Consider the following 288,358-nt stretch of genomic DNA (forward strand, 5'->3'; position numbering starts at 1 on the left):
GAAGACCAGCAGTCGTAAAATCGAATCCACTCGACAGAGTGAGCTCCTGTCGCTTTCTCCCAGCTCCTCGCCAACCTAGCAGTTTGAAAGCGTGTAAATGCAAGTAAATAAATAGGGACCACCTCAGTGGGAAGGTAACGGCGTTCCGTGACTATATGCGCTGGCCACGTGACCATGGAAACTGTTTTCGGACAAATGCTGGTTCTGCGGCTTGGAGATGGGGATGGGCACCGCCCCCTAGAGTCAGACACGACTAGATTAAATGTCAAGGGGAACCTTTACCTTTATCATTATTTAAATAGCTTACAATTTTTCTGGGTTTTTCTTTCCTCCTTTGCTTTCCTGCCTTCCTTCCTGGTAAAATCTATTTATCACAGTTCAAAATTTCCAAATAGTTTGGATTTTATGGCTGGAAGTAGAATGAAAATCAGGGAAGAGCACTGACATTGGGTTTAGACAATCAATAGTATCAGTGAAAAGGAACAATAAGCAGGGGGATAGAACAGAAAGCTGAGCAGGACGTAAACCCTGATCCCTTGTTTATTGGAAATGCTTCTTAGATCCCCTCAGTCTCTGGGATTTTATGAGGCGCTACCCATATGTTTCCAACTTAAGTATGATTATGCAGTTATGAGGACTAGAAACCTTTTTGTTGCTACAATACTTTTAAAGAAAAAGAATGTACCTTTCCATCCATACAGCAAATATTTTAAAGGAGTGCATATACTGCAAATGATTGAATAACAGAAATATGATATGCCAGGAATGGTTGTTCAAAATAAGTAGATTGGCACTTACTACATGTGTCAATTTCTCTCTAAATTTAGTGGTATTTCTCATGTTGTCTGTTTATAATTCAGGCCAATTTCTAGTATATCTATGGTTTTCTAAATAATTTTAAAATCATAACACCAATCTCTCAAAAAGCTATTACAAAGAGGTTTCAGATTCTCCATTTGCGAGCTTTTTTGCTAGCTTGCATATACAGTATATAATATGAAGTACGTGGAGTGCACATGGCCTTGATCATTCTTCTGAATATGGCTTGCATGTGGTCTCTATATGAAAGAGTGCTTCACTCTTAGAAGATGCACTCATCAAGCATAATAGAAGCAAAAGAGTTTGTATAGTATGCTCAAAAGAAAACCAGCGTGTGGAAACAGGTCAGAATTGTGGGCCCATGTGAGATAGCCTGAGACATCCGCTCAACCTCCCTTTCCAATTAACACACACACATTCTTAACATCAACAACTTTATTGGAAAGACTGATCATGAGTATAAATTGGCAATGGTCTGGGTTGGCTGTGGTAAATAAATATTGATACAGCATAAGGAGCAGATCCCTACATCAGATGACCTGCCTGCCATCCGATCTCCACCATCCCAGTGCATTACTGGGTAAACATGGTACAGTAGTTGGTAGCATCAGAGGATCTGCATCTTCCTTGTCCCCCAGGCACATATCCACTAGCGAGGAGAGAACTCCCTTGTTACAACTGTTAGGAACTATGGTAGGCTTCCTGAAATAAGCATATCCCTTGTCAATTCTACACCTGCTTCCCCGTCCCCCAAATGAAAAGGAGACTTTTACTTACATGGAATAAGGCCCATCTCCCGCACTGTGGATCTACCCCTTTGTGTAGCTGAGGCCCTGATAACTGGCCTGCTTTCTGCTAACTATTGGCAATTTTACATATAAGAGCAGATCTGTACATACTGTACTCTGCCTGTGTAATACTGTTGAAAAGGCATAGTCTTTCTTCATGCTTGTCCTTGCTGTTTTTTCAAGTTCTTTTTAAATAGACAATTTAAAAAGTTGTTAGTTCAATAAAGTGTTTACTTGTTTGCCACAAGATCATTTATGCAAGTAAATAATTTTTAAAAAATTAAAAAGAAAAAGATTGCTTTTCCTTCAGCCATATCTTTCTATTTTATTAATAGAATGTTGTTTTGTCTTGCTTTTTTTTTTGTTATATCTAATAAATGGAAGCTCCTCTACAATCTCTACAGTACTTTTAGAATGTAATCTCAAACAATATTCAATTTAGTAAATTGACCACTTGGGACTGAACCTCCACAACAAATATTTGAGATGATTCCTTCTTCCTTTTTCCAAACAGCCTGGACAGAATACTGGCTTGGATACATGCTGCAGTGGTGGGCATCACAGTACGTTCTCGCTAGTTAACAATGCCAGCTTTTCCAACCAAACAGGTCTGGCAAGCTACTAGTAATTCCTGTTCCCATAGCAAGGTCCTCAGATATCTCAGTTAGAGACAACCCGCCAAAATGGCAGTTTGTCCTGGTTCATGGTCTGTCAAAGTTGATGAACTATGAACCACAAATTTTCTCCTCATGAACCAACAAACCATGAATTCCCCCCCATCCCCACAGCCTGCCCCCCTGCTCCCTTCCCACTACCCCTGTCGCTTCCCTACCTTGGCTGCCGTCATCGCTGCCATTGCCATCTGCAGTGGCCTGTTCCATGGCGCCCTCCACAGCCTCCATACTGCACCGCTTGCATGGAGGGAATCTGGGTTGCCTTCTGCCTTAAGGGAATCTGGGCTGTCCTTTGCAAAGATGGTAGCTGCAGCTTCCCTGCCTAAGAAAAGCCACAGTTACCATCTTTGCAAAGGGCAGCCAGGGTCCCTGCCAGCAGACCATGGCTGCAGAGGCCACTGCAGCAGGTGGCAATGAATGGGCAGCGGCGATGGATGGCAGTAGCGATGGGCAGTGGCGGATGGCGACAGTGGCTAAGGTAGGGAGGAGATGGGGAAGGAGGACAAGCTGTGGAGTTGGGTGGCCTACGGGCCTTCCAATCATCTTAACAGTGGGCCCATAGGTAGAGTGGGAAGGCTATCCCTCCCTCTCTTTGAAAGGGGATGAATAAAAATGGGCAAATGTTCATCCCATTGTATTCGTCCAGGTCTCTGGAACTGACGAATATGAAGGGACAAATATTTAATGAATAAGCGATTTTTAATCAATATCACAATTCATTTTTAATGTATCTCCATGTCTAATCTGAGTACATGCAATATTTTCCCATTGTAGAAGCTTGCTTTTAAACACTTGAGATTAAATAGTTAAATTGTAATCTCACAATTAAATCATTATCTCTTGGGACAAATAATTTGAATACCTCCTCAGTTATCACTCACATCTCTTGGACAACATCAGTCATCTTCCAGAAGAACATTCCCATGCTTGTTTCCATCCGATGGTCTCTCTCTGCTTAGTTCATAATGGTCAGAGGAGCTTTTTTAATGGGAAGCACGTACTGTATTTTTCTGTGTATAAAAACACCCCATGTATAAGATTTTCTAATTTTTCTAACCCAAAATTAAGAAAACAACATTTTAAACATAAAGCAGAATACATTTTTATTTAGTAATCAGGTGACATTTATCAGTACTGTCATATTATGCATCACGCTTTGAGACTATCACTTTATTCAGCCTCTGGCTCAGAACGCTCAGACATTACCAGTCTCTGTTGCATCTGAGCACTGCCTACACACTCCACCTCCAACAAGGTGTGTTCCAGTTGGTTTGTTCAGCATCAGCTGACATCAGTTACCGTATTTTTCGCACCATAAGACGCACTTTTTCCCCCACAAAACGGGGGTGGAAAGTCTGTGTGTCTTATGGAGCGAAGAAAACAGATTATATTTTCCTGTTTTCTTCTCCTAAAAATTGGTGCGTCTTATGGAGCGAAAAATACGGTACATAAGGCTCGTGATTGGAGGAAGCCTGTTTGCAGAAGCAAGGTATGGGCAGTTTTGCAATCATGTGATTCTCTCCTCGGCTTATGTCTGTGTATAAAACGACCCTCAATTTTTAGTCTAAAGAATTTAGACAAAAGTATCATCTTATACACGGAAAAATGCAGGAAGTGCAAAATGTAATGCTAAAATAAATCTATTAGTCTTAAAGGTGCCACAAGACTCCCCCTCCCAACTTCAAGTCTTTACAAGAAGACTCCTATTATGCAAAGCAGCAGCACATTTTGCATAATAGGAGAAAGAAGACCAGTTGAATATCTGTTGACAAGTGACATGTGAAAGACAGGAAGGTATGAATCTAACATCATGTATGGTATTTGTTTGATTACCACAAATAACTCCACTTAGTGAAAATGAAACATTCTTCAAGAAAGTTGCGTTATGGGTCACATGAAAAGGAAGAAAAATTAAGTACTGTACAAGCATATTTGGGTAGAACTGAAATTGTTGTCCATAATGAATTAATGCATTAAAAAACACTTTGAGCGTCTCTGCAAAATCCTGTGCAAATACGTATTACCTGAGGTAAACACAAATTGTCAATATAGGAAGAAGATGATGTGTGTGTTTTGTTATACCACTTACATTAATGTATTGTCCGTATAGCAAAGAAGCCTTCACTGAATGAAAATCAAGAATGTTTTCTGGTCCTGTTAATTAGATTATGATCACAAAAAAGGTGTGATCCACCTCTTTCTACATCAGTTGTCTGCCTTATAATGCACATAAAAGAAAATTAATATATTTTATCAACATTATACAAAATGTATAATATATTCAACAACTAGAAATAATTCCATAGAGAATGAAGATCTGTAATTTATCTCACATTTATGCTATATGGTTAACCTATCTCTTGCTCTATTTTTATTTTTAACATTAATGTTATCTGTATGTCTGTGTGCTCCTGTAAGTATATTATGTATAAATATTCTTCAGAACTAGTTTTTAAAAAATAAAGAAGCAAAAATCCATTGAAGAAGAACCGTGTATGTAAGAACATTTGGGCAGCAACCTAATAAGTTGTCTTCCAGTATATGTATTCGCAAAGGCTTTCATGGCCCAGATCTAATGGTTGTTGTGGGTTTTTTGGGCTCTTTGGCTGTGTTCTGAAGGTTGTTCTTCCTAACGTTTCACCAGTCTCTGTGGCCGGCATCTTCAGCGGACAGGAGTAACACTCTGTGCTCTGGTGCTACTCCTCTCCTCTGAAGATGCCGGCCACAGAGACTGGCGAAGCTTTAGGAAGAACAACCTTCAGAACACGGCCAAAGAGCCCGAAAAACTCACAACAACCATGTCTTCCAGTAGATTGTTTTCCATACAGTCAGTTGTATGTCTGGTCACACACCAATTTTGGTGTGTTCAGCTAGTCACAGGAAGGAGCTTGACGGAACACTCTTGTCTGATTGCCCTTGTGTAATTGCAGAAGTGAGTAAGATGCTGGCCAACGTGCTTTTTAAAAAAGAGGAAGACAACTTCACTGTGCTTCTCCCAAGCCCAGTGAGTAGCTAAGCCTAACCAAAGAAATTTTCTTACCTGAGAAATATCACAAATTAGTGCTCCCAATCCCAAGCCAAGCTGCATAGTACCAGGTACTATGGACCAACTTCTCCATAGTAGACAAGTTATTTTAGCTGCTGAAGGCAGAAGATGGCACAAATATTGTTGGAATTATTGCACCCTCATATGTTGCTTTTAAAAGGTTTTAGCTGGGAAGGAACTTTCTGTACTGGGGTGAATGTCAGTCAATTCTGCAGTGGCCAATTATACTCTCTCTGCCTCAGAGTTTTGAAGAGAGCCATGCCTCTCTACTCAAGAATTCCTTTCTCACTCTTTTTAGTTAGACAGCCTGAAGTGAGCCATGTAGCCAGGAAGCAGACTATGAAGCTAGTTAATTAGTTAAACTCTGTTTGTGTAACCAGTAACAAATCACTGTTTTTCTACAGAATGGAATTTGTTCTGATATATGAAAAACTATGAGTAAAACTGAACCTTTTATTATTGTCTCTGGTCGAGTGGGTCATTGAGACGGTAAGTGCCACTTGAGGAGAGGAGAACTAAGGAGCACTAAGCAAAAAGAGGTGGTTTACTGAGGAAAGACTTGAAGCTAATTCTGCTACGTATGTCCCTGATCTTTATCTGTCACATAGCTAGAAGGTTTTTTAAGGAAAATATTTCCACACTCTGCCTATTAATTAATATATCTCCTCTTTCTTGACAGTAAAAAAAACAATTAAATAACTAAGAATTTTAAAACTGTTTTTAAGTTTCATTGTCCATATCATATTTAAGTTAGTTTAATTTGAAACATTTTGCTATATTATATTTATGTTTTATTCTACTGTGAATCACCCAGAGTGACTGCTGCTCAGATGAGCAATATAAAAATTGATTGATTGATTGATTGATTGAATTAATGGTTAATTTGTCTTGACACCGACACTGGCTGGCCATGACAGCAAACTGAGTCCCGTTCTGTGAAGTTCTTATGTAAAATTAATACTTGTGCTGCAGGAGATGAACTCAAATTCAAGAATACTGTTACAAGGGGACCACAGGTACCCAATATATGTCATTGTGCTGGATCAACTGAAGCCTCCAAACACTATTTAAGGATCCCTTCTTAAGCATCTGCCATGTCTGCCAGGTCTTTCATCTGGTTACCCTAAGACTGAAATGTACAACTCTTCAAAAGACATACAGAATAATAGTTCTGATGGCTGCGGGAAATCTGATCTGCGATTGTCCCCATATCTTTTAACAGCAGGTAAAAGTGATAAGGAATCCCTAAGAAAGAATCACAGACCTAAACATGCCATATATTCTACTTTTAAATCTTTATGGAATGAATGGATTCTACAATGCTCTACATTGAATATTACAATCTATATGAGGCTTCAGTTGATTGAAAAGGCAGCTACAGACCTCCTAATAGATATTGGGAGATTAATCTGAAAGTATATCCAGCTTTATAACAATCGCTGTGGCTATCATTTTACATCCGGCAATAGTCAAGGCACCAATACAAACCCACCATCTGGGGTTCATACACTGTTTGTGACTGCCTCTCTGGTGTAACACTCCATGGCAGTTGTGCTCCATGCCTTTGCTATAATAACCCTGAGAATTGGCCTGTGAGGAGTAAAAGCCTTTACTGTAGTTTTTGGAAAGCTCTGTTTGATAAGGAAGCCTTCGTGGCCTTCTGTAGGGACTCAGACTACACCTTTCACAAAGCTGTGATTGCTGATCCTGTAATTAGCTGTGTTCAACATTTTGATTGATTTTACCATATTTAGGTAAAGGTAAAGGTTCCCCTTGACATTTAGTCCAGTCGCGTCTGACTCTAGGGCGCAGTGCTCATCCCCGTCTCCAAGCCCTAGAGCCAGCGTTTGTCCATAGACAGTTTCCATGGTCACATGGCCAGTGCGACTAGACACAGAACACTGTTACCTTCCCATTGAGGTGGTACCTATTTATCTACTCGCATTTACATGCTTTCGAACTGCTAGGTTGGCAGGAGCTGAGACAAGCGACGGGATCTCACTCTGTTGCGTGGATTTGATCTTACGACTGCTTGGTCTTCTGACCTTGCAGCACACAGGCTTCTGCGGTTTAACCTGCAGCGCCACCACATCCCTGCCACCATTCCAGTGGTTCCAGCACAAGCTAACGTGACTGGCAGATGAATCTTCCTTCAACATCAGTGACAGGGTAGTATCCTCCTCCTTACCATATTTAGTTGTTGCTATAAATGCTGATTTAATTTTTATATATTTATGTTTTAATGTTTTAAGTTTTCCAGCCACTCTGAAAGTTTTTTCTTTTTTGTGCCAAATAAGAGCTAGTATATTAGCAAGCATTATGGATAAGGAGTGAGTAATTTTACAACCCTGTAATTTAGCTGTTGCTATTACTACAGAAGCAACTAGCCATGCTCAAGATAGTAAAAAAATCAAACAAATACAGTATTAGCCAAAGGCTTTTGATTATTAGCCCTTTGGAGAACTATGTAATATTGCTGTTGGTAGTCAGTCACCAAACAATGTGGAACCAAAGAAGTCTTCGTAACCTTTAACACATTGAAAGATCCACATCCTCTTTTTCTTGAGAAACTCCACTGAAATATTTTTTCTTCTTCTGTGAGGAAATAGAAACAGAGTCCTGTTTGAAGTCCAAGCTTTTGTATTGTTCCAGGTTCATTAGCATCCAAGGAGATTGTCCAGCAAATTGTCCCACATTAGAGCCTTCTCACATTCTTTCTTTCCCCTCATTACTTGTACAAGAACTCTGTACAATGTCCCATGCAAGCAAATGCTGCCTGCTTTGCTTGGGAGAATGCACAGACCTCCACCTGTACCAGACTGCATTAATTAACTAATCCAGTTTGGTAGGATGGACCAAGAATGTTAGTCACAAAGATACCATCTGATTCCCACTGATATACACAGAACATCCAGGGCACACAAGCGAGTCTGTGCAATAATGGAAAAAAATGCCTAAATATTAAACTTGCTTGAATTTTTATTTTTTGCAGTTTGGAAAGCCAGAACATGTGTTTGAAGAAATATCAGAACTTAAGGCTATTCCAAGATATTCCCCTGCCACCATTCCAGTGGTTCCAGCACAAGCTAACATGACTGGCAGATGAATCTTCCTTCAACATAAGTGACAGGGTAGTATCCTCCTTTGCATCCAAGACTTCTTTTTAGCAGCTTCATTTCCACTTGAAGGCCATTTGTATCACATCCAGAAAGTCCTGGTATTCTAGTGTGTAGGGGATCATAGTATGATTATTTCTGGAGCTGCCAGTATGTGGCACCATACTTAATGGAGCTATGTTAAGAATTTAGAAAGGCAAAACAACTAAATGCTGGCTGGATAGCTCAGGGGTTTAGGTATCTGGCTGCGAAGCCAGAAGCTGGGAGTTCAATTCCCAACTGTGTATCCTGTGAGTAGAGCCAGCCTGTGTAGGCATGGGCAAGGGCACAGTCCCAGGGTGCCCCAGAAGAAGGGAATGGAAAACCACTTTTGAGTATTCTCTACCTGGAAAACCCTGGAAAGGGTTGCCACAAGTCACAACTGACAAACAAGACAGCATATAAAAGCAACAACAACTAAATGGCACCTTTGCTGGCTGCACCTACAATGACACATGTGGAGGCTCAAAGCAGTTTTTCAACCATTATATTATACCTTGTTTCTTGTATGATGGTGGCATTTCTAATTCAGCTATGAATGAGAGATTTTCCACAGTCCAGTTAAAGATGCTCAGCTCTTACAGAAACACAGGGAAAGGTCCCTACCTCTTTTAACCAGGTCTTCACATCTGTAGACCTTACTCTCTCCAGAACTTCTTAACTGGGCAACCAAGCATCAAACCTGGATGACTTCTTATGTACAAATTTGCACTTGCCATGGATTCCAATATTTGGCAAAACAATATGATTTTTTTCATAAAGCATATGAACCATCTGGGATCTAGACAAATGCCAAACTGTTACCAAGATATAGAAATCTGTATTTAGTGTTCTCTGTGCTGTTTAAAATATTAAGAATCCTAGGTTTCCACTCAGGGTAACTGTATGTCTAGACCTCATGGTGGTAAAATCAAAAATGAAAATGTGACTGCGACAGGAATTATGTAGAGATTCCAAGGGTAATTTTAAAAAACATGCCACAGCATCTACTCTTTATCACAGCAGAAGCAAGGGGAAGCCTATATGTTACGTTGTGCTTTATGTAAACCTATGCCTTGTGGTTATTGTTGGGCAAACACTAGTGTTTAACTTTCACACAAGGCGGAAGAAAGTGAAAACTCATTTACAGCTGGTGGTGCTTTCAATAGGAACAGAGAAAAATCATAACTTCCTGTCCTCCAAAACCACAGCAATGTTGTGCTTTGTTCCTGCAAGAGCTACACACAATGGTTTTATTGTTCATTGTAATTCAGATACCCCACATATTAGTGTGATATCTTTGTTGGGCAAACTGCAAGGGGACAGAAGTGTGTAAGAAGCTTTTGACCTCAAGAACTTTTCATGAGGCACCAAAGTCAGGAGGATGGCTCACTGACATCAAAGCCTTGGTATCTGCATGGTCTCTGTCCTGAATTAAAATGCGGAGCTTGAAAACATTCAAATGAGACTCTAGGAAATGATGTGTTGATTTTATGTTGCACATCCTAGAGTGACACCTATGAATGCTGGGGAGATCTCTGGGGATGTTAAAAGTTTAAACACATTTCTGTGTCCTTTTAGTTGGTCTAAAAGAGTACAGAAATGTGCATTTTGGATTTGTTCCTCTGATTACCTTGCTCTTATTCTATATTCCAATCACAGATGAATTTCTATACAGAAGTTATTTCAGCACATGATCTGCTGAAAACTATGTAAATAGTTGCTTAAATGGTGTGCAGGTATATATATTTCATTCACAATTATTCTATAGAAAAAAATTGTAATACATGAAGTAATTTTGAGTCATTGGCAATGGATAAATATTTGGCAAAAAGTCACCACTTTTCAAAAGAGTTTGTGCAATTTAAGCATAAAACATGACACAGTGTAATACAACATACAAGCAAGAGGTGAATCAGAGATCCTGAAAAACAAGATGTTTTACTATATACTGCGTTGTGCATTCCCCCTTGAAAAAGCTTTTCCTTATTATATGCATTAGTTTAGTATAATTAAAGGGCTGGCAAGGTGTTTATGGAGCCGAGTCTTATATTCTTAGTTCTGTCTCTTCTCATAAGAATAAGGTTATAGTCTTCTAGTTAAAACTGAAATATTTCTTGTGTTGGTGGGTCAGTCTAACTTTATTTTTTATGTTTGCAGATGAAATTCCAGCAGTACTTTACTTGACTGAATATTTAAACATCCACTAAAATCAGTACATTTGAACATGGTTTCATGTTAATATCCACTAATTAAAAAGTATTTATTTTCATAGAACTGTAATTTGGTTTTATTTAATTTAAGATTATACATTCAGAATAATATCTGGATTTTTTACAAGGAATGAATAATATATCTTCATTCTGGTTTTGCAGAATGTTAGAGATTCTTGTCAGCTAAAAGACACAAATTCCATGTTGTTCTCTGGAAAAAAATAGATTTTTTATTGATTTAACTAAACAACTATTCAGTATAATTTGCTGAATGAAATTAAATTTAAATTAACTAAGCTATAAATTTAAGTCAGATTCTGAACTTTTTGGAAAAACTTTAAATCCACATTCCATTGAAGGTGAATCCTTTTATTTTATTGTCTGTTGCATATAGTTTATTGTTTATTTCATTCAATTTATTTCAAAGTGCAATTCAATTAAAAAAACCTTCGAGAATACAGTCAATTAAAAAAATCTCTTTAAAGTATACGTTTGGGTTCTTTATCCATTTGGTTGTTGAAAGTTACTTGGTGTTTTATTTTTTTTAACTGACACTGAAGTTGCATTATTTAAAACGAATTACTGCGACATAGGGGATATATTCGAATAGCCTTTACAGTATATCACGTCAGCTTTGCTATCTCGTAACTGAACATTTATTCCGGCATATACCTACAAGAAATACTGGCGAAGAACCTCAAAGGATATACACTTCGCATATTGAAAAATGCAGATTTCCGTTGCTCCCATCATTAATAAATTGCCAGCCTCGGATAACCCCTCACTCTGTGGTGCATAATTTCAACACTCAATGTGAGCGAATCATTTTAATCTCTCAAAGGCGGCGATCTTGTCCAGTTCGAATAATGTACTGCTTTGATGCTTAATCCAAATATTGTACAGGTCGAGAGTTTCAGAATTAGGAAGCTGCGAAGTTGGTATAATAAACCAAAACCCATCCGAAACACCTTTGTTTGAGAAACCAGCGTATCTGCCGGCCCTGCCGTTTGTCCGAACAAGAGTTTGTCAGACACTCTGTGGGTTGTTGTTGTTGTTGGTTTTAACGGAAGTGGGGGAAAGAAAGGTGTAAAATCCGAATCTGAGTGATCTTCGAAGGCACCGGAATTATTTTATGGATGAGTTGGAGGGAACCGAACCCCCTTGCTCTCTTCCTCTGGTCCCACCGCTGTCTGTGAATATTCGACAGAGAAGCGCACCGAGTCACACCCTCCCCGCAGCCCTTTAACTCGTGCTGCTCCCCCGCCCGGACTTCCCTCCCCTGCTCTTCTGCCACCCTCCGGGCTGCCCGGGGCCCTTCACCCCACAGGGCCGGCCGCCCTCCGGCTGTTGCCTAGCCCTCCAAGTTGCCAGCGGCGCCCCTCCGCCTTGCGCGCCCCCCCAACCCGGAGGGGAGTCCCCTTGCCTCCCCACACCCACCTGCCGTCTCCATCGAGGTGCCGCAGAGCCTCTCCTCTCGTCCTCCCGCTCTCTAGGAAGGCACCGACCGGGCGACCCTCCTCGGGGGCGACACCCCGTTAGCCGTCCCCCCCATATGTCACCCGATCCGCCTGCGAGCGCCGCGAGGCTGCCCTCCGCCGGGCGCGCCGGCCCGGCCCTGCCCGAGTCGTCCCGGCGCCCGCGCTCTGCCTCTGCCCGCCGCTGCCCGCGCACCCCAGGCCGCCCCCTCTCCTCCCCTTTCTCTCTCTTCCCCCCCCCCGCGCCTCCTCTTTCCTCACCTCTCCCCCCCCCCCCCAATTTGGCATTTTGGAATTCCTAATCGCGGCTGGTCCCTGTGATTGGCTGCTCGGCTCTGACCCCACTTGGGCTCCAGGCTGGGCGTATAAAAAGGGCCTGAGGCGGGGGCTCCCGAGCATTCCCCGGAGCGGGCACAAGGGACCAGCCGCAGCATGACGGGCAAAGCGGGCGAGGCGCTCGCCCACAGCCTGCCCAGCAAGCCCAAAGCCCCCGACGGCGCGCCGCCGCCGCCGCCTCCCCCTCCCCCGCCTCTGCCTCCGCCTCCGCCGGCCTCCTCGGGCCCTACGGGGGCAGGGGGCGCGGTAGGGGCCGCCGCGGCTCCCGGGCCCAAGCCCGGCTCGGGCCCCATGGCGCCGCGCTGCACGGGCTTCGGCATCCAAGAGATCCTGGGCTTGAACAAGGAGCCGCCTTCGCACCCGCGCGCAGCCCTGGACGCCTTACCGGCCGGACACCTGCTGGCGGCCCGCTCCGTCCTCAGCCCCGCCGGGGTGGGCACCGTGGGCATGGGCTTGCTGAGCGCCGGGAGCCTCCCGGGCTTCTACGCGCAGCCCACTTTCCTGGAAGTCTTGGCCGACCCGCCGAGCGTCCACCTGCAGCCCTTGGGCCGGGCCCCCCCGCCGCTGGACACCAGCCAGACGGCCAGCTCAGGTAGAGCTCCGGCGGGGGCGCAACTCGGGGGGGGGCGATGGTGGGGGCGGGAGGAAGCGGGCAGCGGCGGGAAAGCGACCCGGGGAAGGCGGGAGAGCTCCATCGGTTTGCAAGGCAATCGCGCTGGTCCCCCCCCCCCCCCAGACCCAGCTTGGCTCCTTAGAGGTCCCTCTAGCCAACCACGTCTGGGCCGCTCCTGCTTCCAAATGGGCCGCCGCTGCATCCCAACAGGGAGCGAATGAGAAACCTCCCAAATATTGGGGGGGGGGGAGCCTTCTTGGATCAGCGCAGCCTCCTCCTCTCCCGTTCGTGGGAAGCCCAGTTTCATCCAGATGTGACACTTGCCCAGCGAACGACGTCTCTCTTCCGCGCACACCTTCAGGCAGAACACCGCCGTTCAATTTGTTAATAACGAAATAAAATCGATGGAGGAGCATGAGAAGCGCCAAAGGGCCGCCGGAGGAAGACCAAAGGGGCAAGATTCGTATCCAGTTCGAATCACTGCCCTTCTGGTCTCTTCTGTGGAGTACGAATTGGACCCAAAAGCAGGGCCTGACGCTGCTCGGCGCTGCAGGTTGCAGGCTATAGGCTTCGATTTATCATATATAGTAGCAAAGAAATCGAAAGGTCTAATTAGAAAAGGAGAACCAGATTTGCTAAAACAACAGGAATGAAAACCTGGATGAAAAAATAAAATAAAATAAAGTGACGCCCCCCCCCCCCAAACACACACTCCTAATGAGAGCGGAGAAAGGCGACTAGAGGTCTAATGTGTAAAAATGCTCATCCAGAGTTTTTTTTCCTCTCCAGTTCCGAAGTCCCAGATTGAGGGCAGAAGAGGCCTTAAATAGTTCTAGGATCCCAAGACTTTTTAATTCCTTCAGTTTTGACAGCTGAAATTAGAAATTGAGGAAAATGCCGGATAAACAGCTGGTTTGGAAAGAAAATTGCCATCCAAGCTCAGGAAGGAAGGAGACAAGAGAAGGGGGGGGGGAGAGAGAATAGCGTGAAAAAAACGAGGCATCTCGGAGCTGGAAGGACCTCTAGGGCGCACCCAGGAAACGAAAATCGGAGCCAAGCAAACGAAAAAAACAAAACAAAAAACACAAACCACCCCAAAATCCAGGTCCGCCCTCCGGGAGGTGGGATAATGCTCCCCTAAGCTGACTGGCATGTCCTAGAGAGCCGGGAGGGGAGACACATAAAAAACCCAGTCCGGGAGCTTTCTACCCCGCTCCATTAGCTGCCGCCTTTCTGTCCCCAGATTCCGAAGATGTTTCTTCCAGCGACAGAAAGATGTCAAAATCCTCCTTAAACCAGAGCAAGAAGCGGAAGAAGAGACGGCACAGGTAAGGCAGCCCCGCTCGTTCGCCCCAGGAGGAGGGAAGCGAGTCCGGTGCAGGCGGTAGGACGTCTCTGGGATCCCCCCCCGCCGGCCCTTGGTAGGCACTTCGCTCCGTCTCTGCCTTTGAGTCTCTCTTATCAAGTCGGACCCCCCCACCCCTCCCCTACCCCTCCCCCTCCCCAAGGCTCCCTCATCTCTCTCTCTTTTGGAGTGTATGTGTCTTCTAGAGTGTAGAATTGGACTGTGGAAAATGCCAGCAAGAGGTGTGACCTTTCCTTGCATCCCATGCCTTTACATCGCTTTCAAGATCTCAGTGGAGGCTTCTTTCCAGACAAGGCTCAAAACGGGGGGAGAACATCATCACCCTGGGGCCGGATTTTCCAAGCTTAGCTTTTTTTTTGGTTTTTTTTTTTGTTAGGCCTCCTTTTTGGGGTGAGTGTTGTTGTCTGTTTTGAAACGTCAGACCTCCGAGAGGAGGCCCCCAGGGAGCTCCTTCCTCGCCTCTGTCGGTCTGCCTGGCCTGCGGCTGCCCGGAGCACTTTCCCTTCTTCTCCCAAGGAGCGGCGGCCAAGCCCCTCGCCTTTCCCAGGCCGGTCTAATCCGCCCGGCTTCCTCGCTCCGAGTGGCCCCGGGGCCAGAAGGCGCGCCGCCCGCGGAGGGAGCCGGCCGCGGGGACCTCCGGCACGCCGCGTTTGCGCCAATGATCTTTTGAGGCTGAGTTTTGCCTTGATTTCCCTCCCCAATTCAAGAATCTAAGGGCTTATTAGTGTGTGTGTGTGTGTGTGTGTGTGTGTGTGTGTGTGTGTGCATGTATGTTTTAAATCGAACCGGCCTTTTGCCCAATCAGAATCTTTGATTTTGTTTTGATTAGATGGTATTAAAAGGCCTCCTATAAATGACCAACGTGGCACCTGGTTTGGTTTTTTTTAAAGGAACAACTGCATAGGAATCATCAGGTCAGCAAAGGTGGTTGTGAGGCGGATTTAATTCTTCACCCACCTTGCTGCTGCTGCTCCTGCATTTTTTTGTGCGTAGCAAGAAAATACTGTGTTCGCTGCCAATACGTTTTGCAGAGACGAGGATGTGCGGTTTTAGCGGAGGAGAAAGTGAATAAAAGGGCTTCGGAGGTAAAGCTAGCATCCTTTCCCCGGGTCTCCCCAAGCCTCCTCTGTTCAGGGTAGCCTTGGCTCTCTGGAACTTTACCTGCCTTTCCCTCCCTCGCCCTCTTTAGGGAAAACGACGTGCTCCTTCGCCCAGAATTATTATGAGAACGAAATCGCAGCCTTTGTTGGCACCGCAGGGATCGCTAAGGTAGATGCAGATTTATCGGTCCAGGGCGAGCCAGTCGCAACTCCGCGATGTCTTGGAATTCAAGACAAAAGGCCGAGGCGACGCCTTCATCTGGCCACGGTTTGGGGGAAGCAATTCGGCCGGGTCTACTAAGAGCCAGCCCCAAATGTGTGGATCCAGGCAAGGACTGCGGGAACGGCAGGCTGGGATGAAGAGCAAGGAACGAAGGGAAGGGTCCTTTCCCCTCGGAACTGGCAAAAACGATGCTCACCGTATGTGGTCAAAAGAAATCTGGACAGGAACTTAGTAGGGGAAGTGGGCGGATATAAACGGGGGTGGGTGGGTTCGACGTTTAGACGGAGATGAGAATTGGAACGTAATTCGTGCCAGAATGGAATCCAGAATAGAACTTGGATTAGAAACTGAAAATTCAGATGTAGGAGTTTGTGTAATCAGCCTTCGTTCACATGAAACATGTATTTTCCTTGCCTAGAATATTGAACTGTTTCCCTCCCCCCCCAAAAAAGTTATCCTCTAGAAATGCCTTTCCAAAAAGAAGTTGCAAAGTGGAAAGGAGAGAGAAGTCTCTTTATTTTTGAGACACAGTAGGGAGCAAAATGGGGAAGGTGAGTTGTTTGGTAAAAAGGGGACTGAAGTATTTTAAAAACAAACGGAATATAAGAGTGGATTTCCTCAGAGTGCATTTCTGCCAGCATTTTTTTTTACAGGAAATAGAAGTGGGAGAATTTAAAACAATCCCGATGACCTCTCCGATTTTTCCAAACAAAAATAAGATATATTGTTTTCATTTTTCCACGCCAAAATGTTAGGGAACAGTTAAACAAGTTTGTTCCACCTGTGTTAACTGTGATTCAGGAGGGCAAAAGCAGAGTTGGGGTCGTGGGAGGAGAGACTACAAGCCCTGCACATCTAAAGAAGCAAATTTAAATAAAAGTTTATTGATGAAGAGATCCCTTATAGTAACACATTCTGGTTAATCACATGTTCATTAATATCATTATTTATCTGATACAATTCTTTGTGTTTTAAATACAAGGAAAAAATTCTAGGGCACCTGAGATATCCTATTTGAAAAGTATAGATTTTTTAAAATGAATTTTTTAAAAAATTTGATTGACTTCTTTAGAGTTCTTTCTTTTCTTTAAGCTGTATTTCTTGGAGTGGGTGTTGATTTCATATTACCTGGGATACATGTGTATATGCTGTAACACGTAGAGTCAGATGAAAATGGCAGTATGCAATCTCCTTCATCAGTAGATTAATCAAAGATGCTTTTTATGTTTTTAAAATTGCACTGGATAGTCTGATGTTCATTCATATCTGCAGCACAAGAACCATGTGAATGAGATCTCCAAAGTCTATCATCTGTAGGCATCTTCCTCCCTCACCTAGAGTTGTACATCATTTGTTTCCAAGCCCAGATGCTAGTTTTAGGTAGATCTCTTTGTGAGTGCAAATTGAAGAGGAAATTTTTATTTTGGATATAACAAACCTAAAAGAAGTACGTCCTTAGTATGAAACCCATTATATTGGCAGTACAACAGAGCTGAGCAAAACTACAAGTAGAAGTTGCAGTTAGTGTTAAAGGATCTCTGTGTTGCTCAGATCACTTATAAACGTAAGACTGGGCATTTTTAAGAAAAAAGAAGCTGAGGATTATCTTGTTACTCTACATCCATTGAAATGATCCTACAATGCTCAGAGCGCATTGGAAGTGAAAGACTTCCACTTAAAAACAATAATTTGAATGTTACTTTGCAGCAACAACAGAAAATTAGAGAAAAACAAATAACAGGTTTTACTTTTTCAGACTTGAATTTTGTCCTAAAATTCAAGCTTAATTACCAAGCCACCTGTGGTGTGTACCATCTCAGTACAAGGGTTTTGTCACCAAAATTTCCCTCTGCAGAATTGAAAGTCACTTACACAGATCAGAAAGTAATTAATTTCCAAACGTGTTATCTTTTGTTAGCTTCTTGTTTCAGCAATATGGGGGACATACAGTATATTATGTTAATTTTACAGAAGGAAGTAATGTTAATTCTTACCATTAAATCATTTAAAATCCGTAACAGTGACTAGTTGGTCACTGTCGTACCTAGAGCCAAATCCATGAGCCAACAGGCCTTACTAATATTGTGCTAATCTGTAGCAAAACATGACCTCTTACTGCTGGATTCTGAGGAAATGGACTTGTCCAAGAAAACTCACATTAAAGTATAACAGTCTTTATGAAGCCACAATATTTTTATCCTCTGTATTTTTTTTTATCTTTCTTTTGGTTTTGCATGATCTACACTTATCAGACAGAAGTCAGAGTCTGGAAACATTACTTTTTAGATGGTAGCTGCCAGAATCCTCAGTTACCCTGGTCTTGGGTTTTTGAGAATTGTAGTCTAAAGACAATGAAATTTCCAAGCCCTGTGTAAGGAGTCTAATTTTGTATTCCATATTTTATTTGGAATCAGGCAGTATTGATTACAAATAAATTTAAATCCAAATAAAATGATGTAGGACCATATAAAGTTTTTTTTTAAAAAAATTAGGATCAACATGAGAATAGAATTCAGTTTATATAAAAGCTGTAAAAACACAGCTTATATAGCTAGAAGGATGATATCCATGTGGTCCAATCCAAATTTTTGGAGGAAGAATGGAACATCAAAGGATGACCAAATTTATCATGCCAAGATGACAAAATTAAAATGTCTGAATGTTTTCCTCTAGAACTTGGCCAAATATTTGGAGCGAACTTTTTGGTTTTTCTGCCTTTAAAAAATTTTTTCCTCTTATATTTAATTTTCCAGCCAAGAGCCCATTTGTTTTGGTTTCAGGGTTTTCAGAATATACTCAATGCTTCCATGGAAATAAAAGGAAACTGAAACCCACCATCTTATTCAAACTTTCTTTGGATTTTCCCATTGATCTGAACAGGACCTAATATCAGAATAAAAACTGGAGCAAAAGACTTAACCTAGAATCATGCCTATGGCGGTTTGCTACTAAACAGAAGCACCTTTTCACTTCCTATGGCTTTCCTCACTCTAGGATTTGGTTGTCTGTAGAACTAACCCTTCACAAAGTTAGTTCAAGTTCTTGAAATTTTCTTCTGTCTTCCACCCTTTTACATTTTTAAACGTTTCATTTATGTTTACTTTGTCACTCATAGATTTTACTCCTTTTAGGACAATCTTCACATCTTATCAACTAGAAGAACTGGAAAAAGCATTTAATGAGGCCCATTATCCTGATGTGTATGCAAGAGAGATGTTGGCTATGAAGACAGAGCTTCCTGAAGACAGGATACAGGTAATCATATTTTTTTTCAAACCCATAAGAAATACAACACTAAGAGGTTGATCAGACAGGCATATAGTTCACATGCTTTTCGGTAATAGCAATCCTTCCTGCCCCTCTTGCAAGCTGTCCCACACCTTTGTGGAGCAGCACTAGAGCTGTGGTTTATTTGGTGCAGGTGGGAGAGTTCTTGATTATCTCATTCTGCATTCAGTGCAGTTGGTTAATTTGCTCTCAAATTGAGCTGCAGGCAGTGTTTTGTCACAACCCTGTGACAAAAACAGTGAGTTGTGACATCAAAAATGATGATAAAGCTCCTCTTCTATTTTTGTATTTTCTAACTTTTTAAAAAGAAAACATTATCTAACTGATGCAACACAGTTCTAATACATTGGACGTGCCCTTCAATACTTGCTTTGTATCTGATAGAGTGCTGACTCTTTGGGAGGGAAATGAATTTTTTTAAAAATGGAGGAACCTGCCGTAGCAACAAAAGGTGGGAAAGGAGCATCAATAATTGAAAGGGTGAGAAATTGGAGCGATCTGAAGTGCTGTTTGGATCACATCTCCTGTTTGAATGGAAGGATTGCTCAAGTGCGAGATAAAATAGATCGCACTGAAGATAAAAACTTTTAAAATGCAAACTGAATTGCTCCAGTGTCGCCTTTGTCATGTTCTAAATTTCTTTCTAACATTTTTTTCAAAAGAACGGCACAAATCTTTAAAGCAGAAAAATACGGTATATTTACAGTATAGTAACCTATTCCCCTTGAAACCTGCACGTGAGAAGGTAGTCCTAAACTGCTGTGCATCTTTTCTATGAGATTGCTTTGGCTAGTACGGTATTTATACAAGGAGATACAATTGTTACTAGGAAGCCGGGTAGTGGTGGAGGAAGAAAGCTGTGCAGGAGATGAAAGTTATTAAGATGAAAGTTAAAATGGTATGAGCAGAGGACTTAGAACTGAGGATGGCTTTAATGAAAAAGAATATCCAAGTATACTGGGAAATGAGAATTTAAATAGTAATTAAAAAGAACAGAACAATTGAAGAAGTGGCCTGCTAGATCAGACCAAAGGCCAATCTCATCCAGTATTACATTTTCATAGTGGTCAGACTGATGCCCATGGAATGCTTGCAACAGTACATGAATGTAATAGCAGCTGTCCATTCATGTTGGGCAGTTCATGGTAATGTACAATCATGGTAATATACAATCATAGTAGTAACCAAGGGCCATGGATTAATTTTACTATGCCTGCAACTTTCCTTGAGAACCAGGCAGGGGTTCAAAGAGCTCCTTGGGCCTGTACCAAAGACTTTTGACAGTCCAGCCTGTCTCTCTCTGCACACTTTGAACACTATCCTACAAATAGCTCTTGACATTCGCTTCACTTGAAAAAAATAATTTGATGTGAGCCATTCTCAGGATCCCAGAAGTCTAATTTTGAGGTACAGAGGAACCTAAACCTTGATTTTTTCTTCTTGTCATCTGTATATATATATACATACATATACATATACATACAGTCGTTTTGTTGTTGGTAATATAAAACACCTAGGAGTCAGAAGTCCTGGCTGATCTATTCCAAATCACCCAGATATCACCCAACAGATATCGATCTACCCTCTGCCAGCCTTTGCGTTATAGGGCTCATTGGCTCGAGATTGGCTCTTGGGGTCAGGCAGAGTGCATTACTATGAAATGGAAGCAGAAGTGGTGGTGCTGCTGGTAGAAGAGATCAGGCACTGGAAAATAAGTCCCCTTGGGAGGTCCAATTGAACAAAACCTTGGTAGACATGAGGCACTAGTGCTTAGTGAAAGAGTGAGAGAGAGAAGAGAACAAAAATATCAATGACATACATTTAAAGCCCCCTTGGAATCAAGAACTGGTTTCACAGTACTTTCAGTGCTATCCAAAATTTTATATTATGGGGGTGTTCATAGTTTGTTAGTGTGAAACCAATTCACACACAAAATTATCAAGTAGTCCACTGCATACAAAGGTAATATTTTTCAGGCAGCAACATTCTGCTCAATAGTAACAGATTACTAGGATGGCTGAGCTACAAAGCCTCACTACACCTGCAGACTGGGTTCTAGATGTCATAGTGGTTCGCTGTTCACTGGTTAAAGGAATTTTAGTCAATTGATTCTTATGATGATGAAGCTCCACGTCCTCCTGCTATTAGTTTGATTAACTAGACTGTTCAGATAAATATTATTCAGATGAATATAAAAATATTTAATAAACCTAGATACTGTGACAAATTTAAAACCTGAAACAAACAAATATTTCCACTGAGTAAGGCTATATCTTACTGAGAGAGGAAGGTGATTTGTATTTTCAAGCTACAGGAAGGCTCAGAAGACTGAATGGGTCACCTTCCAAAAGTGGAGAGAAAAAGACTAATACTAAATTGCTCGATAGCTCTGTGGTTGAGATATCTAGTTAGGAGTTTAATTCCCCATTGGGCCTCCTTCATGGGGGCTGGACTCAATGATCCATAGGGTCCCTTCCAGCTCTGCAGTTCTAAAATGATGATGATTCTATTACAGTACATATCCAGTAGCCACAACGTTGGTCTGATTTGGCACATTTCTATTTCTTATTCCATTTCTTCCTCTTTTTGGCAACATCAGTCTGATTAAGAGATCGAAAGTATTTGTGAGTTTACAATTTTATGGCATGTTAATGGTCCTAATACTGTATAAGGATTACCCAACTCTGATATCCATTCTTTTCCCATGGTTCACACAGGAACTTGCAGGTTTTATAAAAAAATAAAATAATGCTCTGCAGATAAACCAACAGAAACCCATTTTGAAGAGACAGCCTAAGTCTCTGTTTTCTTCCTCTAATTTACAGTGCAGAGGGAATCCTTTTTTAGGGAGAAAGATTCAACTACTGTATGTGAATTTGTGCCTGCAGTCTGAAGTAATGCAACCCAGATATATGTTTACCATTGAAGTGAAAACTTGGGTCTCCACTGGACATGAAAACTGTATATTCTTTGGCCAATAACTGTGGAAGGAAAATAACCATGGAAAGAAAATATCCAGAACTTTTTTGTTTGCTTTAGACTGAGAATTAGCACTTTAATATTGTACCAAAATGATGGCTTATTACTAAGAGCCAGTACCAGTATTAACTTTAAAACTGTTTAAAGATAGAGCCATTTTTAAAATAAACGATTGCTTTGTTGCACTAATTTTTCTGCTTTGTGTCTTCTGTTAGTGCCTATCCAGACCTCCCCTCCTACAAACTGCAAATTTAAAGCTTAATCCTATGATGAGCCCTTCCACTGGAAAATCAGTGCAAAGTCACAACCTGGGCTGGGCTGCTGGCAGCCTGAGCTGATCTTAGATTTCATACCAGTGCTAGATGTTATGTGGTGGCAATATGCTGGACACAATATGCTGGTTTTGCATAAATAGGTCATGTGACGCAGAACTTGTATGTGGCAGGAATGGAGATAATGAAACTTCATGGTGATTTACAAAGAAGAAGGCGTGTCAGAGATATGCTAGAAGCGATGTTTGGATGGGGGTGTTGCAAACTGATCTGCCCTATTTCTTTTGTATATCAGTATAGGTTTGCCAGTGCACACTGCGGACTAACACTTTTTGCACCTTTATTAAGTGTATTTTATAAAGTTACACTGGAACACTGCTTCATATTAGGTCAAATGGATTGTCCCTATAGCCCAGTGGTGTCTGCTCTGATTGGTAGTGATGCTTAATAGGTAGTGTCTCTCCAGGATGGTCTAAGACAAATCTCTCTTGTCATCTGCTACCTGATCTGTTTTCTTAAGTTGAGATACCAGGGCTGAAACTGAGGATCTTACATGTGTGAAACATGCGCTCTACTACTAATTTGTGACCTCTTCCTCTTGTTTATTTGAAAGAAATAGTAGCAGAAGAAAATCCCAGATGCTGCTCATATTTTATTTTAATTGTTTTATCTTTTTTTTTTTGCATGATTTTAAAAATTGGCATATTGTTATATGTATTGCTATGTGGACTCTGAAGGATTTTTAAGTTTTCTAACTTATAAATCACCCAGAGTAGTGCATGCACTAATGTGGTAAGTAAGTAAGTAAGTAAGTAAGTAAGTAAGTAAGTAAGTAAGTAAGTAAGTAAGTAAGTAAGTAAGTAAGTAAGTAAGTAAGTAAGTAGGTCGGTCGGTCGGTCGGTCGGTCGGTCGGTCGGTCGGTCGGTCGGTCGGTCGATCGATCGATCGATCGATAGATAGATAATAAGCAAGCTATGTTAACAAAGTGGGCTGACTTCCATTCTCAGGCCATAGTTAGCAAAATCATGTCAAGAGTTCTTGATATAAATCACTCATTATTTCATGGTCTTTTAAAAAAAAAGATAAACCAACAGTCTTTATTTCTCATTCATTATTTTTAAAAAAACCGTTACATTGACTGTCTTTAGAGCCAGCCTACATGCACTTGTTTATGTCACTTGCATATTTAAAGCATTTGTTTATTGCCTTTCTGCTCAGTAAGTCTTCTGAAGCCGTTTAAAATAAATCAAAATTAAAAATGGACTAAAATTCTTTTAAAACAGACCCAAACATTATCTAAAAACCTGTTTTTCAAAAACAATATTACAGAACCAAAGCCCTTTGGATTCTCCCTTCCGGAAGCCTTCGCACTTCAGATATTTGCATTCGTTTCTCCTAATCTTTAATCCAACATTCCTTGAGCTCTCACCTTCCTATACCACCCCACCCCCAGTCAATGCTTAACAGAGCTATAAAATTGTTTAGTTAAATTATGCACCATAAATCACACTCTCTCTGGCTCTTTAATCATTTGGTTGCTCTTTGCTGAACTCTGTCCAATTTGTCAATCTTCCTGGTAACAAGACATTGAGTATGTATTGCAGTATACCATGTTGGTTTGTGTCACAGCTTCAAATGGGGGGAAAAAAAAGAGGAGAACCCTGTCCTTGAGGGTCATAGATGGCATTTATAGGACACTGGCTCATATTTGAGACTGTATTCCACATTGAATATTCCTTCACTCATGGCTATTAATTAAATCTATACACATTATTGTTTCTTTCCATTATTTCAAAACTCTATAGTCTGCCTCTGTGATCCAGAAAATGTTTGGTAATGTGTGCCAAACATTTCCATGATCTGACGAGAGACTTTCCAATGTTTTATTTCAGGGGTCTCAAACATGTGGCCCGGGGGCCATTTGTGGCCCACCAGATGATAGTTTGTGGCCCCTACCTTGCCTGCCCCCCCAAAGCACCCACACATTCTCTGCTGTCAAGAGTAAAAAAAAAGCCTCACCTCGCTGGCCGGCTCTCTCCCAAGACAGCACCTCTTGCATCCTCCATCCGGAACTGCAACCTGCCAGCCATCCCGTTTGTCTGCCAGCTGGCAGGCTGCAGTTCTGGATGAAGGGTGCAAGAGGCGCTGTCTTGGGGTAGAGCCGGCGAGCGAGGTGCGCTGCCAGCCCTTTTCCCCGAATGCCTGAGCTGCAACCGAGCGATGCCTGAGAGCGGAGCTCAGTCCCAGCTCGTCCTCGAAGAGCGCCTCCAACAGCAGCTGCCACTGCCACCTCTTCCAGTGAAGCAGCTCTGTGGCTCCCTTTCTCTCTCGGCACCCCTAGCACCAGCCCGGCCAGCAGCTGCCTCAGCACCCAGCGGTGCTTCCTCCTCCTCTTCGTCCTGCTTCAGCCGCCTCAGCTCTGGAGGCTGCCTGGTCTTGCCTTGCAAAGTTTGCTCCTCTGTCGTGGTGGAGGTAGCTGCTGCTGCTGAGTGTGCCTTTTTTTGAGGGGGCCCCTCAGAGGAAGGTTGCCAGACCTTCGTGTGTGTGTGTGCGTGCCCACCCTGTTCTGTTTAATTTCTGAGGTACCGATGGTGGCTTTTCTCCATTGGCAAGGTGATTCTGTGAGGGGTTTTGTTTTTAACTTTATGTCATGCCCTCCTCCCCCTGGCTAGGCGGTCGCCGCACTCCTGCCCTTCTCTGCTTCTTTGTCCTGCTTCTGCTGCTGGTGGTGGTAGTGAAGAAGGAGCCAGAGGGGGTCGTGACCGGTGAGGAGGGCTCATGTGCCCCTTCTCCTCCTCCTTGGAGCCCCAGCCGGGCTAAGGAAACTCCTGGGCAGCTTTCTTGGGCTCTTGCTCCGCTTGGCGGAAAATCTGATGCGGCCCAGCCTCAGCCAGACTCTGCCTACAGTGGCCCCCAAGTAAATTGAGTTTGAGACCCCTGTTTTATTTTAACGAAAACAATAGAATTTCATGGTACATTAAAAACTAACACATTTATTATGGCATTATTCATGGATTACAGTTGACGTCATCTGGTGCATTAAACATTATGCGATAGCTCACATGTATATATGCATATTGTTTGATGTGGAAACAGCAACTATTTTGTTCTGTGAATACATCACACTAACTTACATGATCCAGATACTTGCTCCTTTGGCTGACACATCTATTGCAGGAACAAACAGCATTGCTTGGAAAAGCAACATTATATTTCAATAGAACTTTCAGGTTTTGGGAAGCCTTTCTTCCATCATATACAGTACATAGGCTTGACATCTACATAGAGGAAATGTAACCCTATTCTTCAACCAGTTGGCTTAGTTTTCTGGAACACATCACACCTTGTGGTGGCATCCTGGCTTTGAAACTCTCTCACTAGAAAGACCTGCCTGTACTCAACTTTGACAGCTTTCAGATGGCACATAAGAACATTTTTAGTGGGATGGGTTCACTTTGGAAACTGAGGATGCTACAAGCTGCTCTGTGTGGGATTTTTGTTTACTTTAGATGAAATTTGACTAACATGCTGGTATATTCTTTGGGATGTATTTTTAATATTGTAGTACTATATTGTAGTGAGGTGCTTTATGCCTCTTATAACAGGAATACTAATCGTGAAAATATAGCAAGCAAGAAAATAAGGAAATTGCACTTTTGGGACTGTGGTTGTGGGTGTGTCATATGGCCCATTGACTGATGTCCCCATGATGTCACTGGTAACCTAAGATAGCCATAATGTCCCTGCCGTATCTATCTATCTATCTATCTATCTATCTATCTATCTATCTATCTATCTATCTATCTATCTATCTATCTATCTATCTATCTATCTATCTATCTATCTATCTATCTATCTATCTATCTATCTATCTATCTATCTATCTATCTATCTATCTATCTATTTATCTATCTATCTATCTATCTGTCTGTCTGTCTGTCTGTCTGTCTGTCTGTCTGTCTGTCTGTCTGTCTGTCTGTCAAATCATACAAATCTTTGACATTTAATTAGAGTTCAATTGTATCTATTTTTTTCTTCTAATGTTTGTGCTGTCAAAACCCTAGGGAGTATGCGGAAGTTAAACAAAGCTAATGCACAATACATGTATTACAAACAAACTCATGTTTTCCAGCATTATACAGAGCAATGTTAGGTATATAACTGAAGGCAGGGATTCTAATCTTAAGGACAACCAGATAAAGACATGACAATAAATGAGCTGCATGCTGACATAAAGAATTATAACTGCAATTAGAGCCCCTTCCCATAGAGCTCCTGAGTGGATGTCCATAAGGACTCCCATAAGGGCTATCCACCTACATGGAACATTGAAGTTCCACTGTGGGTAAGTGCTCCCCAGAACTGGGCCAGGCACTAGCCAGAGTGAGGCAATCACCTGATGTGGCAGAGTACTTGGAACAGCAGCACCAACACTGCTACTCATTCCTCACTGTTTTGTGCCATACCTGCTGCTACCAAGCTAAGAAAGAAGAGAATGGCGATGGTGAGGGTTGCAGTTTGTTATGAATTACTATAGGTTGCTTGGCCTCCTTTGGGTTGTGGGTGCTGTGTATATATATATATCAGTTTACCTAAAGCCTGGGTCTTTGGGGACAAGGCATCATGAGGGGTGGGCTCCCACAGTGCTTTGTCCCTGAAGAATGAAGCCTAAGTGATCATCATTGTCTTCTTCCTCTTCTTTCCCCTTCTACATGTGCAGTATCAGTGGAGGGATATAGGCAGGGAATTGGGAACAGGGGGTAGCAATTCTCCGTTCTCCACAGGGAAGAACAGAACTTCCTTCAGCACGAGTGCTCCCATAAACATGAATAAAAGGAGTGTATGAACAATGGGGTAGCACCTAAAATACAATTGTAATCAAAATTATTCAACCCCCATTGCAAATTGTCAAAATTTACAGACTTTCAGATGTTTGTAATGAACAAATCAAACAAAAGCAATAGAATGCTTCAAGTGGTTTCCCCAAGTTCAACTGAAAATGCAACTTTTAATGAATTCTGCAGCCTCCAAATTATTCAGCTCCCTTGAATAGAATCCCTCACAACAATGAAAATATGCAAAAAAAGTGTTGTCTCGAGCACACTTGATGCAACTAATCAAAGGCTTCATAAGTTGCACTAGGTGTACTTGAGGTGGAACACAGGAAATACCTGAACTGGCTAGGGGTTTGGAGAGTGTCACGTTTGATTGCATATTAGAAATATGGCTAAATCAAAAGAATGGTCCCGAAAGTTAAGAGAAGAAATCATTTCACTTCATAACCAACAAACAAGATACAAAAAGACAGCGAAGGCACCGAATGTTCCTAGAGACACTGTTGGAAACATAGTTCACAAGTTCAAAGTTAAAGGAACGGTGGTTACACTATCTGGACAGGGCAGGAAAAAAGAAGCTATCAATGGCTGCAAACAGATTTCTGAGAAGGCAAGTTGAGAAAACCCCTCCTGTGACTGCAATAAGCCACAGATGTTTGGGGATTCTGTTCTATGGAGCGGTGAAGCAGAATTGGAACTTTTTGACACGATAGATCAGTGTAATATCTGGAAGAAGAAGAATGAAGCATACGAGGGGGTGCTGATAAGTACTGAGCGTTTCGCAGAAAAAAATTGAGCTAGGTACCGTAACTGCCACACTATTTTGCATATTCCCCCAAGAAGTCAATGCACTTGCAACATCTGTCCTGAAGCTTCTGCAAATGAAATTCTTCCAACTGCAGCATTAGTTGCCTCCAGAACACTCCCAAATCGTTGTCCCTTTAGGTGTTTTTTGAGTTTGGGGAGCAGATAATAGTCAGAACAAGCCAGGTCAGGAGAATAGGGTGGATTGGGCATCACTTGAAAGCCTAAGGAGGTAAGTTTTGCCATTGTTTCACCTGCAGTGTGTGACGAGGTGTTGTCATGCAACAGGATGACACCTTTGGAGAGTTTTCCTCAACATTTTTCCTTGATGTTTTGCCTCAACTTCGTCAATAAAGCACAGTAATATTTTGAATTGATAATTGAGCCCTATTGGAGATAGTCCACCAGCAGAACTCTCTTCTTATCCCAAAAAACTGTTGCCATTTGCTTCTGAACTGACCTTTGCACTCGGAACTTCTTTGGCCTGGGGGAACCCCTGTGCCTCAATTCCTTAGACTGTTCCTTTGTCTCAAAATCATAACAGATCCATGTCTCATCACCAGTTACCAGTTTGCCCAGGAAATCTGACTCATTTCTTGCAAAATGTTCCAAAACAGCCACCAATGACATCACACGTTTCCTCTTTTGTTCGGTTGTCAAAAGTTTGGGGATCCACTTTGCTGCCAGCTTTCTCATTTCCAGGTTGTTGTGGATAATGGCACCAACTCTGTCATGTGATATTCTCAGATACAGTATATATCAATAATTTTGGCTGATATTTGGCAGTCCTCCATGATGGCCAGTTTTAAAATTGACAACCCAACGTTTAACTTGCATATGAAGGGCCACTGTCACCTATAGCTTGTGACATTTCATCATGGATCTGATTTGCACCTTTCCCTTGGAGAAACAGGAACTTGATTATAGTCCTATGCTCTTCCACATTGAACTTTTCTGGAGGTGCTGCCATGTTCACTTTGGAGCTGAACATGAAAGATAAGTTAAAATCATAGGCAGCTGATTTTTGCACCATTGAATTGGACAGACAAATTGGCCAATACACACTGCAATTTATAGCTTCCTAGCTCAGTTTTTTTCTGGAAAAGGTTCAATACTTGTCAGCACCCCTCATACACTGAAAAGAAAACTCTGCCTATAGCAAAGAATGGTTTTGTCTCGGTGATGCTCTGGGGCTGCTTTGCATCCTCTGGCACTGGAAACCTGTAGCATGTGGAAAGCAAGATGGATTCATTGAAGTATCAGGAAATCCTAGGAGAAAACACTGTGTCATCTGTGAGGAAGCTGAAGCTTGGCTGTTATTGGACCTTCCAATAGGACAATGATCCCAAGCATATCTCAAATTCCACCAAGGCTTGGTTGCAGAAGAAATCCTGGAAGGTTCTACACTGGCCATCACAGTCACCTGACTTGAACCCCATAGAAAAGCTCTGGTGGGATTTGAAGAAGGTGGTTGCAGCATGCAAACCCAAGAATATTACTGAACTGGAGGCCATTGATGAGAGGAATGGGCTACGGTTCCTCAGGAACACTGCCAGAAGCTGCTGTCTGGCTATGCATCTCATTTGCAGCAGGTCATAACAACAAAAGGGTATTAAGTACTAAAGATGCTTGCCATGAATGGGATGAATAATTCTGAGACTGCGGAATTCATTAGAAGTTGCATTTTCAGTTGAATTTGGGGAACCCACTTGAAGCATTCATTGTGTTGAGCTTTTTCGATTGCTTTTGTTTGATTTGTTCACTGCAAACAGCTGAAAGTCTGTAAATTTTGACAATAAGCCTGATTTGCAATGGGGTTTGAAAATGTTTTATTACAACTATAGGTAGGTCCTGCAGGTCTACTGGGTACTCTCTGAGTGAATGAGAATAACAAGGAAACTATGGCTGAAATTCTATTGCTTGGTGTAGTTGCACTACAGCAGATCTATTAAATCAGTGGGGTTTAGTGAATTACCTAACTCCTCTGAAATTCCACAGATTAAACTGGGCTTTCTTCAATTTTCACCTGCTTTGGCATAGCAAATTGCAATTAGACTAGGGCAATTTAAATCAATGGAATTTACAGAAAAGTTGATTCGTCAAATCCCCACTTATTCAATGGGCCTGCTCTAGTGCAATATATTACACTGTGTATCAGGATGTCAGCCTACATCTTGCTGACATCAGAAAGTGAAATCATTTTAGATTTCCAGAATCTTACCGAGAACAATGAACCATGTGAACCCCAAATATTTACTTCCACCATATACAACTATCTAATATATTCAATACCTTTGAAATGGTCTTGAATAGAGTCTTGGGAATACCTCAAAGAAAGGATTTTCCTGTTGAAGCAAAAGTGCATAAGCTAGTTGCAGGAACATGCAAACCTCACTTACCTTGAAAGCACTATTATGGTCACCGTAAGTTACAAAGGCAATAGAAACCCTGGTAATTAGTCACTGGCAAGGAAATGTTCTGTTTTGTTCTTTACTGAAGTGTTGTACTACCAAACTGTTCTGCTGGCTTCTGGCAGACAGCAGGGAAATGCCAGTTACCTGCCTTTTGATCAGCTATGCAGACCATGTGCCACTTTTACTATACACATTTAACTTCATATCCCTTTTACAGAGTCATAGAAAATGATGTCACCATAAACAGTGCAAATAATCTTGACATTGCTTTTGAATAGGAAGCTGTAAAGTACTTCCTGGTTTATAAGCAGATGGCAGGCTTCTGTTACAAAATTCAGAACCAGAAATGTCTAAATCAGTATACCAAACTTGAGCTCACATGAAATTCTTGGAGGCACCTTATCTGAAAACAACATCTGAGTCATCTCAGATTTTTCCAGTAACTGACAAATGAAAATAGCTCCATTGGGGAAAGAAGCACTCAGTGCAGTACTGTACAATATCATTGCTTCCTGGCAGAAAGGTCCAGTAAAAAAATTTAATTGCAGAAAAGCATAATGTTTTTTACATTACATTTTACAGGACTTCACTCTGATGTGTCATTTACACAGTCTGCAGGATCCCTATATTAAGTCCCAATATAAGCTATTGCAAAACTATATTACTTGTTTATTTAGTATTATTTTTAGGCCACCATCTACTCTCAAGATGACGTACTAGATATAAGATATAAAAATAATTATACAATGCTAGTATCCTGATGCAGAATTCCACCAGTGCAGTGAGAATAACATTAACTCATGGCACAATATGACAAAGTTACACACATATACCAAAACTGAAAAAGAAACTGAAAAAAGAACTCTAATTAACTGCAATCTGCTGATAGTGATGTCATTCCTGCCATTCAGGCAGAGCTCTACAAGAGGATACTGGCCATTAAAATTAAAACTATATAAATAAGGCCAACTACAAAAAGGTGGGCTTTCAAAGCTTTCCTGTTAAATCCAAGAACAGTGCAAGAAACCAGCATGGTGTAGTGGAGAGAGTGACAGATTAGGAATCAGAAGACCTGGATTCAAATCCCTGCTCTATGGAAAGTCACCAAGATGTATGGAACTGGTAAAATCACTCCTTAAATATCTCAGTTACCTTGAAACCCATTTAAGGGCCACTATAATTAAGTTCCAACTTGATGGCACATAACAACCAGGAGCATTCCCTGGAGCAATTAGTCCTTAAGGGGAGAGGTGTAATATCAGAGTCTAAACACACTCTTTCATCTGACTTCCCTACAAACAATACCACCATTTTGTCTACATAAAGTCTCAACTTGTTTGCCTTCATCCAGCACAAAACTGCTTTCAGCATTGAACCCTTTGGGATCTTTAGATGGAAATGAGAGGCAGAACTAAGAGTAATGTGCATATTGATGGCATTTCTGCAGACACCTCCAAATGGCTTCCTGCAAGGGTTTTGTGTGGACATTGAAAAGCAAAAGCCAGCATATGAGACGAGGTGGAATCTTATGGCATGCAGAAGGCCAACAGTTATAGGGCACAGCAGAAATATTGCCTTCAGCAATGACACCACCATACTCAGCTTAGAAAAGCAGTTTGAAGGATGCCATATTATATAATATAAAAAACTGCTAGCAGAGGAGTGCATTACATTTATCCACACCCAAGAGAAAGGCATCCACTTGTTAGAAGAACAAGAACATTAACAAGCCGAGTTTAAAATTGTTGGCAAATGGGCCACTTAAAAGTGAATTTCAGTGAATCTGTTGTTCTTCACTATGTGCAGAGCAAGTGTGGATCCTGTCCTATCAAAAAGTAAATCTATATACCACAGGAACAAGTAGGCATAGGGAAAGATGACTAGTAGTTTCTTTTGCAAATTTAGCTTTGTACTCTGATACTATTAGAAACTTCTCTTTCCTTTGTATTATGACTGGAATACCAGCATTGTGCTTGGAATGTGATACCCTAAAAAAAGACATTCTCAACCTTTTTTTGGCCACAGCCCTTTTAGGAGCTCTTCTCAGGTTCCAGTGCCCTTCTCAAACAAGGATAGAACGTGAACAGCTATCTTTCAGAAACTTCTCATGTTTTTCAGTCTTTGGTACCCTTCAATTGTGTCAGCCTCTCCTCTGGGGGGGGGGGGGTGTCATGTGGTTCCATTGAGAATGGCTGCCCTAAAGCAGTGGTTTCCAGCCTTGGGTAACCCAGGTGTTCTTGGACTGCAAACCTTAGAAGTCTTCACCACTAGCTGTGCTGGCCAGGGTTCCTGGAATATGGTACCTGACTTAAGATGTTTCTATTTAAATTATGCTCAAAGCACAAAACAATCTGGGAATATTTCAGGAGAAGGAATCACTTAAGAACTTCACACAAGTGCTTTTTTGTTTGCTTAACTGGAGATATATTTAACTGATAAGTCAAAAAAAAAAGGAAGGAGCTTTAAAATGAGACTATTAGAAAAGGTACAAGTAAAAATTAGGAAAGGAACAACATAAGAACAGAACAACCATTATAGCACAGGAAAATATGTCCAGGTTCTTTTAAAAGTATGGGAGAAAATCAAACATAACACTCAGATGACAAATAATCAAATTATGAGACATATTTAAATCAGCTGAAGGTGATTTTAGGATCAGCACCTTGTATAAGAAGTTTGGGGTGTGATGGAACTGTTTGAACACGAGAGCTCACCTTTATTTCACAACAGAATTCTGGTTATGTGCAAACCTCCAAGCTTCTGAATTTAGATTGACCCCAAACCATGTCCCTTTTACCCAAATCATACCTATTTGATGCAGGTGAAAAAGTAAGTAGTGATGTGAAAGGCAGATTGGTGAATGTGTGCTTTGATGGCCATCTAGTGGGCAATCAAAAGCAACCATTTACATCCTGTCTCCTAAAAATGTTTATTATAGGGATACAGTACTTTGCTAAAGGTGCTTAGTGAAACTTGCCATTTGCAAGCCAGTACTAGGACTGCAGTTCTACATAAACTTAGTAATAATTACACCATGCAACTTGCACAAGTAGCACAGGTCATAATCCCATCAACCATATATATACTTCAGATGGTCTCAGCTGGCCCCTCTTCAAGGAAGCACACTGGGAACACAAAATGCTGGCCTTGACTCTGGGTGCTCCAGCCTCCTGAGCTATACCAAGATATCCTACATAAACCACCTACGTGGCAGAAAAGTCTACACGTAGGATTACATTGTTAGTCAACAGTGACATTAACATCATGAACTAAGAAGGTCTATTCAGTCTTACACAGTTGTATTGGTGTTTAAAATCTCATTATTTTGTTTTCATTTGATGATTTGATGTCTCTTTTTTTGGTTATATTATATTTTGTGGGTTTTTTAAAAATGTGAACCACCCAGAGTAGCGCCCAGCACCAATTGGGCGGTATATAAGTTTATGAACTAACTAACTAACTAACTAACTAACTAACTAACTAACTAAGTAAGTAAGTAAGTAAGTAAGTAAGTAAGTAAGTAAGTAAGTAAGTAAGTAAGTAAGTAAGTAAGTAGTAAAACTAGGATAGAAGGGAGAGTGCATGTGTCTATGTAACAGCAAATACAATGTCTGTCTTGGATGGGAAAGAGTTATGTGTTTCAAGCCTCTTCCGACTTATAGCAGCCCTATAAATTAATGATCTCCAAAAGCATTGTTATAAACAGACCTATTCAGGATTGGAAACTAAAGCTCATGGCTTCCTTTAGAGAGTCAATCCATCTCATGTCATGTCTTCTTTTCCTGCTGCCTTAAACTTTTCCCGGCATTGTCTATTCCAATAAGTCTTGTCTTCTCTTGGTCATCCAAACATGTTCTTTGGTGGACATCCTTAAGTAGCCCCCATGTGTACTACAGTCCTAAATACAAGCTTTACATTTCCAGAGTAGGCAAACTAGAATGCTGGGTACGCAGTTTCCTCTTCATTGAAATATGAGACATACCTTTTCTTTGTGTATACTATTTTCTGTTTTTGACTATAGCATAGTTATGCTCTGAATTGTGTTGATCTCTGGCAGCCTGATGTGTGTGGTTACTTTTCATTGTGGTGGCATAGCACTTTTAAGCACATGCAATAGACATTACCGGCCATCAATTTTATCCTTTATAACAGGGGCAGACAACATGTGGCGTGCAGGCTGCATGTGCTGCCCAGCATTCCCTGGAGGCTCCAGCACTCCAACCTCCAATTTAGAGAATGATTTCAAGTCCAGTGTTTCCCTTGTGTATTGTAGGGCAGTGGTGGGCAATTTTGCCATGTTTTGAGGGGCACAAGCACCCAGTCCCTAATACCTTGTTTTTAAGAGTACAATATTTTGCAGAATATGTACTAATCCACGGCACCTTGTTTTAATAGAATAATAATGGGGGGAAAATTAGACATTCAGAAGCAACACTGTTTTCATACATTTTAATTCAGAGTGAACACATACGAAAACAATTAACAGATATGTTTTGTACAGAGACTTTCACACATCATGTGGATGGACTGTTGTTGAATTTGGACTTAAAAAATCTACTCTATGAGTTTCAAAGTGAACACTCCACTGGCATAAGTCCCAGTTCAGCATTACCTATATAATAATAATAATAATAATAATAATAATAATAATAATAATAATAATAATAATAATAATAATAATAATAATAATAATAATAATCATAATCATAATCATAATCATAATCATAATCATAATCATAATCATCATAATCATAATCATAATCATAATCATCATAATCATCATCATCATCATAATCATCATCATCATCATCATCATCATCATCATCATCATCATCATCATCATCCTGAAGGTGATCAAGATTATTATTATTATATATTACACAGGCAATGCTGCACTGGTACTGACAGCAGTAGATATTAATATACCAGATGTAACCGTAACAGAAGGAATAAATGCCTGGATACTTGACATTGCAATTCCAGGAGACACTAGAGTTCAATATAAAGAACAGGAAAAATTAGCAAAATTCAGAGCACTAGAAATAATGGTGCTTGTGGATGAAAAACATTTCAGTGGTCCCCATAGTCATTAGGACATTGGGAATAATGTTGCAGAATTTTAAAAAATATTAAAATCAGCAGCAGATCTCTGAATTAACACCACCAGAGCTGCAAAAAAATTGGCAATATTAGGAACAGCATGTGTATTACACTGATATTTAACTGATACTTAGGTTTTTAATTCAAACTTGTATCTGTTATATAATAGCAAAGACTGTGTTTTGAATTTTTGAATAATAATAGTAAGGAGGAGGAGGAAGAGAAGGCTAGCTCTTCTGGGGAGCTGGATGCCCATGCTCCGGTTCTGCAGCCAGGTACCTAATTCGCCAAGTAATCAAGCCAGTCTATGTAATATCTAGTCCCCTTGGTAACAATGAAGAATGGATAGACAGCCTTGTTGCAACAGGTATCTATACTGCCTCGGATTTGTCTGCTTCTTGCTTTTTGAAAAAAGAGGTATGAGTAACCATCTTCTGTTTCCTTGAACTGTATATCATCATCATTGGCCATCAAGTCAATTCTATGGTGACTCTTTTCAGGGTTTTCTAGGTAGGGAATATGCAGAAGTAGTCTACCACTCCCTTCTTCTGGGGGCACCCTGGAACTGCACAGCTTTCCCAAGCCTTCACAGACTGGGTCTTCTTGGAGCCACAGTGGGGCATTCAGTTTCCAACCTCTCGCTCTGCAGCCAGATACCTAAACTACTGTGCTATCCAACCATGTATTTTATACCAGATGTTATTTTCAATTTAACCGGTTACCCTTAATGCTTTTTGCTTATTTGCATTTAGTTTTGCACATTAATTTACTATAATCCACTGAAGGATTTAGGAATATATTTTCAAAAGATTAATTGCCCTTAAAAGCTGTTAAACAGACTGAAACTTCAGATAGGAAGTGGCCTCATAATGTCAATTCAATATTCCCTTTGCAGGGACCGTTTGCTCAGCATGTAGTGACGTGAGGATCCTAGAGAGTGTGAGTGTAGCCTGCCAGTGGAGGCCAAGTAATCTAGGACACATGGAAGTTGCTCATCTTTTCAGTAGAAGTATGGGAATAAGTATAGTCTGGCATCCTGCATGAGACATAGTGCTGTTCCAAGAGGAACCTGCCCTTTCAAAAATAATAATAATGCACGTTCCATGTTCTGTAGCATATTATCCCAAAATTGTGAATGTGAAGCACTGGCAGTTTTGTGCATAGCCTCTGTTCTGAGAAAAAAAATACTTAAAAATGAAAGATATTTTCACTTTCTCACAAATATAGCTTTAACTGGGTAGGTGGGGCTTGTTAGCCTTGGAAGGCAGCCCATCTAGGAGAAGGAAAACTCCAATTTCAAACCTCCACTGCCTTGTGGCTATATCCACTGATGGAAAAGGCTTCAGGAGTAAACCTCGAGGCAAAATTCGGAGCCAGAGTCCTGGAGGCAGTTCGTGCCATTCTGGCAACTCCTGCGAAGTCACGGGAACTAGTTGTATTGGCTTTTGCCTTTCCATTGGACTATTTCAGCGACATGGAGAGGGGGGATTTGCTGCTTGGGTAACAGCCTATCCTCCATATTATTCTACCCAGGCTTTGTGCTCTGGACACTCATACAGAGCATGTTACCATGGTCTTTCAAGATTGAAGGATGCCTAAGGGGAAAAAAAGAGATACTGTAGCTTTAGAAAAATCACAGACAAAAATAACCCTTCTATTTTTTTTAAGAGAAGTCCACTGTAAATGCTTGAGACTGATAATATTGAATGTGTGAACACTTTTGAAATAGCACTTGAGATCCAGAAATAAGCAGTATAGCATATTCAGCCTATTAGGAGAGATGGATAATGTTACTTTTTTAAACCAGCATTTTCAGAACTGCTGGCAATGGTGTTCTGAGAACTGTAGTCCTTAAAGTATATACAGTATTTCTTTTTCTTCCTGTTAATATGCAGTATCTCTCCTTCATACACCAGCTGAACAGGAAAGAAACATATGGGGAAAAAATCTCATTGCATAGAGCCATCTAGTGGGCAAGCCGATTTCCATGAAAGATAAGATGAAGAAACTATGGACTAGACTGTTGTTTTGCTTTTTTAAAAAACTAGTCTAACATCTAAAATTATCTCCAGCCTTGTTAACATGAAGCCTGCCAAGTTTTCCTCTGTTTTGACCAATAAAGGAGTTGATGTCCTTTCCCAAGGATAGATATAATTGCATTTTATATTTTAAAAAAGGATTACTTTTTTCTGCTTTTCTTGCTCCCAGCATTCCTTGGGATGGCTCCAGGTGACATGTAAAACAATTGCATCACTTAATAAAATTGAGTTCTAAGCCTTATTTGAATGTTCACAGACGTTTCTTTTCTATTCCATCTCAAGAAAACATACAGGAATCATGACTCTCTGCTCCCTTCCCATACTCTGGTTCTGTAACATCTTGCCTGATAAACAGGTCTGCAAACACTGAAAGCTTGCAAGCATTTCTGTATCCTTTTCCTTGATACTGTAAATGCATTACACTCCTGTGGCAGATAAAATAAGAGAAGGACTAACTTAGGGTGGGCTCAATGAAGGTTTGAATGTTGAAAAGTATTTGCATCTGAACTGGTTTGTAATGCTACGTGTGTGTTCTGTGCCATCAAGTCAGAACTGAGTTGTAGTGACCCTAACAGGGCTTTCAAGGTGAGATATTTAAAGAGTAGATTTACCTGTTCCATTTCCTCAGTGAGTTTCCATGGCCAAATGGGGATTCGAACCCTGTTCTCCAGAGTCCTAGTCTATGACTCTATCTACTAAATCACACTGGGAAACCTTATTAAACTATAACTTGCTTTAGTCAGAATGATCACTTTAATTCAAGAGTTTAATGTCTATGTTGTGATATCTACATTATAATATTTCTACTGTATATCAACCATAGACTCTATTGTACAGAAACCATATAGTCACTGTGTAGTGGAGGCATAATGCTCTAAAGCCTCATACCTCCATCCAACTTTCATTATATGTAACAACTACTGCCCCCAGATGGGCCTCTCCATCTGCATCCAACTAGTTCAGTGGGTTGTGCTGCAATGTGCATGCAAATGTGTATTCAAATAAACATCTTACATGTGCATGAAAGGTTGCCTACACATTTAGATGTGTGTTGTTTGATCAGGTTCGGTGGAATGAAACACTCAATGCATGTCCTTGAATATGCTGGTGATTGCTCGCTCTCCAAGAACATAAATTATATTTATAAACAGAAATTTGTTTTGGTGTGGCATGTAACCTATTCATAGCGTGGTAACTGTAACACCCTGGCAAGCTGTAAGATGAATGTTACTACCCAGTTCCCTGGTTAAGTGCAGATGTGTATCATAAAACGTTCCTCAGTGCTTACCATCAGTAGCAGATTGCCTCTTGGTAAAATGATCAGCTGTATTCATACTGTATGTGTGCCAGTAGTGGGAATGTTCACTAAATGTGGAAAAACAGAATGAGATGGACAGACAAGGACAGAGCTGCAGAGAGATAATAGCTGTTCTTTCCCCTAGAGACCTGGTGAAAGGAATTTGAAAGAGTGGCTGCAACTTTGAGGTGTATATTTTTGACCACTTTGCTCTGGTAAACAAATTTTGTAGATATTTGGCAAAGCCTGAAATTCTGTTTGACATGGGATCATGGTGGGACAAAAGAATATAAAGAGCACATGCTATGGGAAGACAAACGTCTCTCACACTAGTTTCAAATTCCCGAGAAGCTAATGTTTATGTATCCAAACTAACATTTCCTCTGCTGTCTGCCTTAGTGTGGCCGCTTGAAATGGACAATTTGGCTCCTGTATCTTTAGAAAAGAGGAATTTTAGCAGTTGTAGCTTATCATGCAAGCTGTTCTGTTATTATGTGCCATCAAGTCACCTTCAATGTGTAGATCGTTCCTACTATGGTGTTCATAATTATTTTATACATATGAGAAAACTGGACTGAAGAAAACTGATAGGAAAAAACCTGAGTCTTTCAAATTGTGCTATTGGAGGTGAGATTTAAGAATACCAGGGATTGTCAGACAGGTAAGTAGGTGACAGATCACATCAAGATTGCATTTTTTGTGATAGATCACATTCTTGCTTCTCATAATTTGCCCAAAGTAGGACTGCCTTGGTGTTTGTTTCTGGAGAAAGTTCAGGCTTGATTTGATCTTGTTGTTGTTGTTTGGTCATTACATTGTGTCTTACTCTTCGTAACCCCATGGACCAGAGCACCCCAGGTCCTCCTGTCTTCCAGTGCCTCCCGGAGTTTGGTCAAATTCATGTTGGTAGCTTTGATGACACTGTCCAACCATCTTGTCCTCTGTCATCCCCTTCTTCTCTTGCCTTCACACTTTCCCAACATCAGGGTCTTTTCCAGGCAGTCTTCTCTTCTCATGACACAGCCAAAGGATTGGAGCCTCAGCTTCAGGATCTGTCCTTCCAGTGAGCACTCAGGGTTGATTTCCTGCAAAATGGATAGGTTTGTTGTCCTTGCAGTCCGGGGGATTCTCAAGAGTCTCCTCCATCACCACAATTCAAAAGCATCAATTCTTTGGCGGTCAGCCTTCTTTATGGTCCAGCTCTCACTTCCATACATCACTACAGGAAAAACCATAGCGTTGACTATGCAGACTTTTGTCGGCAAGTTGATGTCTCTCCTTTTTAAGATGCTGTCTAGGTTTGTCATCACTTTCCTCCCAAGAAGCAGGTGTCTTTTAATTTTGTGGCTGCTGTCCCCATCTGCAGTGATCATGGAGCCCAAGAAGGTAAAATCTGTCACTGCCTCCATATTTTCCCCTTCTATTTGCCAGGAGGTGATGGGGCCAGTGGCCATGATCTTAGTTTTTTTGATGTTGAGCTTCAGACCATTTTTTGTGCTCTCCTCTTTCACCCTCATTAAGAGGTTCTTGAATTCCTCCTCACTTTCTGCCATCAGAGTGGTATCATCTGCATATCTGAGGTTGTTGATATTTCCTCCCACAATCTTAATTCCGGTTTGGGATTCATCCACTTCTGCCTTTCGCATGATGTACATTCTGCATATAAGTTAAATAAGTAGGGAGACAATATACAGCCTTGTCCTACTCCTTTCCCTATTTGATTTGATTTACTAGTGGTCCAGGTTATCTGCAAAGTTCCCCTGCAGCAGTCATGCAAGTACACCTGCTGACATTTCCTCCTCTGCACAAGCATTAAAGTTGTCTAGCTCTGTCCTCTATTATTTCATGTGACCACTCTAGTCTTCCTAGGTTTAACAGGGATGTCTTAGTAGTTTTAGGGCATATTAAATTAAATTTATGTTCTGCTTTCACATACATGCATGCATGCATGCATGCAAGTATTCATGGCAGCTCGCCATGTACATCATGAGAACAAACAATACTACCAACACAGAAAAGCAAACGGACTAAAATGCGTTTGTGAGCCCATGATAACTTTCCTGCAAGTTTGGTTAGGACTGCAGGCTTTCATTTCCAAGCTGAAGACTCTATTATAATTTCGATGTGAAAACAATTTCCTTTCTTTGAAATCATACCTCAGGAGTCCACTCCTACCATCTATATGTTACAATACCGACATTATCCCTTTACCTCATGGAGGTCCCCCCAGCTCAGTTCTCCGCCCTGCTCTCCCCCCTCCCAATATTCTCCCTCCCCAAATATGAATTATACAAAGCAGAGGCCCCTAATCCTGTCTTTTCTTCGCCCCTGTCCGCACAGCGGAGTCATCAGAGGGTTAAGTTGTCAGCTCTATAATGTTAAACAGGTGTCAAAGGCGCCTCCATATATCTGCAGATTGAAATCAAATTCTTTGCGGTATAAAAAGATAAATTACCCAGGCGATTCCCGCCTCGTCCCACTCATCAGGCCAGCGCCAGACGGCGAGCAATTTTTTTTTAATGTGCTAACGACCTAATCAAGCAATCAAGTCGGAGAAGATTGCGGAGTGACCCCTGAGCATCCATCTGCCAGCGAGCCCCCACCGTTCATTTCCATTCCGCTGGGGATCGAGGCTGCTTTCCCTGGAAAGGGAAAGGCGGGAGGGCGGGTGAAAAAGAGAAGAGGAGGGGGAGTTTTTTTAAAAAAAAAGATTCCTAAACAAATTAACACCCAATTTTCCAGACTAATTAGTTAAATGAGAAAAAGCTGGTGGCGTGAGTGTGCGGGGCTGCGACACCGAAGGGGGGGGGCGCCTGCCTCGTCGAGAAGCGAACGGGAACTCCACTACCGCCACGGCATTAATTAGCGCGGGTCAATGGCGCCGATCCCCGGGGAGCCACCGCTTTAATTTCCCGTGATATTTCAGTGCCTGAGGCCCATCGATTCAAACTGAAATTAACTTATTTTTCAATCAGGCCTGGGCTGCCCCTGGGGCTGACTCTTCCTTTGCCTCCTCCTGAATAGACCGCGAGCAATTTTTCATCTCCAAGCTGAGGCCCCGCTCGCTCGCTCTCGCTCTGAGGCGGGAAAAGGAGGGGAGAAAACGAGAGGAATGGGGAACGGGAGGCCGGCGGGAGCGTGCTAATAGATTTCTGACAGGCTTTCCGCTGCGGGTCACAAAGCCCCGAGGCTCCCTAGCTGTTGCCAATATCGGGGTGTGCCGGGGCTCCCCAAAGGGACAATGAAAATCAGGCTACGCCCATAAACTCTCCCTACTGATCGGCCACGCGCCGCCTTGACAGGCCTCCCTCCCTTACTCGCCACAATGAAGCAGCCGGCTGTTTCCCCACACCTTTCATTGTGACGCCCATTAAATAATGAAACAGAAATTCCACATTATGAGAGCCAAAAGCAAATAGCCTAGAAATACAGTAATGGGAAATTAATTACAGTATAGCCCTGCACTTAACCAATAAACACAAATTTCTTCCGTTCCTAGTCTACCCCTTTTGAGAAGGAGGTACCCACAGCCTGAAGGGAATGGGGAGATACAATGGCTACACACAATCTGTGAATGTTGTGATGTTTGGGATAGATGGGACTGGTCCTAGAATAAGTGGTGCCCTGATTAAGGACTACTTTTCACTACTCTCTCCCTCAGTTAATGATTTCTTTTTAATTTTTTTATACCATGCTTATATCATTTTCAGTGTTTGTTAAAATCACCTCAAAATAATACTGTTTTGCTGAATGAAAGGCGACCAACTGGGAACTAAAAATTAAATAGCTAATTGAGGAACCTTAATTTTTGCAGTTGAATCCTCAACCAATTGACTACCTTCTCCAACATACCTGACTGTTGACGCTGTGCCCAACAAACACTATAACCCTAAGCTCAGCTTTTCCTTTACTTCAGGTGCACATGTTTCTATAGAAGAAAATGGCCAAAATCCTGTTGCTCAGCATAGCAAATTGTACTAAAGTAGGCATGTTGAATCAATGAGGATTTAGTGAGTCAATTCCTCCATAGGTTCCCTTGGTTTCAATGGGCCTACTGTAAATGCAACTTACTTTAGTGCAACAAGGTAAGTTAGAGTAGGACCATTTAAATCCATATAACTTATGCAGTTGTTGACTGACAAAATTCTTTTGATTTAGTGAGCCTACTGTAGTGCATTTTAGTATGTTGAGTAACAGGATTTTGGTCAGTATGGGGTTGCAACCAGTTACTGTAGTGTGGTGAGTGAAAAATCTGATTCAAAATTGATTCTAGAAACAATAGTTATGTGGTACCTTGAAAACTAATTAATTTTATTTGGCATAAACTTTCATGAACTGTTCACTTAATCAAATGCACTTGGGCTGCTCTTCCATTCCTTCCCTCTTCCCCAGTGGAACTACCAGTGTAGGTGCAGCAAATAGTGAGTGGAAGTTTAGCTATCTGCATAGCATTTATAAACTAATCTCATGGCAATGCTTAAATAAAACCAAGCTACAAAGCCTTTCTGTCTGTGTGCTTGTCTATCAATCAAACCATCCATCCATGACAACTCAGGTGTCTCAAAGTTGCTCTTTGAGCTCTGGGTGGCACAGGTATGCTGAAGATTGCTACACTAGAGGAGGTACTATGTCTTGTTCACTCATTTCACAAGTTTCCTCAGTGCTTCTTCCAACTTTTCTTGTCATAAAGTACAACTCCACAGATACAGAGTGGTGTTCTTCTGTTTTTTTTTAGAGTTGTGAGAAATATTGGGCAGATCATCCATCACAGCTGAAAAACATTTACAGTAATCATTGCATTGAACAGATTATTAACCTCATTCATTTTTAATTTATATTTTAATTACTACTCAAATGTCTATTTAAAAAAAATTAAAACAGTAACAAAATATTGTTCAAAAATGTTTTAAAAGAAAGTCAGCTCATTTTAATAATTCTAATTTATGTTTGAGATGCAAAATAATATTTTCAGCAGAATCTTGTCATGTTGTTTGACCATATAAAGGAAAGCACACAAGAATGGTAGCTATATTTTACTACAAAAATCTATTGTGTGATTACCCTTATGCACATGTTTTTGTGCAATAAAACTTTAAAACAACATTTAATTGTAGTTTATTTATTATCTATTTAAAATATTTATATGCCACATTTTGCCTAAAGGACCCAAGGCGGCTAACAATATTAAAAGAAACAAAGTTAAAAGCTAAATAATAAATTATTACAATATTTTAAAAGCTTTAAACAGATATTTAAAACATTCATAAAGAGCAATATTAAAAGCTCAAGTATAAAATAATCCCTTTAAAAATCCTCTTGGTCAACCAGTCAATTAAAAGAAAGGCCTTTGTTTGCTTGTGGAAGGGCAACAAAGATGGGGCCAACCAGGCTTCCCATGGGAGGGAGTTCCAGAGTCTAGGGGCAGCAACAGAGAAGGCTCTCTTCCATGTCCCCTCCAAGATGGTAGGACTAAGAGAAAAGCCTCTTCTGATCATCTTAATACCCGTGTAAGATCATAACTGGGTAGTTGGTAGTCATGTTTAAATGAGTACAGTAAGCTTAGTGCCAAATTACCACCAGTCAAAAAATTGCTCATATAAAGTGCACCATTTCTTTTCCCCATCTATAGTAGTTACAACACTCTTGGACAGAACATAAAGAGGTGAACAAACCAAAAAAGCGCTCTATTCCTCCAATGGTATGGAAAGTCAACTGCAACTCTACTTGTAGATTACAAAGGAAATCCAACTAATTATTAGCTACAGGAGCCATCTTTCTGGAAGCAGCTTCATATGTTGTGTCCCAAATCCTATAGCTGCATGGGCCTAATGGATTCCATTTCAAATTTTCACCATTTAAAAATTGTATTATTTCTAACTGTGGTGTATGAGTTTTGTGGCAAAGCAGCACTAGCCTTATTTAATAATATTTACTTTTTTCAGGTTTGGTTTCAGAATCGAAGGGCCAAATGGCGCAAGAGGGAGAAGTGTTGGGGAAGGAGCAGTGTGATGGCAGAATATGGGCTCTATGGTGCGATGGTGCGTCACTCAATCCCACTGCCAGAATCCATCCTAAAATCAGCCAAAGATGGCATAATGGAGTCCTGCGCTCCGTGGCTGTTGGGTAAGAGATTAACCTTGGGAGTAGATCAATCTTTTCTATTCAGTTTACGGGGACGGGCCTGGAACAACTGAATGGGATAAACCAATTAAACCATAGAATATAGTCAGGATGGACAACTTGTGGTCCTTTGAATGTTGGTGGACTGCAATTCTCATGCTTAACAAACAGAGATTATGGGAACAGCAGTACAGCAGTGTTTGAAGGGCTACAAATGTTACACCACTGGTGGACATAGAAGATATTGCTGCAGGCATGAGTGCTCTCAACAGATTCTCCATGCAATCTAACGAGTGATCCCTGGTTCCTCAGACTATAAGCCATGGCTGCCAATAATATATTATTTTAAAAGAGGGATATCTCTTTAAAGTGTGCATTACTAATTGTCTCTTATTCTTAGGCCTAGAGCTTTTTTATACTTGTCTCACATTTATTGCCAGAAACACTTCTCCACACCCATTTAGAGTAGCTTACTGCATAGATAACTAATATCAAGAGTCTCCATATCCAAAGGTTCACATTAGCTGAAAAGGCTGTGTGCTTTTGATAGGAAGGTGAAATGGCCGTGGCTCCTTAAAGAAAAAATAAATTAGCTTTGATAGGCCACAACTTATGTCTTACATGCAGAAGATAGATGTAGACTAGACTTTTGCCTACTGCCATAATAAACGTGAAGAAGAGGTTGTGTGTATTATGGATATAGGTGGATAAGAAAAGCTCTGCTTTTTTGCAGTCTTAAGGGCAGAAACAGACAGGGTGTCAGTGTCACAGACTACCACAAAACTTATAACAAAAATGACCTCTCCAAAGTGCATTGCTTCATAGTTTTCATGGTTGTCCAATCAGCTTATCTTCTAAAGACTAAGTCACTAAACAAAAGCAACCTAATTGCATCATGCAGAATTTCAGAAAACAAACATCAAGAAGCTCTACTTCTTATTAAGAAATTGGCACATTGTCTGTTTTTGTCCTAAAATGCCCTCTAGATCAACTTTCTTTTCACAAACCAGATGCTTCTGTCAAGTTCACAAATAGGTGCTAAAGGCAACAACTCTCCTTGAACTCAAATGGTTAGAAAAAACTCTGTACTTAGGAATAGATGACAAGCAAAGGTTCTGAAGGAGCTAAATGACACAGCCAGGTAATTGCCAGCATGTGACCAGGGTTGTAGTGTTCCCAACCAGTAAAACCACTCAGTATGTCTGCAGCTGCACGGAAGAGAAGATGGTAAATCTTCTTGTTCACCACAGTGCAACATGTGTTGGGTACATTGGAAGGATGAGCCAAGGTTTGATCCAGAATGTTTTGGATCAAAATGTAGGTGCATGGAGTTGGACTGGTGGAAAATGATATTCTGTGCCATCCCTTCCCATGTGAGTGACTCCTTCCCATGAGAACACTTCCAGATCCAAGCAAGTACTACACAGGGTGTTGGAGGCCTCTGCTGAAGAAGAAGAGGAGGAGGGAGGCGAATTTCCCCTAGCATGAGAGAGGCACCTTCTGTAAGCAGAGTCCTTCCATCTGTGGATGCAACCCCATTAATTTGTTTAAACTCCATTAATTTGTTTAAACATGTTTTAAAATGATTCCATCTAATAGCCCTCATAATTGGATTAACAGATTTCCTCTTGCATTACTGCTCCTTGCTTGGCTCTTCTCTTCTGCTTTTCAGACTAATTCTACAAATAAAGTTAACTTCTGGCTTTTTACAAATGTGCTGCTTTATACTTCTGTCTGCTGCCTGAACCCCAAAGTTGGAAAAAGAGAAAGGGAAAACATCTTGGATGTGTAAGAAGAAAGCAGAAGCTTCCTTCTTCACAGACTTGCAGATGACATCATAACTAGATTTCCATCAACAGGGCCTTATGCTTATATTCATATGCAGCAACTCATAGTCCTCCAGATGTTGGTTGACTGTGTTGACCCTGTGATCCCCCACTATTGCTACACTGGCTTGGGATGATGAGAGTTGTAATTCACCAAGCGACGGGAAAAATTATATTTCCCCCAAAGAGCCCAAACACCTACCCAGCATGGGCAGTAGTTCAGAATAATAACTCATGGAAGATATGACAATTCCCCAATTCCTAGATACAGAATTATCGTAAAAAAGTATACCCCCTGTATCATTGTGTTTCTTTGAGCCACTGATACTCCGTGGTCTGGATGAGGGAAGACTCATCCTCCCCGCCCCCAGATCCACAGGATAAGGTTCTCCTCTTTACCCTGAATCAGACTACCAGAGGTGTTAGATGACCACCATACTACTCCTTAGATTAAGGCAGCCCAAGGGATCTCATATCTTCTGCTCCCATCCACTAGGATTCTGGAGTAGAGAGTTCCTGTCATTTTATGCACTCTGAAACAGTACCTTTGGGGGCATTTCTCAGACCCGTACCTTTCTAACCGTAGACTTTCCCCCAGCCCTTGTGATGTCCCTGTCTGGAGGCAACTTCCCCACAGGTTATTCCCACCTCCTTCTTGTCTAAAATTACACATTTGTCATCAGGGTTATAGTGTAAGGAGAAATACATTCAGGTGTAGTCCTCTCTCAGTGTAGCTTTGCTCTCGATTACTCAGCTAGGTCCGGCTGTCTCTTGTCAGAGAATTGGCCTGAGCTCCCCTTTCATGCAGGGCCCAATGCAGTGGGCTCTCTGTGTGACTGCTGTTTGAAGCAAGGCTTTCTGCTTTTCCTTAATTCTGGCCTCTCTTTATCTTTACTGTTTTCAGTTCAAGATGGCTTTCCCATGCCCAGGCGCTTTTCTAAACCCGAATACCAACAATTCTTTTTAGGGATGCACAAAAAATCTCTGGAGGCAGCAGCTGAGGCAGGAAGGAAGCCGGAGGTGGAACGCCAGGCCCTGCCCAAGCTTGACAAGAGTGACAAGGAAGAAAGAGGTGCAGATTCCAAAACAACCATTTCCCAGGAGGAACTGAGAGAGAACAGCATTGCCGCTCTCAGGGCCAAAGCTCAGGAGCATAGCACCAAAGTCCTGGGAACCATACCTGGAGATCCTCCTATTCCAGTCAGGAAGCCAGAGAAAGAGGAAGAGGCAGCCACCGCAGAGGATGAACGGCAAATGGAAAAATCAGATTTATCGCAAGATGAAGAGAAGCTGGTTTAGAAAGAAGGGGATGATGGGAAATCATCCATCTTCTCAAAAACTGACTCCTCTAGGAGCTACAGCCTTCTCTCAAATTGACAGAGTCCCTCCTGCGGCTCCTACACTCAAGGAGGAAGGCCCCACTTGGTCTCTGTACATTTCAAGAGGCCACAGGCTAAGGCCATGTTCTGCTGGGTGTATCTAGAGACGGATTCTTTGTAACTGTGTCCTCAGGAGCACTATCACTCTACCATCTCACCCTATTTCAAGTAGGTGTGAGGGTTTATGTATCATCACAGTCATAGTCTAACAGGAAAATACAACTAGCTAGGACTTTTTTCTCAACACCAGCCACTAAACCAATGGGTCTTTCCTCTCTTTCCCTCTCATGGAGTTTCTGTTGTTCAATTCTTACCCTCAGGAGCCTTTTCTGCCATCTTGCAGTACTTTATAGTCACAGTCTTTCTCTTTGTTTCAGTCATGTTGCCAGCTTTTCCAGAGAAGAATTGCCCTTTCTTTATACAGTATTTATATGTTCATTAATGTAAATATATACATGTTTTAAACTGCTCATTGCCTAGCATTGGGACAAAGTTTAAAACAAAAAAATAAAGCCACTCTCTTCTCCAAACTTCAGGCCATAATTAAAAATTGGTCAAGTGAAACCCTACCTCATAGTGAGTCTCTCCCTCTCTGCAATATCAAATTTGACAGAAAAATCAGTCCAGGCAATTCATACAGTATCATGTGAATCTTCCCTGCAGTGAATTTGGTTCAATATGCACCCAGACTGCAGCACCCCAAAATCCTGACCTCAGGTAGTTTTATCATTTTCCTCTGTAGCCCAGATTACTTCAGTGGAAAATATATGGAAATTGTTTCATATAACACTGTGTTGATTTTAATGGTATTTCTTTCTCAAGGTACCCCTGGATTTTTATGAAATGGGAAAGGAGTACAGTGGGGTCTTGACTTGAGAACTTAATCCGTATTGGAAGGCGGTTCTCAAGTCAAAAAGTTCTCAGGTCAAATCTGTATTTCCCATAGGAATGCATTGAAAACCATTTGATCCGTATCTGCTCTTTTCCATCCATAGAAACTAATGGGAAGCTGCTATTCCGCCTTCAACCACTAGAGGGGATATTTTGTTTCTTTTTTTGTTAGGTCAAGAAAGGTTCAGGGAAGGCAGGGAAAATACAGTCCAGGCAGTACAGTACCAGGCAGTCCAAAGACTGTCTCCCAGTCCACTCTCTAAACGCTGGGAGGAGTGAGGAAGCAGACAGACACCCTTTTCACTGGCCAACAGTTAACTGAAAGTTCAAATTTTGCACTTTCCCTGCCTCCCACGTGGTTTTTTTTCAGTTCTTAACTCAAATCTAAGTATGTAAGTCAAGTCAATATTTTCCTATGAGAGTGGTTCTTAAGTCAAAATGTTCTTAACTCAAGCCGTTCTTAAGTCAAGCCCCCACTGTACTTAAATTTTAGGGGAATGGAGATGTGTCATGGCTCTTTGGGACTCATATTATCTGATCTGCCCTTTCATCCTAATCTTCGATGTGTACAATCTGGTAAGATTAGTTGATGGCAAGGGACATGAACATGCATGTTTACTGTATACCAGAGTTATACCTGGTATTCAAATAACAGAATCATGGCTTTGGCCCAGTGAACCTTGGGGAAGATTAAATCTGGGTAGGTGCTCTAGAATCTGGGAAGTATTTCATAGTTATTAACTGGAAGTAAATAGTGAATAACAATAATCTCTTGATAACCACATCTGGGATAGACATACATTTTTAACTTCTGTTTTATGAATCTTTGTTTAGCTTAGCATTTGACCCTCAAATAGACATGTTAACTGATTTCATTGTAATATATTGAGCATCAGGCAATGTGTAAGTTCCATCAGTTCACTTTGACTTATTCACACCTGCACAATCCATCCTGGTGTGGTTCTGCAGTCATCAAATTATAAGGATGCATGTGTGAAACAGGCTCTGTGGGGCAGGTTACTTGTACGTGCTTTGTCTTTCCTAGTCATGTGAAGCTTAACAATTTTCTTAACAATGTATGTAAACAATTAATGCACTTACAGACAGTTTGATGTCCAAGAGCAAAAGGGAGCATTCACACAACCAATGACTCACTGACACTGACATATTCATACAGATGGTGACATAATAAATTCTCTCAGTCCCATAGTAGCATTGCTTTCCTATGCTTCTGTGAAGGCCTCTGGACAGAGAGCCCCATGTTCCCTTTCCTGTCTTTGTTTGCAAGAAGAGTTGCCTTTACCTGAATTTGCTATTTTATTTGTTTATGATTTATTTTTCTTGCCCTCATCATCCCTGTCTTATGTCCCCCTGTTATTTGGCGTGTTAGATTACAGCCCATGGTGTGTATATAATGTACATACAGTGAGAAAATTTGGTATTTGAGGTGTTTAAGAAACAAAGTTGTAACATCTAGTTATTCGAAACCTGTGATTTTTGTGCCATTTTCTGTAAAGATATAAATCGGAATAAAACAGAACTAAAGATGGGCAGACCCCATGTTGTAGTGCGCCTAAAAGGTCTGAATGGGAAATGGATGTCCTAGGTTGTTTTTTTTTTTTGCACATATGTATTATGTGTACAGTTCATACTGCACAAATCCAGGAGTCTGTATTCTACACAGAAGGGAAATTTGCTAAGACAAGCAGGGAATAGTGAAAAATAATGAAGATAATTCTTGCAAAACTCCTTGGAATAGTTATTAATATCCACTACTTTCACAGTCCAGCATTTTATAAGGTTGTGTTTACATATCTTGCATATTAATTTAAAATACCTATTTATTTGTATATATGTCACCTTTTCCTCAGAACCGGACAGAAGATTGCTATTCTTATTTTTTCAACTTATATTCTACCCCATAGTGATAGAACACTCTCTGCGCAGTTTATAACATACTTGTGCAAACAACTTTGCTCCCCAGCAAACTGGGTGGGTACTCATTTTACTGACCTAGGAAGGATGGAAAACTGAATCTACCTTGACCTGGTTACCTGACCCCATCAGGATTGAACTCAGGTCGTGAGCAGAGGCTTGACTACAGTACTGCAGTTTAACTACTGTGTCATGGGTCTCATGTGGTTGGCAAAAAAGTTTTAAAATATCTAATTAAAATACAGTAAGTTAGTTTTTACTTACTGTATAACAGAGTTATACCCAGTATTCCTGATATAATGAATGGGGCCAAGTTGGTAATAAATAAGTCTTATTAATTTCAATGCTTCTATTCTAAGTAAGACTAAACTGGATTTAGCCTTCCACTTATAAACTGCTCTTGGAGCTCCCAGAACAGTGATCTGGGTGATATCTGCTAGGCTTGCTAAAGAATAGATACTCTCAAATCATCCAATGATCTCTGTCTCAGACATGTAAAGAATACTTTGCAACTACTGTACAAATGTGGAATACAGGTGAAACATTCCATACATTGCAAACCATAGCTAAAATCAATCTGAGTGCCAAAATACTGTATGTGATAACTTTGAGACAACATCTCCTTTATTTGCCACTTGATTTTACAATCTGTAAAACAGCAGCACCTCTTCCTAATAATAGTAATATTATTAAGTTCTCCTCTCTTAAAAAGCAAAAAGCAAATCGTGCTGCTTATATACCACCCCATAGTGCTTCAAGCACTCTCTGGGCGGTTTACAAATTAATTGTGCAGGCTACACATTGCCACCCCAGCGAGCTGGGTACTCACTTTACTGACTTCGGAAGGATAGAAGGCTGAGTCAACCTTGAGCCGCTACCTGGGATTGAACCCCAGGTCATGAGCAGTTTTAGCTGGAGTATAGCGGTTTAACTACTGCGCCATGAGAAACCTAGGAGTAGCACTGCCACAGGGTTTAGGTTCATTTAAATAAGAGTAAAAGAACAGTGGAGACAAATAGTGTATTTTTAATGTACATTGTTCACAAATAATACAAGCAGAACTCTAAACTAGGCAGTGTAACTGTTGTCCTTTAGCACACTGGTTCTTAACCTTGGGTTACTCAGGAGTTTTGGACTGCAACTCCCAGAAGCCTTCACCACCAACTGTGCTGGCTGGGGTTTCTGGGAGTTGCAGTTCAAAAACATCCGAGTAACAAAGGTTAAGAACCACTGCTTTAGCACAGTGGGCCACAACCTAGGGCCTCCAGATGTTCTTGGACTTCAATTCCCAGAAATCCTGGCCAGCAGAGGTGGTAGTGAAGGCTTCTGGGAGTTGTAGTCCAAGAACATCTGGAGGCCCAAGGTTGGGGACCACTGCTTTAGCAGATCTCCAAAGAATAACTACATCCTTGGATGCTGTATTTCAAACAATTAAAAATCACAGCTCTCTCTGTTCCCACTTATTATGAAGAACTGATTGGTTATCTTTCTGCCATCCACAAAGAACTCTCTCAAACAGCACTACAACCTACGGGTATATTTCCTCCTTTAAAAAGAAATCTCCAGCTATTACTCAAAGAAGAGGATGAGGGGAGAATCATTTCCACATTTGATACCTTACAATAGTATTCTCATTAAAATAGATAGCATTTTATAACATTTTGAATATAATGAAGAGTTCACATTCATTGGCTAGAGGTCCCCAAATCCAGGTAAGTGAGAGCTAAATAAAGTATAATACAGATATGACCTATTAACCTTTGGATCTTCATCAGTGGTCTGAACTGCACATCTGGCTAACACCAAGAATTCTGTTGAAGTCTTTCTTCCTCCATTTATGAGTTGTGTTTTTCTCCTTTCATAGCCATTTCTCATAGGGCACTAGGCAAGAGTAATTTTTCAGATTTTACCTACATCCATCCTTCTGAGGTAGGTAAATTGAGTACCCAGCTCAAGGCAGAGGGGGGCAGTGTGAAGCCTGTATAATTATTTTGAAAACCGCCAGTGTGCTTTAAGCAGCACACTTTGTTCCCTACCCACCTACTTATCTACCAATGTGCCAGTACTGCAGCTCTGTGATTTTATAAAAAGCAGAACTGCAGCTCTGTGATTTTATAAAAAGCAGAACCTGATCAAACAGGATTGATAAACAGTCAAAGTCTAATACTGTAGGCAAATCTCTAAGGCCAGGTGAACTGCATCCAAGAATACTGAAGGGAGTGGCTGAAGAACCCTCAGAACCGCTATCAATTGTTTTCTTGAAATTACAGAGGACAGATGAATTGCTGGTTAATTGGAAGAAGAGTAATGACTAGCAAGTTAACTAGGTGTAGGCTGGATAGAACAACTGTCAGTGGATGCACAGTTGGTTACAGAATCATACTCAGAGAATAGTTATCAATGGCTCCTCCTCAAACTGGGAGGAGATAACAAGAGGCACACTAGAAGGCTCAGTCCTGAGTCCGGTGCTCTTCAATATTTTTATTAGTGACTTGGGTGAGGAAGGCTGCAGGGACTGCCTATCAGATGTGCAGATGACACCAAATTGAGTGGAATAGTGAATACTGTACCCTGGAAGACAAACAAAATTCAAAAAGATATGAGTAGGCTCAAGCACTGAAAACAACAGAATGGAATTTAACAGGGATAAATGCGAAGTTCTACCTGGGGGGGGGGGAACACAGTTATAAGATGAAGGATGGTCAGTAATACTACAAGTAAAAAAGAATCTCAGAATTGTTGTAGATTATAAGCTGAATACGGGAGGCAGTGGAGGATAGGAGGGCCTGGCGTGCTCTGGTCCATGGGGTCACGAAGAGTCGGACACGACTAAACGGCTAAACGACGACGACAACGATAAGCTGAATATGAGCCAACAGTGTGATACACCTGCCCCCCCCAATAGCCCCAAGGCTATTTTAGGGTGGGTTAACAGAAGTCTCCAAATCTGAGGAAGTACTAGTTCCCTACTACAGTATTCAGTGCCAGGTAGGCCTCATTTTGAGTACTGTGTCCAGTTCTGGACACTGTACTTTAAGAAGGATGCCAACAAATTGGAAAATGTTTGGAGGAGGGCAACAACGATGATCAGGGACTGATTCAAGATGTATGAAGAAAGACTGAAAGAACTAGGTATATCTAGCCTTGAAAAAAGAAGACTAAGCGGAGATATGATAGCACTTTTCAAATACTTTAAAGATTGACACACAGAGGAGGGGCAGAATCTGTTCTTGATCATCCAAGAGTGCAGGACTCATAATAATAGCCTCAAGTTGCAAGAAGCCAGATTTTGGTTGAATATCAGGAAAAACTTCATAATGGTTAGAGCAGTATGACAATGGAACCAATTACCTCAGGAAGTGGTGAGTTCTCCAATGCTGGAGGCATTCAAGAGAAAATTAGACAGCCATCTGTCAGATATACTCTGATTTGGATTCCAGCATTGAGCAGGAGGTTGGACTTGATGGCCTTATAGGTGCCTTTCAACACCATTAGAGAAGAGGGGTAGTTTTGTGTACAGATTGATAGTCTAGGACTGTGCAAACCTGGGTTCAAATCACCATGGCCATGGAAACTCTTGGGATGGCGCTGATAAAACTCTTCCTTAAATACCTCACATGCCTTTAAAGCCCTTTTAGGATGACCATGATTCAGATGCAGTTTCCTGGCATGTAACAACAGTGAACCTCATTAAAGATAGATTGTGTGGTGTGGAATTTCTGACAGAGGAAAATATTTGGGATGAAGAAGAACAGTAGTACCACCTGAGGGATAAAACTCTGTACAGTATTAAGGAAAGCATGCATCTGCATCATTGGGAGACACAGTTGTAACCACTGTCATCCGCGGCTGCTCCCATCGTCTTACTATTTATAGCAGGTGAGTGAAGAGACTTGAATAGCTCCGTCCCACGAGTACCAAAAACAGAACTGCACACAGACATCTATTTCCAGGAACACAAACAAAATATTAGTTTTTTTAAAGTAACTTAACAGAACAGGCCCATGAATATCCTGACTTCTGAGGAGGTCACACAAATGCCAAAGGCTTCTAGTTTCTGTTCAAAACTGAAAAATTTCCCCCCTTTTCCTCCCACTCAGTCTTTTGCTCTGAGGCTTTCTGAGTTTCCTCTCAAAGAGGCAGTACTGTACAACTTCAGGCGAATAATAGTGGTTGCTTGGTCTCAAGGTACTGGCTGGATTCTCAGGGAATTGCTTCACTTCATTGAGTCTCCAGGGGGAGACTCAAATCTCAGGGCTAGCCACCATCTGACCTGCACGACATAAAGTGATACGGACAAGATTTCAGCTGAAGTTTGGGAATGCCTGCTTTATTCCAGCCAGCTGGGGTCACTCGTGGACCAGTATTTGCAACTTTTAACTCTGTGAGAGGGATCTTCTCATAGGAGTTGTCAAACTGAACGAGTGGCAGTTCACCGAGCCAGGGGTTATGCCGGCTAGGGAATTCTTGGAATGTTAGTCCAAATAACTTTTCCAAACTCTTATCCAGTGATTATGTATCTCAGAAAGACTACTCAACACATTTCAGGTGATTTGGGAGGGAGAAGGCAAACCGACTTTATTAATGCTTTTGTTACTGAAAAAAACTCAGATAAACTTTCAAGGATTTATCTTGTGTTGTGACAGTACAAAAACTGCTGTATCACAGGACCTACCTGTATGGACTAACAAAACTACTACTGTAAACATTGAATGTGCTGGAAAAGCAAGTACAGGAAGCAAACCCATGTCCTATGCCCTGTGTTATGAACCAACATGTAGCTATTTATGCACACCCTGCTCCACTGAATATCATATTTCAGGCATAGATTAATTTTTCCTTGTAAAGTCCACACCAGCTGCAGAAAACAGAAATAGTTTTGTGAGCTTCTGCGTAGGAGAGGGGAAAAAAAAAGAATTCATAGGAAGAAAGAGAGGCGGAACAGTACAGTCTGCACACGATGTGGCTTGGCATACCAATGTCAGCCAAATCCGGCGTCTGCACAGCGATCTAAATCCCACCCCTTCCTCCCTTGGAAAGGGTTGAATTTCTCTTCCTTTTATTTTTCTGAAAGAGGAGTCCTATCCAAGCACTAGCAAGGGCTTCTAGTATGCTCTCAATCTGAATACAGATATGCATTTTGATGGTGGGGCCATATTATGAGCCCACATCTTGTAGTGCAAAGGGAACAACAGCATTTTCCCCACCCCACCCAGACTTTTATGCAATACAAAAACTGCCTTGAGTTAGAGATAAAGAGCTGTCTTGTACTACAGAAGTATGGCCTGGCTGCTCGCTAGAACTTGCTTCCCCAAAATTGTCCCAGGAGGTCAGTTTTCTTGTAAAGCCAGAACGTGGAGCCGGGGACCCTTGACTGCCTATATGCCTGAAGCTGCAGCTTTTCCTGGACCAAGAGACCACCAAGGACTGTATCAGGTGTCTGTGGAGCAAACTGATGCATTTTGGGGAGCGCTAGCAAGAAGCCGACTTACATGGATCAACCCTTTTCATTCTGTTAGTGACTGTGACCTACAGCAGGGCCACATATCCTGGTTTGTTGGAGGGGAGCTGAATGTAGCAGGTAAGTGATAAGAAGAAAGCTGTTATTATTATTATTTTTGCCTTTTCTAGCTGGTGCTGGTGGTGTAATCTTGCACCCTGGGTACTCTGAGGCTGGATTCTTTTCATTCTCACTCATTTATCATTCAAAATAAAATCTCATGTGTTTAATAGCCAAGAGAATTAATGTTCTGATCTTTCCTAGTAGCCTCTGAACATGAGAAAGGAGTCCGTTTGAGAGGTGAATGTGGCTGTTCTTTGCTTTTAAGGAGGTAGACCAATAGGGTCACTTGAAGTGCATATGCCACGTGGATGGAAAGATTGCACCACATGGCATACTGGATCTTTTCTCTTAAGTTACCTTATTTGTCCCACACAAGCCAACTCCAAATGAGCCGTGTAGCCAAGACTCAAAAGACTCATATCCTTCCCTGGTTATGGAAGCTCAACCAATGGTAGGGTTTGCCACCAGTAAAACTACTTGTTCAATATCTTCAATTAAACCAGTGAAGTGTAATAGGGTCCCAATAACCTGGATATAACTTGATGGTTGGGCCACACAACCCCTCCCTGCACATACCCCTTTGTATTATGTAAATACTCATTTTCCACTTATATCTGAATGTGGCAGATACATGAATAAGCAAACATGATACTTCTGTCTGGTTAGTTTTGGCCCAGCACTGTAAAAAGGGGACATATGATAAGTCCCCAGCATTTTTTCACATTGGAAGTAAATCATTATCATGATCACCGTCATCTTCTTAACAGTTGGCTGCCTTTGCCTTTTCATAAGTTTCAGAATCAGGTGCCCGAGGCATTCATTTCTCCTTGTCTAATCACAAAATCTCATGCACATTCTGGATTAGCATGTTAAATCTGTATCCTTTCCAATTTTAATCTTTTTTAAAGCATTATGCTGATTTTTATGGTTTTACAGTGAGATGGGTTTATATTATATGGAAAAATGTGAAAAGAGTCACCAGCACCACCACCATAACAATAACAATGCAGAAACACCAGGCACAGTCAAAATTATAAAAACATTGACTAGTATTGTAAAACAGATACAAATTTTAACCAAAAACTTAAGTATCTGTTAAACATCAGCGCAGAATTTGTGATCGTCCTTACACTGCTGTTTTCTGTAGCTGTAGCTTTTTTGTATTGCTGTTTTTTTTGTAGCTTTAATGGTGTGATTTCTGAGATTATTATTATCTGTGTTTTTTTCTTCTAAAAACTTTGTAAGCCACCTTGAGTTCTATATTTTAGTGGGAGGGCAGGGTATCAATGTAATGAATAAACAAATAAATATTACTAGTAATATGCTAGTGAAGGTGTGACCAAATTTGAGCCCTTTAACTGCAGCTGGATGTTCTTCACTACTCATTATGTTGGCTAGTAGGGCTGCTGGGAGCTGCATTCCAATGACAGGACTACTCTTTTACTCCTCTCTTTAACTCAGTGCCCCCCCCCTTTTAAAAGAACAGATTTATCAACAGTTTTGATATGGAAAATAAGCCTGAATTTAATCAACCCATCTTGGTCTTTTACCATGTATTCTTGTTGCTATATGCCTTCAGGTCACCTCTGACTGGTGGCGACCCTATGAATGAGCCAATCCCTAAATGCCCTGTTTTCAACAGCCCTGTTCAGCTCTTGTAAACTCCTGTGACTTCTTTTAGGGAATCGGTCCATCTCATATACAGCCTTCCTCTTTTCCTCCTGCCTTCCACCTTTCCTAGCATTATCATCTTTCCTGGAGAATCCTGCCTCAGTTTTTTGGAAATATTTGGAATTTATCAAATAATGCCATATTCAGATAATTCTGAATAGATCAGAATTCAAATTTGATAGTTCCTAGTATCTGTACTAATAATTTCTAATATTTGGAGCTCCATTAGATTGGAAAGCAAAAGGCTAGATTTCTGCTTGCTAGAGGAAGATGTCAAAATGAAACCTATTTCTCAGGCATTCTGGAGTGATTTCTTGAGAAATTAAACTGAAAGGCAATCTGGCACCAAGGGTAGTGGAAGCAGAGAGGATCTGATTGGGGTTGCTATGGCTTTCCCAAGGGAGGGGAGCTGGGATGAGAGCAAAATTTATAAATGATATCGGTCTGCACCACTGAAATCTAGAATCGAGCAAAGACACCAGAAGGTATTTTTTCACATTGGTACTTTCCAATGTAAAGGTGGGCCTAGCTGCCTAATAAGTCCCTTGAGGAAGTCACCATGAACCTGAAGAACTGTGGATTGAAACCAGAGATATTTATTATTAGGGAAGATTACAAAGACAAATCCTGTAGTAAAAAGAAAAGACAAATCTGGATGGGGGATGGAAGGAAAACATTAAATTGTAAACAACAGACAAAAAGAAAACCTTGGTCACACCAAATGCAGTTTTTCAGTTACTATTGCAGGGAGACAAAAATAACTACTCTGTTTTCCTGAAAATAAGACCTAACCTGAAAATAAACTCTAGTGTGGCTTTTCAGGATGCTTGTAATATAAGCCCTACTCCCCAAAACAAGCCCCAGTTAAGCGAAACCACACCCTCCACCATTGTGAAGCAAGCAGAAGAAGATGACATGACACTATTTAAATTTTGTTGTACAATGAAAAAAAATCTCCTGAAAATAAGCCCTAATGCATTTTTGGAGCAAAAATTAATCTAAGACCCTGTCTTATTTTCGGGGAAACATTGTATTACAATAACCAGTGCAAATAAATAGAGAAGAACAGAAAAGGGAAAAAGAAGAGATATATTCTAGAAGATCCAAGAAATCAAAGGGGAATTTAAGCTGAATTAGGAATTTTGAATGGCCAATATGAAGGCACACTATCTGACCAGGAGAAAATAAAGAAAAGGCAGAAACAGTATATTGAAGATGTATACAGAAAAAAATAAAAGGATGATAGGCTCCTCTGACAAAGAATCTACAACTCTAGAAATTGAAGTGAACACTGCTCTGAAAGCACTAGGAAGAAAAAAATCACTAGGGGGAAATTAAGTACCAATGGAACTATTTTAAGCCACAGAGACTTCATCTGTCAAAATCCAAATAACAGTATTCCAGCAAATATGGAAAACAAAACAATGGCCCATAGACTGGCAATGTTCAATACACATTCCAATCCTCAAGAAAGGAGATGCCAAGGAGTGCAGTAAGGATAGGATCATTGGTTTAATTTCCCATACAAGCAAAACAGCGCTTAAAATGTTGCAGCAAAGGCTTATATTTTAAATGAAACAAGAAATGCCTGATGTCCAAGCAGGATGTTAAAAAGGAAGTGGCATTTGAGATCATATTGCAAATATCCACTATCTGCTGGAGAGCATCAAAGAATTTCAGAAAATTAGGCTATGCTTTATAGACTGCAGTAAAGGCTTTGAATGTGTAGATCATGAGAAAGAAATTGATGTTTTGAAAGAAATGGGTATACTACTGGGTCACGAAGAATCAGACACGACTTAACGACTAAACAACAACAACATACTACAGCACTTGATTGTCCTGATTTGTAACTTCTATTGTGGACAAGAAGCTACTGTTAGGATGGAATATGGAGACACAGAATAGTTTCCTATAAAGGTAAAGTTATTAGACAAGCGGGTAGGTGGGGCTTGTCAGCCATGGAAGGCAGCCCATCTAGGAGAAGGAAAACTCCAATTTCAAACCTCCACTGCCTTGTGGCTATATCCACTCATGGAAAGGGCTTCAGGAGTTAACCTCGAGGCAAAATCCGGAGCTGGAGTCCCGAAGGCAGCATGTGTTGTTCTGCCAACTCCTGCGACATTGCTGGAACCAGTTGTATTGGCTCTTGCCTTTCCATTGGACCATTTCAGCAATGTGGAGAGGGGGGATCTGCTGCTTGGGTAACAGCCTATCCTCCATATTACCTTACCCGGGCTTCATGCTCTGGAGAGGACACTCCTCAATTCAGAGCATGTTACCATAGTCTCTCGAGACTGAAGGATGCCTATGCATGCATTTTATTCTCTTCTCTGTTCAATCTGTATTCAGAACATATCATACAGATTCAGATGAAATAGTGAACATTGGTGGAAGAAACATCAGTAATTTAAGATATGCAGATGATACAATCTTACTGGTAGAAAGCAGCAATAATTTTAAGCGACTTTTAGTGAAAGTGAACGAAGAAAGTGCCAAAGCAGGACTGCAGTTGAACACTAAAAAGACAAAAAATCATGATTACAGAGAACTAACTGCTGGATAGCTCAGTGGTTTAGTTATGTGGCTGCAGAGACAAAAGTTAGGAGTTTGACTCCCCACTGTGCCTCTTTGACAGAGACTGAAATCAATGATCCATAGAATCTTTTCCAGCTCTACAATTCTAAGATTATGTATACACAACTTTAACGTTGACAATGAAGAAATTTGAATAGTGAAAGATTTTTGTATATGTTGGTTCAATCATCAATCCAAAGGGAGACTGCAGCCCAGAAATCAGAAAAAGGCTGAGACTATGAAGGACAGTAATTAGAGAAGTTCATCATGTGCAAGGATGTGTCATTGGAGATGAAGAGCAAGTTAATCTACACTCATGTATCCCAGATCACCATGTATAGGTGTCAAAGCCGGACAGTAAAAAAAGCTGACAGGAGAAATTCATTTTAATTCATTTGAAATATGGAACTGAAGGAGAACTTTGCAGGTACCTTGGACTGCCAAGTGGGTTCTAGATCAGATCAAGCCTGAACTATCTCTGGAGGCAGAAATAATGAAACTGTAGCTGGCCTATTTTGGGTACATAATGAGAAGGCCAGATTTTCTGGAAAAGACAATAATACTAGGAAAGGTGAAAGCAGCAGGAAAAGAGGAAAATCAAATATGAAATGGATTGATTCTCTAAAGGAAGGTACAGGTTTGAATTTAGAAATGCTGAGCAGGGCATTTGAGGACAAGGCATTTCATAGAGTTGCCATAAGTCAAAGCTGATTTGACAGCCTGTAACAATAACAAAGTCCTTCTATTGGTACAATGAAATGGAGATTGGCTGTCATCTTCCTTTGCCTTAGACATGAAGGTGTCTTGGATGGGCCTAATCTCTGTGCATCAAAAGGCACAGTCTGAGAGCCTCTTAATTGCTAAACTACCCTGCATTGTGTGTAGAAAATCTTTGCCATGACTTTTAGTAATAGAAAGTAAGAACTTCTGTGAGGGTGACCTTTTCCATAATCTAATCTTTGTACTTGAGGTCAGCACAACAGTTAATAAGACTTCTCACACTTGCTGAGGCACTTCTTTTACTACTGCCAGCATAAAATGAGAAAGGTGCTGTTCACGCTCCCTAGAAAGAGTGCTAGCCCAGAAGTTCAAAAGAAACAAGGGTGACTGTACTGGAAATGGACATGATAGTGACAGACGTTCCCCCAATTTCTTTCCTATGTCGCTCTCCCATTCCTACAGTACTGCCCTGTTAATTGTTAATTTATTTGACAGTCTAGGGTGTGGGAGGAATTTATTCTCGGTTTTCTTATAAAATAAATATTTTAGGGCGGTTTATATCATTTTAAAAACCCAGCAAATATAAAAGTGTGGAATTTTTTATTTTTATATATTTATAGTGGGTTATTAGAGTAGATTCATTTGAATCAATGGAACTTGTGGTGGAGCTGACTCATCAAATCCCCACTGATTCAATGAGCCTACTGTTGTGTGACTCGACTACACTAAGCAATGGGATTTCAGGTATTGAGAATATATATGGGCTGAAAGCCTTCATATATTTTCTGGAAGGGTAGCCCTATTTATTACATTGTGTTTTGACCCAGCAACTATGCTATGAATGCAAGCTGTTAAGGTAAGCACATGCTGGTAGTTTTTTACATTTCAATTCTCTCTGACTTGCATACAACCCATCCACCTTGTGATTTAATAATCTTTGAACTCAGTAACTTTCCCTTGAGATAATGTTACATGTGTCTCATGAAGTAGACAATAGCCATAACAAAATTTGTTAGCTTTTGAAGGACCCTCAGATTATTGACCATTTTTGCTTCAGAAATTTCTATATTGTTATTTTTGCTTTAAGGATGTTGTAACACTTAAATTGAATAAATATATATTTTTGTTCAGTCGGTTGTTTGGGCTCTATAGTCAGCATGTTTGAACTTTTCTAAAGAGGAACACCAGAATTAATATGCTTGATAGGCCTATGTCCAGTTTCTTCTAACAGCATGGTAACATCCACCATGCAATAATAACCTTTCCTCTTCGTTTGCCACAGCTTTTACTCTAGCTTGAAACTAGGCCATCCACATTGATTCAACAAAGGTTAAAATAAACAAGCAAAGCTTTACATGCATACAAATGATAAGAATTGTTTTCTCTTTCAGTCAACTGCTTGGATCGACATGTCCATCAAGCCCCAAATAAAGTGGCCCTCATCTGGGAGAAAGATGAGCCTGGGCAAGAGGAGCGAATTACATACAGGTTGTTAATTAACTTTTTGCTCAACCATACAGGGAAGTGGGAGCTGCCCACTTGTTTACTTTTAAAAAGTGTATGAATGGTTATTCTTCAACTAGTGAATCTACCACAATGCTATATATTTGTATAATTGTCTGTTGATCTGATAACAGGCCTGTCTGTTAAAAAAGATAATATGAAACCATTATAAGTCTGTCAAGACAAATCTGTAACTAGTCCAAATGTTTCAAATACTGTTAGTTTTTTCTAAATATGTGTTTACAAGAAATGTTCTTAAAGTTTTCACCAAGATTATGTGAAATTTATTTTCAACTACTGGCACAGACAAGGCACAATACCATTCATGCTCTGTGGTTTTTTTATGCTATGCTTGAACACACTGTGTACAAACTCTCATGCATTTCAACATTGTCATGCATAAAATATGTTTTATTGATATTGATCTCCAAGTTATGATATTGTCCTCTGTCTTCTAAACAGGAAAAGTATCTGAACTTTAATATCAGTCTGTAAAGTGTTACTCTATCCCAAGTCAGATAAATTATCTGTCTAACTCACTAATATGAAACCTAACTGGGATTATCTTTCCAGGCCTCGGGGTAAATTTCTTCTTCTTCCTCTCCCCCACCTCTTTTTCTTCTGTTTAAAGGCCAAGAGGCAATGAGATGAATGTTGGTGTTTAGAAACATATTCAGTAGTTCTCTTTTATTGTGAGACTAGTGGAATAATGAAACAAGAGTGTTTGACAACTACATGTGTTTTCTTTGGACAGAGAACTGCTGGAGATGACATGCCGCCTTGGGAATACCTTAAAGCGACAGGGAGTGAAGAAGGGTGACAGAGTCAGTATCTACATGCCCCCATGTCCCATGGCTGTGGCAAGTATGTTGGCTTGTGCCCGAATTGGAGCTGTACACACAGTGGTATTTGCTGGATTCAGTTCTGTGGCACTGGCCAACAGGATCCAAGATGGTAAGAGCCACTTTCTCAGTAGGCTATGAGTGTCCCTTCCTTCAGCTTCCTTTCAGAACATGTCACGTTCAAGCTTAGTGGTCAACTGAACATACAATAATAATATGCACAAGCTTTTTGGCCATGAAAATTTCTCCAGCAGTAGTTTTTAATATATTGGGGTACTCTCCCAGTGTTGCCAAAAATAACATTTTGGAATTATAACTTCTGGGACAACCTTTTTAGCTTCAGATGGCACCTCTTGTAGGCAGAACAGTAGATGCTGAATAATTTAAGGACACCGTTAAATGGCTTGACTAAGAAAAGGGCTGTTTCCAAAGGGCTGGCCCATAGTGCTTCAAATCAAAAAACTTTCTCAGCTTCTCTTCCTTACCATTTGTTCTTCCATGATAAGAAATAAAGACAGAAGAGCGTGCTCAAAAACACAGAAAAAATACAATGGAATATATCATCCTCTGAACTCGTATAAAATCCCACTACTTTCTCTAGAACAGGGGTCAGGGAACTTTCTTATCTTTTACCCCCTAAAACATTTATATATGCCAACATTATTCCCTTGATTTGAAAGGAAGAATCTCGGTCACACGCAGCCAGTCAAGCACCGCCGCTGCCTCACCACCTGCGCCTGGGATGCAACTGTCTCCTCCTCTTCCACCTGGTGGTGCCGCACTCAGTCTTTGGCCTCACGAGGGCAGCTCCCTTCCTCTGCCAGCGGGCGGCTCCTGGGCGGCCGTCGAAGAACAGCAGGTGGCTCACACACCAGGGGCACCCAACGCCGCCTCCCGCTCCAGCACTGGCTCCGGCTGCTGCTCGCTGGGGCGGCCGCATTGGGCCTTGGTGTCAGGGCTCCTGTGGGCCTTGCCGTTGAAGCACCACAACAGCTGACACAGGGAGAGCTAGAGGCTCTGCCAGGCTCGGCTGGCCGGCATAGAGGTGCCGCTGAAGGCCGCACGGCCAGGCAAGCGCCGCTGCCATCCAACAGGCTCCTCTGGGAATGGGAACGGGGCATGGGGCAGTGGTGGCGTCCCAGAGCAGGGAGGCTGAGCCTGGTCTGGGCCTCTGTCATGGCTGCGACTGCCCCCTCCTCCACAATCCACCTCTCCAGGCACTGGAAGGAGAGGTTCCTGGCTGGGGCGCTCGGATCACTCCCCCCGACCTCACCCTCCACCATGGCCGGCCCTACCACCACCGCCTCGGTTGCCATATGCTGCCAACCTGGGCCCATTGCCAGCCACCATCCGCCATGGCTTGGTTGCAGACGGGCTGGGGAAGGGAGTGGGAAGGGGGCAATCGGGCAGCCGGGGACCCCCCTCTGGGCAGAGGAGGAGGAGGAGGGAAGGGGGTTAGGGTCACGTCCTCATTACCCCCAGGATTTTCATTTTTATCCCATTTGGGGTAATTTACCCCTGTTCTCTGACCACTGCTCTAGAAGAAAGCCCTACCCGGCAACACCTAAAGTGGATAATCCCTAAACACTTATACCCATTAACACACCTTTTCTTCTGCTGATAAGTCCTAAGATCAAAACTAAGAATTTATTTCCTCATATTCTTCTTTCTGTGCTAATGGCCTGCAAGCCCAGAGAAAAACAAAACTCGACAAATTGCTATTCCTGTCATTATCATGTACATTAACAGGAAGAAGCAAATACCAGCGATGTGGTCTGAATTGGGAACATTATGGCATGGAAGAGGGAGGTTTCAAGTATTTTCATAGAATCATACAATAGTGACGTTGTAAGGGGCCTATAAGGCCATCAAGTCCAACCCGCAGCTCGATGCATTTTGAGCTATTCCAAGTCCAGTTTGGATTAGGACTGGGATCCTGTGGCTCTGAAATGAAACTTCCCCTGTGCACTGAGGGCAAACAAACTAGAGGAAATAACCTACTGGTCCTGAATCCTATGCCATTTATTCTTTTTTACCTTGTCCAGCTCAAGCTGAAACAGTGATCACAGTAAACCAAGGCGTGCGAGGCGGCAAGGTTATTAACCTGAAGCAGATGGTGGACCAGGCTGTGAAACTGTGTCCGACGGTGAAACGAGTTTTTGTTTCAGAGAGAACAGATTACAAAGTTCCCATGTCAGGACTGGATATCCCACTAGAAGAGGTGAGAACTTTGTCCCTTTTCCTAGGGAAAAGAAATCAGCACCCTTCATATGGAATCCGTTTTCCACAAATAACCTCTTGCATTCTGTTGGAGGCTCTTCTCTGAGAAGAGGTCTTCACCTGATGTTTAAGGATTCTCCTCCATACTATAACTCCTTTCATTTACAGCCTTCAACCTCCCGAGTAAACATTTTTGTGCAACAGAAGGGCTACTAACTGCATGCATTTATATCTGGATCTTGCCATGTGTCAGATATTCACCAGGAGATAAAAAAAACAATGTAAGCACAGTTTATGTAGCCATGGATAAGCACTGTGACTCTGCACTTCTGCCAGGGTTAACACAACTCTTTTTTGTTGTTGTTTGTTTGTGGTAGAGTAGAAACTATTGTTATTGGTATTTTTTCCTGCCATTGATATGATGTTCTTATCTTGATTTGTTTTGTGCTTTTTCCCCATTACTTTTTGCACCCTTTAAAACTAATTAACAACTTTAAAAAATGCTTAGTATTGAGAGTAGAATTTAGGCAGCAGGAGCTTGCCAATTGGAACCTTTCAATTAGCATTAAACTGCCGCTCAAAAACAACCTTCCCAATGTTCAGCAGAGAAGCTGATTTTTTTTAAACATGTCTGCAAGATGTCATCAAGATTTTTATTAAAAAAAGATTTGAAAGAGAATAGAGGTTTTTGCTAAATGTCCATGGTGAGAGCTTCTTGATTGGAAGCTTTCAGTTGCTATTAGATCAGCATAGAGAAACTAAACAAAAGCTAGCTGAGCACTCAAAAACAAAACAAATTCAGTAGAGAAGTTCATTTATTAAAGTTTCTTAAAGAGATGTTGATTTATTAATGACAACAGAAGTAGATTTGCAGTGGATTCCTGCAATGAGAGGCTCCTGTTTGGAAGCTTTCAAAACTAAAAAGCATACAAAAAAGGACTCCACAGAAAAGTTTTCTTTAAAAACATTTCTCTAAGATGCCTGAAATATTTCTTTAAAATATATTGAGTCTCTGAAGAGAAGTGGGTCTTCAAATATAGGTTTGGGCGCAAATTTCAATACACCTTGCACTCATATGGCACCAGTCAGCAAAAAAGGAGGTGGAACTATTGTGCCACATAGAAGCGTCCTCAGTGGCCTTTAATAATTCCTCCACCAAGTATTCTCTAATTAAAAGCACTTAACCTACAAAGGCATCTTTTGCCTTAAGGAAAAGTAGACTAACTTCTACAAACAAAATAAAGAGACAAATGTTATGGGAAGTATATTACAGTGATTTAATATGGACATTATGTAAATGTGTAAAAAATATATATATAACAGCATCATGGAAAGGATTTTCCATAGATCATGGTTGATGGGGAAGTAATCCTCCCCCCGCCTTGTCCCATATGAGAATCACCCTCAAAATGAACACATGGGATAGAGAATGGTGGACACTGTTCTATTAAAACTGTATTATTCATTTGGCCTTTGGTACAGGGGGAGCAACAGGAGAGCTGGGGGCTGAAGACAGCCTACTAAGAGAGATTCTCTGCTTCCTGTGACAGGAGATGATGAAAGAGAATGCAGTTTGTGAGCCTGTTGCCTTGGAGAGTGAAGACTTACTTTTTCTGCTCTACACATCAGGAAGCACTGGGCAACCCAAAGGACTGGTCCACACCCAGGCCGGCTATTTGCTGTATGCTGCAGTTACACACAAGGTGAAGAAAGCGCACACATACACACAACTGAGATATTGAGCAACTCCACAGTTAAATTCACAGTTAAAACTCTGTTTATCTGCCATGTGATATTTCCATCAACACTTCTACTAAACTTCAAGGAGTTGTTGGTTATCATTTGTTCTTCCTTAAAAGGGGGGGCGGGTCTTGCTGTTCAAAACTATAAGAACCAGTAAAGGTGTAACAGACTGAAAGCCAGGTATAGGGCTTGGAAAAGTTACTTTTTGGGACTACATCTTCCGGAATTGCTCAGGAAGCTTAGCCAAGAAAGAAAAGAGGTTTCCCTGCCTCACCAAAGCTTGCTAGAATGAAAATTACCTATGAAAAGCAAAACATTATAAATAACCCCATACTTTGCATGTTTACTCTGAAATAGGTTCCACTATGTTTGAAGGAGAAATGCTGTCAGAGGATGATGGGATTTGTAGCTCAGCCCCATCTGTAGGGATCAGATTGGGGAGGACTATTTTACTTCACATTAGAATCAACTGTACAGGATGGGGGCAACTTTTCCTTCATGGCCCTTGTTCTGTAACGTGCAGTTTGTTCACTGCCAGTAGAATTTCAGAAGACCACACAAAGAGAAGAAGCAATTGCTGAAAGACATATGCAGTACTCCCTTTTTAAGCATACAGGGCACCGTAGAAGTAAACAGAAATCTAACACATGACACCATATTATTCTTGATCTTGCAAGACCTTGATCTTTCTTTTGGCAGTCATTGTGTGTCTTTTTTAAAAAATGGAACTGAAAGCTTGTACAGCTATGATTTCAGGATCTGTGTTGGTGGAAGTGACTACTTAATCCTTTCTTGCAATCCTAACAAGTCCCTTCCAATCGTATGTATGTATGTATGTATGTATGTATGTATGTATGTATGTATGTATGTATGTATGTATGTATGTATGTATGTATGTATGTATGTATGTATGTATGTATGTATGTATGTATGTATGTATGTATAAATCTTAAAGTGAGAAAACAGCTGAGTCTGGATAGCAAAAAAAATAAAAAAAATAAAGCAGATCTTGGGAAACTTACATTTGGGATGAGAACTCCCAAAATCCACCAGTCAACTCTGAGTGGTCATCCAAAGGAGTAACATTTCTCAGTTCTGCAAAATTGGCTCATGGAAATAATTAAGCATTCTGTCCTCTAGTAAAGCAGGTGTAATCAAATTTGCAGTTCCTGAGTCTGCAAATAAAATAAATAACAAATATAAAGACGCATATCACAGACCTTCCACATTCAACTGTTAGTTCCAGGTGCCTTGGGACACCACAAGGCAGTCTGGAATATATTTTGCCCTCTTCTCTCAGCTAGGAAAAGTGTTGCCTTCGAAAGGAAACAGCTGAAAGAGTGGCAAGTTTCCAATGCAAACACACTAGAAGGAGGACATTGCTAAAATAATTCCAGTAATCAGCTCTGAAAGTGGAGTGAGGAGAGAGTGTAGTATGGAGTCTTATTTTCAGGAACAGCTGCAGAAGCAAGAGCCAAGGAACTTTAGTAATACATTAGAGCAGTGGTGTCGAACTGTGGCCCTCCAGATGTTCTTGGCCTTCAACTCCCAGAAATCCTGGCCAGCAGAGGTGGTGGTGAAGGCTTCTGGGAGTTGAAGTCCAAGAACATCTGGAGGGCCACAGTTCGGCACCACTGCATTAGAGAATGCACTGCTGGAAACTCAAGCAAAAAGTGAAAAAAAAAACCAAGATGGGTGTAATAAAAACTTATTTGTTTCCAGATGAATCAGTTGTGCAGTCCAGTGGTTATTGCTGTTGAACTCATTTTGATCCACAGCAGTGGTAGAAAGCCAAACCACAAGGGCTAGAGAACTGACTCTGATTATACAGTATCACTATTCTGTTCAGGAAGATTGCCGTGGCAAACTTTGCAAAGTGATCTTTATCTCCGTTGCTGTAATTATGTGCCATCAAGTTGCTTCTGACTCATAAATGACCCCAGCAGGATTTTCAAAACATGTGAGATGTTTTAGGAGGGTTTACCATTGATTATTGTTGTTTAGTCTTTAAGTCATGTCCGACTCTTCGTGACCCCATGGACCCGAGCACGCCAGGCCCTCCTGTCTTCCACTGCCTCCCAGAGTTTGGCTTACCATTGGTACCTATCAGTAAATTTCCATGGCTGAGCAAGAATCTGAACCCATATCTTCTGCATGCTAATACAACAGTCTATCCACTACACCATACTGGTTGCCATCTGTTTATATCTTATTAGAAGTGATTGGTCAAGATTGTTTCTTTTTTTTTCCCATGAACATTAAGGGATCTCTTTAACCATTGCCAGCATTATCAGTTCAAGTTTCCTTTCTTCCTTTCTTCTTTTTCTTGATCATATATTTATATTGCCCTTAATGATCTAAACCACCTTGGGTCCTTTTAAAGAGAAATACTTTAAAAACAAATAAACAAACAATATTTTGTATGATAAGCAGTATAAAGTGGGAGGTGTATTCACAGCACGATTTCAGACAAAAATGATGGTAGTATGGGTTGTCTTTCCCTTCACTGAACAGGCGTGCCGGTTACATCTTACAAATTGATGATAAGTTTAGTGGTGATTTTGTCCTAAATATATTCTGGTTGGAGGAAGAAAAATTGTGACTTTCTCCAACTTGAGGTCCCCCATATGCTTTGGACTACAAGCCCCATCATCTTCAGTTTGCATATCCATTGCCCATGCTGATGAGAAGACAGAGATTGCTATCTGGCACATATAGAAGCTGCTAGAGTACAGAAGGCTGCTGTGAATATTAGCACATTTTTGAGTAGCAGAAACACATGGACAAGAGATGGCTTCTACCCAAGAGTTGTTATGTCAACCCATTGTTTCCATCTCTTATTACCCACTTTCCTGCAGTATGTGTTTGACTACCATGATGGAGATGTTTTTGGCTGCGTTGCAGACATCGGTTGGATCACAGGACACAGTTATGTAGTATATGGACCTTTGTGCAATGGGGGAACTACAGTCTTGTTTGAGAGCAGTCCAACATACCCTAATCCAGGTAAACACACTCCTCTCTCTCTCTCTCTCTCTCTCTCTCTCTCAATCTCTCTCTATTACACACAACATCATCTTAATTTTACTTTATTTTAAATGTTTATATACTGTGCAACTGGTAATATCCACAAAATGGTTGAAATAATTACAAATATAATTTCATGTACTAGGATTTACAAGCATGAAGTACTGAGTAAAAAACATTGACAAGAACTGGTTCAGTCAACAGAGTTGATTGATGAATTGCAACAACAATAATATTGACCTTGACACTAAGTATTTTATTCTTGTTTAAGCCAAATGTGGAGCCCAGGACTCATGGGCTGCAAATGATCAGAGTAATGAGGGTGGTGGTGGGAAAGAGGCAACTGTTGAAAACGCGAACCAGGATATGTCTAATTTGCCATTAGGATTAAAATGGCTGAATTTGCTTCTAATTTCAGGGCGTTACTGGGAAACTGTGGAAAGGTTAAAGATAAATCAGTTCTATGGAGCGCCTACAGCTATTCGTCTACTGCTGAGTTACGGGGAAGGCTGGGTAAAGAAATACGACAGATCTTCTCTCAAAATCCTTGGATCAGGTGGGTAATGATCTGACCAACTAGGCCTTTGCCACTGTATTAATGGTATGTAAGGACATGTACTTATAAAAATGTATTTATAGGTTTAGACAAAAATTTCTCAGAAGGTAGCATGGTGGATTACTGCAGCCACACTGCTATAGAGAAGTGATTTGTAATCTGGAGTCAATGTGTCACTGACAGGACACAGAAGGAATTATGTGGGATACAGCATTTTCATTAACAATGATCAAGAATTCACTCTCCTTCAACGCCTCTGTCCTCCTACAAGCGTGGTGTCTCCTACCAACCCTACTTGTGGACACTTGTTCCCCTGATTCCAGAGCTGTAACTACCGTGTTTCCCCAAAAATAAGACAGGGTCTTCTATTACTTTTTGCTCCAAAACTCGTATTATATATATATATATATCATATTTCATATATATATATTTCATGGACAACCATCTACTGTACATTTATTCAAATACAGTCCTGTCTTCTTCTTCTGGTGGCTGCCCAAGGGTGGAGGGCAGGGTTTCACTTAACTGGGGCTTATTTTTGGGGTAGGGCTTATATGACAAGCATCCTGAAAAATCATACTAGGGCTTATTTTCAGGTTAGGTCTTATTTGTGGGGAAACAGGGTAGCAATGTTGGCAACCTAGGCTTTTACTTCCTTATCGGTTAATCTTATAATCTTAGAACTGCAGACCTCAAAGGGACCATCTGGATCATTTGAGTCCAGCCTATAGGAAGGAGGCACAGTGGAGAATCAAGTTCCCAACCTCTGGCTCTGCAGCCAGACACATAAACCACTGAGCTATCTGGTAGTTAAGCTTTGGTCACATTGGACTGGATAAACAGGGAAGAGCACCTGGGTCTTAGTACACAACGGCGATATTGGTTCTGCTCTGAGCTGGTCTGTTCTATGTTTCTCTCTGCCAGGGAAAATAAGCTTGTTTTTTTTATACTACACCTGAACCACGGTGTACAAGCTCTCAGCACATTTAACAGGAAGCAGCAGATACACATGGGCCAGGTAGGTTCACAGCTTTACAACGGAAAATGTTTGCACCTCTTAAATTTTTACAGCCTAGGTCAAAGCCTCAGTTGCCTCACGATGTTACAGCTCTCCCTAATCCTCATTCCCCCGCATTTGCTTCCTATAAATGCGAAATACAGCAACATCATGCATGTAAATATACATTGTCCTTCTTGAGAAAAGTGGGTGTTTTCTTTCTGTCATGGTGAGCCCCAGGTGCTTTGAGAGAGTGATTAGTGGGAGGTAAGATATTCAAAGTTGAGAACTTCTGATACATTAGACTTTTCAAAAAGCCAAGGAGGCAGATGTCTGACATAGTCCGATATGTCAAATGAGCTTTAAGGCTCGAGACATTTTTACAGACTGCTTGTCTCACCCCCACCGCCCAACACTTCCTTCTGCAGTGGGAGAACCGATCGACACAGAAGCCTGGGACTGGTACTTTAATGTAGTTGGAGATGGACGGTGCCCAGTAGTTGACACCTGGTGGCAAACAGGTAGGGAGACTGCACGTTGATTTACTTCAGGCAAACACTTTTCACTTGTATCATTCTTTGAATTAGGTTTAATAACTTATGCACAAAGATCTACACTGTTTTGTGCCCTCAAGGCACTTCTATGTTAAGGAGACCCTATAAATTAATGGCCTCTAAAAGGTCCTATCAGCTCTGCTCAGATTTGGCAAGCCAAAAGCATGGCTTCCTTTGTTGAGTCAATCCAACTCAGGTTTGATGTTCCTCTTTTCCTGCAGCCTTCAACTTCTCCTAGCCTTGTTGCCTTTTTAGTGTCTAAAATAAGATGGCTTCAGTCTAGTCATTCTTGGTTCTAGAGCTCAGTCTTAATTTGATCTAGAGATCTTCTGAATCTTTTGTGAATACTTTTCCCCAGGACCCTGACAGTCAATCACTGAAGTAACACTCTGTTGACTATAAATGAAGATGATGCTGATTTAGAGATTTGCATGCATGGTGCTTTAGAGGCTAAGAGGCACTCAGTATTATCATGAGGTTCAAAAGCAAATGCTGGACATCCTGCAGCATAGAGTGCATCAAAAGCACCTACCAACAGCCATAGCCTATGGCCAGAGATATTGGGAGTGTCCATCCCCATCACTTGCTCACCCCTTGTCAGTGAAGCTATTAATATAAAGTACTCCAAAAACCAAACCAAAAGTATTTTCTTTTCCATATAGAATACTTGAAATCACATAAAGGAGAGAGATTTTCCATTAGCATTCTCTTATTGGATGGATTTCAAAGGTTATCAGAGTTTTGTCTTCTCTTATTTAGAAACCGGGGGCATCTGCATTGCTCCTCGTCCTTCAAATCCGGGAGAAGAGATCCTTCCAGCCATGGCCATGAGACCTTTCTTTGGCATCAGACCTTCTCTTCTGGATGACAAAGTATAGATTTATTTGTCTGTTATCTGACTATTGATCTGATTCTGATATTTAAATATATCTGCTGGCCAGTGACCATAATAAAGACTATTGATCTGAGGATTTTATAATTCATTTTTCACCTCAATCAATAATCACAATAATTATGTGCCGTCAAGTCAATTCTGACATCTGGTGACCCTTTTCAGGGTTTTCCAGGTAGAGAGTACTCAGAAATGGTTTCCCTTTCCCCTCTTCTGGGGACACCCTGGGTCTGTGCAGCTTGCTGGAGGCCACCCAGGCTAGTTCCTCTCCCAGGAGTCACAGTGGGGAATTGAACTCCCAAACTCTCGCACTGCAATCAGCTCCTTAACCACTAGTCAATCCAACCAGCTTTCCAACTCACATGAATGGTCAAAATGGAGATCAATAGTAGAAGTAAAATGACTCTACATTTCCACCTGCTGCCTCTTATGCCTGGAATGGCCTCCTGGAAGACCTCTGTACATAGACATCTACTGGTCAAAAGACATTTTGCATGTTTTTGAAGCACTACAAAACCCTGAAAAACGTGTTGCATAGAGACAGAAGTGAGATAAGAATACATATCATGAACAGTATCTTCCGAAACACCATCAACTCTCTGTAAAAAATGGTCAGCTGTTCCCAGCCCAAAGGGGAAATGGAAGGTGATGGTAGTGTCAAAAAAGCAGGAAACTGGAATTGGACAGGCATCCTTGCTTATGTAAATCAAATGACTGTATAATGAGAGACCGTTAGGCAAAGGATAAAATTACAAGTTTGACAACTCACCAGTTCATTACAATATTGAACAAAATCTGAACACTAAGGGTTTCTTGCTGGGAATTTAGCCAAGGCCTAATAGGAACTGGGAACAGTATGAATATCATGGCCTGGACTCAGTTGTTAGTTCCACTTAGGCTGGGCGCATCGAATCAATGAGATTTACAGGGGAATTCACTCACCATTCAACCACTGATACCACAAGTCTTCTCTAGGTCAGACTAGCAATTGGTTTTAGGACCATGTGCCTAAGGCTTCAGAGTAAGGGTCCAGTGAACTTTAAAATATGCACTTGATTGAGCTGCAAGTTACCTTCTACCTGCAGTAATTGTACCATGACTTTTTTTTATAGGGGATTGTCTTAACACAGAATGATGTCTCTGGAGCTCTCTGCATTGCTCAGGCCTGGCCAGGTATGGCAAGAACCATTTACAATGACCATCAGAGATTCGTGGAGGTCTACATGAAACCTTATCCAGGTACAGATTTGTGGAGAAGGAAAGGGGGAATGACAACATTGGATCATTATTGACATGGATTAGAATTTGAAGGCAGGATGCTGTCTTCTGGAATTATGCATACAAGGCCTTGTAAAACAAAGGAAAAGACTTGGAGGCAGTTACTTGCAATCATAGCAAAACAAGCTGTGGTGGCAAAAGATGCAATTAGTAATTACATGATTTTTTTTAAAAAAAGAAAAGTGAATAGTGGATGAAAGAGTCCCGGTCTTACTTACAGGCATGGAGTCAGGATAAGTGATAATCAGATTAATGTTTTGCTTCCTGTTATGCTCCCAGTCCATATTATCCCACCCCCTAATACCTAGTTGAAACAGAACATGTTCATCTGCACCAATAGGAGCACTTATTTTCAATTAACCAGTGGGAAGCAGGTAAGTGGGTTCCAGGTCAAGATTGTGTGGGTAGGAACTTTAACTCTCTGTCTTCCACCTAATTCTGAATCTGGATCAGGGACCTCATGTCTGCTATTTGATTTTAAGAAACAATCGCTGCAATTGCTTTTGTATGATGTTGTTTTATTGAGCTTAGCTCTCAGTTTTTGACTGCATAGCTGACTCACTCAAATAATGTGGAGACGTCTCATATATTGGCCGAATTCCCATTGCTTTAATCAGCCGATTCTAGTGCATATTTAACATGTGTGTTTTCAAAAGTGCAAAGTATCCATGGGGGGGGGGGAAAGAATGATTTTGCATATACAGTACAAAGATAAGTAAAAACAGATGCACAGACATAGACAACTAGCTGTCGTGGAGGAGAAATCAAGAATCACTCCCAAGATTTTAGCTCTCTATGTACTATCTCCCCCCACCCACCATGGAGGAAACATACCAAATGCAGTTTGAAATAGTGTACTTCAGACACAGATTGATCTATTTGTGAGAACAAGACCTTACCCTACTTTTAGGAACCTCACTATCCTCTTGTGAGAAGGAGAAGATAAAACACTTCCAGAAGTCCTCTATGGCTACACACACTGGAAAGCGAAAAATCTGGTATTTCCCCCCCCCCCCCCATCTTCTCTCGGTGGAGCTTTGATGTTCTCTAGAAGAAACTCACTTAAAACACGGAAGTTTGACTTGTATCTTGTTTTAATGTTCTAGGATATTATTTCACTGGGGATGGAGCATACCGGTCCAGTAAAGGATATTATCAATTGACAGGCCGCCTTGATGATGTTATCAATGTCAGTGGGCACCGGCTGGGCACTGCTGAGATTGAAGATGTTGTGGTAAGAGGCCAGGGAACCCTAGGTAGAGCTCAGTGGACATCGCAGAACTGGCTCTTGTTTGGTAGTCTCTGCAGAAGACAGACCTCCTGCCCCCCCTGCAGTGCCCGTGCAAAGGGATGGCAAAACTGAATGCCGTGGGGCAGATGTTTCCCCAACATGGCACTTTCCAGATGCTTTAGACTACAAATCCTATGACTAAATTGCTATCTATGAATGGTAGGATTTTTTGTCTGCAGCATCTGGAAAGTACCAGGTTGCAAAATGTTGCCACGAAAAACAGACCCAAGAATCTGTTGAATTATGGGTTGTTGCTGGATCTGCATCTCTCTTGCCTTTGGCACCACCTGCCTGACTTGAAACATTTAAGAATGATGTCTTTATTCCAGTCAAATCTTCTTTTGTAAATGTAGTGGGGCATAAATGGCATGCACCTAAGTGCTACATTTATTTAATTTCTCCAGTCACAGAATATTTGTCAAGATAATGCTACTGAAACAGTGTTATCCCGCTTCTGCTCAAAACTAGCAAAAATTAACATCTTAATTTGTTTTTAATTTTACCTATATTTCATATATGCCTGTAATTTTAAATTGTGCAGTGCTCTGATACAAATAAAGAAAGAAATTTCAATTTGGTGAAAAATTGAAACACAACAATAGCAGGCTACAAAGTTCAGTAAGTAAAATGGGAATGGAAGATATTTAATCAGAAATGCCTCTAAGTGTATGTAATACATTTGTTTGCATTACTGAATAACTGCATTTTCTGTCTTTCTCCCTACTAAGATGAGTCAACTAATATAGCATTGTCATGATTCCACGTGGCCCATTTGTTTCACCAAACCAATAAGCTCACGCTACGTGCCCCTCAGCTGCCACCAGTTGATTTCATCAACATTAATGATAGATGTCCAGGCCATATGCCATTTTAAAATAACCAAATAGAAATTGTTTCTTGATATAGGTGTTGACAGAACAAGCAATGTTGTTCACTCCTAAACAAACATTCTTCTTTATCCACCCTCAACCACCATTCTCCCGCCAAAACTCCAAGACTCTCTCATTTCTCTAATTCTCCATATCAAAACCCTATCTCTATCTAAACTCCTCCTCGTCCTGCTGAGTCTCTTATACCTCATGACTCCGCCCCTTCAGCACTCCTATTGGCCTATGAATAGCATATGAATATTCATGACCTGAGCAAACAGCACAAGCATGTTTTGCTTGCAGAGGCCAGAGAGTACGGTGCTGCAGTGCAGGGTGTGTGTGTGTGTAAAGAAACACCTTGAACTCATTCAAAAGAGATGATACAACAATGGGGGGAGCAGCAGAGAGTATATTCCCAACTGGCCAACACTGGTTTCCTAAAAGTATTATCTCACAAAGTACATTGAGGTGCTATTTGAAAACCTAGTACTGTATTATGTTGACTTAAAAAATGGCAAGTGTAGATGCAGTGTCCCCCCCTCTCCAGAATGTGTCAATTCCGATAAAGGCCAGGAATTTAAAGGGCCACCTTCTACATACAGCCCGTCAAAGGCCCAGAACTATAGCAAAATAGTGCTCCTATCCTGCTCTGCCATCTTCTGCCAAGTAATCTTTTTGGCCTATTAGTAACATGGAATGTTACACTTCTGTCTTATACTATAAACCATAATAGCACTGTGTGGTCCACTTCTACTACTACTATTTTTAAGTTGCAACATAAATGGTATAAAAATGCTTAACTATCAGATTTTTCTCTTCCTTTTGAATTGGGAATAAAGTCAGATTTGGCTCCTGCCATTGTGCCAGCATCCTTGAGGTAAAATGTAGGCCTGTTTGTCTTTCAGAATAAGCATCAGGCTGTGGCAGAGTCAGCTGTGATTGGATATCCTCACAAGCTCAAAGGAGAAGGTGAGCCATGCAGTCTACCTCCTGGTGCAGCATATTTTTTAAAATGGTCTCTCCTTCACTGGGAATTGCATTGCATGGTCAGGGATTTCCAGCAGAGGTTTTGCTCGCTCACTGTCTCTGTGCTGCCTGCCTGGAAAGGGACCCATTCACGTGAGACGCTGCAGAGGACAATTAGTAATTGCACTGTACTTTGAGCACATGATGATAAGACAAGTGTCACTGAAAAAAACAATAACGCTGGGAAAGGCTTAATAGTTTGTCCTTTGGTGTTGAAGATGACTCTCTCCATCAGACTCAGATTCTAGAAAAGCTGGATAATTTTATCCCATAATGGAAACTACAGCTTTGAGCTTGCAAGAGCTGAGTGGGGCTGATAATTTATTTATTTATTTATTAGATTTCTACCCCCCCCCCAGACAGCATCTACTTGAGGCGGCTTACAAATATCATAAAATGTGATGGCAGCAACATTAAATTGGAAGTGACTGGACAGCGTGTAACAACAGCAACTGCTGTCATCAAGGACTAGTTGGAGAGAAGAGACACCATGCAGACCCCCTCTTCTGTCCATAAGCAGCAGCTCATTATAAAAAAATTACATGGTTTGGTAACCTGATTTTTGTCACATAAGTGTAAATGTTTTTACACCACCAAGTAATGTCTACTGAGATAATGAGACTTATTTTCCAGGTAAAGCATGTTTGGGTCATGAAGATTCTTCTCTCAGGTCATGAGGGCAATGGCATAAGTCTCAGGCCAGATGGGACAAATTCCAGATTATGGCATACAGCCTCCCCTGCAAGAGTGCTTGTGCAGGTAGAAGCCACCACATGGGCTTCCATCATGTGAGCTGGAGACTGACATTGCCTCTGCTACATCGGCAAGGTCCTGTAGTTCAAAAGCAGAGCCTGGCAATAACATGTCAAAAGTTATAGCTGACTGTAATGGATTTTTTTTACAACAGGGATGTAATAAGGCTGCATTCCAAAAGTAATGTAATTAATAAGTGTAAGGGATGTTACTATTTTGGGAAATGGATTTTTAACATCTTGTTATGTTTTCAAAAGTGTGCTGCTTCCATACTACGCCATAGTGCTTAAAGGTGGGCAGTGTACAATTAAATTATGCTTGCTACACATTTTCAGGGCGTTTGAAGCCATTTATTTCAGATGTTATGCCGTCCTCTCTTGCAAATCAAAGGGTTGTTGTTGTTGTTTTTTTAAAAAAAACAAAAGCAGGCAGGGAAAGGGACATTAACAGTAACAATTATTTGTGTAACAAGGTTCATAACAATTTTTTAAAACAGGTCTCTACGCTCTGTACGACTGCAGTATCAGAAGGGGCTCTCAGTTTCTAATGTACTGAAGTAACAAGGGATTCTGACAGGTGTTAGTAACATGCTCTCCTTTAATCTGCCCTTCCACATTTCCTGAGGCTGCTCTGCCTGGCTTCTCCTTCCCACAGGTGCCTATGCATTCGTTGTACTGAAGGAGGGCTTCAACCTCTCCCAAGAGAGCCTGGCTTCTGAGCTTCGGGAGCTTGTTTCAAAAGAGATTGCAAAATATGCAGCACCAGAATACATTCAGGTAACCATCTGTAACTTATTTTTGTCCTCTGCACCTTCTCAGCACTTTTTTCCATACAACCATCAGTGAGCACAAGCTTTCTGGCTGAATTGCTAGCAGAAAACAAGGCAGAAAGGGCTCCAACCAATGCTGCGTTATGGGTTGCTATATATGGACAAGGAACTAAAGTATTCAGGTCCTTCCACTCCCATTAGCAATTGACTCAGAGACACAGGAATCTATTTACTGTATATTGTTTGTGAAATATTTTATTAATTTTTTTAAAAAAGTGAGTGGGTTCATATTAATAGATACAAAATATGAAGCATGTGTCTATAATAGAATAAAACAGTATCAGAATACAAATACAAATACAAAACCACTTTTTTCAAGACCATACATTTTTAACAGTCCAAAGAGTGCCCTTAGTAAGCATTAGTTAACAGGAAATACATCCAGGGCATTTTAGAATAGCTTTCTCCAGCTTGGGGAAATATATGCTAGACAGCTGCTCTCAGAGTCTTCTGTTCAGTATAGGGCAGAGGACTCTGAGAGCAGAGTCCTCTGATGCCTTTTGCATGAAGCATACTTGATGCAATAGGTCCTTGATGCCTTTTGCATCAAGCATACTTGACGCAAAATGCATCAAATATGCTTGCAGCAAACTTTTTCAATTTAATTTCAATAAAAATATCTATCTGCAATATTCAGATACATAAGCATTACTTAGGGCAGTTTCAACACTACTTTATCAAAAGCCTTCTTGGAAGATGAGTTTTTTCAGCCTTTACAAACCTGGTGATCTCCAATTGTTTTGGATGACACCTACTAGCCCCAGCTAACATGGTGAAGGATCATGAGAAGAGCTGTCCAAAACATCCAGAAGACACCAGGGTGGGTACGGCTGCTCTCGAACCTCTGTAGTGCTGGAGCTTATAATCATATGATATGGTGCAGCTTCACTTATTTAGAGTTATTCCAATTTAAATCTTATAGTTTTTCCTAGCATCATAAAACTTTAGATTTGGAAGGGACCCCAAGGGTTATCATTCATGCCCATGCTGGAATTTCACAGCTAAAGCATCCCTGACAGTTAGCCATCCAACCTCTGCTTAAAAGTCTCCAGTAAAGGACAGCCCAATATCTCTGGAGGCAGTCAATTCCATTACTGGATGGTTCTCACTGTTAGGAAATTCTTCCTAACTTATTATTCCTAAATTATGCAGGGGATGGATAAAGTACATAGAAGGAAACTCTTTTCCCTCTCACACAATACCAGAACCAGGGGACATCCACTCAAATTGAGTGTTGGGAGAGTGAGAACAGACAAAAGAAAATATTTCTTTGCCCTGCGTGTTGTTAGTCTGTGGAACTCCTTGCCACAGGATGTGGTGATGCCCACTACCACCCCATGAAATTCGGAAAAAATGGTGTTGTGTTTCGTATATGCATGGAAAACCTATGTAGAGACTGAACTGATACACAGAGGACAACCACAAATGCACGAGATTGGTATCCACAGTTTCACTTATCCATAGTCTGAAAATATTAAAAATAATTTTTTTAAATCCAGAAAAAACTGTTTTCACATGTATTACCATAACAGACCACCAGATAAAGCCAGAGACCATGTTATGAATACTTGTTAGTGAAGGCTGCATAGCATGGTCCCTCTCACCCTCTAGTGGCCAGTTCTGGTAATGCACGTGAAAATATTTTTCTTGTCTTTTTCCATTTATCATGCTGTATATTGAGCATTCATTATCAACCATGGTTTTCCATATTCATAGGGGGGCATGGAACCTATCCCCAGCAGATATGGGAGTCCTACTGTATTCACTATTTTTTAAGTTCACTTTGTTGACATAAGTTTCCCAGTCTGACTTTTCCTTTCATTTTCTGCATCAGGTAGCTCGGCATCTGCCTAAGACCCGTTCAGGAAAGATTATGCGGCGGGTGTTGAAGAAGATTGTTGAAAACAAAGCAGATGAGCTTGGAGATCTGACAACCTTGGATGACCGCGAGACAGTGAAAGAGATCATTCAGGGGCACAAGCAAATTCTGGAGAAAGGGCAAGGCCGGTAGCCCAAGTGCTTCCTAGCTTCATAGGTTGGCAATGGCAGGCGAAATATTTTAAGGACATATGAAAAAGAGCCTTGGTACAGCAGAGGAAAGAACCACCTATTTCCGCTCCCAAAGTGGGCAATTAGCTGCCTTAGGGAAGTCCACACAATACAACTGTATTGTCATCTCACCTTCCCCATCAACTGGTATACAGAAGCCAGGAAAGAATCATGCTAATTTTCTAAGCAACAGCCCTCCCTATATTCATCATCATCATCATCTTAGAACTGCAGAGCTGGAAGGATCACCAAGTCCAGCCCCTGTCAAGAAGGCACAGTGGGGAAACGAACTTCCAACCTCTGGCTCTGCAGCCAGATATCTTAACCACTGAGCTATCCAGCAGTTCTTAGTCCAGGGGTAGAGTGGAATGGGGACACACATACCCATCTTTAGATCATAGACGGCTCCTCTCATGATCCCAATCTCCATTTTTTTAACAGGCTGCACATATCCTGTCCCTACTTTAATTATTACAGATGGAAAAAGGTGTTACCTGTAAATGAGAAGCTTCTGGGGCAACCACCAAAATCATATTTCGAAATGGGAAATTGAGGTAGATAGGTAATTGTTGAAGCAAACAGGAAAAACGTATACTGCTTAATATTGGACAGTAGATTGCTTTCGTTTTGAAACCATGCCCAGGTGACAGTGTGTGTGTTCCAAGTCTAATGTATTATAACACAAAGTTTAGAAGCTACTTTTTATAGCTTTTACCAATAAAGAAAATGACAAATAACAAAAAACTTCCCATTTGAACAGGCTTCCAAGAGTTGTCTATTTTGCACATGGCTTAATCTCAGCTATAGAACAAGAAGCTTCTGATAGTCATTTAGGTAAGATCAAGATGAATGTAGCACTTTATTCCAAATTTGGAGAAAAACTTTCAGATCTCTCCACCTGAAGCTTTGAGGATGGTTTTTAAAGGAGAAAGGAAGAGGAATTACAAACGGATAGAAGAGGAACACTATATACAAAACAGGGTTATTTTGCCTGTTGAGTATTGAAAGCCTTATCGTGTCCTCGTATGGATTCTGGACTTTCAAAAAATACAGAATACATTTTCAAATCTGTTTCCCTGACCGCTCCTTCTGTTTAATTCTAACACCATGGAACTACAAACATGCTCCCCCACCCCAAAAATGTAGGAAAATAATCTATACATACCCCAAATATTTTGTCTTTGTGTATAATCACAGATTCTCTGCTAGGAAGCTCCATGTCATAGCAGCTATGGGCAGATGACCTCACCTGCTTCTGAGAGAAACATGTTTCCTCATCTCTCTCCAAGAGGTTCATCTGAACTCTTCCATCAACATCTGTATCAGTTGCAGATATGAAAGCCTGTTTCCATACCTATCACATAAACTGCAGCCTTGCAAAGTTTTCATAGGACTGCAGCTGAGAGGGCCGTTGTCTCTCTGTGCAAATTAAACATCTAAAGGCAGGACATTGCCATGGTATGTAAGACAAGGTACTATCCAGGACTTTTTGGCTTCTTAATGAATGTTTGCATGATCTTTTATTCTTCACCTCTAACAGACTCCTCTGCTTAATTTGTATCATTCTAGAAATTCACTAAAAGTGAGCAACCTTGCCTTTTAAAAATTTTTGCCTCCTTTTTCCTCACTTCTAGTGAACGTCTAAATACAATGAATACACATTTGTAGTGGTGAAATAATTTACCCATTTGTTAATAAATAAGAACAGACTCAGTCCTTAGCTCAGCAGAAAGACAGCCTTTTCCTTATAGAGGTTCCTGCTCAGATGAAGAAGCTGAAATGAAACAAAATATAGGTGACACAGGCCAAGATGAGAAGAATCTGTGCCACATCCAGTTCTCTGGTGCCACATTTCAACGCCATGCAATGTTATTCTCCTTTAGAGTAAGATACAAAGATGGAAGAGGGAGAATTTTGTTCCTCATCTCTTGCTGACACTTTTGAGTAGGAGAAATAATGGTTTGGAGGTAATTTATAAAAAGTAATGAGAAGTTACCTTTCCCTCTTCCAGCTCCCACACACATACCTATTCTTTATACTGAAGGCTTTTGGTTCAGAAAGAAGCTTTGCTGGTTCTTGTTGGTGAGGTTCAAAATCCTTCACCAGATGACTCCTTTAAAGTGTGTTGCTGCTTCATGGCACTCTGGTAACAGAAGCCGTTTGTGGCTTTGACTGCATTTTTGTTGTTGTTCGTGATCAGCAGTTTAGTCTTTCTTGATTCTTGTTAGCTCCCATTTTCCGTCTCCACATAGCATCAAAATCCAACTGTGAAACTGAAATGCAATAGTAAAGTTCAAACTAACTTTAGCCACAGTTATCTGAAAAAGTTCCAGAGAAAGAAACTCTGCTACAAAACAGCCTCTTTGCTCCTGCAGTTCTGCTTGGAGAGACCAATCCTGCCACCACTCTTTCCTACCTTTTCCAGACTGCTGCGATGTCCCACGCTAATCAAAGTCATCCCCAGCTGGATGCAAATTCTGTACAGTTCACTCTCTGTCTCCTCTGTCAGTGCACTCGTGGCTTCATCCAGCACTGCAAGCAAAAACAGAAATCCTGTTGCAAGATAGTCAACACGGTCGTTTTTTTCCTCCTGCAAATACGAAGTTGGTTCCTCAGTTGTTTTAATTTAAAAGTTATTTGAACCAGAGCTTGGAAAACTACTGTTTTGACTTACAATTCTCAGTATCCATATGTGGCATGAGGAATTGTGGGAGATGCAATCCAAAAACAGCTCTTACTTGAATACTCCTAACATTGCCAAACCACTTTGAGAAAGTCTTCGCCTCCGAGCCAGCAAAAATTACCAGCCAGTCACGGATTTAATAAACAATCAATCCACGGAGATGGTTTCTATTCTTTCCTATAAGCATTAGAGTTTGAAAGATCTCTGAAACGAGGATTTCTTTTAATTCCACCACCTTTGGAAGTACCACTTGCTGAATGAAAACACATCAGCAGAAAAAAACGAGCAGAACTCAAAGTGGGTAAAACTTCTTCAACAGTAATAAACACAACCTGGCTTCATAAAAAAATGCCAGACAACATAGTTTAGCCTCCCTCAGTAAAGTGCTTTAGAGCCTGTTAGTTGATAGGAATATCTTGTCTCAGAAAGAAGTGGGCTTGTTCCCAAAAGCTCATATTAAAATATAGCAGTTAATCTTTAAGCTGCCACAACATTTTTGTCTTTTTTATTTTTGTTTGTTAGTTTTGATTTTGCCTCGCATTCTTACAAAAAGCAACTCATCCAAGGTGATCAACAACCTTTAGGGTGTGAATCTCACAAACTCTCACTCTTAGAGAGAAACAGATAAGAAAAACCCAGTCTTTCTTTGTGAGAGCTTCTCTCCCCAATGAGGGGATTCAGAGAAATCTTGTGAGATTTCTCAGAAGCAATGCAATCATTTTGTTTTCCAGGAAGAAATGACACATTACTCAAGATTACTACAATTCCTGCGCACAATGGTATATTTTCTGTGCAGGATTAACTGGAAATAGCATTGAACTGTGCAGAATCTGGCCATTTTCCAAGCAAAACAATGGGTAAAAATTAAAAGAAGAACAAAAAGGAAAACAAGAAATTCACTGATGCAAGGTGATGGCTCAGAAGGGAGTTTCAATGTAGCAAGACATGGAAGACCACAGAGGATGATAAAAATTGTGAGTACTTGTCACATCCGTAGATCAGCTAAACCAAGAGTGCCCACAGGCCCTTGCATAGTTTAGCCCTTCCAATATCAGTAGACTGCCAAATCAGTTATAGCTACTGCTGTGTGAATTACAACCTAGATTTGTCCCTCAAAAATACACATAGTCACAGGTGTACCCTTACGTAGGAGCCTTAGCCGTGTTCCTTTCTACCTAGATTCTTTTTCTCACCTGCATACTGGGGCTGGAGATAGAACAGCCGGGCAAAGGACAGCCTCTGCATCTCACCTGGAGAGAGAATATCATACCTGCAGCAAAGGTGGGAAACAGAATAAGCGGTGCGCAGAACCATCTTGCAGACCAGCTGCAGCTCCACATCTAACCAGACCATGAGCCCCACTGCCCAGTTAACAGGAAGCAATCTTACCAGTTCCAGTCCACTGGCTTGTCCAAGCCTCCTGTCCTTGCTAACAAGTCTGACTGCATCAAACACAGAAACACAGAAACAACACAGATGAACACCAGAACCTATTCCAGCCGCAGTCAACAGTCCTTGCTAAGGGAGACACAGGCAGAAAGACATGTTTCTCCTTCCTGCTTTGATCTAGCCTCATCCTTTGACATAATGTCATTCTTGTCATCTGGCTAATTCGTGCATGTTCTTTCGCATCATGAGTTTCCCCTTCTTCTTTCTTCTCACCATGTGTTGTCTTTTTTGATATGTACATTCAACCAAAGTCAACTTTAAGCCAGAATTCAGGCTTGGGATCATTTTAAAATGCAATTACCAAGTCACTGGAATGCAAGAAAGTCCATGATTTGAGCTACATTCATCTCTGTCCTGCATGTTTGGAATAGCTGGCAGGGCAGTGAGACTTTTAGGCAGACTCGTTATCTCTCTTTAGGAAGTGGCCACTGACATTAATAGCTCCTTTGTGGCCTTCTATAGCAGGGGTGGGCAATTGTAGCTGTCTGAGGGCCAATTTCTGTCCCTAGAATCATTTATACAGATCTTTAAAAACAGAAAAAGTAAGAATACAAGTGGCTAGTAGACCACTTCCAGTTTTGAAAAACAGGTATTTTTAAGACTCTGTAGATGGCTACATCTGAGTTATTTAAAATGTGAATCACTACTCCTGGAGGTCTCCTGAAATGGCAATTTACTCCCCCCTCGCCAGCAAAACCAGTCCGGGCTGGTAATGTATGCAGCTGCAAAGCCAAATTTACAGCAATTTCACTCCCCAAACTGGGGGAAATGAAATATTTATCTCATTCCGTAATTACTTACCAGCCCAGTCAGTTCCAGGAATCTCATTATCCTTTCATCATCTGCAGACCCTATGATGCAATAAATTACATTCATGAGAAGAGAATGAGGAGTAGAGGTAGCACCCTCTAGATAGATGTAGGGACTTGTGCCTCTTTGCCAGATTTCAGTTGAATATCAGGAAAAACTTCTTAACTGTTAGAGCAGTACGACAGTGGAACCAATTACCTTGAGGGATGGTGAGTGCTCCAACACTGGAGGCATTAAAGAGAAACTTAAGACAACCAATTTGTATTACTGCATTGAGCAAGTGGTTGGACTTGGTAGCCTTATAAGCCCCTCCCAAACTTCACTATTCTATGATGTGCACTGGCATTGTCCAAAGGATGCAATGGCATCTATGGTAATTCAATAGTGCCAACTGGATGGGCTCCTCCACCATATTTATAATGATAATCTTTGAACTGCAGAGCTGGAAGGGATCCTATGAATCATCGAGTCCAGGCCCCGTCAAGGAAGCACAGGGGGAATTGAACTCCCAACCTGTTGCTCTGCACCCAACAACTTAAGCCACTAAGCTATCCAGCACTGGAGAGCAGCAGGCTAGCCAAGGAGGGCCCAAAAAGCAGCTAGCACTCACTCATCCTCCATGTACAAACACTGCAATACTACTACCATCAGCGCCATTTGTTCAATCATTTTAATTGGCTGATTCTGTCTTTCTTTAACTTAATATCACATGATAGCTTATCATTAATTGCTATATTCAAAATACCTAAATGGTATAATGGGATTTGAAATATAGCAGTTTCCTTTGTTTTGCCACCGTGATGTATTTTCAGTGCTACTTTCTTGATTTCATTTGTCACCGCTCTGTTATCCATAAGTGTGAAGGATATTCATAAGACAAACAAACAGAAAAATAAGCAAACAGAATCTGCCACATAACATGATGACTTCTACGGGTCAACGAAGCACCGCATATCATTGTACCATTCACAGAACTTTGACTTCAACCTGTGTCACTTTTAAGCATAGCAGTGGTTCACTAAGACATAACAGTTATGTCCCATTTGGCTACATTTCCCACAAGGGCAGAGAATTCAAGCTGTTACATGCTTATGTGAGCCAAGAAGCTGGAGACCTTTTCTAAGGAGCTACCCTGAACGCGGCGTTCCTCAGATGTTCTGGACTACAGCTCCCATCAGCCCGAGCCAGCATGCCTGATAATTTCAAATGATGGGAAGTACAGTCCTAGGGGACGTGTCATCATTCGCTCAAAACAAATGACTTGATCTCCCTTATGCTCCTGTTTAAGCCTCCCTGAGATCCACAATCTAAAGTTCAAATGCAAAGAACCATTCTTTCATTTTGTACCATCCAGGTGGAACTCATAAAAGATACCACCTCTCTCCCTCCTCAAAACCCAAGGTATCCTTTGAAGATGGCAAATAGTCAAATACATCCTGTGATACTGTGGACGCAGCCAGACGGGGTGCTTAAGTTTGTAAAATGGGATAATTCCGAATGATTCCAATGAAACTTTCAGTTCCCACTCCTACAGGATCCATTTTCTTCCTTATATAGACCTACCGGTACTACAGAGAAGACCCCAGCATCAAAATAGAAGAATCACAATTAGGTTTCAATGTACTCTACATCTGAACATAAACTAATTTCAGCCTCCAGAAAACTAAATCTTGTGTTCAGAATGCAAAGGCACATACAGTACTTGTATGCATTCTGTTTGGCTTTTCCTCCCAAGTGCAAAATGCAAATTCTCCCAACCCCCAAATACACTTACAGCTTATTGTAATATTCCTTTGGTTTTACAGGTCCCAAGCCAAATGTACACACGAACGGACATTTTGCAGCCGTCCACATACTGAACACCACTTGTAATTAATATCCTGGTTCAATTTAGTTTTGCAGAAGGGAGGATCCTGCCAAAAGGAAGCCAAGAGGCTTACAATATGAATTGATGCCATGCAGATACACATTGCAACGAACAGGCCACAAAGCGTAAAATAAGGAACTGTAGTCTCCACTCACCTGAAACGGGATAGATTTCCTTTAAAGGGTATATCACCTGAATTAAATAAAATCCAACACAAATTTCAAATAAGAAGCAACACAGGCACAAAAAGGGTCAAAAACAAGTAAACATACAAACTCAGACACAATATTATTCTACTATTATTCATATTTTACATCCAACTAATCTTTATGCCAATGCACTTTGGAACTACTGAAGAGTACACACTCTTCATCAAAAGTTTCTACAAAGGAATCTGTCATCTTTGTATGTCTTCTGTATACCGTGTTTCCCGGAAAATAAGACAGGTTCTTATATTAATTTTTGCTTCAAAAAACACATAAGGGCTTATTTTCAGGGAATGTTTTAATTTTCTCATGTACAACTATCTACATTTATTCAAATACAGTCATGTCATCTTCTTCTGGTTGCTGCACAATGGTGGAGGGTGGGGTTTCCCTTAACCAGGGCTTATTCTTGGAGTAGGGCTTATATTACGAGTATCCTGAAAAATGATACTAGGGCTTATTTTCAGGTTAGGTCTTCTTTTCGGGGAAACAGGATAGTTCTTCAGTATATTATTTATGTCTTCTCTTTATATTATCTGGATGAGGTAAGATATTCCCCTGTTGAACTTTTAGTATGCTTAATCTTGGTTTTAGTTTTTCTTGATTCCTTAGATCTTATGGAAGACATACCTTGCCTCCCCTTTGAATCAATGGAACTTTAAGACAATTTGACTTACTAAATTCCTAAATGGGCCTACTCCATTTGCAACTTACTACACTAAGCAATATGATTTCAGCCACTGTGTCCCATTTAGACCACTTCTACATATTTCTGATTGAGAACTACTGTGTTACTTTTCACAAGGTAAATGCCACTGTCACTTGACCCTACTTAGTGGAGAATAAATTAATACTAATATTAATAAAATGCTCTTGAGTGGGCACCTACAACAGATATCAGAGACTTTCTTCAGAATTGTCCCTTTGAAAAGCCTGGGGGCCAACAAAATATTTCATCTAGTACCAATGTGGTTCACCTGTTCTCGCAGGGTCCCATCTGTGAAGAAAGGTCGCTGTGGCAAGATCACTACTCCATGGGGGCCAAAACATGTCAGCATGTGGACATCTCCTGCACAGATCCCACAGAAATAATCACATACACAGGGATATGAGCCCATATCAAATCAAGTTACTTGGATCTCTCACAAAGCGGTCACTTTGTGACTTATTCCAGCAGGCCAACCGAACTGATTCTAATAAGAACTACAATTTGATCATGGCTTTTCCCCTTCAATTTCCCTATCCCTGTCATGCCTTAAGGCAGGGGTCCCCAACCATGGGCCTCCAGATGTTCTTGGACTTCAGCTCCCAAAAATCCTGGCCAGCAGAGGTGGTAGTGAAGGCTTCTGGGAGTTGTAGTCCAAGAACATCTAGAGGCCCAAGGTTAGGGACCACTGCCTTAAGGGCATGACGGGGATAGGGAAATTGAAGGGAAAACTCATCTTTGCAATCCACCTTGGGTGCCTTTTTATAAGTGCTTTAAGTAAATTAAGTAATTAACACTTCACAATGTGATAATTTATCTTAACAGTTCCCACACCAACTTTTTAAGGTAGGCTTGTCTCATCCCCAATATTGCTGATTTTGAGTGTGAAGAAAGTAACTGAAGCAAACCAGCAGTGGTTTGTCAGCAGTGGATAATGAGAAATTCCAAAATCTTAAGTTGCAGCACTATACATATCTTCCTGACAATACATCTTGCTGATTTTTACAGGTACAGTATATACTATTACACTATTAGCTGCTAAAATATGATAAAAAGTAGTGAGAAGAAACGATGGAAACGAAATTCACTAGCTGTCACTTCTGTCTGTATGTATTGGCAACAGCCATGGCTAAACCTCCCTATATTTACTGCATGAACTGCTGGGTATAAGTGCTACACACTCATTCTGTCCAGCCCACCTATAGAGATCAAGATAAGCAATGACTCACATGCCCCCCCCAAAAAAAACATTATGTCACGCTGTGCCAGCACTGGAGTGTGTGACAGGCAAAAAGACATCACTCACAAGGTTGGCATTGACAATATACAAATGGCTTTCCACGTGGAGAGAACAACTATGCATAATGGCTGTAATCAGTATTAATATGGCCAGCACTCCTTTTTTTATATGTATATATGCTAGGTTTAAATGGGGCAAAGGAAAGTCTGGTACCTCTGCACAACAGCAGTAAGAATCCACTAACAGAAAAGACTACCTTTGGGTTCCTGATTAGTTCAAAGCATTCAACCATCTGCCATGCTAAAAGGGCAGCCGTTAGCCTAAGCAACAGCTGAGAAACCAATATACTCACCTTGTTTGGTTGTCCAGAGGCCACCGAGGATACGCAGCAAAGATGTCTTCCCTGTTCCAGTGTTCCCAGTAATTAATAGGTTGTTTCCCTGTGTAATCCTCAGGTTTAGATCCTTAATAAGCAGCTTCTCAGAAGGAGCTGAGACTGAGATGTCTTCCAGGAGGAAAGCTGTGTCACTTGAAACCATCTTCTCTCTCGAAACACTAAAAGGATTGAACCCAATAAAAAGAGAAGGTGAAAGAAACGTAAAAGGAGAAACAAGAAGAAAAAACAGAGCGTTTTCCCCCTCTCAACCTCAGGCTGTACAGATGCTTTGGCTAGAGTTTAGAAAATTTACTTTTTAAGAGTTACTATAACTCTTTCAGCCCCTAGCTGGAAAAATGGTACTGGGAAAAGGTAATTTTTCTAAGCCCAGGAATTGGATTGAATTGCTCATTTATTGAAAGCATTTACAAATTGCTTTTCTGCATATCAGAACCCCAAAGGCAATGTGCAATAAAATTACAATATAAAAAAAAATGTTTTTCAGGCAAAACTAAAAAGCTAAAGGCTTGATGGAAACATACAGGTTTTGACTGCCTGAAGAAAATTCAGAGGGATGGAGCAACCTGACTTTCCTTGGGAGGGAATTCCACAATTGAGAGCAAGGCAAATCTTATTTGCCATCAATAAAAAACTCTCAGGGTAGTGGGATATGCCTCAGGGCCTTACAAGTAGGAGGCAGTCTTTTATCCCCATCTCCAAGACTTGAACTCGTATCATCCTCAATCTTTGGCTGTGCTAGCTGAGGCTGAGAGGAACTGTAGGCTGAAACATTTGGAAGGTTCCTTATTGGGAAGACTCTCTTAAAGCACGTTAGAGAGTATATTGACAGCAGAGGCTCCGCCTTTCACTCATAAAGGACATTTACAGGGCCTGGAAGTAAGCTAAGTTGAGCCATCCAGACAACATAGAGGGTTCCTGCTCCTAAAATATAAAAGTGGGACCCAAAACAAAAACAGTCACAGAGTGTGTGGCATTTTGCTGCAGAAGTATGCCTCAGAGGTGCTGACGCTGGCCTCTATTAGGGAAAGTCTGCAAAGGCCTTTTATGAAGGTATGGATGGGATTTCTAAAGCTGCTCAACAAAACCTATTACATCCTCTTTGAATAAGCCTCTGACAATTTAAAACGATTACTGTATTCTAGAGAACCTACCAGCAGTCCAGTCCACAGCCCTGTCTGCACAAACTGCTACAGCTTCCAGACTCCACTGCTTATCTTTTGGACTTCTGGGCCTCCTCTGTCTGACTCTCAGCCACAATTATGGAGGACAAGGATGAACTCTTGCTTGGAGTGTTACACCCTGCAACTCCTCTTCACTCTTTGCCTTGCTAAGACTTCCCTCAGGTCTTTTATTTACTGTTGCTTTGGGAGCCTTTTGGCCATAGAGTAGGGGAGAAATACTTTAAATAATAATATTAACAAAGAAGGAACTGCAGCTCTGGACCTGGTGTGAGGCAGCTTCCTATAATCCTCACTGCTTACCCCACCATGGATGTTTCCAACTTTTTTCTCATGGGCTCATCATGGTCTAAATGCCAAAGCAGAGAGAGATTTAAAACAAGGAAGAGTCTGGGCTGCAAGATCTCCTCCAAAAAGATCTTGTCACCCCAGAAGCAAGGCGAAGATGTTCTGCTGAAATATGAATTGTTTTCCCTTTCCTGTATACAATGTCCAAGCAACATGCAGGAAGCTACCCTCTCCCATCTCTGGAGCTACTCACCTGTTGAAGTCCCATTCCGCCTGCGATTCACAGTCATTTTGTTTCTCGGAAAGTTTTAGCAGCATCTCCTGCAACTCCCCAATTCTACAAAAACCAGAAATGAAGGCGAAAGAGCGGGCACAGGAGAGGTGGGGGAAACACTTATCTATGTTGCTTCTACACTACTTTCCATTTTTGAAAAGCCTGTGTGGTTTCCAGTGTTACCTTGTTCAAAACCAGAAAATGATTTTTAAAAATAAGAATAAATGCTAAATCCTCTGCAAGAAGGGACGCAATAGAGGTGGGAAGAAGCCTGATACCCACCCACCCCAAATGACAGGGGAGTTTTTAAACATATGAATAGTACTTCTTACTGCCTGTGCTGTCTAGCTAAATGTTAATGCCATGTAGGTGAAGACACCAGCCATTCAAGGCTCACTGATCAAAGTGGAAGAATTTAGACTCACTATTGTTGCTTTTTATATCTCACCTTTCCTCCAGTGAGTTCAAGCCTCCACGAATAGATGACTTTCCTCTTCCTCACTTTATTTTCACAGCAACTGACCGAGAGAGTGTGACTAGCCAAGGTTACCCTGTGAATTGCATGGCTGGAGTGAGGACTGAACCTACATTTCCTGCATCCTAGTCCACCACTCTAACTAGTACACCATCCTGGCTCTCCTTATGCCACAGGAACTCGTTCTTCTCTTGAAGGCCTGGACATTCTAATTACAAATATTCATCTCCTGATGCATAAGGAGAGTAATGGGATACTGCTTGTTTCTTTTCTAACAATGCCTCAGAGGGAAGCCCGAACTCGTGTAACCATGATGGGACAACACAGACTCTCATACACCATATGAGCTCTGATGGAAGCAGAGGCCTTCCTCTGTTCTGCCAGAGCGCAGAGTGACACACAGAGGGCAACAACACCATCCACTGAAGGCCACAGACAAGACGACTCACCTGTGCGTGTAGCCGGCTACATCAGACACAGTGGTGGAGAGGTCGATGAGTTGACTGAAGCAGTTAATCAAGTAAATAGAGACAAAGGCATTCTGCAAGGCAAAAACCATGTGCAGACTGAGCAAGCCAGCAAGAGGAATTCAACATGAGATTAGGCTGGAGACAAAGACTGATCACAGAGCAGAAAATTACTAGAGAGATCAGAAAAGTTACTTTTTTGAATTACAACTCCCAGAATCTGATGATCAGTGGGCATGCTGGCTGTGAGATTCTGAAAAGTGTAGTCAAAATGGTTACTATTCTAAGCACTGCCCATAAGTCCCATAACAAGGTGTGAACTAATTCATTCTCTCCTTCCCTCTTCCTGAAGCCACTGGGGCAAGCTGCGGGCTGATGCTGCTCAAGAACGGCATTCTTCCCATCCATGTTCTGCCTTTTGGCCCATGCAGGGCACAGTATACTACTTATATAACCCCAGGACTTGCTTTATACGGGGATATACATTATTCATTGCCTAACTGTAAAAAGCTGCTTTGAAACAGGAAACTCTCTGGTACCAACATCTTTTTTGTATGAAAACCAGTCAGTCTGAAAAACAGACAATCCACTCCATGGATAACATGGAGAGAAAAGCGAAGATTGCAATAAAGAAAATACTGTATATCTATATCCATATAAGCAGCTACTGTTTGCAACCAGGCTCGGCCTCTTGCCAAGGTCCTCAGTAATTTCTGGCACTGCTACTTTCCATTCTCTCTGCCTGGGGTCATGACAACCCGCCTGTGTTCTAGTCACAAGGCCACCTCTTTCCTGATCCAAAAAGGCCTTTCAAAGCACAGTGAGGAATGCCAGGCCCAACTATTTTTAGACTGGAGTGATCACTTTCAGAGTTTAGATGAGGTAAAGAAACTGGGTTATGACACCCTCTCTAAGAGGACTGGCCCCACTTGATTTCAAAGGAAAGAGTTTTCTATCCCATGACAGGTGAAGCTATAAATTTGACAAACTGCCTGACAAATTAGCCGGCTGGCCTGAGCTGTCTCCCAAAAAGTCAACAGTATGTAGAATCAACATGCAGGCTATGGCAGGATTTGTTATCTCTTGCTGATCTTGTTGTAGGCTTCTATCTGATTATAAGTAGGGAGGTTTGTTTGTGTGTGCGTGGCTCCCTAGCTGCCACCACCAGGAAAAGTATTTTTCTCTCTGAGTATCATTTTTCAATTCCTGGAAATGTTTAGGAGCAAGGAAACACACCAGCTCAAAAGCAGATAAAGCCTAACCACTTCCTGTTCTGCTCTTGTTTCTCCTCATTTTCAAGGCTGGTGTGGCCCACAGTAGATCCTAGAGATAGAAAACCGAACTCTAGGGGCCACCCCTGTGATAAAGCACCAGTATCCTTTAAAAGCTGTGCCATGTTTTCCCAGACAACAGGGTTACAACTGCCATGAGTGACATCTGAAGCATTCATATCTACAGTACATCTAATCTTTTATTTGTGGTGTGCTATGAGCAAGATTATATAAAAGAAGTAGGGAATAGATAGCAATCTAGTTGTTGGGGGACTGTAACACCCATCAGTCCTAGCCAACATAGACGATGGTGATGGATTACTGGAGCTGTAGTCCCATTCTGATACAGAGAGCAGGCTGTGAGTGGCACAAACCTCTACCAATATTCTCCTCTCAAATGTTTTGATAGTGAAGGATGGAGTCCAAAAATATGTAGAGGGCTATGTAAGAAACCTCTACAGGGTTTCATTCCCTTCATCAAAGGGTGGTCAGAGAGGGAGCCCAGATGGACAGAAATGCTAGAGTTGAATACAAAACCAACAGCTTCCCACCCACAGGAATTTTCAGAAACCCACCTTGCTAACCAAGGAACTTAGTTCTGCTGGATCCAGATCGCCGTAGACTCCGTTGAAAATAGGAATGGCAATGACGACATAACTCAGGATGCTGCCCAGATAGTCAAAAGTGTTGATGCCAACTAAGCAGAAACACATCAGTATGAAGCAATGAATAACACAGAATTTCTGCCCAGAAAACATCATATTCTCAGCACCCAATGCAAACAGATAGAATCTTTCAACACAAGAATCTGATTCTGAGAAGAATTGCAAGGACAGCTAATTCTAGAGCCGTGCACTGAGGAATTATCATTTAAGTTGCAACTAAATTACCATTTAAGTTGCAACTAAATGAAAAATAAATCCTCTAAACATAAACCCTATAAACACATAGCTCAGAGTTATTCTTGGCTTCCAAAGCTCATTTTGGCAACGTAGTTCTCCCCACTGGTGGGCTTTATATTTGCTTTCAACTTTCACAGCATGTCTCCCCCTTTCCTAGTGTGTTTGTGTGTGTGTGCCATTTTGCCCAAATCATGAAGCGGATAAACACAACTGTTGAAGCAGTCATGGATAAGGTGAGAAAGGCTGACCTGCAGCCATTTTTACTAGGTGAAGGTAGCAAAAGACAGAAAAGCACACGATAAAAGACCAGTTTGGTCACTCAAGGCAATAATGACAGAATAAATTAATCTGCAAATTCTGTGTTTGTATTACCAGTAAAATCAGTGAAAAACCTTGGGCTTTGTGTTAAATTTTAGTTAGGCCATATTCTCTGTATGCAAACTTAACTTCCAGTACTCAGAATAATGCATGTGAATAATAAGTTAAATCTATTCAAGTTTGCCAATTATTACTCAGTGACAGAAAGCTTCCTGAAAACAATTTAGCAGATCCTTAATTGCTTAAATAAGCTAGCAAAATCCCCAAGGCTTACTAGCCATTTTAGTCACTTCCTTCAATACTAGCCTCATTTTGCCCTCAAAGTTCAGCCCTCAAGGCCACTTTCAGGCATTTAAGTCCAGGCCCGGTGCTCCCGTATATGTTTGTCTGGTTTCCTATGAAACCTGTTTATGTTAAACAAGCTCATCTCCTTATTGTTTTTCCCCTGTTAGCAGTAATTAATGCTCCAAAAACTGCTCTTCTATCAGACTCCAACCACCAGCTTCTCCCCAACAACGCAACAAATTTATAAAAAATGGTATAGTGGAGGATTCTCTGATCAACAAGGATAAGAACTGCTAGACAGCTCAGTGGATTAGGTATCTGGCTACAGAGCCAGAGGTTGGGAATCCGATTCCTCATTGTGCCTCCTTGACAGGGGCTGGACTTCATGATCCATAGGGTCCCTTCCAGCTCTGCAGTCCTAAAGTGATGGTGATGATCATGACATTCTTTGCCACCTCTCATGGAGTTCCATCTCCCCTTGAATTTAGCTGCAGCCTCCACAGTATATGGCGAAGAAGGGACTGTTCCCATTGACAAAGTAATGTTAACAGGGATCTCTATTATAATCTGAAGTATCTGGGGGCATCATAGTCTTTAATGAATAAATTAAATCTATTAGCTTTCCAAAAGCTCTTAGTAGAGCTGAAAACTGCTAGAACTGGCTTGTTGATATGCATCAGCACAGAAACATGCTCTTTTTTTTTTTTTTGGATGGAGGGACTCTCCTTGGAGGTATGGCATGACAGACCCGGATGGTAACAGCCTTCCCAGAAGGACTTGGCTTCAACAGCAATGCTACTGCAAGCTGGTGGACGAGGGAGAGTGATGCCATCTGCAGTCCCTGCGGGGAAACAGGGAGTAGCCAGTGCTGAGAGAAACTAAAATTATACATCTAGGGAGTTGGAGTCTGCAACCTACACTTTAAAGCCTACCAGTAAAGCACTGCTTAGCTGTTGAGAAAAAACATTCTGCTTACTGTAGAGCCATAACTCTTTGCCTATCAGCTCCCTCTGTGTCTGCAGAAGATTTTGTAGTCTGCGGTTGGTTCGCATGTGCTCAACTTCCCCGGCTCTGCAAAGCGGAAACATTACATGAGCAATCTGAGCAAGGATCATACCCAGAGTTCATGAGGTGTGTGTGGAAGCACATGCTTTTACGTGGAGGGTGGCAAAAATACACCGTGGTATTAGCTTGCTGCATATACTCAATTTCTCTTTGCGAAAATAAATAAAAAGGCTAATTACAACCACAATAATAAATGATACAGTTCAAAACCATTCTGCCAATTTTTGTTTTGGAAAGGTGTTCAGGCTCCAGGGAAACTGGATCAAATGAAAACAAACCAGCATTGTGTTTACACGGCAGCCAGTCAGCTGCTGTCCATGGGAAGTCCGTAAGGTGGGCACAAGTGTTACACCCCTGAGTTGTTGGATAGCTAGTGAGAGTAACCGTGTCCTTGTTCCTAGTGATACTTCAAAGTCTTTTGGCCCATGCAAGCTTGGAAGGGCATTTGACATCAAAATAAACAACCTCTGTTTCACCTGGAAGATGAGAAAGATGCTGATCAAAGACCTGCCATCCTGATGGATGCAATGACCAAACTGGTGGCTCAAAAACAATAGGAAAGAGAGTTGCTGGTGATGGGAGGTCCCCATTTTGCCTTTCTTTGTAATTAATATAAAGACATTTCAACCCGATGTTCCCAACAGGACAATGTCTGTGAGATCTTTCTACCATTCTCCTTTGGAATAAATGAGCAAACAAAGCAAAACAAAACAAAATACAATGCCCTACATACAAATTACAGATAGAGAAAGGAGAAGGAAAAGACTCATTCCATCCTCTGGTTCAAAGTCCTTCTAAATCTAGGGGAACAGATGACTTGGCGACTTCCAGATGATATTGCTCTTAATGTTACTGTTTTTTTCCCCTGGTGAGATTCCCAATGAGACTAGCGACCTCATGTGGCAAAAAAACAGAATGGTAGACATCACGTATATTTTTCTACTATTTAGGGTGGACTAGCAAAGCTGTTTGGAGCCAGTTGAAACACAAATTGTGGGAGCACCAGGTGGAACCATAACAACCGTGGGCAGAAAAGCCACCAATGTAAGTGCCACATCACCTGAGTGAAACTAAGATTTGCCTAGATTTCAGAATAATAAGCACCAGGGGTTCATAAATCTACCAGCCATGGCTGGCATCTCTCACCTTATGTCAAGTTCCTTAAGTCTTTTGGGTAAATTATTTTGTAGAACTTTATGCCTAGCAAAGCTGGCTGGATAGCTCAGTGAGGTAAATATCTGGCTATGGAACAAGAGGCTGGGAGTTCAGTTCCTCACTATGCATCCCAGAAGAGCCAGCCTTGGGCAAGTTGCACAGTTCCAGGGCACCCCTAGAAGAAGGGAATGTTAAACCACCTCTGAATACTCTCTACCAATAAAGCCCTGGCATAATTCTGCCATAAGCCAGAATTGACCTGATAGAACACCATTAGTATTATTATTATACCTAGCAAAACCTGGCAAGAGCTGACATGAGTCAGAATCAAATTCTCAGCACATAATTACTATTTTATGAAGCTAGGGGATACTTATCGACCTAATTTGACAAGGATTCAACTGTACTGACACTAAATTAATGGTAGGAGAAAAATAAAAGTTTTTCACACTTGCCAGAGCAACAGTGGATAAGGAAAATCCTCACAAAATGCTCCTGGTATTTCCATTTTTAAAGCTGTTCATGGTTCAAAGTGAAATATTCTGAAGGGGAATCACAGAATAATTGAGTTGGAAGGAGCCTATGAGGCTACTGAGTCCAACTCCCTGCTCAATGCAGGAACCCAAATCAAAGTATATCTGACAGATGGTTGTCTAACTTTCTCTTAAAATCAATAAGGGTGGAATGATGTGGAGGTGATCACGCTTACTAAGAGAGGTTTACAAGCAGAGCAGACAGACAGATACACCCAGTTTATTTACGGGGATCATAAAGCAACCTTCTATAAATTAATCAAACTAATAATAATAATATAGCTCAATGTTTCTGAGATGTTTTGGTATACCAAGGGCCCTGCCGGCTGAGGATAATGGGCAATGCAGTCCAACACCTCAGGAGAGGCCCAGATTGGAGAAGAACTGCTATGAAGGAGTATCCTGCATAACATTCAAGCTTGTTTGTCTGCAAAAAAAGAACACGCCTTAGCACAGATACTGCGCTTGCACTAGGATACAGGAGGCAGCTGTAAAGGTGGGGCAGTAAAGGTGGGAACAGGAAAACAAACCAAGTGGCTGGCAGAAAGGGTGTAGGAAACGGAATTCAGGAGGTGTAGCCAGCAGGTGCCAGTGCATACCTTCCCCTCTCCTTTCAGGAAGCAAGGAAAGCTACTAAAAAGAAAAGCACTCTCATTACCTGTAAAAAGCTGCAGATTCTGCATTCACCCGCAGCTGCATGTGTTTAAACCTGTGGAAAGCAAAGAAAATGCATGCTTCAGTATATAGTATGTCTTTAAGGCCCACAACCTGTTAACTTCTGCACACAGAAGTAAAAAAGTGTGCATACAGACATACAAAGACCCATGAGGCATGTGCGCGTATTTGAGCCTGGCCGCAGTGACCCTGACTGATTGTTTGGCTCTTGGGAATGAAAAGAATCCTTGAGCCTTCCTCAGTCTTCCAGCAACCCATTAGGACCCCTGCTTGTGAGGGGAAGGAAATTTGGGAGGGCTGGACATGAGAATGAGGTACCAGGCCTGGGAAGGTGGCCTCTGTTGACCTCAGATTCAGGGCGTGCACTCCATAGATCAGATAATCATGTTGACAAAATCCAGAACTGTAGCACAAAATGTCTAAAAGTGAATCAAGGGACATGCTGATCAGCACTCCATCCAGTGTGGACATTTCTCTGCCATCCTTCCGGAAGGCTTATTCTGAGGGCTTTCTCAAAATAAACTAAAGCAAATTTGGAGTAGCAGTATGTCAGAATGGGAAATGATGCCTGATGCACCAGTTCAGATTTATTTATATTTATTTATTTATTTATTTATTTATTTATTTATTTATTTATTTATTTATTTATTTATTTATTTAACATACGCCGCCCACTCTACCCAAAGGTCTCTGGGCGGCTTACAACAAGTAAAATACAATAAAACGACAAAACAATTAAAATACAGTTAAAATAGATACTCTAAAAATTGCCATCAGGACCCATAGTTGATATTATTTCAATTAAAAGCCTTATGGAACAGGAAGGTTTTGACGTGGCGCCGAAATGTCATCAGCGTCGGCACCAGACGAATCTCAGTTGGGAGGGCGTTCCATACTCTGGGGGCAGCTGCCGAAAAGGCCTTTTTGTTTACAAGCCATCCCTCTTACCTCCTTGAGGGACGGCTCTTTCAAAAGGGCCTCCTGGCTAGATCTTAAATGCCGGGGAGGCTCAGGTATCCAGGGCCCAAGCCGTTGATGACAGTAATTTATGGGGTCAAGGCAATTGCAAGATCGGCGGAATCCACCCACCTGAAGTCACCTTCCAGCTTCTCCTGCTGTACCAGTTTGGCAACAATGGGGCTCATTAGGATCTTGTTGACCAATGTCCCAATGATAAAATATCCAAAGATACTCACTGGACCCATCCATCCAGTGCTAAAAGACAGCAATACAGAGAAGTTATTAAATCTGTCAATGGCTCCTGTCTATATATCAATCTATCACACTCCAGATGGGAAAAAAGAAATGGTGAGATAGCTCAGTGGTTTTGGTGTTTGGCTGTGGAGTCAGAAGTTCGATTCCCAACTGAGCTTCTTTGATAAGGGCTGGTCTCAATCAATGAGGTCTCTTCTAGCTCTGCAATTCCAAGTGATGATGATTATGACTATCGTTGTTGTTAAAAATTTTGTTGTATTTCCCCATGATAACAGTTGTCCAGATCTTCTGTCATTTTGAAGGAGATGGCATTTCCAGTACTGTCACCTTCAAAATCCCTTCTCCTCACATCCTCAGCCCTCTTTTCCAGTATTTATTCCCTCCACATAAGCTCTCTCATCCCAACACATGTCCATATTTTGAAACCCCTCCTTCCCCATAGCAGATCTCTCCAGGGAAGCTTTAGCTGCAAAAAAGCCCATCATCCCTGGCCCTCTCCTGGTCCACACTTCTGTTTCGAGCACAGGTATAGAACATGTGTCGCACCAGATGTTGCTGGCCAGCAATTTCCACCATTCATGATAGACCAGGATTGCTACGACTTGGAGCTCAACATCTGGAAGGCTTCAGGTCCCCCATTCCTGACCTAGCAGTTGTTAAAGAGCACACTCATAATACCTTGATCAGTAGGTCAATCTACAACATGGTGTACACATGGGGTGCATTCTTGATAGCTGGTTCTCCACTCTAATAATGCCATTCCTAGTCCACAGCAAGCAAGATGTGGTTTATGGGTGGGGGTGTACAGTCCTTCAAGGTCGTTTTGTGGATCTCCAGCACTCACAGAACCTCTTAGTTCTCCCTTCTTGGCATTTTTTTGGGGGTGGGGTGGATCCCCCCCACACATTCTCTCACAGACTTACAGAAACAGCTCAACTTTGATTTCTCAGTCATTTCTGGTTTTGATGACTTCTTACCAAAAATTTTGTAGGCATACTACAGAGCATGCTGAGGACAAAAATGTGGGCTCCAGCTGCCTACCTAGATGAAGATTTCTCTTACCTGTAAAAGCACTGATAGGTGTAGTAAGCAAGTGTGAAGGGTGAGAGGATCAGCCTACTGGCCATGGAGCTCAACTGTTTGCAGAATCTCTCCACATCCTGACTGATCCGCTGGTCTCTGTAAAGTAAAGAGAGGAAGTAAACTGGCACACACCACGAGGACAACAAAAGAGAGCAAAAGTTGCTCAGTTAAGATGAATGTGGTTCCTTCATAGATTTGGCTAATGCTGTCATTCTAGGGCCGGTGAATTTTCGAAAAACAAAATCATTCCAGCCTGAAAGCCATCGCTGGAAATAAAATGTTTCCAGCTAGCTTACGGCATGAACATCAACAGTGCTTCTGGTAAGTAGAGGAAGTTGTCACCTCTGAAAGGCCAGAGATTTTAAATGAAAAAAAAAAGGCAGGCTGTATGCAAAGACTGTTAACTGGGGCTGGTCACAAGGATCACCTCCCCCCCTTATAGCAGCTTCACTGGCTGCCGATCCATTCCTGGGCACAGTTCAAAGTGCTGTTTTTTTTAACCTATAAAGTCCTAAATGGCTTGGGTCCAAGCTATCTCAAAGCCTGTGTCTCCCTTTATGAACCTGCCTGGGTGTTAAGGGAAAGCTTGTCCCTAGATTTCACCACCCTCACAGGTGCATTTGGTGGGGACTTGACAGAAAACTTCTCTGTGGCTGTTCCCAGACTCTGGAACTCCCTCCCACAAGAGGCCAGGCTGGCCCCATTTTTGCTATCCTTCTGCAAGCAGGCAAAGACCTTTGTCTTCAGGCAGGTTTTTCCTTAGTGACTGGCTGTCTAAGAGAGGTTTTAAAATGAGGTTGTTTGTATTTTTGTTACTTTCAAATCTTTCAGTAATGCTTTTACCTAATGTTTTTAATATAACGTTTTTTTCATTATTTTTAAATATTTGAATAAATACTGGTTTTAGTTTATAATATTTTTTAATGATGTAAGCCATCATGGGTCCTTTTTAAAGAGAAAGGCAGGGTAAAATATTTTAAACAAAATACAACAAAGCAAAACATAAATTCCTATTCTCTTTTTTCCTCCTTTGGAAAGGAATTTTCATACTACAATTTATTCTTTTACTTTTTCTGTACCATTTGAAGAACATGTCTTATTGGCTTGGCATGTATTTAATATTAGAATTCGATAGTAAAATATTTTGGCTTCTGGCTTCTTTAGCAGCTCTAAATCAAAGCATGTTGTTGGTGTCAGGCGGACAGATGGATAGATAGATGGATATGTAAGCCAGGTGTTCCTTCCACTAAGGTTTACAGCATGCCTAATTCAAACAGCTCTGTATAAGTGGCATGGTAGATTTGATTTAAATGAAATTTAATTCGCACTTTATTTATTTTTAAAATCAGAATTTTTTCACACTTTAAATAAAATTTAAATTTTGATTTAAATCAATTAGATTTTAAAAATATCACTGATTTTTATCCACCCCGATTCGTGGGCTATTGTATCCTCAAAGAGGGAATCGGGCTTGATCGGAACTTGCAAGGGCCAGATCAGGTCTACAAACTCCAGCAAAAAAATTCCTATTTGTTTAGAAGCATTCTCTCCTGCTGAAAACATGGTGACGTGATTTTAGGGCCCCTGTCTTGTAATCTTTGAAAATATCTGGAAAACAAGTGAGGTCCCTGGGGACTGGGAATGAGCAAATGTCTTCCCTATCTTCAGAAAGAGAGGTTAAAAAGAGCACCCAGCATTCTGTTCTGCTTTGGTTGGAGCTCACCTGGCATACTGTGCCCAGTTCTGCAAACCACACTGATCACTAGGATTCCTTCCAGCAATTTATTCTAGGATCTCAAAACCACTATTAAAGCAATGCATGGATACTGTCCTCTAAAGCAGAAACTGTACTGTTTTCTAATTTTACAAGTGGACAAAACAAGTACCCGCTTGTTGCATTTTTTTAAATTCAGAGACTTTAGTACTAGATAAAGCTAACCATACAGAGCACATAACATACAACAGAAATTTAACTGAACTGCCTCCCTGTGACTCTGTAGAAGAGTCCACTCATACCTTGGCAGGGGAAAAACTTAGTGGACTACTTACATTTGAGGAGCAATAGCCATCCTCCTATGGAGCAGAGGCCAATACAAACATGTCAGAGGCAGATAGTAACAGCACAAAAGGGACACAGCCACTTACGGGTTGTCAATTTCCTCGTGCAGAATATTTAAAGTATAATACACCTGGCCCTGGAAGTAGTAGCCATGGAGGTATTCTGTGAGAGTCTTCCTCCAGCTCACATACATCAGGTTGCAGATGAACTGGTCAAAACTCTTCAGCTGAGAAGGAGACAAGGGAGATACAAAACTCAAGGAGAACTGAAGGAGGACAGTGCAAGAGGGACAGCATCAAAACACAGTCACCCTGAATTTTTTTCAGGTACCATGTGGTCAAATGACAGCCCTGTCTCTTTTTGCAGCAAGCTGTTACTAAGCAACTGCTGTAACAGTTAGGAATTTTTTCCTGATATTCAACCAAAATCTCACTTCCTGTAACGTGAGCCCATTATTTATGTGTCCTGCACTCTGGGATGAATGAGAACAGACTCTGCCCCTTGTCTGTATGACAATTGTTCAAGTACTTGAAAAGTGCTATCGTATCTTCCCTCAGTCTTCTTCTCTGAAGGCTAAACATGCCCAGTGCTTTCAGTTTTCCCTCATAAGGATTGGAGTCCAGTTCCCTGATCATCCTTGTTGATCTCCTCTGAATTTGTTCCAATTTGTTTGCATCCCTCTTAAAGTGTGGTGTGCAGAACTCGACACAATACTCGAGATGAGGCCTAACCAGTGCCGAACAGAGGTGAACTAGTACCTCACAAGATTAGGAGACTGTATTTCTGTTAATGCACCCTAAAATAGCATTTGCCTTTTTTGCCGCCACACTGCATTGTTGGCTCATACTCAGCTTTTCATCTACAACAATTCCAAGATCCTTCTTGCCTGTGGTATTACTGAATAACTCCCAAATTCTAACTGTGTGTTTGTTTCTTCCCCCTAGGTATAGAACTTCACATTTATCCCTGTTAAATTTCATTCTCTTGTTTGCTTAAGTCTATCAAGATCTTTTTGAATTTTGTTTCTGTCTTCCAGGGCATTAACTATTCCACTCAATTTTGTGTCACTGCAAATTTGATGGAGCATTCCCTACACACCCTCATCTAAGTCACTAATAAAAATGTTGAAGAGCACCAGGCCCAGGTGCAGTATACCTCTTGTTACCTCCTCCCAGTTTGAGAAGGAAACACCAATAAGCACTCTCTGAGTACAGTTCTGTAATCAACTGTGTATCCAACTTTACGGTTGTTCTGTCCACACCACACCTAGTTATCTTGCTAGTCATCGATAAGATGGCTTCTTTTTTGTTAGTTTAAAAATTATGTTGTTTGCCCTTTGTTCTTTGCTGATGCGTGGGAGTGAAGGTCTGATTCTTTGTTCTTTATGTTCACTGCCCGGAGTAGTGTTCATCACTAATCAGGTGGTATAAAAATCCAATCAATTAATCAATAATCAGAACATCATGGAGCACTTTGTTAAAAGCTTTGCTGAATATTTAAAAAAGGACACATATAGGAAGTGGAAGGAAGACCAGCATTCCTACTGTCTAACAGGGAAGTCATCCAATCAAAAAATGAGATAAGATCAGTCTGGCAGGTTTTGTTCGACAAATGCATCTTGTTTTAGTTATTTCTGCATTGTTTAAGGAGCGTTCAGAGTGACCACTTTTAAATCTGCCCCAGAATTTTCCCTAGGACTGACATCAGGCTGACTGGTCTGTAATTTTTCTCCTTTTTTTTTCCTTTTTGAAGACAGGGACAATGTTAGCCCTCCTCTAATCATCTGGAAATCCACCCATTCTCTATGATAAAATAATAGGCAGTGGTTCTGAGAGTTCTTCAGCCAGTTCCTTCAATACTTTTAGATGCAGTTTAGTGGAACCTGGAGATCTGAATTCAAAGTAATAAAGTATTTTGTGCCTATTTGTTTATCAATCTCAAGTTGCAATCCTGTCCCCTTGACTCATACTTCCCACTTGTCTGGAGGCTCATAGGCTGTCTTTTGGGAAAAGACCTAGCTAAAGTAGGCATTGGGCACTTCTGCCTTATTTTGTCATCGGTTAACATTTTCCATCTCCATAGCTAAGCCACTTTTCCTTTTCTCTGTATTTTGCTATGCACTTACCTGAAAAGTGTTTTTTGTCACTTTTAGCATCTCTTGCTAACCTCAGCTCATTCTCAGCTTTTACTTTCCTAACGCCATCCTTGCAATGCTTCATTACACTTCCTATGTGTGTGTTTTTTTTAAATTTTCAGGTCCTCTCTGAGCTTTTTGTGGAGCCACATTGGTCTTTTTACCTGTCTTCCACCTTTTTTTTTCCTCATTTGAATTAGTTGTAGATTTTCCCTTTTTAGAAACTCCCACCTATCTTGGACTTCTTTTCCTGTTAGGATTTCCTGCCACAGGAACTTACTTATCATTTGTTCTCAGTTTATTAAAACCACCTCCCCCAAAACCAAGCATATATGGGCAGCTACACTTTTGCTTCCTTTGAAGTGAAGAACACAAGCAGAACATAGTCACTTTGCCCCAGAGTTCTCCTTACTGCCACTTCTTCCACCAACCCATCTCTACTGGTTATAATCAAGTCCAGGATAGCAAGTCACAGAAAGCCAGATTTCAGCTGAACATCAGGAAAAACCTCCTAACTGTTAGAGCAGTATGACAATGGAGCCAATTACCTTGAGAGGTGGTGAGCGCTCCAACACTGGAGGCATTCAAGATCAATGTTAACAACCAGATATCCTTAGATCTGTATTCCTGCATTGAGCAGGGGGCTGGACTCGATGGCCTTATGGGCCCCTTCCAGCATCATGATTCTATGAAGCCCTCTAGTTTCTTCAGTTTTTGTAGGAGAAAATTAATAGCCACACAAGTCATAAATTTCTTATAAAGGCCATATTTGGCAGAATTTGACTCTCAACTAATATCAAGAAAACTGAAGTCTCGCATTCCTATTACATCATAGGACCTGGACTCCTGTAGCCTGCAGCCAGGCCCGAGAGCCCTCCAGTCCCCATTCAGGCATGTCACAGTCAGTGTCTTCTGTGCCATTTGTTGCAGCCATGTTACAAATTAAGTACCCAGAACCTAGTATATTGGGGCTGACTGACCTGTTACACTACTTTCAACCACCAACATGCACAGCAAACTGGGGACAAAACAGTGTAAACTGTACACTGTGAGAATTAGTGCAGGGAAATCACCCCAGAGGGAGACCACAGCTGCGATACAAGGATGTCTGCAAGTGGCATCTGAAGGCCTTAGGAATGGACCTCAACAGATGGGAAACCCTGACGTCTGAGCATTCAGCCTGGAGGCTGGCGGTGAGTCATGGCCTCTCCCGATTTGAAGAGACCCTTGTCCAGCAGGCTGAGGCAAAGTGGCAGTCCCGAAACCAGCAAAACCAGGGAGCTGGACAGGGGACAGATTGTATTTGTCTTCATTGTGGAAGGGATTGTCACTCTCGAATTCGCCTTCTCAGCCACACTAAACGCTGTTCCAAGACCTCCGTACAGAGCACATTGCCATAGTCTCTCGAGACTGAAGGATGCCTATTACTACACTGTGAGATGGGCCATGAAATCATAGATTAGCTTGAAAGAATACAAGCCAAGGCATGTTAGCAGGGTGATGGTTGGAGTGGGGAACGTGTGGCAATTACCACCACCTACATGCCTAGGATCGGTGGGAATTGCAGTCCAAGTGTGCTTGCAGTACTAGTTTACACTACTGAGCATTTTTAGGAGCAAACAGCAGCTGGGGAAGTGTGGGTGTTGGCAGAAAATCCATCTGGTCAAAAAGATGGGGCCCTGATCCTGACTGGGAGTAGAGTGCCTGACTGAGGTTCTGCTTTCCCTTCAAATGAGAAGTAGTAAAACAAAGCTGATTCTTTGAAACCAAAGTTAATATAAATTGTAATCAGACCCTCAAAACATCTGCGTATGTTCAGAAGTGACTTGTACGAGAGGGATGGTATGTGTTCTGATTTTGTCTCCCAAAATTAAAGTACTCACTGATACAGAATGGGTTTCTCTTACCATGGAGTTCAGCACAATGAGCATCAGTGCAAATATAGTCACTTTCTGGAATCCATAAAGGTCTTTGTTCCCCAGGACTCCATAATACTGACTGGGAATCAGTCCCACATGATAAATGACCAGCTGCTCTAAGAGAAAAACATGAAAAATAGGATGGGCTATGTGGGTGTGCTGGTATAAGAAGAGAAGCATCATGGATCATGACAAAAGGAAACAGGTTGACATTGTCCCTCTTGGCCACCTCCTCACTTACCCAAAAGGGTAACTGCAAGCAGGGTTAGGAACATCAGTGCATTCTGGGAAGTGCATGTAGGAAATAAAATGGTTTGGATCTTTAGGAAACGCCTGAGGAACTGCCGATCCAGCCGGGGGCGAGGCCTGAAGGAAAAAGGAATAGAGAAGTAGAATAGCAGGGCTAGTCAAAGGAAGCAATCATAAACACTTCAAAAATCCAGCTCACATGGCAATCCTGAAACAGAAATAAAATGAAATTCTGAAATAGTGCCTCTACAAGACAAAAGGTAGCAGTAACGGGAGAAGTTTCTTCCTAATATTTCAAAAGTCAAAACAAATCCATACTTGGTAGAAATCTTTCCTTTGAAGACCAGAGATATACCAAAGAGCCAGAGAAGACTTAAGAAAAGATGTACCTAATGGTATTGATTCTATGCTCACAAGGCAGCCAAGGAGAGATTCGGGCAAGCGTTATGTAGCATTTTAACCATCACATTGGTATTCCTCCTTTCCATCCAGAAGCTTGCGACTTTATGGGGAAAATAGGAAAAGCTAGAATTCTGAACAGTATGTTTTTTTTAAAAGAGCCTCAACATAAATCCTAATGCAAAAGAGAGTATGGAGATCTATGGGAAACTCTTTATCTAAACATGTCTAAAATATATAATTTGTCTCAGAACTTAATCTTTCAACCAATTTGCTGGGGTCAAATGAGCATTTTTGCAAATTAAACGACTGAAACTCTCTCTCTTAGGTTCCTTCCCTCAGCCTTATTTCCTATTTCCTTCTCTTCAGAAGCCTGCATTGTCAGCGTTCAGGAAATCCTCCCAAACAGATTTGCCAGCTATACTTATTTTATTCGATCACTGAAAATATGAAGAGATTTCTTTTTAAGTTACAGAAAGATATCGATCAGGATGTTAAAAAAATTAAACACCCAAACCCCTGTTCAACTGTGAGTTGTCATTACTCTCTGAGAACACCACTCACAGCATGCCCTGAGGAAGAGCTCCAGAGATTTCAGAAGTCTGCACAAACTACAGTATTGTGTTTCTTTTGGCTCTCTTGCCTCATTCTTTCAACTCGGGGAGGAGATGTGATCATTATCACCATTTCTGTACCTCTCTTTAGTGGGGTAATTATAGCCTGATAAATAATTACCAAAGCAATAACCATGTTAAAAGAGCCAGTGCAGTGTAACAGATAGGTTACTGAACTTGGACAGGAGACCTGGGTTCAAATTCTTGCATGACCATGGAAACTAAGGGTGCAACTAGATGGTTAAAAGGGATGAGGCTAGATGGAGCTAAATAGAGTTGGTTAAGATTATGTGGAGGTGCAGTATGCCATTTGGGGGATCGTTGCATTCACATGGAAAGACTGGGTGGTTTCAGGGCAGGGAAACTACACTGCAAACCTCTTTAGTCCATTCCTCCCTTTAAAGGGAAAGAAAAGGAAAACAAAAAGAAAAAAACACTTTAGGTTGTTGTGGACTTTTTGGGCTCTTTGGCCATGTTCTGAAGGTTGTTCTTCCTGACATTTTGCCAGTCTCTGTGGCCGGCATCTTCAGAGGACAGGAGTAGCACTCTCTGCTCTGGTAATCTACTCCTGTCCTCTGAAGATGCCGGCCACAGAGACTGGTGAAACGTTAGGAAGAACAACCTTCAGAACACAGCCAAAGAGCCCGAAAAACCCACAACAACCATTAGATCCTGGCCATGAAAGCCTTCACGAATACATAAAACACTTTAGTTTGATCCTAAACCAAAATGGAGCAATCCTACCTGCAACAACAACAAAAAAAAAACCAGCAGTCCCTGACAGGGACCAAAAAAAGGGCAGGTAGGCATCTATCAGGGTGGGCTAGTTTGCAATGGCCCATTCATCGTGTAGTAATCAGGAAAAGGAGCAAACCAGCCTGCTTCCAAAGTGGACCAAACCATGGGACAAATCCATGTCTGACTGCACTCTTACTGGGCTACGGAATAAACCAGTTCTTGAACACGGTACATTTGCTGAAAACTCTGTTAAGGTCATCACAGTCAGAAGCAAGCTGATGGCACATAAGAACAAAGCCAAGTTAGTTTGTTAGTTTATTGCAGTAAAAACAATGAAGAGTCTTGCATATGAGTTAATCCACTCACCCTTCCCAAAATGCTTGTTACAACTATCTCTAAGCTGTTGTTTGAATGAACACTAGAAAATAAGGCAATTACTATTGCCTGGACTTTCTGCCTTTTCATTTCTATTGCTATATTTGCTGTTGTAGAAGGGGTAGTTGTGTTAGTCTGTGCAAGCATTATAGGTAAAAACAAAATGGAAATAAAAGGTAAAAAAGATAAACATGTGGTGCCACCTTAAATACTTACATTTTTAAAATGTGAGTTTTCTTGGATAAGTCCACTTTATCATATTTATTTCTAGAAACATCTAATACATCTAAGGAAGTGAGCTGCAGTCCACAAAAGCTTTTTACCATCATAATATTTGCTAGCCTTCAGAGTGTGGGAAGGACAGCAATGAAGGAACTAGAAAAGATCATAAAGTGCAAGGATATGTCTATGGAGACCAAGAGCATCCACACTGTTGTATTCCCAGTCACCATGTATGGGTGAAATATAGTGTAGAGGAGAACTTTGCAGATACCCTAGACTGCCAGAAATATAAACCAGTGGGTCCTAGCTCAATTCAAGCTGGAATTATCTCTGGAGGCAAAAATGATGACACTGAAGCTGCCCTATATCGGGCACATCACCAGAAGGCAGGATTCTCTGGAAAAGACAACAGTGTCGAGAAAGGTGGGAGGCGGTAGGAAGCCCAAATGGGAGATGGACTGACTCCGTAAAAGAAACCACAGACACCAATTTGCAAGACCTGAGCAGGGCAGTTGAGAACAGAACATTTTGGAGGTCGTTAATCATAGAATCGCTAGAAATCGGAGAGGGCTTGAAGGCACATGTGAACAACTTGGTATTTTTAAACATTAACTGAAAACATGGATGTTTAGGCAGGCCTTCCTCTCCAGCTAATCCTTAATTTTCTTCCCTCTTTTTCTATTATGATTTATTAGGTCTTTCTTTCCATCTTGTAGAAAAATTTCTCTAGTTGTGAAAACTATATATATCGGTTTTATATTTGTGTTGTAAGCTGCCTAGAGTGGTCGCAATGACCAGATAGGCGGGGTATAAATGGAATAAATAAACAAACAAACAACAAGGTCCCACAGAACTCTTTGTTGTTTCTCCAAATTAAACATGTCCTCCCCACCACACACCCCCAATCCCCGTCCACTCAATCGCTCGCCCGCCCCCTTCCTCCCTCCCGACAAGCGATCTCCCTTAGCCTCCCTCCCGCAAGCCTGTTCCCCCCCACCCACCCAAGGAGAGCAGCACCCCCGCCGCCCCGCTGCGAGCCACCCAAAGTCCTCACCGGGCCCTCCTCCCCAGGGCTGCTGCGTTGCCGGGAGCCATGGCCCCATCCAGCCCGGCTACGGAGCTCTGCTGGGTCCGGGAGGCCAGGCGGGATCGAACCCGGGGCAGAGTCCAAGAGGAACACCCTCCACACCCGAGGGCTCCGCTCTGGCCTCGCCCCCTAAACCAGGGACTCATGAATATGTATTACCTCTCTTGGTTATTCATAAGAATTGCGGGGCACCGGCAGGAACTATAGAGTCCACGCCACACGTGAGGGGAGAGAGAGCTGACCGTCTGAGGGATAGAGTTAGGGAAGTTGGGCGAGAGCGATCCCGAGAGAGAGAGAAAGGCGGACCCAAGCTTGAGTGTAAAGACTGCCTTCCCTTGTAGCAGGTACTAAAGAGTCCGTAATAGCGAGTCGAATGAATGCCAGGGTTGTTTCTTATCTCTATGGCACAGTCCGTCACAGCCGTGGTGGCTTCCATTAGAAAGCAGAAGAACTAAGCGACGCAGCCACTATGGTCGCCATAGATTTCAGGTCTCAGACTTCGAGTGTCCTCCATGTGCGGGGCAAGAATGGTGGAAGCACAGACGAATGTCACTTGGATTACAAAGCGGCAGGAGCAAAGACTGCCTGAAACAATCAACAACTCAAGAGGGTTCTTCGTCCCTCTCGTCCAGCTCAAACTCCCGTTAGCAACGTAATTCCCGTGGACCGGGGAAAATGAGACGCCTCCCTGCAATATTTAGGGATAGCCCTGCCCTGGTCCCGAGCTACTTATGGCAAAGGTTCGGCTACTTAAAGCATCCTCAACGGAGTCTCTAAGGCTGATTATTCAATTTCGTATGAAAGTGGAAGAGATACATAGGCCAGTGTCCTGGCATTTACATTTTTTAATATTGATTTCCACGCTTTCAGTACTCTGCCCCTCACATGGAAGGCTCGGAGAATTGGCATCCGGAACTGGAAACGAGGTACGTGCATTGTGTAGCTCTATATTGAAGTTGAGACGGGGGCGGGGGGAGGCAGGGGAGATGGAAGAGAGCGCCTCCTGTCGCCTTAAATATGCATTGACTGTATAATATTCAGGACCCAAAAAACACAGTGAATCAAGAACAGTACAGTACTGGGTTCTTCTTTACTGTTTGTTTAAAAGGTTGTTACATGTTATCAAGTCGCTTCTGACTTGTGGCGATCCTGTGGAGAAGATGCAACCAAAAGGTTCTGTTATTAACAGTCCTGCTCAGGTCTTGCCAACTGAAGAGCGTGGCTCCCTGCACTGAATCAATCCAGTGGCTTCTTATTTATTAGTTGGCCATTTGGGAATCGCAGGTATTCTGAAGAAACGTTTCCCCACCCATTCAAAAGGTTTGGTTCAAAAATGTCCATCAGTTTTTAAAATGGTTGTAAAGTTAATTGCCCCTTGACGGATTGCTGCCTTGTCATGGCGAGGGGCTTGAGTAACTCAGAGAAGCTATGGGTTATGCCGTGCAGGGACACCCAAGACGGACAGGTCATAGTGGAGAGTTCTGACTAAACGCCATCCACCTGGAGCAGGAACTGGCAAGCCACTCCAGTATCATTGCCAAGAAAACTCCATAGACACAAACAAAAGGCTAAGAGATATGACGCTGGAAGATGAGGTCGAAAGGCATCCAACATGCTACTGAGGAAGAGCAGAGGGCAAGTACAAGTAGCTCCAGAGCTAATGAAGTGGATGGGCCAAAGCGGAAAGGAGGCTCAGCTGCGGACACACCTGGAAGTGAAAGGAAAGTCTGATGCTGCAAAGAAAAATACTGCATAGGAACCTGGAATGGAAGATCTATGAACCTTGGGAAGCTGGATGTGGTCAAACAGGAGGTGGCAAGAATAAACATCGACATCCTGGGGGTCAGTGAACTAAAATGGACAGGAATGGGTGAATTCAATTCAGATGATTATCATATCTACTATTGTGGGCAAGAAGCCCGTAGAAGGAATGGAGTAGCCCTCATAGTCAACAAAAGAGTGGGAAAAGCTGTAATGGGATACAATCTCAAAAATGATAGAATGATTTCAGTATGAATCCATGGCAGACCTTTCCACATCACAGTAATCCAAGTTTATTCACCAACCACTGATGCTGAAGAGGCTGAAATTGACCAATTCTATGAGGACTTACAACACCTTCTAGAACTGACACCAAAGAAAGATGTTCTTCTCATTATAGGGGATTGGGATGCTAAAGTAAGGATCAAAAGATAAAAGGAACAACAGGTAAGTCTGCCCTTGGAGTTTAAAGGGCAAAGGCATTAGAGTTTTGTCAAGAGAACAAGCTCTTATTCTCAACACTCTTTTCCAACAACACAAGAGGTGACTGTACACATGGACATCACCAGATGGGCAATACCGAAATCAGATTGATTATATTCTCTGCAGCCTAAGATGGAGAAGCTCTATACAGTCAGCACAAACAAGACCTGGAGCAGATTGCAGCTCTGGAAAAGCCACTGGGCTAGTCAGGTATAATCTAATCCAAATCCCTTATGAATACACAGTGGAAGTAAAGAACAGATTTAAGGAACTTGATTTGGTGGACAGAGTGCCTGAAGAACTATGGATAGAGGCTCATAACAGTGTACAGGAGGCAGCAACAAAAACCATCCCAAAGAAAAGGAAATGCAAGAAAGCAAAGTGGCTGTCCAATGAGGCTTTACAAATAGCAGAAGGGAAACAAAATGCAAGGGAGATAGGGAAAGTTAAAGAAAATGGAATGCAGACTTCCAAAGAATAGCAAGGAGAGACAAGAGGGCCTTCTTAAATGAACAGTGCAAAGAAATAGAGGAAAATAATGGAAAGGGTAAAACCAAAGATCTGTTCAAGAAAACTGGAGATGTTAAAGGAACATTTTGTGCAAAGATAGCCATGATAAAGGTAGGGACCTCACAGAAGCACAAGACATTAAGAAGAGGTGGCAAGAATACACAGAGGAATTATATCAGAAAGATCTGGATGTCCCAGACAACCACAACTGAAGTGTGGTTGCTGCCCTTGAGCCCAACATCCTGGAGAGCGAAGTCAAGTGGGCCTTAGAAAGCCTGGCTAACAACAAGGCTAGTGGGATTGATGGCATTCCCGTAGAACTATTTAAATTCTTAAAAGATGATGCTGTTAAGGTGCTACACTCAATATGCCAGCAAGTTTGGAAAACACAGCAGTGGCCAGAGGATTGGAAAAGATCCGTCTACATCCCAATCCCAAGGAAGGGCAGTGCCGAAGAAGGCTCCAACTACGGTACAATTGCACTCATTTCACACGCTAGCAAGGTTATGCTCAAAATCCTCCAAGGTAGGCTTCAGCAGTATGTGGACCGGGAACTCCCAGAAGTACAAGGTGGATTTCAAAGGGGCAGAGGAACTAGAGACCAAATTGCTAACGTGTGCTGGATTATGGAGAAAGCCAGAGAATTCCAGAAAAACATCTGCTTCTTCCTTTGACTGTGTGGACTACAGCAAACTATAGCAAGTTCTTAAAGAAATGGGAGTGCCTGACCACCTTATCTATCTCCTGAGAAATCTATATGTGGGACAGGATACAACAGTTAGAACTGGATATGGAACAACTGATTGGTTCAAAATTGGGAAAGGAGTACGAAAAGGCTGTATATTTTCTCCCTGCTTATTTAACTTAGATGCAGAATACATCATGCTGAAGGCTGGACTGGAGGAATCCCAAGCTGGAATTAAGATTGCCAGAAGAAATATCAACAACCTCAGATATGCGGACGATACCACTCTGATGGCAAAAAGTGAGGAGGAATTAAAGAACCTCTTAATGAGGGTGAAAGAGGAGAGCACAAAAAATGATCTGAATCTCAACATCAAAAAAACTAAGATCATGGCCACTGGTCCCATCACCTCCTGGCAAATAGAAGGGGAAGATATGGAAGCAGTGACAGATTTTACTTTCTTGGGCTCCATGATCACTGCAGATGGAGACAGCAGCCCCGAAATTAAAAGACGCCTGCTTCTTGGGAGGAAAGCGATGACAAACCTAGACAACATCTTAAAAAGCAGAGACCTCATCTTGCCGATAAAGGTCCACATAGTCAAAGCTATGGTTTTTCCAGTAGTGATGTATGGAAGTGAGAGTTGGACGATAAAGAAAGCTGACCGCCAAAAAAATGATGCTTTTGAATTGTTGTGCTGGAGGAGACTCTTGAGAGTCCCTTGGACTGCAAGTAGAACAGACCTATCCATTTTGAAGGAAATCAACCCTGCGTGCTCACTGGAAGGACAGATCCTGAAGCTGAGGCTCCAATACTTTGGCCATCTGGTGAGAAGACTCCCTGGAAAAGACCCTGATGTTGGGAAAGTGTGAAGGCAAGAGGAGGAGCGGACGACAGTGGATGAGATGGTTGGACAATATCATCGAAGTTACCAACATGAATTTGACCGAACTTCAGGAGGCAGCGGAAGACTGGAGGGCCTGGTGTGCTCTGGTCCATGGGGTCATGAAGAGTTAGACACTACTTAATGACTATATAAGAACAAAGTTTATTGGGGTAACTGGAAAGGCATTTGGCAAACATTTTATCCTAAGCAAGAAAGAGATAGAAAAGAGGCAGGTATAATAGCGTTTTTTAGGGACATGGTGGCGCTGTGGGCTAAACCGCAGAAGCCTGTGCTGCAGGGTCAGAAGACCAGCAGTCGTAAGATCGAATCCACGTGACGGAGCGAGCTCCCGTCGCTTGTCCCAGCTCCCGCCAACCTAGCGGTTCGAAAGCATGCAAATGCAAGTAAATCAATAGAGACCACCTCGGTGGGAAGGTAACAGTGTTCCGTGTCTAAGTCGCACTGGCCATGTGACCACGGAAGATTGTCTTCGGACAAAACGCTGGCTCAACGGCTTGGAAACGGGGATGAGCACCGCCCCCTAGAGTCAGACACGACTGGACAAAAAAAATGGTCAAGGGGAACCTTTACCTTTATAATAGCGTTTTACGAGGTGCCAAGAAACTGTATGGTCAGTTTTTCCAGAGGTGTTAAATATGATGCTGAAAACACCCTCTAGTCAGTGATTGTAGAATTTTTTTAATTTCTGGTTTCGGAGTGTGGTCTTTTTGTGTATTTCACTTCAACTTACTCCAAATAATAATGACTTAATAACTCAATGTTTGGGGTGCCTAACACTAAAACATTTTCACACCTTACAGAATTCTTTCCTTCTCTAAGAAAGAAACAACGTTTTGCTCAAAGCATTCCAAGACCTCTCAGGTTATGCACAGTACATTTCTTTCGTTATGGGAATTCTTCATTAGTCTAAAGCTGCCCACAGTTGAAGCTTGTCCTCAACATATCTATCTGGTATATTCATTTATTTATCACATTTTTATCTGTATAGTATAACATTTTACATTTATTTCGGTTTTACTTTTATTTATATAAACATATATATGTAAACATACTATGTTATATTTTACATCTGTTTTGCTAGAATTTTATTTTTTACTAAGAAAACATTTCAGGTGTTTGACAAATATTAAAGAAAAAAATAGACCAGAATCCCATTGCCAATTTAGTCTTGCACAAGAAAATTCATGTTAACTCTTGAACGCAAACTACTGCTTATTAAAAAGGCATTGGTTGCGTTTCCGGGGACACACCCATCTGTGCAGATGCCCAGAAGTACAAATAGTATGTTAATGAATGGTAATTTGCCACAAAACTTAAGTGGTTTCCCTTGTGCAAGAAAAAATTAGCAATAGGATTCTCCCCATTAAGTACAGTAATAAAACTTTAAAAATAAACAATGTGGCAAAAGGACAGATTGAATACAGTATGTGGCTTTTACTCCTGTCTTAAAGAGGCGATAAGAATTCCTGAAGATTTTTCTCTTAAATTAATATTTTTAGTCTTAATATCATCCATGCACTGCAAATGAGGAAATAACACTTATTTTTATATTTATTTTATTTGAATTGGCACAGCAGCAGCTTAAAATACTATTTTCTTTCCTTCAAAAAAGAAAATCACAATTCTAGAGCAGGATTGCCCAAGTTTTCATCCCTAGTCCAGATCTTACCCTGAAACAATTTTATGCAAGTCAAGGTTGTATGCAAAAAGGTATGGAAGACAAAACAATGGCTGATACTGGAAATGGTCAATATAGACTACAATCTCCCTAAAAAGGAGACACCAAAGATTCCATTCCCATGTACAGGTATAGTATTGATATCTCAAGTGAGCAAAGTAATGCCCAAGATTTTACCACCAAGGCTTTTATTATACAGTGGTGCCTCACTTAACGACGTTAATTCATTCCAGTGAAATCGCTGTAGAGCGAAAACGTTGTAAAGTGAAATTTAAAAACCCATTGAAACACATTGAAAACTGTCCAGTGCATTCCAATGGGCTTAAAGCTCACTGTCCAGTGAAGATCCTCCATACAGCGGACATTTTCGGTGCCTGTGTAGCAAGGAATCTGTCCCTAAGCACAGCAGGGAGCCATTTTAAGCACCCAGCGGCCATTTTGAAAACCCGACGATCAGCTGTTTTGATCGTCGTAATGTGAAGAATTGGTTCTCGAAGCAGGGAACCGATCTTCGCAAAGCGAAAAAACACTATTTAAAACATCATTTTGCGATCACAATTGCGATCGCAAAAACATCATCGTGAAGTGGATCCGTCGTAATGCGGGGTAATCGTTAAGCGGGGCACGACTGTACATGGAGTAAGAAATGCCATATGTTCAAGCTGGATTCAGAAAAAGAAGAGGTGCTACAGATAATAAAATCATATGATAATGAAGTTGGAAAGGATCTATAAGGCCATTAATTCCAATCCCCTGCTTAATGCAGGAATACAAAGTGTGCTGCTTATATACAAATCAATATACAAATACAAATCAAAGAATATTTGTTAGGTGGTTGTCCAAATTTCTCTTGAAATGGTACAAATACACATTGGTTATTGGAGTGTAGCAAAAATTTTAGAAGAAAATCAGTTTGTGCTTTATAGATTACAATAAAGTCTTTAGCTGTGTTGCTTACAAAAAGCTATGGGTTTTTCTAAAAGAAATGGCTGTACCACAGCATTTGATTGCCCTGATGTACAAGTTGTACTTTGCACAAGATGCTTGTGTCAGGACCGAATATGGAGAAACAATGTGGTTTCCAATTGGCAAAGGAACCAGACAACAGTGTGCTTTATGTTTATTTGATTTTTACACATACCATATCAGAACATACTGTATGTACAGGCGAATTATATTTAGACATAGAAGAAGTGAAGACTGTTGGGAAAAATCTATTTAAATATGACATGAAATATGTAGATAGTACCATATCACTGGTAGCAAATAGCAGTGACTTGAAACAACTACAGTAATGATAAACATGAAAGAAGAAAGTGTAGAAGCAGGATTGTATTAGAGCATTAAGAAGATAAAAATAATGACTACAGAAGAACTATGCAGTTTTAATATTGTCAGTGAAGAAACTGAAACAAAGATTTTTTGTACCTTGGTTCAATCATCAATCCAAGTGAAGATCACAGCAAAGAAATAGGAGACTGAAACTCAGAAAAGGATGTATGAAGGAACTAGAAAAGATCCTTAAGAGTAAGAATGTGTCACTAGTTGCCAAGTCCAATACCATATATACAGTACTATGATATTTCCAGTTACTATTTACAGATTTGAAAGCTGAACCATGAAAAAAGCTGACGGGGAGGGGGGAATAAATTCATTTGAGAAGTTATGTTGAAAGATTGCTCTACTGATTCCATGGACCATTAGACAGGTAAAAAAAAATTCTAGATCAGACTGCTTGATTTCTGACTAGAAACTAAAATGATTAATCTGAGGTTATTATATTCTGGACATGTAATGAGATGACATTGTTCACTGATAGTACTATGGAAGTAGTATGAAAAGTTTAAGCCTGTAGGAAAAGAGGACAATGAAACATACGACAGATTGACTTAGTAAAGGAAACCACAGTCTTCAGTTTGCAAGACCTCAGCAGGGCTGTCAGCGTTTGGACCTTTTGGATGACATTAACTCACAGGCTTGCCATAAATCAGAAACAACTTGATAGGACATTAACAGCAACAACACGGGACTCCTGCAGACTTAATGCAAAGGTTAGGGTGAGGACTACTGTATATGGGAGAATCTGTAACATTCTGACAAATGCTTGGCTTTAAACATGAAGAGTATTAGGTCTCAGAGTTGTCTGGAAACTATCTACTGGCCTGAAAACACTTGCTCCTGATTCCAAATCTGATGAGGGTACATTTACTCTGTCCATGCACAGGAGCACATTCTGCCATTATTACCTTCAATATTCACAGCTACATTTTAGAATATAAAGAAGATCCTGGGGATTGGTTTTGCAAGTTCTAATTCATTTAAAATCCTGGAACCAGTTTATATAATAGTCAAATATATCATCTTAAAAGTTTCTGAGTGTAATTTAAAAATAAATTATTGGAATGTGAAAAAAGAATATTAGAAGAAGAGATTAAAGAAGAAGAAGATGCTGAAGTCATTAATTAACTGAGCAATGGTAAAACACCAGGCCCTGATGTATTGGGTCCAGAATATAAACATCTTAGTTCCATTTTGATACCTAAGCTAAAATGTTTTATAATAAAATATTGGAAGGAGAGACAATGCCACCTTCTTGGAAACACTCATTAAGGATTCTTATTCCAAAACCCAACAAGGATCTAACAGATCCGGGATCTTATAAACTTATCTCTCTAATAAATCAAGATGCTAAGATTTTTACTGCTATATTAGCAAATACATTAAATAGATGTATAGCAAATTATATTAAAGAAGTTATGTCCCTTTACTTCACCACTAAAATTAGTGACCGAAATAGAAAATTTCCTGGCAAACTTGAAAGGTTTAGCTGATTTGTTTAAGGATAAAAAAGTTGCCAGATTGAAGGATTGGATCATTAAAATGAGATCAAAGGATCAGATTATAGTCAAACTAATATATAATTATATCCAATTAGATATTCGACAAATGAATGGTTGAATGGCAAATGTAGAGAATGTACTAAGTATGAACAATTTCTATCATCACATGAAGACATGCAGAAAGATGCTTTGAGGAAGGGAGTAGTAAGTAGAATTTATAACCTAATTTTGGAACAAGAGGAAAAAGAGACAGAAATTGAAGATTTGAAATCAATTTGGGAACATGATTTAAAGACAGAAATTAAAACAGAGGATTGGACAAAAATTTGAAAGATGAGAATTTTAAGATTGTCGGTAAGAATAAAGGATTTTTTAAAAAAAAGTTGGTTTAAAGCAAAAGCAAAGCGTGCTGCTTATATACCACCCCATAGTGCTTCAAGCACTCTCTGGGCGGTTTACAAGTTAATTATGCAGGCTACACATTGCCCCTCCCCCAGCGAGCTGGGTACTCATTTTACCAACCTCGGAAGGATAGAAGGCTGAGTCAACTACCTGAGCCGCTACCTGGGATTGAACCACCAGGTCGTGAGCACAGTTTTGGCTGCAGTACAGCAGTTTAACCATTGCGCCATGAGGCAGACTAAAGGTGGTACATGACTCCAATGAATTTATTTATTTATTTCATTTATATCCCGCCTATCTGGTCGTGTCAGGACCACTCTAGGCGGCTAACAACATTAAAAGATAATACAATAAATATACGTATAAACAATTTTACATAACAGAAATACTGAACAGAATGGGAGAGCTGAAGGAGAGGGGGGGAAAAAAAGAGGGCGTCAGGAATTATCTGGTGGGAAGGCCTGCCTAAACATCCATGTTTTTAATTGATTCTTAAAAATACCCAGCGAGGGGCCCACACGAATCTCAGGAGGTAAGTTGTTCCAGAGGTGAGGAGCCACCGCCGAGAAGGCCCGATTTCTTGTCTTCTCCTTCCGGGCCTCCCTCGGCGTTAGGCTCCTCAGCCTCACCTCCTGGCTCGCACGAGTGACACGTGTAGATCTTGGTGGGAGAAGGCGTTCCGCCAAGTATCAAGGTCCTAAACTGTTTAGGGCTTTATATGTGAGCATCAACACTTTGAAGTCGATGCGGAATCGGATGGGCAGCCAATGCAATGCGGCCAGAGTGGGTGAGATATGTTGGTATTTTCTCACTCCACTGAGTAATCTGGCTGCCGCATTCTGCACCACCTGCAGTTTCCGCAGCAACCTCAAAGGTAGCCCCACGTAGAGCGCATTACAGTAGTCTAATCTTGAGATTACGAGCGCATGCACCAAGGTAGTGAGCGCCCCAACATCAAGGTAGGACCGCAGCTGGGCTATCCGCCTAAGATGAAAAAAGGCGGTACGGACCACAGACGCCACCTGGGATTCCATAGTGAGCGCTGGGTCCAGATGGATCCCCAAGTTGCGGACCCCATCCTTGGCGGGCAGAGTCACCCCCCCCGAAAGAGAGGAGTTTCCCAAATCCCCAGTTGTCGGGGCGCCCACCCTTAGTACCTCCGTCTTGTCCGGGTTCAGCCGAACATAATAAATTCAGACCATTCTAAGGCCTGTTGGAAATGTGATGAAGAAATTGGCATGTATTATCTATCATATGTGGTGGGAGTGTAAATTGATTCAGAAATTTTGGAAATTGATTTTTAAGGAAATATGTGATATATTTGGAAAAGATATCAAACTTAATTCTAAAATTGCTTTGCTGTCAATTTTTGATAACATAAAATTTGATTATTGCTCAAAGGAATTGATTTCTAATTTTATGACAAGTGCTAGAATATTAATAGCTAGATTCTGGAAAGATAAAAATGATATTAAGTTAGAAGATTTGTATTTTGAAGTATGGGAGAGAAGGGGAGATCATCTTTGTTGGCCCTCCATTCTATATGTTCCAGTTTCCCCAGGAATATTCAGTGTAGAAAGTTACTGTTTTGATTTGTCGCTTCTAAACTCCTTCAGCTGCCATGAGCTAAGGAAAAAAAATATGTTTTGGACTATCATTTTCAGATTCCCCCTCGGCATAGCTATGAGGGCTCAGGACTTCTGGGAGTCATAGTATAAAAATACAATCTTCCAAAGCACTGGCAATGTGCTTAGTTTGGATGGGGGGGGGGAGAGACTTGCCCTCTGTGTCATTCCACCAGTTAGTTCCTAAAAAGAAAAGAAAAATGCCCTTTAAGAACATGTTTTGTTTGGAAAAGGTTGTTTTATTATTCTGCTTTTAGCTAACATTGTGTTTTAAAATATTTATCACTGTTGTTGTTGGTGTATTGGTGGTGTTTCTTCCTTCCTGATATTTTAGTGCCTTAAGATTTTGATACTTTTTCTGTACTGAGAGAAGGGACAGAAATATTTTAATTAAAGCAAGTAACAAGCAAATAGATAAATAAATAGATTCAGTTCCTCCACCTTTGAACATTAAAATCCAGGTGTGAGTTTTACAGGCTGCACAGACAGGGAGGGTTTTAGTCCAATCACTTATCTTAGGAGAGTCTGAGATTTCTGCTTGATAAAACAGCCTGAGGTACTTTACACTTGAATCCGTGAGATAAGATACATTTCACAGGGGGAAAAGAATGCTAGTTGTGGGGCGGGGCGGGGGGGGAACACACATGTTTGCTGCTCTCTCTCTCCCCCCCCCCTTGATATACGTGGCTGGTGGAACACTGAAAAAGGAAGGCTATTGCACAGAAACCACTGCTTATATCACTTGCTCACTGGGGTGGAGGGGTGTCCCCCCCCATTTCATCCCCTGAACGACAGCATCTGCAAATATTTTCTCAGGATGAGCCAGATTCCTATTTAACAACCCTATAAATTTTGCCAAATTGGTCATGTGCATGTAAGCTACGTTGGCTGCCCCATCCTTGGTGAATTATTTTCCTGTTTTACTATTACATTCAGAGCACCTTGCCTGCTGGCAAACATCTAGCAATGGTTTTCAGCTGTAATAAAATCCTAGCAATGAATATGCAGTGAGTGGCCTGTGCTGCTGCTTGGTGATTCTCCCAGCTGAGTCATTGCTGCATTTAGGCAGTCCGCTCCCAACCCTGTTTCTTTTCCCCCTATATGCCACAGAAAGCTGATGTCTAAACTAAAGGCACGTCTATGAGACTGACACTCTTCTGTTTCTGGGGTTTTGCTTTCAAAATGCTGTTCCACATTGCTGTATATGCTTTCTCTGATAAGTTTTCATAAGAACATATTCCTTGTAAAAGTGCAAAAGCGTTTTTGGGAATATTATTGCATAATGACACACTTCTATTATTTATTTATTTATTTATTTATTTATTTATTTATATGCCACCCACTCTACCCAAAGGTCTCTGGGCGGCTTACAACAATTAAAATTCGATTAAAATACAATAAAAGATAAAAATGATTAAAATACAATTAAAATTGCCATCAGGACCCACAGTTGATGTTATAATTGTTATACTCGCACATTTCTGGATAGAGTTTTGCTCATTCGAAAAACAGGGTGAGGAACTATGGCCCTTTAGATATCTGTGTACTAAAACTCCCATTAGTCCTAGCACACACAGCTAATGGTGACAGGGTTGCAGTGCAGCAATCTCTGGAAGCCTATCCCTGTCTTAGAAAGTTAATCATGCTTTCTGTCTTGGTGAAATTAATGGAATGTGAGTGTAACTAATCCTAAACGTTTAGGATGATGGACTGGGCTCCACTCACTTTCTATTTTATTACTTTAATTACAATGCTCAAGAGGACAAGAGAACTCAAATTTAATAAAAATGGAAAGCGAATCATAGGACAGCGTCCGGCTAGGGAGAATGCAAGAGACTTCAGTTCAGCGCAGTTGCTGCAAGATTTGTACAAGTCAGGCAGATGAACATTTGATGTAACTAGATTTTACTATTATATCAGATTTATTCTTTTAAAAATTCCCTGGTTCTCTGATTCAAGTTATTTTGACTATTTCAGATGCAACTATAGATCCGGAATATTCTTCTTGTGATACTTTTGCAAAACCCATCATCCTAAACCTTTGATTTTTCACTACTGCTTAGACTGTGGGTTTGCATCCTGGGTCACTTGCGGACTAAGGAAGAGGGAGTGACTCCCTCCTACTGTTTGCTTTTTGTAGTTGTGCCCTGCCAATGGGCTTCCCATAGGCAATTAATATTGTACTAGGTCGGGTCTTTGGTCTGTTCTATTGTCCAACTGTCTGTCCGTCTGTCCATCCATCCATCCGCTATACATCTTATCTTTCTCCTAATAACTGAAATTCATGGGCAGTCACGACAAAACTGAAAAGCAGGCACAAATGAGTTGTAGTATTAGTTCACTTCTGAGCAAATTATAATATTAAAATACAATAGCCAGTATTCGCTCGGCAGAGCGTATTGCTCTGCTTGATATCTGCTTGACCTCCCTTGAGCATAGGAAGAAATTGTGGAGGACAGCTATTCAAAACATCAGAGATTCCACTCACACAAGGAGGTACTAGAATTTCTAAATGTTATTCTGTTCACACAATGGGCCCTTGGGATCCTGCCCAAATGGAATCAAAACCTGAAGCTAACATTCTTTTCTCTCACTCTAAGCAGTTTCAATCCTCCATCAAACACTCTCCTGACATTGCTTCTTCCCATTTTATCCCCACTCCCACCTCTGTCTCATCATTTAAAGGCTTGCCCACGTGGCTTTATTTAGGCTGTTCCTAGCACTTCAGCCAAAGAAGTGCTGAGGCAAGTAATACTTGTGTTTAAAGTGATACGTAATGTGAGAAGGGTTTCTACCTGTGTTTACTCATGAGAAAGAAACAACATATATGAGAACCTACAGGTCTCTTACCAGAGACTCTAAAAATTGTATTTCTTTATTTCTTGCTGGTATTATGTTCCTAAAGATGCCTTGACTTGGTTTTACTCGCTTCTGCATAGCCATTCCTCTGTCACCATTGTGTCGCAATGATCATTCATTGATCTTCCAAGGTCAGGCTCTCTAGGGAATGCCACTCATCTGTGTGAATGTCTGTCCCATCAATTATTAGACCAGTAGCTAAATGGGTAACAGTAGGTAAACAGGGTAAAGCAAGACTGAGATGTGAGCCAGGGAGTTGCTGATCCAGTTTCATCACTGCTAGAGATTCATGTAGCAGTAAAAGACAACCCATATACCCTCAGCCTCAGTTGCCCCTCTGCAGCATGTGATTGTTATGCCAACCTACCTTAGAAGGCGCAGATTTTACCTTCCAGTATTCTTTAGTGCTATACATTTATAAGTATTTGCTTAAAGCATTTTATCTCATGCTTCAGATGGCTTACAGATCAATGAAAAACAAGCCAGTCCCTGCATATCCATCTTAAAGGCAGAACACATTAGGAAAAGGAGGGGAAATATATTGGTCAAAATTGTTGTTTTTGAACAAAACAGGGCCCAAAACATAATGTTGGGGTGGATTCAGAAGACCATTATTGGTTCTCAACCACCATCCCAATATAGGTCTACTTCAAGATCAATTTTTGCAGTGTGTCTTCTATAACCCACAAAGCAAAGGTGTGTGATGGGGAGCAGTCAGGATTAGTTGGTGGTATTTACTGGTAGAATTTTCCACACTCCTCAAAAGTGTTCCGAAAAGTTACTTTTTGGACTACAGCTTAGGGATTTTGGGAGTTACATTCCAAAAGTTAACTTTTGTAAGCTTTGTAAGTATCTACCAAATGCATTTATAAATGAATACTGAACAATGCATGCTCCGGAGAAGCACGATGCATATCACTGTGGTGACAGCTGTGGCCATTTGAAAGCGCTTTTTGAATCATGGCCGCATTTGTGCAGCCTGCCCAGTCATTAAACTCCTGCAGTTGTACTGACTCCCGTTTGAGCTTCCAAGTCTGACCCAACATTTTTTTGTCTCTCTCATCTCTTTAGAAGATCAAGTTCCTTTGATATGCACAACCTGGTTGTGAAAAAACTGGACCAGCTCTTGGAAGCTGAGGGATCTGACATATGCAATACATGCTGAGCTGCAATTGTCCATTCCAAACACTTCCCCACCAGCCCTTTTGTCTTCTCCCTGCCAGAGAAAACACCTGCTGTGAGCTCCATTTAGTATATAAGTTCCAAAAATTTCCATGGCCCCTCCTGACACATCCAGATCCAAGAACAAAGGAAGAGAGTGTTTTTCTGAGCCTTCTATCAGTTTTTCCGCCCTCCTTCAAGCATTCCCACCACCTTCCTTCAAGGGCTGGTGTCCTAGACCTTTGGAGCCAGGAACAGTACCAAAATATTTACATATTTTACAACACAACATCCTCTCACATCTCACACTTGTCTATCAGTAAAGAGACTGTCCATCATGACAGGATGTGCCACAAGGCAGGAGAAGGATCAGACCTTCTGAAAATGCACAGTTCTGTAGGCAACACAGAGAGATTTATACCTGTTGCTTTGGGCGTGAGTCATTCATGTTAATTTGTGTACTGTATTTATTACTGTATTTTAAAAGTATATAACAATGTAACAATATAAAGCAGCCATTATTTCAATATGTGTGTGTGTGTGTGTGTGTGTGTGTATTACACTTTTAAACCACCAACTACTGTTCTCTGAGCAATGGAAAAACAATTAAAAAAAGGTAAGGTGTGACAGTGATGCAATAAAGACTCAAGAAACAGAACCCAATATTATGTCTTATTGTAACTGTAAAAATATTTCAAAAAACCCATGAGTTCAGATTAATGCTAGAGATAGATTCAAATAATTACATAATTATCATACTTAATAACTATATTTTATTTGTTTTCAATTTTATTAGATGCTTTGAAGGTCTTGAAGTGGTAAAGCTCTAAAAAGACTAAATATACACTGCTAAATTTTGTGTTTTTAGAGGAAGAGCAGTCATAATGCCTTTTGACCAGTGGTCTTAAATAGTTTGCCCTGCCCAATAATTAAGCTACATCTGAAATCAGTGTCAGTTCCACACAGTAAGATACTGCGGTTGGGAAGTCTACCACGCTTTTTTCATCTTTATTTATTATATTTCTATTTTGTCTTTCCCCCAATGAGCTCTAAATGTTTGTGTATGAGGGCTCTCTTGCTCTTTCCTCTGCCTTCGTCCACTTACACCCTGTGAAGTAAGCCAAGGGAATAATAGAAGGTGTCTTCTGACTCCTGTGTTTTTCTTACTCTTTGTTAGTACCTTGACATCTGAGAGGAAACATTCTGTGAAGCTCTAAAGGTTGTGCACTACTTCCTGAGTTGTAACTGCTCCTAATCAAGTCATTGAACTGCTGGATAGCATAGTAGCTTAGGTTTCTGGCTGTGGAGTCAGAGGTTGGGAGTCCCCCCCCCCCCCCCAACTGTGCCTCCTTGACAGGGGCTGGAGATGATGATCCATAGGGTCCCTTCTGGCTCTACAGTTCTAAATGATGATAATTATATCACTGTAGCTGTACACGTGGCCTCTAAGGAGTTTAGGTACATGTAGGGGGAGGCAGTATCTATTTAATCACACAAAACTGTGTAAGAGGCTGGTTAGGCTGTGAAAGAGGGACTGTCCCAAGATCATGCAATATGCGTTGTAGAAAAGCAGGAATTTGAACCAATTTTCCCATCCACCACTCTAATTATATACATAATATTCCATGGCCTTGCATATGGCTTCTAACAGCATCAGAGAGACAGAATTTAATCAGATGTCTTGTAGATGATTGCATTCCAATTCTGCTTAATCACTTGCTATGTAGTAGCCAGAATAATTTAATCTACTACATTAATTAATATTTCATTTTATTATTATTTCTGAGGAGGAAATGAATAGGATGTGAATGTATTATTGGACTTTGCCATGTTGAACCAAATATCAATGTTCCTAGAGAGGGATTATTTTGTCTATAGCCATAGAAGTTACTTTATTAGGACATATGTATTTTTTCGTCTTCCCTGGGGAACCTCTTGCTCTGTCAGATACTTTAGGAACATTCTAATATTCCTTTGGAACCCATCTAATAAATTCAGGTCTACCCCTTTGAACAGTGGGAGATGTGAAAAAAGAACATTCCCAGGTTTCTACAAGACCTTTAGATGGAGTTTCTGCTCACACAGGAAAGGAAAGGCAGTGGCCACCCCTTCCAGAGCTGGCAACCTGCTGTGCACTGCCAACTTTTATGGGCAAGTGGGAGGGCAAAACAGCATGAGGAATTTGGAAGGGAAGCACTTTGATCTTGATTTTGAACCTCTGACAATTCTCACCAATTTCTTTTCCCGCCCATGCACTCCTCCTAGCTTCTAGGATTTTGCCTACACTCAGAAGAAAAATGCTACAATTAGATTCCTATTGGACAGTGAAGTAACTGAAGTATTTCTCCTTTGCTGTTGTCATTCAGGGTTTGTTCTTTTTAAATTTTATATTTCACTTTCTTTATGTAAGTATGCCTCTATGTAAGAATGTTTATATGTTGCTTTTTATTAAAAAAAAAAGAACACCATCAAAAGTCCTCTATAAAAAAAACACAGTAAAATCAAAAGTGCCTAATATTAAAGTATGAAAAGAGTAACAAACAATAAAATAAAATTTAAAAACAGGCTTAACTAACGGTGTCAATCATCAGGACAATAATCAGGAGAATGCTTGGGCAAATGGATTGTAGAAATACCCATCACCAGTTGGCCACCTCCTCTTTAGGATTATCATTCCACATTGTGGGGAGCCGGACAGAGAAGGCCCTCCTCCAGAATACAACCAAGCCCTTACTGGAAGTAGTATGGTAAGCAGAGCCCCTCCTGAGAGCATGAAGACTGGGGCAATCTATATGGGAGAATGTGGTCTCTCAGATCACCTAGTCTTCAGTAATGGCAAATTTTTGATTGATCTTCAAGAGCAACTTTGAGTATGTTTTGCAGTAATGTATATTCTGTACACATTGGAATTGGAGGTACCTTCCAACAAGGAAAACAGGATCCTTCTAGTCTGCCTTTGTGGTGTATATTCTGAATACCTTTGTTTCATGACTAAATGTTGTTGGAACTTTTCCTGTGCCTCAGCTGCCTGGTGCATCCCCTTGTATTGCTCAATTTCTCACTCTGTGCCTGGACACTAAGAGCTATCTTCCATGTGTTGTTTGGTAAAACAATTAATTAATTAACTCTGTAATCCTGTATCCAGATCTGGCTTCAGAGCTGGATGTTAGTAGGACAACCTTGGAAATTTTCTTGTTTTAAATCTAACAGTATTAACAGTGTTTAATAAAATATTTAGTCTTACAGTGGTTGAACTACACCATGAATTGCTGCAATTCAAATCCATAGAGCAGCATTTACAATCTTGTTAAGTATGAATCAATCAACATTTTAAAAAGGCATCTTTAAACCCTCTGCTTTGGACTACAACTCCCAGAGTTCCCTTAGCCAGCATAGGATAACATTTCTTTTTCAGCTACAATTCCAGTACAATTCAGCCAAGATTGCTTCTGGGCTGGCTGGTTGTGGAGTTCTGGGAGATATGGTCCAAAAATATGTTTTCTAAGCTCTGGGCACAATAGGCCAAGAGATTTATCAACAACAACAGCAACAACAAAAAAGACTAATATCCATATTGTGGCTCACTTCAGACATCATGTCAATCCAAGCTTGGAGCTAAACGTTGCTCAGAATATAAAACATGACTTGAATTTACAAGAGCATAGGCAGTGGATAGCTACACATTGCCTTCTGAATCCATCTCCTTAGTGGCCATAAGTATGGTTTGTCAGATTGCATGCCATGCCATAAGCCCTATTCGTTGTGCTTGAAACTATGTACAGAGGTAAAAGTATGTGGGAACTATGGTGTGCACATAATCCTCACCTCTGTGTCTCCTCCTTGGAATCACACAGACCTTCATGTGCAGAATGCAAAGTTCTGAAACAGCCTGAGAACATGAACATGCACTTACAGTACCTGCATGATCGGGGGAAGTTGAGAGCTATGCCTTATCAGGGCTTCCAATCCTAGGAGCACTGTAAGCGCAATGAGCTTCAAACGTTTGTGTTCCTTTTGTGAAGATATGTACTTCTGGGTGGGAAGGGAATGTGGGGATGGGCTTTATATACATCCCATCTTCCTACCACCCTTTCAGACTTGTACATGCTGTCTGGCTGGCTTGATCAGAGGTTATTACTTGTGGGTCCTAGTCCTGTTACCAGAGAAGAGACAATGCCAAGCAAGGTAGAACAGTATCTGAGTTAGTATAAAACAGCTTTCTGTATTCCTAGCATCATACTATACATCCTCCAAAATCTGTCAGGGTTGATCAGTAATGTAAAGATGTTGAGATGCCATGGTTCGGAGTAAATGATTCCTGGCCTTACAGAAGAGAGAAGGTGAGCTCCTGCATGGAGCTGTTTTAAGCTGTTTTATACTAACTCAGACACTGTTCTACCTTGCTTGGCATTGTCTGTATAGTTTTAAGACAGCAGGCATGTATTGTATGCAACACAGTTTTACCCCAAAGAATGCAGCATGAATGTTTCCTATATATACTGCTGACTCTTCTTGCATATAACAGCATAAGTAGTTTTTTAATAGAGGAACTGCTTAGCAACATATTATAAACCGAACAGTTTAGGCAAATTTTGTATATTTTGTTGCATATACTGAACATAAACTTACATCTAATTACTAGTTCCAGTTGGAGCAGACCCACTAAATCATTTGGTGACTTGTGAGCCTATCCATAGATAAATCCCATGATGTTTACTCCAGTTGGTATACCAGTTATATTCAGGCCATCATTTGCATTGCATTTTCATTTTTATGACTTAACTGAACTAGAATTGAATGAAACTTACAGGAAAGATAACACACTTTGTGACTATTTTTATTACATTTGCATACACATGCGCTCATTTTAAAAGCATATGCAGTCTGCCTCAAGCTTTAATTTTAGAATTAGCTCTTTGGAAAAACTATATATATATTTAAAATTGGAATGTTTGGGAAACAGTTACTTTGAGATTCTTCTCTCCTGCTTCCTTCTTTATATATTTAAACAGTATTTACCATCTCATTTTCAAGCAGTTCTCTGTGAAAGGATCAAAAAAATTACTCTGTAAAAAGAAGCAATGGGATTCTCAAGGTTCTGATTTCAGTCTGCTAGCAGCAGGAAAGTGCCTTAGAAGCCGCAAAAAAACCACTAATTTTCTACTACATTGTAAAACCTAGCTTTAAATGCAATGGAGTTCTCTTTCCTTCTTGCTGTTTCCCACAGGGTAATTGATCTCTGTAATTCAAACTTTTCTTCATGAAAGGTTTCTGAAAATCAGTGGGCTTTGTTCATTTTTTATATTTTATGAGCTATGCGTTGCTCACGCCTCATCAATTCCTCTTCTCCTTTTAAAGATTTACATCGTCCAGAAATCTGCCTTCCCTTCCCTTTCAGTCATAATTTATGCAAAGATAGGCAGAATGAACCAATTTAATCTTTAGCCATAAATAACTTCAGCAGTTTGGTCCAGACTTTGACCTCTGTGATTGGTCGATATGTTAAGTAACAATGAGCGGGAAGTAAGCACACACTGGGAGCCGTTCAGAGTGGTTTAATGTGCTTTTGTCAAGCCTATTGTTATAATGACACATCATTGACACATTGTACTGATCTGCCATGACATTCTGCAAATTAATATGCTCCAAAATGTCACCATGCAATCAATTCATCCCTACTTCCCAGTTTTTGTTCCATATATATTCAGCAGGGAAGAGAGTCAGTCAGCTGAACAGTTTTTTTGGGTTGAAATCTCACTGCATCAGCCTCAGCTGTTCAGCAAGGGTGAACCGTAAGGTGTGGAGATACTCAGTTCTCTACTTCTCCTGAGCTGAGGACAAATTTTCAAAATCAATATTATTTTATGTTATTTTAATCCCATCTTTTAATCAAGAGGAACGTTCAAGAGAAAATTGGACAATTATTGGTCAGCTGTGCTTTGATTTATATTCCTATCTTGAGCAGGGGGTTGGACTTGATGGCCCCTTCCGTCTCTATTATTCTGTGATTCTATGATTCTCCTACAGCAGAGATTCAAGGGAACGTACAAAAACATTTAAAGTCCACATCAATTAAAATATAAAAATATAATATACAAAAATGTATAAATTCTTTAAAAACTAGACTTTTGTTGTCTTGTTGGGCTTTTAAACTTGCAATTATTGATTTCTGTGTGAAAAATCTAGTTCTGCTGTCTCACTTGTTTCATAGTTATGAATTTTATTACATGGGTGGTAATTTACTTGTGCCTTTATTTAAACTATGTGTTGCCTTTCTTGCAGTGCAGGAATCAAGGCAGTTCAACTGGTCATGTTGGGGACATAAAAGGGACAAACTACATGAACAATCCTTGTTAACGGTGGTACCAAGAATAAGTTCAGACATGCTATTGGCCCTTCAACCAAACAATATTGTGGAGTGCAAAATACTGTATTTTCTCTGTAACTTCTTGCTAGGAGAGATTTTGCTCATGCCTTGCCTCTGACTCTTCATCATCTTAGGGGACTGAAAAACCTTGAGAGAGGAGAGGTGTGTTGATCTTCCTTTATAGAAAGTGGCTTGGCAGCCTCTCATGACTTAATCTAGGAAATATTTGCTTTGTAAGCAACACTTTCCTGTTGTGCAAATGAATTCTGATTCTGCAGTCTAGATTGTGGGGTTTGGTCTGTATGCAGATGGAAGAGAATGTAATCTGCTTTGGATCAGAGGTTGAGTTTATATGACCTTTAGATCTGATGCAATATTTCTTTTCTGTTCTATGTCTATATCTTGCCAGGTAATTGTGTGTGGATTTACTTTTCATTCATTCTATCCACTGAAGCCATGTATTAAAATTACTGAAATCCACCCTCCTCCTCCTCCTCCTCCTCCTCTTCTCTCTCTCTCTCTTTCTCTCTCTCTGATGTTCCATCAACTGGAACCAATTTACAGCGACTCTAATAGGGCTTTCAGGATATGTGAGCTATTTAAGAAGTACTGTAGTTTTACCAGTTCAGCCTCTACGTCCTCTACCAGTGAGTTTCCATAGTTGAATGGGGGTTCAAATTCAGATCTATTATCCACTAAAGGCTATACAATACCACACTGGCGAAGTCGTTAAGTGCACTGAATGTCCCTTCGGGCCAGCTTTGTAGGATAGCCACTACTGCATTTAAATCATCATCTTTTGATTTTGGAAATAATGTTACCTGAGATTCGAAACATTAGCTTTTGAGATTACAGCCCTCCAAATCCACCAGGCAGCTTGGGCATTAAGTCTTCTTTTTCCCTTTCAGATTTAGTTTCCTCCCTTCTAGTTGGCTGAGATGGTGGATTCTCCTCAGCAGCAATATGTTGCTGTGAGCAGTTCCTATTGGAAGGCAGATTATTTTGGAATGGCTAAATCTTGAAAGGGCTATCAGGACCCATTAGTTTTACAAAAGATCTAGCAGAGCTGGGAGCTGCTAGAATGAATTTGTTGATATGCATCAGCACTGCTGCCTATAATTTTTTATGGCTGTGGTAACTGTTATTATATGTACCTACTCTTTTGTCACTCTCCTTCTCAGCCACACTAGAGGCTGTTCCAAGTCCTCTATTCAGAGGACCTTACCATAGTCTCTCTAGACTGAAGGATGCCTAACACTTCAAAATTTATCACTACACTACTGCAGAAGATTAAAGTGAGAATGAATGGGGTGTGGATATTAGCATTAAACTCATTCATTAATTCTGGTGCATCAGCTGCCCAAAGTGAGCTTCAAGACTGAGTAGGGACTTGAACTCATATCTTGCTGGTCCTACTCCAGGGACAGACAAAATGCAGCCTTCCCATATGTTGTTAGACTACAACTGCCACCTTCCCTAGCCAGGATAACCAAACATAGGTAATGCCTGAAGTTGCAGTCTCAACATGTAGAACATCACACTATGCTTACTCCAGTCCAACAATCTCATTACTGTATCTCTTGCCCTACACCTCTTTCAGCCTAGCTTTTGTTGAATGAGTGACTCAGTCTACATTAGTGCAGCAGTGTTTATGCATACAGCAGTACAAAATTTTCTCTGCTGTGAAACAAATGGCTGGTGCTGAGCTGGGGCATGGGGAGAAGAAGGTGGATGCAGACCCAACGTTCAAGAAGTTACAGAAATCTAGCTTCTCATTATCTAGTCAACTGGTCTTGCCCAGATCCCTAAACTTAGTTTTGCTTCTGTTGAAAATACACTTGAGTACAGAAGTAGGAAGGAAAGCATAATTTCATATAGGAACAGATAAGACACCAAAAGTTACTTTAAAAAAGTTTTTACAAGTGGTTACAGTTAAAAGTCCTGACACCACCACCCCCAATTAGTTCCTGTTATCATTGTAGATGTAAAAGTTTCTCTTCAGTTTCCCATTTCAGAAAAGTAACCTGTTACTCTTAGTCACTTGGGGAAAACATAGCTGATACTATAAGCTGTTGGCCTGTGGGCTCCTCAGCATCCACAAAAGAAAGGAGGCAGATCAAGAGCCAGCATATGAACCTTGTGATATTCCTCCCCCACCAGTTAGTGAGGCCATCATCCTGCAACTATAAAAATAACTATAGTCACATTGTCATCAAAGTTAATACTAGTTTAGTGAACACTATAATATACCTTCATTACCAAATAAAGGAATTAATTATCAGCACCTAGTGACTGACAATTTGCAATGCAACTATGTATTTCAAACGCCTGTTAGTAGTAATTGCCACACTTGACTTTCTGAATATAGATGGGATGCTCTTGTCTAAATGGAAGTGTCTAAAACATTGTAATGTGATCAGCCTTTAGCAGCTGTTTCCTTATCGATCCGCCAAAACCAGGACCTTGCTGTCTAGAGTGAAAGCCCATCTTTTCCTTACTAGAAAAAGTAAAGATGGGGCTAATTTACAGCAGTTTCTAAACAGGCTTTTGATCTCTATGCTGTCAACCAAACAATCATGGTGATGTAAATAAATAACTGATTTAATTGTCCAAGCACCCAAGCACTGCTTCTTAAGCTGAAAGGATTAATTCAATGGATATCCTGATCTGATAGGACTTACTTCTGAGTAGACATGTAGTCATCATGTAGTTATCTTAACATTGCATTGTAACATTGGAGTTCTTTTTAAAACCTTTGTGTAGGAACACAAGAAGCTGCCTTATATTGAGTCACGCCTTTGGTCGATCCGGCCTAGTATTGCTAACTCAGACAGCAGTGCTCCAGGCAATATTCTTTCCTAGCTGTACCTGGAGATTTCTCGCATTACCTGTTGGCTTTGCATCTAAGTATTAACAAGGCCTGAATCTGCTTAGCTTCCAAAATCAAATGAGATAGGTGTATTAAGCTTTATCGTAGGACATCTCAGCTTTCCAGATTTTTATAGAAAACTACATCTCCCAAACCTTAATATGAATCGTACAGTGACCAGTTATCCTTGCAAAAATGCACACATGGCAGGCGTGATGAAGGTAGTTAGCTCTGGGCTCCCATGACCAAATCACACCAACTTTTTGTTAAGCATATACTGTACCATGCAACCATATGCCCTCAGCCTTCCTAGTTCCCAGTTATAATTTAGCTGCAATCCTCACAGTTGCTGAGTTGGGAAATGGATTTGTCCTGAGCTAATCCTCTTGTAATACAGAGTATTTAGGGATTATTTCATCCTGAATTAACAATTAGGGTTCACTGGCCAATCATATTGCTGATTTTCTCTTGCATAAAAGGAAATCATGTTAAGTCTTAGTGGCAAATTCCTGCCCATTAGTGAAGTATTGGTTACATTTCTGCGTGCATACTCAGTTGGATTGCCCCATTTCAGTTCTCCATATCTGGCACCTTATTTTGCATAATATGCAGAACAAGCAGTTCATTTGCATAACATGCAAATTTGCATGCTAGGCTACTTAATATGGAGTTTTCATATCATGTTAATTAAGCATTCATTGTTCCCTTTTCTCCCCCTACCAGTAAGTTTCAGAAGTGGCATAATTTATAGAAAGAAAAGGGAGTTGTGTGGTCAATACAAAATACAAACGCAAGAGTAGGCGATACCTTTATAGACCACTATAGCAATTGTCATACAATCTGCGAGCTTTATTGGATCAGGACTATCAACTTCATCAGGTGTATCTCAGTATGCCTCTTTGTTTGAAGAACTGGAGTGTGATATCCAATCCACAGCTGCCTCAACTGTAACTTTAAAATAACAGCTCTAATGCAGCCAGCAACTTTCCTGACTTACATCTAAGAAAGACGTGCCTAGTGAAATCCATCATGCCATGAACATTTTGACTTTTGAGTTCTTCACACTGGTACATGACTGATTAAGTGGATGATCCTGATCCACAAAAGCTGACGGATTATATGGTGATTGTTTCAGTGATCTATAAAGGCATTGCCTACTCTAGCATTTGTATAATTTATAGAGTAACTACTATCAGACAGTGCTACTAGTCTGTAACAGTGTTGGATTTATATGAGGAAGATTCAATTTCAAATCTCTGGGTAGTCAGAAAACGTACTCAGTATGTTGGGTCTAAGCCAGTATTCTTAAACCTACCAAAAGTGAGTTGTTTTTTAAAAAAATCAAATGTAGCGAAAGGAGCCAAGTGAAGCAGTTGTGCCTGGTGCTCATAAATGAAGAAATAATAACATTTTGCCATACATGAGGGCTTCTAGTGAACTCATGAGATGCTGTTCTTTTACTATCAGTTTTTACTTATAGTGAAAACCTCTAAAGATCTATAGGAATGCTATATAAATCCGCACAAATGACCCAGTATAATCTTATTTGCAGGAAAAAATTAAGGGAAAATGAAGGCCAATTGCAGAAATCAAGCTACCATTAATTTGAGATACAGACTGCACATTATATCAAAACCATACAATATTTTAGCTTAACTTCCTTTGTCACATTTAACTGTTCATATATCAGCCCATCACATGTTGCAATCCAGTTCCTCAAAATCAAATGATTAAAAAAAAATCAAGTCTATGTCTCATCAACTAAATCCCAGGAAAGTCAGATAAGCATTAATGATAGAAAAATATTAAGGACTTGTTTATTGATGAAATCTTTGTGCAGCTACACATCATCTTAGCAGAATTGACTGCAGTGTGTGTCGTCTCCAGCTCCTAGATTAACGACCTAGCTGACTCAGCAGTATTCTTGCTAGTGAATACAGTTTGTCTTTTTCAGCATCCATAACACACCCTAACCTTCCACTGAGGCCCAGTGTTGGCACTGCCTCTTTGTTAGTGATTTAAAATGACAGTAACTCTCTCACACACATTTTCTGTAATGATACCATTTCACTGAACAATCTTTCTGAATGTTGTGATTTTAGGATTAGGAAAAGTTAGTTTTCAGATTACAACTCTCAAAATATTCTCATACTGGAAGATGTAGCCTGAAAACATAATTTTTCAAGCCTGATACCAGATTCTATCTCCACAGATTTTAAAATATTGCATTTCTGGTTTCAATAAGACGTGGTTTAATTTCAGTTACAGAGTGTTTTGAAAGCCTTATATTGCATAACTTTGCAGGAAAGTTATGTATTAATATTTTACATTTCTAAGTCTTATGCAGATTGGTTCCAGGTTACCTTGTGAGACCATAACTAGACATAGATTCAAGTCTAGCATGGTCTGTGCTAAACTAGCATTAATTTACCAGTCCAGTAATGCCCTCACAGATATTGGTGTTGTTACGTGCTGTCATGACTCATAGCAACCCTAGAAGTGTTTTCAAGGCAAGTGAGATATTTAAGGAGTAGTTTTACCAGTTCCAATTCCCCAGTCAGTTTACCTGACTAAGCAGGGATCTGAACTCTGTTTTCCAGAGTCCTGGTTCATTACTCTGTCCACTACCCCACACTGGGAACCCTTTCATAGATACAGCCTGGGGTGCTAAACTAAGCCACATTCTGTGTCCGACTTCTCCAACCTGAAGCTCTCCAAAGGTTTTTGATGACTATGTTATCATGAGGCTAGCTAGGAATGATGGGAGTTTTACAGTGTGACCACATGGGGAAATAGATTGCAATTTGCACTGCTTATGGAGTGGTCTGGTGTGATCTAGTTCCCAGCAATCACATGACAGGAAACTCTTGTTCCAGCTTGATCTGTGCCCAAATTGGACTTTTTTCCCAGCTGTAGGGCTTCTACAGTTACTCACAAGAAAACTGAAGAAACTAACCAAAATGTAAATGTGGAGCGTTAGTATTGTATATGTTTCTGTAATGCAACATTGGTCCTGCAACTTTGTTATTTTCATAACTTGAACCAGAGAGATCAGGCTTGAAATCAACAAATATCTGTGAAATCCTTGGATGGTGCAGGAAAATCTTACTGTGTGCTCCATCTTTAAAAAGAAAAACCATATCCTCCATCAATTCAAAGAGTTAGACTCTAGTCACATCTGTTCTGTTGTGTTGCTGAGCTTCTGCTTTAAACGATGCTGGGCAGTGCATTTGGGTAATCTTAGACTGATGGTCCTATAGTAAAGTGGATTGCTTTACTTACATCAAAATGTAGTAAGTCCACTCTGCTGTATTGGGGGTGGTGAGGCCTTCTGCTTATCCTGCAGAGTAGAGCTCTGGACATTTCCCCCTCCCTTGATGGCACCAGTACAGCAGAAGCTGGAGAAATTAGGACTGTGCTAATATTGTTCACTATTCTGTTCACTATACATGGAACTAGTCTGTTCCATGAACTAAAACAACAACAACCCAATAAGGAAAGAGAAAGGATGAGCATGCTGGTATGAATATGTGTGTGCTGAGCTAGAATACACCTTAAGTTTGTGGTCAGTTCCTTCTCTTTCTCAACAACAATAGAAACAACAGGAGCGAAAGACGTACTGTGTCTCTAGACCAATTTCTTTGCTATATGCTTTTCACCTACAGGCGTAATTTATTCCTCTTGACCTTCCACTGAATTTTGGCTTTTTTCCGCAGTCAGCCATCCTTGTGGCAGTGATTGTTTCCTTGCTCAGGTTCCAAAAAGTGTGATGATAACTCCTGGGCACAGGAAAGGTGCTTGTATCTTTAAGAGGTCCTGATGTTTCTTAGACAGCAGCAATGATCACTTTAGCTTTGAAACTGACCCTTGAATCTGCACTCTCTTCATCTTTGATACAAGAGCCCTTGGGGATGAACCATTTCCTGATGGGGAGGAGGGGAGGGGCCGGGACCCTTTCACACGCAAGTCAGAGCGACTCCAATTGGTTCACTCCAGATCTGAAACCAGTTCCAGTCTGAATGTGGGACACAGCTGAGAAAGTGGAGGTCGCTTCGCTTCCTGCTCCAGCATTTAAATGCCCAGGAAACAGCCTTGCGGAGAGACCACGGAAAGGAGCGACCAGCGGCTGTTTAGACTTGGCTGGGGGTGAGCTCCAGGCCTTTGCCGAACGAGTGAAGGTGAGTGTGAGGAAACTTTCGAAGTCTGTAAATTGGTTTCTCCAGGGAATGCGGATTATCCAGACTTAATAACGCCCCCCCCCTTCCAAAACTGTGCTCAGTTCTGGAGAACCCATACTCGGAGGCCGGCCCAAACCTCCTAACCAAAATTAGGAGGCAAGGGGTTATGCAATTAAGGTTGCAGTCGTAAGGACCCAACCCGACGAGTAGGTCGTATTGAACTCAATGGGACTTCCGAGTTTAAATGCCTAGGCTTGTGCTGTGCGTTCTTTCCTCACGATGGGCAGAGAATATCTCCGTGCCCCTGCTAAGTCATGCCCTTTCCTGGAAACTCGCCTTCTCGTTTCACCCCATGGGTTTGGCTTTGTGGTTCAATTTTTTCCTCTCCGCCCCCCCCCCCCAAACTTGGATTTTTAACTTCCCCTCCATGTGCAGGCTTTGTTTCAAGAAGCTTTCCTGAAGCCATTCCCCGGGGATTCTGCCTGCCCTCTTGGGCAAGGGTGCCTCCTCGCCATCTTTGGAGAGAGTGGAGGGGATTCCCTTCTCATGTTCTCGATTCCTGTGCAGTTTGTCCGGGGACGGTTGAAGTGGTTGAGAAAAACGCGCCCTTTTGTTTTCAAGGGTAGCCGGGGTCTGTTCGTTTCCCGCCTGTTTCTGCCCCAAAACAAACGAGCTTGTTCACGCGTGTTCAGTCGAGCGCAGACGTCCCTCAAGCTCATGCCCAAGTTGATTTCCACGCCTTCCGGGCCAATCTTTTAAAAATATCCTCCCTTGAACCCCGCTCCATGTCAGGGCGCGCGAGGGTTGCCTCTAGAGGGAGCGCCCGGCATGGTCGGCAGCCGGCCGCTCGGGATGGCCGCGCGAGAAGCAGTGTGTCCTTGGGTCGGGTGCAGACGTGGGGCCTTGCAATGGCTTCTGGACGGTTGGCGAAGAACTGGCGGGAGCCAGACAGAAATCCTGACGCCCTGTGTTTACCTTACTTGAACCTCCCGCCCAGAATGTGACCTTGCCCTCAAGAAGCTCTTGAAAAATCTTGCCGCCTCTGGTGGCTCCAGAGGGAGTCTCAGCTTTAGTGTGTGGTTCATACATTAAATTCAGTGGCTGACATTCAGCAGTAAGTCACAACTAGAGTAGACCCGCTGAATCGGTGAGTCTGCTCCTCTGTGTGTTCTATAGATTCAGTGGATCTACTCTAGTTGTGACTGGATTTCAGCCAGTGCATGATAATGTTTGAGCTGCTGTCTTCCAAAACTTGAAACATTTCCAATCAATGCAGTTATTTAGGGTTAAATCCAATTGCTAGTGCCAGCTAGACTACACCCACTGACTGACTGGAACTTTGTAAGCCAGTGTGTATATATGAATCTTATTGATTCCCTGGGTGTACATTTATCCTTTGGAAGCCTGGAATAATGAGCTGCCATATACCAAATTTTCAAAATAAATGTTGCAGTGCTTTACACATTTACTCTCAAGTGTACCCCAATGAATTGAATTGAACTATTGAGCAGGCATAGTTAGGATTCACTTGTTTGTGATAAAGAGAAATAGAAAACATATATAAATCAACACACAGAGTATATTCAACAATGCTCAACTGTTTAGAGAAGTGTATTTTGCTGGATCAGGAAAGATAGAGCAAAAGTTGTGTGGTCCTTTGTTTGTACCAGTGTGATATAGTGTAGTAGATTAGGACTCAGGAGACTTGGGTTTGAATTCCTATTCACATATGAAATCTCATGATGGGGATGGGGTGGAATATAAACACTTGTTTGTATTGGCTAGAGAGAAAGTACCATTTCAGGAGATGTGAAGGAACAACATAATTTTGTGCTAAGTTGATGTAAACCTGATACCAAAATATCACTCCTCAATATAATCAGGATTAAACAATAAAATGCAGTTTAATTTCATTTTTTTGTGTGTGTGTGTGTGTGTGTGTGTAGATATAGATAGGACAAGGACAGTGTTGGGTATAATCAAAGATTCGGTCAACTAGTCATACATATATTTTTAAAAGATTAACAGAATACAGTATACCATCAGCAAGTTGCACAATTATGCTTTGCTGTAAGACATTAATTCTAAATTTATAAAAAATGGCACTTAATTACCTTTTAGCTATAACCCTATGCCGATGTGCTTAAAGTATGTGGAGCACATATACAATGAAAGGGGCATGCTGGCTTCTGTCATCACTTGAATCATGAAAATGCAGCAATCTGAAAAGGGGGAGGCTGATGTATAGTCTACCTCGATGGAGGATAGTCTATATTTCCTGCAGTTGTGAATGATTCAGTGAGCAGTTCTTCACTTTGACTTGTCAGCCTACCCTTGCAAACTTATTTATTTTTAACAAAAATATTAAGAAACAGCAATGCATTTGTGTGGCACCTAAAACCTAATAAATTATGGCATAACCTTTCAGATTGTTAATCTTTAAGGAGGTACAAAATTGTTCTGCTGCAGCAGACTTGACATGATGATCTTTCTGGAAAGGTCTAAAAAGAAAGAAAAAGACAGTTGTGCTAAATAGTCAGCAAGCCTATCTAACAGACCAGCCCTTCATGCATAATTTATTTGTTGTACATTTTACTGCAATCAAAGAATAGATGTTCCAATGATAATACTTGACTCAGTTGATATTTTGCAACTCTGCCTCACAGTAACTGGAGTAATGTTAATACAGGGTAAGCAGTCTTATTGTTAGCAAATTGCTTTTAAACTGTTCATACTACAGTAGTTTCTGTGTAGAACTAGCAAGTCAGCCTTGCTTTGAGAATTCATGTCAGGTGGGTTGAATGTAGATTGCCAGAAAAGTGTACCAGAATGGAAAGGGAGCAATTTCTGTCTATGCTGGAACGGCTGTTAAAGCTAAGACTGAACAGATATCAAGGCTTGGACAACACAGGGAGTGCTGGTCTTGTCTTGTAATTTGGAACAGCCGTTCCAAACTGGTGCTCTTCTGATGGGCTGGACTACATAAATCCTGACCAGCTGGCTTTGCTGATGAAAGCTGTAAGAAATTTGGAGAACACCAGATTGATTAACCCTTCACTGGAATAACTGTGACATTGAACTGATGTGGTCCTAAACTCAAGTTATTCTGTATTGAAGCTGTAAATATTTGGTAGATACTGTTGTACATTTTATAAGTCTTCAAATGAAAAAGCTCTCCACAGATCCAGTGTATCCTAGTATATTTATATACGCTGTGCCAGCATATTTGAGAGCCTATTCTGTCACTATCTGAATGTTGGTCTTAGTCCATACATAAAGGAAGTATGTTTATGTCTTGCATGAAAATAAAATAGGCTCTCAGCATTTTTAAAACTTTTATTCTGAATCATCTATCCAGAGTAGCAGGACCTAAGTATCTTGGCTAAGAGAAGACTCGCAGAGTGATATATATATGTTGCTTTTGCAATTTGTTTAAAGAAAAAGTTAGGGAATATTTTTTCATAAGTAGAGGTTTTTTTCTGAAAGCCCTGCTTTTCCAGAAGATCAGCATTTTTAAAAAAATGAAAGGCAGGACTAGTTTACTAGAAAATGAGCTGGAATATGAGTCTTCCTAAATACTGCTTCACAAAAGGCTATCACAAACAAAAAATTCTATTACTGTAATTACATCCCCTCATGTAGCACAATTGATGTAAATCTCATTTGTGAGTTGCTGCAAGTTACGTAAGTAGTTGCAGAGACATTTGATGTTCCACCCTGAGTCACATGCCTACTCCAACTTCTAAATTGGGGCAATTTGCTGCCCAAAATTAACCCCCTTGTGTTATGCCAGTGGGCATAACTGATAGGATTTCGGCTAATAGCTGTAAATGGGCTAATATATGTGTGGGGAAAGCTAATGAAATGATTCCAAAAGGGGATGGAATAGCATGATCTGATTATGAGCTTCAAAGGAAAATAACTTGGAGAAAAACATTTTAAATAAATAGAATATGATGACATACTCAGTTTGGACACAGAAAGCTAGATCTCCACAGTGATGTGAAGAAAGGAATCAAGAGTCTGAATATGGAGCAATATCAGAGCTCAGGTACAACTAGCTACTTGTAAAAAATTTATCCTAACCCCAGGAGAGTCATAATTAGGCTGCACCATTAGGAATTCTGATAGAAGGAATATTAATAAATGTTAACTTTTAGTAAAAGGCAATATACTGCAAAGGAACTGCAACTCAGTTACTCTTGTACTTATAGGGTATAACATAACTAAATGGTGGGGAAGACATATACAGTATCATTTGGTTCACGTGGTGGGTCATGCCGCACCTCATATGGGTGATGATGAGGGAATGACAGCATAGATATGGGTAAGGTATGGTTTATACCAGTGGTTCTTAACCTTGGGTAACCCAGGTGTTCTTGGACTGCAATTCCCAGAAGCCTTCACCACCAGCTATGCTGGTTGGGGCTTCTGGGATTTGCAGTCCAAGAACACCTGGGTTACCCAAGGTTAAGAACCACTGGTTTATACAACAGAAGAGTTGCTTGTAGCATTCACATTTCATCAGAAATAACTAGGAGTTAATTATGTTAGTTCTTCCAGAGACACAAGGGCATAAAAAGTTTCTTTTCAGAACTGTAGTCTCAGTGATTATTGCTGGATTATTAGGGTAAAAACCAGACCATCTGAGAAATTGTCCTGGTTAGAGAAAACAAGGGAGCTTACGTGTGCACAAGGAGGTAGGGAATACACCCTTGCATAGTCAGAAAATACATGAACATGCAGTGGGCTGTTGTGTGGGGCAAGGAGAGTGAACACCCTATCTTGAATGTGCTGTGCATTTGGAATTCAGCAAAATCCACTCTTGGTTGAAAAGAGTAGATGATGCTCCCACTGTTACATTTTTGTTTGTATTTCTTTGTATTTACTTTAGACTATTATATACAGTACATTGTAAGTTGCTTAAACTCTGGAGATCAATACAGTATTTCATTTCTGCCCATCAACAAAAAGAAGTATCTTAAGGGACCTGTATTAGGTCTCTTAACACTGACAAAACTAAGGCTGTTGTACTTTGAGCACATCATGAAAAGACAATAAGGTTAGGAAAAGTTGAAGCATCTCGTGATGCTGCCTTGGAAGAGTATAGGTTTTGGGGTGTTTGCTCCACCAATAGTGAACTCACATGGTGATTCTATCCAGAATGGAGTCACTGAGAAATTAGAATAAATAAGCAGCATGATTGGGATGGAGGACCCTGAAATTTGCTGAAGTAAAAAATCAGCTGAAAAATCAAACCAACCTGATGGTCCCAACCACCCAATAAGGGCTGAGCTTGCTCAATGAGCATAGGATGTTGAGAACACCTTAAAGAACAACTTGCTTGGAGAGAATGCTGGAAGGAAGCATGAGTAGGAGCCCCCATCTTAGCTGGTGAAAACACTGCAGCATTTCATTGCAGTCTCCACGTGTTTCTTCTAAATGCATATATTGGAAACTCACAGGAAGATTTAAAGTTTTGATTTATTTAGAACAGTGTGATATTTTGGATGTGCTATCCTGGTTTGAGTTTATAACAGTATATTTTATGTGTGGATTTAGACTTAGCATTACTTTCTTTAGCCTTTCAAGCACATCTAGGGTTCTAGCCCACTTGAACTCCAGAAGGTCCAGAGGACACAGAGGTACAGTGGTGCCTTGCAAGACAAATGCCTCACAGGACAAAAAACTCATAAGACAAATGGTTTTGGCAATGGGGGTTGATGACTCACAAGACAAATGTTCCTATGGCCGTGCTTCGCAAGAAGAATGTTTTCTGTTTTTTGTTCCTGCCTCCTGTTTGCTGGTTTTTAAATGTTTTTCTATGATGTTAAAAAAGTTAAGTTTTTTGATTGAAATTTTTAAATCATCTGCACAATATGTATAGCTTTAAAGAGCACTTAATAAACCCTTTGTAAACCAAATTTGACTTTGTTTGGACTTTTTTTGCCCATAGGAATGCATTAATTAGATTTCAATGCATTCCTATGGGAAAACGTGTTTCGCAAGATGAATTTTTTGCAAGACAACATTAACCGCAGAACAAATTAAATTCATCTTGCGAGGCACCACTGTAAAGTGCACTACTGTATGTGTAGTCATTATGAAGTTAGTATTTCTTAGTTTTATTTCCTGGTGTTTAAAATGCAAATACTTATGAACTACCTCACTGAGTTATGGAACAGACTATGGCTTTCAGCAAATTTTAAAAGTGTGTCATAAGACTAATAATTCCGGAAGTCAGAATAGCGGTAGCTTGCTGTAATATGGCTGGGCCAGAGGGAAGGATGAAAGTACACCAGTGCTCTAAAAAGAAGCTGCTATTTCCTTCGAGGCATGTATCCAAATACAGGACAAGAGAAGAAGTACATTTATCTTAGAACATATTTAAGACAGCCTCCTCTCATAGATGGAATAGTGTGTGACTGAATTGTCGATAAATATCAGTCACTGTGCCGAAGAAGCATGTTTAACTGAGCAGCATTGTAAAACTTAATTTAAACTAATAGAATATGACAGGTAAATTTCAGAATTCACCTTCCCTATTCAGAAATCATACTTTCACATTTTCAGCTACAACCATACCTCAGCACATTTCAGCAAATCACACAAATCTAATTGCTGAGTTACTAGAGCTTGTAGAATTTGAAGGCTTTAGACTATTTGGTTAAAGTGAAAGTTTAGCTAACGACACAGATTAGACCTACTACCTTATCAGATATGTTAAACTAAATACTATGATCGAGTACTAAGCAGAACTCTTAATGTATCAGTAATTGGCATGCATATCGAGAAGAAGGATAATGTAGCTATGATACGGTTAGACTTAGATGTTATTCTGGAGCATATATGCTAGGGCTGTAATCTTGTATCCAATTAAACATGCCTAAATCCCATCCTTTTTAATGAAATGAAGATGGCAGTCCTACTCATGCTTATTTGACCGTACATTCCACTCAATTCAGTATATCTTCTATTTAGATGTGCATAGAATTGGCCTGTTGGGCATCAGTAGAAAGACGATCTTACATAAAACAATCCTTTACCCAGATGTTGTAAGTGTTGACCTAGGATCCTCGTAGCCTGTGGCTGGAATCCTGTTCATTGCTATGCTGTGTAAAGGCACACAGGCATAACTTTCCTGGACCCTATGCCCAGGCAACACAGATTGAGCAGTTCAATTGTGTAATTGAACACACAGTACCCATTGTGACCAATTGTACTATGTGCCAGCAGAAGGGCTTTGTGGATTTTTGCAGCTACTGTAGTAGCATAGTTACTCAATAGGATTTCAGCCATTGCTTGTAAATGCAAGTGTCTCCTGAGAAAAGGCAGAGCGCTGAACTGCTAAAAGAACGGTGATTATTATTGCTGGGCTGTGTAGGGAAAGTCTTGAGCTGAATGTGTGACATTCTTACTGTGTGTGTTGTTCTGTGTTTCAGGATGATCCAGCGGCACCAACTGGTGCAGTCTATCCTCCAGGAGCTGCAGGAGGCTACTGAATGCTTTGGGCTAGAGGGATTAACCAGCGCAGCTCTAGAAGCTGAGAGGACTTTATCCTCATTCTCTCTACCTAAATACTGTGGGAGGCAGTTCCAAGAAGAACTGGAAGTTGACCGGGTAGCAAGACGTCTCTATCCAGAAGATGCTCCTAGCCATATGTTGCCTTTGGCTTGCAAAGGTGAAGGGAACCACCTCTTTGAAGCTGCCAGCATACTTTTGTGGGGGAACACCAGCTTAAGCTTGGAACTGCAGGTGCGCACGGCGGTGGAGATGTTACTTCATAAGCAATACTACCTGAACGGCATGATTGACTCCAAGGTGATGCTCCAGGCTGCTCGCTATTCACTTTGCACAGAGGAATCTCCTGAGATGACTAGCTTGCCTTTGGCTGTCCTAGAGGCCATTTTTGATGCTGATATCAAAGCCACCTGTTTCCCAGGCACCTACGCCAACATGTGGCATGTGTACGCCCTGGCATCAGTGCTGCAGTGCAACATTTATTCCATCTACCCTATGAGCAACCTAAAAATCCGGCCATACTTTAACCGATTGATCCGACCCAGGAGGTGCAGCTTGCAAGTCTCCACACTCCATATCATGTGGTCAGGGCAGCAGATTTCTGCCCAGGTTTTCAAAGCTCAGTGTTTTGTGCCTGTCGTCGGCTTGGAAGAATTAGAACCCACAAATCCATCTCCAGAGCCTGCAGCACAGCCAGTGAAGACCCTGGAGCTCCTAAACAGGGATCCGCAAGTGACCTACTCTAACTTGCGTGAAAGATACAGCATTACCAAAAGTACTTTCTATCGGTGGAAGCGCCAGTCCCGAGAGCACAGGCAGAAAGCAGCTGCCAGGTTTGCAGCCAAACAGTTCTTACAGTCCTGCTTCCGGGAGGGCAGCACTGTCCCTCTTCAGCATTTCCGACAAATGTTTCCAGAGATTTCTCGCTCCACCTACTATGCCTGGAAGCATGAGATGCAAAGCACACTGAATGGTGAGGTTTCTTCCTCGGCTGAAGCTGTTTCTTCGGACAGTTCTCATACATACAAACCAGAGAAGCTTCATGCTGACACAGATGGTGGTGCTGCGAAATCTGATGGGGGCATCGGATCCAAAAGCGCTCTTTTAAATCCCAGCCAAAATGGGACCTCCATGCAAGGAGCCAAGTCTTATCTGGAGAATTGCATTTCCATGAATACCCTTGTACCTTTCAGAAGCTTCAAGCGTAGTTTTCCTGGCATTTCCCGATCAACCTATTACAACTGGAGGAGAAAGGCCATGAAAGAAAACCCCAACTTCAAGCCTTCCCAGCCTTTTCCTGTCAGCCAGAGCCCTCTTATGAACAGGAAGCCCTATCTGTCATTAAAGCCAGGAGGTTTTCCTAACAAGAAGTTGTTCAATGGCCACCATCCGGGACCTCAAGTTCTTGCGCAGCTCAAGCCATCCCTGTACCACTGGCAGAAGCAACTTCGTGATTTAGCCAAGAAACGTGTCAGCCAATGGAAAATGCCGTTCTGCAAGTTCCGTCTGCGTTATCCAGGTGTCTCTTCCTCAGTCTATTGGTTCTGGAGGAAAAGAAGAAGCAACCAGACAGAAAGGCATCCTCTTCCCTCAAAGGAGGTGTCCCAGAACTTGCAGCAGGCTGCCATGGAAACTAGTGGGAAGGCAGCACTTGAGTTCCATTCAACACAGCAGAAGATGTCTGCTCCCGTGCCTGTAGTGAAACAAACATCCCAACCATACGCCGCCATGATCCCAGGCTATCAAATGGCAGAAAGAGTCAACAATAACAACAACAACAGTAACAACATGTTTGTGATGGATGTGATTGCTACCGCTCAATTCAAGGCCCAGGCCAAGCTGTTTCTGCAACAACGCTTTGAGTCAAAGACCTTTCCAACATACAAAGAATTCAGAGCCCGCTTTCCCCTCACAGCTCGGTCCACTTACTATATGTGGAAGCGTGCCCTACATGATGGACTGACACTAGTAGATGCCTAGTCTAATCAAGGCTATATTCAGTCCATTCCTGGAAGTGCCTGTCAACTTATCAGTGATTCACAGAACCTTTACAACTGATTTTACTTCTTCTTCTTTTGGTCTTTGTTTTGTTACATTTCTTTTCTTGCTTTCCAGAATTGGACACCAATCCTGCAAAGCCTCAGGCCCCAGAGGCATAGAGAAGGATGAGGGAGGGTACTGGAGATGAAGTACTGCCTTTCCACTGGTTTGCCCAGCACAAAATGTCATTTTTTTTAGTGAATATACCAGTAGACCTCTGGTGGTGGTAGGAAAAACTGTGTTTCTAAAGTGCTTCTCTTTTTTTCACTCACTTTGAAATGGGCGCTTATTCACAGTCTTTAGGACTGTAAATGGGATCTGGGTCCAGGCATGCATTGTGTTTTCATGATAGGCTGCATGCTTCAACAATTCAACTGCAAAATGCATATCACATAGCTCCTAAGTCGTATAGCTGCAAGGCCTTCTCAATGCAAATGTGTGCTGCAAGCAAAAGATTAAAACCTCAGTAATGGAAATCAAACTGTTCAAGTGTACTTTGATAGTAGGATGGGTTTGTGTGATGAAAATCCCAAGTACATAGTGATGAAGAACATAGTTCCAATTCTGATATTGTAGAGCACTGGTTCCCTTGGGTCCCCAGAAGTTCTTGGACTAAAACTTCCAGAAGCCTTCACCAGCAACTTTTCTGGCCAGTATTTCTGGGAGTTGTAGTCCAAGAACATCTGGGAACTCAAGGTTGGGAGCCACTGTTGTAGAGCAACTTTGTATTGGATGAGGAGAAGGGAGCAAAATGCATTGGAGAAATGGTTTCTTAACTCTTCCCTTCTGAAAATGTGTGGAAAGATTTTCTAGTAGGCAGATGCTGATAAGAGATAAGGCAGTACAATCCAGTAGTCAGTTTAAGACAGTGGTCCTTAAACTCTGGTCCTTCCTGTTTTAGACTTCAGTTTGCAGGAGCCAAAGACAGTCTAACCTATTGTCAGGCATTCTGGGAGATTAAGTCCAAAACATCTGAAGGGCCAAAGGTTTGTCACCAGGTTAAGGTGTTTCCTTCTTTTCCTGCTTTAGAACCAGTTTGAAAATGACAGAGGCAATGTCAGCCAAGACCAGCTCATCTTAACAAGACAATGCAGGAAGGTGGCAGCACCTCTTCAGCATATTCCATCCTGCAATGTACAACAACCTTCCCCAATACCCTATACACGTTGAATTACAACTCCCATCTTCCCAGCTGGCTGCGGTTGATGATCATTGTAATCTAGATGCTTGATGAAGAAAGTTTTGTTCCTAAAAATTCATATGTGAAAGTTGTCTTTCTTGGAATGTTTTACTGGGGAAAATGTCCATGTAATGTGAATGTAGTGTTTAAACTATCTTGATAAAATAATAATATGCATTCCAGAGAGGCATGGTCTACTGTATTTTTCCTGATTTGAGAGCCTAAGCCATCTACACCACTTGTCAGCAGCTGCTTTGGATCATCTATGTGTGGGGTCCCTGAACCTACTTAGTAGCAGCAGTATGGGTATTTTGCTTCCTCTCAAGTTGGATGTGTGAAGCAGTTCTTGCTTTAAATAGCTATGAACATGCACACATGGACACTGCTTCCTAGCTATCAATGCTCCAATATGCCCCATGCTTCGGCAGATCAAAGAAAACTGACTGATATGCCTAAACACCATTTAGATATTCACGAGTCATGTAAGTTTCCCCTATAGACACTCATAATAAGTGCAGAACTGGGTTGAATTTCCTTCAAAGTGAAGGAAATGAATTGCTGCCTTTAAAAGTTCTAGTTGTTTTTGTTGTCCATATCTACACATAACATTTTCAAGCAGAATCTGTTGAGAACCAGAAGGTGGCATTCTTGCTATGCAGGATTGACAAATGCAACTGGCGCTTAAAGTGGATTAAGCTTTTTAGCTCCATTATTTGCTTCCTGCCTGTTCCCCAATCACAGATACAATGTTTTATAAGAAAAGACTGCTTTGTGTCCCAAACTCTGTCTGCCTGTGGGCATTTCTAGGTGCGTAGAGTTGGATCAGAAATGTTCTTTGGCATTGTCTGCAGTACATTGTTGCTCTCTGTCACCTTCACATACTCAACAGGAAGGGATGCTGCATGGATTTGTTTTGTGTACTGTAACTAAATTTTTAGTGACTATTCTGTTGCGTGGTCTCTACTTAGGTGTGTTTTGTAGGCTAGGACACCAATTTATAACATTCTGACATTTTCAAAAAGTTGTTAAAAGGAACTGAGCAAGTTCTTAATAACAAGAAAGCAAAGAGTGGCTTTTAAAAATTAACTGTGATGCCAAAGTGATTTCTTTTGAAGGCCTTGGAATGACAGCTTTTATTAAAAGTTGCAAATTAATTTTAAATATAATTTTGGAAGCATGCATGTATATGGATGGGTTCTCATAGTAAGCCCATGGATTGTCTTTCCAGCATATTTTTCATCTCATAGCTGTATGCTAGAGTTCCTAGCCAGGAGGATACTGCTCCCTTGAATTACCTTTTGTAAGGAGAATTACAAAATTGTATGGTATAGTATAGTTTAGTATATTATAGTATAGTGTAGCATAGGATAGTATAGTTTATATAGGTATGTATATGCCTGGTGAGTGACTCATTTTTGATGGGTAGTGGTTAGTTTGATGTGTGTCAGGGGAATTTGTTAAAACTAGTTTTGGAGGAATGGAATTGTGTTCTAATTGGCTGATATGCTATATGATTATTGAGATGCTGTTATATATGTGCCTGTGGGGGGTGAAGAGTTTTTTTGCTGATTTTGTTAGAAGCAGTCAGTTTTGAGAGTTATGTTGGGTTAGAGTGAAATCAGTCTAAGAATGAAGCTGTGAGATAGGTAGTTAAGAGTTGTGATCAGAAAGATCTAGGTTTTGTTGTTTTTGAAGAAGCTATGGAAATAGGACTTAGGAAAACCAAGCTTCCATTTATGTACGTATATAAAAAAACCTTTCAACTATACAAACTTAAAAGCTTAGAATATTAAAGCTTTTTTATTTATTTTCATTTTTGTTTTTACAAAATATTTTCCTTTTCTAAATTCTTAAATTATTATTTTTGACCATTAGCTGCCACAAGAACTATACCACATGTACCATTGGCCAACACTGGGACACATAGTCAAGGCTGTATCACCGACATAACATAGGCTCTTTATGTTGCACCAAAGGTGTTCGTATTCTGTTTAAGAGGTTGGTGTAAATTCACCCCTTAGTAGCAACAGTGTTTAAATAGCAGTGGAAAACCAAGTGTTTGCATAGTGTTAAACAGTAACCTTAAGCTTAGCTAAGGGGTTTGAGGGTTGGTGTCATTTGGTGATGACACATGCCAGATAGAGGAAAGTAGTATAAGCCTCACAGACTCCAAGCATTACATTGCTTCTTTGATCCTTGATTTATTGCCTTCCATGTTTTGTCAGTCCCTTTGTACTTTATGCTAGTTACAGAAATGTAATGGACACATTTCTATTATCTTCATTACAGAAAGTCTATAACAAAAAAAAAAATGCAGCAAGTGTCATCTTACCTTCCATCAGATTTGAGTCCATAAAACAGGTAACCTCAGGCAAGCTCTTTTTGCTTTTACCTTGGCCAACATTTCACACCACATTAAAATAACATGTGTTGTAATATGTAGCTTTGAATTTACAATAGGTTTTACAAATAGTCTTAAGGTTGCTGTCTAGTACTGTGATCTTTTGAAATTATTTTTTTTAAACTTGCATATTTTTATTATGTGCTTATTGCACCTTTGCAAATTTATGAGTGTGTCAGAAAGAGTAGCAGCTTAAAGTCACATCTCCTGATTCCTGAAACCCCAGCAGTGTCTCTCTAATTTGTCTGGTATCTCACAGCTAGAGATGTGGATATTCGTATTTGTAAACAAACATGAATATCCCCACCCCATCTGGACCTAATGAGGGTCCAGCCCCTGGGTCTGGGCCATTCACTCACGTGCCCTAATGCCATAAAGGTCCTACTCTTCCCACCAATGGCACCTGGGGCTCCACTCTCTTCCTGCTTGGCTGGCCACTCCAGGCAAGAGACAGGAGGATGAATCTCCCCGCTCAGCTGCTGAATGACCAGCCAAGCAGGAAGGCAGCGGAGTTCCGGGCACCATTGGTGGGAAGAGTGGGACTTTCGTGGCATCAGGACGCATGAGGTGATGATATAGCCCTGGGGGCTGGAACCACATTAGGTCCAGCTAGGATGGGGATATTCATATTCATTTACGAATACGAATATCTCCATCTCTGCTCACAACCCATTAACCAACCAGTTTTGAGCATATCTTTGATGACATTCGTTCTAGTGGCTTGTTAGTTTAAACAAACAACAACAGAACAATACTGGTCTGAATCTGCTTATTTGTGGTAAAATGTCCCTGTTGCACCCCAATGACTATATGTTAAACAACCACTGTTAGAATAATTATCAGTATTTGTCTCTTACATGTTTCTTTTTTTCTACATATGTTCCCTTCTCATCTGAGTGCATGTATAAACATATGCCTATTGAGGTAACAGTTTGTAAACCTGATGAAATGGGCTGAAGTTCATGAAAACGTCTGCTAAATTAAACTTGTTTTCATTTTTCATTACTCTTTAAGGAGCCATATTTTAAAAACAAAAATAGAGTATCAAGATGCTAGATTTCTATGCCAATCTTCAATTGTATAGTATAGAGCTTTCAAGGAGGCATAAAATACATGCAGCCCTATTTTAATGAGAGTAAGGATAAGAGTTTGATTGCAAACCTCTTGAGAGCTGTAAAGTTGTGTATCTTTCCAAGCTGCAGCTATTCCTGAGATTTGAGTTCTCTCTGAATGGAGTCAGGCATGAGCTAGAAAACGTAGTTTATTAAGTAGAGTTAATGTGGATTTGTTGTGCTTTTTGCTTAATTTTTTTAGCAGTGCTTGATTTATGTAAAGCAGTTCCTGCTGCTAATGAGTTCCATTTCTTATCCTGAGCAGAGTTAGCCCAAGACAGGATGTCTTCAACTCTCAGGCATATGTAACATCTAAATGGGCGGATGGGTGGCTCTTTTCGACACCAATGAAGGGTAGCATTATCTACTGCACCTGAAGGTAGCAAGCTAGCTAGGTGGCATAGGGTAGACTGCTCAGTACTCAGATCCAAACTCTGACATTGATGCGTCCTGGCATCTGAAACCTGAAGTGACTTTCTTCTTGTCTAATGGGAAGGCCAGCCCTCAGCCTGGGCTTCAATAGAACTTCTTTCCTGTGGATTGTGGTAAATCAGTTATGCTACAAAGAGTGATCTCCCTATTGTGGCTGTTTCATTGTAGTCATTCTTTCTAGGGCGGGAAGGTGAAGCTAATATGAAAAACGTAAGGACTTGCAGAGTTTGGAATTTTAAATTCCTCTAGCTATGCAGCAGACGTGCAGGGATTCCCAGAGCAGAAGAGCTTCAAGTTTCCCAATTTAGTTCACTCCCTTTTCTCATCAACTGGCCCTTACAGTCTCAATAACTCATTCTGAGGTATTAGTAGCATTAAGAATAAAATGTTTCATTACTTTAAAATTGAGCAGATACATAGCAAAACTAATAAACATGACTGCCTTGAGCAGCAGGCCTCACCAGACTCATTGACTGCCAGCAGAAAGAGATACACTGAGCAGAGAGACTGGTCTCTCTTTGATTTCAGAGACAGGGAAGGAACTAGCTCTGTTAGTGACCATCAGTTACTCCAGGCCACAAAGTTCGCTCCCAGTCACACCTGCAGGTGGCAGCATGCAAGATTGCAAAAACTCCCAACAGTAGATACCTTGAATATGCTGTACTTTTGAATTGAACTGTGGGGATGGGGCTACCCTTACATGAAAGTTGACTTGGTGCATCTTGGTCTTTTGTAGTCTGGCTGAAGCAAGAGAGAACTTTATTAGACCACTAAAATAATCACACAATCTGAACTTTCGTGGATTGAAGTCCACTTCCTCAAGCATGCACCACTGTCTTGTCAATAGTATAGAGGAATTAGAGTCCTTCTTTTGAGACTGAGTTTCTATTTGGCCAGAGAACAGGGGAACACAAAAAACAGTCCTCCATCAGGGAATTGGGATGAAAATCTACCCACTAGGCAAAGCCAGATGGAGCTAAAATTAAAAGTCTGAGTGAGTGTCACTCCCTGCTGTTTCCAATTGTTTGTTTCTTTTCATCAGTTCTTTATGTGATACTCTAGCCTTGCTAGAAAGGTGCAAAGGAGCTCAGACTGGGGAAGGGAAGAAATGGAAAGCAGGTTGTGCAGAATGCTAGAGGAATTGTGGCTCCATCTCCCATGGGCAAGATTTCTGTGACAGCAATCAAGTGTACTCAAGTTAGAGATAAGAATACCATAGTCTTCGTGCAGTAGCAGGCATCTCTTCCATCATTTCAGCACAGCTGAAATGTCTAAAGCTGCCATTCTGAACCATATACTGGAGAAAATAATCTCTCAAAATGAGAAGATACAAATGCAACCTGTTAAGATTAGAAAGCAAGCTTAAATGTAATATGGAAATAACTCTTATGTTAGGAAAACTTTCCTGGAAAAAATAATACAGAGTTGCCCTGTTCCCAAGATTAGTTGCACAACCAGAAAGTCTACAAAATGAAAAATAAAACTTGAATTCTTTAAGATGCCGTAGGGCTTCATGTGTTTAAGAAATGTTATTGGTGGCCTATACCTAAGTGATGGCAATGGTTTTGATTAGGTCCATGTCTTGGAAAACGTACTTTCCTGGGCTCAGACATCCAGAATTCCACAGCAGCCTGTCACTGGCTAAGCTAGCTAGGATCTACAGTCTAGAAAAGTTGTAGTCCTGAAACTTTCATACCCTAAGTTGGTCAAATCAATAGGGGTCTTTACTGCTCTTGAGGGAGACAGCGTGGGATGCCAGAAAATCTCAAGATTATATGGGAAACCTGACTGACTGGGAGTGAGCCAGTGCACTGGCTCCTGCCTGGTTGCTTTGCAGTGACTGCTATGATTGTTCTTTGCAGTGGCCAAATCCAGCAGAGGCCAGTTGCTTGTTTCAGTCCAGAGAAGCCACAGGACAGATCCAAGGTCTGCTTTTGCTTTGCAGGGAGAAGAACAAGCTGTTGCTCCAGGTCCTGCCAAGCTGGGACACCGATCAGTGTTTTTGGACTGCCACAGCAAGGGAGATGTTTAACTACACCTTGCAGCTCTTCTCATTACAAGTGGGGGCAGTCAGCCCCTGGGAGACAACATTTTGGCTTGTCTTCAACAAGCTAGAATTCTGAGGAATTCAAACTTACCATAATTTGCGAACCCATGCAGTGTTGCTTTATCAGTGTGTGTTGCTCTTTTCTTCACCAGGCTTGCTTTACAGCAGTACTCTGCCTGTATTTCTCAGCTATCTCCTGGTTGTGGCAGATGTGCCTCTTCATTAGGGCAGACTATTGGATCTTATGTTTTCCAGGTTGCTTTTGGAGTTCTGGTGATAACTGGTTTTAGCTGAGACAAGTACAGGGGAGCAAGTGTTCTGTTGTTGGTTTTCTCTCGGTGTAGAGAAAATAGCAGAAGCATCGCAGAAGATCTTGAGAGAGAATGCATGTGTGTACATGACAGTGAAGCCTGCACTACATGTGGCTACAACACAGTAGAGTGGAAAGTTTTGTAGCAGAATTACCACTACATGGGCAAAAGTTTGGGATTCAGCAAGAAAGAGGATGGTGCGGTGCTAGAAAAAAGTTGCCCTCAGCTGTTACCAAGAACACTGCTTGCTTTCTAGTCTCTGAGGCTGCATGTATCAAGGGAGTAATTGGAGTAATTAGCTCCCAGTGACTTCTTTGCAGGTGAAATCCTTGAGGGAAGAAACTGGTAATTGCTCCAGAATGATTATCCATGTCTGTAAACTCTGTGCTGGAGGCTCTACAATGACAAAACAACTGCTGTAATATTGTTATCTAGATTCCCCTTGTGAATGGCATCTCTTTCTGAATTTGATTTCAGTTGGACTGAGAGAGGCTAAAACAAGAGGCTAAGGAACTGTTTCCACTGCCAGAATAAATCGGCAGAGCAAGCATATTTTTTGGATTTTTGCTCAAGTCACGTGGACTTTAGCGTGAACCCCAAACTTTTGTGATGATGTTTGCATCCTCACCCTGCCACTGCCGGTACTATTGCCACGGTCTTCATCTCCTGTCAGGTGGGTCTGACGGGGTAGGGTAGGAGGGGAAGAACATAAAGGGAGGGGGAAGAGGACAAATGGAAAGGGGGCAAATGTCCCTTCCGCCTCCCCCACAAACCTAGTACATATGCACACATGCAGAGAGAATTACAGCAAGGGTGGTTTCTCCACCATAGATGTAAGAAACCCAAACCTTCCATCTAGAGAGCATGCCGGAGGAGAAGGAATCGCCCTTCCCTTTGGGCTCTAATTCCTGAAGAAAATGTCACCATGGATCCCCAACAGATTCACTCCAGATCACAAAAACATTGGTCCAAGGCATGGATCCCCTTGAATTTTATATACATATAGGATTACCTCAAAGCACAAAAACATGGGTCCCAAGGATGGGTCCTTATAGATCCCCATGAATTTTATATATAAATCACAAAAACATATGTCCCAGGCGTGCTTTGAATTGGTAGTCTGTGGGCACAGATGAGATTTATAATTTGATGGTGGTCTGGTGAGGCTTCCATATAAGAATTATGTGAAATCATGAAAGGGGTGGAAACGGGAAGAGGGGCAAAGGGTGAGGGTGGTAGCAGGTGACTGAGGGGAATAGAAAACAGGAAGCATTTGGTGGGGGTGAGGAGGCTGGTTGAGGGGTGGGGCAGAAGGGGATTGGGAGGGAAGAAAGACTTGGCTTGGTTGACTGGCAGCTATCAAAAAACCAAAGAAACGCAGAGCACAGGGGTGTTCACATATGCGGAAGCAATTCATTGGAATCCACCTCAAAATAAATGACGGAGCAGAAAAACTTGCTCCCCTGGCAGAGTAGTCAGCTCATGCATATGTCTTATGTGTACACTTAAGTTTGTCATGTTTTAAAAATAAACTTTTGGAACAGATTTTTTGGGTGTCCCTATATTTTAAATGACAGTTGTTTTTGCTGAGAACACAGTGGTATATTCTATGTTTTAATGCATAAAATACATTCCAGATACTAGCACATGTCAGGGGCCCTTAGTTTAAGATGATGCTTACCTATGTGCTTCGGGGAAATGTCACCTTTCACCCCAATTGTTATGGGTTGCAATTTTACTTGTAACCCATTACTTACAGCCTTTGCCTCAAAGAATGGAGCTGCTAATCCATGGTTAAATCGTCCCATTGCTTCAGCACGTTCTTAGCAGTTCCTACAGACTTCCATTTTTCCACACATCAGCACACACAGAAAGCTGTTCTGCACTGACAGACCTTTGGCGCATCAAGTTCAGTATACAGTAGTTAATATTTCCTGACATCAGCTTGCCAAGGTATCAGGCAGAATTCTTAACTGTACATAGAGGTATCCATGGTATTCCCAAGTGATCTTCCATCCATGTTTTAACCACATCTGACTCTGATGAGATCAGTTATGTTCAGAGCAGTACTGGAAAACAGAGATGATTAAGTGGGCATGGCCATCCTCTGGCACTCTGGAACTGGCAACAGCTGGGTTCGCTGGCACAAATTCCACGGGCTCAACTTTAGGGTTAAACATATGGACATTTTATATACAGCTTTGAAAGTTTTGCAGAATCTCTGCAGCCTTGGAAGAAGTGGGTTGACGGGCATACCCCAGTTCTTGGGCACCCTTTCCCTGAGTGGGATCCTTCGTTATCTTTGCTAAGAGTCCCCACAGTTCAGGTCCCTCAACATGAGACTTTTTCCAGCTCAAATACGGTTTGTATTGTCCTTGATATGGATGATGGCTGCCCGGCCCTCCCCTTCCCCTTCCTTTTCCCCTCTCCTTCTGCTGGTCCTTGCTTTTCCAGGATGAGGCTCCACCATCCCTTGAGGGGAGGAATGTCACACAGCCCTCCTGGCTCCCTCAGGCAGCAGCAATTCCTCTGTGGCATCAACCCAGATCCTTTCTTCTTCTTTCGACCAGCAGCCTCCCAGAGCCTTGTCTTCACACTCGTTTATTTGGCTCCTGGCTGCCTCAGGCCGGTATTCTTCATTCAGCTGCTGCACCTTCTTTCCCCAGCTGTCTTCTCTCCCTCTTTCCTTGTCCCTCAGCCTTTTCCCCCTGGCTGAGCGATCTCTGCCATCTTAAAGGGGCCCAACAGCTCACCAAGAGTGTGCTGACTACCTGGCATGCTTACCCCATCATACTAAGATAAAAGAGAGAGGTCACTGTGGGTAGTTTGGCCAACTTCGTAGGTTGTACTTTGTGGTTCATTGTGCCCTTGTAAAATCTACAAGGGCACAAATGTTGTGGCGATGGGGAAGCAATACTTTGATACCAGTAACCTATATCTTAATAATAGTAATAATCAGGTGCTGCCAAGTCTGGTGGGTGGGTAGGTGTGTGAGCAGTCAAATGTGGAAAATAAAAGTAAGCTAGAATATTGTCTAATAATAATAATCCTGTGCTGGGAAGTCAATACTGATTCATGATTACCCCTTTTTCAGGGTTTTCCAGATAGAGAATACCCAGAAGTGGTTTGCCATTCACTTTTTCTGGGTGCAGCTTGCCCAAGGCCACACTGGTTGGCTCTACTTAAATGGATGTAGAGTGAGGAATGGAGCTCCCAACCTCTGGCTCCACAGCCAGATACCTAAATCTCTGAGCTATCCAGCCAGCTAACCCATATCTTAGTGTACACATAATGTTGTGTGTAGAGCCTCATTATGTTCAGGGATATACACTGCACACAAAAGCTGCAGATACATAATGGCTAGAGATGGGGGTATTCGTATACATATACCCCTGTGCAGCTGGAGTTAACGAGGGTCTGGCCCCTGGGGCCAGACCATCCACTCACGCGTCCGCTGTCGGCCCCACTCTTCCTTCCAATTTCTCTGGAGGGCCCGGTGGGCTAGCCACTCCTGGCAGAAGGAGTACCCAATAATGGCATATATACACTGCACTCAGTATCCTCCTCTTTTAGTGACTATATTCAAAGAAAGTTACAAGAAATCCCAGTGAGGGAATAATTATAAAATGCCTTTGCTAGGCGCTAAAGTGTGCATGAGTATTTAAAAAGAAATCTGTATCAGTCAGCAGATACTGCATAGATAATCATCAAAAGATTTACTATATATTTGCCCTCGTAATTACACAAAATTATTTGCCATTCTTGCCAATCATTTCCCTTAACCTTTGGCATTATCTATTTTAGTAAAATATTCTGTCTTCTTTCCATTGTGGAAGTTAAGGCACCTAAGGTTTTCAGGCCATGTCCCATCCAGATTTTACCTGTACCAAGACCTATTGGGGTTTAACAAAGGAGTTATATTATGCATTTTGAGTCCATGCTTCAGTCCTTTGCAGTAATGAATTCCCAAAAAAGTAATTCTACCAATATTTCATGAGAAATAATTTCTAGTAAATTAAGTGAGACATTCCAAACTGAGAGTTCATCCACACAATAGTGTTCTCCCCAGTTCTGGACTTTTTCATTATTGAGTTGAACTGCTTTTAATGGATCACCCCAGTATTCACATCCAGAGAGTAATTATCACTGGGTTGTCCCAGTACTTCCTGTCCACATATCAAAATTGTCCCCCAACATGTTGCTTCTGGCCCTCACTGCCATCTCCTTTTGCCCTAACTCTGCTCAATTCAGCCTCCTCTATTTCCCTCACCATCTTTCAATACAATTTTCATTATTGTACTGTTCCAAAACATTCTAGTGACTACCTATATACTTATTTTACTCCTTATTTATTTATAAATGTATTTATTTTTTAATTTACCTGCTTTTGTACTATAACTGTTGGTAGGTGTATGAGTTACTTTGTGAGCTAAATCATTATTGCACCTCCTTTTCACTAAATAATACTTTGCTGTTAATTCTCTATGGGTGATGGTACAATATTTTTGGCTTGCCCACCCTGCATAATAGAAAAATGAAAATGTGACATTTCATTATTCTGAATCATTTGACCTCCTGTTCATTATAAAGTACCTATATATCCTAGCATAAAATGTATTACAGAAGAAAAAAGAAAAGATGGAAGGCAATGACAGCTGATTTCCCAGTGATATTACAAGACATTAATTAGAACAAGGAAATGTTGCTGCTTCTAATTGATTTCCAGTTCCTGTGGGGAGTTCAGACGAAAGAAGGTTGAAGAAAGAAAATGAATGTTTATTGTATGGAAACAAAGCAGGTAGGAGCAGCATCCACAAGGAACTGTAAGCTTATGAACACCCCCTGCCCTCCAATACCACAGAAAAGGGTAGAACAACATGGTGCTACAGTTCCCATGTGGAACAAAAAAGTGCAAGACTATGTATCTTGCTTTGACACTGTTGATACCAGTTCCAGCCTTGTGTCATGTGGACAGCAAAAAAACTACCAGTATCATAGGTGGAAAAGAAGTTGAACAAATACTTTGGTTAGATGAGCTCTGGATCTATATGGGCCAAATCCTGTTTGCCTTATGCAATAGCGAAAGGGTGATTGCCCAGGCGATTCTTCTTTAGTAGGCCAGGATTGCTCTTCCCCACATCCCCTGAACATGTTGTTTATCCCATAGGATTTTGGCTTATAAAACTGTGGTCCATTAGTAATTTTCTACTTAAAAGCTCTATGCGCACTTGGAAAAAAAGTCAGGAAAGTTTGGTCATCCATTGTTGCACAAATAAAGTTCAGTTGTGAATCTGAGACTATGTTTGCTATGTTTGAAGCTTATGGTTCTTTTTAAGGCAGATATCAGGCACTCACTTGGGTCTGGAGACAGTTTAAGATGTACTACCCGTCTGGGCCTACGGACTTTTTTTCCCCCAACCAGTGCTGTGCTTTAAATATTTTCTAGATTTGCTAATAGGGAGTCTGCCTCATGAATGGCTGACCTTGGCGAGACAAGGAACTGCGAAGTCCAAACTTGGAAGAGATAGGCTAGAGTTCACACCTGGACTTGATTTTTGCCTATTCAGATTTTACCTCCTTATTTATAATTGAACAGATAGATTTGAACAAAGTTTTGTACTCATCCATGTTATACTCATTGATTGATTAGGCATCCTTCAGTCTCAAGAAGCTATGGTAACGTGATCTGTATGGAGGACTTGGAACAGCATCTAGTATAACGCTGTTATACTCAAGAGGCAAGTTTATGTCGTAAGCCGCCCCGAGTAGACATGGTCTAGAGGGGCGGGGTATAAATTAAATAAATAAATAAATAAATAAATAAATAAATAAATAAATAAATAAATAAATAAATAAATAAATAAATAAATAAATAAATAAATAAATAAAAATGTGCTGTCTCTGTGTTTCTTTTCTTCTCTGTATTCATCCTGGCTTACATCTATCATGGGGTGGGGTTGCAGTAGATTGTTATTTTGGGTGGCATGCAGGGTTTCAAGGCTCTTGTTTATGCAGCTCAGAAATGAGTGATCTTCAGAGATTCAGAAGCTGGTCAGTCCTATCCCTGAACTCTGGAGGGGGCAGCATCTAATCCATGACCAGTATTATAGCAACCTTACATAACTGTTTTTTTTTAAAGTTAAAACCCCCTCCTTGTATCCTTTCATGGCAAAAAATGTTTTGTAATGGGTGACATATGTGCCCTGGGGTACTGGAGGTCCTCAAAACTTGGCAATATGGCCCCATGCCCCTACTAATCACAGGGGACTTCTCGTCCAATTCACATACAAAGCAGTTCCTTAAATCAAGCCAAGATATCTTTGAAAATTTTAAAGGGTGCTGAGGGAGAGCAGGTAGGATAAGGACTGCATGTGGACTGCAAGTTGTCCATCCCCGGGGAGATGCCATGAAAGGTACCATTCCTAACATTATTGGTTGACAGATCATTTCTTAACAAAAACTGTGATCCAGCCTATTCTCTTATCAGAAATTGGTGGTCATATTTATCTCAGTATAGGGGAGCTACTTGCACATTTCCTTGAGGAGGGCTGTTTGCATAAAATTTGCATATGCTAATATAGATATCCAGATGCAAATTTAGAATAATTTAAATATAACAGTCTACAGCTGAACATAAGGGGCAGGACTGTGATGAAATTTCCAGTCTCAATGACCTACCTACTACCCATGTGCTGTTGAAAGGAGATTTACTAATCTGGACTGGATAGCCATTTACTGTACACAGAGGACATGTTAAAACAGTGGACTGTTCTGACAACTCTTTAAGTACACAAGTGTGAAATGGCTGCCCTAAAGCTCTCACTTCTAATCTTTCTACATATTAAGGTTGTGCCAAGTCAAAGGCCAAACTTTTGGTCACTGCACTGCCTTACATTAGAGTAAGTTGATTTAGGCCTTACACATACTGGCTTTCTATTGCCCATGTCATTGCTGTCATCATTGCCATCATCACCCTTATAATTAATAGCAGCAGTAGTAATAAATTTTATACTCTTGGGATTATATTTTTTTCTTGTATATGAAGTCCAAGCTTGTAAATAAACGAACATAATATAGTATCATCTTGGCTATTCCATTTTCTACTCAGAAAGGGGAGAATAAAAGGACAAAATGTCTAAAGACAGAATTATTTGATGTTGTGATATATAACTTAATCTTCTGCGACAGAAGAAGGCCAAAGTATGTATACAAAGACACCCAGATGCTTTTTCATTTTACAGGGTGAAGAAGGATCTTGAGTTGTGTGCAAAGAAGAAAAACTCTTCTGCAGGGAGAGGAATGTCTGCTGTGGGATGACTCTGCAGGCTTTTCCCCATCCCTCAGTGGCTGCCTGCTGATGCTGAGGAAGAGCTTTGTAAGAACTTTATAATTTGTGGGCTCTGTGCTGCTTCACACTAGGTAGCAGGACAAAAGAAGATATCTTGGGTGACAGAAAAAATATCCCCTGATCTAACAAAATTTTGGCTTGACTTAGCTAAAATTACATCCTTCCATCTTTGTTTTCTGAATGTAAATGTTGAAGACCTTGGTTGAATATATTCGTGAAGGCTTTCACGGCTGGGATCTAATGGTTGTTCTGGGTTTTTCAGGCTCTTTGGCCGTGTTCTGAAGGTTGTTCTTCCTGACGTTTCGCCAGTCTCTGTGGCCGGCATCTTCAGAGGATAGCAACCTGTGCTCTGGTGTAGTTGGCTTGGCAGTGCAGTATTTATGGTTGTGAGATAGGCTTTTGTCTTTTTCTGTAGATGGGTGATTAGTGTGTATTGTTGTGGGTGTATTGTTGTGCTAAGGAGAAGAGATTATCGGTTCCTGTGGTTGACACCCATCAAGGCCAAAGTATGTAGGTTGCTGTCCTCTGAAGATGCCGGCCACAGAGACTGGCGAAACGTTAGGAAGAACAACCTTCAGAACACGGCCAAAGAGCCCAAAAAACCCAGAACAACCTTGGTTGAAGTTCATGTAGGGCATGGCTGCTAATCTAGCACTGTTGAATCCTACTTGTACTGTTATGAATTAATTTAACCTAAAGTGATAAAAAGGTTTTCCCCTTAAGAGAAATAAAATAGATTTTAAAAGAGTTGTCAATTCATTGCAGTACTCAGGAATTCCCTTTACTACAGCAGCATAAGCAAGATGAGCTTTATTAGGGAATTGAGATTTATTCCTTATATAATCAAAAGTGCTGCATGGTGCAGTTTAACAAAAAATGAAGGAATTTACATGTTTTTGGACTATTGCTAAATCAGAGGCAGTCAAATGTTCATGTCATCTCTCTTACAGACCTTCTCTTATTGGAGCTTTCTTCTTCTTCTTCTTCTTCTTCTTCTTCTTCTTCTTCTTCTTCTTAAATTTGCGCATTTACAAATTCATCCATCCATTACCTAGATTTGTTACTTGAAAAATAGTCAACATAATTAAAAACTATTTAATTATCTGAATGCACCTGCTTCATGAGACAATATTGAGTCTCCCCCCAATTAAAAAAACACAGAGAGAGGTGAAGTGGATATGCACAAATCTGCTTTCTAGATTGTGAATGCTGACAGGTTTGTGTACATAAGAAAGGCTCCTGTCCTAATTGTGCTAGACTTTAAAACTAAATTTTGCTGAACTAATTTACTTCTGAGTAAACTAATTTACTTTTGAGTTCTGGAGTGAACTAACACACTTCGTTTACAGGTAACACAGATAAGAGAAGACAATGCTTTATTTGTTTCCCAAAGCATACAGCAGAGCAGTGAATATTACTTCCAAAATGTAGGGAAAACACCATGGCGGGGAAGAAAAGTAGTAGAAAACACTGTTCCATTTCACACACCAGCAGCATCCCAAACCCTGTGACTTCAGGGTCAAAATCTATGACCAGAGGCAGGCCAGCCGTCCATGTCATGGAGGTGAATCCTTATGATGTCACAGTGACATGGCAAGCAAGGGTTGGAAGGGCACAGCACTGTTTTAGGCCAACTGATTGTAGAAACAGGTAAGAGAGGAATGCAGGAAGCAAGCCAGAATTGGTAAAACCCACTAATCAGGTAAGCTAGCAACCCAGAGCCAAGAGACCAAAACATTTTGTTGGCGACAAAACACATTTATTTATATAAATGCTCTGTAAACCACCTAGAGTAGTGGATTTTCACTAATGGGGTAGTATACAAAACACACTCACAAACTACCTTTTTCCTCATAAGGGGCCCCAAGGCAGCTGACAATAATTAAAACTATACAATGCTCACAACTGTAAAAATACCAAGAAAAACTATATCAAACAATTAAACATTTGTTGATATTAAAACCAAGATTAAAATAAAATTTAAAAATATATTTTTGTTGAACTATTTATTAAATATAGCATTTCTGAGACACTGCCCCCACTTGTCCCTTAAAAGCTTGCCTGAAAAAAAGGGAAGGTATTTGCCTGACAACAAAAGCAGATTTCATGGTTGCCAGTCCTTGTAGGGTTCATATTCTGCACAGCCTTACTGCAGGCAATATGTGGGCAGTTTTTCCAGGCCCTGTGTTGCTGCCCACCACCAGGCAACAATTGCCCACATGTACCCTCACCCTGTGTCACTACCCTCAGAGTAACGATGGTGGATCTCCACTTTCTGTCTTGCTTCTGGTAGGCCAAATACATGTACCTACTAGCGTTTTTTCCCTTTTTGATGTGCTGACACATCGTACAACTACAGCACACATTTAAAAAATCATACTGAGTTCTTGATGCCAGCTAGGTTTGAGCAGATATGGATGTCCAGGCTTTAAAACTGCTTCATAAACAAAAATGCAGTATTATTTTCCTCTAGCAATACTCATGCTGAGGTTTGTCTTCTACCTAGCAACCCAGAGAAGCTATTCTATGACACATAGTACCTATTTCATAATGTGAATAATAACTGTTGATTAGATATTTTTCCTAGAGGCCATAGTTGCAGCTAACCATGATGGCATTTTCATGCTCTTCCCTCATTCTTTGGGTCTTAAATGAATCACATGAAAACATTAAGACAACAGCCTCTTACACTCAGTACTTCTTCAGTTTGATTTCCCCATTCTGTGCACTTGTGAAATAACTGTTTCACAACTGGATGGAAGTAGCTACCTTGATCAGAATTAAAATGTACAGACACAGAAATAGCATATCACTAAATCCAGGGATAGTTTTTACCTGTTGGATGAAGTCACTGTAAAACAAGGTACATTTTTCCATTTTTGGAGGTGCTGGTAAAATGTGGGTTTAAGGGGGTGGTTACACCATGTGAATCTGATGCCCTACAACAGTGGTTCTCAGCCCATGTTTCACATAGCACTGGTGCGACATTAGAGTAGAGTAGCGTACATGGAATAACAGGCTGTCTGTAACTGTAACATGCCATATCGTACCAACCCTTCTTGCTATGTCTGGGATGTTCTGGCAAACTTGTAGGACTATTAAACACTCAGTGGCCAAAATCGTGTTGCTTAGTATAGTAAATCATACTAGAATAGGTGCATTAAGTCAATGAAGATTTAATGAGTCAACTCTTCTGTAACTTCCATTGCTTCAGTTGAGCCTACTTTACTTTAACTGTGACGTACTATAATGTAAGTTGCAATTAGAGTAGGCCCATTTGAATCAATGGAACCTATGGAGACGTTGACTCACCACATCCCCATTAATTCAATGGGTCTACACTAGTGTAATTTACTACACTAAACAACAGGATTTGAACCAGCATTTCTCCTGATCCCTTGTCCTCCTTCCCATTAATGTTTTTGAAATTATACATAATAATAACAACAGAATGCTTGTACAGGTAAGGAAATGTTCTCCTTGAAAAAAGTGGCTTTTTTAGTTCTATCATGGTGGGATTTAGACTTTTTGAGAGAATGATTGGTGGTATTTAAGACACACAAAGTTGAGAATGTCAGCCTTAAAATAAAGATCAGCAAGAAACTGAGGCTATCCTATTTTGGACACATCATGAGAAGGCAGGGTTCTCTGGAAAAGAGCAATAATGCTGGGAAAGGTGGAAGATGGGAGGAAAAGGGGAAGACCAAATATGAGATGGACTGACGCCCTGAAGGACGTCACAGGTTTCACTTTGCAGGTGGTGAGCAAAACTGTTGAGGACAGGATATCTTTCATTCATAGGGTCACCATAAGTTGGAGGCGACTTGAGGGCACATAACAACACCACTTCAGGGGTGGACCACATATGGTCCTCCAGATGTTGCTGGATTTCCACTCCCATAATATTTCATGATAAGCAAAACTGGCTGGGATTCATGGAGGAAACTGCAGGGGCAAGGATGTCTGAAAGGCTATGCATTACCTACTTGATATGTTTCTCAAACATATAGAATGTAAGGCAATACATACCAAAGCAATTGTACCAGAAGAAACAGTAGGTGACAGAAAAAAAATCTTACTGATACACTCCTTTCTTAAGTTTGTGTTACCCTTTCCTTTCTTACAACAGAGTATCACCATGCTTTAAGACGTAAGCTTATGTTTAAGCAGTACAGGGTCTCTAGACACTATGGTGACTGTTGCCAAGCCTGGACACTGACTTTCTAATTGCTTGATCCAGGACTGACAGATGCCTGTAGGTTGCTTGAGGGTTCCATGCAAAAGTATTTTTATACATATTGTGTCTATTACATTGTAGCCCTGCTTGATCATCTGGGGTTTTGGACTCTTACATAATACTGTACGGGCAAATAATAATAGAGATCTAAAATCATTCCCGTTGGATTCTCCTAGCCCCCTTTAGCAGCTTAGTTGTAGAAGGGGTCACGGTGTTAGTCTGTGCAAGCATTGTAGGTAAAAGCAAAAGAGAAATAAAAAGTTTTAAAAGCCAAAATTGTGGTAGTACCTTAAAGACCAACTTTTAATTTTTTTTAATGTGAGCTTTCCTGAACAAATCTGATGAAGTGGATGTGCCCACAAAAACATACACTTTTTATTTCTATTTTGCTTTTATCTATAATGTTGAGCAGCTCAGAAATCTCCATTTATAATTTATCAGGGCTGTAGGACTTGCATTTGTCCCTGCATTGCCATTGATCTACTAGGTGAGAGAATTTTCATCCTGCCCTGGCTGGATCAAGGAACTTTAGAACGAGGTTTCCTCTGCCCTCAGCTTGAGTGACCATCCCCCAAGCACTATTTCTCAAGCCTACGTACAAAGGTTTGACTCTCTTCCTCCCCAATTCAGTTGGGCTTTGTTTCAGAAACATATGAGAACAGATTCTGCACGTCCATTTGTTGAGACATGTTGCATTTCTTGTGGGGAGGGGGTGCGGATGTGTATTTCAGATTGGCAGGCACTATAACATACACATACTGTATATTAATAAGAAATACCTTAAATGCCCTTTAGATATCTGTGGGAAGTAGCATCATTTACTTTATTTATATTGCCACCACCAGAAGCCAAGTTGATTAACTCGTATATATTCAGAGGCATATCCAATCACTAGCACTGGTACTTGCTGTTCCAGAGATCTCAGTGACTATTATTGTTATGAACGTTGTTCATGCTTCTCTTTTGTTGCCTTATTCTGTGGGCTCTTCCAGGCCATGTAAAGGAAATACAATACAAGAGATGGACTGAGCAGTGAGGAATGCTTTTGGATGAAACAGATGCCCTGGATCCGTTTCAGTTGGGCTTCAGGCTGCGCTATGGTACAGAAACGGCATTGGTATGATGACCTGTTGAGGGAGGCTGACAGGGGTAAAACATCTCTGTAGGTCCTTCTTGACATCTCGGCGGCCTTTGATACTGTCGATCACGGTATCCTCCTGGGGAGGCTCTCTGAGTTCGGAATTGGTGGCCTGGCACTTGCCTGGCTCCGTTCCTTCTTGGGGGACCGTCCCCAGAGAACACAGCTTGGCGAGAGTGTCTCGGCCCCGTGGAGTCTCAATTGTGGGGTCCCACAGGGGTCTATTATCTCCCCAATGCTGTTTAATATCTATATGAGCCGCTGGGTGGGGTCATCAGAGGCTGTGGGGCATCATGTCATCAGTACGCTGATGACACCTAGCTCTACATCTCCTTTTCACCAACTGCAGGAGATGCCATTTTGTCCCTTCAGCGCTGCCTGGGGGCTGTACTGCAATGGATGCAGGAAAATGGGCTGAGGCTGAACCCGGACAAGACGGAGGTCCTCAGGGTGGGTGCCCCCACTATCGGCGGTTTGGGTGACTCTGTCTCGTTTGGGGTGGTGACCCTTGCCACAAAGAATGGGGTCCGCAGCCTGGGGATCCATCTGAACTCGGCGCTCACCATGGAGACTCAGGTGGCGTCGGTGGTCCGTACTGCCTTTTTCCATCTCTGGCGGATAGCTCGGCTGCGACCCTATCTCGATGTGGGGGCGCTCACTACCTTGGTACACCATGTGCTCGTAATCTCAAGATTAGACCACTGTAATGTGCTCTACGTGGGGCTACCTTTGAAGTTGATGCGGAAACTCCAAGTGGTGCAGAATGCGGCGGCCAGACACCTTAGTGGAGTGACAAAATACCACCATGTTTCTCCTATTCTGGCCGCACTGCACTGGCTGTCCATTCGGTTCCACATTGACTTCAAAGTCTTGATGCTTACGTATAAAGCCCTAAACGGTTTAGGGCCTCAATACTAGGTGGAACGCCTACTCCCACCAAGCTCTACCCGTGTCACTCAAGCGAGTCAGGAGGTGAGGCTGAGCAGCCTGACATTGAAGGAGGCCCAGAAGGAAAAAACAAGAAACCGGGCCTTCTCGGCGGTGGCTCCTCGCCTCTGGAACAATCTGCCTCTGGAGATTCGCGCGGCCCCCTCGCTGGGTATTTTTAAAAACCAATTAAAAACATGGATGTTCAGGCAGGCCTTTCCTCCAGTTAATATCTGATTCTTTCCTTTCTCTTTTTCTTTTGTGGATTATTTTTCATTTTTTTCTTTCCCATCTTGAAGAATTGGTTATTTAATGTAATAATTCTTTTTTATATTTATTGTTGTATTACGTGTTTGAAAACCGCCTAGAGTGGTCGCAAGACCAGATAGGTGGGATATAAACAAACAAACAAACAAACAAACAAACCAATTAAACTACACAATAACACTACTGGCTACAACCCAATGGAATATTTACACTAGCATAAATGCAACAATGTAAAATTCCAGAGGCAAATTGTCAGTAGTTAAGAAGTCAGCACATGCCTTTCTTACACCATCACATGACTGATGTGCAACAAGAAATACAATTGCCCATTTCTTAACTAGTGGCTATTCACTGAGATTTACACTGTGGGACCTGTGCCACCAGGTAAAAATAATAGGATTCTGGCCATCGAATATAGACAGCTGGAAACAATTTAAAAGCCCATTTGAAAAAGAGAGAACATCAAAAGGATAGCACCAGACATGTTAAGATCCTTTTCTTGGCAGCCGGTTACTTCCTAAAAGCCAATCTGAAGAGCAAAATCTTTGCCTACTGGCAGACAGACAACCTCTGAGGGAAGAGATTTCCATAGCCTGGGAGCAGCCACCAAAAAGAGCCAAACGTCCCTATGTGGATGACAGGGTCAAGAAAAAGGCCTCCTGAAAAGATCTTAAAACTTAGAGAGGCGGGGTATAAATCAAATATCGGTAAATAAATAAATAAATAAATAAATAAATAAATAAATAAATAAATAAATAAATAAATAAATGGAGAGATGTAGCTCTTATAATAGCCTGGACCAACTCATATAGGGCTTTATAGATCAAAACAGCTCCTTGAATTGTGCACAGAATGTGCTGCAGAGAAATATGTTTGCTCAGACATCTGTTCTAATTTAACATAAATTTTATCCTCATGATAATGATGTTGCCCAGGCTGATGCCCATGGCCATCAGCCCGGGCTACATGGCTGTATTTTCTCACAGACGACTCTGCTCCACTGGCTGTCAGACACTGACTTTCTCTAATGGCTGGAGGTGGCTCTAGATATCAGATGAGGCCACTTTCAACTCTGAGATTTTATGATTGTACCATAGGGGAGACTGAGCATGGGAGTCTCTCCATATCTCAGAGTGCACAAAATTATGATCCTGTACTGGCAATAGTGGCTGGGAGCTTTCGTAGCCATACATGGTAATCTAGGATACAAGAATGTGGTCTCTATTGATATGACTTGATGATCTTTTCTAGTTTGTTCATTGCTGCCTTCTGAGTCTCAGTCTTCTGATTTCTTGGCTGCAGTCTCCCTTTGGATTGATGATTTAAGTAAGGTATACAAAATCTGTAACTATTTCATTTTCTTCAGTGTTGACTTTAAAGTCGTGTAGTTCTTCTGTTTTCTCCACATTCAACTACAGTTCTACTTTGGCACTTCATTTTTTCACTTTCCCTAACAAGTCATTTCGACTCATTGCTGCTTTCTGCTAGTCAGATGGCATTATTTGCATATCTTAAATTACTGATATTTCTTCCACCAGAAAATATAGTTTCCAAACTTTCTTGTACAGATTTATATAGGATAAGCCACTTTGTTGTAGACTGCTCTGAGATTTAAAGAAATAAAATAAAATCCAATTAAATAAATAAAACAGCTTGAAACTGATTTAAGAGAACTGTAGACATTCCAGAGTCCGAGCTGGATTATAAGTGTATACAAGCAGTGACACAAGAATGTCTTGGGAAAAGATGGACTTTAGCTGTTGGACTTGGACTGCTAATGCTGGATAACCACATGAATCAGATGAAGATCAGCAAGGGAGAGAACACCCTGTGGAGACTGAAAGTGCCAATAGCACATCTGATTCCCTAAATTAGAACTGTCATCCAGATATGCCAGATAACCCTCCCTTCCATGTCCTAACCATCATTTGTCTTCTTCCCTGTTTCACTGTAACAAGGCAGTGTTTTATTGCTCAGCCTGTCCAGGGGGACGTGGACAGAGATGGTTTCCTGGTGTTAATGTTCACTTGTGGGCGTTTTTTATTTATTGAGGTAGTTTGTGGCTGAGTGGAGTCTAATTGGGGGGAAAACATAACATACAATTTATCCTCATCACACCAAACTCTCATTGAGCTGACGGGAAAGAGATGAATTTCAAACAGGCCCAGCTGCTCCTCACATTCCTGTCAGAGTTGGCCCAATAAATCTCTCTCTTTCTATGTATGGAATAAGATTTAGTTCAAGTATCACCTGTGAAATCCCTCACGGGATGGTAGTTAAAAGCACATACCCTAGCAAAGACGGAAATGAAAACAGTAAAAAGAGATGAAAATGCAGAAATTGGTTGGGGGAAGGGAAGAGGTATAGAGTGAAGAGGGTGGGCACTCTTATACATAGTGTGGGTCCCTGCCTGCATGCCTCTGATTTAGCAGCTGTTCTGAGGCAGTAGCTTAGCTAATTCATGTCTCATCCACATTTGTCATGCTACTTAAAACAGCCAAACCAAGTGCAGGACCAAGAGATAAGAAGTTCCTAATCCAAATCCATCTCCCCACATTTCTTAGGACAGGAAGAAACCAATCCCCACAGCCTGTCTCTCTCCTCGCTTATTCCATGCACAAATACAGCACTGTGCGTGAGTGAGATACATATAGACCATGTCTTCCTGAAGGCCAACACAGCACAAGAGTACCTCTATTACATTTTGTACATGGCTGTACATGCTTGCAGTCTCAACCTGGGCATTCGTTTTTTATTTCAGCATCCACAGAAACGGAGTAACTGAGGCAATTCTGCAGGATGCATCACTACAGCTTTGGGATTAAACATGCCCTAGAATGAGATCAGACAAGTCAATGAAATGTCCGAGTTACTGAAAAAGACAAATTTCTAGGTAAAGGACTGCAAATAAAATCACCAGTTTGCTATATTTTGTACAAAGCTGTAACAGGTATATTTAGAAAACTGTATAATTTTGAGCATTTCCTCTAAAGAAAGAGTATCAGAGAGACAGAAAAGTGGCAAGAAATGAGAATGCAAATGAAAAAAAAATGATAAAAAGTCATATCAATAGAGACCACATTCTTGTATCCTAGATTACCGTGTATGGCTGCAAAAGCTCCCAGCCACTATTGCCAGTAGAGGATCATAATTTTGTGCACTCTGAGATATGGAAAGACTCCCATGCTCAGTCTCTTTTATTCTTCCAACTGCTACTCCAAGATTGTGCTCAACCACTCAACTGTGCTTTAGCCCATGCTGCTGGCACAGTTCCCATCCACCACCGGCTTTCTGCTGCTCCAATCTGGCTGTTAGTGCCACCCATGATATTTGCCCAATCCCCACTGCGAACTCTCCTCTGCTTCTCCAATATTGCTGACATTTCTTGCTGGCATTCCCACTGTTCAGGGTTCAATCAGAATGCCATTATAGTCATTTCCTTATACCTAGGCATTGCTGGTTGTTGGTGGTGTGCACACGGTTTGTTTGGCATAACCACTGAGAATGTGTCAGAAGACACAGGGAAATCCTTTAAAAATATTTCCTGTTTGTGCTGTTTTAAAGGGAAAAACAAGCTCTTTCTTTATTAGATTTCTATACTGTCTGATTAGTGAAGAACACTATACTGGGTTGTATACACAGAGAAATGAGAAAAAAAAATCTTCCACCCCACTTGCAATCTAAAAATAACTAGAACAATAATCATAGCAATGATTATAAATTGCAGGTTGCCTGCCCCAATAAATATATGGTATTCATATTGACTCTAACATATTTCTGGATATCTAGAAATTCTAAATTTTTAAAAATTTGAATCTGAAAAGCTGTAATTCTGAATTCTGAAACCAAATTTTGGTACTGGTGCATATATCCCTATTTCCTGAATCTAGTTTCTTCACTCAAGGCTGTTGTTTTTTCAGGGGTTGGGTGAGTTAATTGCCACTCAGGCAATTAATCTGGCCCCTGGAACCCCACACATATACAGATTATATAACACCCTGCAACTTGGGATAGCAACAGGCTGTGTGTGTTTAGTCGTTTAGTTGTGTCCGACTCTTCGTGACCCCATGACCAGAGCACGCCAGGCCCTCCTGTCTTCTACTGCCTCCCGGAGTTGTGTCAGGTTCATGTTGGTTGCTTCGCAGACACTGTCCAGCCATCTCATCCTTGGTCGTCCCCTTCTCCTCTTGCCGTCACACCTTCCTAACATCAGGGTTTTTTCCAAGGACTCTTTTCTTCTCATGAGATGGCCAAAGTACTGGAGCCTCAGCTTCAGGATCTGTCCTTCCAGTGAGCACTCAGGGTTGATTTCCTTTAGAACTGATAGGTTTGTTCTCCTTGCAGTCCAGGGGATTCTCAAGAGCCTCCTCCAGCACCACAATTCAAAGGCATCAATTCTTCGGCGGTCTGCTTTCTTTATGGTCCAGCTCTCACTTCCATACATCACAACAGGAAAAACCATAGCTTTGACTATTCGGACTTTTGTTGGCAAGGTGATGTCTCTGGTTTTCAAGATGCTGTCCAGATTTGTCATCGCTTTCCTCCCAAGAAGAAGGCGTCTTTTAATTTCAGGGCTGCTGTCTCCATCTGCAGTGATCAAGGAGCCCAGGAAGATAAAATCTGACACTGCCTCCATATCTTCCCCTTCTATTTCCCAGGAGGTGATGGGACCAGTGGCCATGATCTTAGTTTTTTTGATGTTGAGTTTCAGACCGTTTTTTGCACTCTCCTCTTTCACTCTCATTACAAGGTTCTTTAATTCCTCCTCACTTTCTGCCATCAGAGTGGTATCATCTGCATATCGGAGGTTGTTGTTATTTCTTCCGGCAATCTTAATTCCGGCTTGGGTTTCTTCCAGTCCAGCCTTCCGCATGATATATTCTGCATATAAGTTAAATAAGCTGGGGGACCGTATACAGCCTTGCCGTACTCCTTTCCCAATTTTGAACCACTCAGTTGTTCCATGACCAGTTCTGACTGTTGCTTCCTGTCCCACATATAGGTTTCTCAGGAGACAGATAAAGTGGTCAGGCACTCCCATTTCTTTAAGAACTTGCCATAGTTTGCTGTGGTCGACACAGTCAAAGGCTTTTGCATAGTCAATGAAGCAGAAGTAGATATTTTTCTGGAACTCTCTGGCTTTCTCCATAATCCAGTGCAAGTCAGCAATTTGGTCTCGAGTTCCTCTGCCTCTTTGGAATCCAGCTTGTACTTCTGGGAGTTCTCGGTCCACATACTGCTGAATCCTACCTTGGACAGGCTATGCGAGTCATTTTCTCAGAGCTTGTGTGGAATCCAAGAGACTGATCGAAACCAGGCTGAATCTTTTGCACAAATCACTGAGGTCTAAACATTAGAATTGTAATCTATAAAGGATTACAACATTTTATGTCAGCTAAAAGGAGCAAACATGAACTGCTGGATAGCTCAATGGTTAAGGCCTCTGACTGAAGAGCCAGAGACAGGAGTTTGATTCTCCACTGCGCTTCCTTGACAGGGGCTGCACTTAATGATCTGTTTGGTCCAGCTCTGCAGTTCTGAGATTATTATTACAAAAGATTATAACGTAAATAAATTTTCTCCTGAAAAGAATTCTTACAGTTACATGAAGGACAGAAAAATCAGGTAAAGCATTTTCTTGGTCAAACTCCAAGCTATTTAGGGTTCTTTTTTGTCTCATGTCATCAGGTTGGTGATTGCTTCTAAGCCATGATATCTAACTAGAACCTCCATGTGCAGAGACAGCATGGCTCAGCATACCAGATGCTGCAAAGAAATATAAAGACTAGCCATTGCCCTCATTCAGTGTTTTCAATCTCTCAGAGACATCTGACTAATCACCACTGGGAGGCTGAGTACTAGACAAGATAAATGTTGGTCTCATCCATCAAGATCATCCTTCTATTTATACTTTGCAGAAGACGGGTGGGCAACCTGTGGCTCTAGAAATAGCTGCAGTCCTTGACTTAATTTCAAACTTTTTTTAAAGCATCAGTTCAGATATTTGGCTAGATATGCCCCATTTCCAGCAGCTTGCTATGTGAGATGAAGTGTGTGTGGGAGTGGGGTATGAAAGGCTGCCCCAGTAAGAATGAGAGAGACAAAGTGGTATCGTATAGAAAGGGGAAAGCAGGTGGCTTGTCCACTTGTGGCTTCAGCCCCACCTATGATCAGCAGCCAGTTCACCATAGAGTCATTACAGCTTGAGAGTGTTATTCAAATGGCTGGAACTGGAAATACAAATGTTCATCTCGATTAGCCTTGGATAATGCCTACTATAAAAAATATAAGAGATAATTAATGAGCATCCAGTTTATTACTAACCATCACAGCTTGAGGATTGTTTTAACTACAGGTCCCAGAATCCCCCAGACAGCCGTGACAAACTGTTCCTCAACTTGCTACAGATTGCAGAATATCAATCTGTCACTGTCTTCAGCAGGAGCATCAGGACCAGTTCTGCCGTTCTCATTTTATGCTTTTTACCCATTTTCTCAAAATTTTACTTTATGTCTGACATTCCCTCCCTGCACTTCAACAGAAAATGTCTGATGGATGAGTCATTTGCTGTTTTAGTAATCTACCCAGGTGTATCACGATATGGCTACAACTCAGAATATATCAGCAGCATCCTGCCTTCTGTAGCTAGAAGCAAACAACAGTAGGAAACAAGGAACAGCGCATGCATAATGCAGGCAATGGTTTTTCATAAAAAGCATTGCTCTCTGGTATGGGATTTTAAAATTTTATTTGTTGTCATGCTTCTGTTTGGGGCATGCTGTTCTGAACTGAACTAACCATAGTGTATTGTATTTTGAAGCCTCATCTGGGATGTAGATTAATGGAATGCCTAACCTGTGTGAGCAAGAATATCTACCCACTGTCTTGTACATTGTCTTCCCTTACATCCAGACTGTCAGTCCGTCTGTTTTCAGATATTATGATAGTATCCCATTTGGAATAGAAAGCAATTGCAGAAGCCTTTCCCCTCGCTCCAGTGTGAGAGCAGCAATCTAATCAGGAACCTGCTGGAGACAGGGGAGTGCTTATGTGATTGCCTTCTGAATAAGGGTGTGATCCAGTGGCAGTTTGTCTGGTAGTTTAGTCCAGTTTGGGGACGTGGTGGCACTGTGGGCTAAACCGCAGAAGCCTGTGCTGCAGGGTCAGAAGACCAGCAGTCGTAAGATCGAATCCACGGAACAGAGTGAGCTCTCGTCGCTTTGTCCCAGCTCCTCGCCAACCTAGCAGTTCAAAAGCATGTAAATGCGAGTAGATAAATAGGTACCATCACGGTGGGAAGGTACACAGTGTTCCGTGTATAGCCGCACTGGCCATGTGACAACGAAAACTGTCTTCGGACAGGCGCTGGCTCTATGGCTTGAAAAGTGGGATGAGCGCCGCCCCCTAGAGTCGGACATGACTGGACTAAAATGTCAAGGGGAACCTTTACTTTACCTTTTTAAATCCGGTTTGGGAAGGGCTGGTTTGCTCCTTTTCCTGGCAACCACATTATGTACAGGCAGTTGCAAACCAGTCACTGTCAGGGGTTACTGTTTTCTTGGTGCTGGTAGGATTACTTCATTTTGGTTCCATTTTGGCATCTGTGATCACTGGGAATGAACTGAAGTGGGTGGCTTAAGTTGTCCCTTTGCTTAAGCAGCTTCGTGGAGAGGGAGGAGAAAGGGTGCAAAAGTGTTTTTTAAAAAGCCCTTGTAAGACAGCAGTGAACTGGCTATTTGGCAAGCCAATAAAGCACAATGTCACTTAGAAATAATTTTAAAAGAAAGTTTCCTCCCACTCCTCCACAGAGAAAGGGACAGAGAGGGGGCTCTTTTCTTTTCTTGATCGGTTGCTTCTGACAAAGTTTAAAGTTCTTGAAACCTTATGCCACATAAAACTGTCTAGTCTGTAAAAGTGACACCAGATCGCTGGTGGGCAACACTGCTGAGACAGGGGTCCATTTGTCAAATTGCTGTTTGGAGGTTATAATCTCTAATGCGCATGTCCAAAATGGAAAGGGCTATTGCCAAATTGCTTCCTTTGTTGTTGTAGTTTAGTCGTTTAGTTGTGTTCGACTCTTCGTGACCCCATGGACCAGAGCACGTCAGGCCCTCCTGTCTTCCACTGCCTCCCAGAGTTGGGTCAAATTCATGTTGGTTGCTTCGATGACACTGTCCAACCATCTCATCTTCTGTTGTCCCCTTCTCCTCCTGCCTTCACACTTTCCCAACATCAGGGTCTTTTCCAGGAAGTCTTTTCATGGGATGGCCAAAGTATTGGAGCCTCAGCTTCAGGATCTGTCCTTCCAGTGAGCACTCAGGGTTGATTTCCTTTAGAATGGATAGGTTTGTTCTCCTTGCAGTCCAGGGGCCTCCTCCAAACCACAATTCAAAAGCATCAGTTCTTCGGTGGTCAGCTTTCTTTATGGTCCAGCTCTCACTTCCGTACATCACTACAGGGAAAACCATAGCTTTGACTATTCTGACTTTTGTTGGCAAGGTGATGTCTCTCCTTTTTAATATGCTATCGAGATTTGTCATCACTTTCCTCCCAAGAAGCAGGCGTCTTTTAATTTTGGGGCTGCTGTCACCACACATTTTCTCAATAGTTTTTATCCCAGAGCTATAATTGCAATTAATAATGAGCTTAAAGACCACCAGTAGGGAATAATTAGTTGGGCTGTGTTACTTGGCCTGCGGTGTAGATGTTTGTATTTTTAGTGGGGGACTTTTAGTGGATGGGGAGTGTTTGGGGAATTTTATGTGTGTGCATGTGTCTGGTCTCTGGGTGTCTGTGAATTTCGTTGTATGTGTATATACTTACAATGACAATAAATTATTATTATTATTATTATTATTATTATTATTATTATTATTATTATTATTATTATTATTATTATTATTATTATTATTATTATTATTATTATTATTATTATTATTATTATCTGCAATGATCATGGAGCCCAAGAAAGTAAAATCTGTCACTGCCTTCATCTCTTCCCCTTCTATTTGCCAGGAAGTGATGAGACCAGTGGCCATGATCTTAGGTTTTTTTTGATGTTGAGCTTCAGACCGTTTTTTTTGCACTCTCCTCTTTCAAGGTTCATTACAAGGTTCCTTAATTCGTCCTTACTTTCTGCCATCAGAGTGGTATCATCTGCATATCGGAGGTTGTTGATATTTATTCTGGCAATCTTAATTCTGGTTTGGGATTCCTCCAGTCCTACCTTTCACATGATGTATTCTGTACATAAGTTAAGTAAGCAGGGAGACAATATACAGCTTTGTTGTACTCCTTTCCCAATTTTGAACCAATCAGTGTTTCCATATCCAGTTCTAACCATTGCTTCCTGCCCCACATATAGGTTTCTCAGGAGGTAGGTAAGGTCGTCAGGCACTCCCATTTCTTTAAGGACTTGCCATAGTTTGCTGTGGTCCACACAGTCAAAGGCTTTTGCATAGTCAATGAAGCAGAAGTAGATGTTTTTCTGGAACTCTCTGGCTTTCTCCATAATCCAGCGCATATTAGCAATTTGGTCCCTAGTCCTCTGCCCCTTCGGAATCCAGCTTGTACTTCTGGAAGTTCACGGTCCACATACTGCTGAAGCCTGCCTTGGAGGATTTTGAGCATAAACTTGCTAGCCTGGGAAATGAGTGCAATTGTACGGTAGTTGGAGCATTCTTTGGCACTGCCCTTCTTTGGGATTGGGATGTAGACTGATCTTTTCCAGTCCTCTGGCCACTGCTGAGTTTTCCAAACTTGCTGGCATATTGAATGTAGCACTTTAACAGCGTCATCTTTTAAGATTTTAAATAGATCCACTGGAATGCCATCACCTCCACTGGCCTTGTTGTTAGACAAGCTTTCTGAGGCCACTTGACTTCACTCTCCAGGAAGTCTGGCTCAAGGTCAGCAACCACACTATCTGGGTTGTCCGGGATATCCAAGTCTTTCTGGTATAGTTCCTCTGTGTATTCTTGCCACCTCTTCTTGATGTCTTCTGCTTCTGTGAGGTCCCTACTATTTTTGTCCTTTATCATGTTCATCTTTGCACAAAATGTTTGTTTAATATCTCAGATTTTCCTGAACAGATCTCTGGTTTTTCCTTTTCTATTATTTTCCTCTATTTCTTTGCATTGTTCATTTAAGAAGGCCTTCTTGTCTTTCCTTGCTATTCTTTGGAAGTCTGCATTCCATTTTCTGTAACTTTCCTTATCTCCCTTGCATTTTGTTTCCCTTCCCTTCTCTGCTATTTGTAAGGCCTCGTTGGACAGCCACTTTGCTTTCTTGCCTTTCCTTTTCTTTGGGATGGTTTTTGTTGCTGCCTCCTGTACAATGTTATGAGCCTCTATCTAAAGTTCTTCAGGCACTCTGTCCACCAAATCGAGTTCCTTAAATCTGTTCTTCACTTCACTTCTGCTTCCTTAGCAGAGCTAATTAGATAATGGCCAAACCCCTGGCCCTTTGCATAGTGAATTGCACTAGAGAAGGCCCATAGAATCAAATGGCCCTACTATAAGAGTGATTTACTATGCTAAAGTAAGTTGCGGTTAGAAGAGACCCATTTTGATTAATGAAACCTATGGAGAAGCTAACTCACCAAATCCCCATTGATTCAATTGGCCTACTTTAGTGCAATTTACTACACTAAGCAGCGGGATTTTGGCCAATGGATAGATAAATAAATAAAAGAACTGACCATGTATAGTTTTCAATTTTCATCTAAAACAGTTTTCATTATATATATACAGTATTCGATGTAAATCAAATTCAGTACTTCAATTTCTTTCTTAAAAGATGGGGACATCCTAATGCAATAGTGAAGAAGTAACCTAGCCTGTTTTCTGTTCTGCTAATTTTCTACTTGCAAGATATTGTTATATTGGGGAACATTCATAAATGTGACTTGAGATTTGCACTCTGATCTACTAGAAGTGGTAGTTTTCAAAGAAGTAGCCATGTGAGTCTGTATAAACATATCAGACAAAAACCAAAGCCAAGACAAAAGACAAGAACATTGTAGCCCCTTAAAAACTAACTGCTATATTTTAATGCAAGCTTTCATGCACATTTCATGGACAAATGCACTTCGTCAGGCATAAGAGAAGAATCATATGGCAAATATTTATACATTTATACAAGGTCCCAAAACAAGTAGACTGTTTCCTGGTCACTAGTTGCTGATAGTTCAGCCTTTCACACTGATTACTGTTAGCCATTTTGCACTTTGGTTTACTGTATATATGGTCCAGTGAAATCTGGTACTATACATTCTGTTGGTCTGTTATTTTCAGTTTCATTCCAAATATACTCACTTCATATGGTGATTTTACCTTTGCTATCAAGTGCAGAGAAATATTACAATCAAGGTTCCCTCTAAGGTGCATCACTGTGTGAGTATGCACAACTCCGGTCTGCTCTGCGCAGCCTTCCTCCTCTTCCATGCACCCACAGCAATCATTTCTAGCCCCTTTGATTCCATGACAGAATCCTGTACAGGGGGCGGAGTTGCCCACAGGGTCAAGAGTTGTGTGAGAGAGGGGCAGAGCCCTGCCGAGCAGCGCTGAAAATTAGAGAGAATATTGATTTAGATTAGGCATCCTTCAGTCTCGAAAGACTCTGTATGGAGGACTTGGAACAGCGTCTAGTGTGGCTGAGGAGGCCAATTCGAGAGTGACAATCCCTTCCACACTGAAGACAAATCCAATCTGTCCCCTGTCCAGCTCCCTGATTTTGCTGGTTTTGTGACTTCCTCTTTGCCTTACAATCTATCAATAGTGGGCACTATCATTTTTCAAATAGGTCTGCAGATATTCTCTGTTTTCTATTTCTGTATGTTATTGACACCACCATTTTTTAAAAATTTCCTTAATATATTTTTTTGAGATATTGTTGTGTGATTCTTCACCTTTCATTTTCTCTCCCTCTAAAGCTGTAATATTTCTTGTATCATGCACATGTTTTTCTTTTCTTTTACTTAAGTACTTTGGAAACTTACAGGACACATCTATTAATACCTCTGTCAGTTTACTGCAAATAGAATTTATGTCTAACAATTTGAGTCTGTGGCCTTACTGTTATCTTTATGATTTCCTTCCTTAAGAATAATATATACAGTTGGATTAGCTGTTTAATTTATATGCTTTTTCTGTTTTTAATTTTTTATATTTTCTTTCTTTTGAAGCAAACTACAGCAATGAGAAGACTGCCATCTTAGATTATGTCAGCTTTTAGATAGGTGTTCACTGATTTGACACTGTTTTGGCATCTCTGATCGACTGGGATATTATCTACTTAGTTAATTACAATACTGCTGTTGGTGCTGTCTTGTGAAGATTTCCCTGAACATAGCATTCTTGTGAATGTGATGCTGGTCGCTGCAAGTTCTTTTTCGTCACAGAGTTGTATGATCTGTTCTTAATGTTCATTTCATGTTTCTGTTATGTACTTCCCTACAGTACCTCCATAGGTTACTTTCTCTATTTTAGCCTTAAAATCCCCCATTATGAATTATTGTTGTTCTTCTTGAATGATAGGCATTGCTTTTTGTGTGTTTCTTATAATAACTTTGAGTTCTTCGCATAATGTTTCTTTGCTTCCTGCTTTTTCAGCAGTTGGGGCATATACAAGTAAGATGTCCATCTCTGTGGAATTTCTCTTTATTTGTATAAATGTTATCCTGTGTTTGCATGGGAATAAAGTTTGTTAATGGTTGTTAATGGTCACCACCATAAGTTCCAGGTTACTGTGGAGGAGCCTGGGGGTGGTGTGCAGGAAAAGGCCTTCTGCAAATATTAAAAAAGCAAAAAACAAAACAGGATTACTAGGGAAGATGATAGCCCTGGATGATCACCCATTCTCTCTGATGGAGAACATTAGTTTCCATCGATTTGTGGCAGAATTAGCATCCCATTACTGACTGCCATTCTGAGTTGGTAGCAGGATGTGCCCTTGGGCATCTAGTAGTGCAGTAGTTGATCTGGTCACAAGTGGTACGTTTTGCAAGTGACTTCTGAAGCAGCCATGGGACTAAACATGTCTATTTCTTCTTGACAGGACACTGGTGCAAGGTGGAAGCAGCAGGCATAGGGCAAGATACAGTGGGGTCTCAACTTATGAACTTAATCCGTATTGGAAGGCAGTTCTCAGGTCGAAAAGTTCTTAAGTCGAATCTGCATTTCCCATAGGAATGCGTTGAAAACCATTTAATCCGTATCTGCTCTTTTCGTCCATAGAAACTAATGGGAAGCTGCTATTCTGCCTTCTGCCACTAGAGGGGGATATTTTTTCTTTTTTCCTTTTAACCTAAGCTGATTTAGCTTTAAAAAAAAAGAAAAAAAGAGTTCGTAACTCGAATCTAAGTTCGTAAGTTGAGTCCATATATTCCTATGAGAGCGGTTCGTAAGTCGAAACGTTCGGATGTCGAACCGTTCGTAAGTCGAGACCCCACTGTACAGATGGACCTTGTTGAATGTGGCTGCACTGGTGGGTAGCCATGCAGTTCACAGCATTTTAGAGGCCCTGAGGGACATGCTGGAGCCGGGGTCTTTCTACTGAAAGGCAAAGTCTGTCGCAGGCAATGGAGCAAATATGGTGGCAGCACTGCAGGCTGAGAAGATGAAAGGGATGTGGTTTATGGCCCATACTCTCAACCTAATAGTCTGTGTTTCTTTGCACGATATGGAAAAATATATACATCCTTAATGTAATTGAGGACGTGGGTGGCGCTGCGGGCTAAGCCGCAGAAGCCTGTGCTGCAGGGTCAGAAGACCAAGCAGTCGTAAGATCGAATCCATGGGACGGAGTGAGCTCCCATCGCTTGTCCCAGCTCCTGCCAACCTAGCGGTTCGAAAGCATGTAAATGCAAGTAGATAAATAGGGACCACCTCGATGGGAAGGTAACAGCGTTCCGTGTCTAAGTTGCACTGGCCATGTGACCACGGAAGATTGTCTTCGGACAAACGGCTCTATGGCTTGGAAATGGGGATGAGCACCGCCCCCTAGAGTCATACACGACTGGACAAAAATTGTCAAGGGGAACCTTTACCTTTATCTTTACCAATGTAATTGAGTGGGCCAGGAGGGTGGCGGGACATTTTCACCACAGTATGTGGGCTCTTCCAGCCAGAGGCAGGAAGAAATGGAATTGCCACTGCACCACCTAATCCAGGATGAGACTCTTGAAAGACTCTTGAAAGAGCAAAGAGCACTCTGTGATTTGGCACTGGATACTTCCATCAGTCTGACTGCTTCTCCGTGCAGAGAAGAGTGGGACATTATGGGTCAAGTGGTCTATGTCTGCCAAAGCTTTGGGAGTGCAACAGAGGTCTTTAGTGGGGAGAAAGCCACCGTTAGCTGGTGATCCCAGCTTTCCAAGGCTTGGTTGGCATGATGGAAGGCATAATGAGGAGACAGTCTAGGTGGGCGGGAGGCTCCACTGAGAAAGAACAGTATTTTTACGGCCTGAGGTGGAAGTTCTGGCCTGCAAGCTAAAGGACCTGCACTACTTCAGGTTTGCCTCCTTGTGGAAGAAGTAGAGGTACATTCTTTTAACTCTCTTGGGCCTCTGAATGAAACATTGTGAATGGATATTTCTTTATTTCTTTATTTATATTTTATTTTATATCTCGCCCATTTAGACCGAAGTCTACTATGGGTGGCTAACAACAATATAAAAATAAAATAAAACAACAATATTAATACACTAGAGGATGGCGAAATAAGTGTTAATCAGCATCCGGAGGGGGCCAATGCCAGCCAACTTTCCATCACATGCAACAGTAGCAGTCAATGAAAAAAGTCTGGCTAGCACTGAAGGATCACACAGAGCAGGAAGAAACTAGCAATGTTCACCATATCCAGCAGTTGTACTCAGTGCATCTCTCACCCCTGCAACAACAAGGCAAGCTTTCTAGGACACTGTCTTGATAAGTATGTCAGGGGCCTGTTCTCTGGAAACGCCACCCCAGAGGAAGGTCATGGCAGAGACAGAAGTAGAGGCAATAACCTTGCAAACCAGAAGGCTGATCCCTTGTCTTACTGGGTGAAGAAGGATTCTGTTTAGGGGGGTCTGACAGCAGGACTGCTGTCTTGCCCGCCAACTAGTATGGCCAATAAGAGTGTGTTCTCTCAGGGAAGGGACACTGAGTCCCCACCAAGCTCGCTTGGAACCTGGTTCTGTAGAAAACCATGTACTGTTGGATAGCTCAATGGTTTAGGCCTCTGACTATAGAACCAGAATCGGGAGTTTGAGTCCACACTGTGCCTCCTTGACAAAAACATTGTGGCACTTAAAGACTGTGATATTTTAATGTGACCTTTTGTGAACAAGTCCACTTCTTCAGATATAAGAGTTGGACTAAATGGCAGATATTTATACATGTACACATGACCCCAAAATATAGAGAATGTTTCCTGGGCACAAGTTGTCAAATACTGTGGTATTTCACACCTGGCATTGCCCTTAAGACCCTATTGATACTCAGTTCCCCTCCTAGGAAGCATTGTTTTATAACTATGGGTAGGAGGAATCCCAGGGGAGTCTTTAGGTGTGCAGGAGGTAAATTCTTTGGCAAAATAAAAGTATCGTCTGGCTGGCCCATGGCAGGCTTAAAAGGTGGTGCAATTTCCCAGCGGAAGAGTTTATTCTAGTCAATGGTGGAGTAGAAAGGGTGACACTTTATTTCTTCAACACCATCGGGACCAGAACCTAACCTGTTGGCGGGATTCCTCTTGAAAAGGGCTCGCAGGAGACTCTGTGCTTCAAAGCTCAGGAACTGGAGCATGCAGAGCTTTGCTTTGAGAATCGGTGTCATTGTCTCCTTTCGGTCCTTCCCCTGGAATGGTAGGGACCCTGTCTGTATCTCGAACAAAACACCATATGACCACCAGTCGCCACTCTGAGTGTGTTCCTGTCAAGTCACCACTTCTGGTGCCATGTACTCCACGTTCCACAGAAAGAATACGCCTTCTTCTCGTGGTCTGTGGCTTCTTTGCTCAAGCTAAAAATATTCTCTGGCTTAAGATCCCTGTACACAATTTTCCCTGTACCCAGAAGTACAAGCTGGATTCCAAAGAAGCAGAGGAACTAGAGACCAAATTGCTAACTTGCGCTGGATTATGGAGAAAGCAAGGGAGTTCCAGAAAAATATCTACTTCTGCTTCATTGACTATGCAAAAGCCTTTGACTGTGTCGACCACAGCAAACTATGGCAAGTTCTTAAAGAAATGGGAGTGCCTGACCACTTTATCTGTCTCCTGAGAAACCTATATGTGGGACAGGAAGCAACAGTTAAAACTGGATATGGAACAACTGATTGGTTCAAAATTGGGAAAGGAGTACGACAAGGCTGTATATTGTCTCACTGCTTATTTAACTTATATGCAGAATACATCATGCGGAAGGCTGGACTGGAGGAATCCCAAGCCAGAATTAAGATTGCCAGAAGAAATATCAACAACCTCCGATATGCAGATGATACCACTCTGATGGCAGAAAGTGAGGAGGAATTAAAGAACTTTGTAATGAGGGTGAAAGAGGAGAATGCAAAAAACGGTCTGAAACTCAACATCAAAAAAACTAAGATCATGGCCACTGGTCCCATCACCTCCTGGGAAATAGAAGGGGAAGATATGGAGGCAGTGTCAGATTTTATCTTCCTGGGCTCCATGATCACTGCAGATGGAGACAGCAGCCCCGAAATTAAAAGACGCCTGCTTCTTGGGAGGAAAGCGATGACAAACCTTGACAGCATCTTAAAAAGCAGAGACGTCACCTTGCCAACAAAAGTCCGATTAGTCAAAGCTATGTTTTTTCCTGTTGTGATGTATGGAAGTGAGAGCTGGGCCATAAAGAAAGCAGACCGCCGAAGAATTGATGCCTTTGAATTGTGGTGCTGGAGGAGGCTCTTGAGAATCCCCTGGACTGCAAGGAGAACAAACCTCTCCATTCTAAAGGAAATCAACCCTGAGTGCTCACTGGAAGGACAGATCCTGAAGCTGAGGCTCCAGTACTTTGGCCATCTCGTGAGGAGAGAAGACTCCTTGGAAAAAACCTTGATGTTAGGAAAGTGCGACGGCAAGAGAAGGGGACGATCGAGGATGAGATGGCTGGACAGTGTCTGCGAAGCAACCAACATGAATTTGACACAACTCCGGGAGGCAGTGGAAGATAGGAGGGCCTGGCGTGCTCTGGTCCATGGGGTCACGAAGAGTCAGACACGACTAAACGACTAAATGAACGACACAATTTTCAGGTGGTGTAAATGGTACCGATGTGTGGACGTGAGAACTGGACCATAAAAAAAGCTGACTGCCAAAGAATTGATGCTTTTGAATTGTGGTGCTGAAGCAGACTCTTGAGAGTCCCCTGGGCTGCAAGGAGATCAAACCTATCCATTGTGAAGGAAATCAACCCAGAGTGCTCACTGGAAGTGATCCTGAAGCTGAGGCTCCAGTACTTTGGCCATCTCATGAGAAGACACCCTGGGAAAGACCCTGATGTTGGGAAAGAGTGTAGGCAAGAGGAGAAGGGGATGACAGAGGACGAGATGGTTGGAATTTGACCCAACTCCAGGAGGCAGTGGAAGACAGGAGGGTGTGGCGTGCTTTGGTCCATGGGGTCACGAAGTGTCAGACCCGACTTAATGACTAAGCATCAACAACAATATATAATATATATATTATATAATGCTATATAATATATAGTATATGCTTCCTTCTAGGCTTGTGAAGCCAGTGGAATGTGCCTGTTGAGAGGCAAGCATAAAAATAATCAGGGATATTGAAATTCCAGAGGTAGTGGCAGCCAATAGGATTACAGCTAATCTGCTAATAGGATTTATAGACTTCAAGAAGAACTTACACTATACTGTATAGGTAAGATGGCCTACAGGACATTTATTGATGTACCTATGTGTACTTAATATAATATATATACCTGCATGCCATACTTCTATGGCTAGGCTCAGTTGAAAATATAAGTCAGGTAGCCAGAAATGTATGATGCTTAAAGAACATTTAGTAAAAGAAGGCAAAGGGTATTAATCAATCCTCCAGTTTTTCAGAATAGACAAGGAACCATGGCATGGACCAGCCGCTTGTTTTTCAGAAATATAGCCAGTATAAAAGAATGATGTGTAGGACCTGCCCTGTACAATAAGGACTAGACATGGGAATGAATCAAAAAACAAATCACAATATTCGTAGGAAATTGCTGATTTGTTGAATAGTCAACTCAATAGTTGTGGTCGTATAGACCACTGGTTCTTAACCTTGGGTTACTCAGGTGTTTTGGACTGCAACTCCCAGAAGTCTTCATCACCAACTGTGCTGGCTGGGGTTTCTGGGAGTTGCAGTTCAAAAATATCAGAGTAACAAAGGTTAAGAACCACTGGTATAGACCAGATGGGTGGAATATAAATCGAATCGAATCGAATCGAATCGAATCGAATCGAATCGAATCGAATCTATCTATCTATCTATCTATCTATCTATCTATCTATCTATCTATCTATCTATCTATCTATCTATCTATCTATCTGTCTGTCTGTCTGTCTGTCTGTCTGTCTGTCTGTCTGTCTGTCTGTCTGTCTGTCTGTCTGTCTGTCTGTCTGTCTATCTATCTATCTATCTATCTATCTATCTATCTATCTATCTATCTATCTGTCTATCTATCTATCTATCTATCTATCTATCTATCTATCTTTGTATTTTTCAATTTTGCAGACATTGATGAATACAAAAGGATGAATATTTACCTGTTTTTCATTTGTCCCCAAAGGCAGAGGGGGAGGACTAGGCTGTTGGAATGGAAGCTGCTACTGCCTACAAAAACAGCAGCAGTGTGAAGGCAGTGGTGGAGATAGGAGTGGGGGAGATGGCGGTGGTGGAGGCAGCAGGGCAAAGTAAGGAGGTGATGGGGGCAGTTGGAAGGAGTTTGGGGGCTCAACTTTTTTTAAAAAAGAAAGCCACAGGCTGTCTTAAAAAAGCACTGATGAACCAATTTGTGGTTCATCGGTAAAATATTATCAAATACGTGGTTCATGCTTCATCAACCATTTTGGCAGTTCATCCCCATCTCTAGTAAGGACTGATATGGGAATAACACCTTCATCTTGTTAGGGCTGATTGGCACTCAAGTACACATATTGTAATTAAGATGTGTTTTTATACTTTACATTGTTCTTGGTTTCTTCAAACTTATCACATTAAATAAGGAACCAGGAGAGATGCATTACTTGAGGAGGCTTCGTGTCTGGAGAAAAGAAGGGGAAAACAAAGAAGGGTGTATGCTAGTGGGCTGAAGAGGAGGCAGAAGGTCTAAAAGTGTATTTTGAAAGTGTCATCCCATTTAGGATTCTAGGTCAGTGTTCTGTTATTTATGCAGAAGAGGTAAAAGCTCCAGGCTATTCAGAACATTAATGGAGGGACAACGAATACAGTGAGGAAGGCATTGTGTCATCTTTTAGAGAAGCTGCTGTTCAAAGAGGTTTTGCATTAAGATTCCCTTGTTTTTCTCAGTTGCTGTTTTTCTTCTTTTTATTATTTTTGACATGCAGCGAATAAACAGAAATGAATTATGCTTCCAGCATCTTCCCTGCCTGATTCCTTTTGGCAGGAGTGTCCCATGGAGTATGGGGCAGTGGGCATCCTTTTTACACACTGATCCTCCATTACAGTGCACAGTATGTGACAGATGTCTGCTTAAATTAGTGTTTAGGCTTCACTCTGCTCTTCTTTTTTGTGGCCGAGGATCTGGGAAAGAGACAAGGGAAAAGACAAGGAGAGATGGAGTTGAATACGGTTCTGCATTTGTTTTCCCTGGGGTCCCTCTTCCTGCTCAGGTGAGGTTATGAAAGTATATTAAACATGAATAGCTGCCACTATCTTGATCTCGCCCAATACAAAACCGCATAGAATGTAACCTAGAAGTGATCTCAAAAGGACATCTGGTTCAGCCTTCCCTCTCGGATGGGAAAGGACTTGTTCCCTTCTGAAAAAAAAAAAGTAATATTAAAAATTGAACTGGCTAAGCTCATTAAATCCAATGTAACATTTAAAAAAAGATTTTATGTATTTATTCAGCCCATCTAATCCCAAAGATTCTGGGTGAATAAGAAGAGGCATAACTCAGAAAAACAGTTGTGATGGCCACTGAGAGCAACAGAAGAGGTTTTATACCTTATTAATTGCAAAGGTCCTCATCTGCAAATATGTTTGCATACGTTTTCAGCCATGGGGCTTAAATTCTGTGCACATTTACTTGAAAATAACAGCCAAAGGACATGTCTCTTAGGCCTATCTCCTTCTCCATTTTTATATCTATATGTGATTACGTCTTAGCAGGTGTGATTTTGATGGCAGGCTTGTAACCAAGCACCCTTTTTACTGGCTCATGGTTTCCATCACTCACTAATTTCCATTGGACTCCTCTGGGCACAGGGAGGTAATCAGGAGTTTTTGAACTTTGTGCCACCAATATGCAGAAGACACCTAGCTCTGTCTCTCATTCCACCCTTCTGTAGTGGGTGCCATTCTATCCCTTAAGTGCTTCCAGGACACTGTGCTGGGATAGATGAGGGACAAGATGGAAGCCCTGTGGGTGGGTGCCCCTACTGTCTGCAGATGGGGGGGGCTCCCTCTCTTTTGGAGTGAGTACTCTCTTGACTAAGGATGAGGTTTGCAGCCCTGGGCATACTTCTGGGCCCAGCACTATCAGTGGAGTCCCAGATGTCAGTGGTCCCCAACTTTGGGCCTCCAGATATTCTTGGACTTCAACTCCCAGATATCCTGGCCAGCAGAGGTGGTGGTGAAGGCTTCTGGGAGGTGTAGTCCAAGAACATCTGGAGGCCCAAGGTTGGGGACCACTGGTGTATGTGGTTCTTATAACCTATTTCCATCTGAGGCAGATTGCTCAGCTGCGACCCTGCCTTGACATTGCATCCCTCGCCACTCTGGTCCATGTACTGGTAATTTTGAGATTAGACTACGTGGAGCTGCCTATAAGGCTGCTATGGACCTTCAGCAGGTCCAGAACATGGCAGCCAGACTATTGTGTGGAGTGAGGAAACACCACCATATCTCCCCCACACTCACTGCCTTGCACTGGTTACCTATTTGTTTCCCAGCTCTCAATGGTTTGGGACCTTGATACCTGGCAGAACGCTTCCTTCCAATGAGATCTGCCCAGCCTACATGATCCTCCCAGGCTGGGTGTGGAGATTACTGGCCCTGAGAGAGATCCAGAAAGAGACGACCAGAAACTGTGTCTTCTGGGTGGTTGTTCCCCATCTCTGGAATAGTCTCCTGCCTGAAATTCGCCTGGTCCCTTCATTGGGAATTTTCAAACAATCGTTGAACATGGCTCTTCATACAGGCCTTCCTGGAGCTTACAACTGTAGCACAGTGATTTGTCTCAGCATTCATATGATTAGTTCCACCACCTTGTCTTTTAAATTACTTTACCTGAAATGTAGAATTTTGTTAAATTTCACTCTGTTGTTTTCAGCCCACTGTTTAAGCCTATCAAGATCTTTTTGAATTTTGTTCCTGTCTTCCAAGGTATTAGTTATTCTACCCAATTATAAAATTAAAGTAGACAAAAACATTGTGGCATCTTAAATACTAACTGTTACATTTTAATGTGAGCTTTCGTGGATCAAGAGAAGGAAAATTACTGTTTTTGCTGATGAGGTGTTAGGGTAGCTGATTCTATTTATAAAGCATGAAATCTAATTGATAGTCTGTTAGGCACAAACTACAATTTGTGTCCCTAAATTACTTAAATCATAGTATTAGCAGAAGTCCCATAGTGGGATTTGTTTTGTAATTTCCCTTCTAGGTTTACATAGCTCATGTCAGAGGTATTTTGAAAAGAAAGGGAAGTTGGCAACAACAAAGCAATGCCAATTTACCAGTTTAATTAGCAGATTAATCCATGTGTGCTGTCCAATGCAATTATTTTCCATCTCTCTCCCAGAACCCACAGGTATGATTGAGTCCTTGTGTCATATAGTGGAGGGATGGGGTACTTTAATGGATCCAAAAGTAATACAACTATCTGCATGGCTATGCTTCTCATCCTTTTTAGTACATAGTTGAGGTTCCAAGTATCATCACTCTTTTGTTTTGGAGTAATTCCTCTAAAGGGTATATCTTTGGTGGATGTTTGTGCTTGAGGCTTTAACTAGAAGATTTCTGATAAATTCTTACTATTTTTAACAAGCAAAACATAGCAAAATGGAGGAATATAATGCAGGGGGTTGGACTAGATCAGTGATGGTGAGCTTTTTTGAGCCTGAGTGCCCAAATTGCAACACAAAATCAACTTACTTATTTCAAAGTGCCAGTACTGCAATTAAAACCCGAATGCTGAGGTTTTAGTTTAGAAAAAACAAATGCTCCTGCACTTCAAGGGTTAACACATAAATATTTACTGGTCCTCCAATCCCCCATTGGGCTAGACTGTTAATGGTCGTCATTGCATCCCTCCGCTGGATCACTGCACCAGCAAAACGGGGGTGCCGAAATCCGGGATCAGAGGACGGATAAGTATTTCTATATGGCGACTTATGGCTCTTGTGCCCACAGAGAGGGCTCTGTGTGCCAGCTGTGGTACGTGTGCCATAGGTTCGCCATCACTGGACTAGATGATCTCAGATCCCTTTCAACTCTACATTTCTATGGTTCTGTAAAATAAAACATTACGCTGACCCAAGGTTTGACCTGTTCTGTGAGGGCTAGCACCCTCCTCATTTTTTAGTTTTTTTTAAAAAAACGTTGTAAACAAAAGCCCAGGTCCTGGGGTCAGAATTATACAGAAGTTCTGGAATTTTGCATTTTGAGCCTCATATAAGTGGTAGAGTCTGGGTCTCTTTGCCCTGTGCTGGTAGTTGGCTGTGGCACACTGCTGCTGGAACTCTTTATACAGGGAGATCATGACCTGGGTCCATTGGGAAAGGGGTGATAACAACTTTCCTGGTTTTACAGCAGCTAAAGCTTGAATGACAGGTGGTAATTGGCTTCTCTGTGTGTAAATCCTCTAACTCCAGTCTCCAGAGAGATGGTAGTGCCACGGGCTGAATCTCTCCTATTTCCTTTTCACTGCAAGCTGTGGTAGAGAGGAAAGGAGGAAGAAAAGATGAGGGCAGGTGGTTGTGTGTGTGTGTGTGTTTTTTTAAAAAGACTCTGTTTTACTACAGCAATGGAAAATTCATCCTGTAATAATGAGACTCTTCCAGTTTGGATATCTGTGAAAGGAAAATATTGATTGTACAATCAAAGGAAGAGAAAGCACCACCTCCCAATCCACATACTTTCCCCTCTGTATTTATGCTCTCTCACCTGGGTTCTGAAATTAAGACAGAATGCTGTTTGAGGTCCTATTGTGCTGGAAGGAATCAAGGAGCACAATGTGAGACCTTTTCTTTCAGCCTTGCAGTCCATACTTCATTACATGGGTAGAAGGACAGATGGAATAGGAGACACACTGCTTTGTACTCACAGCCCTTGCTGAGTCAAGTCACATTCATTTCAGCGTAGCTTAAACTAGTGAAGTACACAATATAATCTTTCTACATTTAATTTTCATATTTCACTTCTGCTCCTACTTAGAAATACAGAAGGGGGGGAAAGGTGGGGAGATGTAAAAGACAATGGAAGCAACACACTGATTCCTTTTGTATTCCTGACACAGGCACATCCCTCCCTCAGTGCATTCTACTATAACATTCTAAATCAATAATATTTCACCAGACAATTTCAGTTAAGAAATCACTTATTCTAGATTGATCATGCAGTGGACCATAGGAAAATATGCCAGATTTAACTAAATTGGAAAAGGTACTCATTCATCTTACGTGTTAGCTGGAAAGTGAGCACTGCAGATCAAATTATGATAAGTATCTAGTGCTGTGTGCTGAAGAGTTTCATTGATTAATCAATATAATTAGCTAATTAATGGCAATATTATAGATTAAAATAAAACTCTTAATTAGCAGAGCTGTCTCCTGCTATGTGTATCTCCCCTCCATGTATACATCAGAGTTAGTAAACTGGATGCTGAAATCCAATGCATATGGAAGGTGGTCAGACTGGAGAATGCTGCCTATTCACACACAGCCTACTAACAAAGAAATTGAAGAGGGAGAATGTGTATGAAAGATCAAGTGTCAGTTCCCAGTTATTAGTCACTTTAAACCTCCTAGCCTAACGGGTGGATGTAGTCTTGTAACTATGTCCCTGTACTGTCTCATCTTTCTGCTTTCAGGAGAGTTTGTCAGACAACAAAAAAAGCAATCCACTTATTTTAAAACTTTATTAATATGTACTACAGTTGAATGCCATTAGTGAGATACCTCTTCCCCAAAAGATATATGAAGGCAGAAAAACTATTGCAGATCAGGAACAGGTTAGTAGTATTTCAGCCAGCTAGCCAGCCAGCCAACCAACCAACCAACCAACCAACCAACCAACCAACCAACCAACCAACCAACCAACCAACCAACCAACCAAACCAACCGTATATTTACTTTAAAGTCACAAGTTAAAATTTTGAAGAATGTCATTCATAACCTGCAGGGAATGTGGGGCCATGAAATAACAAATTTTACAACAAACAAATACAAATTTGGTTGAAGATTAACAAGATGATGAAGAAGTATTGTTAGGAGTGAAAAGCTTGTGTTTCCTGTATAAAACCCATAGTTTCCATCCTCATTTTCAGGACTGTCCTGATGTTCTGGACCTGCCTACGCTTAAGTACCCTTTCTCTCTTCTTCAAAACACATTGAGATAAATTAGTTGGGGCCATGACCTGCTCATATCACTCCTTGCATTTGGGGGCCTGAACTGGCTGGTTTTTCTGTGTAAATTCTAGAACTGGCCCTGAGGGAAAAACAGATTCAATGCCCAATGACTCTGTCTCCTTCATTAGCTTCTATCAAATAATAAAGGAGAAGGTGAGAAATTTGCAAGAGGGATGCTGAGTCCCATATTAAATGTAACATTTTGACAAGCTCTAAGACAATGGTGAGGGGAGAAATATTTGGATATTCTTCTTCAGGTCCCACATTGCCTTGGAGTACCTGTTACTAAGATACAGATCTATTAAGAGTGGTGTACTTTCAGAGAAGGAATTGTACTATAAAAAAAGGAAATATAGCCCCCTGAAAACTTTCCTCTCCTTGATGGTTTGGTACCATATTTGGTTTTAGCAGCTCTCCATCTTGACAGATGAGAAGTCAAGAAGAATAAAAATTCAGGAGATTCATACTGGCAGAAGATGTGGTACAAAGCAGTGAGTGGAAAGAAAATTGAAATCACAAGTGTGTTTAAATGCAAGCTCTAGCTTTTTCCACTTACTTTAATCTTGCACATGTTTTAAAAGATATGGAATATTGGCAAGCTTATACACGACTGCTTGCCTTGTTTTGAAAAGAGAGAATGGCAGTTTTCAGAACTGTCATCCACAATAATTTTTGTGGGAAAGAAATGTCAACATTCAGCTACAGAGAATATTCAATAACCTCTTCCACATCTCATTCTTTCCTCAACCTAACATTCTTTGAGGAGTGAGACCAAAACTGAAACAAACCCTTATTAATGTTCCAAACAACTGGTTCCAATGCTCTCTCTTCTACAACAGCCTAGGATCTACGTATAGGCCTCTTTTCCCCCGTCTGCTCGATGTCATGTGGGGCTGGCTGCTAAGGTGAAGAGCACATGAAGAAAAGGAAACAGGAAGACCGAGTGTCGGCCTTAGCTCAGCCCTGTCAGTAGCACAGCTAGATGTCAGATACACCAGCACATTTCCCTTTGATAACTTTCTGTTTTCCTAGCATCCTAATAGGCAGCAGCACACAAACCGAACCTAGTGCAGATAAAAGAGATCTCCATCTTCACATCCCATCTCAGAAGTGAGGCACTCTCTGTGATTAAAACCTATCATTTACACCACAGCTAGAAATTAGAGAAGATAAGGGGATATATGAGGAGGGGGGGGCAAGCTATTTTGAGTAGGAGAAGAGAGGAAACAAATAAATACAACTTTCTCTTAGTCTACAAAGAAGAGAAGCTGATTAATGAGTTGGAGGTCACTAGGGCAAGGAACTGACAGCAGTCCATACAGAAAGGCTTTCAAGAAAAAAGTGCTTCAGGAAATTTGTACATGCTCCTATTGTTCACCATATGATTTTGGGTTTCAAAAAAGGCCTTGAGTAGTGGTGTTGAGGTAAATTTAGAAGTGCAGGTATTCACTGTGAAAATTCCTGTAGCCGATTCCCATAAGAAGAGTCCAAAAATGAAGGAGGCAGCTGGATTGGTCTGTACCTTTGTAAAGTTAATAGCTCTTCACTGCACGTTCATGACCTCAAGTATTTTGCACCATAACAGGAACAGCTTGTAACAATATACTGTTCCTGGGAAAGCAATTAGTTTCTCTCCAGGCTACTGTGAGGATTGCAGTTAAGTACAGAGGGAAGCCTGAGACAGGTAGTGTAGTCCTTTCCACTCAGAAAGTCCCAGAATTTCAATCCTGTGAGTGATGACTCCAGTATACTAGTCTTTACCTGTCTTAATTCCACATTTGGAATAACCAATGCAATTTCTTATTCCTTATGTTGTGGGTTTAACAACAGCAGTATTTCTTCTGATATACTGTAAATGTAAACAATAGTATGCAGTTTGATGTAGACAAATCATTCGTGTTACGGCAGAATTGTCAACATATTTACCCCAGACTTTATCCAAATACCCCCATGGGTCAGATGTAACACTAGTTCAGGCTAGGGCTTAGATTGTTTACAGCTCAAATATATAACGCAACATAAATCAGTGACTGCTGCAACCTGTACATCCTTTTATGTTCCCGAGAGCAGTAATTTGGCTGTCTACATGAACAGCTTAGGACATGGCAATATTTCTTCAGCACATTTTGACATTGTTGTTTGAATGCTATGGCATGTGCTGAAACCTTCGCTTGGCCCTTGCATAGCCTTGTAGGAAGCCTACGTATGTTGCTTTAAAGCTTGCAAATGTTGTACTTGTGTTAAATCAGCCATGAAACTAGATACCAGACGTTAATACATGGCGTGGCGCTCTTTACACTAGCCTTTTCTGGCAGTTTTGTGCTTTGTGGCCAGGGAAATACTTTGGAAAAGCACCATCACAAAAGGATATGTTAACAGTTAAGGGAATTCCACAAGTTTCTGAAATCTACAATGATTCTAACATAGCTGTTTTCATTTGCCTGAGGTTTGGAAAACCTTTCTAACCTAGATAGGTCTCATGATGAGGCCACAACTTTTATCATTATTTGGAAGGTTAGCATAACTAGACTATGACGAAGAATCCTGTGTATTTATTTCATTTTATTTTATATGCTGCCTTTCTCCTGAAGGATCCAATGCTGCTGACAGTATTAAAAGAAATGAAGTTCAAAGCCAAATAAAAAAATTATTACAATATTTTAAAAAGTATTCAACAAATATCATATTAAAAGTCATGATAAGAACAATATTGAAAGCTCCTTTTAAAAAATCCCCTTGGTCAACCAGTCATGCATGCGTGTGAGTCGGAGTGTGTGCGTGCATGTGGGCAGATGGGCAGGAGTGTGTGTGTGTGTGTGTGTGTGTGTGTGTGTGTGTGTGAGTGAGTGAGTGAGTGTGCGTGTTCCTTCGGCCCTCAAAAATATCACAAATATATTATGTGGCCTTCCGTGTGAAAAGTTTGGAGACCCCTGATTTAAAGGAAAGACTGCCTGAAGAGAAAGGTTTTATATGGTTGCAGAAGGACAGCAAAGATGGGGCCAGCCTAGTTATTTCCCTTAACTACCCTGTTGTTGGAGTTATATTTTACAAAGAGCATTTCTGCTCAGTAAAGTTACAAGAGGGGAAAAACAGGCAGGTGAGACTGATGAGTTGATTGACCTTGAGAAATGCTGAATGCCTCTGAGTAAGATCAATATAAAGGCAACGGCAGCAGCAGCAGCAAAAAAGCATGTGAGCATGAGCAGCAGAAGAAGCAGACCGGCAGGAGAGAGGAGGAAGGAAGGAAGCTGCAGAAGATGAAGGAGCTGCAGAACAAAGCAACAGAATGAAAATATACTGCCAGGTGAAGTAAGAGGAGTCTGCATGGATATTTCCTCAAGGGTGAGAGAAAACAGAAAAGAAACTGTTAAAGGATTGATGAGCCCTGAAATTACAGAGGCTACAAGCAACTAATTTAAGCCTTTGGGCTGCAAGGTTGAAAGATCAGCAGTTCGAATCCACGTGACGGGTGAGCTCACATCACTTGTCCCAGCTCCTGCAGTTCGAAAGCATGTAAAAATGCAAGTAGATAAATAGGTACCACCACAGTGGGAAGGTAATGGCGCACTGGCCACGTGACCACAGAAACTGTCTACGGACAAACGCTGGCTCTATGGCTTGGAAACGGGAATGAACACTGCACCCTAGAGTCAGACACGACTGGACTAAATGTCAAGGGGAACCTTCTACCTTAATAAGCAATGAAAAGCTGTTATACCTATATCTGGACTATAAATATTTAACTCACATGAATTAAATGTGAATCACGCTTTTGTAAAATAAATAACTTTAACTACATTCAAGTCAAGTCTCTGCCATTGTGCACTCTGCTATATACAATGGGGACTACAAACTCCATCACCTGTTTCCCCGAAAATAATACCTAACCTGAAAATAAGCCCTAGTATGATTTTTCAGTATGCTCATTATATAAGCCCTACCCCCAAAACAAGCCCCAGTTAAGCGAAACCCCGCCCTCCACTATTGTGCAGCAAACAGAAGACGACGACATGACTGTATTTGAATAAATGTAGATGATTGTACTTGGAAAAAAAATGTCCCCTGAAAATAAGCCCTAATGCGTTTTTGGAGCAAAAATTAATATAAGACCCTGTCTTATTTTTGGGGAAACATGGTATTAACAACTGGTGGGGTTATGTGCCCTGTCACCTGTGCAGCTTGGGCAAGCTACTCTGTCTCAGAGCACCACTAGAAGGAGCGATTCAGAAACCTTTCCTGCGTACTTTCTACCTAGAAAACCTAGAAGGATTGCCATAAATGAGAATCAAATTAGGGGCATATAATTTAAGCAAAAGATTTAGATTCTAAATATTCTGTTTCAGAACAGACAAGAACAAAACATGAACATTAGTTTAAATAAGAATCACTATTCATTTTATCAGTAGCTTGAATACATATAAGAAGGCAAGCACATACCATGTATGGTCATGGCAGATTCAAGGTTTATTTATTTATTTATTTATTTATTTATTTATTGCATTTATATGCCGCCCATCTAGACATAGTCTGCTCTGGGCGGCTCACAACTTAGAAGATAAAAACAATTTAAAATATACAGTTTTACATTAAAAAACAAAATGATATAAAATATAATATAAATTTACGATTTTAACAGTTAATTTAAAGCAAAGAGTCCCAAGATGGCAAGAATAAAAGGAAGAAAAATAAGAATGACTTAATTGACTGAAGGGAAGGCCTGCTTGAATATATCTATGGCCACAGAAGATAGTCCAGTATCAAAGTTGAACTCTGCCTCTGGGTGTGAATCATATCACTCATGGTACAAAAGGCAAGAGATAAATGGAAAGCAGAAATCTCCATGGGCATTGTGCCTCCACAGCTTTTACCAACCACAACATTAGGCAGTTCTAGGCCTACTTTCAAAACTTTTGTGAGGCATCATGCCCTTTTGATCAAATAAATGCAAATGGATAAAAATAATAGATTCTCAAACACAGCCCTTTGCTCTGAGGAAGATTACCTCTGAGATTTAGCATAGCAACAGTCAGGAAGAAAGAAATTTAGCTACATATGTAGCAGCCACTGATTAGCATAAAGAAAACTAATTGGCTTCTGCTTTGAAGTTCCAATGTCAGGAAGGAGCAATTAGACGTAGGAAATACACATGTGACCTCTAGGTAGTTTGTCTGTCTATTTGGTTCACATAGACAAATCAAATACTGAGATCTCAGTAACCCAAATTAACCACTAATGTGTATTATTGTTGCTTTGTGACAGCCATTTAATTCTTTACATTACACTGAATGTGCATAAATATCAAGATAAGTCTTCTCAACCCCCTCCCTTTCATAAATGGAATAGATAAAAACAGATCGATTCATACATATGAAAATATATTCTAAAGCAGGTATCATAATTCTTGAAAATACTTCTCAGCAAAAGCACTGAATTCTAATTGAATTGGCTTCGTGGGATTGGACTGATTTCCTGTGAGAGGCAGTCTGAATTTAAAGCTGCAAGGTGGTCAGTTTTAAGTCAGGTGGGCCATTTTGCATGTCCCCCCCCCCTGTATTTTTAGCTCAGCTCTGATGCCATGGGAAATTTTAAAAATGCAGAAATAAGCAAGAGATGCAAAACTGGTAGCATGGGACCTCTACAAAGTCAGAGGTGTTCAAGTTTCATTTCCGTCTTTTCTTGTGAGTATTTCTGCTGAGTTTGAAGTCTAGTATGTCACGGGGACCTTTAATTTCCCGTAGAACACCAGAATGTGTAAAGCTCCATTAAGGAGCAATCTGAGGAAGACAATATGCACAGGCAAGGTTGGCCAAAGCCAATTTGATGCTTCAAGTAAAGGACGAAATCTCTGTTTCCCTTGCGATGTATGTACAGAACATTTGTTGTCAGCATAGATTACATCAAAACTTCAGGACCACAAAACAGCTGCTATCATCTAGTTATCTATCTGTTGACAGATTAATCACCGGTAAATTATCTGCCCAATATTAACAAGGCTTTGGGAATTATACAATAACATTAAGATTATAGAATCATGGACTAAGTATAGACTCTTTGAATATTTAAAACAATTTAAGATGATCCATATGCTCTGAAACTGTTTAAAACTCTATAAACTGTAAAACAAGTTAACAATTAAAATGAAAATCAGAAAACTGAAAGACTGAAGCCAAACCATGATCTCACTAGATGCCAAATGCTCAAAGGAGCAGTTGGGTTTTAACTTGCAATAAAGACAATTTTGCCTCGTCTGTCTCTTAAATATGACCAAATTGAGGATGTCATGCTTTGGGCCCACCATAAGAAAAGAAGGCTCACTGGAGAAAATGATGATGATGGGGAAGGTTAAAGGCAGTGGGTTATTAATGAATAGAGTCAACATGAATCAAAAGTGACTTGATGGTACATAATAGACATAGTAGCAAAACAAGATCAGTGGCTATATAATGTAGGAACAACTTATGACTAGGTTGCAGGCTGAAAAATAAAAGCTCTTGTGGTGAAGTTCCATTTTAAAAGAGTTTTAAAAGTCTGAACAATTCCTACAGCTGCCACTTTACAAGGCTTATTTTTCTCGCCTTTTTGTTTCCCTTCCCTTTGCTCCAGGGAATGCAGTAGACATTCAGCATCTATAAGTTATTCCAAGGCAGCCTGCATGCTGATTCTACGGATTTCAATTTCCCCCCTCTAAACCATTTTAACTAATACACTCATTTCTACAACGTCCCCCATGGGAATGCTATCACACAGCTCTGCCCTTCCGGGATTGAAGATATTCACATTATTAGTGGAAAACAATTTCTAAATTTTGTCAGTACTTTCCAGAGCAAGTTCCTTTCCTCGTAGCAAAATTAAACAAGGCAAGATGAAGAAAAATGCAATTTAATATGCTTTTATTAGGCAAGTTGGACTGTGTAGCTAACTGTTATTTAGAGCCATATTAAAATGATAAAATTTTGAGTTCTTCTTTTCTTTTAGTTAATCCTCCCCTTTGAGGAAAAGTTAAAATACTGAAAGCAGGGTAAGGAAGCTACAGCCCAGGGCCCGTACTTACACCGTGGTCTCTGCCCAGTGTGGACTCAGGTCCTGCCATTCTTCTGTTGCACAAATACATGATGAGCGACAACCAGGTTGACAGTACTATCTGCGAAAGAGATCTAAAAGTCTTTGTACACCACAAGCTAAACATGAACCAATAGTTTGATACAGCAGTTAAAAAAAGAGAGCAAACACAATACAGTCCTGCATCCGCAGAAGTGTGGTGTCCAGATGAGTGGACGCAATAGTAATCCCTATTTATTGTGACTTCAACTGGAACTGTAGGTGCAGTTCTAGGCACCAGGATCTTGATGAGTTGCCACATGTCTAGAGGAGGGTGACCAAAATGTCAACATTAATATCTATCTATCTATCTATCTATCTATCTATCTATCTATCTATCTATCTATCTATCTATCTATCTATCTATCTATCTATCTATCTATCTATCTATCTATCTATCTATCTATCTATCTGTCTGTCTGTCTGTCTGTCTGTCTGTCTGTCTACACACACACACACACACACACACACACACACACACACACACACACACACACACACACACACAGAGTGTATATATATATATATACACACAGTGGTGCCTCGCTAGACAGTTACCCCTCATGACAGTTTTTTCGCTAGACATTTTTATATATATATAAAAATTAGTCTTTAAGGTGCCACCACATTTTTGTCTATGTGTATATATATAAATGTGAGTTTTTGTGGGCAAGTCCACTTCATCAGACATGCTTAGTTTCCAGACTGTTGACATTTTGGTCACCCAAAATATAAAATCATTTATATATATAAATATATATTTATATATATATATATATATATATATACACACAATATATATATATATATATTGTAAATATATTACAATGCAGATAGTTTAAATTAAACATTTAGGCAGGTCACCAAACTATGAATTCCTGAGAGCATAAAGATGTCAGGCAGGTTGATTTCTTAGTCTCAGGCTTTTTCACTTCTCTCACTATTTTATCATTTATATATATAAACGATTTCCTGACTTTTATATATAAATTCGTCTTTAAGGTGTCACCACATTTTTGTCTTTTTTTACTTGTTACTTTTTATTTTGTTTTCACCATTTATTACTGCATTTCAAGCAACAAAATGGTTTGGGTTGGCCTTGCCCAGATGCTTTAAATTGGGAGAACAGTGTGCTATCCTAAGCCGTCTGTTCTCCTTTTACTATCTCATCCAAATACTCTTTCCCTTTTTAAAAAAATTCATATTTTGTTTAGTTTTCTCACCTCTTGGATGTGAAGTGTTGCGCATGGAAAAGTCAGTTAGTAGATTACACATTGAAGGTTTCTGATTTTAGATCATAAGAACTGTTTTAGATCAGGCCTGGTACTCCAGCATCGTATTCACAGTATGGGCAACTTTATGCCCATGGAAAGCTCACAAACAGAACATGAGTGTGACTGGATCTTTCCCTTCCTGTTCCCTATAGCTGGCATTCGAAGTCTACTTTAATTGGCCCAGTCCCCTTTTAAACCTATCCAGGTTGATAACTAGATTTTGTGGTAGCAAAGTTTAACTACGCATTCTGTGAAGAATTACTTCCTTTCATCTGTCCTGCATCTCTTTTATCTATCCAAATAGCTTTATTGGATGACCCCAGGTTCTCGTATAATGAGGAAGGGAGAAAAGTTTTTCACTTCCCATCTTTTACTCCCTGTGCATAATTTTAAATATTTCTCTTAAGTTTCCCTTGGCTGACGTTTCTCCTCTGACGTAAGGAAATCCAGTTGTCATAACCTTTCCTCATGGGGGAGTTTCACCAGTTCCTTGATCATTTTGGTTGGCCTTTTCTGCAGCTTTACTAGTCCTACAATATCCTTCTTTAAATCTATGGCATCCTTTTCTAAATGTGGTGACAAGAATTGTAAGTAATTAGTAGTTTCCATGGTATTATAATATTAATATAGAGCAGGGGTCTTCAAACTAGCCCGTGTGCGTATGCATGGGGGCATGTGTGCAAGGGTGTGTGGGGTGTGTTCGCATGTGTGTGTGTCTGTGCAGCAGGGGAGCATGCGTTTGTGTGTGTGGCTGCGGATACGTGTGCATGTTCCTGTTCCTTCAGCTTTCAAGAAATGTTGAAAATACCTGGTGTGGCCCTCATGGTCAAAAGTTTGGAGACCCCTGATATAGAGCCTTGTGGCACAGTGGTTAAACTGCAGTACTGCAGTGAAGACTCTGATCATGACCTGAGTTCAATCCTGGGCTGAGGTAGCTGGCTTGAGGCTAACGTACCCTTCCATCTTTCTGAGATCAGTACCCAGCTTGCTGTGTGTGTGTGAGGGATATGTATAGCCTGTAGAATTAAATTGTTAACCACCCAGAGAGAGCTTTAAGCTCTATGGGATCATATATAAGCTGCACACTTTTCTTACTAGCAGTTTTAATTCCTGTTCTTTCCTATTGATCCCCAACATGAAATTTCATACAGTCATTGCACGTTGGATTGACCTTTTCTTCAAGTCAAAGGCAACTGCAATTCCAAGATCTTGTTTATGCTCAGCCACTGCATTAATGTGGAGTTAGGATTTTTGACTGCAACATATATTATTGTACAATTACATTTAACTCTATTTCCATTTGGTGAGATTCTTGGTTTTTAGTCTTGCTGCATCATTAAACGATGGCAGGATACCTGGCCACTTTGTCCACTCCACATTATTTGTGTAGTGTTGTAGTAGAATCAGAGAACGGGAGAGCTGGCAGGGATCCCAAGGGTCATGGAGTCCAATCCCTTGCTGGAAATCCACAGCTAAAGCATCCTTGACAGGTGGCCAGCCGACCTCTGTTTAAAATGAATGAGAGTCCACCAACCTCTGTGGCAGTCCGTTCCACTTCTTAAGAAGCTCTTATTGTTAAGAAATCCTTCCTAACATTTAGGCAGAACCTCATTTCTCATAATTCAAACCCATTACTTCAGGTCTTTAGCCAAAGAAAGCATGCTTGCACCATCTTCCACATGACAGTCCTTCAAATATTTGTAGATAGCTGTTGTATCACTTCTCAGTATTCCCTTCTCCAGACTAAACATATTCTGTTCCCTTAGCTGTTCCTATTATGGCTTGGTTTCCAGACTTCTATGGTCAGGACACATAGGGTTGAAGCCCCGGGACTTTTTGATTAAGTCATGATGGGCACCAGCACTTCAAAATATACCACTACACCACTGTATTCAGAAACTAGTTGAAAAGCACCAGTCCCCATATAGGTCTTTAGAGATATCCCTAAAATCATGTCCCTCCATTGTGAGAAGTGACCATTTATTGCTTGTCTATGTACCCATTTTGGAACAGACTCAAGAGCTGGTTGAGAAAATCAAACAAAAAGTTCCCTCTCGTTGGCTCCTCCTGTCTCCTCTCACTTCTAGGACAAAGTTTTCAATTTAGCTTTAAAAAAAAGGTGATGCTGAGCATATGCACTATCCTGAACCAACCTGCCTGAAAACCAGAGTATTTTCCTACATTTTTTCCTGTGTAGTCAAGCTCTATGTTAATTATTACAAAAACAGTGTTGATTAGAGGTGGAGCTAAACAAGTTGGACAATGAAGTATTACTAAGGCTATGTTTATTATTTAATATGAAGCAATCTGTGGCTATGAGCCAACAATTTGTTCTCATAATGATTCACAGAATGTATTTCCAGAACCTGAGCTAATATTAGGATGGTCCAATGGAGGTAAAATTATTTTTAATATATGCAAAGAAAATAGACCAAATTTCCATAAATCTCTCTTGGTTTTCTATTAATTTTCCTATCCCCATTTTATGTGCCAGTTTTTCACTGAATGAAATTAACCAGACTTGACCCATCCATGTATTCACTGATAAAACATCCAGATCTTTCCACTTCTATAAACAAATAGCTTATCTCAAATCTTTATGTAATAAATAAAGAACTATCTTGATCAGCAAAAAGGGGAAGAAATTAAACCTGAGTTAGTTACTCATTTTGAGTGTTGAGACGACATACTTCTAAAAGTGTCCTATAAGGGGATATTCCAAGTCGCTGTAGCACCTGAGCCCACATAGCTTCTGACATCTAGGCCAAGAAATACTTTCTGATCATGGATGGATTTTTTTATTTGACTTTCTTAATTGATATCATAGAGCATCTGAACACATTGAATCTAAGACTGCAGGCAAAAGGAAGGCTTGTGTGTGACATATTCTGCATTTTTGTGAAGCAATTTAGTGAAAGTAATTGTTCAAACTTCTCATGCTGCAATGCACTAAAATTTGAGAAGGGTAGGAATTGACATTTTAATGTTGAAAGACACATCAAAGCACTGAACCTGTTGCTGGTGGAATTCCAGAACAGATTCACTGATTGCCATAAGCATGGAAAGGAAATAAGAATGTTTCAGAATCCATTTGAAGTTGCACCAGAAGACACAAGTAACTTTTTTTCAGATGGAACTAATTGATTTGCAAGCTAGTGATCATCTTGGAGACATTCACAAAGAAACTAGCTTTACATTTCTATTTTGGCTACCTGATATGTTTATCAAACTAAAGAAATTTGCTGCAGGCATGTTTACAGTCTTTGGCACCACATTATCGATGACAAACTTTTTCCAAGATGAAAACTGTGAAATCCAACTATAGGTCAAGGTTTTCAGATGAACATTTATATTATATTTTAAGGGTGTCTGTCACAAACCTGGACTTGGACATTAATGCCTTGGCTAACAGAAAACAGCCACAAAAATCACACTCACTAGGTAAGCATATTTAGCTAGATAAAGGGATTTCATAGTAAAATATTGTTCCAAAATGGGTTGCATTCAAGTTAACATTTCTTCATTGATGTCTGGAGAGAGTTTGTCCATTTGGAACTAATGCAGTTGAAGACCTAACCCATTACTTACTTGCCTGCCCAATTTATAAAGACTTAGGAGAAATTTTGTTCAAAGAATTAGGTCTTCCATCTAATAGAACTGATCCATATCTGATAAATTTTCTACTAGGTGATAATGTGCCATATCTTTCTGAAAAGGCAGCTGGTTTCACTTTTAGAGCTATGGTTTTTAGGAGGATGTTTTGTAGTGATAATGATCAGATTTTATCTGTTGATTGAATTGTGTCCATGAGAATGTTTATTTTAGATGGTTTTAGATGAGTAATGTATTTGATTATTTTATATTATTTGAACTTCTTTTCTAATGGCTATGGCTACAGAAATAAATGTCTGTCTGTCTGTATGTCATTGATCTCTGAATGTTTACTTTTGATTTTGATTTAAGATGTGGTCGTAAGATTGAATCCATGCGACGGAGTGAGCGCCCGTTGCTTGACCCAGCTCCCGCCAACCTAGCGGTTCGAAAGCATGCAAATGCGAGTAGATAAATAGGTACCATCTCGGTGGGAAGGTAAACAGCGCTCCGTGTCTAAATCACACTGGCCATGTGACCACGGAAAGATTGTCTTCGGACAAACGCTGGCTCTATGGCTTGAAGAGCGGGATGAGCGCCGCCCCCTAGAGTCGGACACGACTGGACAAAAATTGTCAAGGGGAACCTTTACCTTTACCTTTACCTCTTTAGGCACTGAGTGCTCTGATGCAACCCTGATGTTCCAGATGTTCGGGGACTCTGATGTACACGTTTATTTCAGGTAAATTTATTTACAATAGGCTTTTAAAAAAACTAGGGATCAGCTTGTCCTTCTAGGTCCTGTACTTGTGTCTTCCAATTTGTAGATAAGTTTGATAATATTAGCTATTTTAGTTAATAACCCACTTGTTTTATATATTGTCTTATTATCTGTCTCTGGCATTCTATTAAAGTATTTCCTTAGGGCACTGCTAGGTGGCTATATGGTATATTTGTAGTGTGGTAGGAATGTAAACATATTTGCATGTACTTAGTTGACCTGGTAACACTGAACAGGGAGAAATATTATGCCTTCCCCTGACGTACTTCCCTTGAAGAATTTCTAAGAGAATAATAACTTTAGTCTGCATTAAAAATGACAATCTTCTGGCACCTGACACTAACCAGTCCCCCCACTACATACACAATCTTTCATGGATTCTCACCCACTTTAGATGCCTGGAATGTAGCCTCTGTAGAAGACATTTATACAAGCATGTCTGCTGACTGAAGCTGTGCTCCTTCGGTAGATAGGGAACTGCTAGGTAACTCAATATGGAGCCGAAGGTTGAGAGGTTGATTCCCCACTGTGCCTTCTTGAAAAGAGTTGGAGTCGATGATCCATAGGGTCCATTCCAGTTCTGCAGTTCTAAGGTAATTATTATCATTACAGATAAGTCAATGGAAGCTTATGTCAGATAAAACTTATAGACTTTATAGTGACACAAGACTCTTTATTGCATCTGTGTTGTGGCATTCTATCAATAAATGTCCAAAACATTTGTCACTTATGGTGTGCTGACAAGGTTTTTAAGGGGCATTATAATAGTTGTAGGATTCCCACTGTGGTATAGTAGATAGAATGATGGGCTAGGACTTTGAACAGACTTCGAATCTGTGCTTGGCCATGGAAGCTCACTGGGGGAGTGGAGCAGGTAAAACCGCTCCTTGAATAATTCACTTACCTTGAAAGCCCTAATACTATTGGGTCACTATAAGTTGGTTCTGACTTGACAGCACAGCACACACACATAAGTTATTGCCATTTACTTAAGTGATGGAATACTCTCTCTTTTTTGTTTTTGTTTTGAGAGTTTGTTGAGCAAATCTCAGAAATTCCCTTGATTCTGCAACTCTTGTGCTGATTTAAGAATGTAAGAACAGTAATGTTGGGTCATACCAAAGACCTGTCTAGGCCAACATCCTGTTCATCCCCTTGCCAGCCAGTTGTCTCTGGGAAGTAGTTCTGCGGAACATGAGTAAACCTGCCTCCTCCATTTTTACATCCCTCAGCAACTGATATACTGAAGCAGACTGCCTCTCACGCTGGAGGTGATAACATAGATATCCTAACTATTCAGAACTGGCTCAAACCCACCCCCATGCTTTCTAAAAAAAAAAAAAAGTATTCTATTTAATTCATATGTCAAGGAACTTTTAATATAGTAACTTCTTTTGCTAACTTAATGCTGTATTTTTTAAAAATCATGTTACTCTATATGGCTTATTTTAGACAAAAAATTGTCTAGCATGGTGGTTTTAGCATGAAATATGCTGTTAGAGTTCTTATCATAAGACACAGTTTGTGTGTCCTGTGCCATCAAGTTCGTACTGACTCATAACAACCCTCATAAGGCTTTCAAGGTTAGTGAGATATTTCAGGAGTAGTTTTACCAGTTTAACTCCCCATCAGTTTCCATGGTTGAGTGGGGATTTGAACCCTGTTCTGCAGAGTCCTAGTACTATCCATTACACCACACTGAGAATCCTAGGGACACAGTTTACCTACCTAGAAATATACATCAATAATCCCCCCCTTTTTTTTCTGGTGCCACCACTGAAATAAAGGTGATACTGTTGAAGAGTTTCAGGTTTGCTGGTGATCAGGGTTATGCTGCTGGTCAAGTGAACCCAACTGACCTGGTTTTTGGGAAGACAGCACAATTAGAACTGAGGTAACAAAACTCCAACTATGATGCAGTCTGCATGATCAGTTTCTCATTGTGAATTCATATGCATATCAAAGAGAAAACAGTGTCCGTCTTTTACTTGGATTGTATGTTTGCTTGCAGATAGATGGTCTAGTATTATGTTGCAAGTGGATGTGGCCACCACGTATTCCTCTGACAAGCCCTAAATGTTCAGCTTCTAAGTTCAGCCTTAGGGATAATTGCCAGAATGTTGGAGGACACTATTCTGAAAAAGTCAAATGACAAGAGGACAGGTTCTTGTCCCTGGCTACTGGGTTGTTTTTCACTGGCATTTTTTCCCGTGGTTAGTACTGCTTCACCATATATTTTCAGAAATGTAAATTATATATTTGGAGATTTTGGCTTGATGACTAAAAGAATAATAATCTAATAATAAAATATTTGCTGATAGTTTTTAAAATATATATACTGTATATATATATACCAAAGACATCCCCTTCTTATGTTCTTGTTCACATGAAAATTCAAACAATTCATAAATATGTTCTTTCCTGCTTTTTATTAATGTTTGTGATATAAAACATAATGGCTCCATTCAGAGGTTTCTTCAGAACAGGCTTCTTTTCTCATGTGCTTCTTTCCGTTATGGCTCAAATACAGTAGAAATCTCAGACATTAACATGCTACTTTAGAATAAAATGTACATCTGAACTATACAGAACATGCCGAGCCTCTTACAAAATAGCTACAGAGTGCACAGAATTGATCCAAGAGAGAGGACAGGAGCTGCACTCTGCACTTCTAGACACACGTGTGATAAGTTGAGGAAGGAGAGGAGGAAATGTGAAGGGCTTAGATGAGAAAATAAGAAGGGAAGGAGGATGGAGGAACACAGCCTGGAGGATTTTCAGGGAACCATTCTTGCATTCTTCCTATTACGTAGAAAGTACATAGGAAACAAATCGTAGCATGTCTTGTGAGTCCATTGTTCTCTCATTGAGTCACAAGAATATTTTAATTCTGACCCCACTGTATAAGCATGGACTTACAGTTCACAAGATATACTAAGGATAGCCTGGGATGTAGCCACGTCAACATCTTAAGTTCACAATTACTGTATACTCATTCTCTAGCCTTGGTTTAACTTGGAATAAAAATGGTCTGTCATCTTGTTCTCATATGGTGATATTGCCTCAGCAAATAAAGCAGGATGGTGTTGGGGGGGGGGACAAGTCTCTTGTGTGTGTGTGTGTGTGTGTGTGTGTGTGTGTGTGTGTAACTCCTTGCCACGGGATGTGGTGATGGCACCTGGCCTAGATGCCTTTAAAAGGGGTTTGGATAGATTTCTAGAGGAAAAGCCCATCTCAGGTTACAAGACGTGATGGGGATGTCTAATCTCCAGGCTTAAAAGGAAGGGACCTCAACATGCCAGATACAGTGGAGAGGTATCAGGAGACAGGTATCTAGTTGTCCTGTGTGTTCCCAGAAGCATCTGGTGGGGCCACTGAGAGATAACAGGAAGCTGTATCTCAACAGTGGCCATGCCAGATGCCTCTGGGAGCACACAAGAGAACTAGATACCTGTCTTCTGATACCCTTGAGGTATGCTTTGCTTGTTCTCTTGCTGGCACCAGTACTTCAGAGGGTAGTACAGCTGAAAGAGAGGTGGAACTGCCATTCAAAACTAAATCTCTATGGCAATGGTACTAGCTTTGGGCTTCTTGTACTGCCTGGGAGATATTCTCATGGCATAGGTTTAACCACCCTCCCCTCCCTCTTTTCATTCACAATATAATCTTCAGTGTTCCTTGTAATCCTATTTTTAGTGGCAAAAACAATAACTTTAGAAAGAGAGCTCTATACAGGCCTTGTTAAAGCATGAAGTCTTAATGAAGCATCTCCTTCCCTAGTGGCTAGGGGAGGGGTGACTTGTTTGCCATCCCAAATGTAAAACTCTCCAATACCTCTTTTCTGGGCTTTGATAATTAAAAAACAGCATTTCAACCCCTCAGGCTATGAGCAGCGCTGAAATTAAATCCTTGCCTCAGGAAAAGAAGATTTGTTGGATTTGTGTCATGCAGAGGAAATGAAGCAAAATCAAAACACTTGTGCGTTGCTGGTCATAACTGGAAGTTTGTTGTATGCCAATGCGCTTTCATCTGTAACAAAACTGGCTGGGGAATTATGTTGGGGAGATGTACAGAACTAAGCTGATAACCAAGTTATGTCACCTCCAACGAACAAATCCCATCGTCTTTCCCCAGCTTGGTTTCTCTTTTTATCTTTTCTATTATATGCTTAGAATCTAGTCTTTGTCTTCTCATTAGCTGCTCTGCTAAAGGAGTTGTGCATGTTTATTCATACATTTCAATTTTTACACTGTACACTGTCCTAAGAGTGCACTTTCCCAATACTGTACAGTAAATCATGTAATAATCGAAACATCTGTAATAAATAGAAGAACACACAGGTACCTTTAAAAAGATGTCCCTGTATATATCACATTCTCTCAAATATCTGTGTAAATTGAAAAGGCTTAGAATATTTGTTTTTGGAGATTCTGTCACAGGGAGGCCCCTTGTTTTATTTATTTATGTAAAATATTTTTACCCTACATTTCTCCTTAAAGGTGTCCAAGGTAGCCTTTACTGAGAGGGAATTCCACACCACCAGCAGGGTGGGGGCCAATTCTAAAAAAGAGAAAAAAAGAAAAAGAAAAAAAACCCACTATAGTAGTAATGAGTACTATTCATTTCAACTTCCCTCAAGATCACAGAGCCTTCATGGGTTAATGTGGGAAGAGACTTCATATATTAACACAAGCACCATGAAGTGAACCCAGCATCATGCTGCTCATATGTTAGAATGCAGCTGAGATTTTCAGTACTTTTCATAGGACTCCTACTTCACTCAAACTAAGCTTGGGCCAAACATCCATTCAAAATCAAGACATACTGTAAGCCACCTATACAGGTAAGAAATATTTAACTAGATGCAGTTGGCACACTAGTGACACTGTGCCTCCAGAAACTGAATCATACACCTGGCAAAAACATGCATACTTTGAACAAGATGATAGACAAAACACAATCCTGAAGAATCTCACAGTGAAGAGATAACAAGATGTATTTCATTATAACCACCCACTGTGTTTTTCCTGCCAGGTATGAACAAAGTCAATAAAGGACAGCCCTATATATTGACATGTTCTTCTCCTCATTAAGTTCAAGATTTATATTAAAGAACAAATGTGGATGCAGAAGAACAAAATGAATAAAATTCCATGCATTTCAGCTTTTAACACAATCCTTTACATGCTTATTCACGAGTAAGTCTCACTTACAGTGGGGCTTACTTGTAAGTAGTTGGACATAAGCCTTAATTTAACCTGTGTCTGTTTAGAAGCAGGCATAGTAAAGACCCCACTTTCCATGAGATTTTGATGATCACTGCAGGACAGTTTTTTAATAGAAGAAAGCTAAAATGTTTATATCGATGCATCTTACGAATTGTGGTAATATGAATTTGCCTCCCAATAGTATAGCTTTCAACAATTTGGAAAGTACTACAAGATGTGATGAAAAGCAATTATGTCACCACTTGGAGTAACTTTCCCACGCCAGAATTGTCAGGTTTATGCATCCTATACATTCTAAAATATAATTGAAAGCAAGAGGCCCTTGAGGACTTTCCTAACACTCTTCAATGTACTTAGTTAATAATAATCAAAATGAATAATGCTCAGACTATTCTTCACTTCCTTATTGAAAGCAGATGGATATCTCAGGATTAGAATGATAGCTGACTGTAACTCTCTATGGTCTTATCATTATATTATGGGCCTGTGGAGAACACCTGACATAGCATCTATAGATGGAGAGGCAGATTATGTGAACAAAGAGAGTTCTGATGAAAGCTGACTTCTCTGATAGGTAGTTACCCAAGGGTGCAATAGTAGCATTTGATATTGTAGGTAGTGTCATTGGCATAAAATGTGAATATCCTGACAAATTCTAGTTTGCCCTTCTTCATAGCCCTCAGTCCCATCTTCCAAAGGAAAGGCTTTTCATGAATTGAATATTCTCCAACTTTTCATTGTGTGCTGTAAGTTAAAACAGGTGCTTGGATCCAACAGGTAACTGAACTTCACAAATGGCAGATCTAGCACATAAGAACATCAGTTTCAAAACACCCTGCAGACAAAATTTTAAAATTCGTCCTTTCCCTTTTTTGCTTTTGACAGTCTCAAAATCCAGGCATTTCAAACTGTGTTATCTTCAGCGCTAAGAGTGTTTTTCAGCTTTGCAGTCCAAAATGTAAAGTAGGTCATAGTCTATTGTTCAACTGAAAAAGAGTGAGTCCACACAGAAAGTCTGTCTGAGCACAGATCTCTGTGTATAAAATGCTCTGTAAGCATAGTGTCCTCCTATATTCCATAGGAAAGTGTGTAATCCAAGAGAATTAGCCGTTAGGTGCCGCAAGGTAGGTTAAAGTTTTTACTATACATGGCCACCTTTAGATAAATAAGCAATGAGTGCTACAATCACTCCAACATATACCCCTGTGCCGATGGTAATAGATAGTGCAGCAAGGAACAGAGCTCGCCGGGAAGCTGAGCTTGCCAGGTGGAAGTCCCCCTTGGAGATGGCCTTACTTGTCTAGAAACAAACAAAGCAAAACAGTACTTAAGTCATCTATCAATATATACACAGCATTTTTGGTAGTGAATAATTATCAACTATTTTTCAGCAAAGGAATGCTCTTGCCAACATCAAACTGTGTATGAGAGTGCAAATAAAATTAATCGAACTGTATTAGAGCAGCGTTCCCCAACCCCGGTCCGCAGCCTGGTGCCGGTCCATGGCGTGATCCAGACTGGGCCGCCGAGAGAGACCTCCCACTGCCCCACCCCTGCACACACGCACCCCGCACCACCTGTTTGCGCCTGCACACGTGCTCTGGCATGCCCGCACAAGTGCCATGCTTCCATTTGCATATGCGTATGGGTGTGCACTGCAATTTGTGCATGTGGCAGTGCGCTCACGTGCATATGCAAATGGTGGTGCGCACTTGTGTGGGACCGTGCACACCTGTGTGCATGCACGAATGGCACAGTGCCACCCATGCGGGCATGTGTGCGCCCATGCAAGAGTGGTGCACACTTGTTTGCACATGCGCATGAGCAACGGGGGTGTCCAGCCTTCCCCAGCCGGTCCACGGACCAAAAAAGGTTGGGGAATGCTGTATTAGAGGATTAGATTGAGAGCTATTGCGGTATATACAAAGGGCCTTTCCAGCAGCTGCCCCCAGACTATGGAACACCATCCCAATTGAGATTTGTCTGGCGCTGAGGCTCATGACATTTCTGCGCTAGGCCAAAACCTTCCTGTTCCAGAAGGCTTTTAATTGAAATAATATCAACTCTGGGTCCTGATGGCAAGTTTTAGAGTATATATTTTAATTGTATTTTAATTGTTTTATTTTTTACTGTATTTTAATAGTTGTAAGCCGGCCAGAGACAGTAGTGTGGGCAGTATATAGGTTAGTTAAATAAATAAATAAATAAATAAATAAATAAATAAATAAATAGTGGCTAGATTTCAGTTCAGTCACCACTCAATCACAAACCTCTGTAGGATAACCTTGGGCTAGTCCTCATCTCTCAGCCAAACCAACCTCACAAGCCGGTTAAGAAGAAGAAAAGGCGAAGGATCCCATATATCCCATTTTGAAATTCTCAATGGAGTGGTGTCATTAAAAAACAGGTGGGTGCGATTATGCACTCTACTACAACAACATACGTAATGGTCCAAATTATTGCTAGGTGCCCTGAGCCTGCAAGTTAGGATTTGGCATGCATAGAGTAATTAATTCAGGATAGATTTATCATTTGTTATTAGCCACAACATTAAACTAAATTCACACATTTGGAGCCAATATGCCTCCCAGAATATGATGCTAAGACAAACAGCAGTAAACAGCTGTGATCATGGTACTCTGCATTCAGGCCATTTGGGTGGACATCATTGATCATATGATGTTGCTTCTGTCAGATACGGATAAGATTTCCTTAAGGATAAACTAATTTAAACTCAGTCACAGATAGAAAAAGAGAGAGAGAGAGAGAGAGAGAGAGAGAGAGAGAGAGAGAGAGAGATGAACATATAACACTTTGTTAATCTACAAAGTATACCCTCTTTGAATTCTACGGTTTTATGTATCAGGACGTAATATAAATCCTCTGGTCCTTAGCAGGTCTGAAAATTAGGTGAATACAACCTCAGATGAACAACAACACATGATATACTACACCGTGTCATGATTTCTTTGACAAAAAGTAGGTAAAAGTTTTTACTGTACATGGCCTCCTTTAGACAAGTAAGCAGTGAGTGCTATATAGCACCTGGCCACTACTTAGCCTCTTAATTCCTATGGAAGCAATAAGGGCGTACTTAGTTCTACACACATGGCTTCTCTCTTTTGGCTTCATTTATTAATTTTGTAAAATAAAAAAATAAATCTGTTCCCTTTGTCATTTTCTCCACCATCTAATGCCTTTTCTATTCGAGTCCTCTTTGGAGAACGAAGGCTAGAATGACCCAATCCAGCAAAAGGAAACTAGGCCAGGGGAAGGACTCAAGGAACCAACTGGCAGCACTTTCTCAAACACACAGGAGCACAAGTCAGAGCTGAGCCTTCCCAGGGGAAAGATCAGTGCTTCCTGAAGACAATGGGAGTCTGGCAGACAAGTTAACTCCAGGGCCCCAGAGAGCACATACAATTTGGGATGTTAGAGCAAAAAGTTTGAAACAGGAGAAGCCATCATCTTCAAGGCCAAGCATTGATAGCTGATAATGCCCTAGAATCATGCTGAAACTAGCAGTGGGTCTGGTGAAGAGCCATAAATAAAGCTATTGCAGTCAGGCCAAGCTGTGGGAGATTGCAAGCTTTCATTTCATCCAGCTTCTGCATTCCTCACATACTGTATATCTACCTGCGGTCCCCTTTTGCCCGACTTTGATTGTCTTTTCATTGTATCTGACATATAAATGATTGATGGACTGACCACTTGGCTTTGGATATTTGTGTGACTCCTTGGCAATTACTTTGTGTGAGAGAGACTGACCTGGATCTGACTATCCCCTTCTGGTACTTGCTGTCTGCAAAAGTCATATGCTGCCTAATGTACAGCAGGCTCATGATCATCCAGGGATCTCCAGAATTAACATCTGGTCCCCAAGGACATTCTGTGCCCATGCAGACTATTGTCAAGCAGATAGATTGAAGGCTGTTCTGGTAATGTTTCTTCAACTAAAATGCTAAAGCACTCTGTGACCTCGGACCATTCCTTCTCTCAGCCCAACCTACATCAGAGGATGGTTGTGTAGATGAAATGGTGTGGTAAGAAGGCATTGTACACCAGCCTGAGTTAATTAAATACTTTTCTCTGAGCGGGGATATATATATCCTTTCATTTATATTATATAATATAAATGAAAGGAGAGATACAAATATGGCAAATAAGTAGTGGTAGCAGGTGCAGCAGAGGAAAGTAAGATGGAATACAAGGCCATTTCAATATCCCCGCTCAGAGACTGGTTAACTTTGGTCTTTCTTCCATATATATTGTTGTGTTGTGTATTTTGAAATCTGTCACCCAGCAGACAGGGGCTGTCTTCCTTTAATTGTCTATAAGCCACTCTAGAAGCAGAAATGACCTTTGTCAATTTCTCCTCTTCATGAAATCCCTACTGCCCAAATGTTGCAGAGGGCCTCCTCAGCTCCTTCAGAACATTAGAAGGTGGAGCTCCTTCAGAACTGAGGAGGAAGTGATATTAGAGGGTTTAAAGCAGGGGTGTCCAACCTTTCACCTTACCTGGGCCACATTAGAAGATGAAAATTTGGTTTGAGCCGCACATACATTTGGTTTGGGCCGCATGGGGGGGCAGCCCTAGCTGTCCTCCGCAGCCCCGCTCCAAGCGCGCTTACCAGCAGATGCAATCTCAGACAGCAGAGGCTGCCAGCTTCGACTCCGGCGGCTTTATGGGGCCGGGAGGGGGTCTACCTATAGACGGGGACGACACAATGCAGTCACGCAGCCCCCCTGTCCCCTCCCCTCCTACTCCTTCCTTCCTTCCCTTTCTCCCCCCCCCCCCCACCGTTGTGATGTCCCCCAGCCACATTCTGGCCGCAAGCACTGGCAGTGTAACTTGAAACTTTGGAATTTCTTTAAAAATAAAAAATTGCACTGGGCCACATTACAAGCTGACCTGGGCCGCATGTGGCCCTCGGGCCGCAGGTTGGACAAGCCTGGTTTAAAGGAATTGGAGACTCAATAACAATCATCTTCAGTCCTACCTCTTTCTGGCAGTGGAAGCATAATGACCAAAACTGCAATCCAAACTGCTCAAGCTGAATCTAACTCATTTTGCTTGTTTGCTATTGTTTTGTTTCACCTAACCTGGATGTAAGTGGGACAAAACCATATAAGGAAATAAAATAAAATAACACTTTAGCTAAATCTATATTGAAAGACTCTGAGAAAAATCTCAGGGATAATCTTTCATTCACATCTTGTCCTTGATTCTGCTAGGTCAGTCTGATTGCTATGTAACTTCCAAGGAAATCAGTACTAACCCACTGTTATAATCATGAGGCAGATAATCTTCGTGTTCCAAATCTTTTAAAGTGTTTTCATTTTCTTCAAGAGAAACTATTTATTATACTGCAGGAATATAGTTGATATATCCTATTTGACTGTCAGTCATGCATTTCATAAGTTACTATGCAGGAAATTTCTATTTAAACTGAAATTAGGGTAAGGTAATGATTAAAGGGAAGCAAACAACATATTGTGCTATGAGGCACATGGAGAGTTATAACAAGTGGACTTCCTCAGCAATCAGTCTTGGGACTTATTTTATTTATTATGATGTCTGGAGAGGAAAATTGGAGTTTGCTGATGAAATTTGAAAACGATACCAAGTGCAGAAGTCTTGTATAAGCAAAAATGCACTGGGAAATTATGCAGGGTGGAATGGAATAATATAATTGACTTTACATTCATTAATACAATGAGTGAATTCAAGCTTCGGGGACTCCCCCCCCCCCCATTCAGTAATTGATTCACGTAAACAGACTAACAGCCAAATCTGCTGTGGTTACAATATTCAAGCAACTCTGTTGAAAACAGAAGGGAAAAAAGTGTGGAAAATCACAGTATGATGTGTAAATTAGAAGTGTCATAAGTTTATATCTATATGTTTTTTGAATGTGTTTGGAAATCATTCTGTAAGTCATACATACATACTCTTGTTTTCCACTGCCAGGAGGCAGTGGAAGACAGGAGGGCCTGGCATGCTTTGGTCCATGGGGTCACAAGAGTCAAACACGACTTAACAACTAAACAACAACAATGTAAGTCATTGGTGGGGATTTATTTGCAATGCTATTGTCAGAAAGAGAGAAGAGGGGTACCCTGCGCACTTTTGACTATGGTCCCATCCATCTTTGATATGCTGCCCCTGACAGATTATTTCCAAGGGAATGGAGGCCTCAAAGGTTGTCCATAGATTGCTCAAGGTGAAAATGTCAAATTATGAAGCATAGTCTCAGCACCATAGCTTTCTCAGAGAGCTGTGCACCCATGCACTTAAGCAGTCATCTCTCGAAACTGCTGTAGTGCAGAGAAGAAGAGTTCAGTCTCTTGACATTGTTTTTGAAAATATAGATGTAATTCCTTTGTTTTGTGATAAGGATGAACACAGCAATCATGTTCTAAGCCTGATACAAGGCTACCCAATCATTATGCCAAATAAAGGAATATTCCTAGGTGGAATATTATTAAACCAAACTCCTTAATTAAACTGATAAGAACAGATATGACACTTGATCTTAGCCAAAAGGCCAAGAAGCGATTTCTCACCGTTGCTGGTGCATAGGGGTGGACCAAGGAGTTTACCTAAAAGTTAGGAGTCAAGACCAAAAATTTTGGGGATGAGATTACATTTGAAAAATCGCTGCTTTTTGAATTTTAGGAAGCAAACTATCAGATATTGGCACTTGTTTTAGATTAGTAGTCAAAGATTTTGGAACAACTCTTTATGCTGAAATTACTATGGGAAATACAATGACCTGGTCTTTTTCCAAATTCTTTTAATTTTTTCTCTTAATGTTTGGTACTTTGCCATGTTTGTACTTTATTTCTGAGGCTGTTTGTTGATGGAACTCCAACTATCATATTTTCCTTTGTTGCTTATTCAGAAGTATGATTAAAGTCTTACTCTCATCTGTTTTATCCATGATAACTTGTTTGTCCCTGTATAGTATTGCAGTTTTGTTTTCTAAAACTGGAAGTAGCTGGAATTTATAATATGGAGGAAAAGACAGGAGTAATCCATATTATTTAGCTAAGTGTTGAAAAATGATTGTTGCAACTTGGTTATCCTATTATTATTATTATTATTATTATTATTATTATTATTATTATTATTATTATTATTATTATTATTATTATTATTATTATTATTAACAGCTCCAGGCACTGTCACAATTATTGACTGGTATTATATAGCAGAAGTTTTAACAAAAAACCTAATTATCTGTTGAATACTTGCACGGTATTATGTTGTTCCTAATATTACCCTTTTTGTAGCTCTGACAGTGGTATGATTTCTGAGATGTGCAACTGCTTATGGTACTGTGTGAAGGTTCTTGATATTGTTCCCAAAGCCCCAATGACTACAGGGATTACTGAACTGTGTTTCTTCCAGATATGAGATGTTTCAATTGCCAGGTTGCTGTACTTCTGTTTTGTTGTTGTTGTTTAGTTGTTTAGTCGTGTCCGACTCTTCGTGTCCCCATGGACCAGAGCACACCAAGCCCTCCTGTCTTCCACTGCCTCCCGGAGTTGGGTCAAATTCATGTTGGTAGCTTTGATGACACTGTCCAATCATTTCGTCCTCTGTCGTCCCCTTCTCTTGCCCCAACATCAGGGTCTTTTCCAAGGAGTCTTCTCTTCTCATGAGATGGCCAAAGTACTGGAGCCTCAGCTTCAGGATCTGTCCTTCCAGTGAGCACTCTGGGTTGATTTCCTTTAGAATGGATAGGTTTTTTCTCCTTGCAGTCCAGGGGACTCTCAAGAGTCTCCTCCAGCACCACAATTCAAAAGCATCAATTCTTCGGTGGTCAGCTTTCTTTATGGTCCAGCTCTCACTTCCGTATATCGCTGCTGGAAAAACCATAGCTTTGACTATGCAGACATTTGTCGGCAAGGTGATATCTCTGCTTTTTAAGATGCTGTCGAGGTTTGTCATCACTTTCTTCCCAAGAAGCAGGGATCTTTTAATTTTGTGGCTGCTGTCACCATCTGCGGTTATCATGGAGCCCAAGAAAGTAAAATCTGTCACTACTTCCATATCTTCCCCTTCTATTTGCCAGGAGGTGATGAGACCAGTGGCCATGATCTTGTTTTTTTTTATGTTGAGCTTCAGAACGTTTTTTGCACTCTCATCTTTCACTGTCATTAAGAGGTTCTTTAATTCCTCCTCACTTTCTGCCTTCAGAGTGGTATCATCTGCATATTGGAGGTTGTTGATATTTCTTCTGGCAATCTTAATTCCAATCTTTATTTTCAACTCAGTCATTCCCTGAAATTGCCAATGTCAATGATCTGGACATGTCTTTGTTCTATTACTAATATGTCTGGTGTTTTACGTTCAAGGTGTGTATCAGTTTGGATCTGGAAATCCCACAAGATCTTGACTTCCCCATTTTCTAGCACCTTCTCTACCTGACGTTCCCATGGGTTTTTGGAGACTGGAAAGTTATATTTTTTGCATATTGACCAGTGCACTAATTTTGCCATTCTAACTTTATAATCTGTTTGTGCAGTGTCTGGACATTCACAGATTAGTTGTGACACAGCTTCATCTTTTTCTTGATAGAGTTGACATTTGCTGTTAGGACCAATTCCTTGGATCTTAGCTTTAATCACAGTGCTTGTTCTTGTGCAGCAAAAATTAAGCTTTTGGTTTCTTTCTTAAGGGTCCCCAGTTTCAGCCATGCCCATGTAGAATTATGATTATTCTCTCCATCAATATTTCTCAGGTGTTGGCCATGTAGTGGTCTATTTTTCCAGCTGTTTAATTTCTTTTCAAATTGTAGTTTCTTATATTGAGCCTTTGTTTCTATTGTTTTCAAAATATTCTCCATTTTCACTGCCTGGAGTAATTTGCCTCTGCTTATATCAATGACTTTTCATAATTTATCATTTTTTTGTGAGAGTTCAAGTTTTGCATTTACGTTGTTCCAGTAGCTTTGCAACAGCTAGTCCTTGTTCTGCAACAGGGCCTGCTGAGCCCTGTCACCCATTTGTTACCAGATGCCCAGGGGCTATAGCAACTGACACAGTCCTTGTTGGCCTGGGCGACAACTGATCTGGTATGGATTTCTGTTTATTCCCTCTCATCATAATTGATGGTTGGTGGACACAGTTGGCCTGGTTTCAACTGAGACTTGTCTGGCTTGGGAGACCCTTCAGCCTAGCTCTCAACCTCACTGAAGCATGCAAGCCCCTCCAAAATAATAATAATTGTTGTTGTTGTTGTTAACTTAGCACTTAAATTAAAACACAATTATATTTTTACTTCCATGAAAACTGATATTCTGATTTTTCGCACCTCAAGCATCACAGTGTTATAGGTTGGTTCTAGTTGTGGGCGTGCATACATGCAGATATATAAAAAATCCCACATAGAGCTCAGAGGAAGCTCCCAAATAATTTCATTTGAACGTAAGTCAGGGGTGATATCTTTACAGAACTACAGTGGTGCCTCGACTTATGAATATCCCTTCTTATGACCATTTTGAGTTACAATCAGCTCCGGATGCAAAATTTTGCTTCTACTTGCGACCGGAGCTTCCACTTACAAACAGAAAAAGGCAGGGGGAAAAGGCGGGAAATTCAAACTGCTAACTGTAGGTGGTGACGAGGCTGCTTCTTTGTAGCTCTTTTGCCCCAGCAGTTAGAGAGTGTGCATCGGAGGAGACTTGGGACTACTTCTCTTCTGTTTCCGAGAGCGTGTGTGTGTGTTTGCAGGGAGGCTTCGGGCTGCCTGGTAAGGTAAGGTGCTGTTTTCTGCTTTTTAAAAACTATTCTGGGTGTTTTTGCAGTTTTGGGCTGGGAGGGGTTATGTTTCTGTGCTGTGATTGGTCTTGGGGGGGTTGTTTTTTTGTTTTGTTTCCCCCCCCATTTCCAATGGGTCTTGGGGGGGTTGGTTGCTTTTGGAGTGTTTTTCCCATTTCCAATGGGCCTTGAGGGTTTGTTTGTTTTTTGGTCCCCCACCCTCATTTCCGATGGGTCTTGGGGGATTTGGTTGCTTTTGGAGTTTTTCCCCCATTTCTGATGGGTCCTGCATGGTTCCCTTGCATTTTTCCTTTGTTTTCTTTGCATTTCCGACCTGCCTCCTTTGTTCTCTGTGCATTTCCAACCTGCTCTGTTTGTTTTCTGTGCATTTCCAATAGGTCCTGCACGCTTGATTGCTTTTCTCCCCCCCCCCCCGGCCAGAAGGGATTAATTGCGTTTCCAATGAGTCTTGCAGTGATTCTTTTTGGTGATTTTTTTCTTCAGCTGGAACGTATTCATTGCATTTCAATGAATTCCTATGGGAAATGGTGTTTCGACTTATGGCCATTTCAAGTTACATCCATCTTCTGGAATGGATTATGTTTGTAAATCAAGGCACCACTGTATTAAAAGAAATTAGAAAAAATGTGTTTAATCTGTACTAGTCTTCATTAGACTGGGCATCACTGGGCATTGATCTACCCCCAATGGTGCCCAGCATGATGAAGACCAGTACAGGTTAAAAACTAGCTTTTCTTCCATATTTTTAAGTAGTCTAATACAGGTATATAACCCCCTTCTTGCCTTTGGGTTGTGTACAAGGACCACATGATTTATTTATTTTTCTTGTTATTAAATAATTTCATGTTAACAATAGTACAAGTTTGGTGGCACTGTATCATGTTGGCTGGAATGGGTAACGAAGGTTCCTTTTCACAAAGCATTTGAGTAAAACAAGAAGGATGCTGGGCATAGGAAACATCAGCAGATGCAAATTCTTACCCCTTGAGAAAAGTAGAAAGCAGCAATTCCCAGAGGCCAGAAACAGCAAAGCATTGAGAAGATAGCTAAACCCAGGTGGTCTCGTGGGGGAAGCATCAGAAAATTATCTTCACTCTCACTGTCACTTGAAGAGTCACTCTGGAAAACAAACCAATTCAGGGAAGATAACCAACAGCACAGTAGGAGTCTCACTCAAAGAGCATCCAGGCGGGAGTAGCAATTCACTCTGTACCTGTTGGGCATTGCTGTAGTGACAATACATTTCCTCTAAAACATGGCAGACAAATTGCCTTCATCTTCATAGGGTAGGAAATCTCTCCACTGAGCTATCCTAATGTGATATCACTTATAACCATCCACCACACATGCAGTGGGCAAAGTCACCCTCTGTCGTATAGGATGTATATTCACCAAGGAACAGTCGCTACTAGTATAAATAACCCATCCAAGAACTGGATGTCTGATGGCTATCTAGAATATGACACATCAGTCATCAACTTCTAACTTCTAGATTAAAACATCTGTTAGGAAGCAGAGCTGTTGCTTCACATGCTGTTTGAGAAAGATCTCCTTGGCTTCCATCCATTTAATCTGGCATGGTCTGACAGGTATTTTATAGACTCTCGGCCTTCAGTAAGGCTATTTGGGATTAAGAATAGTTTCAGCAATCAATAAACCAGTTCTGCCATTCCATGTACTAACTACAGAATCTCAGCTTATCCTAAATGGTGATATTGACTTTTTGATAAATAACTAAAATGCAAATTTGGCAAATCCCCTTATACAGTGGTGCCTCGCTAGATGATGATAATCCATTCCACTGAAATTGCTGTTTAGCAAAATCATTGTCCAACGAAAAGCATTTCCCTATTGCAATGCATTGAAACCTGTTTAATGTGTTCCAATGGGGAAGAATCATCATTTTCTAGCGAAGATCAGCCATAGGAAAGCCGCTTTGCGAACCACCGATCAGCTGTTTAAATAGTTGTCTTGTGAAGCTTAGGTCCCGAAAACACCCGGTTTGTGAGCGCGGAGGGGGCTGTCAAAATCGTTGTCTAGTGAAAATTGGTTTGCGAAGCAGGGACCAAACATTGTCCACCGAAATTCCCCCATAAGGAATCACTGTTTTGTGAATCGCTATAGCAATCTCAAAAAGTCAATGTCTAGCGAAAAAACTGTCATGCAGGGTAACTGTCTAGCGAGGCACTACTGTAAATCGTAACAATCAGGAGATAAAGAGAAATGCAGCAATGCACAGGTAAGCAAACGAGAGCTTAACAGACATTTTAGAGAAGCTGAAGGATACCCTTGTTTTCGAAGAGCCTCTTGATCTCAAATGGACTTTTACACAGTAAAAATTCTAAGAACTTGAGTCAGAAGATTAGCATCTCATGCATTTAAAATCTTTATAAAGGTTAACAGTGTTTTTTTAAAAAAACAACAACAACATTTTTTGTACTGTACTGGAGATGTTTTTATAGCTCACCCACATATATATTCGCCTGGAAGAAAGTTCCATTCAAAGTTAAGTGTGTTCAGGGGTGTTCTATGTTGTTAAAGTAACTCAGTGTGAAATAGAAACCCAGAAAGCTTCAATGTACTAATAATAGCAATGATGATGATGGTGATAGTGATGATAGTAATAATAGTAATGGTGTTAAGAACCCTATTCATGGCTGTCAGCTCCAGTATCTGAAGAGAAGCAATTGCCATCCCACAGATATTTTTCTTCTCCTATTGAAAGCTGCTTCTCCTCCATTGTCTAAATATAATATTTCTAGGACATCTATCATCACCATGGCATTTAAGTAGCATTTTCACCCTCCTACTCTTCTTCTCATTAAATATTTTATAGTCTTTCTTCTCCACTCTTATTTGACCTTCTTTCAAGTGGCACTTTCACATATGTATTCTTTCCTTCTTAGCAGTTTCAAACTTAGGGAAAACAATTGCTTTGCAGTGTTTCTATAATAAACCATATCCTTTCTGGACACCTGGATATGGCAAAATTCTAACAACTTAAGCATTGAATAGAAGCTGATTCTCATGCTTTTCTCAAGCAAAATTCTCAGCTCACTGACTAGGAATTAGGGCTTTGCTGAGAAAATACTTTTCTTGAATCTCTGTGAAATGGAACAATTTTTCATCTTCAGCAATATATTTCACTGGCATAATGTTCTAAGCAAGTTTAGAACTTCACCTCATTTTAATTACTTGCCTCTCTCAACTATTTCCACTCATGTTATTTCCAATAAATTGTATTTTGAGCCCCAATACCTTAGAAATAAGAGAATATACATATGAGCTGGCACAGTGACAAGCAACACATAAACAAGTTCCGTTTAATGTGAATGTTTGAACACTTTGTTCTTTTTATGCTTACACATCAAAAATATTTACTCAGAAGAAAATTCCCTGGTCTGTCTTAAATTCATAGGTTAAGGAATGTACCTCATACTCTTGCAATTCTTCTTCCTCCACTTCATAGGACACAGTCTGGATTTTCATATCATTTTCCATCAAGGATCGCCCTTGTGTTTCCTGCCCATCAGAGGCCTCAGTAGGGGGATCTTTCTTTTCCATGAAAGTTGTCTCACAGCTCTCACCTTTATTGTCCTTGATCTTGACACTGGCCTCATCCTTCACCAGAATGAAATTTGGGCCGTACAGAGCTTCAACAGCCAACTGAAGAGAACTGGCGTCCAGTAACTGGTGAGTTCTCGCATTGCCAGAATTTTGGAAGATGTAGGAATAGAGTTTGCCCTGACAACGGTGGGCAGGGTAATCCTGGTGGTAAGTGTAACTGCCATGAAGGTGTCCATTGTTCTTGGCCAACAGGGGATTCTGAAGTTCACTCGCACTTTCCATTCTCCTGAGAACTCTCACTGAGATGCTTCAGATGAATGTCCTGAAGAACAAAAAAGGCAACAAGTACATATATATTGTAGATGGCAGCTGGGATGTTCAATAGCAATGATTGCCATGAGGTTATAACCAGGACTATGCTAGGGACAAGTCTGTCTTGACAGAAATCTGGGGCTGGACCCATCTTGGATACCTTCCTGGCTGCACTTTAACTTACAGAACATAAATTGTGACACTTTTAAGGAGAGTTAAAATAAGTATTTTGAAATTAGCTCCTGGTGGCCTGCATAAAGTGAAGTGCAAGTTGGGGGCTGGCAAGATGGCATACCCCTTTGGCTGTAAGGAACTGGGACAGGGAAGAAGTTGTACTAGCACATGTGACTCTTCCAAAGGAAAAAATCTACAAGCCACTTTGGCCTGTTTACTCGTATACTGGCTATGAAGCCAGGCCCTGGAAAAGAGCCTGATGTTGGGAAAGTGTGAAGGCAAGAAGAGAAGGGAACGGCAGAGGACGAGATGGTTGGACAGTGTCATCGAGGCTACCAACATGAATTTGACCAAACTCTGGGAGGTAGTGGAAGACAGGAGGGCCTGGCGTGCTCTGGTCCATGGGGTCACGAAGAGTCGGACATGTCTTATCAACTAAACAACAACAACAATAAAGCCAGGGACTGGAGATAAATGCTTAGACTAGATTCATAACACACTGGCTCTTGTATAAGTGCAAGTAATAAAAAGCATGGAGTCTAAGGAACCACAAATGTTTAATAGATTTTCAGCTTGTGCATTCCTGCCACATAAATTCCTTTCTTTCATTTTATATAAGATGTGCAACTCACTTCTGTATCCTCTTCTCCACTTCTTATTACATCCAAAGCCACTCTGGAGTCTCACAAGCCCCTAAATACTTCCATAGCCATTCCCTCCTTTTACCTTGTTATACAAAGCTCTGAGATGTCAGTCATGAAAATGCTGCAAGGAAAAAGCAGATCTGCAAAGTACTGTATTGAAACCATTATGAGAGTAGTAAAGAGCTAGAGTGTATGTTTATAGTGTTTAATGATAATAATACAGTGTTTTGCAAGATTTTCTGGGTAGACAATACCAGCCCCTACTTCTGGGGACACTCTGGGACACTCTGGGGACAGTCAGCTGGCCCAAGGCTACACAGACTGACTCTTCTCCCAGAAGGCACCGTGGGGGATTAAATTATCAATATCTGACTGAGCTATCTAGCAAGCAATAATCATAAGCTGTCAAGTCAATTCTGATGTATGGGGACCTTTTCCAGGGTTTTTCAGAATACTCAGAAGTGGTTTTACTATTCCCTTCTTCTAGGATGCCTTGGAAATATGCAGCTTACCCAAGGCCACACAGGCTAGTGAATTACATTCTTGGGAAGTACAGTATAACTGAGAGTCAGTGAGAGAGTAAGTGAATATGTGTGTGTGTGTGTGTGTGTGTGTGTGTGTGTGTGTGTGTGTGTGTGTGTGTGTGTGTGTGTGTGTGTGTGTGTGTGTGTGTGTGTGTGTGTGTGTGTGAGAGAGAGAGAGAGAGAGAGAGAGAGAGAGAGAGAGAGAGAGAGAGAGAGAGAGAACCTTGGCCATTAGAAATAGAAGCAAATGCCTTATGTTTGGCAGCAAACAGTGGCATTTAGCTGCACTATTGGGCATGAGACCATGTACTTCCTTTCCCAGACTGTCAAAATACAGACTTTATTTGAGACTTCATGTCAACCTCATGGTGGCAGGCAGGGAAATTGGAATATGAACCATGTGATGAGATGAGAAGGTCAAAGCTATCATGATAGCTGGAGTGTGTTGGGCATTGCCCTTTCTCTTTGGCTGCTTCAGAAAAGGGAACAGAATTTTGATGTAAATGCATAGTGCATTCTTTATGCTGGGTCATAACTTCCTGCAGTGTTACAGCGAATAACAGATGGTCCTGGCACAGACCTGAGGTTGGCATTCCCTGTAGGGATCCTCCTTGCATTCTAAACAAGCAGAGGATGCAATGAATTACAGCCCTTTCATTTGTGACTGTAATATATTTTGCATGCTAAAGAACTGCTCTGGAGTTACTTGGCGTCTGGACTGACACTTCCAGAGAGTGGAAACTAGGGAAGGAAAATGAAGAGAAAGGCTGCCTGACATGTAACCATCACATTCCGAGGCACCCATCGCTGCAGGTGAATTTCATTTCAAGTGTCTGATTCATATGCACAGTGACTCTGTCTTCACTACAAAATATCAAGGGGTGAATCCAATTGTAGTCACAACTGGAGAAGGGAAAAATTAAGAAAGAATATACTGGGTGAAATCCTGCTGCTTACCAAAGAAACATGCAACTAGAGTAGGCCTATTAAATCAATGCAATTTACAGAGGAGGGACTCACCAAACCACTAATGAAATGGGCCTACAGTCGTGTCTCGCTTAACGATTGCCTCGCTTAACAAGGAAATTGCTATACGATTTAGGTTTTTGCTATCACAAAACAATGTTTTAAATGGGGTTTTGTCGTTTAACGATGATTGGTTTCCTGCTTTGGGAACTGATTTTCGCTTTACGACGATCAGCAAACAGCTGATCGCCGGGTTTCAAAATGGCCACCGGCTGAAGAAAATGCCCCCCCCGCTGTTTTCTAGGATGGATTCCCCATTTTACAGGCACCGAAAATGGACGCTGTATGGAGGATCTTCGCTGGACGAGCAGGTATTCTGCCCATTGGAACGCATTGAACGTTTTTCAACGCGTTTCAATGGGTTTTTTCATTTCATTTGATGTTTTCGCTCTACAGTGATTTCGTCAAGCGAGGCACCACTGTATTCTAGTTGTGATTTATTATGCTGAGCAACAGGATTTCAGCCCCTGAGTAGTTAGTTGTACAGCGCTTTTGCTTGATGGTACTGGAAGTCACCCATCACGAAACATCCCCGTGATTCAACAGCTTGATAGAACAAGTGGAACTGTGCCCACTCTTTCAATTAGGCCATTTTACCTGAACAGAAAAATGTGACAGCATATTTTCCCTGTGCAGAAATAGTACCCTTTCAGGAATTAGAAATGTATGGAGACTTGGTAAATTAATTTTATTTAAATGTTAAGTTCTATTTTTGGCAAAACGATGGACCAACTGTTAAGCGGAAACACTTATTGAGTGGATTAAGTTCAACAACAAATATAGGAGGTTTGTGAGGAACGCCTCTTGTTCAAACAAATGTTATATTTTAGGGAAGGTCCTTGAGGGCTGATTTTATGACAATTTTCTGCCAGCGTTATCTCACACTGCGATGGATGGGAAACTGTTGCATGAACTGAAGCCTGGCCGAAGGACTGATAAGGAGCAGCCCACAGAGCCATCAGGCGGGTTCTGCTAGACACAGCATGTTTCCATATTCCACATTTTACTGGAGAGAACGTTGTGAATGCTTCTGAAGAAGGAATAAAGCACAAATTAATGAACACCATTCAGATGAAAGTACTGTATAATATATAGAGTCACACAGAAATCCCAAAGGCTGAAGAAAATGAAAAGGTTACCAGAAGATTTCAATTAGAAACAGGGCAGCTAAGATGTGTGGGTGGGTAGGAAGTCATATGAGTCCATAGGCAGCCTTTAGTCTGAGCAAAATTTTGAAGTGCCCAGATCACAAGTCGCTGATGATGGAAGCCGAAAAGCATGTATAAGAGTTTGCATAGCTTTTTCTTCATAGCAAAAGTTGCCTCCATTCAATACACAACAGCATAAAAAGTCTGGCTCACTTGGAGGATATTGAACCTATCAAGCTGAACACCTTGTTTCTACAATGATCAACCAGTTTTCTGTAGGAAGCTCAGAAACATCCTCCCACTGATATGCTCCCCAGCAACGTGACAGTGAGAATATGTTGTCTCTGCCACTGTAGGAGAAAGATCACCATCATGACTATTAGCCATTGATAAACTTACCTTCCATAAGCTTTTCTAACGCTTTTAAAAACTCATTCAAATTAGTGGCCATCTCTATATACTGTGGAAGTAAATTCCGTAGTTCAACCATGCACAGTGTGGAGAGAACTTCCTTTTATCCCTTAAAAATCTCTCAGCACTCAACTTAATTGGATGACCCTGGGTTCTAGTAATATGAAAAACAGCATAAACCTTCTTATGGGCAAAGTGCTGATTATCCTTTCTCTGTACCTGAATCTGATTTACTCCCTTTGGGCTCCCTTTTTTTAAACGTCACCTTTATTTTGAATCTGCATTAAGGTTGTTTGGAAGGTTCTTTGATAATGAACTGTACAGGATTGTGGCATCATGCCAAGCCCCCATCAAACTATTTCTGACAATGTTAGAATGAACAAAGTACTAATCAGCTGAAAAGAAAGATCTTGCACTGGTGGGTGGACTGGAAGTCTCCACAGATTTTTTCTTTGCCAGCTAGTATGAATCTATCGAACAGTGATTTCTCTTTTAAATTGTTCCCTAGGTCTGAAATGGCAGTAAACAATTACATGATTGGTCCCATCCCAAGAATTATTCTTTTGAAAAAGCAGACTACGAAGAGAAAAGGCCAAACAGATTCATGACTTCTTTAAACTAACAATGCGGTTAGATGCAGTTTACAAACACCAGGCACCTCCAAATTTGGCTACAAAAGGCTGATTTCTGAGTTCAGATTCACTCACTCATCACATCCAGGCCTTTCAAAATTGTTCTTGTTATGTGCCATCAAATCACTTCCAACTTACGGGTACTCAATGAATGAGTGAGCTCCAAAATGTCCTGTTCTCAACCGCCGTGCGCAGCTCTTGAAAACTCAATCCTGTGGTTCCTTTAGAGAGTCAGTCCATCTCATATTTGGTCTTCCTCTTTTCCTGTTGCCTTCCAGCTTTCCTGGATTCTGGAGAATCCTGTCTTCTCATAATGTGCCTGAAGTATCCGCCTCAGTTTTGTCACTTTTTGCCTCCAGGGAAATTTCTGGCTTGATTTGTTCTACGACTCACTTGTTTTCTTGAATGGTTGTAGGTTTTTTGGGCTGTTTGGCTGCGTTCTGGAGGATCTTCTTCCTAATGTCTTTCTAGTAGTCCAGGTTATCTGCAAAGCTCTCCTCTAGCACCGTATTTCAAATAAATCATTTTTTTCCTGTCATCTTTTTTCACTGGCCAGCTTTCACATCCATAACTAGTAATCAGGAATACAATTGTGTGAATGATCTTGGTCTTGGTCTCCAGGCACACTCCTTACACTTGATAATCTTTTCTAATTCTTTCATAGCTGCCATTCCAGGGCTTAGTCTCCTTCTGATTTTCTGACAGCAGTCTCCATTTGAATTGATAATTAAACCAAGGTATACAAAATCTCTAATTATTTCAAATTCTTCATTGTCAAGATTAAAGTTGTGTAGCTTTTCAGTAGTCATGATTTTTGTCTCCTTAACGTTCAACTTCAGTCCTGCTTTGACACTTTCTTCTTTCATGTTCACCATTAGTCATTTCAAGTCGTTGCTGCTTTCTACTAGTTGAGATGGTGTCATCTGCACATGAGGTTTCTTCCACCAATTTTCACTCATCCTTCATCAAAATCTAGTCCAGCTTTCTGTATAATATATTCTTCATACAAATTGTGCAGGTAAAATGGACCCTTGTCTGACATCTTTGCCTATAGGAAACCACTCTGTATCTCCATAACAGTAGCTTCTTCTCCATGATACAGGTTATGTAGTGGGATAATCAAGTGGCGAGGCATACCCATTTCTTTCAAAACGATCTATAATGTACCATGATCTACACAGTAAAAGACTGTTGCTGTCTATAAAGCATAGACTGATCTTCTTTTGAAGTTCTTTGGTGCGCTCCAATAGCCAGAAGATATCTGCTATATAGTCTTCTGTGCCCCTTCTTTTTTGGAATCCACCTTGAACACCAGGCATTTCTCACTCCATATATGAGGGCAAAAACCTTTGTCACAACATCTAGAGCATCACTTTGCTTGCATGGAAAATCTGTACAATGGTTCTATAGTTACCACACTCCTTGGTGTATCCTTTCTTGGGGATTGGTATGTATATTGAATGGTGTGTGGACCATTGTTTTGTCTGCCATATTTGTTGCCATATTCCTGATAGGATTTTGAAAGGTTCAGTCTTTGTGGCTTGAAATGGTTCTATGAGTATTCCATATACCCCCTGGTGAATTATTTCTTCCTAGTGCATTCACAGCAGCTTTCACTTCATCTTCTAGAACTGCGGGCTCAGTATCATTATTCCTCTCCAAAGGAATCTGTTTTCCTTTCATCTCTTTTGTATAGGTCTTCAGTATATTGTTTCCACTTTCTCTTTATTTTATACTGGTCAAACAGTGTGCTTCCTGTTGCTCTTTCAGTATTCCTAATATGGTCTTAAATTTTCCTTTGATTTCTTGGACCTTCCAGAAGAGATCTCTTGCCTTCCCTCTTTTGTTGTTCTCTTCTATCTCTTGTTCTATGGTTTCATTTGCTTTGATTCATATTTCTCATGTTCCATGTTCCAATTGCATGTGTTGTGTAGCATGAGACTTTCCTTTCACCTCTTTTCCCGTCAGCCACTAGACGTCCTTTTGCCTTTAATCTCCTTGCATCACTAGGGACAACACTATTTGTACTTGTCCTTTGCTATTTTCTAGTAGCTGATTAGGTGCTTTCTCACCTGAGAGTCTTATCATCCTTCAGTATCTCTTGTTTCATTTTGGATTGCGTGATCATATGGTTTTCAAGGCAAGCAAGATTCATTTGTCGTCTACCATGGCCGTCTTCTGTGTAGTACTAACAAAGTTTATCTTGAGTGTTCCTGCTGGGATCTGTGAAAGATCTGCTGCCTACATTATCTTCAGCTACTGCTGCTGCCCAATAACTGTTATCTAGAAGTTTATCTATCCCCATCCCCACTGGAATGATCCATTTTCTTCTGCTGATGCAGCTGTTACTCCTGAAGAGGGTGGATGCATCGTAGCCTGGTGCCTCACCTATGAACATTCTGCCTTGGGTGACCCTGCTAGGAATCCAGGCTTATAACGGGAATCTAGTCTCCTGATGGCATGGATTTCTGCTTTTCTGACATACTCAAACCCTCTTATCATGCTCTGGAGTGCATCCAAGAAGGGGGTCTTTCAAAATATACGATAATAAGGAGTCTTGTGACACCTTAACCTGGCATGCTTCATTTGGGATAAATATATGCGGACTTTAACCTACTTCTTCAGAGTAAGAAGGCTGCATCTGAAAAGTGGGATAAAGGCTGTGTCAGATAAATCTTGCTGGTCTTTAAGGCACCAAAAGTTTCTTTGCTGCTTTTACTGCAACAAGACTACCATGACTGCCATCACACATGTCCCTCAGCTTTATGATGCCACTACAAGGCTCTCCTATGCATCTGGGAGAGTCTTCTGTCATATGTTCCACTTGATGCTCTGGCTGTGGAACATAGGAAGCTGCATTATATTGAGGGAGATCATTGTCCCATCTAGCCTAGTTCTGATTGGCAGCAGCTCTCTGGCACAACTATCTCCTAGCCCTACCTAGAATTCCTTGTTGTTCTCTGCTGGTTTCCCACCCAAGTACTGACTGACACAAGCCTGCTTAATTTTCATTATCAATGTGATCGATGTGTTCAGGGTTGGTAAGCTGGTTCACTGGGCACAACATGGGAGAGATTGTTGTTGATCATCATCACCCTGTGTTTGAACTTGGATAATAAGGATCCCACGAGTGATTAAGGGAGAAGAAATAAAATTTGCTCTGAGCAGGGCTCATAAATATGCAGAAAAACAGTGTGGTGCAGTTACAGCAATACAGCCTCATTATTTAGTGTTTGGAGCTGTACCTGGGAAAGAACTTACTGTGAAGTCAAGGTCCTGTCAGGTGCTGTGTTCGGCTGTATCCTAATGTAAGCCTCAAGTGTGCTTCTTTTGTGAATGGCAGCAAGCTTTCAAAGCTCAGACAACACATTGGCGCCGGAGAGATGAAGAGGCATAGGAGAGGAATAGGGGGAGCACTGTGAAAATTCAAGGGTTTTGCTTATTTCTAGCATTTGCAAAAGCTTGTGAACACTTTGACAGAGCTTGAGTACATAGAACAAAGTTTTGAAGACCTCCCATGTTTGGAGAACAGACACAACATTTCTGGCATGACTGAGATCTCATTTATGCAAAAGAAGGGCTTTCTCATAAATATGCTAACAGTGATAAGACTCAATGTATCACAGGCAGATTGTAAAGCAGATTGGACATTTCTTGGGCTAAAGTGTATTTTGTATAAATTGGGGCTCCGTTAACCAACATCAGGTTTCTGAGACATAAGAAATCAAACCCAATTCAAAATGAAGCAGCTTTGAAGCATATAAAATTTGCTTAAAGCAGCCATGATCCATTCTCATTTAAAACCCATCCCCATAATCGGATGGAAGGCATTGGTATTCTCATCCACACTGCGAGACTGCGCAGGACTTGCAGCTGGTACTGTTCACAGCTCAGAAAAAGATAAACACATATACTAGGGGAGAAACTGATATTAAAAATTGATAGAAGTGAACAGTGATGGCAATCACAGGAGATAAAGGTACTGAACTATATGATGTGTCCACCATTTCTATGTTGGATTCACATGCTTCCAAATGTCTCTGTACAGTATGTAGGGTCACAGCATGACCAAGAATGCTTCTGACAGTTAGCACTCTATCCACTGAAACTGGAGATGGGAACGTTTCAGTCTCATATTAAATCAACTAAATTACAAGTAGCTGAATCTGTAAAAGCTTGCCTTGGCAGAGATACCTAGAGTCCAATCTGACACTGGGCTCATTCGCAGCTGGATATAATAGTTCAGATTAACTGTGAACTAAGTAGCTTCGTTTAAAATCAATCACAAACTAATTGGCCTATCGGATAAACATTCAATCCTTACACTCACCACTCCAGGTATGCTTTGTATCCACTAGAGGTTAGGACAACATATTGATGTGCACCCCTTATCCACATGACCTTCTGGTCAGCAAGCAAAATTAAATGTCGTGCAAGTAATCCCGCAGAGTCTGAAAACAAAGCTCTGCTCTGTGGACATCCTGTGGCAAGTGGAAAGATTAAAAGAGGAACAGCAGAACAGGAGTAAAAGAAGGGGGAAGTTGCTCTGACCAAACTGAATATGGCACAACTCCACTAAAGTCTTTTCTAGCCGCCTAGAGTGGTCGAAATGACCAGATAGGCGGGGTATAAATAGAATAAATAAATAAATAAATTCTGAACTACAATATTGAGTTCTTGCTATTATTAAGATGCAGGGAACTAGGATTCATTTTTCATCTATTAAGAAAATGTCCTTACTATTACTGAGATTTGTAAAATTAAGAGCAATCTTTTTTTCCTTATGATTATTATAATATGCAGTGTTTTCCTCCTTGTTATCACTGGAGAAATGGCAATGCCCTCCCTCCTGGAACCCCTTTCTATGTGTTTTAAAAGCCGAACTTGCCTGCTGTCAAGCCCTCTGCAGTAGGCTTTTCATGCCAGGCAGAAACCTGTGGCAGGGCAAGGAAAGTCCCATTACCGATCCTGGCATCATATTGTTTTTATTCCTGGGGATATGCAGAGGGATACAAGGTTTCTGAGCCATTTGGGTGAGCTAGGATCACTGAAGTGTTTGTGGCTGATGGGATTACATGACCTGCCACCTGTGTGACCCTTGGGCAAACTGCACATGGAATGTGGAATGTGGGACTAGTAAACCCCTTTTAAGTACTTCATACCAAGAAAAACCTGGGAGAGTTGCTATATGTTGAAAGTGACTTTAGGACACATAATTAATAGTTCCCAGGAAGGGAGAGTTTAGAGAGGTGCAGTTTCTCAGGAATCACTATCCATGGCAAAGTCTTAGTTTTTACTAAAAGGGTGAAAATGAGCAGGCATGAAAGACTGCATGTGTTTTATTTTTGTAAAATATGTACTCTGCATCCTCACTGGACTCCTTCCTGGAGTGAGCTGAAAACCAGTTTCAAATTGGTTCCTTCCTTTCTTCCTGGAGTGATATGCTGGATTATGCAGAGATGAGACAGCAGATTATCCTGAAAAGACAGGATAAACAGATAGAGGTTTTCTGTACTGCACCCTAGCACTTTGTGCTGCCAGAAATAATTGTTTTTGTTCACACAGGAACTATCAGCAACCTTGAGGAACTCAGGGAGTATTCAAGCAGAGTCTTACATTTTAGCTTTCCTCTAGCGCAAGTGTGTTCTGACTCCTTGAGAATTCTGTTCTTGTTGAGCCTTTGTTTTTGGCAGTATTCCGGGATTCAACCCTGATTGCCCAGGTCTTGGCAGTGGCCAAGATTGCTTTTGCACAGTTAAAACTGGTGCATCAGCTGCACCCATTCCTTGAGATGTCTGATTTGGCTACAGTAATGCATGCCTTTGTTACATCGCTCTTGGATTTCTGTAATGCGCTCTGTGTGGGGCTGCCTTTGAAGACAGTTCAGAAACTTCAGCTGGTTGAAAACTCTGCAGCCAGACTACTGACTGGGGCCAGCTATAGGGAGCATATAATGCTCGTGCTCCAACAACTGCACTGGCTGCCAGTACATTTCAGGGCCCAATTCAAAGTGCTGGTCGTTACCTATAAAGCCCTTTAGGGCTTGGGTCCAGACTACTGAATGGTCTGTATCTCCCCATATGAGCCTTCCTGGCATTTAAGATTTAAGAAAAGGCCCATCTTCTCAGTCCCATTGCCAATGGAGACACGGTTGAGGGGGTCACAAGAGAGGGCCTTCTCTGTGATGGCCCCCACATTATGGAATGCTCTCCCTTGGGATATGAGGTTGGCCCCTCCCTTTTATCCTTTCGCCAACAACTGAAGACCCATCTTTTCAGGCAGCCTTTTAACAATCGCTACTGAGTCTCTGAGTGGCATTTTTAAGTTGATAGTTTTTAATGTTTACCTGCTTTGAATTATTCAGTTGTATTTTAATTAGTGTATAGTTTAATTGGTTTTTTATGTTCATCTTAATTTTTTAATTCTATTCTTTTAATATTGTGAGCTCCCTTCGATCTCCTTATTTGGAGAAAGGCAGCCTATAAATAAAATAAAGAAATAAACAATAAATAATTTTTCAGTCAATATCAGAGACATTTGATTATTCATATACAGTATTTAAACAAATCTTGTAGTTGTTCTATTGTAGTTATAACCTTAACCTTAGCTTTATATCCAATACATATGATCAATTTGAAGGGAAATCCCCAGACATATCTTATTCCTTGGTTCTGAATGCCTCAGTAAATGGTTTTCGTTCTCTGTGCCTCCCAACTGTTTCAACAGCAAGTCCTGGAAGATCTCATTTTTTGTCTCCTACATACAACTCATTTATGCTTTTTAATGCACAGCTAATTTCACTGTATAATGAATAAAGCTAACAACAATATCTCTTATCAATGTTTCTTGCTTAGGAGCCATTCTGTGAACTCTTTCCAAATTTTCTGATATAATCTTTAAATCCAGATAGAGGTTTTGAATCCATTTCAAGACTCTCTCAAGTCCTCCATCCTTTACTCCTCCTTAAAGTTCCTTATACACAGGTTTGGATGGTGATTATACTTTTCTTGACCCTCTACCTTTCAACATTCTGAACTCATTTTCCATAACACCAGTTTTAATCTGCAGATGATGGGCAAGTTCAAAAGCATCATTAGCAATCTGAAGGTGAGCCTTCATTTCTGCCACTTCTTTAACTGACACTATTGCAGCTTTCATATCTGGTTGTAAGTCTTTCTTTAATTGTTTTAAAAGCTGTCTCATATCTTCACTGAACTCACTAACTAATTTGGGGTTATTTTTGTCCCTTCCTTTTCGTCTTACCTGTCACCATTTCACTATCAGCGTCCTCTGAGGACTCTGCCAAATCACTTTGATCTTGAAGAGATATCCAGTCTACATTCTCATGCCATTTTATTTGATCTTCCAATTTCCATATTTATTTGCAAAATATACTTACCTATTTGCCAGGTTTCACGTTTAATAGTTATATTATAAACAGGCTTAGAGAGGAGCAGATCTGTTATGCTGCCATCTTTCACGGCAACAAGCCACATCCCTGTGCTAAAGTGATAGCATTTAAAAAATTAATAAAATAAAAGAGGTGTTGAACCCAAGGGTAGGAGCCTGACGCTAAACCACAACATCCTACCCTATTATGACATCGCCCTCACTGATTAGGACATGTTCTTCCACTGGTCACAAAGGATCAAATACTGTATAGGCAATCAAACAAACTAGAAAGTGAGACAAAACTATGGAAGCAGAAGTGTTGCAAACAAACAACAACAAAACCCCATGCTACATCAGCCATACAAAATGTACCAACCAGTCATGGAAAAAGAACTTGCCATTAGGTTTATATCATGCAAAAAACACTGAAATTAACAGTGAGAGTACTCCAGTACAAACAGGACAAATGTCTTTCTTGCTGCATCATTATTTAGGGTATTGGATTGGGAGTTGGGAACATATCACCTTGAGTTTAACGGAAGCAAGGCAGGATATCCACCCACCCACCCAATTGAATTAATGGGAGTGTATATACAGTAGGTGTTACTGGCATTGTTGCTTCATTGGCCACTTTGTTTTTCCCCATCCTTCTTTACTAAGAAGCAAAAATTGAAACCTGCTTACTAGAACAAGGGGGGGGGGGGGGTTATGGTAAATGAAAGGAGCTCTGAAGCAACAAGATTGGGTGTAAAGAGGTAACCAGGATCACATCCTTTTTTGTTGCTTTAAGACCTTTTAAATTTGGTGCTTGGCTTTGTGCTGACACTAGGCAGTTCTTGGTATCATTACTATGCTCACTGTCTTTTTTAAAAACAGCAGGAACAGGAGCATCTCAGTTTATTGAAAAGAAATAAATGGAATACAGAGTCTAAAATCCTATTTTGCATTTTTTTATTTTTTAACATGAGGGGTGACAAAAGGAAAAAGGGAGTTGGGATTGATGAGGAAGAGGGGATACAATAACATACTGATATCCAATCTATACCTATTGCCATATCAAGATTTTAAGTTATTCTATTTACTCTTTTCTGCCTTGTAGATAAAGTTCTCATTTCAATATATTTTATTCAGCTGCTGCCTGTTGATTCAGTCCACTTGTTAAATAGATCCCATCTTTCTATTGCCTTTTGCAGGGGTTGATCTTTCATGACTTCTGATAAGATATCCATTTTGGCTATTTCCCATATCTTTTCAATAAGATCTTCTTGTTTCGGTACCGTTGGGCTTTTCCAATTTCTAGCATATATAATTCTAGCTGCCGTAACAATATATATAACTATGTATTCCTTTGACTTATCTATATTATCGGATAATATTTTGCAATTTTATGCCATGCAACTCTAATGATGCCATCAACTGTGGCTGTTCAGGAGAAACTGCCTATTCCCTGTCCCCAGGTTCTAAAGATCTCCACGGATACCTTTTTGTCCTGGAGAAGCCAGTGGCAGAACTGGGACTGGCAGAAGTGATTTGGGGTTATTGGAGAGCACCCTCCCTCATATCACAGCTTCCAAAGGCTTCCCCAGAATAAAAGGGATCTGTACAGATCCTGGGAAACTTGAAGCAGGGGAGAGGAAGTTTTAAATTCTGCCCAAACAGTTGCAACTGATGACATCATTAGAGTTGCTTGATGTAATGTTGTGCAGTAAGAGTCCGGCCAGAGTTACTATAACATTCACATGTTCCCTCGGTCTTTAGCTTGGACAAAACCAAGAAAGGCCCATTTGTGTGCATTGGTATTATCAAAATTGCCCAGGAAAATAATTTCTTACACAGTGCTTTATATTGGGTTCCAGTGTTCAAGTACCAAATAATTATCTATGTTTTCGTCCAAAACAATTATCTATGTTATTTATTGCAGGTATTTATATACTACCCTTTAATAATACCTTTTGGGCAGTTTGGTATTATTAAAGTCAAAAACTACAGTTCAAGACAATATAATTGCAGATCAGAGAGCCAGCAATAGATAGAGGATCATTAGGAGTTGAAATCCCTGCTGGGTCACAGATACTGACAGGGGTTTGTGTGGGAATGATAAGCCACTTCTTGAATACCTCTTATATCTTGAGAACCCCATTACAGTCACCATAAATTAGAAGCAAACTGACCACACATAACACACACACACACACACACACACACACACACATTTAAATCAACAATTTTATGCTGGCAGCAAAACTTAACCAGCATAAAACAGTAGCAAAGCCTGTGCATACACATGTATTATACAACATGAATAAATCATAGTTTTCTCCAGGTTTCAAAACACATGCAAGGGATGTTTAGGAAAAGACTGGGTGCCTACGTATGAGTCTTAGTATAATTAAGAATCTGTGTATCAGTTCAGTTCCTTTATCAGTTTGAGCTCCGTTCTCTAGACCTAACACCATAATTACTTAACTAAAAGCTTAACATTTTTACCTTCTGGGATAATCATCCCAAGACATTTTGTTACCTCAGGTAAAAAAACTAGGGCCCCTCCTTTCTCCTGCAGAAGCCAACTGGATTGGCAGCTGAATTTATCTCAACATCTTTGATGGGCCAACATCCTCTACCTCAGCACCAGGCTTCCTTACTTGAGAGGCTGTATTGAATACTTCAATCACACCCCTCTGTGACTGGGCAGAAGGCTGCAACCACTGTCCCCACACAGACAGGATAGGCAGGGGATTACAACCAGTGTTCCTTCTACTCCACCAAGTATGTATCTGCTACTAAAGCTATCTAATTGTAGGCTTTTCCTGTTTAGCTCTGCAACCTCAAAACTTAAGGGGCTGGCACAGAAAGAAAGGTATCCTCTAAGACCCTGCCCTTTCATCCATTCCTCATGGCTGCTCTAGTTATGGCCAGTTACTCAAAACATGACAAACTACAGAGAAGACTACTGAAGATCTAAAGTTCGATGTGAAGAAACAGGAAGAGAGCTTTCATATATGCCACCTCTATTGTAAAGCTGGCATTAAAGAGCAAAAGTGTGAGACAAGTGCTCTTCCTTCTCATTCTGATTCTTCAGCTCATCCAACAACTGCTGCATTTTGTATTTTCAAAAATATATTATATTCAGTCATTGGAAAGTCGATGAAAAATGGCTGCACATTAAGTTAATTCTTAATAAGCTATAAACTAATCCAATTACACGTACACTGGCAGGAGGGCATTTAAATTGTGTTAAAATGTACATTGCATTTTTGTACTAAAAGCCTTACCAGGATGAAATGATTTTACTTCTTCCCTTCATCTGTATTTGCTTCAGAGGGAAGAAAATAGCTGTAGCAATTTCTGAAAATCCCATTTGTTATCTGCCCAACTCCAAACCCTTCTCTTTCTTCTTTCCTTATAATCTTATAAACTTACTCTTTCCCTTTCCTTATCTTACTTGTAAGACTCCTCATCAGGATGGGCAATGGAAATCTTGGAATGGGATTAAAAACTGGGACATTATGTAGATCTTTGATGATCCTGTCACCTGGCAACAGCTTCCCTTCCCTTCAGCCTCCCATACTTGACTAACTTATCACTGGAGAAACAGTAATGCAAAAAAATAAAAATAAAAAAATCAAGTTATGTTAAATACTAATTAAATGGTTCAATTAAGTTAGAGGATTTTCAACGTAAATGATAATCTAATTGACTGTAATACATTAGCGCCAGTCTCTTATTATATTGACATTTTAATTATCATGTTTCTTCCCACAGTGAGAGACACAGTAGCTGAAGAAAGAATCAGAATGATGAGGACTTCACCAGAACAAGATGGGCACAGACAGAAGATGGAACAGATATTGGTTTTCTACCATAAATATACTGAAATCATTAACTCAGCAGATCTTCTGTGAAAGGTGCAACAATGTAATACAGAAGAGATCTAATCAACTCATTTTATTTTTGGTCACTAGATGTCTCTGTTGTGCTGGAATTAATTCCTCTGGTCTGAATCCCAAAGTAGTTCTGAATAGGGGCAGTTTTGTGTGGGAGGCCTAGAATCCAAATCGCCCTGACTCTACTAAATATTGACAGTAGACTGTAGAAAACTGACTCCATAAGCGCTCTCTCGCTAACTGCCTTGCTTATTAACAACAGCAGTTTTTCAATGAATAGTCCCATTGTTGCATGGTAAAATAGATGTATAATTATGTCGGGCTTTTTATTCTGAGTCCAAAAGCCTTTTACAGCACTGCAGTGAAAAATGTATAGACTCAGATTGGTGGAGCCTCCAGACTATGATTTGGAAGATGTGTCACTGTCCAAAGTAATACAATCAACTCTTCTATTTCCTCACACATGAGATGCGAAAATGTAATAACTACCACACTGGATCCTAACTGATGGTTTTGTTCCCACAGAGGCCAATCGGATGCCTATGAGAAGCCCACACACAACATCTGAACACACCTACTGCTCATGTAACCTTGCACACTAATATTCAGAGGCCTACTGGCTCTGATACTGAAGGTAATATAGAATCATCCTGGCTAGCAGCCACAGAGACGGACAGGCTATTTATCTGTATCTGTAGTTCTCTGAGTGGTCATCTATGAATTCACACTAATGTGTCTTCCTGAGCCTGCATAGACATCCTTGGAATCTTCCAGAGCCTAAAAAATTGTTAGCTCCACCTTCTCAACCAGTGCATGCTTCTCCACCCAATGGTTATTCCTCAGTTCCCTTGTCCGCTACTAACTTAAACACATGTGTGGCAGAGGGGAGGATGGGTTGGTTCTGTGAATTCACAAACAACTATGGTTACAGGTAACTAACCTGTCCTCTCTCATGGTCCATGTAATTCACACTAATGGATGAGTAGCGAGCTCACTTACCAGCTGGTGGGATATAATGATCTGTTATTTTCTTTTACAGATTTGTCTTTCTCACTGATTGGATCCTGAACATCTGGACCTTAAGATCTAGCAGAGGTGAGTATTTCAAATTTATTTTTTGGCAGTTTTATTTAAGTTTTTTTGCCTTATGTTCCAAATATTTATTATCGGATTCAACAATTTGATATTAATAATTATGATGAGATTCCTGATATGGAAATACCAAATCTTGACATCAAGATCTTTTCAGTGTCAAGGATTTTGAACATGAAGGAGTGGTATTGTTCATTTCTTTCTCTCTCTGGTGATATAGGGCTTGGTCACACAGCCAATTTACATCAATTCCGGTTCTGACTTTTTAAAGATTTCTGTAAAGTCACAGGTATATAACTCAGTAGGCATGTTCACATTGACTTACATTACTTCAGTTCACTTCCATTCTGTTTGCGAAGCACACTTTTGGTTTAATTTTTTTTAAAGCATAAGTGGTACAGCATTAAATTGAGTGCCTCCTAGTGATGCTTCTGGCACACTTATTGTCCTCCGTGTCCTAGAGGTGCAGAGCAGGTGCAGAGCGGGCATGCCAGGACACAGAGGACAGTCAGCGCTCACTCTGCACCTGCTGGTTTTCTTCTGCTTTGCTGGCTCCTTCATCAGTAGAATGGAGAGAACAGGATAGGTGGTTGTAATGTCTAATATATTGAGGAACAGATGCAGTGATAAAATATTTTAATATTTTAAATTTTTTTTTTTAAAAAAAGCAAAAATGGTGGTGCTCTTGCCACCCAAAACTCACACTGGCACAAATTAAAATGACAGCAGCATTTACAAAACAGCACTGAACTGAATCGATTTTAGAAGCAAGATATTTTAAAAGCCCCTCCTGGCCAGTTGGAAAAAAACCTCGCTCTGCAGCCCAAATAAATCAATTTCCCTTTTGTGTTGTGTGGCTGGAAATTTATAGATCGATTTAAATAATGCTTAAATCGATACAACTGATTCTTCTGTCCAGTGGGAACGGACCTTTAGACACTGAATGTCAATTTTAAGTGGTTTTCTATATTGAAGATCCTAATTTTCTTTTCTTTGTGGGTAACTTGTCACTCAATTCTTTTTCGAATACCAAGGACCCTAATGTTGAGCATGATTAATCATGGGCCATATGATTGTGAGGTTCTGGAGAGTTAAGACATTGACTGTCCAAGTTTTCCATATCACAGTGATATGGAAGTTGAATCATGGCAACTGGACTTCTTTCTTATTAGGTTGAAATGTTTCGCTATTCAACCAAGTAGCTTCTTCAGTCCGAGAAGAGTTGGTAGGAGATCCACGATATATCTTCCATGTTGGTTTCACTTCTTCCTGGTCTGAATAGACTCATTAGAAATACAAAGAACTAGGGGTGTCAGATAATCCTACTTCTGCAGTCCTTCTCCACCTATCGGGAAGTGAAACCAATGTGGAGGATATATCAGGGATCTCCTACCAACTCTCCTCAGACTGAAGAAGCTTTTTGGATGAGTAGCTAAACATTTCAACCAATAAGGAAAAAATTCCAGTTGCTATGACTCAACTTCAAGATGACCTCACCTGGATGACTGAGAATCTTCACAGCCATATCACACTGAATGGTGCCCTGGTATTGGAAGGCTTAATACTGAGCCACAGAATGTGCTTGAGTGCTTCCTTTCTTGTGCCCTCTGGAAATCAAAATAGGCCATTCTGCATCCATGTAAAACTGTAGCAGGACTCCAAAATAAAATGGTGGTGGGAAGAAAGTTTCCCCCATTGGAAACTGTCAATATGGTAATGCTGCAAGCCTTTTCTTTCTCGATATTTATGAGTGTGGTGATCCTGATTCAGATTAAGATATAGAAAGAGTTCTGTCTGTGAATTATCAACATTGGTTTGGTTTCTTTTGTTTATCTCCATTACCTTTAAATTTTTCCTGTGTTTGAGATGGTGGTTCACTCTCTGATAGTTAAGTGGTTCCATACTGGTGAGTGATTTAATGCTGGTGAAATGACATGGAGCCTCTTCTTGTTCTGATACTGATCCCAAACAAACAAGACCATCATGTTCTCTACTTTGTGATGTTGTTGGCAGTGGATGACAGTTGCTTCCATTGTTTGGGCTTGTCTTTGTTCTTTTCTTAGTCTGTGGAAGATCAGTATGAAGGTTTCCTTCTCTTTTTCAATACTGAGAATGTTGGTTTCAATGTCAAGGTATTGCCTCAGTGACAGTCGAAATGGAACTCAAGAATAACTGTTGGGCTAGGTGAGAGAGTGAGGCTAATGACCTTTAAGGCTCTGGAAGATTTCAAGGATGTCTATGCAGGTGCTGAAAGACCCATTAGTGTGCATCACACAGAGCACAAAGAAAAAAACACATTGTCCATTAATTTCTTGTATCCCTTTTTAAAGGCTCAAACCAGCTCATATGGGAAGGTGATGTGGAAGGTTTGTTCTCCAGTGATAGTATTTCCTCAGAGTCATCTGCCTGAGTGATCAGACTTGAAAATTAAGCCCATGTTTATCTCACAGAATAAAACAATTTAATTTTCAAGATAGGGAGAAGAACAAAACTTATACAAAGGAAGAGGTTTTTTTTTAATCTCACAAGGAAGCTCTACTCTAAATACAAAGCTGAACATCTCATTTAGTTGACCCACTGTCATTCAAGTTGGAGACCTCCACTGTGCTAAACAATAAATGATTTATTTATATATTTCCTTATATCTTCCCTTTAACTTCTTTATATCTTACCTTTGGTGTTTGACTCTTCCCGTATTATAGAGATGGGAAGAAAATGTCTGGCCGTCTATTTTCTCCACACCATATATAATACATGTAACAATCTCTTTCCTGGAATGATTCAACACTCAGAATCCCTTCTCTTGGGATATAGAGCTGGATACTACATAATGAAAATACCTTGCCACTGAAAACAAAACCCATAGTTCATGCTGAGGATTAATGCAGTCTCATCTAGAGGCAGGGATATGCTGTCTGTTCTTTGCATGGTTCGTGAGGACAATAAAATAACTATTGTACTGTTGAGGGACAACCTACAGTCAACTTGCCACTTGCATGCTCACTATTGCTGCTGCTGTCTTCATGAGCCTTGCTAAAACTGAAGATTCTGGCATTGGGGAAAATATACAGCCAAAATTATGTGTATTTTATTTTTTCAAAGAAAAATTCAAGTGCTTCACTTCAAATGGAGACATGCAGGATGCACAGAGTGCTTCTTTTAAAATTAATTATTCTGGATCAACAGTCTAGCCAGAGAGAAAGACTGCTTCTTGGGACTAGAACTCTAGAGTGCCACAGTCTTCAAGGGGAATCTCAGAGCACTAGTCTAAAAATCCATCTCTAGCCAATGAATTATTGTACAGCAAGAGACACACAGACATCAATGACAAGGAAGATTTCCAGATTTCATGGTTCTGGCTAAAGTCTCAGAAACTGGCTGAAGAAGGTGGAAAGGTAGCAATACAGTCACCAGTCACATAGCAATGCAATAGAAGTAAGTAATTTTTGCATATGAGATTACTTTGAAGTCTAGATATCCATTTTCACCTTTTCGTAGCTGGTACCAGAACTCACTCAGTCATTGCAAAGGTGTTTAAATGTGTGTTGGTTGTGCTTGTGGGAGACTAACATACCAAAATGTCAGGAGCAAGAGGAGGGGATGGGGAGACAGCTAATTGGTGCATGCAGTTGTGCTATCTGAGAAAACATTGGGTGAGGAGCACCAGCCTCTCACTCTTGAGCCTTTGTGTTACCTCATCCTAGTAGTAACAGCAGCTGGCATGGGGGAGGCACCTCTCTTCAGCTGACAGTGAGACTTCAAGATCAGTAGCCATGGGGCTATGTCATGCATGCTATAAATCTGGCTGTACAGAATGCAAAACTATGCAGGAAGGATGGCAACCACAGCAGCTACTGAACTTCCTCCTCCCTTTGGCTGGGGGTTGCCACTTAATCTGGTTAGCTGGGTTTTACCTAGATTCTGTGCCCATCTATAAAGATTCCCCACTTCTGTGCCTGTTTCTACAATCAGATGGCCCAGGATGTTTCTGTCTCATTTTTAGTCCTTGCCTGCCCTGCCTCTATGACATCAAAAGGGTACCAAGTCTGTGATTTCACACGAATCTAGGTGTTGGCTCTGAAATATTATAAAATGGGATGTTGCTGGAAATCCTAGTAGGAAGCAATGTCACTACTATTACCAAAACTGTATAACAGTAGTTTAGGACTTATTTCTGTTGCCTCTAATGCCACAATAGCTAAGAGGTACAACTGACACTCCACACAGCAATCACAATAATGATATACACACTATTTGAATGGGGGGAAATCTGGTGCTCCTAGCTTCAAAATCGTAGCTTTGAGTACTGAGAAAACACAATTGCCCTACAATGGAAGCAGGATCTCAACAGATGATTTCTAGAATGTGCATAACAAAAGAACAGCTGTGCTTTAAAAAACAGGATTAAAAAAATAGGCAATATGAAAAGTCCCCTTTTGAGCAAAATGGGAATTCATTCCAGACATTCCTAATTAAACCAGGAGGTAGAAAGAAGGTGCCATTTGAAGACAGATCCATTCACCGTGAGGTTTCAGGCCTTTATCATTGACATTACAATCTATTTATAAGACATTCAACTCAGATGAATTAGCCCGATGGTGGCTTACGAGGGACTTAATTTTATTTAATCTCCTACTTTGAGTGGCTGCTGGAACAGAGATCCAGGCAGTGTCTGTGAAGCAAACATGTTTGCACAATATGTATTCTGTGTGTAAAATTGTCTGTAGCTTTGGTTTCAAAAGAGAACATGCTCGGTTCTCTCTGCTAGTTGGAATAAATAAATAAATAAATAAATAAATAAATAAATAAATAAATAAATAAATAAATAAATAAATAAATAAATAAATAAATAAATAAATAAATAAATAAAAGCCACAGTTTATGATATAATTACCGTACCTCAACAATACACACACACCCCAAATAATATCTTGGCATAAGAAAAATGCATTTAAAAACCGTTCTCTCCACATAGCATATATCATTATTCTCTGGGTTTCTGAACCTGATCAGCAAAACAAACAAGATAAAGCTTGTATAAAATAACTATATAAAAGTGTGGTCCTTGAAGTGTGAAACAGGCTTCCTTAAGGAGTTGCAAACAGTTGCTGGGAGAAGAGCAAATTCAGTCAGAGCTGAGAGACCTGCTATGTTTATTTATTTACTTAATAAGTACCCATAAGTACATATAAGTCCTTTATTCTTAGGGATATCATCAGTATGACCATAAACTATCATATAAACTTAAATTATGTTATGTCTTTAACAGCTCAATGAAGATGCAGAGTGCTCTGTGGCCACCTGCCAATGAATGCAGCAAGAAAAGCAACACCTAGAAAAGTTAAGTTTTTGGACTACTGGTTGTGCTGGCTGAGGATTCTGGGAGCACTAATCCAAAACCAGTAATTTCCATAAGCCATAAACTAGTTTGTCTGAAAAGAATTCAAAGGATATACTGGAGGGGTGACTCAAGACATCAAGTTGGGTTTTGTCAGATATGGAGGTTCACTTCTCCTAATCAAAGAATGATCTTGTTGTCCATCCATGCTTATAATTCCTAGGGCAAAACTGTATGTTAGAGATAGCTTGTCATTAGAAGGAGGAATTCTTGGGTGCTGAAAATATCGGATGGTAACAGGAGGAGCTTTTCACATCTCCCATAGTTTACAAATTAGTTTGCTTTGTTTTCTGATTGGTGACTGGGAGGGTAATCGCCAAGTGCTGTTTGCTAGTGTGACTGCATAGTCATGAATGTCTGACAAAATCATGTCTCTGGAACAGAAATGTATTTCAGCTCCTTAATTATATGGTATCTTTAATCAATGGTCTTCAAACTGCTCTTGGATAAAGTTTAACTGTAATATGCAAGACGAGGTGACCCAATTTTTAAACTAAGATATCATACCTAATAAATGCTATCTGCTCCTTCTCTCTCTTTTTCACTTCCAGAAGGACTGGAATTCCTGGAAATTTGCTTGAAACCAGGACCTAACTGATGCACAACTTCAATAATAAATGTGGTTTTCTATCATCTCGCTTTGTCATGTGGTCTGAGCATTAAGTAGCACTGGGGTTCTGAATTACTAAGAGGCAAACAGCAAACAGTTAAACAAAATTAAAGTGCATTCTGTAAAGTCTAACATCATTTCAAAGGAGTTAAAGTGACTCAAGTACTTGAGTTCATTAAGAACTGTAGTTACTAGAATGATAGATAGTTTGGTTTCTGTATTTAATATGGATTATTCTTAGAGCAAAGCTATCCACCAGTCTGGCAAAGCTGGATGCAAAAGGTGGCAGTGGAGGCAAAGTTATGCATGAAGCTGATCTTTGAAGGAAACATTATTGAAGTATGGATTGGCATTTGAGATGGAACTGAATTGAAAGAGGGTGAGACTTTTCATGATGGCTTTCATCCTTTGGCAGAAAGGTTCTTGGCTTTCTATTAGTTTCTAGAGAGCAAATAAGTTTGTCTCTTCAACAGAGTGATTGCCTGGAGAGAGAGGATAAGACAAGATGACTCCATGTTTCTGCATTAAGAGATCAACCCTAACAGCCATTTCATTTCCTGCTGTGCTTATAGTATAATGGCTTGGCAAATCACAGCGTATTTTCTCTCTTCTCAAGAATGAGAGGAATTCTACTGCATAACCAAATCTCATTGTAATGTCATCTCCTTCACACTCCAGCTTGATTTGCTGAAGCCATGTCATGAGCATCAGAGGGCAAGCTCACAGGGTTTTCCAACAGCTGGGCTGAAGGAACCATCCAAAGAACTCTCAGAACAAATATCTATTATTTTCTTCAAATAATGGAAGATGAGTGAAGTGCTGGATGATTTGAGGACAGCTAATGTTGTCCCTCCCCTTCATGGATTGCTGCATTGTCGCGGCGAAGGGGCTTGAGTAACTCAGAGAAGCTATGGGCTATGCTGTGCAGGGACATCCAAGATGGACAAGTCATAGTGGAGAGTTCCACTAAACGCAATCAACCTGGAGTAGGAATTGGCAATGCCACTCCAGTATCTTTGCCAAGAAAACCCCATGAACAGAAACAAAAGGCTAAAAGATATGACGCTGGCTCTGATCATCAGCTTCTTAGAGCAAAATTCAAGCTTAAACTGAAGAGAGTAGGAAAAACCACTGGGCTAGTCAGGTATAATCTAAACCAAATCCCTTATGAATACACAGTGGAAGTGAAGAACAGATTTAAGGAACTAGACTTGGTGGACAAAGTGGCTGAACAACTTTGGATAGAGGCTCGTAACATTGTACAGGAGGCAGCAACAAAAACCATCCCAAAGAAAAGAAAATGCAAGAAAGCAAAGTGGCTGTCCAACGAGGCCTTACAAAGTAGCACAGAAGAGACGGGAAATAAAATGCAAGGGAAATAGGGAAAGTTACAGAAAATTGAATGCAGACTTCCAAAGAATAGCAAGGAGAGACAAGAGGGCCTTCTTAAATGAACAATGCAAAGAAATAGAGGAAAATAACAGAAAAGGAAAAACCAGAGATCTGTTCAGGAAAATTGGAGATATTAAAGGAACATTTTGTGCAAAGATGAACATGATAAAGGACAAAAATGGGAGAGACCTCACAGAACCAGAAGACATCAAGAAGAGGTGGCAAGAATACACAGAGGAATTATACCTCCCTGACAACCCAGATAGTGTGGTTGCTGACCATGAGCCAGACATCCTGGAGTGTGAAGTCAAGTGGGCCTTAGAAAGCCTGGCTAATAACAAGGCCAGTGGAGGTGATGGCATTCCAGTGGAACTATTTAAAATTTTAAAAGATGAACGCTGTTAAGGTGTTACAATCAATATGCCAGCAAGTTTGGAAAACTCAACAGTGGCCAGAGGACTGGAAAAGATCAGTCTACAGGGCAGTGCCAAAGAATGCTCCAACTACCGTACAATTGCACTAATTTCCCACACTAGCAAGGTTATGCTCAAAATCCTCCAAGGCAGGCTTCAGCAGTATGTGGACCGAGAACTCCCAGAAGTACTAGCGGGATTTCAAAGGGGAAGAGGAACTCAAGACCAAATTGCTAACATGCGCTGGATTATGGAGAAAGCCAGAAAGTTCCAGAAAAACATCTACTTCTGCTTCATTGACTATGCAAAAGCCTTTGACTGTGTGGACCACAGCAAACTATGGCAAGTCATTAAAGAGATGGGAGTGCCTGGCCACCTTATCTATCTCCTGAGAAACCTATACGTGGGACAGGAAGCAAAAGTTAACTGGATATGGAAACACTGATTGGTTCAAAATTGGGATAGGAGTATGACAGGGCTGTATGTTGTCCCCCTGCTTATTTAACTTATATGCAGAATACATCATGCAAAAGGCTGGACTGGAGGAATCCCAAGCTGGAATTAAGATTGCTGGAAGAAATATCAACAATATCAGATATGCAGATGATACCACTCTGATGGTAGAAAGTGAGGAGGAATTAAGGAACCTTGTAATGATGGTGCAGATGGTGACAGCAGCCACAAAATTAAAATACACCTGCTTCTTGGGAGGAAAGCGATGTTAACCTCAAAAGCATCTTAAAAAGCATAGACATCACCCTGCGAACAAAAGTCCACATAGTCAAAGCTATGGTTTTTCCTGTAGTGATGTATTATTATTATTATTTATTTAATTTATATCCCGCCTATCTAGTCCCGAAGGACTACTCTAGGCGGCCAACAACAACGATAAAATACAATAGAATAAAACAACAAATTACAAAACAATAGAGTAAAGAAACGATAAAGAAGAAAAAAAAAAGAAAAGAAAAAAAATCAAAAGTAATCTGGTGGGAAGGCCTGCCGAAACATCCAGGTCTTTAATAGATTCTTAAAGGTGCCCAGCGAGGGAGCTCCGCGAATACCAGGAGGTAAATTATTCCACAAGCGAGGAGCCACCGCCGAGAAGGCCCTATTTCTTGTTTTCTCTTTTCGGGCCTCCCTCGGCGTTAAGGTCCTCAGCCTCACCTCCTGGCTCGCCCGTGTGATCCGGGTAGAACTTGGTGGGAATAGGCGTTCCGCCAGGTATCGAGGCCCTAAACCGTTTAGGGCTTTATACGTAAGCGTTAACACTTTGAAGTCGATGCGGAACCTGATGGGCAGCCAATGCAATGCAGCCAGAGTGGGCGAAATATGTTGGAATTTTTTCACTCCACTAAGTAATCTGGCCGCCGCATTCTGCACCACCTGTAATTTCCGCAGCAACCTCAAAGGAAGCCCCACGTAGAGCGCATTACAGTGGTCTAATCTTGAGATTACGAGCGCGTGTACTAAGATGGTGAGCGCCCCCACTTCCAGGTAGGGCCGCAGCTGGGCTATCCGCCTGAGGTGAAAAAAGGCGGTACGGACCACCGATGCCACCTGTGATTCCATGGAAAGCACCGGGTCCAGATGAATCCCCAAGCTGCGTACCCCATCCTTTGCAGGGAGAGTCACCCCTCCAAAAGAGAGGGAGTTTCCCAAATCCCCGACTGTGGGAGGGCCCACCCTCGGGCCCACCCTCGGGCCCACCCTCAATACTTCCGTCTTGTCCGGGTTCAGCCTAAGCCCGTTCTCCTGCATCCATCCCAGTATAGTCTCCAGGCAGCGCTGAAGGCACAGGACGGCTTCTCCTGCAGTTGGCAAAAAGGAGATGTAGAGCTGCGTGTCATCCGCATACTGGTGACACGAAGCACCACACCCCCTGATGACCCCACCCAGCGGCCTCATATAGATGTTAAATAGCATTGGGGAGATAATCGACCCCTGTGGAACCCCACAATTGAGGCTCCACGGGGCCGAGACTCTCTCCCCAAGCTGGACTCTCTGGGGACGGTCCTCCAAGAAGGAACGGAGCCAGGACAATGCGAGGCCACCTATTCCCAACTCGGAGAGCCTCCCCAGGAGGATACCGTGGTCAATGGTATCAAAGGCCGCTGAGATGTCGAGGAGGACCAACAGGGACACTTTGCCCCTATCGGCCTCCCTCAATAGGTCATCACACAGGGCGACCAAAGCCGTTTCTGTGCCGTGGCGCGGCCTGAAGCCCGACTGGAACGGATCCAGGGCATCTGTTTCATCTACGAACGCCTGAAGCTGATCGGCCACCACCCTCTCGACTACCTTGCTAAGGAAAGAAACATTGGCGACGGGCCTGTAATTGCCAATTTCGTCCGCCGCCAAACTAGGTTTCTTCCTGATGGGCCTAATGAGTGTGTCCTTCAGGGCAGATGGAAATCTGCCCTCAAGGAGAGACCCATTTATTATAGCCATGGCCCATTCCGTTGTTAGCGGCCTGGCTGCTTTGATTAGCCAGGCCGGGCAAGGGTCCAAAGAGGAGGTGGTGGCACGACAGCGGTCAAGCGCCCTGGAAACAGTGTCAGGCGTAACAGGCTGAAAGGTGTCCAAAATCACCGGACAAGATGGAGCGCTGGACATCTCAGCTCGACTCACTGTACTCAAAAAAGGTGAGAGGTCCCGGCGGATGGCCTCCACTTTTGATTTAAAAAATGCTGCAAATTGGTCCGGCGAAAAACTAGGGGGAGGCCCATCGCCCGGACCAATTCCGGAAAGGTCGCGTACTATACGGAATAACTCCGCCTGCTGGTTGGACGCCTCGCTTATCCGGTTAGCGAGGTATGATCTACTAGCAGCCTTTACCTTAGCAAGATAAAGGTTAGTAGCGACCCTGACAGCTATCCTGTTAAAATCCGTCGGGACCTTTCTCCATTTGCGCTCTAGCCGTCTCCTGACCCGCTTCCTCGCCCGGAGGTCCCGGTTAAACCAGGGAGCCGGGCGGTCTCTGCGGCGGAGAGGGCGTTTAGGTGCGATCATGTCAACAGCCCTAGTCGCGGCAGCAAACCAGCCATCTACCAGAGCCTCGACAGGAGCGCCAGCCAGGTCAGCCATAACACCTCTCATGGCATCCTGGAATCCAACCGGATCCAGTAGCCTTCGAGGGCAGACCATAACAATAGATCCCTGCTCCCTGCAGGGGGGGAGAGCCATTTTAATGGTACACTTTATTAGGTGGTGATCCGACCATGACAAGGTTACCGACTCAAGGTCAGTCACCATCGGACCACACTCACTCCCATTGGTAGAAAAAAACAGGTCAAGTGTATGACCCCCCACGTGAGTGGGGCCGTTGACATGTTGGGACATGTTCAAGAAGGCCATGGTCTCCAAGAACTCAAGAGCTGGACCAGAGGTCTCCGCCCCCGCGTGCACGTTGAAATCCCCCAGAACCAATAGGTTCGGGGAACCCAACAGTGCCGCGGAGACGAAGTCCACCAGCTCCGGTAGGGAGGTGGCTGGGTCGCGGGGAGCACGGTAGCCCAGCAAGATCCCAATACCATCCCTGGCCCCGATAGACACGTGGAGGGCCTCAAGACCCGGCTTTATCACCGAGGAGCGCCTAGTGACCTCCAAGGTTGATTTATGGACAATGGCTACTCCCCCCCCGACCCTCCAGTCTACCCTGGTGTTGGACAGCATAACCGGGCGGACAGATGAGAGCTAGAGGGGGGGCCCCCTCTCCGCCAATCCAAGTTTCGGTTATGCAAGCCAGGTCTGCATCCTCCTCCAGGATAAGGTCTTGAATTACCTGGGCCTTATTGGATACAGACCTGGCGTTCAACAACACCAGGCGTAGAGTGGAAGGCTGGCTGGTCTGGTTACCTCGATGCTGGGGGCTGGTCTCCGTCTCAGAACAAGGAACAGCCTTCAAACATCTGTCCCTAGTTCTTCTAACACGAGCAGGGACGTATGGAAGTGAGAGCTGGTCCATAAAGAAAGCTGGCCGCCGAAGAATTGATGCTTTTGAATTGTGGTGCTGGAAGAGGCTCTTGAGAGTCCCCTGGACTGCAAGAACAAACCTATCAATTCTAAAGGAAATCAACCCTGGGTGCTCACTGGAAGGACAGATCCTGAAGCTGAGGCTCCAATATTTTGGCCATCTCATGAGAAGAGAAGTCTCCTTGGAAAAGACCCTGATGTTGGGGCAAGAGAAGGGGACGACAGAGGACGAAATGATTGGACAGTGTCATCAAAGCTACCAACATGAATTTGACCCAACACCGGGAGGCCGTAGAAGACAGGAGGGCCTGGCGTGCTCTGGTCCATGGGGTCACAAAGAGTCGGACACGACTAAACAACTAAACAACAATGACAACAATGTTGTCCCTATCTTTAAAAAGAACAAAAAGGAGTGACTTGTGAACTACAGACCAATCAGTCTGATATCAATCCCTGGGAAAATTCTGTAGTAAATTATAAAGCAGTCAGTCTGCAAGCATCTTGAAAACAGTGCAGAAAGAATTAGAAGCCAACATGGATTTGTCAAGAAACAAATCCTGTTAGACTAATTTATCTTATTTTTGATTGGTAACCTCTCTGGTTCAAAAGCATCACTTATTTGGTGGTCAGCCTTCTTTATGGTCCAGCTCTCACTTCCATACATTGCTATTGGAAAAACCATAGCTTTGACTATGCAGACCTTTGTCAGCAAGGTGACATCTCTGCTTTTTAAGATGCTGTCTAGGTTTGTCATTGATTTCTTCCCAAGAAGCAGGCATCTTTTAATTTTGTTGCTGCTGTTACCATTTGCAGTGATCATGGAGCCCAAGAAGGTAAAATCTGTCACTGCCTCCATATCTTCCCCTTCTATTTGCCAGGAGGTGAGAGTCCCCTGGACTGCAAAGAGAACAAACCTATCCATTTTAAAGGAAATCCATCCTGAGTACTCACTGGAAGGACAGATCCTGAAGTTGAGGCTCCAATACTTTGGCTATCTCATGAGAAGAGAAGACTCCTTGGAAAAGACCCTGATGTTGGGGCAAGAGAAGGGGACGACAGAGGACGAAATGGTTGGACAGTGTCATCAAAGCTACCAACATGAATTTGACTCAACTCCGGGAGGCAGTGGAAGACAGGAAGGCCTGGCGTGCTCTGGTCCATGGGGTCACAAAGAGTCAGACACAACAACTAAAAACAACAACAACCTCCCCGGTAAATGGTGGGATTGTCATTGATATAATATATCTGGATTTCAGCAAAGCTTTTGACAAAGTGCCCCATGATATTTTGATTAACAAGCTAACTAGGTGTGGGCTGGATAGAACAACTGTCAGGCGGACATACAGTTGGTTACAGAATCAGAGAGTGCTTATCAATGTCTCCTTTTCAAATGGGAAAGAGGTAATAAGTGGGGTAACACAAGGCTCAGTACTGGGTTTGGTGCCCTTCAACTTTCTAATTATTGATTTGGAGGATGAGATATAGGGAATGCTTATCAGATATGTGGATGATACAAAATTGGGTGGAACAGCTAATACCCTGGAAGATAGAAACAATTCCAAGAAATTGTGATAGCCTTTAGCACTGGGCTGAAAACGACAGAAGAAAATCTAAGAGGTGCAAAGTTCTACACCTAGAGGGGAGAAATGAAACACGCAGTTATAAGATAATGTATACTTGGCTTAATAATACTATGAGTGAGAAGGATCTTGGAATCATAGCAGCCACATTAACCGTGTGATGTGGCTGCAAAATTAATAAATACCTTCATTGCTATTTCAGGATGCATTAACAGAAGTTTAGTCTCCAAATCTGTGAAATACCAATTCCCCTCTATTCAGCACAGGTTAGGCCCCATCTTGAGTACTCTGTCCCATTCTGGATACCACATGTTGAAAACGATGCTGACAAACTGGAACAGGTTCTGAGGAAGGCAACAAGGATTATCAGTGGACTGGAAGTGAAGCAAAGACTGAAAGACCTGGCCATGTTTAGCCTTGAGAAAAGAAGGCTGAGGATTAAAGGTGAAACATGCCCAGTTCTTTCAGTTTACAAACAATTTTCAAATACTGTACTTGAAAGGCTCTCATACAGAGGAGGGGCAGGATTTGTTCTCATTCATCTCAGAGTGCAGAACACATAACAATGGGCTCGTGATATAGGATGCCAGATTTCAGATAAATATCAGGAAAACACTTCCTAATTGTTTGTGCACTGCAATGAATGGAATGGAATGGAAACAATGGAAACGATTACCTTGGGAGATAGTGAGAACTCCAAATCTGGAGGCATTCAAGAAAAAATTAAACAGTCACCTGTCAGATATACTTTGATTTGGAGGTTGAACTGAATGACCTTATATGCCCCTTTCAATTCTATTAGTCCATTATTTTATGATTCTCGGTAAACTCAAGTTTACCCAAGTGCCCAAGTTTACCTGCACACATACATTTATGCAAGTGTTGTGTAAGCAACAGGATTCTGGCCAGAGACCTTGAATATGTCTGTCCAGTGAGCACCTGGACAGCAGACTAAGCAGGCACACAGGCCACCTGGTCACATTGACCCCCACTTGTCTGAGACATTTTGGGATTCTGTTTAAATTCTAAGATTCAATTCTAATTTTACATCTGTACATACAAATTAACATGTGCAATGTTATGCAAATTGCTATCCTCTTTTCTTAGTGATGTGCAATTAGTCACCCTAGGCCAGAATGCGGAGGATGTACCAGAAAATGGAAGCCTGCGTGTAGCAGTCTTAGTAGTATAATAATTAGCACTTCCATTTCCATTAACTCACGTGGATCTGACAAGAGGTCCTGAGGGTGAATTCAAAGGGAAAATGATAATAAGTTCAATATACATTTGGGAACAAAAGATTACATAGCCTGGAAGGCACAAATGATGTATTCAGTGTGAGCTTTATGATAAATTCAGGCAAAACCTGAAATATGTGGTTGACATCCCAGGAATATAAGAGTTAACTGGGAAAAACAAAGCGAAGTCAACATTATGATGAGATCTGTTCTTCAAAATGGCAAAGAGCTGCCATCACCACCTACTCATAGATCAGAAATAGGATTATAATATAACTTTTGACCTGATATCATATGATATCCTCCTGAGGAGGTCTGAGTAATTCTGCCTGTAATAAAAACTGCATTTCTCAAAATTCCTTGCCAGATATTCAAATCAATATATATAATTCATCTCTCTTAGCCCCAATTTATTTTCCCAGCTTCCTGGCTGGCCTCCAGTCCTTTTGTGTCTTCTCTCTTTTCCACCATTAAACACCTCAAAGCCTTCCTTATAGGTCTGGTCCAAGACTCTAAGGACGAGATGCTCCGTCTCCCACCCCATTCCACATGTGGAAGTCAACTGCACTGGCAAGTAAATCTTACTTCAATACGGGAAACAGTAACAGGTCTAATGACAGCAGGCCAGCTTAGAGGATGCAGGGCAAACTGCAAGGTTGATGGCAGCATACATGGTTTTCTTTTGTAATGTCTCACTGCTGCTCTCTGCTCCCCAGTATATCTTTTCAGAGGGGGTTCCTACACTCTTCCTATGACAGAACAATTCTTGACAGACAGACATAGCCTGTTAAGATAGGAGAGAACCCAGGCATAGGTTCTTCCAGTTATTGTCTCCATAATCCTGCTTCCCACTGTTCCTTCACTTCCTATGAGAAACACGTAAAGGGGCTTGCTCACCACAGCAAATAAGAAATGGGGGCAGACGTTAGGATTACACAGTGGAGGGGCCATAGAAACCATGGCTGATTCCTCTTCAGCTTTAGGGAGAGAATTAGGAGGCTATGTCTAGTGTCTGTGGGAACTATGTCTGCCTTCTGTGACAGTGGCCAAGCATAATTTCTTTGGCCCGGTAAAGAATGCTTTCTCCTCTGTTAAAATCCTTGACCATTTCCAAAACTACATAAGGAGGTTTGATTGGAGTTCCTTCTAGTTTCTTTTGCTTAAGTTACTTACTTTACTGATTACCTCATTTGTACTTGTAGATAATGGAGGCATTACAACACATGTGTATATAAATAAGTCATGATGCGTAAGGTGTGGTTCCCCCAGATGTCATTAGATTGCAACTGCCAGCATTGGTCACCATAGGCTTTGCAGATAATAGCCAAAGGGAATTGCAATCCACAACATCTGGAGGGCCACACTTTGTCCATTCTTTACAGAGATGAAAGCCACTTCATATGTCACATACTTTCTACATGGGCTTTTTTGTTTGTTCAGCCTTGCAGACCTAGACCACATAGCTGCTATTTTGAACTGGCATAGTGCTAGATCGATGCAACGATAAAACAGAAATGCATAAGGAAAAAAGAAAGAGTTTGGACTGCAGGGTATCCTGCAGTCCAGAACCCCTTGTACTTGGCACCTGTTTTGGCAAATCTCACAGACCCCCATGGACACAGGCGTTCCCACATGCCAAACGAGTTTTTAAAAAGCATGACCAGAATTGATTGAAAATAAACAACCCTCTTGTGAGTGTTTTTAAAAATGCACTTTCCAAACAAAACAAACACATGCTTAGCAGTGAGTAAGTCATGTCAGTGAGTATTTTTAAATTGATTTCAAGCCTGCTAACCCCAATGCAAAATTACGATGTCTAGCCAAGCCCTTAATCCACTTAATTGCTCCTATATGTTGTGTGCATTCTGATTCATTGTTTCCATGTCACTGAGATGCCCCTGTTTGTTCAGAACTTGTCCCTCCTCCTGTCACTATTTGAAAAACACATCCGGTCGGCTTCTCTTTTACATAGGAAATGGCAGCAGAAACTAAGGAAAACTGCAACTTGTCATTTTTGAGAACACATTTGCACAGAAAAGCTCTGCTTTGCCTCCAAGAGTCCAAATAGGTGATATGTTTAGAACTTCTTTTTTTCTAGAGATGTTCCCACCAAGTGGTAAAGTATGTGTTTGTCAAACACATGACTTCCTTCACCTACTTATCTTGTACTTGTTGTGCTTTGTTTTGTGATTGATCACAGGAAGATAAACACAGATCTAATCTGAAAGTTTGATTGTTAAGCATGTTCCTCTGAGGAAACTGTTTCCCAAAGGAAAACAGGTTAAACATAGGATACACATATTCTCCTTAATATTGAGTTTGACTCTAATGATTGTAGAGAATAATCATTCTCTCCTTCTTCTGAAGTGGTACAACCTATATATCTTTTTAATCCCCACTTCACTCCATTGCATGTATAGATCTGGTGTTCAGGAAAATACCAAGGTTTTCCTGAGAGCCCTACTTTTGAGAAGTATACACCAATACAACAGCTTCAGTTATACTTTGCCTGCACATCTAATTCTCCTGAAATACCTTTGACTTGACTTGAGTCTCACTTGTAATACTGTTCCCAGGATCCAAGTCTTCATAAAGGGCTTGTTGCTAAGGATGGGACAAGATAGCTCAGCTGCTCCCATTGAATGCAAAACAGCTTGTGTCTGTGAGCAGTATGCTGATTGCATGCATTAATGGTTATTATTATCTCCAAACTTCCATTTCTCCAAACTTCCACTTCTGTAGTTGTTTATATACATTTGATCTCTTGGAGAGCACCAAATGTACATTTCTGCCAAGAACTTCTTCCTTGCTCATTGTCCTGTTTGTGTTAGTCCTACTGAATATATCCACTACATTTAACTATAGAACATTCAAAAGATGTGGTTTTGTGTTGTTGTTTTTTTACCTTTAAGGCTCTTCATAGCTCTGCCTATTTCTCTTTCCTTATCACACTGTTCAATAGCAGTTCTACTGAGTACATCAAAATAGCTCTTATTTCAAAGATTAGGAACTCAATTCTTGGTCCAGACATGGAGTATTCAGTATCTAGGGTTGGTTGTTCTGTGAGCTCAGTGCTGCCTGTGGATGGCTGTGATCCCATAATAAACACAATGCTAATTTTCTCAGGATGCAAACCTGGAATAAAAGGGGCAATGGGATCCTGAATTTAGACCAAGGTGAAGGTCAAGCAGAGTTTTAATCTGAGCACAATGGCCAATTAATACAGCAGCCAAGAAGCACCTTGCAATTAAAAGTCCAGAGTAAGTGCCTTCTACTTCTGCTTCTGTTCCTCTCCAACATACATAGCCAAAGCAGCTTTCTTCTTTACATTGGGCTAAGACATTACAACATATTCTTAGGGTCGACAAAATGGTGCTCATCCTACCCATCTCAACATGTCTGCCTACCCACATCCAGATATATTGACACATGAGGCAGAAAGTCCCACAATCACAGTTTTCTCTCTTCATTCCTGGCAGTAAGAACAAAATGAACTAAGCATTTGCTGCCCTTGCATGACATCCAAAACCTGCTGCTTCAGGTAATGCCCTCTAAATAATGGAAGGGCCAGGTGTGAAACCATTCAAGGTAGGTCTGCTAATGTCCTGAAACTCTTATTTCCACTAATTATGATTTTGTAATATATGACGTATATATATTTGTAAATTACACAGAATCCTGTATGTTACACAATAGTAAATCCCAGGGTGATCCATTGGTGTTCCTTCTGTTTAAAACTGCAGACTAAATTAGCAGGGATTTGGGCACAAAGATTGTTAGTTATTGTTACATGCTGATTGGCTCTTCCCAAGTTTCTTGTGCCCTTATCTCTGATCAGTGATCAGTCAAGTTTCTAAGCCCAGGTCAGTGAAACCAGACAATAAGCGATTTAAAGCCTGGAAATTTTTATAATGAAGTGCATTCTGGATTAGGGCTGCAAAAGGTTTCACATGAAACAGGGATTCTTATTTACAGATTCGTAAGGTTTTGCATGGAACATATGACCTATCTAGTGTGAAGCTTAGAGCTCCACAAATAAACCAAAATGCAGAGAAAGTTAAGTTCAGTTAGATTCCATTCCTGTTAACAGGACTGGTTATGCACTTACAACCTGTTCACATTCCTACGGAAACAAGAACAGAAGGGTGGTGGTCATGCAAGGGTTATTGTTTTGTTGCTCCTATGGGTCCAATGCCAATCTGTATTCGAGCATAATAAGAGTATTGGAGCATAATAAGAGCGCACAGAGTGCACAGTCCAGATGGAGGATTATGGAAGAATATCACTGCACAGAATTCTTGTTGTTTTTCTTTCCTTTTTTTGCCATGGCTGTTTCCTGAGACTCTGGCGTTGTACTAACCTGCATAAATATAACTAAGATCTTACGCTAACCTTGGAACCAGGAGTGAACAGCTTCTCTCCGAGTACAAATTGGGGCATTCCATGGCCTAACTTTCTTTGGGTTGTTCACTGGGAAAAAAATGATTAGCAATTTTTTATGGAAATAATACAGCCATTTGGAGAACATTCCACCTCTTGCTCAAAATTCTCATGTAAATGCCAAGCTCCATTTTTTTAATGTCTTGAAAATGTGGAATTTAACTCTGACTTATGAAACATGCTTCTTAAACAGATCTATTTCTTGCTATTGCTCATAATGCTGTTTTGTTCACAAGAGCTTTATGGCTAGCAATTATAGTTATTAATTGGTTATATTTGTTAATTGTTGTTGTTATGTGCTGTCAAGTTGCCTCTGTTAATTAGCCACTTTCTAAGTTTCTGAATTGAAAGCTGGCGTACCAATATTTTAAATTAATAAGCAAATATGCAGTAAATTTTCCTTGCTCTTTCATTTTTTCTCCTTAATATCTACTTGTGTTAACATAAATGGACAGAATAATAGTCATAAATTGCTGGCATATGTGTATTTTTAGAAATGCAGACATTGTCTTCATGCAGAACATTTTCCTTCTATGTAATCAAGATACCTTTCTTCTGCCACCTCTTAATTCCATAGTCTGTTTTTGCTATACACATTGTTCTGACTTTATTTCTTCAATATGACAGGGACTATTGCTATAATTGTCTTAAAATACCCAGAATGCTTTGTACCTGAGTAACTATAATTGTGCTATATATTAAAAGAACATACCAGCTACAATTTATTTTTAGCATTTGTCTGCTGTTACTTTTTAAAACATACCTTGTACTTTGGAGTCTTCACATTTTTATGTATCTTTTGAACCTCTGAAATATGCTTTAAAGATACAAAGGATGGAGGATAAAAGAATATCCTATTGATTCACAGTCAAAGGGGGAAAATCCTCCAGTTTTCAAAAAGCTCTGAAAAATACTTTACTTAGGCTTCAATTTTATACACGCTTGCCTGAGAGCAAGCTCAGATGAAGATATTGGCCTGTATCCAAAGATGTTATTGAACTAGCACCGAACATATCCTGCTAGCACAAAGCTTATTGCAACAGCTATTCCACATGTTCAGAGTTAGCATAAAGGCAATCCAATAGTTATTCTTGCTTAACCAGCTGTGCAACAGGTTGCAGAAGGAGTTGTGCAAACAGTTGTGCAATCACTTACTTATCCAATACAACTGTACTAATTGAGATTTTCACTTCACTAGCATTGTTTAACATATTTCCTTTCTAGCAGGTTGGCCATTTATGCATCAAAACAGAAGTTCAAAAAGGATACAGACATACATATCCTAATTTATACAGACATAGATTCAAATTTAGAAGCATTTGCAATAATTTAAGTAGAAGTATAGCATATCTTGTCATAATGAGAACAAAGAGAGAGATCATTTGTTGCTAGTCAACTTAACAGTTCCTCCTCTCTCTTCCTATAGTTTTTTTTAATGGTACATGAACTGGACAGCCATGTGGACACAGCCTAACAGATGACAGTCTTCTCAAAATCTTTCAAATATAATGTATTCCACAAGATAGGACATCGGGCCACTCTAAGTTGGGCTTGGCTGAGGTTAGAGTTATCTCTGTCCACAACTGGAGAGCCATTTATACTGCCTTGAAGTTCCAAGGGTAAGGCAGGATACCAGTGTAAACAACAAATAGTAAAAGAAGATTTTTTTAAAAAAAATTCTTTGAGAATACAGTACTTTCCTTTAGTGAGAATTCTTCAGGTTTCACTTCACTTCCCAGGGTCTTGAAAACTTAAATCTCTGGATGGGCTGCAAGAAGATGCCTCATCTCTAATGAATATGCATGTAAAACGTACAAGCACTAATGGTGACAGCATACAGCAGTATGCAGACTTCCAATTCCTGTTACATAGAAGCTGTCTTGTTGGCCTTCAGTAACTGGTATTCATGGGCGTGCTGGTACCCCTTGATAGCCTCATCCCCACTTGAATTTGTCCGATTTGACAATTGTGTCTTTCCAGCACATTTATTCTACAACATCTATTTAAAGCTATGCCAGCTCAATTTTATTTTAATTAATTAATTAATTAATTAATTAATTAATTAATTAATTCATTCATTCATTCATTCATTCATTCATTCATTACATTTATTCATTTATTCGATTTCTACCCTGCCCCTCTAGAAAGAGTCTACTCAGGGCGGCTTGCAAAGAAGAATAAAACATTATAAAATACAATCAAATAAAATTATCAAAGTATATATAAATCAATCACATAATTAAATCAGCAAATTAGGAGATCAAGATGGAAGAAAAGATAAAGAAATAAGAAAATGGTGGTCTTAACCGACCAGATAGGTGGGATATAAAATAAATAAATAAATAAATAAATAAATAAATAAAATCAGCTAATTGACTGGAGGGAAGGCCTGCCTGAAGAGCCAGGTCTTTAAATGACTCTTAAAAACACCCAGTGAGGGTGCCAGGGTAATTTCTGGCGGCAAGGTGTTCCATAGTCGAGGGGCCACTGCCGAGAAAGCCTGGTTTCTTGTTCTTTCTTTCCGGGCCTCTCTCGGCGTTAGGCCCCTCAGCCATCTTTCCTGGTTAAAACGAGTGACACGGGTAGATCTAGGTAGGAAAAGGCGCTCCGCCATGTATCAAGGTCCTAAACCGTTTAGGGCTTTATAAGTCATCATTAACACTTTGAAGTGGATGCAGAAACGAATGGGAAGCCAATGCAAGGTGGCCAGGATCGGAGAGATGTGGTGGTATTTTCTTGTCCGAGTGAGAAGTCTGGCCGCTGCATTTTGCACCATTTGAAGTTTCCGCAACAACCCCAATGGTAGCCCCACGTAGAGTGCATTACAGTGGTCTAATCTCGAGATTACAAGTGCATGGACCAGAGTGGTGAGTGCCCCAACATCAAGATAGGGACACAGCTGGGCAATCCGCCGCAGATGGAAATAGGTGGAGCGGACCACTGATGCCACCTGGGTTTCTATGGTGAGCACCGGGTCCAGATGTACTCTCAAGCTGTGAACTCCACTCTTCGCTGTGAGAGTTACCTCCCCCCAAAAAGAGAGGGAGTTTCCCAAACCACAGATGGAGGGGCCACCCACCCTCAGGACCTCCGTCTTGCCCGGGTTCAGCCTCAGCCCATTCTCCCACATCCACCAGAGTACAGCCTCCAAGCAGTGCTCAAGGGACAAGACAGCATCCACTGAGGAAGGTGAAAAAGAGATGTAGAGCTGGGTGTCATCAGCGTACTGATGGCACGAAGCCCCACATCCCCTGATGACCCCTCCCATCAGCCTCATATAGATGTTGAACAGCATTGGAGAGATGATCGAACCCTGCGGAACCCCACAGTTAGTGTACATGAGAACACTGGAGAGATGGCAATGAAATGGCAACTGAAATTGGAAAGAAAGGAGATCATGAACATTGATAAGATAACAAGAGATCTACACAAGTGTTTCACTATTTTCATCTATGAAACACTGGAAACTGAACACTGATGAGGGTTAAAAACATGATAGATTCTCATTTATCTTTTTTTTTTAAAAAAAAATCTAATAACACATATTGTAAAGGAAGCCATGCTGCCTGATTCCGTGTAGCACTGTGAACAAACAGCTTCTTTGTGTCCTAAAACTATAGATTATTGTAAGGACGGAAAGACGTAGGTTAGCTACAATGGCTGAAAAGTCTTTCTAGTGTACAGTAATGGGGAAGCCTTCTGAACACATAACAGCATCTGTTACATTCCAATAAGGCTGTTTTGGGACAATTTGGTTTCTTTGCAGGTGGAAAGCTTCCTTGTTACTAAATCCTGAGCAGACATAACCAGTATCCATACCAAATCATGTACACATTGTGGTGTAATGGATAGAGTGATGGATTAAGGAGGGCAGGGTTTGAATTCCTACTCAGCCATGGAACCTCACTGGGGGTGTAGAACTGGTAAAACCACTCCCTAAATATCACATTTGCCTTTAAAACTCTATTAGAATCACTATCAGTTGGTTCTGATTTGACAGCACATAACATTACCAAAATGTGGTACTGGGAACAATGGAAAATAAATATGGATAAGATGCAAAGTTCTCCCATCAAATATTTGCTTCTCTGTTTCCTATTCATCTCTAGTTGCAAGAAATGGCAGATGCTAAGAAATGGCTCCAGTACACAAGACGTTTTTCTGAATGCTCTTTCCAGTTCTAAGATGTGCCAATACATACTAGCAACTAGTGCATGAGATGTACTGCCGAATGCATGGTGACAAAGAGGTGAATGCAATCTTGCCAGACACTGGCAGCTTGATGAAAGGAGTGGGGATGGCAAGCAATGGCAGATCAGGATTTGTTTTTTCCTTAATGGAACCATCACGCTGTGACCAGCCTGCACTGAATAACTGTTTGACTCTATTACTAGCATCTTTGTTTTTCCTCTCACTCCCCTCAGTTCCAACATCTTCTGGCTTATTTTCTTCTCTGCCTTGTTGCTTCTGTGATGGAAGATGGAAATTCCCAGAATGAGGGGTTTTACTCATTTCTGTGAAGTGCCCACCAAGTCTTAGGTGTTGAAAAAATATTAAGTGATAAAAAAAACTTAAGAGATTTGAAATTCTGCCATCTCATGCAATCTTACTTGAAAAACACATTTGTTTAGGCACAGTTATGGTCCTGGCACAGGGACAACCACTGAAAAATCTGACAGAAACTGTAAATAAGCAAGTGGAATTGAGGTGTGGGAGGTATCTAGGTTGGTCTGATGTAGTGTCTTCATTGGAAGTTTGGGAATTGGAACAGGGGGCTCTAATGAGATTCAGAAATGGTAGTAAATCAGAAGTACAGTACTGTAGCTTCAAACCTCAGTGAAGACAGAGAAATATACATGCATCCAATCTTTTCCCAAACTTACTAATGCCAACAGAAGAAGCATTTGAAATGGTGTAGAATTCCATTTTATTCAATTAATGAATGGAATGGTTAAAAATGAAACAAAACTCATGGATGTTCAACTGCTTCAGTAGTATGCAAAGACAAAGAACAACTCAACCACAGCATCATTTGTTTCTCCATTAACTACTAGACAGATACCAAATGTGGGGTGACCTAAAGAGAATATATATGGTGCTGAATAAAGGAAGCTATAGCCTTGATGTGCAAGATGAAAACAGGGCTATTTATGATAGGACATTTTGGGGGCCATTATCACAGGGTCACCACAACTCAGATGATGACATGTAACAGCAACAAATTATACAGCTTTTTGGTAGAAACACCAAAGCACACTTGATTATCGTAACTGTGTAAAAATCTAGCAGTACTCCCAAATACTCTAGACTGGATAATTCAGGTAATAGGACTAATCACCTCAAGATAGGGCTGTTTAAAAGAAAAACGGGGTACCTGCGTAATATGAGGGAATGCATTTATGGCTTATTTCCATAGCTGATAGGAGTCTTAAGTGGAACTCTTGAGTGCAATTAAAATAATAACACATTAGCAAGACTCCATACATTAGATAAATATACAGAAGTGAGTAACTAAACTCAAAATCCTCTGATCAAACACAAATAAACAAGAAAACTCACCTCTACTTTTGCATTTGTGGAAATAAAAACACAGGCATTATTTGGAAAAGTTCCTTTTGAAAATGTGTATGTGTGTGTGCACGCATCCTTGTGTGTAAAATCAAGGAGAACTGCTTATCCAAACCAATTGTGCAAACTGACATACATCAATTGGTTCAAACGACAAGAAGAGAGTGCTTCTCATCCTTAGGTCCTCAGGTATTCCTGTAATAAGACTCCCCAAAGCCTTCACCACTAGCTGTGCTGGTTAGGATTTCTGGGAGTTGTGGCCCAAGAACATCTGGGGACTCAAGGTTGGGAACCACTGATTCAGACGAAATATTGAGAGGTATTTCCTGGTATGAGCTGTTTAACAGTGGAACACCCTCCCTCAAAAAGGGTTAAGGTTTTTAAGTAGAGTTTGATGACCTCGAATCAAGGATGTTGTAGTAATTGATGTCCTGTATTGATGGGGACTGGATGATCCTTAAGGTGCTCTCTAGCCCTTTCTCATAGAGGCGGATCAGGCAGCATGTGGCTATCCAGATGTCATTGGACCACAACTCCATCAGTAACTACCACCATAGCCAATGGTGAGAAATGCTGGGAGTTGCACATGAACATGTAGAGGGCCATAATTTGCCTACTTTTGTACCCCAATGGATGTTAAAGCTCAACCCAATTCAGAACAATGTAGCCTCATTCTAATGCTAGCACTCACAGAATCCTTGGATTCCCCTTTCTCATTAGCCTTTGATGCAAGGGAAATTTGTGGACTGGAGAGTGAATAGCTCCTCAATCTGATTTTTTCAGAACAGATACCCCAGTGCTCCAACCACAGGTGGCCTAAGACTTAAAATCTAAAGATACCAGAATGTTGTATCTTTAGATTTAGGGCCAGTATATACTTGTAGGCACATTACTCAATTTTCCATCATCCAATGACTCATTGTTGTATGTGTGAACAGACTCCATTAACAGAACTGTATCTGAGGTGATATGAATAATGCTACCTGTAGTGTTTGATCTGTGGTGAGAGCTAATTCATTTTCACCAATAGAAGCCACTGTTGAGTGTTGCTGTCATCTAGTTATGAATATTCAGATGTGTGTATTGATCCTCACATGGAGTAGCACAACCTCTTGAATCATAGGAAATTATATTATGGCATACTATTTATCTACCCGTGGATTAGAACAATCTCTATGTATTTTCCTGCCTGAAGTAAAGCAGCAGCTGGTGCCTTTTCCCTTCAAGTCAAAATACTTAATAGCCAATCCCAAAGTATAAGGGGGAAAATACTGTCCCCTTAGTTAATATGACAGTATTAATATTTAATATGACATTGGCAGTCCCAATGGTAACTTGATAGTCATAGCCCCAACGTAAAGTGACAAGCAATGCTAAATCTAACCATATTAGTAGTAGTACCCCAAAGCAGAAAATCCAGCAAACATCCCCTCGCAATCCCTCATAATAAAAATGCAATAATAGTATGTCTTAATTATCAGCACTTCATTCCCTCTCATGATACCTGTCATTTTCAGCCTGTGGTAGGACTCGTCTGCCTTGTGCTCTGACTGGCAGAGTCTTTTCTCTGCCACCTGCCACTAGGTTCTTTAACTGGAAATGCCAGTGACTGAATCTCAGATGTTCTGTATACAAAGTTTTCTTCTCTGCTTTGTTGCTTCTGAGATGGAAGAAGCAATGGAAGAAGAAATCAACACATATGGAGGAACTGCCTCAGAAAAGCAGACGCCCATGCCAACTGGGAGTTTCTGAGAGCTGAGCCCCAAGAGGGAACTTTTTAAAGTATTTGTTTCTGAGATGAATTTATTTTTTTTAAATTTTGCATTGTAGAAAAGCATCTGAAAAACTGCCAAAGAGCACCTTACATTCTTCTGGAACTGCACATCTACCATCCACATCAGCATCTATGATGGGCATGTGAAAAATACAGATGGCTGTTTTGGATTTTGGGTATCAGATCAAAAGACTATGATTTATTACCACTGAATACCCATCAAAAGATACTGTACAACTGTTCTGTCTTTCCCTTCACAGTAGATTTTCTGTGGCAAGAAAAAAAGTGGAACAAGCAGTGAGATAACAAAGGCAGGTAGCAAATGGAAGGTGACATACACAGTCTGGGACGTACACAGACTAAGACATTTTGCTACCCAAGGCAAAGGCAAGATGGCATGCCTTCTCCCCCCGTCCCCCATTTCAAGTGCAGAAGCTGAAACGAATTGCAGCTAAGTCTTACTTCAGTACTGGCAACAGGATAGCATCCTCTGCCACACAGGGTATTTGATGGAGTTGTTCAGAAGAGGGGATCGGTCAGGAAAATTCAGCAAGAAAGACCCATGATGCCTCTGAGGATCTGTTGCCTTGACTGTCCAAGTGCCCTCTGTTCTCATGTTTTTGAATTATTACTGACAGAATAGAAAGAAGGCATGGGGACAATGTCTGGTGGGCTTAAAGATGTTTGAGTATGGCTCATAATGGTTGGGGCCTCAATGTTGGCTGAGTGTTGGCCTGGGTATGTTCTTTTCTGGAAATATACCTTCCAGAGGTAGTTGGTCACAATGCCTAGGGAATTCTAGGAGTTGTAGTCCTAAAATGTTATTTTCCCAAACTCTGCTTGCTACATACACTCCCTGTTACTCTTCCACAGCTGTTTATTTTCCAGGTGTTCCTCTCCATTTTGCCTCTCCCTATATTTTGCACTTTGGTGGTTGAAAATGTGGTTCCTAAAGGGGAAAATGCCAAGTAAATATATGTACAGGTGCAGATTCTCCCCTAAACCACAGAATGTAGGAGGGTGTTTTTTTGAATGAAGTTTGACTGTAGGCATCCAGTCTACACAGAGAACCTTGCAACCAGCACTGACCCAGTATAACTTTTATATGTCTCAGATCTGAAACCTTCAGAGAGAGATGCCTTGATCTTAATTTTTTTAAGTCCAGGGAATAAAGCAAAATGTGACAATCAGAAATCTGCCTTGTAAAAGTGCTTGTTATACATCTCTCTAGGGAAATAATTTCTAAAATACTCAAAAGATACACTGCAGAAGGAAGAACCATTAGTAGCAAGAAGGGTTGAAACAGAGTGGAAGAGAAAATTAAATGCAAGTTTTCAGAGCAGTGTAATTTTAGAAAATGGTTAGTGCAGGAATGAAGGAATAGTTACTGCTGAGCTTCTGAAGGATGAATTAAAAACAACATGCAAATTATCTTTAACACAATCATTTCATCCTTCCCTATTTACTGTTTAACCCACTTCCATCTTCTCAAGTTTTCCACTCCAAATATATTTCTAATTTATTTATTTATTCATTTAAAATATTTTTACTTCATTTTTCTCCTTAAAAAGGACCCAAGGGAGCTTAAAATAAAACATTTAAAGCTAAAAACAGTAAGTATACAAATACTTAAAAGGATCAAACAAATACCATACTAAAAAATCGTAAACAAAGCAACACCAAAGACTCATTCAAACCAGTAAGCCACACTGTACTCCCCATGAGAAGATTAAAACAGGAATTTGTAGTTTCAAGCCTACATTTGGAACTTAACCAGACAGGATACAGGAGAGGCTTCAAGGTGACTGGAGTGCTGGGCTGGAGCATACTAGGATGAGGAACAAGTTACACATCCCTCCACATCCCACATCCCAACCACTTCCAGTAACTTGTCAGTTTTTGGTGTCCACTGGAACACAGCTTCCTCTGTAATTTTCCAGGTTCAGCCCTTAGAAGTCGTTGAATGTGTGTGTTTTCTTTCTACATGTTTTTGTGTGCATGTAATCCTATATGAAGCATGGCACGAGACTTTATATCATTAAGTTACAGACAAGGCTGGCAGTGCACACAGCAGCTGCCTGATATGGGGAGGCATGTCAAAATATATATATATCATGCAGGATGATAATGGACCATTTTTCTCTATGCAGTCAAGTGCCACATAGAAATGCCCTTCTTTACTTAGCTTGTTGCATGTCTTTTCTGAATTTACAAGGTAATCCCAACCTTACACCTTAGAATTTTCACTGAATATGAGGTAGAACTACACCCATGTGTTTTTCCTGTATTGTCTCTCCCTCATCCATTTGACATCTGTGTCATCTGCCAGTGCCATGTTACCACCTATCCAGCTTCTATGACAACTGATACTACTTCTTCTCCCATCACAGCTTGCCCAGCCATTACACAGAGTGAGGACAGCTGCCTCAAGCCGCTGATTTTTGGTGTGTCATGGAAAGGCAGGAAATTGTTAGATATTGTTAGTAATGGATGAATAAAACTGGACATGTTTAGCTTGGAGAAGAGAAGTGAAGGCTGAGAAATGATATAACAGCTATCTTCAAATATCAGAAGGGTTGTCACACAGGAGAGGTAAAAAGGGCTTGTTTTCAGCGTAGGAACTGAACCAGAAAAAAAGAGATAACAAGAAAAGAGATTCTGGTTATACTGCCAAATGGTAATAGTGATTTGACACTGGAGTGAACTATCACGGCAAGTGGTGGATTCTCCTTCAAAGATTTTGAGACATAGATTGGGTGACCATTTCTTGTGGATGCGTTAGTTTGGGGACTGCTCTGCTGGCAGGTGATTCATCCAGATATGCCCTTGGAGTCCCTTCCAGCATTAAAATTCCAGAGTTCTATGATTCTATGATTAATTGATTTTGTACAATCAGCGATGTAAAGAAGTGCTTGTGAGATTCCCTGTCTCAGTGTCAAAGTAATTTAGTAAGCTTGGCTTCTGTGCATCCTGATTTTTTAAAAAAAAGGTTAAGGTGATATATTCTGTGGTTCCTCAGGGAGCAGAACATCTTGAGCTGCCCCTCCCCTCCCACTTTCAACACTCCTCCTGCCTCTACATCTCCATCCTGAAATGGCTGGACCTCCAGAAGATGGGGCAGGAGTTTGTGACCACACACCTCCATTTCTCCATTTCTCATTTGGTTACAACCCACACTGGTCTCTAAATTTATTCACAGCTTGGGCAACTGTTGCAATGGGTTATGACCCTTTACAGGTGAGTTACCATAAAGATATAGAAAACTACATTTACCTCTTTGTAGTAATCCTATCTAAGATTTTTTTAAAAATCTGCATTGCTCCATTTAACACTCTTCAACCAAGTGCAGTATACAGGATAATGTGGAGAAAGACAGCAACTACCTGAGTAAAACTAGTCAATCTGGAAAAGAAGGAACACGAATATGAAGTAGCCCCAAGCCCACAATATCAGAATTTATGATTCACATCATCTCAGGGAAGAGGTGCAGGAGATGCTGGTCTTTACAGAACTGGCTGGGGCTAAAACAGGGTAAAAATGAATGTGTGGAAAAGCAATCAGGTGGCACAACATAAGGCATTTTCATGCGTAGTACTAAACATCTTGGTACACTCTCACCTTGTTTGTGTGCATAACTGTGCATAGGTGACTGTTGCTTGTGTCATCCAGAAAGCAGAGCAGAGATTTTTTTTCAAAAATAATAATACCCAAGTATACATTCTAGATAATGTTAATTTTATATTCATATTGCAATACAATTTAAGGGGAAAGGGCAATTTAAACCCTTAAAAGACTTCTGATATGGTCATAATCTTCAGATGCACACTATGAAACACACATAGAATGTAAGCATTAAAATATGCCTGCTAGTTTCTGCCATCAACATTCAATGGATCCTCCTGATCCCAAGGAGTGATCAGGAGTATGGATGAGAGTGGGACTATCCTGGCATCTTTTGTGAAATCTTACTTGCATGAACACACTCATCTTAGTCAATGCTGGAGCTGCAAGTAATTGTCTCTCGCTACCTCTCAATCCCGGCCCCCCAGGCCTCGATGCTTATAGAGGGTTCCTTTGCCCGTTATGTTTCATTCTTAGCTGTTGTAACAAAAGGGAGCTACTGTAGTTTTAGGTGGCATGTATGCACTTCCTAGTGGCAGCTGTATCTAAGTGATAACTGAAGTCTTCGGCTCCAACAAATCTCAGGCATCAATCATGTGCTATCCAATTTACCGCTTAGTGAACTGACACAATATTTGGTCTGGAATATGAAACAGTGGGTTCAAGTCTCCAAGTGTGCCAAAATACAATCCACAAGGGATAAAACCTTAATAGTCTGTTCTCCTCACTCTGGTCTTGTAAAGGCAAAAATGAACCAAGCTCCTTAAAGCACCCAGAAACGACTGGCAATGGATCTGCCCAAGGGAACCATTCAATAGAAAACTAGTTATGTTTCCTCTTTGGGTGGATGGGGAGGTTACTGGTCCTTCTCTCAAGAAATGTAAGTGTGGGAGGTTAGCAACAACCAGTCTCTGCCCTCGTCTTACTGGGATCTACTGGGTCCCCAACTTTAAGTTTCTCTTCCTTGGTACACTTGCTTGGAAGAAAGGACTACTGTATAGACAAAAGTGGCGCTTAATTCCCAGTAAACACTGCTGGGGGTGGTTTGTCCGGCTGCAAACCGGGGCAGACTGACCCGGGAGTTACCACCACGGAACTCCGAGGAACTTTGAACAGAGAGAACCCTACTAGGGAGGGGCCTGTACGTATTTTTCGGTTTTTGCCCGAGGCCAAACTAGCTCTCCCGTCTGGAGGAGACTCCCAGCGACAGGTGTAGTCCGCCTTGGGCTCCAGAAACTGAGCGGGTCTTTTTATACCGTCCGTAGCCACCGTCCAGGAAAAGGCGTTTGAGGACAGGCCGGCTGCTCTGGGGAATACCCAGGCGCCAGTTCCCGCCTGAGCCCTGACTGACACCGCTCCTCTCCCGGAGGCCAGGGGGCCAGGAGCCCACCCGCTCGGCCTTTTAAACTCGGCCGACGCACAGACCGTCCGCCCATCATCCGGGGGGGGCACTGAGCCTGCCTTCCTCATTCCTCGGTGAGGCTGCCGGTAAAGACCCAAACACCCTCCAACTTCACGGAAAGGCGCCGTCTCAGCCCCGCTCCCCCCCCCCCCCGGCGATCCTCCAGGCTGACTCCCCGTTTCAGATCTCCTTCTTCCCCCTCCCAACCCCCTCTTCCACCATCCGCCTACCCCACTGTCCGCGATCCTTTGGGACGGCGGCGGGACGAGCGAAACTTTGAGGGTCCCTCCGCGCCTCGACGGCACCCGAGCGCAGCCGGGAAAGGACCACGGAAACGACCAGGGAGGCGAGAGGTCGGTCCCCGAAGCCTTACCTGAACTGAAGAGGTGGCCTCACCCGCCGAGCTGGAGCCAAGAAGCAGGCGGTAGGAAGCCGGGCACAGGCATGATCCCGGGGTGGGCACCGTCGGTCTTCGCGCCTCTTCCCACCTGGTCAGCGCGGGAGAAAGAGAGAGAGAGAGAGAAGAGAGGAAGAGAGAGCTCTTCAGTAGCCAAGAGGCGGACAGAGCGTGAGGCAGAGACGACCCCGAGAGAGAGCGCGGCCGCACAGGCGGAGCCAGAGCTGAAGATGTGCCTGAATGAGGCAGAAAAGAGAGACACACATACAGAGAGAGGGAGAGACCACTGACGAAGATGCGCTTTTACGCACAGCCCTCCAGCTGCAGCAAAGCTACTCGACGCCTGAGGGCGAGACGAGAGGTCCTCGCTGCTCTCTCGTTCGCTCTCTCCCTTCCACAGTGGCGAACCGCGCAGCTGAACGCGGGCGTGGGTTCCCTTCGAGTCCTCCTGCCTACCCACACCCACGCCAGGCGGGTTAGAGTCTTTGCGTTTCCCCTCAATGATCCTGCCCATCCCCCGGGACCCGAGAGCAGTATCGGTCTTCACAGATCAACACCAACCCCATAGTAGCAGAGAGAAGGTGTAAGATTTGTTTTGGATGATTAAGATCATTTGTCTCCTCTTTTTTTAAAACCCGTTTTGTGTTTTGTTTTTCTTAGATAGCTAGAAGATATTTCAGCAGCCCAGTTTTATATGAGCATTATAGGTTTACTCTCCCAAATAACCCAGTGATGGGAATTTTACTCCCAGGAAATGAAGCGTGGGCATGGAGCTATAAAATGGTTCAATCTGCACATTTTCTGAATCATTTATGGCATATATTTGTTTATTCAAGACAAATTAAGTTTTAAATAGGCAGTGATCTTTGGTCGATTTATGGCAGTAGATGGGAAGATGTTTAAGATTGATGAGGGAGGCTGTGTGAATTTGTGCTGCCCAAAGTGAAAATGTTTTTTGTTTATTAACTGGCATGCATTTACTCACAGCTGGCTTCCCTCAAGGGAACTGTTGGATAGCTCAGTGGTTTAGATACAGTATCTAGTTGCAGAACCAAAGGCTGGGAATTTGATTCCCGACTGTGTCTCCTTGGCAGGATCTAGACTTGATGATCTATAGGGTTCCCTTCCAGCTCTGCAGTTCTAAGATTCTAAGAATATTGTATTAAAGACAAATTTAGTAAAATAAAATGTGATGGATTTCTCAGTAGATGTTTATAAATATATAAGTATCCTGAAAACTGCAGTGGAAATCATTTTCAAGTAAGTACTATTGAGCCTTCCTCCCTCCCCCAAGTAAACGTGTGGAAGATTGGGCTGCACAAAAATCTTTAATAGATGCACTGCCATAATGGTAAATCAATATATAATACTATTCTTTAAATAAAGAATATGGTTGCTAGTCAGTCTTTTCCCCAGTGAACTGACAGCCAAACTACAGGCAGCTTTCAAGACTTTCTTCTCCCACATCCCAAGAAAGATTCCATCAGGAATGGGGGGAGGGAGAAAGGAGGGTAGATGTTGAAGAGATTCAACATCTGGAGATGGAGATTCTTTCTTTCTTTCTTTGACTAACTGGATTCCTCTGGGGCAGCTGTGGGTTTGCTAAGCATTCCTCTTAAATCCCCCCCAAATGATGTGCTGTAGGTCAGCAACTAAAGCTGAGTAAGTGGGGATAGATAACTCACCCACCCTGTAGAATTTCACTGCCAGGAAAACTAATGTTTCCCCCATACTCTTTAGTTTTATTTTTTTTTTAAAAAAGGCTGTGTAAAAATACTTTATTCTCTCTGATTGTACTGATCAATTGAATTTTTTTCCTTACTAAGGAGAGAGACTCTGTGAAAGAAAAACAGTGCCTAAGGGAATTTCCACACAGAGGAAAGGCTGGGCTATTATATTTGAAATGTAAGAACAGAGGAGTGCCTTGTTGGATCAAACCAAGATTCATCTGCCAGTAGTGTATTCTGTCTCCAACATTGTGATATCTCTGTGAGGTTCCCAGATAGTTGTGCTCATACCAGCAGCATCTGTTTCAGAAAGGACTGAATCAGTTTCATTGGGGAGAGATTCACCAATAGCTAAATCTGAGCTTCTGTCCTTAGGGGCAGTATGTGTGCCTCCTTTGTTAGAAGGTGCTTGGAGCAATAACAGGGATTAACAGGCATAAGTGTCCCTCCACATGGGTTCACCAGAAACATCTTGATTTAAGATGGTGCCAAATGAATGTGGAAGCATTTTCAGGAAACTGAGTGGGAAGGAGCACATACCTTATCTATAGATTGATCCCAATTCCTGACACTTCCTTTGAAAAGATAGCAGGTAATAAGAAATAACTTTCAGGCCCTAGAAAGCAAATGCCAGGTCAGAGAGGCTAGAGTGCTAAATCAGTGATCTGACTCTATTTAGGTTTGATGTATTCTTGAAGGCTTTCACAGCCGGGATCTGCTGGTTGCTGCGGGTTTTTCGGGCTCTTTGGCCATGTTCAGAATACGGTCAAAGAGCCCGAAAAACCCGCAGCAACCATAAATGTGATGTGTTTCTATTCTGTCCTAAAGGAAGAAGGGATCCAGAGGGTTCCCCAGATACACCAAAAGTTAAAATTGGAAGGCTTTCCCTTTTCCTTCTCCAAACTGCCAATCATAGTCCAGCACCAACCTTTGGAGAATGATGGACAAAGGTAGAATGAGGGAAAGAGTTACCTTATTTTATTTATTTATTCTATTTATATCTCACCTATCTGGTCATGTGACCACTCTAGGTGGCTTACAAACACATGGAACAACAAATAAATATAACAAAAAAGAAATTATTACATCAAATAACAGTACTTCAAGATGGAGAAGAGAAAATAAAAAAATAAACCAATAAAGAAAAGAGAAAAGGAAAGAATCAAATATTAACTGGAGGGAAGGCCATTGGCGTCACACTAGCAAAATCTCTACATTTTCATTCTGAGACAATGGCCAGCATGTTTTAGAGTAGAATTGCATTCTGACAAGCTTCCAGGGAGCATAATTTTCCTTTAAAACAAGGCACAATTTTCTTATTGTTTCTTTTTCTAGTAAAGAAGCGTGATGTAGATCTCTAAATGCTGCAGAACCATGAAGTCTTAGCAGAATGTAGAAAGATGTGAGCTGTACCAGGAAGCAGTTCTGTGGTGGAGCCAGAAATTGGCCCTTAGACTCATCAAAATTGCTCACTTTGCTCTAACCACTAGTCTGTTATAGTGTTATCTTTTGGGAACTGTTCAGCCTATCCTACCTAAATTCAATGTAATTCTTTTTATGGGTTGAATTTGATGTTACAATGATTCTGTATCCTTTGCAATTAGCATACTTTATTTCCAATATATTTAACTCTGTAATCAGACTTGCAAATTAAGCTCATGTTTCGCTTCCAATGGTGAATCATAAAACAGAGTATACTGGAATACAGGATATGAAGGAGGTGAAAAGCACATGGTTGGACAAACAAATCCTTCATATTACTTAAGAGAGCACTCTCTCTCAATATGAACTCATAGCTTGACCCTTAAAGCCATCTCAGGTACCTGCTCTCAATGTCAGCACAACTTTGGTGAGTACTGTAAGTTCCATAAGTTGATTGCATGTTGCAAATAAGCACTTGCTCTTGTCTTTCCCTCAGTCTGTTCCAAATTAGCTGCATGGGATGACTCCAAGTTCTACAGGGAAAGAGAGAAAACATCTCCCTGTCACCCTCTCAGTCCCCTTCATTTGCTATTTCGTTCCAAATGCCTGGAAGCTGCATGATCTTTGTGCCGACTGATTTTAATCCAAAGCAATAACTGGCAGCAGTTAGTTGCAGGCTAGCAACAAGCATGATTAAGGTGGGTGGCATAGTCCAAAACAACAAGCAGCATACAAGAGATCCTGAAGCTAGAGATCTAGTATCACTTTCTTCTCATCTCTCTGGTGTAGCACAACTATGATAAGCCACTCTTGGGCTCTGTGGTGCCCTTTAGGGCAGATGTCTAGCCCTATTCATTCTACTCATCAAGATGAACAGGAAAACTCCCAAATGTAATGCCTGTCTATTTTTTTCAGCTATGTAGGCATCCTTCAGTCTCGAAAGACTATGGTATCGTGCTCTGTATGGAGGACTTGGAACAGCGTCTAGTGTGGCTGAGGAGGCCAATTCGAGAGTGACAATCCCTTCCACACTGGAGACAAATCCAATCTGTCCCCTGTCCAGCTCCCTGGTTTTGCTTCCTTTGTGACTTCCTCTTTGCCTCAGCCTGCTGGACAAGGGTCTCTTCAAATTGGGAGAGGCCGTGATGCACTGCCTGCCTCCAGGCTGAACGATCAGATGTCAGAGTTTCCCATCTGTTGAGGTCTATTCCTAAGGCCTTCAGATCCCGCTTGCAGATATCCTTGTATCGCAGCTGTGGTCTCCCTCTGGGGCGATTTCCCTGCACTAATTCTCCATATAGGAGATCCTTTGGAATCCGACCATCAGCCATTCTCACAATGTGCCCAAGCCAGCGTAGACGTCGCTGTTTCAGTAATGTATGCATGCTGAAAATTCCAGCTCATTCTAGGACTACTCTATTTGGAACTCTGTCCTGCCAGGTGATACCAAAAATCCGTCGTAGGCAACGCATATGGAAGGTGTTCAGCTTCCTCTCCTGCCGGGCACAAAGGGTCCAGGACTCGCTGCAGTACAGGAGTGTGCTCAGGACACAGGCTCTATAGACCTGGATCTTGGTATGTGTTGTCAGTTTCTTATTGAGCCATACTCTCTTTGTGAGTCTAGAGAACATGGTGGCTGCTTTCCCAATGCGTTTATCCAGCTCGACATCTAGAGAGAGGGTGTCAGAGATGGTTGAGCCAAGGTACATAAAGTCGTGAACAACCTCCAATTCTTGTGTGGAGATGGTAATAGAGGGAGGTGAGTCCACACCCTGGCCCATGACTTGTGTTTACTTCAGGCTGATTGTTAGTCCAAAGTCTTGGCAGGCCTTGCTGAAACGGTTCATGAGTTGTTGGAGGTCTTCAGCAGAGTGGGCAACAATGGCTGCATCGTCTGCAAAGAGGAAGTCCCTCATGCATTTCAGCTGGACTTTGGTCTTTGCTCTCAATCTAGAGAGATTAAAGAGCTTTCCATCTGATCTAGTCCGGAGATAGACACCTTCTGTTGCAGTTCCAAAGGCATGCTTCAGCATGACAGCAAAAAAGATCCCAAAAAGTGTTGGTGCGAGGACACAGCCCTGTTTCACTCCGCTTCGGATGTCAAAGGGATCTGATGTTGAGCCGTCAAAAACTACAGTGCCTTTCATTCCATCGTGGAAGGACCTGATGATGTTAAGGAGACGAGGTGGACATCCAATCTTGGGAAGTATTTTGAAAAGGCCATCCCTGCTAACCAAGTCAAATGCTTTTGTAAGGTCTATGAAGGCCACTAAGAGTGGCTGTTGTTGTTCCCTGCATTTCTCCTGCAACTGTCGGAGGGAGAATACCATGTCAGTGGTGGATCTATTTGCTCGAAATCCACACTGTGATTCCGGATAGACTCTGTCTGCAAGCACCTGGAGCCTCTTCAGCACAACACGGGCAAGCAGCTTCCCTACAACGCTAAGAAGAGAGATACCACGGTAGTTATTGCAGTCACCCCTGTCACCTTTGTTCTTGTACAACGTGACAATGTTTGCATCCTTCATGTCCTGTGGTACTCCACCTTCCCTCCAGCAGAGACAAAAGATTTCATACAGTTCGGTGATGATGATCTCCTTACCGCATTTCAGCACTTCAACAGGGATGTTGTCCCTTCCAGGTGCCTTGCCAGAGGTGAGGGAATCCAAGGCCGCATTTATTTCTGCTAGGGTTGGTTCACTGTCCAGCTCTTCCAAGACAGGCAGGCACTCAATGTTATTTAATGCTTCTTCGGTTACTACATTCTTTCTGGAATATAGCTCGGAGTAGTGCTGCACCCAGCGTTCCATCTGCTGTGCTCGGTCCTGGATGATCACACCTGTAGTAGACTTCAAGGGAGCAGATTTCTTCTGTAATGGACCTAAGGCCTGCTTGATACCATCATACATTCCTTTGATGTTACCTGTGTCCGCTGCTATCTGTATTTGAGAGGAAAGCTGAAGCCAGTAGTCATTGGAGCATCTCCTGGCAGCCTGTTGGACTTGGCTACGAGCGGCTCGAAGAGCTTGCAGGTTGTACTCGCTAGGACAGGCTTTGTATGCTGCTAGAGCTCTTCTCTTATCCTCAATGGCTGGCATTAACTCCTCCGAATGGGCTTCGAACCAGTCAGCCATCTTTCTGGTCTTCTTGCCGAAGGTGGACAAGGCGGTGTTGTAGACAGTGTTCTTGAAGTGTTCCCATCGTTCAGGTGCATTTACATTAGCTGGACCTGGAAGGGTTTCCTCGAGTGCTTGGGCAAATTCCTTCACTTTTCTTTGATCGCGAGTCTTGTTGATGTCAATACGTGGTCTTCCTTCCTTTTTCATGTGATACAATTTCTTTGTTCGCAGTTTTACTCTACTACACACCAGGGAATGATCAGTATCGCAATCAGCACTCTGGTAGCTGCGTGTGATCGTAACACTAGGAAGGCTAGAACGTCTAGTGAGGATCAAATCGAGCTGATGCCAATGCTTGGATCTTGGATGTCTCCAGGAAACTCTGTGTTGCAGTTTCGTATTAAAGAATGTGTTGCTGACACAGAGACCATAGTAACAGCAAAACTCCAGTAAGCGTTGGCCATTTTCGTTCATCTTTCCAATGCCAAAACGGCCTAGACAAGTGGGCCAAGCTAAGGGAAGTAATATGTATTTGCATCCATCATAAAATCTAATGTATAAAATTACCTTATTGCACTGTTGCGTGAGCTGTCTTGCTATCTGAATATTCCCTTTCGAAGTACACTCTGGGTAGAGCATACTGCTGAAGGCAAACGTGTGTGTTGTTCTGTCCTGTAATCTAATCATCAGTTAATCTTTTATTTATTTGTTGCATTTACTGTATATTCTACCTTTTCTCCAGTTACCTCAAGTAGTTATACATGGCTCTCTTCCTCCCTGCTTTATCTTCACAACAAAAACTCTGTGAGGTAGGTCAGTCAGGAAGTCACAGTGACCAGCCACTGGTCTTCATGGCTGAGTGGAAATTTGAGCCCAGAGCTTCTGAGTGCTAGTCCAATGCTCCAACCATATTACAACAACCCCTTTCCTCTGGAGGAGACAACTGGAATCTGGAACTGTATCAGAAACTGCCAGGGACCAGAAGACAAGCCCGCTTCTTCAACTGCCAACATAATACAACTATAATAATATTTCTATATGTATTTCAATGGTAAGCTACTTTGCAAGATGAGAGGAACTGTAATGTAGCCTTGCTAGTTATATAAGATTTATAAAATAGAAAAGCAGAGACTTTCCTTTGGAAATATAGATATGCCAAGTTTTGCACGAAGTACAATTTAACATTTCTTGCATCATCATAGAGCTTAGATGTTTATTGTGGCATTTACTTTCTTAAGCACCGGAACCTGCAACATCAGATGCATGATAGTGACTGTTCTATTTAAGATGTCAAAGGATGCTTGATTCCTTTTACTGCAAAATGTCTCCTAAGAAAATTCAAGAGGCGGTTTCTGGTCCAATTTTTTTTAGGACAGTTTCTCTGAAATCAGTGACATTTATCATGATGTACACCAAATTAAAAGGGAAGTGCTTGCAAAATTACTCTCATCCGCTTACTAACTTAGCCCCAACCCCAACTATCTGATAGGCAAATGCTTTTAGTTATTATCACAATCTACCTAATCTGAATCTGTTGTATCCTAAAGCATCAACCTATTCTACCCATTCTTGTTTTAGCCTTATCATTCCAGATGTCTTAAGTCCCAGTTCTGGGATAAGTGAAATGAATATATAGAGAGTATATCCATATAGAGAGAATCCTCAATATTTCTTCAGGGACTGAATATTATTCTTACCTATCTCTCCACTTTCCTGATGTAATAAGTTCGTGCCGTCAGATCAATTCTGACTTATGGCAGCTAATTCTAGGGTGTCTTAGTTATAGAATATTCAGAAATGATTTACTAAATGATTTTCTTTTTCTTAGGCTGCCCTGGAACCATGAATCTTGCCCATGGCTACACAGGCTGGGTCTTCTCCCTGGAAGTACAGTGTGGAATTGAACTCTGGCTTTGCAGCTACAAACCCAACCAACTGAACTATGCAACCAGCAGTTTCTTATGTGACAGCCCACCTTCAACCTTTTAAGACTGTTTTATATAGCTAGATGCCAGAGTGCTTTACTACACACCAAATGCAAACACAGGCTCATTCTTTTAAAAGGAGAAAACATCTTTAAGAGTAGGCAGTTTCTAGCATGAGGTTTGTGCGTGTGTGAGAGAGAGGAGGAACGTAAGAAAGTCTTGTTGAACCATGATCTCCCTGCTATTTTTCCACTCTAAATTACCTTTCCAAACTTGTTGACCCCGTATGTTTAAAAAAATAATAATGTTCTTTTGCTTTTTGAGCCTATGGAGAAATTGGCTTTAGAGAGAATTTTGAGTGGAGAAGTAGCAGAGGAGAAAGAGTTAAGCGCCCATCTTCCTACAACTTCTACATTCCAAGCCATTCCATCAATGTGCCAAGTGAGGGGGTAAGGCTCTATTTCTATGCAATGTGTAGCTTTCCATTTGTATGTGCCATGAAGTCCGTTCTGACTTACGGTGTCCCTTTCTAGGGTTTTTCTAGGTATAAAGTACTCAATAATGGTTTACCACTCCTTCCTTCTGGTGCTGCTGTGGGACTTGCATAAGGCAACACAGGTTGCCTCTTCTCCCAGAAAACACACAAGGAATTAAACCACTGATACCCCAATATGCAACCAGGTGCTGTTGTATACCTAACAATGTGATATGCCAATTCTACATTGATTGTCATTGTATATACGTTCAATGACAATTAATTAATTAATTAATTAATTAATTAATTAATTAATTTATTTATTTACAAACAGACAGACAGACAGACAGACAGACAGACAGACAGACTTATTGTATGAATATGCTGTCCCGTAACAAGTGAAATAGCCTTTAGTGAACTACTTTTTGTAACCATTCTGACTTTTCCATCATCTCAACAGTTATACAGACTATACAGTTGTGTACCCTTCCCAAGTGATAGTGGCAAGGTGACGATGTATGATATAGATGAGTGGTTCCCAACTTGGTGTTCTTGGACTGCAACTCCCAGAAACTTTCAGCACTAGCTGTGCTAGCTGGGGTTTCTGGGAGTTGTAGTCCAATAACACTGGCTGGCAGCCACTGACATAGACCAATATGCTGAAAACAGATCAAGTTGCGATATCATGTCACATATGTCTTCTCTAATACCATACTCTTGGCCAGTAAGATAGAATGGATGCCTTTAATGGCCTTTAATGGCCTAGAAACCTGGACTTCTGCTCAACTCATTTATTATTATTTTTCCTGTTTTGTATTCAAGAAGATTTCTTTCAGGCTGAGCAGAGAAAAAGAGAGAATATAATAGGAGACATACTTGCCCACAGGTGGCAGTCTGTTCTTATTCATAATAATTTTTTTCTGCATTAAAGTTTTGGGTGATTGAGGGACTTTTATTTCACCCATGTAGATATCACTTGAATATATGCAGCATTGTGCTAGGTACAATGGAGAAACAGAAAAAGACAAAGGGACATTAGTTTTTCAGCTCAGCACATCCAAGAGAGCTGTCTTTCAAACACTGGACATGAGATAATTTCATTGGAATGAGACATAGCACTTTGTTAAACAGGCAAAGGCAAAAAGCTGGAATATGATTTGATCCGTCCAGTCATCTTAATAAGTTCCTGATCATCATATCATACGGGCTGATGTTGCTTTCTGTGCTCTGGATAGTTATCCACCATTTGCCAGCAGTACTGAAGCTAGATTAAAGCTGGCACCAGAGTTGAGGGGGCCATGGCAATGCTACTAGCAGTGGTGCCCCTCTAAGCTATGAGCCTCAGGCAACAGTATCTGGAAAACCACCTATGCTATCACAACTCCCACAGAGTTCCAGCATATAGTGACACATTTAACAGGGCATCAGAAGTGTCTCAGACACAGCTGCTTCATTAGCTAAGCTCATGGCTGGGGACACAAATAGGAGGGGAGAGCAACAGGAATACTTAATAGCAACACTAGGCTCTTGCTGCTGTAAGAGACTGATGGGTGCTGACTTCACCAAGTATAGGAAGCTAGGAAACTGCCATATACTGGGTCAGAATTGGTCCACTTTCTTCTGTATTGTTGATATGGACTGCTTGTAGCTCTCCAAGGTCTTAGACAAGAGTTTCAGTTGTTAGATGGTTGGATTAGGATTTGGAAGATCCAGTTAAGAGTCCTCACCCATCCATGAAACTCACCTGCTTACCTGAGGCCTTTCACTCTTTCCCCCCCTCTCTTTCAGCCTGACTTGCCCCCTATAGTTGCTGGAGGAGAAAGTGGAGGAATAAAGAGAATTTAAGAAGCTATAATATGCTTTTTAACTGATTGGAGGAAAGGCAAGATAAACATCTTACAAATAAACATTTTACAAATAAGTAGTAGTACTTGAGCCCCTTCTGTTGCCTCAGGCACAAACACACGAGACAGTAAGTGCTAAATATATGCCAGATCTTTCTGACTGCCCATACAGATTGCCAGCAATGCTACCAGTTTCACTGGCCACCACTACCTGAATGTATACAATACTGGATAGCTTATTTGGGTAACTTCCAGGTCCTTTCCTGTTCAAGTCCCAGATTTTTTAAAAATAATCTTGCCTGCTTGCTTTGGGGGTAGGAAGCATTGTCCACAGTGTAGTGTCTGTGGGTAGAGTCTAATAATACCAGTCCAAGAATGCTTTATGTCTGCCAGTGCTATGTCTCTAGCTTCTAGAACATACTAGTAGAGGCTACATCCTGGCTAACAGCAGTAGAGGAAAGTGTCAGTATAATACAGAGCAATAAGATTTGATGACAGTTTTAGTAGTTGGGATTCTCCAAGCGCCACAGGAAAGAGCTAATTGTCTGGGCTCAGATTTAATGTGGCATGTGATCTAAGATACAGTGGTGTACCAGTTCTCTTGCCTGTGCTTGCTCTGGTTATTAAATTTTCACGTTAAGATTTGGTTTACCAGGGTTAATTAAATATAAAACACATAGGAGCAACAATGGCCAAAGTTTTGTGAAAGCTCAGAGATCATTCTTCAATGGGAAGACCTTGCAACAAAAAAGAAAAAAAATACACCTGCAAAATCCAAAATCTCTTACTGTGGAAACGGAAAAAACACTTTAATTTGGAAGTGCATTACCATAAATTAAAACTAAACTAGTCCTGTAGTCATCAAAAATACATTCTGTATTCATCAAAATCTCATTCCCCAAAGACACAGGACACCAGAAAATAGATTATTTCCCACCTAGAAGATCTGCCCTCACATACAGCTTGCTAATTTGCTTAAAAGCATCCTTTCAGTACATTAGTGATAAGCTGCTGAAAATGCATTCCAAAGGACTAGGGGCATAGATAGGGAGGCTGTCCAAGGCAATCCACTGCCAAAAAGAGAAGAATTATCTAAGCCATACAGCATTTCAGTC

The 288,358-nt window shown here is 41.2% G+C and overlaps 5 protein-coding genes, 1 long non-coding RNA gene and 1 other non-coding gene across 15 annotated transcripts; 4 read left to right on the forward strand and 3 right to left on the reverse strand.

Annotated features, from left to right (window-relative positions):
- Positions 1-12,526: 12,526 nt before the first annotated feature.
- On the forward strand, positions 12,527-49,016 carry VSX2 (visual system homeobox 2). 2 transcript variants are annotated; one of them, XM_072986418.2, is made up of 5 exons: positions 12,527-13,077; positions 14,342-14,426; positions 18,919-19,042; positions 44,758-44,938; positions 47,666-49,016. In XM_072986418.2, exons 1-5 carry the CDS (start codon positions 12,582-12,584, stop codon positions 48,058-48,060), a joined length of 1,281 nt encoding a protein of 426 aa, XP_072842519.2. In that variant the 5' UTR covers positions 12,527-12,581; the 3' UTR covers positions 48,061-49,016. The 2 variants fall into 2 exon arrangements, with proteins under 2 accessions (XP_072842519.2, XP_072842520.2); XM_072986419.2 differs by having other exon boundaries at positions 47,729-49,016.
- A 6,516-nt stretch (positions 49,017-55,532) lies between these two features.
- On the forward strand, positions 55,533-82,670 carry LOC110079083 (acetyl-coenzyme A synthetase 2-like, mitochondrial). The gene is made up of 14 exons (XM_020793868.3): positions 55,533-56,547; positions 62,889-62,985; positions 63,755-63,954; positions 65,888-66,063; positions 67,613-67,765; positions 70,664-70,811; positions 71,251-71,388; positions 72,814-72,906; positions 73,699-73,811; positions 74,944-75,070; positions 76,216-76,343; positions 78,175-78,238; positions 79,703-79,824; positions 81,712-82,670. The coding sequence occupies exons 1-14, from the start codon at positions 56,247-56,249 to the stop codon at positions 81,886-81,888; spliced, it is 2,037 nt and encodes a 678-aa protein (XP_020649527.3). The 5' UTR covers positions 55,533-56,246; the 3' UTR covers positions 81,889-82,670.
- ABCD4 (ATP binding cassette subfamily D member 4) lies at positions 80,057-112,847 on the reverse strand. Of its 7 annotated transcripts, none has more exons than XM_020793870.3 (19): positions 112,424-112,847; positions 108,822-108,946; positions 108,569-108,696; positions 104,614-104,753; positions 102,448-102,564; positions 101,260-101,385; positions 100,154-100,204; positions 97,719-97,813; positions 95,813-95,934; positions 93,949-94,040; positions 93,004-93,087; positions 91,240-91,442; positions 89,919-90,010; positions 88,891-88,927; positions 86,860-86,909; positions 85,999-86,051; positions 85,803-85,879; positions 84,343-84,458; positions 80,057-84,199 (listed from the first exon to the last, which is right to left on the reverse strand). In XM_020793870.3, exons 1-19 carry the CDS (start codon positions 112,438-112,440, stop codon positions 84,131-84,133), a joined length of 1,794 nt encoding a protein of 597 aa, XP_020649529.3. In that variant the 5' UTR covers positions 112,441-112,847; the 3' UTR covers positions 80,057-84,130. The 7 variants fall into 7 exon arrangements, with proteins under 7 accessions (XP_020649529.3, XP_078248741.1, XP_020649528.3 ...); XM_078392615.1 differs by having other exon boundaries at positions 108,569-108,691; positions 112,424-112,584; XM_020793869.3 differs by lacking the exon at positions 112,424-112,847 and adding an exon at positions 112,232-112,408 and having other exon boundaries at positions 82,762-84,199.
- VRTN (vertebrae development associated) lies at positions 112,770-151,514 on the forward strand. 2 transcript variants are annotated; one of them, XM_078392596.1, is made up of 2 exons: positions 112,770-113,190; positions 148,032-151,514. In XM_078392596.1, the coding sequence occupies exons 1-2, from the start codon at positions 113,150-113,152 to the stop codon at positions 150,088-150,090; spliced, it is 2,100 nt and encodes a 699-aa protein (XP_078248722.1). In that variant the 5' UTR covers positions 112,770-113,149; the 3' UTR covers positions 150,091-151,514. The 2 variants fall into 2 exon arrangements, with proteins under 2 accessions (XP_078248722.1, XP_020649599.3); XM_020793940.3 differs by lacking the exon at positions 112,770-113,190 and adding an exon at positions 140,477-140,589.
- Positions 151,515-213,938: 62,424 nt separating this feature from the next.
- SYNDIG1L (synapse differentiation inducing 1 like) lies at positions 213,939-277,127 on the reverse strand. The gene is made up of 4 exons (XM_020793933.3): positions 276,708-277,127; positions 227,550-228,006; positions 225,099-225,236; positions 213,939-215,628 (listed from the first exon to the last, which is right to left on the reverse strand). Exons 2-4 carry the CDS (start codon positions 227,964-227,966, stop codon positions 215,470-215,472), a joined length of 714 nt encoding a protein of 237 aa, XP_020649592.2. The 5' UTR covers positions 227,967-228,006; positions 276,708-277,127; the 3' UTR covers positions 213,939-215,469.
- Positions 220,692-220,888, reverse strand: LOC140703585 (U2 spliceosomal RNA). The gene has a single exon (XR_012082905.2). It is a non-coding gene; the product is annotated as a U2 spliceosomal RNA (small nuclear RNA).
- Positions 244,026-250,954, forward strand: LOC140702897 (uncharacterized). The gene is made up of 5 exons (XR_012082197.2): positions 244,026-244,262; positions 244,357-244,465; positions 244,871-244,926; positions 250,193-250,263; positions 250,873-250,954. It is a non-coding gene; the product is annotated as an uncharacterized LOC140702897 (long non-coding RNA).
- Positions 277,128-288,358: the final 11,231 nt, after the last annotated feature.

The sequence above is a fragment of the Pogona vitticeps genome, chromosome 1, assembly GCF_051106095.1.
Source record: "Pogona vitticeps strain Pit_001003342236 chromosome 1, PviZW2.1, whole genome shotgun sequence".
NCBI lineage: Eukaryota > Metazoa > Chordata > Lepidosauria > Squamata > Agamidae > Pogona > Pogona vitticeps.

Bases quoted from the DNA above. Each gene is read 5' to 3' on its own strand.
- ABCD4 (XM_020793869.3), bottom strand. From the start codon at position 112,272: ATGGCTCCCGGCAACGCAGCAGCCCTGGGGAGGAGGGCCCG. The intron at 101,386-102,447 runs GTAAGAGAAATC...GCTGTCTTTTAG, and splicing joins ACCTATCAGTGCTTTTACAG to CACTGGATGGATGGGTCCAG. The intron at 97,814-100,153 runs GTAATGAGAGTG...TCCGCTTTGCAG, and splicing joins GAATCTGCAGCTTTTTACAG to AGCCGGGGAAGTTGAGCACA.
- VRTN (XM_078392596.1), top strand. From the start codon at position 113,150: ATGGAAGGCTCGGAGAATTGGCATCCGGAACTGGAAACGAG. The intron at 113,191-148,031 runs GTACGTGCATTG...TCTGTGTTTCAG, and splicing joins CATCCGGAACTGGAAACGAG to GATGATCCAGCGGCACCAAC.
- LOC110079083 (XM_020793868.3), top strand. From the start codon at position 56,247: ATGGCCTGGCTGCTCGCTAGAACTTGCTTCCCCAAAATTGTCCCAGGA. The intron at 73,812-74,943 runs GTATAGATTTAT...TTTTTTTTATAG, and splicing joins CTTCTCTTCTGGATGACAAA to GGGATTGTCTTAACACAGAA. The intron at 76,344-78,174 runs GTAAGAGGCCAG...TTTGTCTTTCAG, and splicing joins CTGAGATTGAAGATGTTGTG to AATAAGCATCAGGCTGTGGC.
- VSX2 (XM_072986418.2), top strand. From the start codon at position 12,582: ATGACGGGCAAAGCGGGCGAGGCGCTCGCCCACAGCCTGCCCAGCAAG. The intron at 19,043-44,757 runs GTAATCATATTT...TACTTTTTTCAG, and splicing joins TTCCTGAAGACAGGATACAG to GTTTGGTTTCAGAATCGAAG. The intron at 44,939-47,665 runs GTAAGAGATTAA...TACTGTTTTCAG, and splicing joins CTGCGCTCCGTGGCTGTTGG to TTCAAGATGGCTTTCCCATG.
- SYNDIG1L (XM_020793933.3), bottom strand. From the start codon at position 227,966: ATGGAAAGTGCGAGTGAACTTCAGAATCCCCTGTTGGCCAAGAACAAT. The intron at 225,237-227,549 runs GTACATTCCTTA...TTTGTTTTCCAG, and splicing joins AAGAATTGCAAGAGTATGAG to AGTGACTCTTCAAGTGACAG. The intron at 215,629-225,098 runs GTAAGAATTTGC...GTTTGTTTCTAG, and splicing joins CTTTCTACTTTTCTCAAGGG to ACAAGTAAGGCCATCTCCAA.